This window comes from Mytilus edulis, chromosome 4 (assembly GCF_963676685.1).
Source record: "Mytilus edulis chromosome 4, xbMytEdul2.2, whole genome shotgun sequence".
Taxonomy (NCBI): Eukaryota; Metazoa; Mollusca; class Bivalvia; order Mytilida; family Mytilidae; genus Mytilus; species Mytilus edulis.
The window spans coordinates 12522419-12810776 of record NC_092347.1 but is presented as its reverse complement, the minus strand read 5'-3'; the positions used below and the strand labels follow the sequence as shown (position 1 = coordinate 12810776).

Below are 288358 nucleotides of genomic sequence, written 5' to 3'. Positions count from 1 at the left end.
AGTAGTGACGATTTCTTTCCCAAAAACAATTCAACTATTCAGATGAGAACAAATTGTACAAAATAAATGTTTAGTTTCTTTTAATATCAGCTATATTAGTATTCGGCTTTTTTTATAATGGAAAAACAGTTAAAAGCGAGGAAAACAAACATATTTTTAATGTTAAATTTTGTGATTGGAGTGTCAAAACAAATTCTTACTCCAGACTCTATATCCTTCCCGCGCATTTTTTTTATACCGAGTTTGGAGTAAGAATGTGGTTTCACACTGCAATCAGAAAATTTAACATTAAAAGTATGTTTGTCTTCCTTGCTTTTAATGTTTTCCCATTATAAAAAAAAAAAAAAAACGCGCGAAGGATACAAACTCATAACGAAACATTCAAAATAATCAGGATGATTAATGTCGAATTTGACAAACATACTAACGTGTATTTCAAATAAGAATTAAAAACAAATACTCAACATTTGTTTATCTCATTTAATGTAGACAATTATAGATGTGCTGTAAGAATGTAGAGATTTTATAATGGGCGTCAAGTTGGTTACCTATTCCCTATTCCCTATTCGTTACCTATTCCCTATTCCCTATTCGTTGCCTATTCGTTACCTATTCCCTATTCCCTATTCGTTACTTATTCGTTACCTATTCCCTATTCCCTATTCGTTACCTATTCGTTACCTATTCCCTATTCCCTATTCGTTGCCTATTCGTTACCTATTCCCTATTCCCTATTCGTTACCTATTCGTTACCTATTCCCTATTCCCTATTCGTTACCTATTCGTTACTTATTTGATTTTTAATATCCTTCACCCTTTTTAATTATGGCATGGAATAGTTTAATATGGCTGCCGTTACCATGGAAACGGCACAATTGTGAAAAAAATGAGCTTTTGGTTTTTGGTGAACTGTTTGGATATGCTTCAACTCAGAATCATCATATTTTAAAACAATGTAGGTGCCCACTATATACAGGTGTTGGATGATTTTGGCGATCATTGGAACTACTATGTTGCCATGGAAACTACACCAAAATTTTCAAAATTCTCAAAATGCTCAAAACTTCATGAAACTTCACAGTAATGATGAGCAACATTGGAGTTGGAATTTCCAAAATAGGTCTTGTTACCATGGAAACAATGCAAAAAGGTCAAAAATTTCAAAAATAAGAATTTTCCGCAAACTGGATGAAACTTTACAGGAATGGTAACTGGCATAGGCAGAGTTGGATTTTGAAGTTAGAATTTTCAAAATGGCCGCCGTAACCATGGAAACAGCAAAAATATCAAAAATTCAAAATGTTCAAACTTAATGAAACTTTGCAAAAATGTTACTAGACATCTGTAGATGCTCTCTTTGACTTTGGAATTGTCAAAATGGCTGTCGCTCACCTGGTAATAGGGGGAAGGGGTGCCTTCCGTTATTGCTAGCAATTACAAATCTAGTTGTTAATAGTCTTACATATGGTAATAGTTCTGAATTGGTTGAGGTAAAATGATCTTTTTATGACCTATTTATATGTGTTTGTGCTCAACCGATCCTTTTACTTCATGTTCGATACGCATTTGTTCCTTACTTGTTTTTTATACGTTCTACCTTTTAACTGCTTTATGTCCGTATGTTTGAAGATGGATCTTGGTTCGACGGGATGAAATCACCGTGTTAGCGCTTGCGTAAAAACGAAGATGTGTTATGATTGCCAATGAGACAACACTCCACATTAGACCAAAATGACACAGAAATTATCAACTATAGTTCACTGTACGGCCTTCAACAATGAGCATAGCCCAAACCGTGTAGTCACCTATAAAAGGCCCAGACATGACAACCTCATACAATTCAAACAACAAAACTGACGGCCGTATTTCATATACAAAAAAATAAACGGAAATATGTAACACAAAAACAAACGATAACTACTTAATTTCAGGCTCTTGTCTAGGGACAGGCACATACTTACATAATGTGGTAGAGTTAAACATGTAAGCAGGGTGTACATCGTTTCGGAGCATGCTATTACCTTGTTTAATTCCTTCCATCACTCGCTTATAATTCGCTTATAATACGTGTATCTTACGTTGCACCTTTTAAATCATGATTTTCAATTGTTTTGTTGTCTCTGGTGGAAGATTTGGGCTCTTAGAGGTGATATAACTCTATAAGTGCATTTGTATCCGTTCCAGCGGTCGGATAATACCCTGTTAAATGTTCGTTACTATTTCGCTTTTAAAAAGTTTGTTGTACGTTGCACCTTTTAGAAAAGGATTTCCAATTGTGTTCATATCTCTGGTGGTAATAATGTGTTCTTATAGATGAAATACCCCTATAAGCGCATATGTACTCGTTCCAGCGATCGGTTAATACCCTGTTACCTATTCGTTACCTATTCGTTACCTATTCACTTATAGTACGTTTGTTGTACGTTGCACCTTTTAGAAAAGGATTTTCAATTAAATTCATATCTCTGATGGTAACAATGTGTTCTTAGAGATGAAATGACCCCATTAGAGCGCATGTACCCGTTCCAGCGCTCGGTAAATAACCTGTTACCTATTCGTTACTTATTCGCTTTTAATGCGCGGGGTATACGGTGCACCTTGAAATAAATCGTTTTTTAATTATGTTCAGGTCTCTGGTGGTAAGAATGTGTTCTTAGAGATGAAATTACCCTATTAGCGCGCATGTACCCGTTCCAGCGCTCGGTTAATACCCTGTTACCTATTCGTTACCTATTCGCTTATAATACATTTTTTTATACGTTGCACCTGTTAGAAAAGGATTTTTAATTATGTGCAGGTCTCAGACGGTAACAATGTGTTCTTAGAGATGAAATGACCCCATTAGAGCGCATGTACCCGTTCCAGCGCTCGGTAAACCTATTCATTACCTATTCGCCTTTAATGCGCGGGGTATACGGTGCACCTTGAAATAAATCGTTTTTTAATTGTGTTCAGGTCTCTGGTGGTAAGAATGTGTTCTTAGAGATGAAATGACCCTATTAGCGCGCATGTACCCGTTCCAGCGCTCGGTTAATACCCTGTTATCCATTCGTTACCTATTCGTTACCTATTCGCTTATAATACATTTTTTATACGTTTCACCTGTTAGAAAAGGATTTTCAATTATGTCCATGTCTCAGGTGGTAACAATGTGTTCTTAGAGATGAAATTACCCTATTAGCGCTCATGTACCCGTTCCAGTGCTCGGTAAATAATCTTGTTACCTATTCGTTACCTATTCGCTTTTAATACGCGGGGTATACGCTGCAACTTGAAATAAATCGTGTTTTAATTGTGTTCATGTCTCAGGTGGTAACAATGTGTTCTTAGAGATGAAATGACCCCATTAGAGCGCATGTACCCGTTCCAGCGCTCGGTAAATAACCTGTTACCTATTCGTTACCTATTCGCTTTTAATGCGCGGGGTATACGGTGCACCTTGAAATAAATCGTTTTTTAATTGTGTTCAGGTCTCTGGTGGTAAGAATGTGTTCTTAGAGATGAAATGACCCTATTAGCGCGCATGTACCCGTTCCAGCGCTCGGTTAATACCCTGTTACCTATTCGTTACCTATTCGTTACCTATTCGCTTATAATACATTTTTTTATACGTTTCACCTGTTAGAAAAGGATTTTCAATTATGTCCATGTCTCAGGTGGTAACAATGTGTTCTTAGAGATGAAATGACCCCATTAGAGCGCATGTACCCGTTCCAGCGCTCGGTAAATAACCTGTTACCTATTCGTTACCTATTCGCTTTTAATGCGCGGGGTATACGCTGCACCTTGAAATAAATCGTGTTTTAATTGTGTTCATGTCTGGTGGTAACAATGTGTTCTTAGAGATGAAATGACCCCATTAGAGCGCATGTACCCGTTCCAGCGCTCGGTAAATAACCTGTTACCTATTCGTTACTTATTCGCTTTTAATGCGCGGGGTATACGGTGCACCTTGAAATAAATCGTTTTTTAATTGTGTTCAGGTCTCTGGTGGTAAGAATGTGTTCTTAGAGATGAAATGACCCTATTAGCGCGCATGTACCCGTTCCAGCGCTCGGTTAATACCCTGTTACCTATTCGTTACCTATTCGTTACCTATTCGCTTATAATACATTTTTTTATACGTTTCACCTGTTAGAAAAGGATTTTCAATTATGTCCATGTCTCAGGTGGTAACAATGTGTTCTTAGAGATGAAATGACCCCATTAGAGCGCATGTACCCGTTCCAGCGCTCGGTAAATAACCTGTTACCTATTCGTTACCTATTCGCTTTTAATGCGCGGGGTATACGCTGCACCTTGAAATAAATCGTGTTTTAATTGTGTTCATGTCTCAGGTGGTAACAATGTGTTCTTAGAGATGAAATGACCCCATTAGAGCGCATGTACCCGTTCCAGCGCTCGGTAAATAACCTGTTACCTATTCATTACCTATTCGCCTTTAATGCGCGGGGTATACGGTGCACCTTGAAATAAATCGTTTTTTAATTGTGTTCAGGTCTCTGGTGGTAAGAATGTGTTCTTAGAGATGAAATGACCCTATTAGCGCGCATGTACCCGTTCCAGCGCTCGGTTAATACCCTGTTATCCATTCGTTACCTATTCGTTACCTATTCGCTTATAATACATTTTTTATACGTTTCACCTGTTAGAAAAGGATTTTCAATTATGTCCATGTCTCAGGTGGTAACAATGTGTTCTTAGAGATGAAATTACCCTATTAGCGCTCATGTACCCGTTCCAGTGCTCGGTAAATAATCTTGTTACCTATTCGTTACCTATTCGCTTTTAATACGCGGGGTATACGCTGCAACTTGAAATAAATCGTGTTTCAATTGTGTTCATGTCTCAGGTGGTAACAATGTGTTCTTAGAGATGAAATGACCCCATTAGAGCGCATGTACCCGTTCCAGCGCTCGGTAAATAACCTGTTACCTATTCGTTACCTATTCGCTTTTAATGCGCGGGGTATACGGTGCACCTTGAAATAAATCGTTTTTTAATTGTGTTCAGGTCTCTGGTGGTAAGAATGTGTTCTTAGAGATGAAATGACCCTATTAGCGCGCATGTACCCGTTCCAGCGCTCGGTTAATACCCTGTTACCTATTCGTTACCTATTCGTTACCTATTCGCTTATAATACATTTTTTTATACGTTTCACCTGTTAGAAAAGGATTTTCAATTATGTCCATGTCTCAGGTGGTAACAATGTGTTCTTAGAGATGGAATGACCCCATTAGAGCGCATGTACCCGTTCCAGCGCTCGGTAAATAACCTGTTACCTATTCGTTACCTATTCGCTTTTAATGCGCGGGGTATACGCTGCACCTTGAAATAAATCGTGTTTTAATTGTGTTCATGTCTGGTGGTAACAATGTGTTCTTAGAGATGAAATGACCCCATTAGAGCGCATGTACCCGTTCCAGCGCTCGGTAAATAACCTGTTACCTATTCGTTACTTATTCGCTTTTAATGCGCGGGGTATACGGTGCACCTTGAAATAAATCGTTTTTTAATTGTGTTCAGGTCTCTGGTGGTAAAATGTGTTCTTAGAGATGAAATGACCCTATTAGCGCGCATGTACCCGTTCCAGCGCTCGGTTAATACCCTGTTACCTATTCGTTACCTATTCGTTACCTATTCGCTTATAATACATTTTTTTATACGTTTCACCTGTTAGAAAAGGATTTTCAATTATGTCCATGTCTCAGGTGGTAACAATGTGTTCTTAGAGATGAAATTACCCCATTAGAGCGCATGTACCCGTTCCAGCGCTCGGTAAATAACCTGTTACCTATTCGTTACCTATTCGCTTTTAATGCGCGGGGTATACGCTGCACCTTGAAATAAATCGTGTTTTAATTGTGTTCATGTCTGGTAGTAACAATGTGTTCTTAGAGATGAAATGACCCCATTAGAGCGCATGTACCCGTTCCAGCGCTCGGTAAATAACCTGTTACCTATTCGTTACTTATTCGCTTTTAATGCGCGGGGTATACGGTGCACTTTGAAATAAATCGTTTTTTAATTGTGTTCAGGTCTCTGGTGGTAAGAATGTGTTCTTAGAGATGAAATTACCCTATTAGCGCGCATGTACCCGTTCCAGCGCTCGGTTAATACCCTGTTACCTATTCGTTACCTATTCGTTACCTAATCGCTTATAATACATTTTTTTATACGTTTCACCTGTTAGAAAAGGATTTTCAATTATGTCCAGGTCTCAGACGGTAACAATGTGTTCTTAGAAATGAAATGACCCCATTAGAGCGCATGTACCCGTTCCAGCGCTCGGTAAATAACCTGTTACCTATTCGTTACCTATTCGCTTTTAATGCCCGGGGTATACGCTGCAACTTGAAATAAATCGTGTTTTAATTGTGTTCATGTCTGGTGGTAACAATGTGTTCTTAGAGATGAAATGACCCCATTAGAGCGCATGTACCCGTTCCAGCGCTCGGTAAATAACCTGTTACCTATTCGTTACCTATTCGCTTTTAATGCCCGGGGTATACGCTGCAACTTGAAATAAATCGTGTTTTAATTGTGTTCATGTCTGGTGGTAACAATGTGTTCTTAGAGATGAAATGACCCCATTAGAGCGCATGTACCCGTTCCAGCGCTCGGTAAATAACCTGTTACCTATTCGTTACCTATTCGCTTTTAATGCGCGGGGTATACGGTGCACCTTGAAATAAATCGTTTTTTAATTGTGTTCAGGTCTCTGGTGGTAAGAATGTGTTCTTAGAGATGAAATGACCCTATAAGCGCGCATGTACCCGTTCCAGCTCTCGGTTAATACCCTGTTACCTATTCGTTACCTATTCGTTACCTATTCGCTTATAATACATTTTTTATACGTTTCACCTGTTAGAAAAGGATTTTCAATTATGTCCATGTCTCAGGTGGTAAGAATGTGTTCTTAGAGATGAAATTACCCTATTAGCGCGCATGTACCCGTTCCAGCGCTCGGTTAATACCCTGTTACCTATTCGTTACCTATTCGTTACCTAATCGCTTATAATACATTTTTTTATACGTTTCACCTGTTAGAAAAGGATTTTCAATTATGTCCAGGTCTCAGACGGTAACAATGTGTTCTTAGAAATGAAATGACCCCATTAGAGCGCATGTACCCGTTCCAGCGCTCGGTAAATAACCTGTTACCTATTCGTTACCTATTCGCTTTTAATGCCCGGGGTATACGCTGCAACTTGAAATAAATCGTGTTTTAATTGTGTTCATGTCTGGTGGTAACAATGTGTTCTTAGAGATGAAATGACCCCATTAGAGCGCATGTACCCGTTCCAGCGCTCGGTAAATAACCTGTTACCTATTCGTTACCTATTCGCTTTTAATGCGCGGGGTATACGCTGCAACTTGAAATAAATCGTGTTTTAATTGTGTTCATGTCTGGTGGTAACAATGTGTTCTTAGAGATGAAATTACCCTATCAGCGCGCATGTACCCGTTCCAGCGCTCGGTTAATACCCTGTTACCTATTCGTTACCTATTCGTTACCTATTCGCTTATAATACATTTTTTTTATACGTTTCACCTGTTAGAAAAGGATTTTCAATTATGTCCAGGTCTCAGACGGTAACAATGTGTTCTTAGAGATGAAATGACCCCATTAGAGCGCATGTACCCGTTCCAGCGCTCGGTAAATAACCTGTTACCTATTCGTTACCTATTCGCTTTTAATGCGCGGGGTATACGGTGCACCTTGAAATAAATCGTTTTTTAATTGTTTTCAGGTCTCTGGTGGTAAGAATGTGTTCTTAGAGATGAAATTACCCTATTAGCGCGCATGTACCCGTTCCAGCGCTCGGTAAATAACCTGTTACCTATTCGTTACCTATTCGCATATAATACATTTTTGTATACGTTTCAACTGTTAGAAAAGGATTTTCAATTATGTCCATGTCTCAGGTGGTAACAATGTGTTCTTAGAGATGAAATTACCCTATTAGCGCTCATGTACCCGTTCCACCAGAGACATGAACACAATTAAAAAACGATTTATTTCAAGTTGCAACGTATACCTCGTGCATTCAAAGCAAATAAGGAACGAATAAGAAGCAGGGTATTAACTGAGCGCTGGAACGAGTACATATGCGCTAATAGGGGTATTTCATCTAAAAGAACACATTATTACCACCAGAGATATGAACTGAATTAAAAATCCTTTTCTAAAAGATGCAACGTACAACAAACGTAATATAAGTGAATAGGTAACGAATAGGTAACAGGTTATTTACCGAGCGCTGGAACGGGTACATGCGCTCTAATGGGGTCATTTCATCTCTAAGAACACATTATTACCACCTGAGACATGGACATAATTGAAAATCCTTTTCTAACAGGTGAAACGTATAAAAAAATGTATTATAAGCGAATAGGTAACGAATAGGTAACGAATAGGTAACAGGGTATTAACCGAGCGCTGGAACGGGTACATGCGCGCTAATAGGGTCATTTCATCTCTAAGAACACATTCTTACCACCAGAGACCTGAACACAATTAAAAAACGATTTATTTCAAGGTGCACCGTATACCCCGCGCATTAAAAGCGAATAGGTAACGAATAGGTAGCAGGTTATTTTCCGAGCGCTGGAACGGGTACATGCGCTCTAATTGGGTCATTTCATCTCTAAGAACACATTGTTACCACCTGAGACATGAACACAATTAAAACACGATTTATTTCAAGTTGCAGCGTATACCCCGCGCATTAAAAGCGAATAGGTAACGAATAGGTAACAAGATTATTTACCGAGCACTGGAACGGGTACATGAGCGCTAATAGGGTAATTTCATCTCTAAGAACACATTGTTACCACCTGAGACATGGACATAATTGAAAATCCTTTTCTAACAGGTGAAACGTATAAAAAAATGTATTATAAGCGAATAGGTAACGAATGGATAACAGGGTATTAACCGAGCGCTGGAACGGGTACATGCGCGCTAATAGGGTCATTTCATCTCTAAGAACACATTGTTACCACCTGAGACATGGACATAATTGAAAATCCTTTTCTAACAGGTGAAACGTATAAAAAAATGTATTATAAGCGAATAGGTAACGAATAGGTAACGAATAGGTAACAGGGTATTAACCGAGCGCTGGAACGGGTACATGCGCGCTAATAGGGTCATTTCATCTCTAAGAACACATTCTTACCACCAGAGACCTGAACCCAATTAAAAAACGATTTATTTCAAGGTGCACCGTATACCCCGCGCATTAAAAGCGAATAAGTAACGAATAGGTAACAGGTTATTTACCGAGCGCTGGAACGGGTACATGCGCTCTAATGGGGTCATTTCATCTCTAAGAACACATTGTTACCACCAGACATGAACACAATTAAAACACGATTTATTTCAAGTTGCAGCGTATACCCCGCGCATTAAAAGCGAATAGGTAACGAATAGGTAACAGGTTATTTACGGAGCGCTGGAACGGGTACATGCGCTCTAATGGGATCATTTCATCTCTAAAAACACATTGTTACCGTCTGAGACCTGCACATAATTGAAAATCCTTTTCTAACAGGTGAAACGTATAAAAAAATGTATTATAAGCGAATAGGTAACGAATAGGTAACGAATAGGTAACAGGGTATTAACCGAGCGCTGGAACGGGTACATGCGCGCTAATAGGGTAATTTCATCACTAAGAACACATTCTTACCACCAGAGACCTGAACACAATTAAAAAACGATTTATTTCAAAGTGCACCGTATACCCCGCGCATTAAAAGCGAATAAGTAACGAATAGGTAACAGGTTATTTACCGAGCGCTGGAACGGGTACATGCGCTCTAATGGGGTCATTTCATCTCTAAGAACACATTGTTACCATCAGAGATATGAATTTAATTGAAAATCCTTTTCTAAAAGGTGCAACGTACAACAAACGTACTATAAGTGAATAGGTAACGAATAGGTAACGAATAGGTAACAGGGTATTAACCGATCGCTGGAACGAGTACATATGCGCTTATAGGGGTATTTCATCTATAAGAACACATTATTACCACCAGAGATATGAACACAATTGGAAAGCCTTTTCTAAAAGGTGCAACGTACAACAAACTTTTTAAAAGCGAAATAGTAACGAATATTTAACAGGGTATTATCCGACCGCTGGAACGGATACAAATGCACTTATAGAGTTATATCACCTCTAAGAGCCCAAATCTTCCACCAGAGACAACAAAACAATTGAAAATCATGTTTTAAAAGGTGCAACGTAAGATACACGTATTATAAGCGAATTATAAGCGAGTGATGGAACGAATTAAACAAGGTAATAGCATGCTCCGAAACGATGTACACCCTGCTTACATGTTTAACTCTACCACATTATGTAAGTATGTGCCTGTCCCTAGACAAGAGCCTGAAATTAAGTAGTTATCGTTTGTTTTTGTGTTACATATTTCCGTTTATTTTTTTGTATATGAAATACGGCCGTCAGTTTTGTTGTTTGAATTGTATGAGGTTGTCATGTCTGGGCCTTTTATAGGTGACTACACGGTTTGGGCTATGCTCATTGTTGAAGGCCGTACAGTGAACTATAGTTGATAATTTCTGTGTCATTTTGGTCTAATGTGGAGTGTTGTCTCATTGGTAATCATACCACATCTTCGTTTTTACGCAAGCGCTAACACGGTGATTTCATCCCGTCGAACCAAGATCCATCTTCAAACATCCGGACATAAAGCAGTTAAAAGGTAGAACGTATAAAAAACAAGTAAGGAACAAATGCGTATCGAACATGAAGTAAAAGGATCGGTTGAGCACAAACACATATAAATAGGTCATAAAAAGATCATTTTACCTCAACCAATTCAGAACTATTACCATATGTAAGACTATTAACAACTAGATTTGTAATTGCTAGCAATAACGGAAGGCACCCCTTCCCCTATTACCAGGTGAGCGACAGCCATTTTGACAATTCCAAAGTCAAAGAGAGCATCTACAGATGTCTAGTAACATTTTTGCAAAGTTTCATTAAGTTTGAACATTTTGAATTTTTGATATTTTTGCTGTTTCCATGGTTACGGCGGCCATTTTGAAAATTCTAACTTCAAAATCCAACTCTGCCTATGCCAGTTACCATTCCTGTAAAGTTTCATCCAGTTTGCGGAAAATTCTTATTTTTGAAATTTTTGACCTTTTTGCATTGTTTCCATGGTAACAAGACCTATTTTGGAAATTCCAACTCCAATGTTGCTCATCATTACTGTGAAGTTTCATGAAGTTTTGAGCATTTTGAGAATTTTGAAAATTTTGGTGTAGTTTCCATGGCAACATAGTAGTTCCAATGATCGCCAAAATCATCCAACACCTGTATATAGTGGGCACCTACATTGTTTTAAAATATGATGATTCTGAGTTGAAGCATATCCAAACAGTTCACCAAAAACCAAAAGCTCATTTTTTTCACAATTGTGCCGTTTCCATGGTAACGGCAGCCATATTAAACTATTCCATGCCATAATTAAAAAGGGGGAAGGATATTAAAAATCAAATAAGTAACGAATAGGTAACGAATAGGGAATAGGGAATAGGTAACGAATAGGTAACGAATAGGGAATAGGGAATAGGTAACGAATAGGCAACGAATAGGGAATAGGGAATAGGTAACGAATAGGTAACGAATAGGGAATAGGGAATAGGTAACGAATAGGTAACGAATAGGGAATAGGGAATAGGTAACGAATAGGCAACGAATAGGGAATAGGGAATAGGTAACCAACTTGACGCCCATGATTTTATAGATGTTTGAAATGGAATCAAAATAATTAATATGGTTAGTTTATTTTTACTACAAAAAGCTAACTATAAGATTCGGAATTGGAGGAAACATGCAATAACAGCTAAGTATTTAATCTTTATTTTTTGTTTTTATTTTTTTTCAAACAACACTTTCATATTTGTTACATATGCTTGTTCATATTTTAATGATCATACTTTTTATTTCAAATAACTTTTGCCTGCAACTAGTTTATTAGTGCGGATTTGACAATAAACACATTTAATTTCTTTTAATACCTTCCTATTGAAGATTGCATGTGTATAGGTTCAAATCCAGCTTAAAAATCAAGGTCGGAGGATTTGGAATTGTACGCCTTTCACCATGAAATAACAAATCTTTTGTTTTCTATCTCTAAGTGTCCTCTGAATTGATTAACATTATAAAATGTGATTTCCGCGAAAATGATTGAATGCGTGCAGAACTACTTGTTTCCTGAATTGTCAATCTGGGAAGAAGTTTCTAAATTGAGACAACCTGCAACGTATAAAAACGACAGCTTCCGCTTTTGATTCCACAAGCAGAAACAAAATGAATACAATGAAAGTCAATGATGAATTGCATGGAATGTAAGATGTAGTCAGTGAATGGGGGTACTTCAAGCAGTATTCAACTGGGAATACCTAAAAACTCCATTAAGTAAATGATGCATTCATTTTCATTTACACAGTTTGTTTTAAAAATAAATCAATGTTAAAATTGAAAAATAAAACAATTCTTACTAAGCTGTTTTTAGTCAAAGGCACACTCTGTAAACGTAGGTCATCAAAAGAGAAAGAGAAAGATCCTTTTCCCACAGAATTTATTTCTCACCAAGTGCCACCTGTATCTGATATGAATGTTACAGTATCAGTACAGTAACAGTATCAAATTTCATATGTTAACCCTGAGGGTGCTAGTGTCGAAGGGTATTTCTAGAAATTCACCAAATAATGCGGCATGCATGTCTAAACATTTTTAACCACGAAGGGCAACTTTAATACTGGTACAGGTAATATACATCCTTCGCAAAGTAAAAACGGAGCAAAAGTCATAGTTTTAACAGTCAATAAATGAATAAATAAAATGGATAGTAAATTTCCCTTCCTTTTGCTCAGCTATATACGACTCATACTTGCACTGATGTTGCCTCGAGTAAGTCGATCAAAGGAAACGGATATATTCAATGAGAAAACTGAATAACGATAGCACGTTTATAACAACCTTATTATGCCTACAATAAGAATTTCGTCGTGTATTAAGCGGTTCAAACTAATTTGTTCTGAAATATAACAGAACTAATAGATATTCCATATCTTATCTAAAACCAGTTTATCGTAAAGATATCTTTAGAAAACAATACAAAATAAATATTTCATCGGATTTATTTTATATACAGGATATGCAAAATTCTCATGGTTACTTTTAATTTTGCATTTCCCTTTTAAATCAGTATTTTTGTGATTCTACTATATATCAACACAGTCCTTGTGCTATGAAAACTTCTTAACTTTGGTCTTTGCTAATGTGCTTTGTCTATATGCCTTTTTCTTTTTCTTTGTTGACTTCTTTACTCCTATTTTTGTTTTGTTTGTTTTGTTCACGCCTCGATGTCAATATAATTGAATTGTGTGCGATTGTCATACAAGCAAATGGTTTAGCTAGCTATAATACTTAGGTATAATTCATTTTCTACATAGGAAAATGCATGTACTAAGTCAGGAATATGAGTTATTATCCATTCGTTTGATATGTGTTGGAACTTTTGATTTTGCCATTTGATAAGGTTTTCCGTTTATACTTTTATTGTGAGTTATTTTTTATTTATATATATCAAAAATATATAAAAAAAAAAATATGTACGGTGACAACATGTTTACTTACTATTTTCGGAAGAACATAAACTCCTAAATATACCACAAGGACATTACAAATATTCAGGATGGTTGAATATTCTAATCAAAATGTGTTCATTTACAGCATGGCTATGTTCGTCCTTCCTTGACTTGTCATGTGTGATTGCCCTTGATATTTACTAGTACTTACTTTTGATTCCAATCTATAATTGAACCATCACTAAATAATAATTAATCCAGACCTACGCATTTCTCCAGTGCATCAACACTTTCATATCATTTCGGACTATATATATCCATGTTGACAATATAAATTTACGGTTAATATCTTTTGATCATGAGTGATAAGAACATTTCAATTTCATAAAATATCTTTCGTCTAAGCTGATTAATTAATAATTTGAATAACGAGTGCAAAGACGAGAAACTAAAATCTCATTCAGTCTGCATGAGATAAAAAAAACCCAGATATATCACTTACAATTATACTTTGTTTCAAGTAGAAAGTATTTGTATATGAAATGAACAAGCGTATTATAGGGCAATCACCGGCATTACAATAAACTTCTGATACTTTAATCTTATATAAATAGTTCTACAGTGCTACAGGATTAAGTTGATAAAATTAGTACAAGGTAATTCCCCTTTCACATCCTTCACCTTTTGTCATTTCCAAACATCGGATAAGCGGTAACTTTACAGCAACATGTGGAGTTTTGCATTGTAGTACTATCTTGTTTTCTACAATCAAAATGCAAAACAACATTACATGCATATGTAGGTTCCAAAATTAATGTAAGCAACAATGAACGCATAATCAATAACGAATTGGTATCGTAGACGTGTTTCGGCATCCCGCTAATGAACATACCATTTTCTTCTGCGTCAATTATATCTAAAAAAGGTAAATTCTTTAAATTCATACTCGTAAGTTATCTTATGTATAAAGGGTCTGATGTTCGGGATAGTTAAATACACAGTAAGTCAACGTCTGGATATCACAGATGATATCTGGTATAATACATTTTGTATTTTCTAGTCTCATTCAGATTTACAATCACAGATAATATCGGATATGTTCCTTATGCCGTAACTACGACCCCGTTCCCTTTTCACAAATCTGATCGACAAAAGTAGACTATTAAACGGCTTTGTAATAACGCGATCAACACTACCGGTGCTACATGTGGAGCCGGATCTGTTTACCCTTCCAGAGCATCTGAGATAACCCCTGTTTTTGTTGGGGTTTGTGTTGATTAGTATTCAGTTTTCTATGTTGTGTCTTGTGTAATATTATTTGTCTGTTTCCGTTTTTCTTTTTTAGCATTAGAGTTGTGTTTATTTTCGATCTTTGAGTGTCCTTTTGGTATCTTTTGCCCTTAGACGTTTGTTAGCCCACAACAGCTGGTTTTAATTGCCACAGTTCTCAAATGAAACGAAAATTATGATTAAATTATAAAAACATAGAATACAAGGGTATATATAGGTAATGGAAGTGGCTTCGGCAACATGGTATAACGAAGTGTAAACCAAGGAAAAAAGAGATTAATCAAATACAAGTATTTGTAGAACTGATATGCAAATCATGAATGAAATAAGTATACATGTTCTTCATTTAAAATTTCAGCTTTTTGAAGCAATGTATATGAATTCGTGAAACGAAACCGTAATACGCTGTGTTGCCAACTGGTTCATATAGATTTGCCGACGTACAAAAAATCATAAATTGAAATTACCTTTTTAGTCACAATGCATTCCTTACATTTGTGAATTATTGTAAGATATCTGATTTTCTGTTCCAGTACTTCTGAAGAATTCTCTGTAAGAACCAGACTTTTAAGAGCAGACCAGAAATGCACAGTCTCAGAATTGGGTCATACTTGTAGATATAATCTATTACCACCCTACAATTACTTAATTGACATTAAAATTCAAAGTGTCAGTATGGTTGCCATGGTTAACATTTGAGCTTTTGTTCGTCCATTTTACATGGAAAAAATACCTTATTGTTGCTTTTTTTTTTAATTCAATTTTCATTATGCATTACTTAAACTGCAGTTACAATGAACTAAATAAAGTTTAATCATAGCATAAATATATTTATTGATAAATCTCGATATTTCTTTACGATAAAAAGAAATGTACAAGGTCATTCCCCCTTTTTTATTTTTTTAAATGTCAAGTTCTGAATGATTTTGCAATGCTTCTATTTAAACATATACCATATATATAGTGGAACAACATAATTATTATTCAGTCAAACATTCAAAAAGAAGTAATTATTATAAAACATAAACCCCCAAAAGCCCAGTTGCAGATTTTCTGTATTTGACACACATCACAAGTATGTTTTTACTTTAAATTTTCATTTAATAATTAGAAATATTTAAAAGGATAGGCAAATGAGATGCTATAAAAGGCAAAAGATTAATAAGGAATTTAAAATCAACACTTTAAGGTCAAGGTCAAAGATGTCAATTAATGACGATTGATTTTGAAAAAAAATTCGTAGATTTCCAATGCTATTCCTATCTGATTTTCAATGTTTACAGTATACATTTATAATGTTTTTAGTTGTAACGAAAGAATTATCATAGAAAGACTAGCCAGATTCCCTTCAATTAACAACATACTTGTAAATCAAGGGTAAGTTTTACAAAAGCCGATAAGGGTCGTTCAAAAAAAAATAAGTTATGTCGATTTAATGACATCTCTATGTCGTAATAACGACATCCTTATGTCGTTATATCGACATCGCTATATATAAAAAAAGAATATGTATTATGATTTCTAAGAGACTAAATGACACAGAAATTAACTATAGGTCATCATAATACCTTCAACAATGAGCAAAGCCCCCGCATAGTCAGCTTTTAAAGGCCTCGAAATGACAACTGTTAAACAATTTAATTCAAGCGAGAAAACTAACAGCTTTATTAATGTACAAACAATGAACAACACAAAAACAAATATGTAACACAGCAACTTACGACAATCACTCCTGATCGTAATGTCATAATTATGACAACCTTAGCATTGTCACAATTTTAAAGCGATAGAAAATTTAAAATGGTCGTCAGTGAGGGCAATGTTTGTAGAGTAAACAAATTCATAAAATTGAGAATGGAAATGGGGAATGTGTCAAAGAGACAACAACCCGACCAAATAAAAAACAACAGCAGAGGGTCACCAACAGGTCTTCAATGTAGCGAGAAATTCCCGCACCCGGAGGCGTCCTTCAGCTGGCCCCTAAACAAATATATACTAGTCCAGTGATAATGAACGCCTTTTTGGAGAATAATGAACACTAAATGCAATCAAGCTTAATCAAAGTTATTTACTTGCACATACTAGAACTTTATTTTATAATCAAGTCAAATGAGACCTTGTTGAACAGGGGAGGGAGTAAGCTTTTCCAAATAAAGACTATGTTAAACTCCTAGTGCGTAGACCCATGGACCTCTGTACCTTCATTTGTATACACAATTGCATCTTATTGTCCTACTGTTTCCTTCACAAAAGGAGTTCTTTGATTTTTGACTCCTAAAACACACAGCGGCTGTTATTAACTTGGAAAATATATGACATAGTGGTCACACATTAGTTTTTTGAAAATGTCTCGAATATCGTTAAATTTATCTCAAATTTGTTGAGGGTTCATCATGACAAAATGGACCTATGCCGAAAATTTCAGAAAGATCAGTTTGACCCACATATCTAAGTTGTGTCCTCTAAAATATTTTTTGAGGATAGCTACATGTATTTTCATCATTATTTGATAACTGTCATATTCCTGAATTGGTACAGGTCACATGCAATCTCGAACTTTCTACAATTACTTCCACAATACTATACAAATAGACCACAAAGCGAAATAGCAGATTTTCATCTCGCCTGCGACGAACGTCATAATGAATCCACGTTTCTACCCGATACCTTTCAATTATAAACTTTTATCTTCATATTGTTCACCTGCAATTGATTAAAAACTTCTTTTCTCGTCACTTCAAAGTGCATATTCTCTTCCAGATTCTGAAGTAAGGCATTTACTAAAAATGCTCTCAAGGTGAACCCTTGTGCCGTGAAACAAAATATTAACCTTTTTTCTTTAATTTTCATTATCTTGAGTTTTTTTTCTTTTTAAATTGTGATTATCACAATTACTGACAACGATGTTTTGCTCCAGTGCACATTGAGTGTTTAAAACCCTTTGAAGATGCCATCTTTTGGGCAAATATATTAAATGGCTAAACTATTGAGTTCCTCTTCTATGTGTTTTGAACTGGTTCATCAAATCTGTCTTCGTGCCACAACTGAAATTATTAAAAAAAAAATCAAACAGATTTTTTAAATTGTATTTCATGTAAAAATATTATGTTTTTTTTCCAAATAAGTTATCACAGTCTCTGACTTCGAAACATGCAAAATGTGTTACTTAACTTATCTTTGCAAGTGCAATTTAATTTATATTTTGTGTAGCAAATACAAAGCAGTTTTAATTTGGATCACCAAAAAACTCGATTTTATCAACAAATTTCATCCACCATTCCAATATTATTGATTTCATTTCATTCAATTTGGAAGGCTATACTAGATACAGTATAAGCTTTATTTCATACGCGTTAACGTAAATTATGCCTCATGAATGTGTTTTCGAAACGTCAAGAATGTGAAAAATATAGTACACACTTTCAAGTACACGTGCATACCGGTAGGTTGTTAATTTTTACGGAGACTTTGAATCATACAATATGCAAATTGTGGAATTTGCCCTGGTTTATATACTTTTTGATCGAGGACATACAGACACAGCTATTTAGTAAACCAATCATACACACATGTATCATTTGACATTTACAACAAAAGTATACAGATTAAATCATACAAACTGACAGTTTATTTTTGACGAGATTGGTTATTTGTGTTCTGTTAATTGGATGCAATTTTGAAAAAAAACTCCATCAGACTGCAGTTTTCATTTGGTAATGGAAATTGTCATATCAGATATCATCTAATAATGGTACGACGTTTGATATGGCGAACATTTTATGTTTTTGTTACTTTATCCGTCGATATCAACTGTCAACCGAGCGGCCAACTGCAAGTATTTATCTGGGCAGAATTGCAGATCATTTGGGATATCATATATTTGTTTATCTCTTGAGAAATTAATAATCGATTTGACTGGGAGTTTTTTTAACTTCATTACAATCGTAATATAACACAAATAGTGCAAATACACTCGTATGTGATAAGAAAGCAACAAAATACACCTGAAAGCGATCTATGTTTATTGTTATATACGTTGTATCTATAACCAATGTAGTGCGCTAATGTGTGTAGGTTGATTGGACGATTTAACAATGTGGATTTTCCTCAAACTCATGACCATTATAGTGCATACGACAACTGATTTAAAATCTTATATACTAAATGAAATATAGGTTTTCACGCATAAGGCAATAAGTAGGGGATGTCTATTGTATATATTTTGCAATATAATCTGAAGCTTTGAATTGATAATATTGGATTCAGCAATCGCCAGCTACGCCCGCATCAAACCAAATTCAAAAGATGATGTTCTTAACAAAGATAAAGTAGCATTGTGTTAAGTACAATTAATTTAGTATGCGTTTTAATATTCCCAAGATTAAAAAAGGAAATAAGAAAGGAACAGATAGTATTACTTAGAATTCATCCATCCATCACAAATTTCATCCACCATTCCAATATTATTGATTTCATTTCAGTCAATTTGGAAGGCTATACTAGATACAGTATAAGCTTTATTTCATACGCGTTAACGTAAATTATGCCTCATGAATGTGTTTTCGAAACGTCAAGAATGTGAAAAATATAGTACACACTTTCAAGTACACGTGCATACCGGTAGGTTGTTAATTTTTACTGAGACTTTGAATCATACAATATGCAAATTGTGGAATTTGCCCTGGTTTATATACTTTTTGATCGAGGACATACAGACACAGCTATTTAGTAAACCAATCATACACACATGTATCATTTGACATTTACAACAAAAGTATACAGATTAAATCATACAAACTGACAGTTTATTTTTGACGAGATTGGTTATTTGTGTTCTGTTAATTGGATGCAATTTTGAAAAAAAACTCCATCAGACTGCAGTTTTCATTTGGTAATGGAAATTGTCATATCAGATATCATCTAATAATGGTACGACGTTTGATATGGCGAACATTTTATGTTTTTGTTACTTTATCCGTCGATATCAACTGTCAACCGAGCGGCCAACTGCAAGTATTTATCTGGGCAGAATTGCAGATCATTTGGGATATCATATATTTGTTTATCTCTTGAGAAATTAATAATCGATTTGACTGGGAGTTTTTTTAACTTCATTACAATCGTAATATAACACAAATAGTGCAAATACACTCGTATGTGATAAGAAAGCAACAAAATACACCTGAAAGCGATCTATGTTTATTGTTATATACGTTGTATCTATAACCAATGTAGTGCGCTAATGTGTGTAGGTTGATTGGACGATTTAACAATGTGGATTTTCCTCAAACTCATGACCATTATAGTGCATACGACAACTGATTTAAAATCTTATATACTAAATGAAATATAGGTTTTCACACATAAGGCAATAAGTAGGGGATGTCTATTGTATATATTTTGCAATATAATCTGAAGCTTTGAATTGATAATATTGGATTCAGCAATCGCCAGCTACGCCCGCATCAAACCAAATTCAAAAGATGATGTTCTTAACAAAGATAAAGTAGCATTGTGTTAAGTACAATTAATTTAGTATGCGTTTTAATATTCCCAAGATTAAAAAAGGAAATAAGAAAGGAACAGATAGTATTACTTAGAATTCATCCATCCATCACAAATTTCATCCACCATTCCAATATTATTGATTTCATTTCAGTCAATTTGGAAGGCTATACTAGATACAGTATAAGCTTTATTTCATACGCGTTAACGTAAATTATGCCTCATGAATGTGTTTTCGAAACGTCAAGAATGTGAAAAATATAGTACACACTTTCAAGTACACGTGCATACCGGTAGGTTGTTAATTTTTACTGAGACTTTGAATCATACAATATGCAAATTGTGGAATTTGCCCTGGTTTATATACTTTTTGATCGAGGACATACAGACACAGCTATTTAGTAAACCAATCATACACACATGTATCATTTGACATTTACAACAAAAGTATACAGATTAAATCATACAAACTGACAGTTTATTTTTGACGAGATTGGTTATTTGTGTTCTGTTAATTGGATGCAATTTTGAAAAAAAACTCCATCAGACTGCAGTTTTCATTTGGTAATGGAAATTGTCAAATCAGATATCATCTAATAATGGTACGACGTTTGATATGGCGAACATTTTATGTTTTTGTTACTTTATCCGTCGATATCAACTGTCAACCGAGCGGCCAACTGCAAGTATTTATCTGGGCAGAATTGCAGATCATTTGGGATATCATATATTTGTTTATCTCTTGAGAAATTAATAATCGATTTGACTGGGAGTTTTTTTAACTTCATTACAATCGTAATATAACACAAATAGTGCAAATACACTCGTATGTGATAAGAAAGCAACAAAATACACCTGAAAGCGATCTATGTTTATTGTTATATACGTTGTATCTATAACCAATGTAGTGCGCTAATGTGTGTAGGTTGATTGGACGATTTAACAATGTGGATTTTCCTCAAACTCATGACCATTATAGTGCATACGACAACTGATTTAAAATCTTATATACTAAATGAAATATAGGTTTTCACACATAAGGCAATAAGTAGGGGATGTCTATTGTATATATTTTGCAATATAATCTGAAGCTTTGAATTGATAATATTGGATTCAGCAATCGCCAGCTACGCCCGCATCAAACCAAATTCAAAAGATGATGTTCTTAACAAAGATAAAGTAGCATTGTGTTAAGTACAATTAATTTAGTATGCGTTTTAATATTCCCAAGATTAAAAAAGGAAATAAGAAAGGAACAGATAGTATTACTTAGAATTCATCCATCCATCACAAATTTCATCCACCATTCCAATATTATTGATTTCATTTCAGTCAATTTGGAAGGCTATACTAGATACAGTATAAGCTTTATTTCATACGCGTTAACGTAAATTATGCCTCATGAATGTGTTTTCGAAACGTCAAGAATGTGAAAAATATAGTACACACTTTCAAGTACACGTGCATACCGGTAGGTTGTTAATTTTTACTGAGACTTTGAATCATACAATATGCAAATTGTGGAATTTGCCCTGGTTTATATACTTTTTGATCGAGGACATACAGACACAGCTATTTAGTAAACCAATCATACACACATGTATCATTTGACATTTACAACAAAAGTATACAGATTAAATCATACAAACTGACAGTTTATTTTTGACGAGATTGGTTATTTGTGTTCTGTTAATTGGATGCAATTTTGAAAAAAAACTCCATCAGACTGCAGTTTTCATTTGGTAATGGAAATTGTCAAATCAGATATCATCTAATAATGGTACGACGTTTGATATGGCGAACATTTTATGTTTTTGTTACTTTATCCGTCGATATCAACTGTCAACCGAGCGGCCAACTGCAAGTATTTATCTGGGCAGAATTGCAGATCATTTGGGATATCATATATTTGTTTATCTCTTGAGAAATTAATAATCGATTTGACTGGGAGTTTTTTTAACTTCATTACAATCGTAATATAACACAAATAGTGCAAATACACTCGTATGTGATAAGAAAGCAACAAAATACACCTGAAAGCGATCTATGTTTATTGTTATATACGTTGTATCTATAACCAATGTAGTGCGCTAATGTGTGTAGGTTGATTGGACGATTTAACAATGTGGATTTTCCTCAAACTCATGACCATTATAGTGCATACGACAACTGATTTAAAATCTTATATACTAAATGAAATATAGGTTTTCACACATAAGGCAATAAGTAGGGGATGTCTATTGTATATATTTTGCAATATAATCTGAAGCTTTGAATTGATAATATTGGATTCAGCAATCGCCAGCTACGCCCGCATCAAACCAAATTCAAAAGATGATGTTCTTAACAAAGATAAAGTAGCATTGTGTTAAGTACAATTAATTTAGTATGCGTTTTAATATTCCCAAGATTAAAAAAGGAAATAAGAAAGGAACAGATAGTATTACTTAGAATTCATCCATCCATCACAAATTTCATCCACCATTTCAATATTATTGATTTCATTTCAGTCAATTTGGAAGGCTATACTAGATACAGTATAAGCTTTATTTCATACGCGTTAACGTAAATTATGCCTCATGAATGTGTTTTCGAAACGTCAAGAATGTGAAAAATATAGTACACACTTTCAAGTACACGTGCATACCGGTAGGTTGTTAATTTTTACTGAGACTTTGAATCATACAATATGCAAATTGTGGAATTTGCCCTGGTTTATATACTTTTTGATCGAGGACATACAGACACAGCTATTTAGTAAACCAATCATACACACATGTATCATTTGACATTTACAACAAAAGTATACAGATTAAATCATACAAACTGACAGTTTATTTTTGACGAGATTGGTTATTTGTGTTCTGTTAATTGGATGCAATTTTGAAAAAAAAACTCCATCAGACTGCAGTTTTCATTTGGTAATGGAAATTGTCATGTCAGATATCATCTAATAATGGTACGACGTTTGATATGGCGAACATTTTATGTTTTTGTTACTTTATCCGTCGATATCAACTGTCAACCGAGCGGCCAACTGCAAGTATTTATCTGGGCAGAATTGCAGATCATTTGGGATATCATATATTTGTTTATCTCTTGAGAAATTAATAATCGATTTGACTGGGAGTTTTTTTTAACTTCATTACAATCGTAATATAACACAAATAGTGCAAATACACTCGTATGTGATAAGAAAGCAACAAAATACACCTGAAAGCGATCTATGTTTATTGTTATATACGTTGTATCTATAACCAATGTAGTGCGCTAATGTGTGTAGGTTGATTGGACGATTTAACAATGTGGATTTTCCTCAAACTCATGACCATTATAGTGCATACGACAACTGATTTAAAATCTTATATACTAAATGAAATATAGGTTTTCACACATAAGGCAATAAGTAGGGGATGTCTATTGTATATATTTTGCAATATAATCTGAAGCTTTGAATTGATAATATTGGATTCAGCAATCGCCAGCTACGCCCGCATCAAACCAAATTCAAAAGATGATGTTCTTAACAAAGATAAAGTAGCATTGTGTTAAGTACAATTAATTTAGTATGCGTTTTAATATTCCCAAGATTAAAAAAGGAAATAAGAAAGGAACAGATAGTATTACTTAGAATTCAGATATTTACTTCAAATTGCGTATCTTAGATGATTGATTGATTGTTGGTTGCTTAACGTCCAGTGGCAACTATATCAGGCATTTTTAGGTGAACGTATCACATATATTGCCGCAACTACCTGGAGTTTTCTCGAGATACAGGGTAAAATAGTTTGCCGCATTACATTAACTTTTATTTTAACACAAGACTTTGATAGCTTATTTACCAAAATTTGTGCAGATCTAAATGATCATATCAAATTCATATTTGTAACGGATGTTTATTCTTATTTTACATTTACATGTTAATGATCATACTTTTTTTATCAAATAGCTTTGCTGATAACTAGTTTTTCGTGCTGATTTGGCAATAAACATGTATAATGTTTTTTCATTACCTGTCAATTGAAGATTGCACGTGTCAGCTATAGGTTCAAATACAGATAAAAAAAGGAAGGTTGGATTGTTTGGAAATGTATGTCTTCTACAATGAAATAATAATTAACCTTTTATTTTCTATCTCTAATTGTGCTCTGAATTGATTAAATTATAAAATGTAATTTCCGCTTGAGTGATTGATTGCGTTAAGAACAATTTGATTCCCGAAGTGTCAATTTGAATAGAAGTTTCTAAATTAAGACAATTTGCACACCGTATAAAAAGGACAGTTTCTGGTTTTGATTCCACATACAGAAACATAATTAATACAATGATAAATCTTGATTAATTACATGGAATGTAAGATATAGTCAGTGAATGGAAGAAACATCGAGGAGTATTCAACTGGGAATCCCCAAAACTTCATTAAAATTATGTCGCATTCATTTTCAATAACACAGATTTATTAAACGGTAACTAAAATTCATTTTCAATAACACAGATTTATTAAACGGTAACTAAAATAAATCAATGTTAACATTTAAAAAATGTCTTACTTAATTGGTTTTTTTTAAAATTCATACGTTTTTTTAACGCATGTAATCAAATAGGAAGGGCAAATTTCCACTGAACGTATTTCACACGAGTCTTTAAATTTTTATCGAAGGTTAATGTTAAAGCATTTAGTTACAAGTGTGTACCATGATGATGTAACAGTGTGTTTCGTATGTGCGAGAGAGAGAAAGTGTAAGTGGTGAAGAAAGCCTTTAGATCTTTAGATGAATAACGGAATTTCTTATTTTTATGCGCAGGTCAGAATATAACACTGAACTCAACAACAAAGTTTTGTCAAATTTTAAAAGTAACTGATACAGATATTCTACATACTGTATATTATTAGCGACTATGCAAGAGTCTCATTTTTAACAGTCAATAATTAAAATGGATAATAAATTTTTCTTCCCTCTTCCCAAGTCAGGAATAGGACAGTTCGTGTCCATTCGTTTTTGATACGTTTTGTTATTTGATTTTGCCATGTGATTATGGACTTTCCGAATTGATTTTTCTCTTAGTTCAGTATTTTTGTGATTTTGCTTTTTTCTTATCAGCCCCGTACAATTTTGTGTTCAGTAAATGTATGTTCTTTGTTTTATATATATATATATATATATATTTATTTAACAAGATTACATGTAAGGTTTACATATTTCTTTAAAAAAAACCAGCCGATAGATAGCTTGCGGACATTCCAAACTAATAAATCGAAGAAAAGACGACATAAAGACAAACAGGTCCCTTTAAACGCTTCATACAAAAAACTAACACTTAACTGTCATTTTGATGTTAACATCATCTGAAAAGTCTGGTTTAGTAAAAAGGACTACATTCAAAGTTATCAACTGCGGTAAATTGAGTACTAGTCAGACAATTCGCTGGCATTCCTTTCAGTGCTTTTCAGTAACTTTAGAGATGCAGTATGCAATTGAAATTTACGGGACACAAACAACACTCGAACATAAACTGAACAAATTCTAATTAACTGCAAGCGGAATGTACTGAATTTACCGCAGTGGATAAGTTTGAAAATTGACTGAAAGACTGTGAATGACATAATAATGTATTGTTCTGTCTTAAAACAGCTAGTAAGATCAAAATTGTTTACTAGTACAATACTAAGCAACACGGACCCAACCGAGAAAGGCGTGATTATCAAGGATATGTGGACCCTGGTCCACCTATTAAATCCATGAAGTTTCTAATGGAAAGTACAAATTTGGAGAAGCCTTGTACAAATTTGACTTTTAATTTTTTCTTTAGTTTTAGTTCGATTCACGGTTTCCTTGTTTCTCTATATAACCTTTGCAACAAATGTCAATGATGCAGAACCTGTTGCTAAAAATTTGCTCGGTGTTGTATACGTTTTATTATATCTTTGATAACTGCAAGACATAACCTAAATTATTACAAAATATAAAATAAAAATGCTTTATTATTTATTTATATCCTCAATATACAAGTTAAATAATATATATGTGTGTTCACGAAAGTTCCAACACAGTAAATAAATAAACCAATGCGAAACAAGACGGTTGAATATTATCATTAAAATGTGTTCATTTACAGCATGGCGATGTTCGTCCTTCCTTGCTATGGCATTTGTGATTGCCCTTGATATCTTCTTATTTTTGTTTCCAATCTATAATTGAACCATAACGAAATAATAAGTAATCCAGACCTACGCAATACTCCAGTGCATAAAAACCTTAATATAAGATTACAATTATTTCGGATTATATTTATGAATCTTGACAATATAGTTTTAAATTGAATATTTATATCCTGAGTGATAAGAACATTTCAATTTCACACAAAAAAATCAGATGTCTAAGCTGATTAACACTTAGAATAACGAGTGCAAAGAAGAGAAATTGAGATTTAAATTATTTAGCATCAAATAGATAAAATACATTTAGTATATACAATTTATGATTTCTGAACGTACTTTAACTCTACTTTCAATATCCTTTAACTCTACTTTCCGCTATATAGATGACGTTCTTTCACTAAACAATTCAAAATTTGGTGACTATGTGGAACGCATCTATCCCATCGAATTGGAGATAAAGGATACTACAGATACAGTTAAGTCAGCTTCATATCTTGACTTACATCTAGAAATTGACAATGAGGGTCGGTTGAAGACAAAACTTTACGACAAAAGAGATGATTTCAACTTTCCAATTGTGAACTTTCCATTTCTAAGTAGCAACATTCCAGCAGCACCTGCATACGGGGTATATATCTCTCAATTGATACGATATTCCCGTGCTTGCATTTCCTATCATGATTTTCTTGATAGAGGGTTACTGCTCACAAGGAAGCTATTAAATCAAGAGTTCCAAATGGTGAAGTTGAAATCATCCCTTCGTAAATTTTACGGACGCCATCACGAGTTGGTTGACCGTTATGGAATAACCATTTCACAAATGATATCGGATATGTTCCTCACGTCGTAACTACAATCCCCTTCCCTTTCATGAATTTGACCTACCGAATTAGACTATTTACCGGATTTGTAATCACATAAGCAACACGACGGGTGCCGCATGTGGAGCAGGATCTGCTTACCCTTCCGGAGCACCTGAGATCACCCCTAGTTTTTGGTGGGGTTCGTGTTGTTTATTCTTTAGTTTTCTATGTTGTGTCATGTGTACTATTGTTTTTCTGTTTGTCTTTTTCATTTTTAGCCATGGCGTTGTCAGTTTGTTTTAGATTTATGAGTTTGACTGTCCCTTTGGTATCTTTCGTCCCTCTTTTAGGTCAATCACCGGCATTGTTGTAACCTTCCAGTACTCTAATATTATGCAATATACTTTGTAGATGTAAAATATGAGAATCATACTATGAAAAAGGACACCGTTGACGTTGATGAAATGAATACAAGGGAAATTAATCATATATATAAATATATATCAAAAAATCATCTTAAGGGGGCTCGCAGGTCCAAATGATTTTTTTAATTTAATATAGGATTTCTCTATATTTTTCTATAAATGAACTTTATCTTATACTTAATAGAAAAATGAAATAAAAAAATGGGGTCACCGTTCATTTACGCTCACAATCTGCTTTCGAAAGAAGCATACATTTTTGTTAATGTCCTTTTTTTCTGTTGAAATAATAGGAGAAATAGCGGTAATATCGAAATAAAAAAAGAACTAAATTACAGAAATCACTAAAATTTTACAATTATTTAGTTTATGTACAGCTTATTCGAAAACAACAATAAAAAATATAGGTCACCGATGAGTTAAAAAAGATATTTTAATTTTATTGCCAAAAAATGGCATTTTTGCACCAAATGGAGATAATTTGGAGCTTTTTAAGTGATATCTACATTTAAAAAGTCCGCTGGGGCCAACACGAATTGATTTTTTGGAATGATTTTTGTACCACATGATAAAGTAACAACTACTTAAGGTAATACATAAAATCTGTAATGAAAAATTAATGTTTAATTTTTTTCTAAAAATCTTATACCCGCGAACCTCCTTAACAACGCGTTATATTTTTCTTTCATTTGCTATTGTTCTAATAATTAATATTAACTGTTTGGATTGTTTTCTGTGATATTCATTTGATTTGGCTCGATATGTTTTAGATTTTAACGAGAGAAATATATGTATTACTGACAAATTATTACACCAGGGTTTCCGATATCACAAACTAGTCAAAACATTTACTAAATTTTATCATCGGTATAAAGACATCATTCGTAAATATAGCTCAAAATGCAGACTTCTAATACGTTCAGGTATTTCACATCCATTTTTTTATGGAAATATTCTTTATAAAGCACAAAGGTGTCAGTATTCACCTCAGAAACTTACAAAACCTTTGAATAGACTTATTAAGAAGGGATATAATTACGATATGATAAGGTCTTTGCATCGGAACTAAACACATTTATTCTAAAAACAGTTGTTGGCATGACATGGGTTATGTTCTTCTCATATATGTTATGATGGTATGATACTAAATCCCTAACGGGAAGGATTGTGCCTGATGTTCATATGATGAAATCATAATCTTTCAATCAGTTTAATTGAAGTCTGGAGCTGGCATGTCAGTTAACTGCTAGTAGTCTGTTGTTATTTATGTATTATTGTCATTTTGTTTATTTTCTTTGGTTACATCTTCTGACATCAGACTCGGATTTCTCTTGAACTGAATTTTAATGTGCGTATTGTTATGCGTTTACTTTTCTACATTGGTTAGAGGTATAGGGGGAGGGTTGAGATCTCACAAACATGTTTAACCCCGCCGCATTTTTGCGCCTGTCCCAAGTCAGGAGCCTCTGGCCTTTGTTAGTCTTGCATTATTTTAATTTTAGTTTCTTGTGTACAATTTGGAAATTAGTATGGCGTTCATTATCTCTGGACTAGTATATATTTGTTTAGGGGCCAGCTGAAGGACGCCTCCGGGTGCGGGAATTTCTCGCTACATTGAAGACCTGTTGGTGACCCTCTGCTGTTGTTTTTTATTTGGTCGGGTTGTTGTCTCTTTGACACATTCCCCATTTCCATTCTTAATTTTACTTATACATCCCGTCAATGTGTGTTTGACGTATTCTTTCATTTTAGCTTGTGTGTTTTGTATATGTGACTTTTTGTGTTTGTTTGGTTCTGTACTTTAAAAGATCCCGTCATTATGTTATTCTTCTATTAACTGTCATTATGTTATAGTTCTATTATAATTAGAAAATACGTTGAACGACACACTCATTTTAGTCGAGTAGTGGTAAAAACCATTTGAGGATTCTTAGAAATTCTACAAGACTTCTGGACAATTTTAAATCTCGGTCTATTTCTGAAATTAATTCTAACATACTTTTGTTTTTTTAACCCTGTATGCCAACATGCCCCATGTGAAATTATAAAATTATTTTGTGTAAGCACAGAACGACAAATATTTGTTTTCTATGTGACGTATACATTTTCTGACGTCAGACACGCGAAGCAATGAATGTAGCGTTATGAAACTAGGTTCAATCCATAATTTTCTACATTTGAAAATGCCTGTACCAAGTCAGGAATATGACAGTTGCTGTCCATTTGTTTGATGTGTTTTGTAATTTGATTTGCCATGTGATTAAGGACTTTCCGATTGAATTTTCCTCGGAGTTTTTTTTTTGTGATTTTTACTTAGTTTTAAGTTTAGTTTTATTTGCTTAAATGTGCTAAAGAGATGAGACACAAGTTAATCAAACTTATATATAGTCTTCACCAAAAGCAATTTATAACAATAGAATATTTACAAAGCATGCATACAAACAAAACAAATTTGCAAAAATGCGAAAGCAAATTTACAGATCTAACATTATTGGGTTGATGTTTAGACGAGTTGTATATACATAATGTACACAGCCATGTATCACCATCACTGCTGGTGATCCGATGGATAAATCTGTTGTAGAGTTGGCACTGGCTCAGACGTACTTATATATATTTCAGGGTTTAAGAACATCAGTTGTTCGACCTGTTAGTCAAATGCGTTTTGTTTAAATATACTTTTTCACTTTTTTGGTCTTTTGGAAAATGCTGTTTGTGCTGTATTTAGACCCTTCTACAACGAAATTTGTTTTACATGCACACGTTTTTATCAACGCAATCATAGGTTGGAACGTAAATTTCAATTTAGACTCGTATGTATATATATATATATAACGACGTTCATAACGACGTTCATAGTCTTGAAAAGTCCCAAGATGGATGAAAGCGCTAGACAATGCTGCTTTTAAAACTCTTTTTGTGTATTTAATTTTTAATATATATATATATATATACATATTGGAACTGTGAAAAGATGGTGTGTGATGATGTGAATGGTTATACACAATATGCATTTATATGCACATTAATATGTGCTATATATATTACACAATAAGAAACCTCTTAATAGACTCTTTCATAAATTCTTACACATTCTTTACAATTCTTTCATTTTCAACATTAGTTAAAGACGTATCGCCGGAGGTTAAGATGTTCAAATTTAGTGGAAAGTTCTCTGGTAACCAATGTAGATTATTAAATAATTTGGTTCTTATATTCGCATAATTAGGACAATAAAAAAAGAAATGACGTAAATATTCGCACTTAGCACCACAACTACAAGACGGATCTGAAATAATGTTGACTCTGTTAAGATCATAATTCAAAAAAGAAGCTGAGCACTTAAGTTGTGTCAAAATAATGTTGTCAATGAGTTTACGATTGCCAGTCATAATGTTTTGGTACTTGGTCTTTTGAAACACAGGCACTTGTTTCTGTCAATATGTTAACTATCCATACCCGTACGAAAAATCACAAGGTAGCTAACGGAACTTTTCAATGTGTCCGCTTCAACCAATATTTTATTATTTTTCCTTGTCCCTCTCACGAATAAACATACACCAGTCTGTCGGTAATTGATTTATCTGTACACTCAAAAAACTTTCACGTACCTTGAGAATCCCCGCGAAACAGAATAACACACTTCAGATGAGAATTATTGACCTTTTTCTAGACCATTGAATTTGTACTTCCACAACTTCCAGTTAACTTAGGAAGTTAATATAACAGTGCAATCTGATTGGTTCAATTCATCTGGTAACCTGTTTATTTATACTAGTTACCAAAAAACAGAAAAATGTGGCCAATGGGATTGCACAGTTTTATTTACCTCCTAAGTAAACCGGATGTGATTTTCCGTACAGGTATGGATAGTAAACCCCATATTGACAGAAACAAGTGGCTGTGTTTTGAAATCAATTTAAGATTTTTTAGTTCGGTTTTAAATTTACCAAGGATTCAATGTTGCGTGTCACCACATTAAGGTTATTCCACAGTCGTATAGTTGAAGGTATGAAGGATTCTTGGATCAATGAAAGTATACAAAAAGGGTATACTATAAAATTCCCATTACGCAATGGAAAAAAACTGTACTTCGGATTGTGGGTGGAATTAAATTGCAAAGGTAGACTGGTGCATTATTATGTTGAATTTATAGAATAATTGTAACTTCGTTCAGCTAGTTTCCCAACCAATCTCATAATAAATAATTCTATTACATGTAAAATAGGAAGACTTGTTACAATTCTGGCTGCCTCCATGTGCAGCTGTTCTAATTTTTTACAATAACCCACACCCATATTATCCCAAACTTCAAATGCATATTCCAGTAGCGGTCCAATAAAAGTCGAAGTAAAGCTTTTCTTATTTAGTACATTCAAATGTTTAGATACATTTTTTATGATATTTTCCACATAGGTGTTCCATTTAGCATCTTTACTAAATATAACTTCAATCCTTTTTTTTGTTAACACTTGAATATAAATTTATTGCACTAAAGCTGTTACTTCAATCCTCTTACTATTGAAAGTGAGAGTAGCCCAGAGATGTCTCATCTGCAAATAAATAATCTACATAAAGAAATCAAGTGTTCAGCAATATCATTAATATACAAATACTAATAAAATAATTTTATAATATAGAGGGACACCAGCTGAAATACTGCAAAGTTCAGAGGAAGATTGTTCAATAACAACTCGCTGTTGTCTGTTGTTCAGGTAACTTTCAAACCAATTCAATTAAATTCTCGCCCACACCGTATGACTTCATTTTATGTAGCAATCCTTTAGGCCAAACTTATCGAATGCTCTAGAAAAGTCACTAAAACAAAACAGCTATTTTTTTTTATTTTCTAATGAATTTAATATACAGTTATAAATTTCGGTCCAGGTGAGCTTAAAATGAAGTAAGCAACAATGACCGCATTCACATAAACGAACAGTTATCGCAGACAGTCACCCGATTCTTAACAGTTAACTTTTCTTCCTCAATTGTATCCAAAAAGGGTTAACTCTTAAATATATTCTCTGATTAGTTCGTCAGTTATTATATGTTAAACGTGTTTCTTGTCCGATGTTTGGGAGTTGTTGTTGATATCTGCCAATGATCAGCTTCGTTAGGAATCGTTTAGATATATTAAATTCCGAGACTTTCATAAGTCTTAATGGGGAGGGCAAAAGAAAACTCGCAGATTCTATCTAACTGTAATAAATCTTGACCAAGAGCAAACGATAATTAATAATCTGCATTAATTGTTAACAAAAAATGCTAGATGGATGCATTATTGTTAAAACTTAATCTCAAATGTGCAAATCTCAATTTGTTCGTTCATCCAAATAATAATATGGTAATACTTCGTTAACTTCACAAATACTTTTTATCTGCTAGATGAAATATAAATTAAATGGCGTTGTTTGCATATGTTAAGTAATTGGACGGAAAATCAGAAATCTAACAAATATTGACCAAATGCATTGTGACTGAGAGAATTTTATATTGGTTTTCTATTTCTTGTTCGTGCATACCGGTTGGTTTCTTACTTTTCATAAGTCATTAATTCATACAGTGGAAGTGTTATAGACTGGCTGTTTCAAAATTTGCCCTGGTACATGTCTATAATATTTGTTTGAGCGCCAATACAGACACTAGTCAATAAGATCCACAATCATAAACATACACGCTTTTATCATCTGACATACATCACTAAAGCAAACAGAGCAATTCATATAAACAGACAGTTTATATTTGACGAAAGAAGTTATTTATGATCCGATTACTGAATATACTTTACAATAACTCCACCAGACTGCATTTTTCATTTGTTAATGGAAATTGTCATATCAGATATCAATGAATAGTGGTACAATATTGACGGTTGGCACGGCGTACATTTTATGTTTTTGTTACTTCATCAGTGTAAATAAATTGTCAACCGAGTGGCCAACTGCAATTATTTATCTGTGAAGTATAGTAGATTGTTTTGGATATCATATATTTATTTATCTCATGACAAATAAATAAATCGATTTGACAAGAAGTTTTTAACTTCATTACAGTCGTAAACTTTTCTCTTTGTAAAATAACACAAGTCCAAATGTACTCGCATTTGATAACACAAAATCAAATTGATACACCTTAAAGCAATCCGTGTTTATTGCAAAGTATTTATAAGCAAAGTAATGCGTTAATGTGTGTAGGTTGATTGTACGATTTATAATGTGGATTTTCCTCAAACTCATGATCATTATAGTGCATACGACAACTGATTTAAATGAAAATAAGAACGGCAATGAGGAATGTATCAATGAGACCACAACCCGACCTAAGTGCAAAAAATCAGCCGAAGGCTACTAATATGTCTTCACAACAGCGAGTGAATCCCTCTCACTGAGGTTCATCTGGCCTCTTAACAGAATTGTGTACTGACCTTATATATACTGAAGGGAATATGAATAAGTTTTCACGACGACTTTGGTAAAACGAAAGTCATTAGTAGATATTACCTTTTTGCATGAAATCTGAAGCTTTGAATTTATAATCTTGGATTCTGAAATTGCATACTATGAATTCATTTATTTTCGTGGATTGAGGAAAACTTGCATCTTCGTGGATATTAAATTTCGTGGTTTTAGTAAAGTTTGTACTAAAGCCTTTAGAAAGTATGTGAATCGTTGAACATTTAAATTCGTGGTTCCCCTGTACCCACGAATTCCACCAAAAATTGGTATCCAACGAATATTTATGAATCCACAGTAACCTCTTTCTCATCAAACAAATGTCTTAAGATGCTGATCTTCTCATAGTATAGAGGCATTTTGTTTTAGATAAACAAAAACATTGTTATATTAATTTAGTATGAGTTGTACTATATTCCCAAGATTCAAAATGAAATAAGACTGGGGAGAAGGTACAGATATTTAAAACTATTTAAATTTCATCTTCAATCCCTTTGTTTTATATAAGGCCAGAATGATTTTTGCTACTTAATTTCTGTAATCCTTTCTGTCAAACATCTAAACGCATTACAAATGTATATATATTGCGTAAGTTTATAGAGTTAATTTATACAAAATAAAATTATTTTTTTTTAAATGCAAAACTTTGGTTTCAATCAATCAATTGGATCAATTGGATCTTCTAAAACTCCGAAAGTGAGGAGGACTTCGCAAAAGACCATAACTCCGAAGAACGTGTATAAAATATACCCCGCTAAAAAGTTGTTCATTTCAATCGTCACATAAATATTAACACGGGTCAGCCACTTATCGTCCCCTTTCGACGGACTATCATCGTTTCCTCAAGAACTCGCTCACAAATGGTGCCAAAGGAGAGCCGAAAAATTGAATTTTACTAGTATAACGTAATCATTCTCTAAATGCGGTAAATTCAACGCTCTTTTCACAGTGATTGATGAACTACTACGTCCCAAATCATCCATATGTGATTTTGTAAAAATAGTTCAGTGTTATTTTCAATGAATGTCGACCTCGAGTTTCAAATTCTGACCTCGAAGGTACACAATTGGCAAAACATATGTGAAAGACATCAAGACAAAGTAACAATAAACGCACAGTACAATGGAACAGAAGGACACTAACAAGAGGGAAATTTTTTGTAGGGAATCGGCTTGATATGAGCTTCATTAGTGAAAGAAATACCGAATCTTAGCTGCGAAATTCAGTAGAGCCATACTTGCACTCGAGATAGAATACGATTGATATTGTATCGCTGCCTCTCTGATGTTAAAGTCAGCCACCTGAGATCACAGGGCCATGTAAAAAGGTATCTATTAGAGGTCGAGAAAGGTGTCTTAATTAAAACCACCGATCTCAACCCGAAAAGGACGAAGGAACTTTATAACAAAAATGTAAAAGCATAAGCATTTCCTGACTTATCAATGCTCGTCAACTTTTTACTTGTTTGGCTTTATAAATATTTTGATATGAGCGTCACTGATGAATCTTATGTAGACGAAACGCGCGTCTGGCGTACTAAATTATAATCCTGGTACCTTTGATAACTTTATCAAACACTTTTTGTAACCAACTTCTGGTTATGGATCATAACAACGACAAACATGCATTTCAAATCAGCACTGAATAAATACGGGGACCGCCATTGCATTGCCCCCTGCCTTAAGGATTTGGTTCCATATATGTGAGCTAAGTGAGCTTATTTACAATGTTTATGACAAACTTATTAAAGTAACTATACTATATTCAAAATTCAGGTAACTGTATAGGAGTTCTAAAAACTCTTTGATCTGTACTATGTGTGTTTGACAACAAAGATATTATTTCATTCACAAGGTAAATTTTACTAATTATATCAACAACAAACATCAAAATTCATCAAAGTTAACAACGAAGTTAAGTCTATTCGCATACAAATCATTTAGTCTCCCCTGAACTATTGTTACAAGTCCCGATAGCTTATAGAACTTTTTGCCTCCTGTAGTAACTCGAACAAGTAGACATGCTCTGTAGGGAGATATCTTTTTTCTATGTTACAATTGTTCCTCAAAAAGTAAAGGATTATCCTGAAATGAGCAGGGTCGCGATCGTCGAAATAGACGTTGTTAGAAGGATAGAACGGACTTAAAGGCTGCAACATCAAGGCCAATATACAAGAAGGATCAGCTCTTAGTGTGTTTTTACTTTTTTCTACCATTATCCCTCCGCATTTGTTTGCCTTTTGTGACCTTCTAGCTGGTGTTGATTTTTCCACTGTCCCTGGTGAGCTAGACGACAATTCAGATAAGGATGAACTATTGGGAGATCTATCTGCTTTTTCAAATGTGCTCACTTCTTATTCTGAGACCTACAGTTCAACTTCCTCTAATAGTAACTCTCTCCTTCTATTATATCTGCTTCCGGTTCGAGAGAAATTGTTATTGTCTCACAATTCTCGCTGATTAGATCTTAAAGAACATCTTTGATTTTCTTAAGTTTTTGCTCTGTTGTCTCTGATGTCTTGCTTATTTTTGCGAGAGTCGGTCCTGTTATGTTTTCTTTGTTCTCTATATTTGTCCTTTTTCAGGATGTTTCTCTTAACAAACTTGCTCTATTTTTAAACTCCCGTCCCTTTATACTATTACTTGTAGTTCTATTGCTGGTGTCACCTATTTTGGATCTACCATATCTGTTGCGTCTAGATGCAACTTCAACCTCATTCTCATTATTATCAACCAACTTAATTTCCTTCGGCATTTCATTTTTTTTTTAATTTCTCTATGTCTTCCTCGTCATCATTTCCTCTATGTGCGGTGCTGTTCTGAAAACAAATAATTTGATTTTCATGAACCTTGCACCCCTGGTTGAAATTCCGTGTTTGGAACAGTTTTTTAACACTCTGGACACTTCCAGGCAAAGTCTGAGTGCCTTTCCAATATGTGTCGCTCCTGCGACCACCTCTTTACAAATGTCATGTCTTCCACATATAACACACATCCATTTTCTCTATTAAAGAATAAAATAACAATCATAACTTAAGGGATATATAATATTGGACATTATAATTATATATATTTTTACAGCTGAACAACATATTTAAAGAGTCGTAAAATTAATAAGTAATACATCGCATACCTATACATGGTAGGACACTATTATTATAAGGTTAAACAAGAAAGAGACGTGTGTTATTGTACGCAAAGAAGGTAATAAAATAATCTCAAACCTCTTTGATAGTGTGTGTGTCTAGAGGGATAGATTATATTTACAAAACGTACTATTTTATACAAGGTAGAAACCCGATTTAACGAGCCGTAGAGAAAAGAAACGCTTAAATTCATCATTATAATTTGAAGCTGTAGTGTGTTCAACATTCATTATGGAATATAAGCGAATACACAAAAAGTGAAATAACTGAACTACCGAGCTAATCTAAACGAAAAGTCCCTAAGTAAATGACAAAATTATACGTTCAAACACATAACGAATGTATGACAACTGCCAACTGAGAAGAAAACTTAGGAGATTTTAATATTATTTTCAATGTATATGCACTTTGACAAGTATCTCAGCCATTAATATATTTAATTGGACGATAAATATCATGCTCATTGAACTAATCATTTAAATTACCTCATGCACTTCTCAAATGATCCAATTATTTTTGAGTTTCAAATAAGTCGATTTTGAACATAACAAAGCATCTTTAAAAAGTTATACTCGCTACTTAAACTACAATTTACTAGTTCAAACAATTAAAATTGTTATGCAAACCACAATGCATTATTGAAAATTACATTATATTTGTAATTCTATTTGATTGAAATATCCTAGGTTAGTGAACTTGTTACACATCATAGGAGAAGTCGAAATCTACTAGCTTGCCATTATTCAATACATACGATGAGTATTTTTAAATTGGTGATGATTTGCACCGAAATGATCGATAAACTGGCAGAGAAGCCGTCAGTTTTACTTTCATATTTATTTCTAATCTGGACGGTAGTATAAGACCCATCTTAAAATGAGACGAGCGTTTGAATATGGGATGTATAAGTACACAGCCCCATCCAGTAAAATGGAAATATTTAATCCGAAGTCTTGTGACTATATTGTGCCCCTATCTGTGCTGTTGATAGCTGTTTGTGTTGTCTGTAGATGGTTTGTTGCAAGGAAAACTACAAAATATATCTTCCTACCTTGCCATAGTTAATTTATGTTTGTTTATTGATTGTTTTAGTTTCACTATGTAGGTAACAGAAAAAATATTTCGATAGAACCAGAATAATAAAATTAGTAAATCTTAGTATAAATTTAAAGTAGTTACGAGTTCGATACGGCTATGAAATTCATCAGAAATGAATGAATATTTTGAACGACATAAACATATTCCAATATGGTCTGCCAAGCAGTCTCGCGGATTCAAAGAGAAAAATTTGAACTAGATATATAGGACATTTTGTCTTGAAATAGATCACCAGTTACACCACCTAATGGAATTGATTTAATACAAGGGTGTGTTTTGCTATTGTCCTTTGTTTATATGACTTTTTGTATTTCTGCGATATATATGACGTCGCTCTGTACTTATTTATCACGTCATTGTGTTTTTGTTATATGAAAAAATTTGTATTCCTGTCTTTCATTTTCACTAATGCGGTTTGTCTATATGTCTTTTGGGGCTTCTTTGTTAAATATTTGTTTGTTTTTAATGTGATTACGATTAAAACATAATGTTAACTATACCTCTTATTTTGAAATTTTTACCTATTTTGTAATTTGTTTTTTGTTCACGCATCGTTGTTGATATAAAGCAAGTTAATGCGACTGTCATACAATTGAGATTTAGCTAGCTACAAAACCAAGTTCCAAGTCAGAAATATGACAGTTGTTATACATTCGTTTGATGTGTTTGAGCTTTGATTTTGCCATTTGATTTGTTCTTCCGTTTGGAATTTTCCTCGGAGTTCAGTATTTTTTTTATTTTACTTTCAAATGTATATGGGGCTTGGTCATATTAAAATTGGTTAAATTAGAATAAGTATTTGCATTCCCACAGGACGTGACTGCGTGTATTATGCACATCGATACTTGTACTATCCTCTACCTCGATTTACTGTCAGGCAAGAGAGCGATGTTGGGTTTACTGATTAATGGAATGCTGAATAAGTTGACCAGAGGTTTTCTATTCCCAAGAAGTTTATCACATTTGTCATTAAATTAAGAATCAAATAGCAAGTAGTAAGCTGACCTAACTACGATTAAAGAGTAATAATTCATCTCAAATTTCATCGAGTATTTACTTCTCATTTTTAGTTAGTACGATAAAATTGAGTCACTTCAGATGCAATTATGTCTGATAGATCTCTTCACACAAGAACATTATTGTAGTGAGAACCTTGGAAATTTATTAGTCTGGTAGGATTGTTCGAAAACATATAATATCAAATAAGAATTAAAGCGTCCAATATTTTGCAATAAATGCATGCTATTCTGTCATTTGTTAGAGTGTCGGAGAACGAGTTTTGTCAAAAATGATTTACTTTGAAAACGAATGACTGTGCTTTGTAATAAAAATATAATGTCTGTTTCACTTGATATATAATTTTCTTTCATTTTCGCAATATAATTCTTACGCCATTTTCTGGATCTTCAATCGGAAAGTCCCTAATCGCATGGCAAAATCAAATGACAAAAAACACATCAAACGAGTCATATTCCTGACTTTGAACAGACATTTTCAAATGTAGAATATGGTGGATTGAACCTGGTTTTATAGCGCTAAACCATTTGTATGACAGTGTCATCAAATTCCGTTATATTTACAACGATGCGTGAACAAAACAGACATAATCGTGATGGCGTCCGTAAAATTTGTGAAGTGATGATTTCAACTTCAGCATTAGGAACTCTTAGTTTAATAGCTTCCTAGAGAGCACCAATCCTCTATGAAGGAAATCATGATAGAAAATACAAGCCCGGGAATATCATATCAGTTGGGAGATATATACTCCGTTTGCAGGCGCTGCTGGAATGTTGCTACATAGAAATCGAAAGTTCACAATTGGAAAGCTGAAATCATCCCTTTTGTCGTAAAGTTTTTTTTTCAACCGATCATTATTGTTAATTTATAGATGTAAGTCAAGATATGAGGCAGACTTAACTATATCTGTAGTATCCTGTATCTCTGTTTCGATGGGATAGATTCCTTCAACATAGTCACAAAAAATGTATTATTTAGTGAGAGAACACCATATATATAGCGGAACGTATAGTTCAAGAGTTTGCTAGCTTCTTATCTCTCTTCCTGAAAGTTCCTGTATGAAGTAAGCCTCATAATAATAAAGAAACAAGTCGTCAAGAAGAGGGGCACGATTGGTTCCTATTGGAATGCAGACAGTCTGTTGAAAAACACGTCCACCAAACGTAACAAATATGTTGTCAATCAAGAAATTAAGCATGTTGATAATGTCAGTTTGAGAAAATATTTGATAGAATTAAGAGTGATTCCATACAAAGATGTTTTTTAGTTTCCACATCTTATTCTCGCCACCTCTAGAATAGGCAGTTTTACAATAACTTTGGAGCTCGGCTTTGATTGCTGATGAAATAGATGTTAATAATTTAGAAAGAGGTTTCGTGGAACAGTAAGTCTTTTATATAGTTTGCATAATATAAGCTGAATGTACTGTTTCACACACAGCTGGTTGTGTCATTAATAAAGAATAACTTTCTAGCAGAAAAAAGAAGTTCTAGCAAATTCATATTGTAGGATTATGACTGATTTGGTTTTCCTGGTTTACAATTTTATTTAGTTTTTATGCTTTTATGCCCCACCTACGATAGTGGTGTGATTTTCTGGTCTGTGCGTTCGTTCGTCCAGGTTAAAGTTTTTGGTTAAGGTAGTTTTTGATGAAGTTGAAGTTCAATCAACTTGACACTTTGTACACATGTTTCCTATGATATGATCTTTCTAATTGTATTGCAAAATTAAAGTATTGACCCAAATTTCACGGTCCACTGAACATGTAAAATGATAGTGCGAGTGGGGCATCCGTGTACTATGGACACATTCATGTTTTTTTGTGAATTTAGATTATGTTAAACTGCCATGATTCACCATATCGTCGCTGGGCTTCTAAAATGTCGTATATGGGTCATTTTCAAAAAATGTCGAATTTTGAAATTGAAAAAATTATTAAAAGTTACTTATTCAAACAACCCTCTACATAAGATAATCAAAACAAACAATACTTTAAGAACAACATATTAAAAGATGCAATCTTAATGATGTCATACAAAAATATGTTGAAACATTTTTTGATCGGTGGTACATTATTTTGTCTATCCTGTTACCATTTTCAAAAGAAATTTTGGGTTATTAAGAAAAGGTTTAGATAAAATGTTAAGCTTGTTTTACGTAGAAAATTAGATGGTTTTAAAGAGAATAAACTTCTATATATATTCATTCTGTAATATAATAGATTATTTGCCAATTCAACAGGTTGTACTGAAAAATGCCTCTAAAAATTGGTTTTCAAAGGTTGTAAAAATTACCACCAGTAATGCAAGTCTAAGATAGCAATTTATATTGTTCGGCATTTTTTCACCCTTTCAAATAAACCCAACATCAAGTAAATCCCTCATAAGTTAGTTTACTTTTCTCTATATTTCATTGGTAACAGGAACGTACGTTTCTGATATATTACTATATAAAAGTCTTTCCTGTTACCATTTTGTCTATCCTGTTACCGATATCAGTATTGCACCTGCGAATGCTTAATTGGGAAGATTAATACGTTATAACCTTAAGATGACTTCAAACAACGAAATATTTCATTCGTTTTGCACCTATATGTTAAGATAAAAAAGAATAACGACGTTTTTGTCTACAATTGTCTATCCTGTTACTGTAACCATAGCAACAATAGTAACAGGATAGACATAACAGGATAGACAAATTTCTTCGTTTTTGATTGCTGTTGTGAAATAACTACTCCCTTTGGTGGAGTGATTACGTTTTTCTATTGTGAATTTGGTTTCCAACACGTTATTGCACTTTTTACAAGTATACTGTTGGTGTATTTAATCAAAATTGGTGGTAACAGCATAGACATGAAAAAAAGTACGCTATATTTTTTTCACTATATGTCTTGAAATTTCTTTTCTCTACAATGTCGTTCAAGAAACGAGGCGTTTTAAATGTAAAGATTACTTTGCACTTTTGAGATCAACACTGACTGATTCAATATGCATAGGGAGAATAATTTCACGGCTGATTTAAGTAGCGGTAACAGGAAAGACATGAACCTCCTGTACGCAGATTCAATTTAGTTTGTAGATAATATGTTACATACAATGATATAGAAGCTACGATTTTTCGTTAGAGTAATATTAAACGTTCTTAAAAAGTCCCTTTTGCAGATATCAAGGCGATCGGAAAATCGCAAAAAAATCATTTGAAATGTGTTTTTCTGACACTGTACGCAGACAAATACCTCCAAAATGGGTCTTAAATGCAGTTTAATCTTATCAAAATAGATGTAAGGTGTGTTTATTATTAATGTTCTGAATCACAAATCCGACAAGCTTTCATTTAAACCATTACAACTGAAATTTCCATTAGAAATAAAAAAGTTAGCATGGGTGTACTGAAAATTCGACATTTTTTGAAAACGACCCATATGACTTTTTTGGCTAAAAATACTTTTTGACACCAATGGTCTGGGCGGGAGGAAATCTTTGTTATCACAAAATAGCATACAGTTAGACCAATCAAAATGTGTGAAATAAGACATATTACAAAATTGCCAATGTCAGTTGTTTGTAAAGTTTGCTTCCAAAATGTTGTATGAAAACTTGAAAATCGTTGTAGAATGGTTTTGGGAAAAAAATAATTGTACATTTCTTTATTTCTGTAAAATAATTTAAGTTCTTGGTTAATCCAGAAATGTCAACGTTTTTATTTCACTGCTATTTACAAAAATGTTCAAGTTCACATACGACATTTTGGAAGCATGCATTTTGCCAAAATTTTCAAAGCCTGTTTGTGAGAAATATTTTTCTTGAAAAAATCGTAATTTACAACATTTTAGAAGCCCAGCGACGATATGCTGCATGATTGGGTATTATGTTTCGATATCATGGGATCACTGCCTATGATTAGAAAAAATGAAATGTCCCTCGAGTTTCATACATGTATTTGATATATTTCAAGCGGTATAACTTTTTTTTAACAAAACGTCGATCGTCCACTCTTATAAAACTTGTCCGAGAATTTGCTGATATAAACCTTTTGTATATTAAAGTGTTGCTTTTTTTTTAATCTGACAAGACTCAAGATTTGGAAATAAACATTAATTGAACAATTCATTTAGTTTTATATATTACAATGAATATCTTTAATCTAAACAAGTGCCCGTTTAAAAATTTTTCTTTACTTTGTCGTATTTATATTTTAATTTCACGAACACATAATTTGACGGCCAGCAGTGTTATTAAATTTAATTACACTTTGATGCTTTGGTAGGCCGAAAATAATTGTTAGGGCAAAAACAATTTCCAACCTTGCTTGCGTTACGAAATTGACCCAAATTGTTGCATTCATATGACACACGTAGTTTTCACGTTTGTTTTTGTTTTCTACTAAAGGAATGACTGTAATATTGTTTCTGTTTATGAAGAAATAACATAAAAAATGGGGTGCACACTTTTCTGTCTATGAAGTACGCGTGTGTTATTTTAAAGCCCTTTAAAGTGTGCACCTCATTTTTTTTTATATGTTATTTCGAATAGACAGAAAAAAATATTACTTTTATTTCTTATAATTTAATTCTAAATTCCATTTTGAACCGGAGTAAACCATGAAAAACGTTAATGACGTCGCGATCACATGACTAAATTATGTCTATGAGCTGACAAACAAAACGACGTCAGCCACTCAGAAGACGCGTTTCATCCATAATTAAATTATTTTACATTAGTCACTGATTATAACCTGAATTATACTGAAGAATCGGTGTCAAGACGAATTAAATCGTGCTAACTTGCTATAAATTCCAACTAAGGTGTGTTTGAGCGTATAAAACTAGGACGCCTAACTGTAAAATAAATTAAAATAACAATACCAAACTCCGAGCAAAATTAAAAGCCCAAACCAATCAAACTAATGGATAACAACTCTAATATTTCTGATTTGTTACAGTCATTTTTCTTGTGTGGAAAATTGTAGATTTAACCTCGTTTTTTACCTAGCTAAACCTCTCACTTGTATGACAGTCGCAATTCCATTATATTGACACAGTTGTATGAACAAAACAAAAAGACATAATAGGTAAAAATTTCAAATATAGGGGTACAGCAGTCAACATTGTGTTGTAATCTTAATCTCTATAAAAACAAACAAAAATGTCAACAAACATAGACAAAGCAAATTAGCAAAAATTAAAGACAAAAATACAAAAAAATTATAGCCTAATGTGGGGATGCATAAGTACCGAGTCACGTCAAATGGATATCACCCAAAAAAAAATGACTAAACAGAAAAAGCAATACTCTCAAAGATAAATAAAAGAATACTATAACACGTTATGAAGATGATTAACAACGACACTATCACCAAGTTCAAACTCACAGCTGATATAATAAGGTAAATACTTCCGAAATACCAAAATCATTTACAATTAGTAATTTGTAGTTGAAATTAGTGTTTTGTATCAATTCTAATCAAGTTTTGTAAATATATTTTTCACCGATAGCTGTTTCATACATTACAGATGATATAAAATCAAAAATTGCCAAATGTTTTTTTTAATGGCTTGGTTTTCGCAATCTTAAAAGGCATTTTATACGTTTCATCAACGTGTTATGATCAGAATTAAACTGTAAAATGGTTTTATTCATATTTGACAAACAGGAAACAGAGATTATGTTCTCATTCAGATCCAAAATAATTTCTCGAAAACTATCACTTACGTTCAAATCATGTCATGGCTTGTTGATAATGAATTGTCTTTACATTTACGAAAGATCGAAAGCATGTAAGTACGGACCTGTAATTACAACCAAAGGGAAAACTTCAAAATATGTATGAAGATGATTTTTCTACTAAAATGTATTCTGAATTTGGAAAGGCACATGCGTGATTGTGGTCAGTGTCAATTAACCGAATAATATAAGACGGGACAGAAGAGAATTTATATTTAAAAAAGGGGAACATTAGCCAGTCGGTCAGTTAAAATGGCTTAAAAAATAACATTTGTATAAAAATTTCAATTGCATTTACAAGCAATTTTGACACGTTAAACTAAAAAAAAAAAATTACTATACGTCGAAAGGAATCGAACTAAGCTTTAAGAAGATCTAAAATGTAAGTAATGCAAAAATATCTTCATAAATGTCAAGACGAAATTGGTTAAGATATCTTATTTCCGCTCACTTATATAAAAACCGATATGAGAGCTAACAATAATAATCCGTTTTATACAAGTAAACAACAGATTGCGAAAAGGAATGTATTGTTTAACGGGAATTGATTTATAAAAACAGTTTTAATGATTTATTAACTGAAGTTGTAGCACCTGCTACAAATAAATGGTCGTTGAAGGACGGTCAGGTTGTCGACCTGCACGTTATAAACGAGGAAAACATCTTTTCAAAAAAAAAAAAAAACAAACAAACAAGAGAAGAAGACATTAGTGACAATTCAAAAACCATCAGCCTAATAAAAAATGGACAACACAATTGAGTCTAAATATACATTCGGAAGTTAGTTAGAAGCTCAAGTTTATGTCCGTGAAGTGTTGTGTTTTTCTTATATACATAAATAAACAAATGCTATCAGTTCTTATATCAATGCGATAATTTTAAAATATCATAGCGGTGTTTTTGTTATATAAATATTAGACTCATATTTTGACAATTTTACCTATTATGTCTGTTTTGTTCACGCATCGTTGTAAATATGACAGACTTTGATGAGACTGTCATGCACGTGAGAGGTTAAGCGCTATAAAACCAGGTTCAATCCACCATTTTTAAAAATGCCAGTACCGAGTCAGAAATATGACAGTTGTTATCCATTCGTTTGGTGTGTTTTATCATTTGATTTTACCATTTGATAAGGGACTTTCTGTTTTGAATTTTTCTCGGAGTTCAGAATTTTTGTGCTTTTACTTCTTAGTAGTATTCATTATCACTGAACTAGTATATATTTGTTTAGGGGCCAGTTGAAGGACACCTCCGGGTGCAGGAATTTCTCGCTACATTGAAGACCTGTTGGTGACCTTCTGCTGTTGGTTTTTTTCTATGGTCGGGTTGTTGTCTCTTTGGCACATTCCACATTTCCATTCTCAATTTTATTGTATGTAAATAAGCAGTTTTAAAACTGTTTCTTAAATTCAAATTGTTTTTGATAACATCTTACAAATTTCTTAATTGGTTTTGGAAGCAAAACTAATCAAATGAGGGTTTAATAAACAATGTCGTAATCAAATAGCTAAGTATCAAAATGATTGTTCAAATATATAACAGTTAGCAAATTTTTATAATTTTATAATATATATTCGATATTCTCCCAACGCACGCATGGAAGACTTTCTTTATTGATAACAATTAAACTAACTTGTGACAAAGATGAATCATACTGTTCTCGTTCAGATTGATTCGACAAAATCTGACCTGTACTTTTGAATCTCCTTTTTTATACAAATTAGACCGTTGGTTTTCCTGTTTGAATGGTTTAACACTAGTAACGCTAGTAATGATTTGTTCCTATATAGCGTGGTGTTCGCTGTGAGCCAACTTCCAAGGCTCCGTGTTAAAGGCCCTACTTTGATCTATAATGGTTTACTTTAAACAATTATTACTTGGAACGTATTATGGTATACCGTGGTCTGTCTGTCCGTCCGTCGTCCACACTTCGGACAATAACTCAAAAAGACTTTCACCAATTTCCATGAAACTTAAGTGAATTGTTTATATCTATTGACGTAAGCTCCCTTTCGTTTTTTTTTAATTTCAGATTTTAAGTTTTGGATTTATAGGGCTTTATTCATAAAAAAGGGGGATTTTCAACATTTCGGACTATAACTCAAAAAGGCTTTCACCAATGTCCATGAAACTTTGGTGAATTGTTTATATCTATTGATGTAAGCTCCCTTCCAATTTTTATAAATTTCAGATTTTAAGTTTTGGATTTATGGGGCTTTATTCATAAAAAAAAGGGGGATTTTCAACACTTCGGACAATAACTCAAAAAGGCTGCCACCAATGTCCATGAAACTTTGGTGAATTGTTTATATCTATTGATGTAAGCTCCCTTTCAATTTTTATAAATTTCAGATTTTAAGTTTTGGATTTATTTTTTCTTAAAAAAAGGGGGATTTTCAACACTTCGGACAATAACTCAAAAAGGCTTTCACAAATTTCCATGAAACTTTGGTGAATTGTTTATATCTATTGATGTAAGCTCCCTTTCAATTTTTATAAATTTCAGATTTTACATTTCCGTGTTATGAATTCTTATGCTTAAAAAAGGGGTGATTTTCCAATTTTGGGACAATAACTAACACTTTCACAAAATTTTATGCAACTTTGATAAATTGTTTATATCTATTGACGTAAGCTCCCTTTCCATTTTTATAAATTTTAGATTTTACGTTTTCTAAAGTAATGAATTTTTAGACTTAAATAAGGGGGATTTTATGAAACTTTGGTGAATATATTAATGTAACATCCCTTTTGATTTGTATATATATTTCTAGTTGATCATATAAGTTCATTTAAAGCATAAAAGACAAGTTAAAAGAGCAACGGGCGTATCATGCGCTAAAGCGCAGCCCTTTATTATAAATTAGTCTGGTATATTTAAAGTTTGAATTGATGCTTTGTTTCAAATTTTGTTAGTGTTGTCTTATATAGACAACTATATCATGTATAGGTCATCATTAGCCTCTAATAAGTAATTACATTGCTTACATCCACTTAATTGAACTCTAATGGATAGTTTTTTTTTCATTTATCATACCACATCTTATTTTAATAAATATTTTATCATTATGCAAGGGCAAAAACTTTTATAACAGTGGATTTACCATGTAGGCTTTGTTGACCTCTGTAAATCTTTTTTTGTTGATAACTTCTTCTGTTAATAGTGTCCCTTTATCTTTAATGTTCTTGCCCTACACATAAAAGGGTAAACATTAGCATTTAATGACAAAAAAACTACTATTACGTTATAGATAATTCATATTTTAAGGTTTTTCTTGTCGAAGAACACCCCGAGGTGTGTTCTACGACAAGAAAAACTTAAAATATGCATTATCTGACTTATATACCGTCAAAAAAAATTAATTTTATAAAGTTTTGTAAAATTTAGTATCCTATTTTACCGACAACCCTAAAGTGGGATATTCCTTTCTAATGCGTTCAGGTTTTAAATACGCCCTGCGGTTCATTTAGAATGTGAAATAAAACTCACTAAATAATTTAGATATAAAACTTTTAAAAATTATTATCCATACACAATAAAAATATTACTGTAACTGCATGAAGTAAGATACAAATGTATTGTAACCATCCGATAACGGTGTATGACAAATACAAGACACATTGTAATTGTAAGTAATTTATTGTACCACATACAAATGTAGCTTATGGAAAAGGGGGAGGGGTATGTTTTTTTTTCCTATTTGTTATGTTATTTCTATCGCGGAAAAGTGGTTATTTTTTTTAACAATTTTATTTGAATCGAATGAGATTGTCTTTTGAATAGCAATACATTTTATTAAAAGATAATCTGGATATAGTTATGTACCCTCCGCACCTGACCCTTTCATGAGTTACGTTAATGTAATTCAATAGAATATAAGATTATCTTATTAGTTGATCATTTGATAGAGTAAAAGGTATACGTAAATTTTAAAAAGTTAAGAAATGACACGAAGACGAATATAAATACGTGTAGGTCACAGTATGATTTCCTATTCAGTGTGTATCGTTCTGAACATGCATGCAATATTTGCCACTGGACGTTAAGCAAGCAACCAAAAATCAATCAACCTTTTCAGTTTGACTCAATAAGATTTTCAAAATCTTACACACGAATATGTTAAATCTGGATTTATTTTATGAAAGTCTACATTAAAATTCATCTGACATATATGATAATGTTTCTTTATTGTAGCGATAAATTAACTAAACTTCACGTTATTTGTTTCTAAAATTAAAATACGGGACTACAATGACGGTTTCTTTTACACCTTTCATCGATTGAACTTTAAAAAATAAATTTCCAAATCGGCAACAAAAAACTATTAGACGAATAAAGTTTTGAAGTAAATCATAGGTTGCATGTTTATCAAGGAAAATAATGACCTCACACAGGTCATTATTTTATGCCTTGGAGCATATATTATTTAGTAGGCAACTGAAAATGTTGCCTCATTTGTATATAACATCAACTTGCTCATCTTCATGATCATTCTTGCTGTTTAATATTATCATTATTCTATGAAAATGAGGTCACAGTAAAATTAACCTTGGCAGACAAACATCTTATTTTTATATGACACCTTGCAGTCATTCCGTACAACAACAAGTAGAACTATGCTTATAATATCTGTAAAAAATGACAAAACCAAGAAAATTTAGCATTGACCAAAGAACCATAAAATGCAGTCATGGTTATATGAATCTGCAGAAACTGCGGACCATATAACTGAAAACATGTTTAGTGATCGCTGCATACCTACCTTCTTCTGTTTCAGATAAAATTACAGCATCGACGACATATAATATAACGAATAATTAAAAAAATATACGAATTCACTTTGAAACTTCTCTTTTTACTGTTTCTAGTGTATAGTATTTTGATTCCTTGGTACATATTAATTTTTTTTCTCCAATTTAGTTTTAGCGTAATGGAATTGTCCCCTTTTCTATTCTTGAGCATTTTCTTCATCTTGATTTATCCATGTTATTTTCACCAGTTAAAAAAAATGATAATACATTATAATTATAAATATGATAATGTCAGGAAAATCAGTTTAAAAAATGTGTCCGGTGACCCGGCCAACCAACTAAGATGGCCGTCATGGCTAAAAAATAGAACATCGGGGTAAAATGCCGTTTTTGGCTTATAACTCAAAAACTGAAGCAAATCTGACGTGGTAATATTGTTCATCAGGTCAAGATCTATCTGCACTGAAATTTTCAGAAGAATCGGACATTTCGTTGTTGGGTTGCTGCCCCTGAAATGGTAATTTTAAGGAAATTTTGCTGTTTTTGGTTATTATCTTGAATATTATTATAGATAGAGATAAACTGTAAACAGCAATAATGTTCAGCAAAGTAAGATCTACAAATAAGTCAACATGACCAAAATGGTCAGTTGACCACTTTAGGAGTTATTGCCCTTTATATTCAATTTTTAACCATTTTTCGTAAATCTTAGTAATCTTTTACAAAAATCTTCTCCTCTGAAACTACTGGGCCAAATTTAACCAAACTTAGCAATAATTATCATTGGGTATCTTGTTAAAAAAATGTGTCCGGTAACTCGGCCAACAAACCAAGATGGCCGCCATGGCTAAAAATAGAACATGGGAGTAAAATGCAGTTTTTGGCTTATAACTCAAAAACCAAAGCATTAAGAGCAAATCTGACAGGGAGTAAAATTATTGATCAGGTCACGATCTATCTGCCTTGGAATTTTCAGATGAATCGGATAATTGGTTGTTAGGTTGCTGCCCCTGAATTGGTAATTTTGAGGAAATTTTGCTGGTTTTTTTTTTGTTATTATCTTGAATATTATTATAGATAGAGATAAACTGTAGTCTAAACAGCAATAATGTACAGCAAAGTTAGAACTAAAAATAAGTCAGTATGACCAAAATAGTCAATTGAACCCCTAAGGAGTTATTGCCCTTCATAGTCAATTTTTAACAATTTTCTTAAAATTTAAAGATTTTCAATAACATTTTCCACAGAAAGTACTGTTATAGATAGAGATAATTGTAAGCAGCAAGAATGTTTAGTAAAGTAAGATCTACAAACACATCACCATCACCAAAACACAATTTTATCATGAATCCATCTGTGTCCATTGTTTAATATTCACATAGACCAAGGTGAGCGACACAGGCTCTTTAGAGCCTCTAGTTTATCTAAAATGGTGTTGCAACATATGCACTTGTTTGAATTCATAAATAAATAGTGAAGTGCCAAATTATGACGAAAAGCTTGTTTAAAGAAAAAGTATATATACAAATGTAAAGTGGATTTTAAATTTGTAAAAAGTACGAAATTAGGCCTCTAGTTTATCTAAAATGTTGTTGCAACATATGCACTTGTTTGAATTCATAAATAAATAGTGAAGTGCCAAATTATGACGAAAAGCTTGTTTAAAGAAAAAGTATATATACAAATGTAAAGTGGATTTTAAATTTGTAAAAAGTACGAAATTTTAGGAGCATTAATTTGCATTGGCCTTCATTAGTCTAAAGAATGACAAAACGAGGCTATTGACATTCGTAACATTTAAAATTGACTGTATACACGTTTACTATAAACTAAGATTTGTGGTTGCGCTAATACTGAAGTTTTCCATTGTTTTAGATGGTGTCTAAAGGTTACCAGAGGGTCGCTATCTTCCAATCACGATTGCATTAGTTCTGTATTTTTCTTAACGTATATGAATGGAGTGTTTCAAAAGAAGCATGTAACTCCAATTATAAAAATAAAACAACCATACAAAAGACAAAAAACTTGTCCAAATTCAGGATGCAATTAATCATTTCCTTTTTTACGTCAGAATCTCTGAACACAGACATCCTGAACTTAGCAATAAGCTAAACCATAAATGTTTTCGAGAAATACAAATATAAGGATGAGCAAATCATAGAAAGTAAGGTTATACAGGATACAATTCAGACAATGACTGAAATTGTGAAATAATGAAGCGGATGTGAATCTGACATTTCTTTTAAAACTGAGAAATATGTAAGTTTTCAAATTAGCTGCTTTCGTAAAATTTTACAGTCTATGACAGATAATACATAATGAAGACTTAAAAAATGACATTTTCTATTTCAAACATGAAATTGATTATCATACTTCCTTTCAATGCACTTAATACAGTTATGAATACAATGAGATCAACAAAGATTGAAGGATTTTTTTAAATGATTTTTATATACAGGTAGCAATGATTCCATTTTTTTGTTACATTTAATTTTAGTAATTCAAATCACTTGCAATGACAAATATGAAAACAATACCTGATTTGTGTTTGACAAGTATTAAATAAAAAAATAATATATAATACCACTAAAACAATGTATGTACACAGGTGCTCAAACAACCGTAGAATTCCTAGTTCTTAAAAAAATAAATCAGTAATATTTCAGAAAATAAAAGAGAATATACATCGATTTTCATTTATAGTCTTTGTTAAATTTGTTTATTGTTCAACCGTATTGAGTTTACTGTAAACGTCAAATGCATCTCAAGCCTCAATTTTCTTATTTTACAAAATCCATGTTACTCTATTTTTCTTCAAGGACGTCACATACAATTCTATGTTCCTTTTTCTAAAATCTGTGTCCATGCTGTACATCTGATTTGGACATATTTGCCCTAGAAAAGTTTTTAAATTGTTTTAGGTGAGATGATTTTGGTTGAATTTTTGAAGGAAAAATAACTGATACCTACAGTATTTTTGTAAAATATAGGTCTAATTGTAATTTTTTTATTTATTTACTTAATGCTTCTTTACGATTCGATGAAATCGTCCTTACATAATGCTGTTACATCATTAATAAATACAGAGGATAATGACTGTTCCTTTATATTCACGAAAAATAACAAATATCAAGAAGTGGTATGAATTTTAATTAGACTGCGCAGTGACTTATGGACTTATATAAGAAGGGAATGATATGATATTAAAGTAAGCACAATGACACATTAAACTCACATAGTTTGGATCAAATTAGCTCATCTTAAAAAGTTAATATCGGCAACTGTCTATGGAACATTCAGGAATTGCATAGAAAGTACAGACGCTGTTTCGTGTATTTTTATAAATCATGTTTCGAAAAGAGGATACGACTTCATTAAGTTGTATTGTTTTGCATATTCTTGTAATGCTAGATCCGTTTATTAGCTCTTTTCTTCATAGACCTAAAGCATAACAGAAGTGTTTACCATGATATTATATTGTTACGTGTCACTAGTTGTGATATCCTGTGGTTTCTGTTATTGATGGAATATGTTTATTGTTGTTCTGCAGTTTGCATTTTGTGTCGAATATTACATTATTTGTGTGTGTTTCTGTCATTTAGTGTTGTCATTTTAACGATATTTTTAAACATTGTTATGAAAGGCATGAGAGGTTTGGTTAGCCATTAAAGCAGATTCAACCCAGCATGTTTCCTGGACCAAGTCAGGAATATGGCAGTTGATTACCCGGTAGTTCGTTTCTATGTACTAAGTATGTTGGCGTTTGTTTTGTTCCACTTCAGTTTTCCTCTTATCATGCTCCAAGTTGATATGTTTCCCTCGGTTTAAGTAACCTAGATTTGTCTTCTCTCAATCAATTTATGACTTTTGAACACCAATATCAGCTGGATATATTACTGTGGCATTTATTTATATTAAAGAAAAGAATAGTAAATGAATGTTTGTCATAAACAATGATGAAATTTCTCAAAAATAAATTTTTAACCCACTATGTTCTTCTGAAAATGGCTGTATAAAGTCTTAAGTGTCTTAGTCTTAGTTGCTTAAGTGTTACGTTTCGTTTTGTCAGTTTTCTTGGATTTCCAAGCTGATTTACAGACCTATCCACTGTATGTATTTTGAAATGATGTATCTCATTATTATTGATGTGATACTTGATCTTTGTGCTCTACTGATCAACATGTAAATAACTTCGGTTCTAATTCAGCTTTACTGAAATTGATTATTGTAAGCGTCCAAATGACGACATATCAGTTTTCAACATGTATGAGGACATTCGTCTTCGAAAGTTTAATGAAAGTGTTGAATAAAAGAAAAATGTGAAATGTATTTCTAAGCAAAACTAAATGTACCACAATGTAGCGCCTAAAGCTTTGCAAAACAGATCATAACAAATTGTATTTTGTATGGGAAAGTCATTGGGGTTCGTGTTGTTTATTCTTTATTTTTCTATGTTGTGTCGTGTGTACTATTGTTTTTCTGTTTGTCTTTTTCATTTTTAGCCATGACGTTGTCAGTTTGTTTTAGATTTATGAGTTTGACTGTCCCTTTGGTATCTTTCGTCCCTCTTTTAAAGACTATCAAGAAATTCAATGGTAAATAAATAAAGATTGAGAGGACAAATCGCCAATATAAAAACAACAGTATAGTCTTAATTAATACATACAGGCAATCAATATTTATAGTATAAAACTACCATTGTATACTAAAAACTAATAATTTGCTCGTCTGATGTGTTGTTTTCTAGATCATAAATGTAATTGTTTCTTGATAGTAAAAATGATAATGGTATACTACTATACTCTACAAACATAAAAAAAATAAATATAAAAAACTATCACTGCATAATACAATAAATTATTTTAATAATCTTATTCGATTTAAATTGAACATTACATGAAATTAAAACATTATATATAGGAGCATTGAGCAACAATTGTCAACTTAATTCTTATGAGGCTTACTTTATACAGAAAAGAAAAGAAGGTAACCATATTCGTCCTTAAACATTACATGCCGCCATATAGATGATGTTCTCTCGCTCAAAAAAAATAATTGGTGACTATTTTGAACGCATCTATCGCAGTCCTGGCATGTAATGTTGTCATTTTAATGTTATATTCAACATTGCTATAAAAGCGGGAGGTTTGGCACGCCACAAAACCAGGTTCAACTAACCATTTTTGTCTTTAAATGTCCTGTACCAAGTCAGGAAAAATTGACATTGTTATATTATAGTTCGTTTGTGTGTGTGTTACATTTTAATGTTGTGTTTTTGTTGTGTCGATGCTCTCCTCTTATATTTGATGTGTTTCCCTCAGTTTAAGTTTGTAAACCGGATTTCTTTTTTCTCAATCGATTTATGAATTTCGATCAGCGGTATACTACTGTTGCCTTTATCCATCTAACTAGCGATAAAGTATACAGTAGATACATTTAAGTCTGTCTCACATCTTGACTTACATATAGACATTGACAATAAGGGTCGGTTAAAAACAAAACTTAATGACAAAATAGATGATTTCAGCTTCCCAGTTGTGATTGTTTTATTTCTATGTAGCTACCTTCCAACAGCGCCTACATATTGAGTATATATCTCCTAACTGATACGATAATTACGGGCTTGTATTTCCTATCATGACTTCCTTGAAAGAGAGTTGTTTTTTATGTAGTATTATTTTTCTGTTTGTCTTATCTTTTTACCCATGGCGTTGTCAGTTTATTTGTTTTATCTATGAGTTTAAATGTCTCTCTGGTATCTTTGCCCCTCCTTTAAAAGGTAATGAACATGTTCACGCCGGTATTTGTTTATCATAAAAGACAATAATTTTTTTCCGTTTCCGTGTAATGAATTACTTTAAGCGGAAGCTAAGCAGCGATTTGTCGATGTTGCTGACTGAAACGAAATAGGACCTAAAATTATACATTATTCCACAAATGGAATGATAAAGTAAAATGACATTACCGATCTCAAAGGTAAATTCAAACGAATAAATAACGACTGTTACATTTCTCACTTCGTACAAGTACTTCTTATGTAGAACATGGTAGAAAACGAAAGACAACAAGACAAAAATGTACAATAACACATAATCGGGATGTATAATTAAATTAAATACCAAGCCACGTGAAAAAAGACAAATAAAAGAATACTATAATACATAATTAAGACGATAAACACCGTCAGAACCTAAATTTATGTTATAAGATCATCGTGTATTTTTGTGAAGTTCATACGGAATATTTATCAACTTGGTCTTGGCAACTTTCCATTACTTTTTCTAGTAACAAAGGATGAGACGTTTATTTACAGAATCCTAGTTCATCTTCTTTCTGCTCAGACTCTGGTTACGTTTTTACAAAATCTGAGTAGCAGCTGCAAGCTCTTGAATACCAAATGTGTTGAGAGATGTATACCCCACATGTAGATAAAGCTTGTATATTGCTATTATAGAGGTGGCAGTTATTGATAAATTCTAAAATTAGAATAGTTCGTTTGTCAAAGAATCTGTTACTGAGATGGTTCTTCAATTTCACATTGGGAAAGGTGGGTTGAAAAATCAATACTTTTGATTGATGTAAATTCAGAGAAATATCTAGATTTGAAATTACCCAGAAGTTCTTTTGATTTGTTTTTAGAAACTAATACAGTTTAACTTATCTTTAGCCTCTCTTTTACGCCTAGTAAAGTTCTGACTTTGGAACAGGAAATTATTCATTGAAAAATTCATTTTTTATTGTTTTTTGCCTTGATTGATCTTCTTTATTTATTAGATTTGAACATCGAGATTTTACGGATTGTAACAGTTGTTTTTAGAAAAAAAGGTTTCACAACTCCGGCAGACAATGTTACGTCAAAATGGTGGTTTTGGGTAACTTATTTTAAAAATGTGTAGTAAGTCAAAAATTATCTTTGTCCTACAGGCCAAAAATAAAAATAACGGTGAAGTATGGTCAAGTCTACATAACGACAAACAAACTCACAAAAATTGCTAAATTCCTTTCAGATGAATTGTGAGTGTTCTTTTGTTGAACGACAGAGCTCTCGAAATCTGATTTTTCCCTATTTGTTCATAAAGAGCATTTGCTGAACTTGACAATTATTTCTATCGCAACATATCTTAATTGTGTCAGTCCTTTGCACTTGTTGTTGATTAAACCTTCGAACCACTACTTTTCATGAACTCGGGAATACCTACATGTATCTAAGGAACAGTGAATATATTGTTAGATGTATTTTCTATTTCGTTTCAAAGTTGAATATGATGCAATTAATTTTCAAGTTATTTGCCGTTTTAATAAAAAGAGGGAGTGCATACCAAATGTTAAATAGTTTTCAGAAGCAGTAAGTTACAAATGGAGCTGTATACACATGTCGAATGAACTGAGTTACTGTCAAGTTGGACATGGAATGAAAGTGCTCTTCTTTGATATATTGTTAAAAAGTAAAATCACCAAAATACTGAACTTAGGAAAATCTAATCGGAAAGAACATAATCACATGGCAAAATCAAATAACAAAACACATCAAAAACGAATGTAAAGAAAAGAACGTTCCTTAAATTGTTGTCTCCTGTACAACCACATATGCTCTACAATATTCTTTTTGAACGTAAGATATAGAAATATGATCACCAGCAAAAGATTTACTTATGTAGACGAAACGTGCGTATGGCGTACTAAATTATAATCCTGATACCTATGATAAATATTTACACCACTGGGTCGATGCCACTGCTGGTGGACGTTTTGTCCCCGAGGGTATCACCAGCCCAGTAGTCAACATTTCGGTGTTGACATGAATATCAATAATATGGTAATTTTTACGAATTTCTTTGTTTACAAAACTTTGAATTTTTCGAAAAAATAAGGAGTTTCTTATCCCAGGCATAGATTACCTTAGCCGTATTTGGCACAATTTTTTGGAATTTTGGATCCTCAATGCTCTTCACCTTCGTACTTGTTTGGCTTTTTAAATATTTTGATATAAGCGTCACTGATGAATCTTATGTAGACGAAACGTGCGTATTGCATACTAAATTATAATCCTGGTACCTTTGATATCTTTTTACTCACAGTAGAAAAAAATAATAGTATATGTATAGCGTCTTTCATGATTCTATTCCCATTTCTTGAATATATTTGTCTCTTTTTTCTAAGTTGATTATTTAGTTAATTTGATGTTTCTTAAGATGTTGATGCGTTGAACATTAAGGAGAAACTTTGTCAATTGAGTTATAAACTTGTACTTTTTGTTTTTGTATTATTTATGACTGACATTAGAACGAAGTAATGTATCAGAAATAAAACAATGATAATGTAACTGTCTTTTGTAATCTTTAAAATATCATTCATGTACTGTGACATTTCATATTTTACACAGTTTGAGTGCTGTAGATTACCATATCTCACTTTCATTTGATATTACAATAAACATGTTTTACACTGCATCTTTATTCATGGTGTTGCTGTCTTTTTGTCTGGCGTTACTGCGTTGGCTATTTACCAATTAAAACTGATTGGTTTGTTATTGTTGCAGCGAGTTACCACTCTTCTCTTGGAATTTCTGTACCTAGCTTTTTCATAATTTTTATATATTCGCCATCACGTTACATTATTTAGAAATTTCAGTAGGTGTACGTTGTTTGGGAACGTGACCAGGAAAATAAAGGATATAACGTGCGGCTAAATTAAGATGAATAATAGTTATTGTCAATATCGTGTTTAAGCTGTGTTGTAGGGTAAAATTATAAAATATTTTAGCATCTTCTACTTTGGTCGTCTTTTTATCAAAAGTACAACGTACACATTTTATGACGTTCAATTATAATGTAGATCAAAAGATAGATATAAATAGGCGGACAGAAGTTCAGGTCGTAATAAAAGTACATGTTATATTATTGGAGCGGCATCTCGAACTAAATATTGTGTTTAAATATTTGATTACTGAAATGGCTATATACTTTCTAAATTTCAAGAAAATTAGAAGTTAAAGCAACATACACATTAACTTTTATATACTTGCCGATATAATTGATATATAGGCTTGAACTTGAACCTGATTTATTCTAAATTGCCAAGTATTGTCAGCTATTTATTGACCCTCTATTTGCTATGTCAATCAATACAGAGTATTTCACTGAATATCCGTATGAAATTCTGAAAGCTCTTTCCTGACACTACATACCATGTGCACTATTATTAAACAACTGCAGCAAAATCTTTTGTTACAAATTCCCATAAATTCGAAAAGAAAGGATACTAGGTGGGTGTTCAAAAAAATTAATCTAATGAAATGAAGAAACACTATATCAAAGTAATGTCTGATGTTACTGTTTATTAAAGCAATTAGTGATTGTGTTCTTTAAAAAAAATTACAAAATCAGTTTCTTGCAACAATGAATAATTATTATGGTGACTTTTCCTTTAAAGTTTTTTTCCCTTTCATGATAAGACAGAATTCGAAGTTATATAAGTTATAATACAATGGGGTACATGAATGATAGTAGAATTGTTGTTTAAAAAAGTTGCGATATACGGTGATATTTTAATACTAGAAGGTTAGATTAAAGCAAGAAAAATGTATTTGCTTTTTTGGACTTTTCAACTTATTTAATGCGTCCTTCGTTTATGAGTCTTTTGATAACGCGTGAATGGCGTACAACATTTTATCGTGGACATTGGTATCTTTAAAATGAGTTTATATGTAAACTATCAACAATCAGTTCTAAAATCCCGATATAATAATTCACAGAAAGTGATTTAATTGATTGTCTTAAAATAATATGATTGCTGAAGACATAACAGTTTGGTACAAATTTGTTTAGCCACAAGAATAGAAGTTATGTAACTAAAGGGATGAAATATTATGTGTCAAATCAATAAACATTCTTTTCAAACGTTACGTTGATGTGAACGTTGTGAATTTAAGCAGTGAGAACAAACTAAAAGTGCAGTTAATTAATTTCTATTAATTTGTCTTAGGTATCAAATGTAACTGGAAACAACAGTAGTACATCAATCATGTCAATAATCACCGATGTCAATGTCTATCCTTTCAATCCTCTGGGAAGACAATTCTTATTGATAGTCAATTTAAGTGGTAAAGTAATGAATTTCAAACATCTTTTCCTATAAAAAGTAATTCAACATCCCATGATACCGCACCTATAAATACTGGTCCTGACAGATGAAGTGTATTGTTATAGCCTTTTCTCCACCAGGACCTTCCATATTAATTTAATACTGTGAGATGTTTAAATATATACATGTTTCTATATATCTATATTCTATATATATGTGGAGACCAATCACTTATGGATGCATCTATCAGTAAAGGATATAATAATATATCGTTTGCACTAATTATCAGTAAAAGAAGGACGAAAGATACCAGAGAGACAGTCAAACTCATAAATCGAAAATTAACTGACAACGTCATGGCTAGAAATGAAAAAGACAAACAGACAAACAATAGTACACATGACACAACATAGATAACCAAAGAATAAGGAACACGAACCCCGCCAAAAACTAGGGGTGATCTCAGATGCTCCGGAAGGGTAAGCAGATCCTGTTCCACATGTGGCACCCGTCGTGTTGCTTATGTGATAACAAATCCGGTAAATAGTCTAATTCAGTAGGTCACATTCATGAAAGGGAAGGGGATTATAGTTACGACGTAAGGAACATATCCGATATCATTTGTGAAAATCGTGTAAATGTCATGTAGATTGAATTTATATTTGAAATATAAAGATCTTGCGTCGTCAATTATTCGCTTTTTGGTGCATCGAACAACTTCTGTACTCTTTAATATTTCTCTTAAATAACCTTTACTGTTGTAATCTAGCATGATTTCAAATCTGCGACTTTGTTTCTGATATTTTTGTGGTTTTTTTTTTCGCTGGGATTTAAAGTCATGCACTGGAGATATCGGGACAACACCGGCGGCAATGTTTCCAGCGCTCTAGACTTCTTAACTACCTAGACTGAACTAAACCTTAACCTTTCGATGGCCAAGTATTACCTTTCACTCGTCAGTAGAATCTAAAGTTGTAACACACTATACATGATATAAATAAACTCATCCTAGATACCAGGACTAAATTTAGTATAAACGCCAGACGCGCGTTTCTTCTACAAAAGACGCATCAGTGACGCTCGAATCCAAAAAATTTAAAAAGGCCAAATAAAGAACGAATATTAGCCATGACGATTGAAGACTAGCTAAATATCTGTCGTAAAGGATCACAAGATGAAGTCACAGAAATAATTATTTGACAAGTAGGTCAAACAACTCTACTACAGATCTGGTCCATACATTAAACGGCTGAAAACACATGTACATTATATTCATAATTTCTCTAAATATCAGCACATCAGCCCGGATTTGAACTCATATGTGTAATAAGAATACCAAAACCAAACAGAAATATTTAAAAATAATATGGTAATTGTTTGGAAACTCATATCCCAGCTTATAAAAGATTCATATTTTTACGATAAACATGCAAAATTGAGAATAGAGTTGGGGAATATGTCAATGAGACAAAAACCCGAACATAGTCATACGGTAACATCAATCATTAAGGTTGACATGTTAGGAAATTAATAGTAATTAAACTATACACCTTTCATACATTACATGTAGTTGGTTCGCTATATCTCAAGGTAAGTTTTTTTTACACCAGATGCACGATATAAATCCCCTTAAGGGTGTCACCGTCATCAAGTATTAGCAGAATAGTGTCCGACGAGAAGACAGCATCTTTAGATGAAATACATAATACATGCTGTTCTTAATAAATCATCAATCGGAAATACTGTAAATTTTGAATGAAAATCGACAGACAATATTTCAATTTGTATTACACCCCAAAATTACAGGCAGAAGTTTGAAAATCACTTTTTACAGAAGTCAACAAAGTTCACTTAATAAATAATTCAAACTGAAAACGAGGGATCGTATCTTTTACAACAAATCAATACGGTCACTACCAATATTTTGGATGAAACCAATCATTTTTTGTACACTTTAAAAAAAATATGCATACGTCAAAAGTGTTAAAGAAATTAGTGTCTCCTGTATAAAAACATATTCCCATCAATAGCACAAAACATTTCAATCCTCAAATCCATCTCGACCAATGCCTTTCTCCGCTGATAATGTTTTTTTCTATCGACATGACTTTAACCACATAACCATCATGGCAAGGATTAATATATATGTTTGACAGTTTTTAGCCACTATTCAATAAAACTCAATATCTTTGCAACACAAGGCTTACTGCGGGCCACATATTTCATCCAAAAGTTTGATCATTGCTGAATATCTACTAAAATTAGAGTGTCGGCATGAACCTGTTCAACACTTAGTTGATGTTGTCATACATTTAATTAGTAGTGATAATAAAATATGTTTAGAAATAAATATGTATGTATAGGTTAATTTACTACAATACTAAATTTTACTCATTTATTTTTGTAACGAGTGAAGCTGATATTATATAAAAAGAAAGGTAACTCTTGCTGGATAAAGTGTAATGAACAATTGTTTCAATGTTCAAATAATGTATTTTTTCCATTTATTGTGAATTCAATGTTCGGAGATTTCAATTATATATTAATTTTGTAAATATTAAAAAGAAAAAAACCAAGATTAATCTTTCTTATTATTGTTATTTATCTAATTGCTTACCATACATGAATGTATGTTTGTAATAATATACAATGTTGATTTCTCTTCCTCGTGTAATTGAGTACAAAAGACAACTCGGAAAACCCAAATCGTATATTCAGAAACTCCTTATTTATTAACTCACGTATTTCATTTTTGTACAACATATCTTGATCTTTATTAACGGCTTGTGTTTATTTCTCCCTTCTTTTTAACCTTTTTATTTGACTCTTTATTTTTTTAACTACTTTTGGATGGACGTTTTCAACATCTAGGAAGCATCGAGGCTATTGTTTGACTTATAATGCTTTCATTAAACCCAATAGTATACTTTAACTGAATACAAGGCAACACAACACAATATTACTCTTTGGTATTGTTGCAAATACTATATTACTATACATATCATATATGCCATAACACGGACCATTAGTGATACTAAAATTAATTATAATGACAGATATTTACCATATATACTGATGTAGTAAACTTGATATGAGGAAGGCGCTACCTTTAATGCCAGCTTTATACTAAGACTATACTACATCCTATATATTGATTGGTTGTTGGTTGTTTAACGTCAAGTGGCAAATATTTCATGTATTTTCAGGACGAATGTCCTAGGTTACATTAACATATAGTTTTTGTATAAAATAAAATTATAAGTTCAGATTGAAAATGTTTAGGGAATGATCATTGAACTTCAAAAGGCAGGAGGGAGTTATGGTTTTTTTCCTAAAAAATATATTCTTATTCCCAAATTGATGGAAACAAAATCTGTTCAAGCAGAGGACAAAAACAATATTTTGAATCCAGATCTTCACCAAAAATGATTTTATCTTTCAGAAATGCAAAATAAATTTAACTTTTATATATCTAAAAATATTTAAAACTTCCCAGACGGCACAGGTAAGTCTGTACACAGTATTTTTTAGGTGATAATATGTTGTATTTGCTAATTTGTTATGATGAACCTTAATACTAGTGTTAAATTTTGACTTAATAATTTTAATTGATAGCGATGAAGGGGTTCAGTGAAAAAAATCTGACTCAAACAAAAAAACATTCGTATTCCTGATCATCTTCAGTTTGTTAGTTCTACATCAATTTCATGTCCTAATTCAGAGTCAGTTTTATGACATTTCTTGCATACTTTTTTTTTGTTAGCTCACTTTTCAAGTTTTTATATGACAGCAAAATAAATTTGAGAATGGAAATGGGAAATACAAGCATGTCAAAAATTTACTTTCGAGTAATGCTTAATCATGTCATAGTTGTTTTCAAGAAGAAACATTTGGTTTCAAGACAATAACTTTAGTATAAGTGAAATTGTACTAGAACGTTCAATACACAAAAGGAAGATTAAAATTGATTTTGGGGTTATGGTACAACATTTTTGGGGTTGTTTTTTTTTTTATCAAATTTTGGGTTTTTCTTTAAAAATTTACCATATTTACATGGATTATACTCATCTAGTATATATCACTACAAAAGTCAAAAAGTCTGAAAAGACCATTTTTTGTTTGAATTTTCATGAATTTTTACTCGACATTCTTAATTAGTCTGAATGATTTTTAAAAATTCTTGACATAGTATAAATTTTTCTAATAAGGTTCTTGATTTTTCTTGACAAGTGTCTTGACAGTATGAACATTGTCTTAAAGTTTCTCGACACTTCCTGTATCATCTGATAAGAGTCTGGATTAGTCTTAACCATTTCTTGACTGTCTTAAATTTGTCTCGATCTGTCTTGACATATTCTAGACATTCTTAATTATGTCTGAATATGTCTTGACACATTCTTGACATTCTAAATAATGTCTGAATATGTCTCGACACATTCTTGACAGTCTTAAATATGTCTTGACACTATCTCAACAGTATAAATTTCGCCTGAAATGTGTACAGACTTATTTTGCACTATTTTATTGCTGTTATATACTCCTTTTTATTATGGCTAAACTAAACTTTGAAGAATCAAGGATAAATTTGGTATGGTAAGATAAGTTTTAAAATGTGACCATGTGTCTCTTTTGGACCCCACATTATTCCCATCTTGATTGAAAAACCTTCTCATTTTTTAGAACAACCCAAAAACATTTTTTATTAAAATTTGAGTGCTGAATTTTTTAATTTTTTATCAAAAATAAATATTTGTAATAACTCCTTCCTTGTTTGAGATCCATTTCCTATAGAAATCATTGATGAGACCCATTATAAACACTTTTTTTAATTATTATTCCTCGAGTAAATAATAATATTCTTTAATATTTGGGAATTGTTCAATTTGTTTTTATGTGAAAATAATTAATTTCATAATTTTGATGAAGAAAATTCATTCTAATTCATTTTTTTTTCATAAAAATGATGATTTAATAATTTTCATATATAAACTTTTTAAATTGTTTTTTGTGTGGTTGGTCCACTGATAATTGTATGGCTGATTACAGGGATGTCAGTAATTTCTATTTGACAGTTGCGTGTACTCTGGGTGTGGAATACCTTAATTTTATGGGGAATATCCTGTCCACGTGTAATACTTAATATATATTCCAACAGATGACATTACACAAATTTTTCTTCTGTTAAACATGTTAAATAAATTATTTTTAATTTCCTCGTAATTTGTTATTTATATAAACCACATTTTTGTACAATAATTGTTTACCATAATAATATTGAATATTATGAATGTAGAAAGATTTAGGAATTAAAATTTGTATTTTTTTAAAAACCCAATCTAAATTGTTTTATATCAACACACTCACTTTTCATTTTTGTTGTAAGAAGTGTAACTTGAAACAGCGGTATATAATATTAAGAGAAATAAAGATTAAAGTTATATCCTGAATATTTGTCATGATTTGTAAAACTCAGAACTGTCAAGTAAATTTGAGACACAATTCAAAAGGTTCAAAATATGTCAAGCCATACTGAGAAAAAATTAGAATGTCGAGAATATGTCGAGAAATTTCAAGACAGTATTCAAATGTCAAGAATTTGTCAAGAAATTTTAAGACCATATTCAGAATGTCGAGAACATGTCGAGTAAATTTCATATAAATTTAATATAAATGAGAATTTGTCAAGAAAAATTAATACACAAGTCATACTTTTGGAGAATGTCGAGTAAAAGTTCATGCAAATCAAGACAAAAACTGGTCTTTTCAGACTTTTTGACTTTTGTAGTGTATAGATGCAACAAATACTGATTTGGCAGGAGATGCATACAAAATAGGATGTTTTAATTATTATATTTGTAATTTGTGCATTTTTCCTATGATGTGTACTTCTTCATAATGTCGACATGAGTATCATGAAAGAAAATATATTTGGTAAGTATATTCACAATTGACATGCGCCAGTGGGAGGCAAAAGGATCTTCTTTCCCTTTAACTCCCAAAATTACACATGTCTTTTTTTCTCACAGAAACACATGAGTTATTTGTTAAATAAAACACTTGTCATTGTTTAAAACTTTCAGTAATAAAAATTAAGTTTAGCCTTTTTGAATGTTTCACTGATTGTGTGAAAATTTTAACAGAAAATGTAAAAAACACTAGTCTTGATGAAATTGCAGCAGCATTATCTGTAGAATTATTGATAACTTTCCTCACTATATATTCACAAGGATATAACTAACATATTGTCCATGCTATTCTGATCTGAGTTTTTATTCATACATATACTAGCATGGCTGGTGCTATTCCAAGTTGTCTTCTTTTTGTTTCTTTTGAAGTAATTGTTTAACCTGTTCAGCCACTATAAAGGATTACAATTCTTATTTAGACGCAACACATAAATAATGACCAAAAAGGTACAGCTTTCACATGAGAGAAGCTAGGAAAAAAATAAATGTACACATTTTCAATATTCTTGTAGGACTTAATACTATCAATATCATATGCAATTAAGGAGATATGTAGTTAGAGACGTCTGCTGAATAGAAATGTTTGGGTTCACTTGATACCTGTTTTCAAATTAGTTCATATTGAAGTTTGATGGGTCCCAAATTAAAATATGTTTGATTTCAACTTGATTGATTGACTTGATATGACAAATTGACATAAAAAAATTGGTGTTTTTTATATGCTAAATATACATTGTACATCTGTGGTCATATCAGGCTGTGCATGGCGAAGCATTTTATTGCCTTTAGGTTTGTAAATTTTTTATTTTTGTCAGGAAAATAAATTTGTAGTTCTGTTATGAAGTTGCTAACATGAGAGTACCCAAATTGCACCTATATTGTCAGTTTTTTTCACCAACTTTTTTTTATGAACCAGACAAAAGTTTATTCTGTGCTTATTTTTTAGACTATCCTTGTTTACAATATAGTTACACCAATTTAATTTTGAGTCCATGCAGTCATAAAAAAATGGGTTTGAACTGACCTCCAAGCAATCCATGATTCTGTAATGATGTCAGTACCCAAATTCCATACATCATTACATGTTATTTCAAATCCTTAAAACTGGAATATAAACAGATGTTTAGTTTTATTTCTTCAAATATTTCGAACAATTTGACATTATTCCATGCTTCAACTTTTATTTTTTGAAGAAAAGGATGCTGGTAACACATTTAATTTGCTCATTTTAAAAAGATGATAATTAAATAACTGTACATGGTGAAAGAAAACTTGTAAGATTTCCACAGTTTGTTTTGTTGAATAGGTGCAATTTTGGTTATTGAGTGCAGTTTTGGTACTGTAATGTTATATAACCATAAGTGTGTATTGCTAAATAGGTTGAAATGTGAACCTGATATTGTGATAAAGTACTCTGTAGAGTGAAAATGTTTTTGATCAGGTTTAAACTGATGCATAAAATATACAGGTGACTGTTGCAGCTTGAATTTTTTAGGATGAAGCGCACATACATGACATACTCCCAAGTAACATGCCCTGTACATGTATATACCTATCAAAGTCATGGTATTATTATGGGTTAAGACCGTTATCATATGAACTCCATCTTCCCATAAAATCCTTTTTTGGACAATATGGGAGCATACAATATACAGTTTGTACTTGAATGTACTAGCCAGACTCAAGTCTCCAAGTTTCATTTTATGATTAAACTTTGAGAGAGAAAACAAAACAGTTTCCATCTCCATGGACTGTATCTGATAAAGTGATCTATGTGACAAAATCAGTGAAAAGATTTGTTGAGAGTTTGCCAAAGGAAGTCATGAAAATAAATATGTAGCTGTGAAGCTGCTAACATGAGAGTACCCAAATTGCACCTATATTGTCAGTTTTTTAACCAACTTTTTTAAAGAACCAGACAGATTGTGAATTCTTGGGGTGGGTGGGGGGTGGGGTGCGTACTTAAAGTTTTGAATTAGTCTGTGGGCTTACATGACTTACCGTGATCACATTCGACAGTATAACCAACGTCATTATCACTGTTCTTTGATGTGGGGAATTATGTGGCAGGTGAACATAAGTAGTCATGGTCAACCAGTGCACCGGAGTTTACCCCACATGCCGCATGACCATTATAAAAAAATCCCGAAATGTATTGCTTACAGAGGTTTGTTCTGTGTTCCCATTGCTGGTCGGAACTTTTACGCTAAATATGTTATCATTAATTATGATTTTGTGACTTTTAAATGAAGTACCTGTGATTACTAAGGAACTTTGTTTTGACCTCACTGACAATGGAAAATGAAGCAGACGAAACATGGCGTCAGATGTTGTGACGTCCAAACTTCGGTAATTTCCGTGGTACAATAAAATTTAAATTAACTTCACAAGTTACCAAAATTTCTGAATTCTTGTTTTTGTAAACAAATACAAATTCATGTCGTTTTTCACATAGAAATTATTCCTATCTGTCCCGTTTTTTCAAGTTCACGTTGAAACGTTAAATTCGGCAGTCATTAAAAAAAATAATCGTACGAGATTTAACGAGAGTGACGAAACTTTTTAGATGGGTCGTGTAGAGAGAGTTATCGTTCTTTATTCCAAAACGATGCTTCTACCATAAGTGCCAGCTAAGGCTGGCATATCGAAACATAATGTTATTGCATAAAATGGTCACAAGTTTTGTATATGTCTGAATCTTTACATCTGACCTTTCAGAGGATGCAAAGCCACAAAAATGATGATTGTATATTCTCTCAACACTTGGCGAATGGACAGGCACAATACATATCATTAAGCACACATTTTCATCCAGGATTTGATATTTATCTACTTATTATAAGTTTAATGTTAACTAATCGGTCATTTAGATAGGCAAAAATTAAATGTAAGAATTTGAATACGTATAATACTTTCCTGATTGCTAGGGAATATTTGTATCGTAATGTTTACCTGCAATTACATTTTATAACTCTTGTTTGTTTACCAAGTAAACTTATGAACGCAACAAAGCACTTGATGGTTTTGACATAACTTTTATATACTTGTATAAAAAGATCAAACGATGAGAAAGTCACAAATTACTAAATGCGTCATGTAATGCTCACACAGACCAATGATTAAAATTAAAGATACCACGGATAAATGTAAGTCCACCTCATATTTTGAATCACATCTTAAAATTGACAATACGGGTCGGTTGTAAACTTACTTTTACCAAAATAAAAAAGAGGAATTCGGCTTCATATTGTGAACTTTCCACTTTTAAATTTTAGCACATGCTAATTGAATATGTATTGTCAAGTTTATACGATATTACAGATGTTGTGTTTCATGCTTTCAATTTTAAGTCCACCTTTTTCTACACCAGGAAATGCTTGTACCAAATCAGGTTTATGACAGTTGTTATCCATTAGATTGAAATGCTTGAGCTTTTGATTTATGTCATTATCGAGGGGTTCGTAGTGATAAATATGAAGTTTTCCCTTCTCAAATTTGAATGGTTGATCTGGTTGGTGTTGAACGTTATAAAATATATGTGTAGCATGTGATATTTGTGCTATGACCATCACGTGTACAACGGTTGGCAAATGTGGCGTAGGATATGCTTAATCTTTCTCTGTCTCATTTCGGGTTAACGACAGTATCGAAAAGGATTGATAGAGTTGTCCAATATATAAAGTAACAATCCCTATTGCACAATGTCATATATGGAACTTTTAAATGAAAAAAACAACAAACATTGTGTCATTATCGTTAATCATTCAATATAAAAAAGAATTCAAAACGGAAAGGTCCTAATCAAATGGCAAAATCAAACGATAAAACACATCAAACGAATAGACAAAAACTGTCATATTCCTGACTTGGTACAGACATTTTCAAATGTAGAAAATGGTGAATAGTCTTAACGCTTCTTAAGAGAAAAATATCGGCCTGGAATTTGTTTATTATAGCATAAAGTAGTATTTTGGTTAAAACAAGTTACTTAGATAACAACAAAATAAACGGAATGTTCCATTTATAAATCTCATTAATCTAGGCCAAAGTTTGACACATAGTAAATAGATTTGAGTCAACATTTAAAAGCTTAAAGAATCGAAGGTCGCATTTTATTGCCTCAGTGATTTGATAAAAGTTAAAAAGAATGAAATTATGTATTAAGTATTATAGATTTCTATCTTGTACATAATAGATGTCATAGTTTAGACAATTACACTTCTCTGTGGTCAATAAAGGTACAAATCTAACATGCAAGTCTTCAAACAATTTATAACACAATGCATGAGGGGAAAAGTTAATGAAACCTTAGTTCGTAGAAACTGTGTTCGTATCCCAAGCAGAAAACCCTGGCCGTATTGTGATCAGCTTTTTTGAACTTTTGCTGTTCGACTTTGTACTTGTGGCTTTTGATTTGTATCTAGGCGTCACAGGTAAGTCTTGTGTAAACAAAACGCAAATTTTAAATCTGGTGCCTTTTGTTAGCTATTTTTGGATTGTTTGTTTGTCCAATATGTTCTCCTATATATTTATATTGTAGTCCTGTTATGTTGTGTTGTCATTGTAATGTTATATTTAACATTGCCATTAAAGCGGGAGGTTTGACATGCCAAATAACCAGGTTCAACCCATTTTCTTATTCCAGGCATAGATTTCCTTAGCCGTATTTGGCACAACTTTTTGGAATTTTGGATCCTCAATGCTCTTCAACTTTGTAATTGTTTGGCTTTATAAATATCTTGATATGAGCGTCACTGATGAGTCTTATGTAGACGAAACGCGCGTCTGGCGTACTAAATTATAATCCTGGTACCTTTGATAACTATCAACCCACCATATTTTTCTTTAAAAAAAATGTCCTGTACCAAGTCAAAAATATGGCCATTGTTATATTATAGTTCGTTTCTATGTGTGTTACATTTAACGTTGTGTCTCATTTGTGTCGTTTGTTTCCTTTTATATTTGAGTGTGCATTCACATTATTATAAGACGTGTCACGGTACTTTTCTATCCCAAACTCATGTACTTACTTTGATATTATATGTGTTATTCTCATCGGACTTTGTCTAATGCTTAGTTCGTTTCTGTGTGTTTTACATTTTAATGTTGTGTCGTTGGTTGTTCTCTTATATTTAATGCGTTTTAGTTTGTTACCCCAATTTTGTTTTTTGTCCATAGATTTACGAGTTTTGAAAATAGTATACTACTGTTGCCTTTATTTACCTTACTCGTATTTGGCACAAGTTTTGGAAATTTTATACCCTCAATGCTCTTTAATTTTGAACTTGTTTGGCTTTAATAATACTTTGATATGAACGTCACTGATGAGTCTTATGTAGACGAAACGCGCGTCTGGCGTACTGAATTATAATCCTGGTACCGTTGATAACTATAATTCAGAACACACGGATCACGACAATTTCATTTCTATCACCAAACTGACTGACTTGTTCCCCGTTTTAACATTAAGTATAAGGCATACAACCTTTAAATTGGTGCTAAGGGATTTTGTTTGAACTACATAAAATACAAATTAAAAAAGCGAAATATTAAAAGAGGTAAAAGTAAAACATTAAGTGTATAAAGACAATTATTGATAGGTAATAACACACAATCCTACTTCGTCTGTATATATAAACAAAATTAAAACTAATTCAAACAATTGTTTAAATAAAGATCAACTGTTGCTTTAAGTTTTGAACCGAAAAAAATGTAGTTACAATTAAGATTCCATTGCTTTGCAAATGTTAAATAAATGCCAACATGATTTATTAATTAGAAGAACTAAATCATTCAATTGATGCTCAATGATTTGTGCTATGCTTAAGAAAGAAAAATAAACCAAACTGATATGAACTCAACATAAATATCAGGATAGATACATTATCACAACAGATGCGTGTTTTGTCCGCAAAATGATGCATCAGTGACGCTGGAAATCAACATTTTAAAAAGCCCAAATAAAATTGGAAATTGATGAGCATTGAGGACACGAATTTCCTAAAAAGATTTTGCATTGAGTAGATCATTCATAGTAATTTGAAAATTTAAAGCTATGTAAAAGTGTTACATATTCCCCATAATAATGACCATATCTATGCTAATTCATGTCAACACAGACGTGCTGACCCTTTAATTATGCACAGTATTAAAAACAGCATGAAAATAAATCCACCTTGTTTAAACCGTAAAATTTGAGTAAAACAAGTATATTCAAGAAACAAAATGTTAATACTATTTTTAACTAGTATAAGGAGCAACTGAGATAATCCTCTCTCGGATTTATTAGGGAGTCGCGATGCTTAGTTTTGAATCTTGTTTGTCTTATGTTTGTTTTTCTTTTGATGCAATGGTATTATCAGTTCGGTTGACTTAAGACTTGAATTATCCTTTGAATATCTTTCGTCTCTCTTTTATGAGATCATATATAAATAATAAGTGTTAAAATAAGGATACAAATGTATATGGTATGATTGCCAATGAGACAACCATTCCACTTAGTTAAAATGGCGTGGATTTGTATAATGACGGGTGCCACATGTGGAGCAGGATCCACTTACCCTTCAGGAGCACCGGTGTACCTGATATCACACCTAGTTTTTGATGGGCTTCGTGTTGCTTATTCTTCAGTTTTCTATGTTGTGTCATGTGTAACATTTTTTGTCTGTTTGTCTTTTTCGTTTTTAGCCATGGCGTTGTCAGTTTATTTTCGATTTATGATTTTGAATAACCCTCTGGTATCTTTCGTCCCTCTTTTAAGAGCAACCAAACATAATCATACGGCCTACCACAATTAGCAAATCCCATACCGTATTATCAACCAAAGAAGGCCCGGACATGACCAAATGTAAAAGAATTCCAACTTGCACTAACGACTTGTTGTGTGACAAACACATTATGACGGGCAGCACACAAGAACCACGATTGAAATATACGCTCCTGAAACGAGACATTCACATAACGAATGTGGCGAGGATAAACATGTCTGCGTAAATGATCCACTTTCCCCCTAATTTGAGACAATGGTTTAACAAAAAAAACATAAGAACAAACTGTAAAAATCAGAATCAAATGCTCCCCAGGTTGGTACATGTACAAGTCACAAACAACACAAGGCACTTTCATTTACCGAAAGCTAGTGCAAGCAAAATATATCGATTTATGAGTTTTGAACAGCCGTATACTACTGACGCCTTTATTTGAAATGAATCAAAACAAATTTAAAAAAAATTAAAATAAAAAAAAAGTAATAATAAAAAATAACTTTTCTCGATTTATATGCATGACAAACATAGCTTTGCATAACAATTAGTACCGTTTATGTTATTTTAACTATACTTCAAAATTACAAATTTGCTATTATGATATATCAGATTGGTATCTAAAGCTTCGTTTTGCATTTAAAATATAAATGGGTATAATAAGTTTAAATGTACATGAAGTTATTTTTTATTAACCAGGTTTCACAACAAAGACATGTACTGACAAAATACATTTAAATCTTATTTTTGTATACATTTTTTGTAAAGATAAAACATTATATCGATCAGTTTAATTTTCGGAAAACCATTTAGCTTCTGCTTAGCATACAACGGTATATATTTGATCTAGTATACCTTTAATATCCATCCGCGTTGTATTAAATGAGCGCAACAGACAGGGAGAAATGTAACAAACGTAAGTCCAATATTTTGTTATTCGACTTTTATCAGGTCAATTTAGAGTATTATAACTTATCAAAGATATCACGCGTACAAATATGTACGTCGGACGCGAGTTTAGGTATATGCATAAAAAAACAATGTTTGGATGAGGTTTTTGTATACTATATTTCTAGACACTTTGATATTTTTTCAATACATTTTATTGTTTAATTGTACTGTTAATGTAATTTTCTCCGATTTGATATATCAAATAACGTATAGCCACATGTGTTCCTATATAACAGTATTTGCAAATTTATTTAACTTGTGAGTAACAAATTTGACCGAGGCTTCAAACATCTAGTATATAAATTAAGGCTAAGTGATAATGTAAAGACAGTCTTGGTATGGGTTTTACACATTTTTGTAGGCCGTAAAGTGACAAAGAACTGCTTATATTTCGCCAGGAAAACTCTGGAGGATAGCTGCACCATTGGCAAGCATGCTACATCTCCATAATATATTTATACAATTTCGATATCTTGTCGTAAACACATGCAGCTTTATTATGTCAACTTTTTAATTTGTAAAGAAAATCATATTACAAATTTACGAAAATATTGATAACAGGCCTAGGCTGACATTTAAACAACATGCCCATTGTAAATTATCACAAAAGAAATAATGCATTCGTTCATATGTACATAGCAAACAAAGATACGCTTTGAACCTGTTATAAATAACAATCGATTTTGGTTGCAGGTTCGAGCGCTTCAAATAGTTTAAACATCAAAATAGAAAACTAAGAAATATATATTGCAACTGTTTGCAGGTTATTGATATTTATGTCATTTGAAATTATAGAAGTAGACAATTTAGCTCAGATGTTGAATTTTCCATGACATTAGCTACACTGTATCCCTTTAACTCTTTTAGAATACGAACGTCGGTAGCGTTTTTCTTGATTTACCGTACTCTAGAACGCTTAATCCCAAGAATTCAACTTTCCCTGAGGGCGTTCTTTTTTTCCTAAACAAATTCTTATCATTGGCTGTCTGTTTGGTAGGTGCAGTAGGACATGTGATTTCGATTGCATATACAACATATAATTGTAATATCATCGTATACAGCACGTTTTTATCACTGTCGTGATTTCCATTCCATTACAATGAACGCAATCGTTCACATATTCTGTTGATAGGTGTTACTAACTGCATTACACACTCGTATGTATTACTGAAAGTCAGTAAAAAGACATGCAAATTTGTTTGATTTTTGTATCGAATAAGGTTATAACACATTATTGACTGCTGTATTTTTGACATTTTACCTTTTATGTCTGTTTGTTTAGTTCACACATCGTTGTCATTATAAAGGAATTTGATGCGAAAGTCATACAAGTGAGAGGTTTAGTTAGCTATAAAACCAGGTTCAATCCACCATTTTCTACATACGAAAATGCCTGTACAAAGTCAGGAATATGACAGTTGTGAAGCTGTCGTTTGATGTGTTTGAGCTAGTGATTTTGCCATTTGATGAGGGACTTTCCGTTTTGATTTTTCCTCAGAGTTCAGTATTTTTGTGATTTTACTTTTAATTATATCAAAATTATAAGAATTTTAAAAATTTTAAGTATATTATAATTATTGGCGTGACTTTATCGAAAAACTGTTTACTGAAGTGTTGCTACATTCAGAAGAACCCTCGGGAATTTTATAAAGTATTTGTTTTTTCATTAAGAAAAAGATAACAAATAATGCAATCATATGCAATGCTGAGAACCACTTGACAGATTTTGTTCGAGAAATAAGTTAGTGAAATGAATTGTATTGGGTCCAATATGAAACATGCCCAGTTTTTACCTTCAAACTTGTGCAATACTATACTAACATTATAACGTTTATAAATATTATAATGATTCCAAACTTGTATTCTATATGCTAATGCAATTAGTTTGTAACGATAATTTTATAGGACGTTGACAAATATTTTGAGGGGTTGGACTCCACGTTCTACCAGTCCGTTACTAAGAAAGCCACCATTTTGAAATCCGATTTTTTTTAGGTATGTAATTTCTCAAAAAATAAACAAGATAGTCAAATTTTGAGCCTCAAACTATTCTTTTTGTCTGTACCGAAACCATTCTGAAGCATATGCAAAGTAAAAATACGTTTAGTATTCATGTTTGACATACAAAATATACATTTCACGTCCCATTGTTTAGATGCTAAAGACGATGCAACAGTTTCGCGGACTTTTTCATTTATGCCATGTTCAAGTCAAATTATTTATTGAATGTCATTTATTTTAATATGTTGCATTATAACTGTAACTGTATTGTTATCTCCTAAATCTCAATTAATAATTAGACATTAATAAGCGGTAGCGGTAGTTTTTCAATTCTTGTACTAGAATTATTCCGCCACAATAATGTGATATTTGAAAAAAAGATAATATGCAAAACAATTTTTTTTTCGTTCTTCTTTAATTGCCTGTCACTGACAATTTGCAGTGTTTTGTTATTAAAAAGTAAAATCACAAAAATACTGAACTTAGAGGAAGATCAATTGGGAAAGTCCATAATCACATGGCAAAATCAAATAACAAATCGCATCAAAAACGAATGGACAAAAACTGTCATATTCCTGACTTGGTACAGGCATTTTCAAATGTAGAAAATGGTGGATTAATTTAATGTTTCAAAATAAAAGCTAAATAGATTCTTAAAACATTTAAATAGATTTGTATTGACAAACTGACAAAACAGATCTGATATATCATACTTTAATGAAAGTAATTCAATATTTTGAATACTTTCAAACATAATTTTGTATAATTTTGTTTACAAAATTATTGAACAGATATATCCAGGAAAGTAATTTAGTATAATCGATTATAAATTTATATGATTTATGTTGTGTCAGGTGTCCTATTGTTTGTCTGTTTGTCTTCTTTCATTTTTAGCCAGGCGTTGTCAGGTTATTTTTGATTTATGAGTTTGACTGTCCCTCTTGTATCGTTCGTCCCTCTTTTAATATGTCTTGTTGGCATATAAAACTTCTGAGTATCAAAATGTATGCTTACATAATAATATTATAATCATTTGATGAAAAAGAATGTGTGGTTTTTTTCAAACATTTATAAGGTACAGCTAATTAACCACAGTAAAGCTCAGAATAATAAATAATAATAAAGTAAAAACTTAGAAGAAAGTGGACACGAGGAAATGTTTATACAAGCTTATCAAAATCTTTGAATAAAAATGTCAAAGTGAAGCAGATTTTGGTAAATGAACACGTGCTAAATATCAAACGCAGGTTCCATGTTGCATTTGAGAAACTGGTAAATTAAGTTTATATTGGCTACGGAAAAATCAAATTGAGGTCAATTTTGTATGGAACAGCAAACAGCAAATACTGACGATTTTATGTATACAATCTTTAATTAACTTTAGTAATTTATACGTGTTTTCCTCTTTCTGTCAATATAAAATATAGAAGGTGTTGTTTCGACAAAAGGTCAGAGATGTGTCTCGTTTTTTATGATTTGAACCACAAAATAGAAGGTAAGAGTGTATTGAACCGACTTTTATGATAAACCATTACCATAACATTTATTTTTACAGGAAGACAAACAGCGTTTCCGAGGACTTAACAAACCTGATCGAGATCAACTTTACCGACATAGATTTTGATAAGGAAAATATGGAGTAAGTATTTTGGAACTTTGTTTTACGTATGAATAGAATTGAATTTATTATTGAAAGAGAAATCTCATATAAACACAGAGAACGGACGTTAACATTCGACATGTCTTTATACCATATCAATTTTACAGAGAAGTAGACAATGCAAAAGCAAATTTAGATTAATGATTGGAAGACAACCTGACACGTCATGGCAAAAACCCGAGCAAACTACCAAAATGCTAACAAAGTCTACAAAAACTAATCCTTTAAAATTAAAGACTAAGAAACACGATCCTTCAAACAAACCTGGAATTATCTCTGATGGTCAGCAACGGTTAGCAGATCGTGCTCAACATATGTGGCACACTGTGCGCAGCACTGAATCGCCTGCAGTTTTCACAAACTGTCAACACATCTGAGAGACTATGCACTTTAAATCTGACATCAACATAAAATTGATGGAAAGCAAAGAACTAGAAGTATAAACAACCACTGTCAAAGTTTATTCGACTATCTCTTTCATAACGATAGGTAGTATTCTAAAGGGAACATGAATGTACAAAGATAACTGTTCTAATAATGGAGACATAACTTTTAAATAATCTATTATAAGCAAGGTAGGGTAAATGGGGTAACTCATTATACTGGTGAAGTTAGAAATTATCTGTTTATGTGTCAAATTGTACAAAAACTTTTTGAATAAGACGTTTTGTATATACAAGCAGTACTTATTGTTCTATTCAATGGTTTAAGTCTTATCAAGAAGTATTGTGAATGTAAAATACCGTCCCTGGTTATTTTACATAAATTCTTTTTTAAATGATTTAATAAGTTTTGTATTATACCTGTCAAAGACGATATTTAAATAGCGTACTATTCAATAAAAAATAAAGAAGAAACTTATCATGATTAAAAAGATATAAATAGACTTTAAATAAACAGACTTGAAAATACCGTATAAAAGGTTGACCTTAAAGTACTGTATATATCTAAAACAACTCTTACAATCCAGCGCCTCTATACAATACATTATCTCTAGAATGATTGAAGTTAGCGGAATATATCAACTAGATAATTCGGATTTGTTTTACAGATGAAGAAATTGTGTTCACCTTCAAGCCAATGTCGACCATTGTACTTCCGATAATATTTAATATATAATGTTATAAACGTACAGAAAACATGATCTCATTCATTTATTTTGATTTTTTTTTAGTATATCAACCTGTAGTATTATCAAATAAATAAAATTTGTCGAATTGCGTATCTGCTGCTGAAATATGTTTAACCTTATGGAACCTAATGACCAAAGTAGATATATCTTTATGTACGGCCTTAAAAATGAGATAACTCATACCGTTATGTCAACAATAAAAGCCAGGACACGTAAAATATTAAACAATTCAAACGTGGAATATAATGGCCTAATACAATTGATGAAAAACAAATTTTACAGACATCAACCAACGCCAACTCCTGAATTAGTTTCCTGACTTGTGATAGACACATACAGACTGTAAGGGAGTGAACATGTTTGTAAATGCTGAATCCAGGAACAGCTAGTGGACTACTAACATAACTTATTACACACTGTAAAAATCAGAATCAATCGCAAATGTTTTAACTCAATACATCGATGAGAAACAGAAAAAAAACTAACATCAAATAAAATGATAGACACAAAGTATTTATATAAGAATACAGCTATTAATGCTAGTTGAAAACTAATTACAACTAAAAACAAGTGCCATTTCTCCAAGGCTAAAGTTTCCATTCAAATAATGTTTGATATAATCACGTACCAATTTTCTTTTTACTGTGCTACGATTAAGTGCTTATACGTGTAATGTCACACTTAAGGATGTTTGCTACTCTGTTAAAAAATAACAAACTTTTTGAAAGACTATAATGAATTGAAAGTATATAAATAAAGAAATTAAAAAAGAAGAAAAAAATGGAGGGTCTGTGTACTCGTTTTCAAGATATAAGCCATTGAAAATTTGGCGGGAAATTTTTCTCTCTGGATTTTCATATATTTATCTTTGCACCTTATTTCTTTCAAATACTATGAAAAAATAACTAGAATTTTATAAAATTTTGAAATATGGCTTTTTTAACTTTATGTAATAAAATTATAAAAAGAAAAGTAGGGGTTAGTGGGCATTTTTTTTTTAATAACAATACATGGATAAAACCAGAGGATTCCGAAAATCTGTCAAAAAGTCCAAAAAGTGGAGGAGCAAACATCCTTAAACACCATATCATAGAAAGTTCCGTTAATAAATCGTAGCTGCAAGTAGTTACTGTGATGATCGGTCTTTCATCATCATACCTTTCGTGCACACAAATACCAGCATTTAGTCATTGGACTGTTCTGCTTTGTTAAAATACTTAATAGGACAACAATTGCTACAGATGCTTAAAACGCCAGGCGGGGACTTTTATATATACTTTTGAATACTCTGTTTGTAGACCTATTATTGTTGGTGTTAAAGTCACTTTAGAAGCTAAGAAGAGGAACAACGATGTTCCAAATGTAGACAGCACTGGTGTTCCACTTCCGTACCCGTATGAAGATGAACCACAGCGTGTATGTATAAACGCAGATGGAAATGAACAACTGTGTAATCAGGAAAAACAGAACCATATCATTTGCAATACAGTTAAACTCATAGATAATGAAGGAAAACAGACTGAACTTCCTTCATATCCAGGACTTGTTTTGGCTGTAGTTGGAGATTCAGACAGTTTTGTTCCTCGACCCTGGAACACAGCAAAATTTACATCGGGACTCATAGATACAGTGAATGGTGCAAACAGTTCGTACTTTTAAACATATTTGGTATATCGAACAATGAATAATATTTTGCGTTAAAACACACTTGGCAATAGTAAATAAAAGCTCATATTATGCAGTCATTTATTTGATGTATAATACCCAAGTCCCACTAGGCCACGATCGCACTACGATCTGTGAAAAAAATGCAAATTTTGATGATCGTAGTGCGATCGTGTAGATCGCAGTAAGGTCGTATCACGGTCGTGGTGAGGTCTTCAAGATCGTGAAGAGCGTGGCCAACTTTGAACAAGTTCAAAACAATCGTGGTGCAGTCGTGGAGAAATCAGGTCGTAGTAGAAGCGTAGTGGGAGCGCACTAAGATCGTAGTAAGATCGCAAAGGTCGCTGTACAATCGTAGCGAGAGCGTAGCGAAAGTGTGATTCTTTTCGGAGAGACTGCGCTACGATCACAGAGCGACGTTATCACGACCTCACTACGCTTCCACTACGACTATACCACGCTGTTCATGACCATAGTACGATTCTAGCACGCCCTTGTCGTCCTCATCACGCTCTTCTTACGACCTGACTACGTTAACACTACGACCATCATTCGCATTGTCATTTACACATAAACTATATAAAAAAGCTCCCTTGATTTTGTTTGTTTGAATGTAATTATCCATTTGCTCTAACGGCTCAACCATGCTTCTCGTTTTTATATAGATTAGACCGTTGGTTTTCCCGTTTAAATGTTTTAACACTAGTAATATTTTGGGTCCTTTATAGCGTGCTGGTTAATGTGAGCCAAGGCTCCGTGTTGAAGGCCGTACCTTGGCCTTTAATGGTTTACTTTAATAAATTGTTACTTGGATGGAGAGTTGTCTCATTGGCACTCATACCACATCTTCCTATATATATTGATACATCTATGTCATCTCTGCTATCGTTCACTAAAATATCGTCATTGAGCTTTATTGACCAGCAATAGGTTGTAATTTAGGTTGGATTGATCTGTCCGACATCTCTGCTTGATCAGGATTCGTTACTATGCTCCCTCTGCCGCCTCTACATGAACTCCTACCACCATGCCCACGTGTTCTGGTAGATTTTGGTGGCATGACTGTATTGTTTAAGCCCCAGTCCCACTAGACCACGATCGCACCACGCTCACCGCGATCTAAAATAAATATAGATCGTGGTAAGGTCGCGGTATGAGCAGCTTGAAAATGTAAATTTTCGTTGCTTTCACGATGCTACTACATGTACGTCCTCTCTACGCTTCTACAAAGATCCCGCTACGATTATACCACGTTCTCACCGCGCTTATTCTGCGACCTCACTACGATTATCAAGATCTTTCTACGCTCTTCACGTTCTCACTACGACCATACCACGAGTTATCCGATTGCAACACGATCTTACTGCGATTATAACACGTTCTTACCACGATTATACTACGTTCATAGCAATAACGTCAACATCGTGTTCCATATCAATACAGTTCAATTCCTTCTATTTCTGATTAAATCGTAGATTTCTCGGAAACAATGCAGTCATGCCAACAAATTCTACCAGAACACGTGAGCATGGTAGTAGGAGTTGATGTAGAGGCAGAGGGAGCAAAGTAACGAATCCTGATCAAGCAGAGATGTCGGACCGACCAATCCCACCTAAATTACAAGCTATTGCTGGTCCATAAACCTCAATGACGATTTTTTAGTAAATGATAGCAGAGATGACATAAATGTATCAATACATATAGGAAGATGTGGTATGAGTGCCAATGAGACAACTCTCCATCCAGGTAACAATTTATAAAAGTAAACCATTATAGGCCAAGATACGGCCTTCAACACGGAGCCTTGGCTCACATCAATCAGCACGCTATAAAGGACCCAAATATTACTAGTGTTAAACCATTTAAACGGGAAAACCAACGGTCTTATCTATATAAAAACGGAAAGCATGATTGAGCCGTTAGAGCAAATTGATAATTACATTCAAACAAACAAAATCTAGGGAGCTTTTTTATATATTTTATGTGAAAATGACAATTAGAATGATGGTCCTAGTGTGAACGTAGTCAGGTCGTAAGAAGAGCGTGATGTGGACGGCAAGGTCGTGCTAGAATCGTACTATAGTCGTGAACAGCGTGTTATAGTCGTAGTGGAAGCGTAGTTGGGTCACAGTGAGAACGTGATGGTCGTAGTGAGGTTGTGATAACGTCGCTGTGCGATCGTAAAGCAGTGTCGCCGAATAGAATCACGCTTTCGCTGCGCTCTCGCTACGATTGTACAGCGACCTTTGCGATCTTACTACGATCTTAGTGCGCTCTCATTACGCTTCTACTACGACCTGATTGCGCAACGACCGCACCACGATTGTTTTGAACATGTTCAAAGTTGGCAACGCTCTTCACGATCTTGAAGACCTCACCACGACCGTGATACGACCTTACTGCGATCTACACGATCGCACTACGATCATCAAAATTTGCATTTTTTTCACACATCGTAGTGGGACTGGGATATTAAAGACCGCAGATTATAAATCATATTTTTTTTTATTCAGACATAGCTTTTAATGCAAACATTGTAAATAAAGTATAAAATAGAAAAAATAAATCATGATGAATAATATTGACTTCTATTCTGATAAAGACAATATTTATCTGTTTTATAAACGTTATAAGTTTTTATATATCATAATGCAGACAGCACATTATTAAATAAAACAAGATACAACTAAGAATACATATATATAATATATTCTTTCAGAATGCTGGATTATCTATCGGGGTGGAGAGGATGGAGTCAGTTCTTACATTGACAAAGCATTTAGAATGAGTGAGCACAGTATGGATGAAGGGTCGGATTCTGAAAAGAAAGAAAATTCCCTTAAGAACGAAAAGTTTATCGCCATCAAACCTGTAGCAGCTGACTATAAACACGATCAAACAATTTATAAAGTAATTAAATGATACTATTTTTTTATCGGGTGGTTATTGAAAATGTGACACGTAATAAAACGTGTCAATGTGAAAAATAAGTGTCTCGACATAAAACTGTATACAATACTTATACTATTGACTATTTAAAAGTGATGTCACGTTTTGTTTACGCAAATAAATTACTATTTAACGGAATATATATTTTTTTGTATTAAAAGAATAGTAAGTTCGTAATTTATCTATATTTTAAAATCAATCTGTCAAACAAACAAAAATGAAACAGACATTTTGCATTTTTCCGATCTCATCTTTGAATCAAACCAATCTTTTACAATTTTAAGTGTTAAAAAACTTCACGTATATTTTGAGTATTCAATCGGATTAGTTGATCAGCAAAATTCTACTTTGCCTACGATGTGACACTAAACATTGCAGATGTCAACCATGCATACTTATAGATTACTGTTGATTATCTCAACGAGATTGATTTTTTTTCTCGCTTGAGCCGGGACGTCGAAAGCGAGAAAACCAATCGAGTTGAGATGATCAATGATAACCTGTTTATCGGTATTTTACTTATGACGACGTTGTCAATTTCATGTCAATTTCATTAGCAACACCACGTGCCCCTTAGTTTCTAGCGATAATTTTCATACCGCTTGACTATGTTTTCATTTCACTCGACTCCACTGAGAATGAACATTATCAGTCAGTAAGTCGTAAAATAGTCGTAAAATAGCGATAATATTCAGTACTGAATAAGTTTCAATTTTATCGTATCGAATCTTTTTATTTGCCATAATGCGGGGTTCACACATTGCCGATTATTACTCCCGTTTGAGATCAGACAGCAATACGACACGAAAAGTGAAAAAGTCGGATTAGTATCCTCAATTATCTGGAATGTCCTATTATTGTCTGAACGCAGTCGTTTTAGTTCGTAACAGATTCCTACTGGTCGGGAAGGGTCCGAATAGTTCGGCAAAGCACCCCGACAGTTAGGTGCGTCCCGTAACAATCGGGGAAACTCAGCCGATGTTGTCTAGTCGTATTACAATCGTGCCTATGTCGTGACAGATTCTGCTGTATCGGATCGAATTCATAACAATGTTCTGTGTATTCGGGACGGTGTCCTGTGGAACGGGAATGATCTGGAGAAATTTGTTCGAACGGATAACTTCCGTCAGCGTCGGTTCACTGTCTTGTCACTATCTGATCTCTGTCGGATTACATTCGGTAGAATCGGGACGCAGTCGAATTTTACCTGGCGAAAGATAAAAATCGGATAAGAAGCGGATTTAGAACGGGATTATCGGGATAAATTCGCTTGGAAACGGTTGAATATCGACGCTTCCTGAACAATATCTGATTGTTGTCGTGATTAAATTTTTAAAGTTTGAATTTACATCCACGATTCATAGGGTCTTGATCATACTTTTGATAAATTTTAATCGGGAATGGTCCTGTCAAGGACGGCAGTAAAAATCGTGAATGTGTGACCCCAGCTTAAACAGGTACATTTAGTTATAACTTAGTAAAAAAAAAATTATCACCGTTGTTCTATTTTTAAGGGAGACAAAGAAAAAGGAAAGCCACTTCCACGGTGGACGTTTCTCGTCAAGCCTACATTTGACGCATGTGAACATGGTGAAGATGATGATATCCAGAAATATAAATGGTTTAACGAATATTCAGCCAGACTTCTTTTCTTATTGTCAAAGAAGACAACTCCCCTCTTATCAAAAAAAGAAGGAGATAAGGAACAGACAGGTGATAAGCTTGCACGTGACAGCTATTGAAAAGTGATATTATCACATGCTTTACTTGTAAATTATAAAACATGTATCACTTTGGTGTGGTGCTTTATCCGATTTTGAGATAAATACTTTGTTCCCATTGCTCACGGGAATACGGTTACCCAAATTGAACGCACGACTGTATCAATATTTAATTAATCCAAAAGAGTATCTGTTCCAGAATTTGTATTAACAACTGCCCTATTTTTTGTAATAACTACACATATAATCTCACAGAATGTTTTTTCGAATGAAAAAAAGTAGTGAACATGTTAACATGTTATGGAATGCCTTTAAATAAAAAAAGTAAAAAATAAAAAAAACAATTGTAGTCTAAAACAATAGGCCACATATACGCATCACAGCTACTAGGATACAATATACACACAAAGAATTATTCTACTTGTGACACAGACTCTAGTGTCAATATTGATTACACTAGGTTTTGAACAAATACTTACTAGACACAAAATAAAAAGAGATAACCCTGCCAGTTTGATATATTCATATAATAAACAATTATTTTCAGAACTGTCAATGAAAGTTCCTGTTCTGTTGGTAGTAGTAGAAGGCGACATAAGTACCATACATCAGGTTAAGACCGTGTTAGAAAAGAGCATTCCTGTTTTACTTATCAAGGGTTCTGGTAAAGCTGCTGATTTCATCGCAGAATATCTCGTGAGCAGGTAAGTTATATAACATAGTTACCGACAATCTTAATTTATAAATGGTTTCCTAATTTTACCTTTTTAGGGACTAGCCTTCGAAGTAGTGCATCAAACACACATTTGACAATTTACACATATGGATTTGAGGTAGACAACAACACATGTTTGTTAAGTAAATTTAAGTATCAGTTGCTACGCAAATTAATTTAGTAACATTTTGTATGCCCCACCTACGATAGTAGAGGGGCATTATGTTTTCTGGTCTGTGCCTCCGTTCGTCCGTCCGTTTCAGGTTAAAGTTTTTGGTCATGGTAGTTTTTGAAGAAGTTGAAGTACAATCAACTTAAAACTTAGTACACATGTTCCCCATCATATTATCTTTCTAATTTTACTGCCAAATTATAGTTTTGACCCCAATTTTATGGTCCACTGAATATAGAAAATGATAGTGCGAAGTTCAGGTTAAAGTTTTTGGTCAAGGTAGTTTTTGATGAAGTTAAAGTTACATCAACTTGAAACTTAGTACACATGTTCCCTATGATATGATCTTTCTAATTTTAATTCCAAATTAAAGTTTTGACCCCAATTTCACGGTCCACTGAACATAGAAAATGATAGTGCGAGTGGGGCATTCGTGTACTATGGACACATTCTTGTTTTTTTTTTGTTTTTTTGGTTTTCCTTACAAGTACCATTAAAAAACCATTCAATTGTAATAGAGAGAAAAAATCGAATACTGAAGGAATACATATTGTGATAAATCAAATTTTAGTGTGGTAAAAGTTCTATAAAAGACGAAACACAGAATATACAAAATCAAAAGACGTAAATATCGAAATTTGATGGGAGCTTAATACTTAATAATTTGATTCATCCAAACAATAGTGTAAATGTTAGAGGATATCAGTACAAGCATACTGGAGTTCGTGCTCGATATGTTTAAAATTGCTAACATGTTTAACCCCGCCACATTATTTATGTATGTGCCTGTCCCAAGTCAGGAGCCTGTAATTCAGTGGTTGTCGTTTGTTTATATGTTACATATTTGTTTTTCGTTCATTTTTTTTTACATACATAAGGCCGTTAGTTTTCTCGTTTGAATTGTTTTACATTGTCTTATCGGGGCCTATTATAGTAGACTATGCGGTATGGGCTTTCTTCATTGTTGAAGGCCGTACGGTGACCTATAGTTGTTAATGTCTGTGTCATTTTGATCTTTTGTGGATAGTTGTCTCATTAGCAATCATACCACATCTTCTATTTTTATAATAAATTTGATGGTGAGGGTCTCGTTAAATCTAGACAGATTAAATCAAAAATCATAAAGTTTGGTTATATGACGGGACGGACTGATCACTTTATACCACAATATGTCCCGTCAAAGAACGATCTGTAAAACACATGCTTTTCTGATACCGGTTGCAATGTGTTGCCTTTAAAGCTTGTATGCTGTCATTTTTCATTTCTTTTCCGATTTGTAGTGATACAGAATTATTGCTGAAGAGAAAAGCTCCTCTATTGTTTGGAATATATTTCAAAAGAGCAGTATTAAAACTTCTTCAGGACATTATGAAACAAATAACGAAATATAATTACTTGGTATGTATTGTATTTTGTTGTGCTTCGAATTTTTGTATGATTCACTTATTTGATATAGCGTTCTTTTCCTTACAATGTTTAAAATTACAATTTTCATTATTTGAATTAGCTAAGTCAATCTTATATTGAATTCCTTTCTTCGTGGAGGATTTTGTCGATGAGCCAACAGAATAAAATTTAAGCGCTTTTTTACAATGCATACTTCCTCAAAATGCAAGTAGTTTATGGAATCATTATCAGTATATAGCAGATATTTCATTGAATTATTCCATCATCCACCGAAAGTGATGTTGTCTATGACCTCATACTTTGCTCAAGGCTGCTTCTGATATTTGTTAAGACATTAAAAGCTGCTACCGATGTTGATCAAATTGTTTATAGCTACTCCTCATATGTTTTTTAGAGTTACTCACGCCTGTTCCTGATGGTTTTAGAAGTGCTCACGACTGTCTCAGATATTCTAGTTGCTTAATGCAGCTACGAAATTTTTTTTCGTTGCTCATCAAACATATTATTTCGTTTGGTTGCTGGTTGCGTTCTCATTCTCGTCTGCATGCGATATATTATACAGTTTTTCGCTGCTTATATGATTGATGTATAATATTGATTGATTGATTGATTCTTGATTATTTAACGTCCAGTGGCAAATGTTTCATGCATATTCAGGACGAGAACAAGTTCACATAAATACAATAGGCAGGTCTTGTTATAATAGAGGTCATTTGGAATGATGGTCGGGGAAATTTGGACTGCCACTGGAAAAAGAGGGGTATATTGGATAGGGACAGACATTTTGCCTTGCCACAGGCCACCTACGGTGCCCTCAAAGAGGTGTTGAAAGGGTTCTTTTAATACATCCCGCACTGCCAAACGGACGCCCCACTTCGGCAAGCGTTTTACTGCCGGTCGGGAGAAGACCAAGTGACCATATTTCTACTCCCCAGTCACCCTTGGGGGTTGATGTATAATAACCACCACTCTTCTGTTTTCCAAAACATAATGTATCTATGCTTTCATATTTGAGCATAAACAATTACTAAGTACATCAAATCAAATCACTTTTACAGATTACTGTTTACGATATTGACGACAGCATGGAACCTAAACTAGAAGATGCTGTAGTTGAAGCAATTATCACAGGATGGTCCCTTCAAGAAATAAACGGTACCATATTAATTATAAAAAAATAAAAGATGAAAAAGAAATTGACAACAAGAAAAAGAAACGCATTTACTTATAATGTTGTTACTTGTTTCATAATGTGTTCGTCCTTTGTTTTAATTTGTGATCTTTAATCTCATCAACATATATGCCAAGAACTTTTCCTGGTCGAAAAAACGTCATTTGTTTCTTTTTGGATGAGAAGTCTCGCAACAAAAAATGTACCTTAGAAAAACATATTATTTGTTTAAAAAGAAGATAGCACATAGAACGGAAAAAAATTCTTCCTTCAAATACCACTAATGTTTGAGTACACGAACTCACGAAACAACTTTTAGGAGCATCTATCGTGATTTAAAGTTATAGTAAATGATCTAAATGACTAATGAGCTAATACACCCATTTGTTTTACATTGTATTTTGTATGTAATTTTTAGTTTTAATGCAAATAAAAAACAACCTACAATTGACTATTATATCATACTAGTATATCATTATCTAAATATTTAAGGCTGATCTATGATTAAATGATGTAACAGCAGTCTCATAATTTTGCATAATAAACTTGTTTGCTATTTCGAGTCAGAAGATAGCAAAGGACAGTCAGACAAAAACACCAAAGCACAGACTATCACTTCGAATGTTTTACTTAAGGGCAACAAATCATCAGGTAAGAAATTTCCAAGATTTCAACATGTTTAGATATTATGGAACACAGACAAGAGGAACAACTACGACACTTAACATTATACTTTGTGACGTATAAAATTTTCTGACGTCAGACACTCAATCAATAAATGTGTTCGTAGATAGTAGATGTTTTTGTGTTCTGTTAAATTGTTCCTTTTAAAATTGTTAAACGACGATGACTGATGTACCCATATTTTGACTATTATATTTATTGTGTCTGTTTATTTAACGCATCAATGTAAAAATATCGGAAATTGATGAGACTGTCATTAAAGTGAGAGGGTTAGCGCTATAGAACCAGGTTTAATCCACCATTTTCTACATTTGAAAATGCCTGTACCAAGTCAGGAATATGACAGTTTTTGTCCATTCGTTTTTGATGCGTTTTGTTATTTGATTTTGCCATGTGATTATGAACTTTCCCAATTGATCTTCCTCTAAGTTCAGTATTTTTGTGATTTTACTTTTTTTGAAGATCATTATATAACTTAATAAACCAAAAAAGGGGGCATTCTCCCTTTTTACCTTGTCTTGGAGGTCATTTTTCTTGCACCAGAAGCGCACTTCTACAATCAATTCTGTTCAGGGATGCTTGAAACAAAAAAGTTTAAAGTCTAAAATATAATTCAAACGTTGAAGAGATAAAAAAAAAAAAAGCATAATCAAATACATACAAGAGATCAAAGCTTCACATAACGGAGAACTATTCTTTTATCTAAAAATAATATCAATTTTTATATACATATATATATACAATTCCAATCAAACAGTTTCTGTATGTTCATGGTAATATCTTATTAATGGCTATCCGACTGGTGTTACCCTAGTGAAAACATTGCTCACTAAATGTAGCTGTATGCTTCGATATGCTACCGAAACCAAATGATAGCTACTCTACACCCATTTAATTACGTATAATATACAGAACTAATAAAAGACCCATACAACTTCATATGGTATTATATGCTTAACACGATGGGAGTAATACATGTACGTGAAGCAGAAACACTGCGTAGTATACTGACCGACTTAAGATTTTTATCCTCGCCTTGAGATATCTTAATTTTTGAAGAAAATGTGAGAAATGATTTAGGAAAGATATATAAAGTTTATATAAAAGTAACCTTATATAAGTGTACTTTCATTGTAAACAACAAGGAGATACGGTATGATAGCGAATGATTGAATTGTTGAAAAGAGATAATTGAATAAAATCTATTAACAACAAACGGGTAAGTAAAATGATCAAATTTGAAAAAAAAGCATACACACTTAATTTGCCATCATATATATCATTGGAATGCATTCATAAAAAAAGTCCCATAGTTTTTATGTTAACTTTGTTGGTTATCTGTGAACACATGTTGAAAAAAAATTCGTATATTCAAATTATTTGATATTTAAATTCAGAACATTACAATATTGGAAATGGGAAGCCAGGCGAAACCATACCGACACATACTTCCTCATCGAATGATGTAAAAAACGACAGTAAATCATACGGTTAGAAATTTCTTGATTGTTTTAGATGTTATAGTATAATCAGCAATAGTTTGTATTATTGTAAAGATGTTTTCGTTGCTATAGCATATATGCTTTTTGTAATAAAGTATTCGTTCAACATCATGTGTCCTATAATTCGAGCAAATGCTGTAATCAACTTTAAGACGTTGACGATCATGCTATAACTAACTTAATCTTTGTCACAATCGAGTAAAATTAAAGGGGATTTTGCCTGCGACAATTACAACAAATCTATTACTGCTCACAAGGAAGCTATTAAACCAAGAGTTCCAAATGGTGTAGTTGAAATCATCCCTTCGTAAATTTTACGGACGCCATCACGAGTTGGTTGACCGTTATGGAATAACCGTTTCACAAATGATATCGGATATGTTCCTTACGTCGTAACTACAATCCCCTTCCCTTTCATGACCCTCTTTCATGAATGTGACCTACCGAATTAGACTATTTACCGGATTTGTAATCACATAAGCAACACGACGGGTGCCACATGTGGAGCAGGATCTGCTTACCCTTCCGGAGCACCTGAGATCACCCCTAGTTTTTGGTGGGGTTCATGTTGTTTATTCTTTAGTTTTCTATGTTGTGTCATGTGTACTATTGTTTTTCTGTTTGTCTTTTTCATTTTTAGCCATGGCGTTGTCAGTTTGTTTTAGATTTATGAGTTTGACTGTCCTTTTGGTATCTTTCGTCCCTCTTTTATATGTGATAAAGATATTCCAGAACGCCTAGATTAACTCGCTAGGGCAATTTTATAGGGATGCCATACTCTTTAGCTTGGAAACCTATGTATATCTCTATCTAGATAATAATAATAATAATAATAATAATAATAATAATAATAATAATAATAATAATAATAATAATAATAATAATAATAATAATAATAATAATAATAATAAAAATAGCCATAATAATAATAAAAATAGCAATAATCATAATAATTATTATATTCTTGATTATGATAATAGCAAGTCTATATTAAGAATATTAACCTCTCGACGTTAGTTCAATTAACACGGTACGCTTGTAAAGGAAACTGGTTTTTTTTCTTAATTTTATTTAAGCTAATCTCGACTGAATTAAAAACAAAATATATATAAAACTATCGAGTATGCTCTCCCATTCAACACATATTAAAGATTATCTATTGAACTTTATTTTAAATACAATATAGAAAATTTAATCATTTTTCTATTGATGTTTCAAAATATAAATGATAACAACATATTAAGAAATATTTTGATCTTTGCAACTTGCATATGCATACACAATGTATCAAATTTAATTTAAAGTTAGGTCTTTAATTATTAAGAATTATTTCATTATTCTTATTATAAATAGACAAACGGAGAAAGAGGCAAAGGAGAAAATGTCACAGGAAAAAAAGTAACAAACTAGGTATAAAAAATATTACCGATCTGATAAATATTTTTTTTAAATTGTTCAGAAATATTATTTAAATTATCTTAATGATTCATAATGTCGTGTACTTTGTTGCTGGTATCAATCGGATATGATGTCCGTCCATTCTTTTTGACTCTAGAAATGACTAGCATTCTATAAGTCATGACCTCCAATAAATGGCCACTATTTCATAGTGGACATATAGATGATGGATATTTATCTGATACCTTTAGATAGAGAACTCTTATTGAAGTGTGTGCCATCGTATTTAGTTTACCATAGTTTACCTACAATTTCAGTTAACAATTTTTCCAGGAGTTTTGGGACCTCTTTGAAATGTACTATTATGATTTTGATGTCGAAATCTCTTTCACACCTCTCACATTTATTAAGTTTATGAAATCATTGGTGTTTGAAATTTATCGTCTTTTTGATCAAACAACTAAAATTTATGGTAGTTATATGGGACTATATTTTTAGCCATGGCGTTGTCAGTTTGTTTTAGATATATGAGTTTGACTGTCCCTTTGGCATTTTTCGTCTCTCTTTACTACTCTATCGCAATAACAGCTTAAGAACCCATTTCCCCGAGAGTGTTTAACAAAAGTCTCTTCGAAGGATTACTTGTGAACATATCTTATTTTAATTTAAATTTTGACGGTAGAAGTGACTCTCTGTTCCGTTTGGTTTACAATAGTTACACAATGACAACTTGTTTGACCTATTGAAATCCTATTTTTGATTTTACATAAATACCACAATACCTTGAATGCCAGTCATACCAGCAACACATACAAGAGGTTGAAATATACGTAATGAATGAATTGATATATTATGTTTCTACGGTACATTTTTGTAAAGTCCGTAAACTTGTATTCTTCATTTAACTAATGGCTAGCGACAGAAAAAATGGCTATTTAATTATACATTTATTAATATCAAAATAACAATAAATATTTCAATTAAGGGAAGATTGAACCGAGGACTAGTACACAAAAAAACTAGAATGAAAGTATATGGTGCAAGTTATAATTTAGACACAGAAACAGCAATCAGTCTGATATAAAATCAGTCACGAACAGAATACCAAAAAGAAAAAAAACACTAGGAAAAAGCCCACTCCAATCAAATCATAAATTAACGGCGATACTTTGCCTTATCTGTTTATACATTTGTTAATCTTTAATTCATATAATTTCTATACTCATTTGTATCCTGATCCTGACATTTTGTGGTGATATTAGAGTATGACCCTTGAAATTGTATAAGTAAATTGAATAGATTTCACCAAAATGTATATAAAGATTCATTCATGTTTTATATATACAGGTTTGATGGAACAATACCAGATAGCCTTAACACCAGGCTCTTTGTCCCTCTACTTTTACATTGCCTACCAGTATATACAGGAACAGTACAAGGATCAAAAACAGGTAATGTAAATGAAGATAGTATGTATCCCGGTAACATTTCGCACAATATAACAAAAGAGAGATGGTTCTGTCAGTGTGTATTTCTGAATTGTAATGTTTCCACAGTTTTATTTTCTATATAGATATCTTCAGAACATACAATTAGCTCAACTCCTTACTTGTATATATGTTTTCGGGGAGCTATGGTACACTTCAGGAAAGAATGTTTGTGATCCAACTAAAATAGAAACATGACATATTTCACTGCTTCATATAGTGTTCGTAACAGACCACTTTTGAGTTATGTCCGATCCTTAACCGAAAAAGTTCGTCATTTATGCGCGCCTTTATGACGTCGCTTTTTAGATAGAGGGGATCGCCTGTATCTGTGCACTATTGTTCATCAAGCGTCTTCGCGATCGTCATTATGCAGGATAAACTAGAAATAATATTTTTTCCGTTGGTACTTAATCACACTTTCTTAATGACAGCAGTGATGATTATCAGTTACAATGTATGAACATTTAATTCGCCGACATGGGAACGACATGGGAACGGAAGCGACGGCATTCCTCAACACAAACATGAGGTATGATTTATGACTGATTTTTTCGATGTTTTTTCCAAGCACTGAGTCCTCGCAAAAACCCGTTAACACTTTTTACGTTTATACACCTGTGATACACTGTTAATCTCATTCAATCGTTTAGGATCACAAAGTGGTGTTCAAGTGTATATTAATGTTTTCTTTTCTTGCACATTAGGAACAACTGGAGTTACTCCTCTTGGAAGCAATCGTAGCCGATCGTGTTGATTATGTCTCAGCAATGATACAGAATGGTGTAAAGTTTAATCCTGCTTTCCTGGAAATTCTGTATGATGAGGTATATGTTTGTTGATTTGTACAATTTAATCATATCTGTCTATCATTTTCTTTAAAACCATTATACAAATGAGTCATAACGTCATATTTCATTGATTTAGATTTGAACATAATACTGTACACCTATCGTTATCATTATGATGGAACTGTCATATAAGTGAGACGTTTAGCTAGCTATTTTATCCATTAATTTCGTCATAAGAAAATGCCTGTACCATGCCAGGAATATGAAAGTTGTTACTATTCATTCGTTTTATGTGTTTGAGCTTTTATTTTTGCCGTTTGATAGGAATTTTTTATTTTTAATTGTCCTTGGAGTTCGGTATTTTTGTTATTCTACTTTTGATGTATTTTAATTTACATGTTTCTTTTCAGACTATGATATGTCCAAGTTGTGAGGCTAAAGATTGTCGACAAATTCATTCAATTCATTACGTGAGTATGTCTTGATAATTTACGTAAAGCATACTTGATCGATTAATAATCATCGATGCAAACTTGGACACGCTCAACCTGTCACCCAATTATTCAGAGTACATGCAAATTTTTGAAGTTTTATTCACCTTGATTTGTATTTTCTTAATGTATCATTCGAACTTTGATCGACTGCTGTCTATAGTTTTGTTGACTGCAAGTAATTGTTATTTTTGACAAAAACATTTTGACACATGTATGTTATCAAAATTTTTAAGTTGAAAAGCATGACAGATACAACAAAAGAGCAGGAACTGCTGAAAATAATGGAACGACCAAATTCAGCTCCGTTTCTTTAATAGATTTGTGTTGCTCAAAACGTTTATTTTCGGTGTAGGGCTTTATGAACTGATGTTTTTCAAAAAGTAGGTTTTCTTTAGCATTTTTATTCTCACTACGGTTTAAACTTTCCTTCTTGTCATCTTCTTTTTACCGTACTGTGACCAATAAAATAATAGGTTTTTATATTTTAAAGAGAAGAGCGCTAACTTAATACATTAATTTAATATTAACTTTCATTTCAGCGTACATGCAAAAAGACATGCAAAAAGATTTGGTGTACATGCACAGAAGATTGCTCTTTAGTGAGACATAAATGTCAACGTAATAAAAACGAAAAGCCATCCCATGAATATTCCGTGCATGTCGAGGGCTCCGAATGTAGCTGTGTGAGACACGACCGGAACAAAAGACTGAAATCAAATGGAAAAGATGGCAAATGCGTTGATGTCAGTAAAAGGGCAAGATATCTTTGTCAGGAACTCTTGAATCACGCGAAAGGTAAAGGAGAAATATGTGATAGCTTGATTTCAATACAAATAACAAAAATGTTAAGATAAATGTAGTATTCGTACATCTTTGATTTGCATTGCGATTCAGTGTATTATATACTAGATATAAAACGAAACTAAAACTGAAAGAGAAAAGGCGTACTTAATTTTCCTGGCATTTTGTTGGCATTTTGTGTTCCCTTTTAAAATGAAGGAAGGTCGGAAGATACCAGAGGGACATTCAAACTCATAGATCGAAAACAAACTGACAACGCCACGACTAAAACCGAAAAAGACTAAGCCAAATGACCCCTATCAATAAATGAGGGTGATCTCGGGTGTACCGGAAAGGTGAGCAGATCCTGTTCAACATGTGGCACCCGATGAATTGATGTGAATTAATTGTAACGAACATATCATAAAAAATCACTGAAATGGTTAAAAAATAGCTTGAAATATAATAAAGAAATAAATCCAAAGGGTCTTGCAATACTATTACACACTACGATTTCATTTGCTACTAAATTATTTTACTTGTTGTTCTGTTTTTCAGTAAAGAAAGAAAAGCGTTCGTGCAAGGTAAAACCGAGTGAATCAGAAAGCTCAGGTAAAGAATGACCTGCAAACGTTAACGTTATGAACCAATTTTCAAATGTCTTTATTAACGCTTTCTATTTCTATTTTCTCATCACTTTTTGACAAGCTATCATAATCCAACGACCTTACCTAAGAATATCTCCAATTTAATTTTTGTGTTTTTTTTTTTAATTGAAGGAAGTTATTTGCGTCGAACAGCCCTTCTTAATTAGTAGAGGTTCTGGCCAAAAACGAAGGCTTTTATTCACGACGCACATCAATATTGCATATTTAACAAGTGTACTTCTCCATGAAGAAAATTGTCCTAGCCTAAGATTATTTTACTTTATATAGATACATATGATATATGATAAGTGATCATTTTCATACGTAATTGCAGAGGATTTTATTAAGTGAATGCTCCTCGTCGCTGTAAAAGATCAATAAATGTTTTAAAGTCAAGGTCAGCCAAATTTCTCCAAACGTAAGATTTTTCTTGATATCGAACTCATCAAAATTTTATTTGAGTAAAAACCTGAACTACAATTAAAAAATAAAGCTGTGTACAAATTTGAAGAGGATCAATATAATAATGTTGGTACCTAATTGGCGACACATTGTAACTGTGGGACGGGCAAACACAACTGTTTGCGAATTGTTTAATAACCTAAAAAAAAAACCAGATAAGCTAAAAATTAGTTGCCGAAATGGTATATTGCTGTTCAATTGTAATAAATCGATTAAGCGGAAACAAATTCGGGTAACAAACTAAATTCGTGGGAAACATATCAACTAAATGAGTAAAACAACGGAACAAAAGAAACACCGAACTGTCCACAAAAACAAACGCGAACATATTTAGAAAAGAACTTTTTGATAAAAACTGCCATATTCCTGACCTGGTACAGGACATTTTAATAAAAATAAAAGCTGGTTTGAAAATGGCTAGTCAAACCTCCCACTAGTATCTGTATCAATATACATTCTGCCAATGTAGGCACACCTCCAAAGGAGTTGAATATGTAATCCGCCACCACAAAATGTTATAATACACAATAAATGTCTAATCCAATTATGAATACACAGTAATATATCGGTAAAAAGTGACTTCTATAATGCCACCGTTATGTACATTTAATATTTAATTTGACAATAAAAAGATAAAATTTATCTTTAATATAGATCTGTATGCATCCATATAATAACCAAAATTCATTAACTTAAAGGTTGATTTAACTGTCTATTTGATTTGATTACAACTGATGATACCCGAAGAGATCCCCACCCTGATCATCAGCATAATGTCACATGTTACTTAACATTCACTCCTCATGAAAGATTGTTTTTCTTTTCACATTTTTGTTGTTTAGTTAGCAGATCATATCGCTTCATATGGAGATTGTTAATAAGCTGTCTACACACTCTTTTTAATTGTCCAGCACTATTTTGAACAATTTTATTGTTACATTTATTCACAGTATAGTAGAAGGGATTAGCTATTAGCAGAACTAAGTCTACTTCCTCTGCAAAGTAAGATTTTGCTAAAAATTCACTACCATATCAATTACTATATCCACCAATCTTTTCCTTACCATTTCAAGTGACTCACATGTTAATAGAAAATGTGACAAGGTTTCAGGACTCTTATTACAAAGTTTACTTTCTTTGGTTACATCTTCTGACATCAGACTCGGATTTCTCTTGAACTGAATTTTAATGTGCGTATTGTTATGCGTTTACTTTACTACATTGGTTAGAGGTATAGGGGGAGGGTTGAGATCTCACAAACATGTTTAACCCCGCCGCATTTTTGCGCCTGTCCCAAGTCAGGAGCCTCTGGCCTTTGTTAGTCTTGTATTATTTTAATTTTAGTTTCTTGTGTACAATTTGGAAATTAGTATGGCGTTCATTATCACTGGACTAGTATATATTTGTTTAGGGGCCAGCTGAAGGACGCCTCCGGGTGCGGGAATTTCTCGCTACATTGAAGACCTGTTGGTGACCCTCTGCTGTTGTTTTTTATTTGGGCGGGTTGTTGTCTCTTTGACACATTCCCCATTTCCATTCTCAATTTTATGTTGGATTGACTTTGTTTTTATTGAACGATGCTCGATTTGATTGAAATATAGTTTCTGTAGCAATTTTAGTTCTTGAAGGAATCCTTACAATGTCTCTATTATTTGCTGTTTTTGTAGTAATCAGTGGGTGTTTTTTCCCGATAGTATATTGACAGTTCATATACTGAAGAGTTGAGTACATCTTTGATTCATCAAGACTTTTGTAAGTCCAGTAGTTTTGCACTTTATTATCTATAAATGATTTCCATTTTGATTTTGTAAGTGGATTATCCAGATATTTCTCTATATTTTCTATGTTATATAACAAGCATATTTTTTTTATATCAATGAACCAACTGTTACTATTAAAGGATTTCAATTTAAGCTGTCTTTCTGCTATTCGTCACTCATTTGAAGTTTTTTCTGATCTAGAGATGGTTCCAAATAATGTCAAAATTTTGATATGTTACTCAACTTCAATTGGTATCATGCCAGAGAGTATATAAATGGATGGGTCTGCTGTATTTGTGTAGATAATGATAATAGCTGTTTTAATAATTTTTTGTGGTATAGATTTAAAGTTGTTAGCGATTTTCCTTTTGGAATCAAAAATTTCTAGTCCATATGTTAGAATCGGTAGTACATAAGTTTTAACTAGTGTGAGTATTGTTTCTGGGTCTAATAAGTTGGTTCCGTGTTGACCTGATCCCATTAAACTATATAAAGTACGCCTTGCTTTTTTGATGTTTTCTTCGACTGTTAAAAGGACTGAGTTTGTTTTTCTGATTTATGTATTCCAATGTGTTTTGCTGTTTTAACTACTGGCATTGGCTTGTCATCCATATTCCAAAATCCTTCTTCAGTTTCTATTGTTTTTGTGGTTGTTCTTCTGGCAGTATGACACTTTTAGTTTCTACTGAAGTCAACTGCAATATCGACCAAAGACTGTATCTCAAGTGGATTAGTTGCTATAATAGCGACATCATCAGCACAGGTAGGTGCACAACAGTTTATGTTACCAATTTCCCACCTAGTCCTGTTTCACACAAGAGGTTCAATAAAGGGTTAACATATACTTTATACAAGTCTGCAGATATAGCTCCACCTTGACGTACTCCTTGTTCTACTAGAAAAGGTTCTGAAAGTTGACCATTCCATTTAATACAAGTAGCAGCATTTTGGTAAAGATTTTGTATCATTAGTAGAGATTGGTCAGATATTCCAATTTGGTATAGTCTTCTAATGAGATTTGCATGTACTACAATATCAAAGGCTGATTTCCCATCAAGCATAGCTAAGTAAGTTGGTCTTTTTATGTTTTTATTTTCTCTCTCAAATTCCTCTATGATGAGTTCACACATTAATGGGGTCGTATCCTCTGTGAATCCACTTTGTAATGGGTTTTGAGATTCTATAATTTTCACATTTTCTCTTAATTTCAAAATCTGTTCTATTATTTTCGATAAGGTTGGAGTGACAGTTATTCCACGATAGGTAATAGCATCCTTAATATTTCATTTGTTTTAAATATTGGAAATAATGTGCCTATTTTTAGTAGGTCTGGAACATAGCAGTATTTAAATGACATGTTTATGAGTTCACGTATATAAGCTCTCAGATCTTCACCACCATATATAATATTTTCTGCTGTTATTCCATAAATATCTGCTGCTTTATTTTTGTTCAAACTTGATATTGCTTTTTCTACTTCTTCATCAGTCACTTGCATATGGATATATCTTTCTTGGCAATTATCAGATATAACTTTAACTTCTTTTTCGACATTTTCCAAATGTTTATGATCAAACTTTGTATTCACAGACTGTTTAGCTAGTTCTCCAAAATGTTTATGCCAGCCGTTAATTATTTGATTGTCGCTGTTATAAATTTGACCATCAACATTGAGTTCATCTATATGTTTGGACATTTTTCCTCTTTGATTTGTGATCATTCTAAAAAAAGTTTTGGTATCGGAAACTTTAGATTCAATTAGTTTTTGCCTCTCATTTATTCTTCTAAGTGCTATTTCTAAACGACATTGCTTCCTCAGTTCGTAAGTTGTTAATTTCTTTTGCTTCAGATAGTAGTTGTGCTGATTATTAATGCTTCCGTTATTTTTCCAGTTATAGAACGCAACTTTCTTGTTACTGATAGCTTTACGGATTTCCTCATTCATCACTTAATTTTGGCTTCTTTTTTCCTTTATTTGATTTAGGAGCAAAAACTTTTGTAGCTTTAATTATGATGTTTTTTAAAGTGCTAAGACCACCCACAATGTCTTCACGGTTTTGTATTTTGCATCTTGTTGAGCTAATTTCTGTAGAGATGAGACTTGCATATTTTCCTGTATCAATTTTGTCCCATTTAATTCTTTTGCTAAATGTTTTTGTTGAAGTTTGCGACTTTCCAGAAGTATTGAGCTTTTTCTGATGATGTAGAACAGACAATAATATAGGGTAATGGTCCGAGACATTTGAAGTTACGTTTAGTTTCTTTATATCTATTATGTTCTCTGAATATTTGTTTTGATAAAGAATAAAGTCAATGGCTGTAGCATCTTTTCCATTTGAATGTATAAAGGTAAGTCCAGTTTCTTTTGAAGATAGCTCACGATCTTGCATAAAGTCATTGATACACTTTTTTCTTTGAGAGGAAACACCATTAATTATGTCTTCATTGAAATCTCTTCCTATAATTATCTGATGAGTATTGGAGTATGTACATACAATTTCATTTAGTTGGTCTATACATTCTAGTAACTCTTGTGTACTATTAGTGTGTCCTTTGCATGGTAGATATAAAGAAATAATGATGATGTTGGGCTCACTTTCTATTTCAATGCATTGGATTCTACTATTTCCTGCTTTCACAGTCGATATAAGGTGGTCTAGTTCTTTTCGCCACAATATTGCCACTCCGCCATATCCTCTCGGCATTTGTGTTGGCGGCAGAGGGTCATCAGTGTCAACCGACTTTCCTATTCCTATATATTTAGAGTGAATTTCATTCAATATGTGGAGTTGACAGTCAAACAACCAATGTTCCTGTAGTAAATAAATATCGACATCTTCCTTCATCTCCATGAAGAATGGTCCACAAGTTAAAATGTTTTTACAATTAAAACTCAGAATTTTCATATTTTTCTGCTCACAATAATTAAAATCTAAAACATTATTTGTACAGTTACTATTTACATTTGTAAGCAATTTCTCATCTAGTGCGGTGTCTGGTTGAGACTTGGGTGGTATAAAAAATTATCAGTGTGTCTTGTAGGTTGGTAGTACAACGCTTGTCCTACATGTATGTGTCTATAAAGATTGTCTGATGTTGGCTGATTGTTAAGCTTCAATTGATATATATCTTGATAATTTATTCTTGAATGTTGTGTTGTATTGTTTTGAACAAAAATGTGGTTTTGGATATAATCCTGGTTTGTCCAATTTGGAACAACTTCTATTAGATTATCCTTGCAGATGTTTCGAGTCTCTAGTTCTGTTTGATATGAGAATTGACTTGTATTCTTTGATCATAATTCTGATAATTCCTGTCTTCATTTTCTGGGCGGTAATAGTATTGATTGGGTTCACTATACCGTGCTCCATACATACTGTACTAGTATAAATTGGTTTTTTTTAGCCAGCAAACCTTCCCGCTTATATAAAATGTTTCATGGTTAGCTAAACTTCTTGCTTCTATTAAATGTTTTTTTTAATCAGGATTTGTTTTGCATCCTAGAATGAAATATATAACCAGATAATCGCTAAAGATTTTCTTTATTTCAGATATTTATCATGATTTACTGGCTTGGGCCATATTTGGAAACAAAACAAGACTGGCTGGAGTATTTTGGACAAAATGTTCAAGTCCACTATGTATGTTGATTTCGTATTAATCTTAATATGGCATATTATGCTTTTTGAATAACGGACATTATAATGGTTTATAATTACTTTTTTAAATTATTATTTGGATGGAGAGTTGTCTCATTGGCACATCACCACATCTTCCTATATCTATGATCATATTTTAACAGATATCACTGTATACATGTATGTACCCGGCAATAAACATGTTTTGTTTTGTATGATGCTCAATCACACATGAATCATGCCAAACTTGTGTGCACATCTTTAGGTTTTCATTGTTTTCTTTTTTTTTTAACGAAAGACTTAATGGTAGATTACAAACATTCCTTTGAATTAAAATATCTACTTTCGGCATTCAATTAATTTTATGGCGAAAGTACTTGACCAAAGACGACATTGTTTCTTTTCTAGTGCTAATCTTCGACGAGAAGTGTGTTTTTAATTTATATATGTAAATATAATTTCATTGACTTTTTGTTTACTAAGAATGTGTTGCACTAATCTTGTCGTACTCACAAACTCATCGCCTGCTAAGTTTGAAATGGCAACAGGACGGTTGCTACCGAAGGAGCGGAAACTACTTTCCTTGCCGTAGTAACTAGCTCGTGTTGCGGTATAGCTCAATCATTTATTATCTGAAATGTGTACTGTTGAACTGTATTTAGTTTGTTCGTCTTTATATGTTTTTTTCGCGATACTTGTTATATTTTTATCGACTTTCTGTGTGCAATTGTGGTATGTTCGTCTTAAATAAAACGAATACCTGTTATATTTTCACAGTAACAGCGATTATGGCGAGTAGTATTCTTAAAAACATGGCGGACAAAGTAGAATCAGCAAAAGACAGAAAACTACACGAAGAACTAATACAGCACTCTAAGTAATTATCGTATTGTTTAACAAGTGATTTAGAGAGAAATATTGTTACGTATAGGCTAAAAAGATATGTTTTCAATGACTCTTTATTTATTGGACATCGTTATTCAAGTTTAAAGTTTAAAAATACAACCTAGTAAGTAAATGGGGTGGGGATTGAAAAAATACATCCTTAAATGTTATGTATTTTTATAAAATCATCTGGCCCAAAGGGCTAAGTTGGTATTTCTCATCATTTTGTGTCCGTCGTCTGTTGTTTTCAGTTAACTTTTTCTTCTCTGAAACAATGTGACAGGTGAGGGGATTGGGAGCCCGTTAACATGTTTAACCCCTCCACATTATTAGCTCACCTGGCCCATAGGGCCAAGTGAGCTTTTCTCATCACTTGGCGTCCGTCGCCCGTCGTCTGTAAACTTTTACAAAAAAATCTTCTCCTCTAAAACTACTGGGCCAAATTTAATCAAACTTGGCCACAATCATCATTAGGGTATCTAGTTTTAAAAATGGCTAAACATAGAACATAGGGGTAAAATGAAGATTTTAGCTTATATCTCTGAAACCAAAGCATTTAGAGCAATCTGATTGGGTAAAATTGTTTATCAAGTCAAGATCTATTTGTCCTGAAATTTTCAGATGAATTGGACAACGGGTTGTTGGGTTGATGGCCCCTAATTGGCAATTGTTAAAGAAATTTTACTGTTTTTGGTTATTATCTTGAATACTATTATAGATAGAGATTAACTGTAAACAGCAATAATGTTTAGCAAAGTAAGATGTACAAATAAGTCTCATGACCAAAATGGTCAGTTGACCCCTTAAGGAGTTATTGCCTTTTATTAATTTGGTAATTTTTTTGTAATTTTTTTCAAAATGTTTTCCTCTGTTACTAAAGGGCCAAGTTTATTATGGATGGAGAAAATTGTAAGTAGCAAGAATGTTAAGTAAAATAAGACTCTACAAACACATCACCATCACCAAAACACAATTTTGTCATGAATCCATCTGTGTCCTTTGTTTTACATGCACATAGACCAAGGTGAGCGACACAAGCTCTTAAGAGCCTCTAGTTTATGTATATGTCTGTCCCTAGTCAGGAGCCTGTAATTCAGTGGTTGTCGTTTGTTTATGTGTTATATATTTGTTTTTCGTTTATTTTTTATATAAATAAGGCCGTTGATTTCTCGTTTGAATTGTTTTACATTGTCATATCTGGGCCTTTTATAGCTGACTATGTGGTATGGGCTTTGCTCATTGTTGAAGGCCGTACGGTGACCTATTGTTGTTAATGTCTGTGCCATTATGGTCTCATCTGGACAATTGTCTCACTGTCAATCATACCACATCTTTTTTATATTGACCATAATCATCATTGGGATATTTAGTTTTAAAATGTTTCCGATGACCCCGCTTGACAAACAAGATGACCGACATGGCTAAAATAGAACAAAGGGGTGCAAGCAAGTTGTGTCTATTGTTCTGAAAAACTTTTGAAATAAAAAAATAATCTTTTAAAAGATAAAAATAAGCCCTATCAATTACTCGTTGGCGTGAAAACTGTCAAGTGACTTCTTATAGGAGTAATTGTCATTAAATGACAAATTTTAACTTTGTTTTTCGTTTTGCCTTATAAACTATAATAGATAAATACACATAGAAACTTTATGTTCAGCAAGTCAATATCTACGAACAAGTATGTATGATGGTCATTATTGTCAGTCTATTTCCAATAAGAGTTAGTACCATTTGATAACATTTTACCATAAGTTTACGTTTTTGTCTCTTATCATAAAGATTATAATAGAAAAATAGAAACTAAATTTAGCAAAAACGCTCAACAAGATAATATTTACATTCAAGACAATTATAATCAAATGTTCCGACGACTCATAAGTTTTACGTTTTGCCTGATATGATCAAAATTGCAATAGATGAAAAAAAACTGTATGTTACAAATATTATCAGCAAAATTTATAGAAGGTTGAGAGAAACAAAACAGACAAAATGATCAGTTATATTTGCTAAAAAACAAATTTTTTATGAATGATATACTTACCTGATCGCCATGGAGAATAAACTTGAAATTGATAGTTAATAGAAAATACACTTTATTTATAATATACGTATAGTCATAGCATACAGAACGCGAAAATAATGGAATTTAACAGAAAACAAAAAAATAACGGACTTTGGAAAAAAGGGAGAGGGCTTTAATAAATTGTCCTGTCTCGAAGTATCTATGAATTTTGATATCGTTTCTGAAATTCTCCAGACATAAAATCTCTTACTGAAATTCTCTAGACATAAAATCTCTTACAGCAATTCTCCAGACATAAAATATTTTACAAAAATTCTTCCTACAACAGTTTACCAGTTTACATACTTTTAACCATGCTCTAAATGCCCGCGATTTCGCGGTTGTGTTCTATGAATCTAAGCATACAGGTATTTGTATCTTAGATTATTTGAGGACAGAGTACTACGTATGCAGAATACATTGTATGACGAATGTGAAGATGATGCGATGGTTCTAATGCAGCAACCAGATAGAGTATGGGGGATAAATGTATCACCAATGGCATGTGCATATGAAAACAACATGAAAGATGTAATAGGACACCCTTGCATCCAGAGACGTCTTAACAGGATATGGTACAACCAAAACCCCCATGACAAATTAAAAACTGATGCAACTGCTAAAGCAGCTAAACTGACAGACTTTGGATGGGTAATATTGCTTTATTGTCACTTTCTACGGAATATTTTTGATTGGTTAAATTACTTTGAACGTCACTATTTGAAAATAAGTTAGTTTTTTTGTTTATTGTTCAGAAAATCTGTGTCTGAATATCAAACACTATCGTTTTCCTTGATGACTTAATTAAAGCTTACTTTTATAAATCATTAAATGTTCTTGCTCTAATTTACCCAATTTGGTTATAATTCGAGCGCATTACTGCTCAAAAACAATGACAATGGGGATCAAACACCATTTATTTTCCATCTTAGAACGCCTTCTCCAGCACCACTAATGAGAATTATGTAAACAAAACATGCGTCTAGTATCATAATTTAGTTTTTGTTTTACAAGCCAGATACATCCAGTGGCATATAGTTCATACAAGTTCGGGACCAGAACTGATTTACAATAAATAAAATAGAGGTCTATGAAGAAGGTCAGAAAAAATTAAGAATCATTATGCAAAGAGCGTGGCATTCTCTTTAAACAAGTCATGTAATGTCCCCATTCTGACAAGTCGTGGTTACTTACTTGTGCATCCCACATAACAAAAACTAAACTAGCTTCTCAAATTGACTAGTGTTTGACTGATTTACCAGGAGTGGCATATATCTATTCCCCAGTCACTCTTGTGACGTACCCCTTGAAGTTGTTTTCGCAAACACATATGTCTTGCACATTGAAATATGTTTTAAGGTTTAAATTTTACAATTGCTGTTGGATAAAGATACAGATTGATATTATAGATCAAACACATGAAGCATTGGACATTTTTACTATCTGGCCATGAGGTCTTGATGTAAATAATAGTTGGTTTGTTTCTATCGAACGATTGTGTTGGTGTGACGGGCCTGCACACAATATAAATAATATTAGTTTGCTACAGAGTATCTCATTACAATTATCACAAAAAATTAGGACGAGTATGTAACACTTGCTTACAATTTGTTAATACATTGTGTATTTAATCCATTTTATTGTTTGTGCACTGTAAATTTATATGGAGAAGATGTAGTTTTCTTCATATTATTTTTGCGAGATGCTACATGTGTTGATAATGGCCTAAAAAAGAAAAGCTTTATAAAATCAGAATTTGATATTTTTCTCATTATTTTAGAACTTGATTTTTTACAACGGAAAGAAAAATGCAAAAGAGGCTTGGTTTTCGCCCCTAATGGTATTTGTATTCCATTACGTAAGTATAATGATTTTACGATATTAAGTTTTTACATATCAGAAAGTCTGAAAATGTGTTTACGTTTAACCCCCCCCCCCCCCCCCACACACACACACAATATGTTTGTACCTGTCCAAAGTCAGGAACCAGTAATTGAGTGGTTGTCGTTTGTTGCTTTGTAACATATTTTTTTTTCGTTCATTGTGGTGTACATAAACGAGGTAGGCCGTTAGTTTTCTCCTTTTTGGCGGACTATACGTTACTGTCTTTGTTCATTGTTGAATGCCGTACGGTGACCTATATTTCTTAATTTCTATGACATTTGGTCTCCTGTGGTGACTTGTCTCATTGAGAATTCTACCACATCTCTTTGTTTTTAAAATCAAGGTTTCTATAACCTAGACAATAAGCCATAAAATAGATAAAAACAATGTTGTGTTTTAAATAAGATTGTAATATGTCGTGTATCTTTAGATAACATTACATTACATTTTAATCAAGTTCATGTGCTTATTACTATTTATATAGTACTGTATCTGCATATTTCTTTTATGTATTGAATCATTTTAGCTTTTTGTTATGGCTGTCATTGTTGGATTCAGTGCCTTTATTCTGACGGATCTGAACATAATTGACAGTTACAAAGACATAGGAGTGTACGAATGGCTCCTGTATGGCTGGTTGGTTGCCGATATTACAGAGGAGTATTTGATACCGGTATGCTTTAATATACAGCTATAAGGATAGAAAGTAAAGGCAAATGAAATGTTAAATCACCACATAATTCGAAAGTTGATTTTAACTACTATCGACATCGACTCTTCTTCAATGCAACATCGACTTTAAAAGTCTACAAGGCACTTAATATTTCTTCAGATTTTAACCATATCTAAAAAGTTTCGGGTGTTATTGTAATTGAATGAAGTTTGGTGTGGAGTGTTTTGTACACTTGTTAAGATTCAGAATTGAATGGGGAATGTGTCAAAAGGACAACAATCCAACCAAAAGAGTAGAAAACAGCCCAAGGCTACCAATGAGTCTTCAACGCAGCGAGAAATCCCGCAACCGGAGTCGGGCTTCTTTTGTTGTCGTTTTTCGTTATTTGCTATGGTTTTGTAAGTTTGTCTTCGAATATATAATTTATATTACATATCATTGCATTCGGTTGTCTTTAAAATAATGAGAAGTAATTGATAATAGCCTGTTATAAACATACACGCATCGTATTATTTCAAGAGGCTGCGATAATTCGTAAATTTTATCTGTTTGAAATACTTTCTTATATCTATCAACCATACAGTAGAGTAAGAGCTTTCCATTAGAAGATAAATTTTTTCTCTTACAAATATTTTGCATTTTTTACAGCTGATTATTAGGAAGCACTATTGTATAGGACGAAAACATGGCTATTGCTTCAAATTTCACAGAGCTTTCTTCAATATTTGGAATGTGTTAACCTTTATGTCATATTTGATCATTGCTGCTGCAGTGTTGGTGAGAACTATTAACTCGGCTGACTTCCACAGAATGGCCCTTAGACTGTACAGTCTTGGTCTTTTCACGATGTACATGCGATTTCTTCAGTGCATGATTATCCATAACTATTTTGGTCCTAAAATAATCATGATTGGCGAAATGGTAAGTTTACAATAACAAAAGTTAAAAAAATGGGTCCAAAGTATAGAATGGGCGCTTAAAAGTCTTATATTAAAAATAATGCTAGAAACTTAGATCTCTTGATTAGATAAAATAATAAGTGAAACTGAAAGTAACGTATATTATCACACATGGTGTACTAATATGTACGATTTAGCATGGCCAATATAGCCAGAAGTTAAGGTAGTTATTTGTCCTCGGGGGCAAATATCGTTATCAGCCCTCGAAAATCAATATCGTGCTCCCGACTTTCACGTCCGGTAACGTGTCAATCAAAAACACCATCATTAACTCACTGTGATACATATTTTTGATTTTTGTCTTCAAATTTTATTTGAATTTTTGTTGAAATTATTAAACATATAATTAATAATATATTGTAACTATGCTTTCTTTTTCTCCAGCTGGAAAATATGTGATAAATAGATTATTACATGTCATTTTTCATTTTGGCTCTGGTATCAGCACTCGACCCATACCAAACCCTCTGGCATGATAAGGGAGTCTAGGGCCGATACCCGGGCCAATATCGAAAATATCATGTAATAATCTATGAAAAGAATGACACTTAAACCAATTTAATATTGAAATATACAACCTCGAAGCAAAACTAACTTGACAGCAAAACAGTTTGGTGAAAAGTCACATAACATTTAACTAGTTCCCATTTAAGAACAGAATGTAACTGAGACCTCTTAAATACACATTTTCGTATATCAAAATAAATTGTTTAATTTTGGAAATATTCCTAAACAGGCTGGTATATTTCTAACTTAACAATCATTCTTTCAAACGATATCAACAATAGATAACAAAATTGTGTGTTCTATTATAAATGCATTATGTTTGATCTAAGGTTGTCATACAATTCTGAATTTCGTATATGTTTCTTTCAGCTACTCGAATTGATGAAGTTTGTCTGGATTTTAATTATTTTCATGATGTGTACAGGGGTTCTGTATCATGCAAATATGTACCCAAGTCATTTCGACATGTGGTCATTGAAGGGTGTGCAATTCTGGAGAATCTGGAAAGTTATAGCATTGCCGTACTGGCAGATCTACGGAGAACTTAATCTTGAACAGCTAACAGGTAAACAGTGTATATTAATTTTGGCAACATTAATCTGGGTTTCTTTTATCAAAGTGTTTATACAATAAGTCTTCTGTGTATAATTATTAGTTTAAGCGAGATGTTATATGATAAAATTGAGAATGGAAATGGGGAATATGTCAAAGAGACAACAATCCGACAATAGAGCGGACAACAACCGAAGTCCACCAAAGGATCTTCAATGCAGCGAGAAACTCCCGCACCCATAGGCGTCCTTTAGTTGGCCCTTAAATAAATATGTTTACTACATGTAGTTCAGTGATAATGGACGTCATACTACACACCGAATTATACAAGAGAAACTAAAATTAAAAATGATACAAGTTAACATAGGCAAGATGCTCCTGACTTGGGACAGGCGCAAAAATGCGGCGGGGTTAAACATGTTTTTTTAGATTTCAACCCTGTCCCTATACCTCTAGCCAATGTAGAAAACAAACTGCACAACAGTACGCACAGTAACGAAACTGCACAACAGTACGCACAGTAACACTCTGTTTATGAGAAGTCCGAGTCCGATGTCAGATTAGGAAACAAAAGAAAATAAAAAAAATGACAATAATACATAAATAACAACAGACTACGAGCAGTTACTGACATCCCAGCTCCAGACCTCAATAAAACTTATTGAAATATGAATATCAGGCACAACCCCTCCTGTTAGGGGTTTTAGTGCTATACCATAATAAAATAATATGTGAGACGAACATAACCCGTGCCATGTTAACAACTGATTTTAGAATGAAAATACTTGTGTTATCGTTCCAATCAAAAGCATCAGGACAGACATTAGTTTTCAAAGTGACGCATTTTTCAAAGACAAAGAAATGATTGTCAGTTGTAAATATTTGTGTGCATAGAGATCGCTTCTTTTTTTTTTTTTTTTTAAAGTTTTTTCAAAACAATTTTCTTGTAGGTGACAATAATGATAATGGAACATCATGTACTTTTGTTGAGTCTGAGTGGGAGGCGAATCCAGATATAGAAAGATGTGTCGAATACGACTGGGCACTTTTAATCATAGCAGCATTTTATCTTCTTGTCACCAATCTACTGTTGGTAAACCTCATAATTGCTTTGTTCAGGTATGAAAATATTGATATATCACGGTGACCTATAGTTGTTCACTTCTATGTCGCTTGTTGGAGAGCTTTCTCTTTGGCAACCAAACCACATCTTATTTTATACATATGTTGTGGTCTTCGATCATTTTGTTGTTAGAGGGACTAAGATTGTCGTCACACTTTTACTAATTGCAAATTTATTTTACAACCACATATACGGTATACGACACTAACTGTTCGCCGCAGACAAGCATACGATAAGTATACAGTCCCGTAAAATAACATAAACATGCTAAAATATGTCCTATATATCTGATAACCAGAAATACCAAATGGAATGTATATAACAATAATACTGCAGTTTCTTTTTAATTTCTGTCAGTCTGTGTTTATAATACTTTAATAACATAAAATTATTGTAATATTAATAAATATACAAAATGTTTATCATTTCACTTACCGTAATTTCTGCATCTCTCTTTTGTAGTAACCAGTTTGAACAAGTGCAAGTCGACTCTGACAGACTGTGGAAATTCTGGAGATATTCAATCATAACCAAGTTCAGCACAAGGCACCCAGTACCTTTCAACTTGTTAATATTCATTCCACTAAAGATCTATAGACGTTGTACACAAAAGGGTTTGTACATTTGTCACTATTGTACAATGTATATTTCTGTTGTTAAATAAACTTTAAGTTATACCCGAAACTTTTTATGATGATCTGTGTCAATTATAATTATGTTTTCATCCTAATAAAGAATTGGTATCAATTAATTAACCAGAATTTTTTAAAATGAAATAAAATGATGCTGTTTTGTTTTTGATTTCCTTTTTGATATATGTTTTACACATAATCTAGATTGTAGATTAGATCCTCTGATCGGTATCATGCGGAATTTAAGCAACGTTTATGTCTTTTTTTTTAATGAAATTTGGTCGTTCACACTTTTTCATGTAACATCGTGTATGTTAAACACTAACACTGTTACAATTATGTGATTATGTCATCACATTACATAACTTTCAATCTAAAAAAACAACAAATCACACAAATTCTGAACTCAGAGGAAAATTCAAAACGGAAAGTCTTTAATAAAATGGCAAAAACAAATGATAAAACACATCAAATGAATGGAAAACAACTGTCATATTCCTGACATGGTACTGGCATTTTCTTATAACAACTGTACTATAGGTTTTTTGTCGAATTTTTAGTACTAACTGAAGATTTAATAGAATGATGATATATTAATCTTTCGGTGCGTACTCAAAATACGCCAAAATGTATAGAAATTAAGGTGTTGGTCTATTATCTTTAGACATGTATTATAATAGAAACCATCCTATTGTTTGAACATCAAAGTTCCCAATGACTAGACGTTTTTTTTCTTCTAGATTTATTACTAAACACCAGTCTGAGAACATTCCGTCGGAATTTATAATTCATAGCACCAATCACTGAATAGTTCTATTTTGTAGCGGAAATAAATCAAGTCATCCATTTATGGAATTCTTTTTCTCTTTTTTTTGTAGAAGAAAATAAAAAGGAAGTATTAGTTAAAGAACAGGAGCTGCATGCTGTCCGCTGTCTATATTACCAGGCGACAAAGAAAAAATAGTAGAAATGAGAGAACAAAATTGTATTGTACATGTGTAAATTACTTTTTAAATTATTCAGATTGTCTATATTGTAATGTAATGATGTATGTGGGTATTTTAAACAGTTCGACATGAGTCTTACTGCGAAGAAATATCTCTCAATAACGTTTGGTTTTTTTTTTTTATGCACAGTCGTAGTTTCCCTGCTAATGTAATTATGTTATACGACGCATACATGTATGTAAACAGTAAACACATTGATCATCCTGATAATTACTTCATTCCTAAAGGATACCAATAGCACCGTAGTAAGATCTTAAAATATTGTTTTAATTTGTACTAACATTGTTTTTGTTTGTGATGAATTAAAATATATGATATGCATTGTTATACATTTTTTTTTTGAGAACCTATGAACCTACATCCTGTCCACATGGAAAATATGTTGTACTTGTAATATGTAATTGGCTTTGAAATAGATTCCAGTAACTGCGAGTACTCTAAGATCGTTACTTTTTTGTCTTTTTTGTCTTTACGTTAGTTGTGTTTGTGATTCTTGTCGATCTGAGGAGTCAAGTCATTTCAAAATGGTTGCTTACAGTCAAGTTGTGCTGTCACATACTGTCCATAATGATTGTTAGAGGAAAGATGAGCATTCACAAACATCTTCAAACCCGAAACTTTCTTCATGTGTATTTCCAAAGTCAGAAGCGTGTAATTCAGTGATTGTTTTTGGTTGCTGTCCATCTTTTTTTTTACACTTTTTAAAAAATGTTTTTTGCTTCATGAATATATGCCTAAACAAATCGGAAATTAAGTCCAAACACCGGAGGTTAATCCGTATCATGTTTGAGGTTCGTGTGGCTCACTTTTAATACCGGCATCATACATCAGCGTATAGCTCCGACGTATGCCGGGCGTGGTAAAAAATCATGTACGCTGCCAATACACTAGAAATTTTGGATGCATTCCAACTGTCAATCATATCTGTATCGTATGCACAACGAGCGTTAAGCGTGTATTGGACGTACGAAAAGCGTACCTAGGCGTTTATCGGGCGTTCAAGTAGCGTATTTTGGCGTATTTCTGGCGTTTGCCTAACGTAGAAGGAACGCACGCTACGAAGGAAACATATTCTTGAACGTATTTGAGACGCATCCCAGTCGTATCGGGGACGACATACCGTGCTTTCGGCGTGTATGTGACGTTAACTTTTGGGGTGTTTGTTCCAAACACACCCGCATACGTTTAAGTTAAAGTCGAACGATCTTGAAGCGTATACAACGTGCCCTAAATGTGTCTCAAACTGATCTGTAGCGTTTTCAACGCGCTTGTAGCGTATGTATTACGTGCGTGTAGCGTACTTGTATACGCTTGAGATGGATGAAATTTTTTAAGCTGCATAAACATTTCCTGGACTTATAGCGTTCCCCAAGCGTATAGCTTTGCATTTCGACGTACTTCAAACTTATACAACGCGCGTTTAACTATTGCTTTTAAGCGTTCCTCTGGCGTGCAACTAATGTATATTTACCCTGGTATATCCTTCGATGAATGGTGTTCGTTGACTCCATAGAATATATTTTCGCTCTGTTTACACCTTTTCATAAAATTCTTGGTGAACTATGTGCTTATTCGTCGTTTTCAATTTCCTAGTGACCTTTAGCTTTAGATAATTATTTGCATTTGAATAGTGTTACCTTATTGAAAGAAGAAGCGATAAAGTTCCCGATTCTGTACTTTAAACACATTGATACAATGTGCAAACATGAATTCGTTCTCTTGAACAACATTCTTGTTTAAGAACTGGTTTTAATGACCTATTAGTGTGTCGTAATCAACCTTGAAATAACCTGGAAACATTTCAGACCACTACCCCATCGTAGCAAGAATTAAATATGAATATTGTATACACAATAAATCTAACAAAAGGATATGTTCGACTCCGAAAATCAACTGGGACAAAGTAGATATTGAGAAATATAACTCAACAATAGAAAATGGCATATTAGAACTGAACAAAAACCTCCAATCTATACAGGATATTGAACATGCTTATATAGACTTAAATCAGCTACTATCCAAGGCGGCATCTACCTCAGGACCATCCAAACAAATAAGGAAGAATAAACCAAAACTACAAGTAATGACACCAGAAATTCGTCAAGCAATAACTGACAAGAAGAATTCATACTATAATTGGAAACAGAACAACCGACCTAATGATCCCAATAATCAGTGGTTACAGAAGAAGAAAGTAACAACTTGTAACCTTAGAAAAAAATGCCGACTAACACTAGCAAAACAACAACTAGAAAGGAAAAGCGAACTGATTAATGCCAAAAATAACAACTCCAATTTATTTTTCAAACTTATCCGACGTCAAAGAGGAAGATTTGGAATGCATATTGATGAGCTAAATGTAAACGGACAAAAATACAATACAGAAGGGGGAATATTGGAGGGTTTTAGAGAACACTTTGCAAATCTTGCTAAACAAAGTGATAACAGTCAATTCGACCAAGCATATATTGAGCAGGTAGACAATGAATATGCTACTATCATAGATATATGCAAACATGACTTCAGGCATATTCCAGTAGAGAAGCAAGAGATCACGAATGCCATTAAAAGTCTTAATCGAAACAAATCCCCGGATACCTATGGAGTCACTGCTGAAAATTTAATTCATGGTGGAGAAATACTTGCCTCATATTTACAAACTCTACTAAACAGTTCTTTTGAATTCTGCTTTATACCCGATGTTATCAAATTTGGAATATTAACACCAGTCTTCAAAAATAAAGGCAACAAGAATGACGCAAAAAAAAACTATAGAGGCATCACAATAACTCCAACTCTATCAAAGATCATAGAAACAGTACTTAAATTTCGCATCAATCCCAAAATTATATGTATACAAAATCCACTCCAGCGAGGCTTTACCAAGAATGCATCTCCTTTATATTGCTCTTTAATTATGGAGGAATTTCAACGAGAGAACAAAGATCTGAAAAAAGAAACAATATTTGTTATGCCTTATACGTAAATTATTTCACATGGGACTCACACCGCAAGAAATACTCATGATTGATGATCTATATAAAAATGCAAGATCCAGTGTCAAATTGAACGGTGAACAATCAAATGCATTTAATATTGAACAAGGTGTCCGACAAGGAGGCACTCTTAGTGCCGACCTTTACAAAGTTTATGTAAACGATCTATTAAACGAAATATGTAACACTGGGTTTGGAGGACATATTGGAACGATCAACTGTAGTGCGCCTACTTGTGCTGATGATCTTACCATAACTAGTAATTCTCAGTTTGAAGCACAAATACTAGTCAACATAGCTAACGATTACAGCAAAAGAGAGTCATATATAATACAACCTACTAAAAGCGTTGTACTACCTATCCAAACCAACACCAATGCCCATAATGATATGACACTTCTTATGGATGATAGGGAAATGCCTACAGTTGATAAAACCACACATGTTGGGATACAAAGATCGAACTGTAACACACAACTAGTAACTGCGGAGGAAAACATTAAGAAGGCAAGAAGAGCTTTATACAGTTTAATGGCAAGTGGCTTGCATGGAGAAAATGGACTAGACCCATCTACATCTATATCCACCTTCAGAACATATGTTATGCCTATCCTACTATATGGACTAGATGTTGTAATGACCAACAGCAAATCTTTGAAAATACTACAATCTTTCTACAAGAAAACGATAAAGCAAATATTATCTTTACCCATATCAACTGCAGACCCGGCTATATATTTATTATCTGGATTACTATATATATAGCTACCCATAAATGCTGAAATTGATATAAAAATTATAACTTTACTTGGAAATATTCTATGTTCTGACAAATCAACTGTTGAATGGAAAATAGCAAACCGTCAATTGAAAATTAAATCGTGCAAAAGCAACAGTTGGTTCATAGATGCAAAGAAAATTTGTTTTAAATATCAACTAGCAGACCCAGTAGAATTTTTGGATACAATAACAACAAAAGAAACATGGAAAAGAAGCATGGTGAATAAAATTAAAACATACTGGCATAGAAAGATCTTGGATGAGAAAGAACATTTCAATAGCCTACAATATTTATCTCCAATATACAGCCTTGGTCATTGTCATCCGTTGATCAGTATATCTACTTCTGACCCAAAAATAATACAAAAATTGCCACCACGAGTGAAAATTGCAACAGGGGTATACATCCTACAATCATAAAGAGCCAAATATAACTCTAATGCAGTGGACCCAACATGTCAATTATGCAAAAATGGAGAAGAAACATTATCCCATTTCCTGCTTATAATTACTTGTGTAACTCTAGATGCTGTAAGAAAACCCATATTGGAAAAAATAGTGAGAACTGCTGGTAGAATTTTCTCTGAGAGCAACAGAGTCAATAACATTGAACTACTCAGATTGATTTGCGATCCTTACAACTATTGCAAAAATAACAGTGATCAAATATTTGATAATATATCAAAAATTCTTGAACCTCAATGTAGGAAAATGTTACACCTACTCCATACAACAAGATATAGAATTCTCGGTCTGGATACTAAACAACTCAAAAAGAGGAGGAAAGTTTAAGACTATTAGTTAATTATATATAATTGTATATAATTAAAGTGTTATGTAAGTGACTCAGCATAAGACAGTCCAAATTATCACTTCTTATTTAGATAATTTTAGATTTTAAAATTTGCTATTGCGTATAGTATAAATTGACATTTGTGTATATAATATTCCGGTGGATGGAACCATTATTTGTGTGATAATTATATATATATTCGTGGTGGTGGATGTCACTCCAGCTATGATTGGAGGTGTGCCTTGACTGGCAGAATTTATTATACAGATTACAGATTACAGATACGACCACATTAAACCCCAATTCCACGATTTTTTTCGAAAACATTCATACGTGACGATACCTCTCGAATAAAAAAAATAAAAATCCACTTTGACGATTTTCTTTGGTAAAACAGAGTTAAATCAAATACACAAGAAACAGAAGCAAAAATTACCTCAAATGAATGAACCCGAAGGAGAAACGACCACTCTTGAAATATAAAACAATTCAACTGAGAAAAGTAACTTGATTTATAACAAAACAATTTGGATAAACGTTTAAGTATGTTATAAAGCCAATATGAAAATTAGGTTCAAATAGAGCTTTCTTACAAATTGACGAAAAGTACGTATGCTTGACGAATCATACGTAAGACTCGTTTAAGGGATCCTTTCTTTTGACATACTAGTATTGAAATAATAGTCGTGGAACTTCGGACAATTATCCTACATGCAACGACACTTATTAAATTGGATTTTTCTTGGGATATATTTAGGATTTCTGGACGTACGATAGGTTAAAATATGATACAACCAGGTCGGAGGAGATAACACTTCAAAATATCCTAAATATAGAGTAGTCAGACGAAACATTTACCCTAATAGACTAAAAACCGGCCCTCTTCAATATTACAATGTTGCACTGTTTAACCTAAAAAAATGTCAAAGCAAATACATTGTCTTCTTCCCTTACAGAAAAATGAGAAAAATCAAAGCACAAATACTTCCTTGATTCAAAATTTACAACGCTCAAAATAATAAGATGAAAATGAAGAAAACAAGATGATTTTCAAACTATGCCATATGCTGGTGCTCGTTTAATAACTTTTGAATCATCGCTTCTCCCATGGTGATATTCATTGCTCCCTCCTTAATGTGTATATATGATACACCGGAGCAATGGAAGGGTTGTTTTAGTGTATAATTACGTTTTGCCTATTGTCCTGAACATTCATGAAATATTAGCCACTGGACGATAAGTGACAACTTTGCGTCTATCTTCCAAACATGTGTACTGTTAAATCGTCATTATAAAATCCACAAAATTGTAGATTTATTTTCTTGATATACAAAATCTGTTTTTCTAGATTTATTTAATATTTCTTTTTAAAAACATTGTAGCATAATTTTTTAGCAAATCTCGATATTCCACTTTGACAATTTGCTGAATGTTTACTATAAAAAATAAAAATAAATGTGAATCTTGTCGTTAAATTTAGACTTTTTAAACGTACTTCAATAATGCCATTGAAATGTTAATCTTGTCGTTAAATTTAGACTAACGTACTTCAATAATGCCATTGAAATGTTAATCTTGAAACTCGTGCTTAAAAAAATCCCGCGGAAATGTGTGTACTCGTGGTTTACGTCAGTAACGTATCGGACGTAAGTGTATTTGACACTATTTTTCTCTGTTTGATTATATTAAAATCGTGTATTATTTACGATATCATTATTTTTGAAAAATAAACTTGATTTAGAAAAGAATGCTGTTTTACTGGATAAAACAAAGACTCTTTTAACTGTTATTGTGGAAATGAAATACGTGCTCCCTTTACGTTCGTTCGTACCTTTCGTCAATTTGTAAGAAAGCTCTAATAGGTGAACATGAATTTGACAGCTATTGTCCCTTTAAGGAAAAATTCATTAGGAACAATCCGTCAAATATAAGAATGGTCAAGGTTATTTATTAAACTACTTTCAGTAATAATAGAAAAATAGTTCTTTAAATAGTATACTTGATTTACTAGTATTTTGTTACACATTCGTTGTTTTTTTAAATATTTCTTTTTCGACAAAGAAGAAACAAATAAGCTGTTGGACCATAAATTGTATAACAAAATGTTTATTCCGGCATATTATAATACATGCACAAAGCTTACTGGCAAAATTTAATTTTTCGGAAATCAACGATTTGTTTAGCAAATTTGTTTGTATTGTGATTATCAGAGCGAAGGGAATGTTAATTGTTTATTTCAACAGTCAAGTTATAGTTCTGTTTAAATTTTTGAATGCGAATCAATTGCAAAAAAATGATTCTTTTATAAATCAGAATGACTGATAATTTGTAAGTAATTTATATTATTTTTATTACTATTATTAATGAAACAAATGTTGATGTATCATTGCTCTTCATTATTTTACTGTTTTTGTCATAACTTCATGTAAAAATTGAATATGTATTTTTAGTAGATGCGGTGATGTATTAATAGGGGTCGAATCTAAGTTTTTTTGTGTACTGGGCAGTCGGACCAGTGGACTGAAAATCCACCGGTCCAGCTCCAAATCTACTGGCCCTGCAAAAATGACATGCATTTGACAAACACCAATTTAAATGATAGTTGAAGGCCGTACGGTGACCTATAGTTGTTAATGTCTGTGTCATTTTGGTCTTTTGTGGATAGTTGTCTCATTGACAATCATACCACATCTTCTTTTTTTATGTTTACTCTTATTTGCATGCTTTCTTTTACATATGTTATTCCCGTAGATTATTTGTGCTATTCTGATTGTTCATGAGCAATTACAGAATTTAACTTAAAATTTGAAGATCCGGTTACAAATTAAATATACATTTTTTTTAGCTAGGTCTGCAACTGCAAATTCTTCACATGTTACACAATTCATTACATTGTGCTTATTACCGCCAAGTGCAATTGATTTCGTAGGAAAATTCTTTGTAAACAAACCGAGATTGCAATGCAATTAGTGATTTTTATCGACGAATTTCTAGTGGTCCGCCGGACCACCAGCTCACAAAATCTACTGGTCCGACGCAAATTCTACTGATCTCGGACCACCGGAACAAAACAAACAGACATAATAGGTAAAAATGTCAAAAACCTATACACATAACCTAGTAATTAATGTGGAGCAAAATGTTCGAGGAACGGCGATACTGTTGCATATACACTTTTATGATGAAGATAACATAATTTATGCTTCACAAACAATGTAAATTTGAACTTTTTCTTAATAATAAGAAATTTAAAATCCCTATAGCACTAGCATACACGAGGAGGAAGATAGCAAAGGAATATATAAACTCAAAAGTCGACAACACATTGACATCTTCATGACAATTGAAGAAAACACGACAAAAAAAAAATTTAAAGTCAACAAATCACTAAATATTGAACAACATGATTCCATTCAAACACCGTGGGGGATATCAGGTACTCCGTGAGGGTAAGCAAATACTGCTGCAGTTGTGATACCCGTTAAAAGTTCACTAAGAAATTATTAGTTTAAACAACACACAGCACCATTATAATTTCAATTCCCTTATAGAACCACGTTTAATCCACCATTTTCTACATTTGAAAATGCCTGTACCAAGTCAGGAATATGACAGTTTTTGTCCATTCGTTTTTGATGCGTTTTGCTATTTGATTTTGCCATGTGATTATGGACTTTCCCAATTGATCTTCCTCTAAGTTCAGTATTTTTGTGATTTTACTTTTTAGTTTGGAATATCGCGCGAGATGTAGAAACTTGAGAATCCTTTTACAAGTTGATGTAATTTTATTGTGATCTACAGAAACCATCGACACGTCAAATATTTTAGTTTTGATCGTCTTGTGTATGCTATCACAGTTGGAAAACTAGTGGAACGACGAAAATTGACACCATAACTTATTTGCGACCCTAAAATAACTGAAAACATTTCAACGAATTACATAGAAATACAATAAAGGCAACAGTAGTATACCGCTGTTCGAAATTCATAAATCGATAAGTAAAAACAAATCCGGGTAACAAACTAAAACTGAGGAAAACGTATCAAATATAAGAGAACTACGACACAACAAAAACACAACATTAAAATGTAATAAGTGGTTCGTATTTAAAGGAACTCTTATATACCTTACAAACTCATACACTTGACCTGAACATCACAAACATAAGATGTGTGCCTTTTATAATTGAAATTGATATAATCAGTTACTTTTTACGAAACATCTTTAATTTATTCTATCAAGTATATGTATTAACCACCGTAACAGGATTTTTTTATTATTTGAATGATTTTTACAAATTAGATATTTATAGATTATCGGTGATCATCTCAACGAGATTGATTTTCTCGCTTGAGCCGGGACGGCGAATAGGCGGGTGACTTTAACCATGAAATTAAATTTTTAATGCACCTACCTAACACACGGCTAAATTATATATCATTTGAAAGCTACAAATCTGTACTATCTGTTTTGCCCGGTCGTAAAAAAATCGTACGGTGCAATTTCCGTCAAATCAAGATCAAAGGCCAAAAACGTATAAGTGCATATTGTCTAAGATTTCAGCTTGATTGCATAATATGACTTTTATATACTTAATTCACATATGCAAACAATTTAAACTTTTAGCAGAGAGATTAACAGTCATTAATCAAATGCATTTTTATATATTTAAAGCGTGTTTTTGATAGACAGCAAATGTTTCCTGAAATTCGAGTAAAAGTTAATAAAATGTGCAAAAACACAAATTTTTCTTTCTGATGCAACTGCTAATCACTTTAAACTAAGTAAAACCCTGTAATGACTATCAAAGAAGTTTTTGACATCATAAATTTCCTAAAATTATGCTTACTTCTAATCAAACAGCAAATCAAAACAACTCATACAGTTGCCCCAAATACCGCCATCTGCGAAATCCAGCTTTTAAGCATTTCTTGCAATTTAAACATTGTATGTGGTCAAAATAAGATTTAACAAACAAATTCTTAAGAATATAAAAAAATTAAAGTAAAAAAATATGTGCGCGAATCATACTTTTGCTTGAAAAAAAGGGGGCGAAACTAAGAGATTGCAATCTGCATTGAAACTACCCGACTGAAATGAACATCTTTCGACTTTTCTAATTGTTTGATTTGTAGCTTCATTATAAATATTGATTTAGTGAAAAACCCTTTTATTTATTTAATGTGAACCATAAAAAAAGAAATTGACAATCTAGACAAAAATAGATAGAAAATTAATTGATGAAAATTGAAATTTCAAAGAATTAAAAACCCAGGAAACAAATTATAAAACTTTACTTCTTGATTGATTAAATTGCGTTGTTCATTGTTTAAAAGCATTAATTCAGCAAATAAGAATAATTTTGAAGAAAAAAAAATCCATTAATACGCAACGATTCTAGTTACAACTAGACTTCCTGAATAGCTTGAATGACTAGTCCATTTTTCATACGAGGATGAATTCATGCAAGAGTTTCTGATGACGACTGGAAAGAAGCACCATTATCTTGAAACTTCACTTTCAACTATAACGATATAACAGAAACACTGAACTGCTACAAAAACAAACGCCAACATACAAAGAAACAGATTATTCGATACCAACTGCCATATGCCTGACTTTGTACAGGACATTTGAAGAAAAGTGGTGGTTTGAACATGGTTTTAAACCAGAGTTCAAATGCAAAGTTGGAATCATCCCTTTGAAAATTTTATGGACGCCACTACGAGTTGGTTGACAATTATAATATATTTGTTTCGCCAGATGACGACTGATAAGTTCCAATCGACGTTACCAAAATACCGTCATATCTGCCTTGAATGACACCTACCCACTAAGGCTTGACACCGAGTTAGGAATTAAATGAGCCACAAGACGGGTGTCACATGTGGAACATGATTTGCTTACTCTTTGGGAGTCCCTGAATTCACCCCAAATATTTTTGGGGTTTTTTGTTACTCAATCTGTAGTTTTATATGTTGTGTTTTGTATACTGTTGCTTTGTCGTGTTCTTTTTTTTTTTGGCCGTTTTGTCAGTTCGTTTTCAATTATGAGTTTGATGTCCCTTTGATATATTTCGTCACTATTCAAGTAGTCAAAGGTTTTGAAATTGTAGATCATTGTAGCTAAATGTATCATAATAACGATTTTGTTCTATATATACATCACCGTGAGCAAATTAAGTTATTTTCGAGGATATTTGTCTTATTGCGTTATTCTTATTCACTTTACTTTGCGGCGATTTTTTTGCCGATTTTCATTACTGCAAGTTAATGTCTTTAAAGTAAATTAATACCAAAAGGACAATCAACATCTTAAACCATGAATCAGATAAACTTAATTAAAACCATGAACAAAATAAAATTAAAGTCTAAAAGACGAACTTGTTACAGTTCACAAAATACATACAGCACACCATGAAAACGATCACTGCCTAAAACAGCGAATGATCTCATGAGGTCAGGGAGGGTATTCAAGTTTTTCATTTTTTTTATCACAACTGCTTATAGTGTTTTACATACACAATGACCTGCATTTGTATTTTAAAAGTTAATGTTGAAAATACTCAAAGCATCTTTTATTCAAATAATTAAAGCGATTAAACTTCTAAACACACTTAATATTACTAACAAGATTTTAGACTAAATAAGAAACAGCAGCATTATATTTTGTTCATTTACATCCCGCTTTAGACAACCAAGTGTTTCTATGCAAGGTTACTTTTTTCAATGTTAGCTACGATTTATTCGCAAAGTCATGTTTGCATTTAATCATGATTACAAAAAGTGACTTCGTAAAAAACACATTTTTACCTTAATTAGCTCGTATATATTCTTTTCGAACTTTAGATACCCCTATTTTTTTTTATGGAAAATCATTCTCCTCCCTGATATTGATAATAAACGATGTGCTATCTTAACATAGAATAACAAAAAGATCGCTATTTTCAGATGGCAGATTTTTGGGCAACTGCAAACACTTCAATAGAAGGCTGTTCTATGAACAATAATTAATAATTGCATCTTAAAATTCAAAACAAATATTCCCTGACCTAAGACATATACAATTATCTATTTTTTTAGCATACAAATATCGATTCCCTAACTTTACGATATATTTTGCTTTTGGAACAATTTTTCATTTTTTTTAAATTTGCGATAAATTTCAATTTTCAGGAAATATTGCGCATCTAACCTCTATTTTTTTGTTTGATTTGGAAATAATGTATCATGTTCCATAAAATTCATATGATCTTTTGAAAAATTGTATGGTGCAAGAATTAGAAAATGGCTTTTTGTTTAGTAATCGCAAAAATTGGAATGTTTATTCATGACCTTTGACCTTGATTTAACAGAAAATGCACCGTACGATTTTTTTTACGACCGGGCAAAGCAGAAAGTACAGATTATTAGCTTTCGAATGATATATACTACAGCCGTGTGTTAGGTGGGTGCATTAAAGTCGTTAACTAAGCGTCTTTTTGAAATAAGTCACTCGCCTAGAAAGCGAGAAAGGCAATCGAGTTGAGATGAACAATGATAATCTTTTTATCGCTATTTTACCTATGACGACGTTGTCAATTTCATGTCAATTTCGTTAGCAGCGCAACGTGCATGCTTAATTTCTAGCGATAATTTTCCATCTCAAGCGATAGCATGATATGAAAATTATCCCAAAAAAAGATCAAAGGAAAAATGCACAAAATAGCGATAATAATATTTAATGTTGTGATCAACGATTGTTATGCTAAGCTCTTACTGTTTTTATCCTTGTGTGAATATGTTCGTGTGAATGATTCGATCAGCGACTTCGTTTCAGCTATTCTGTCGAATTCGTGTTATTTGTTTAAAACATGGAAAACAACTATGTTGCAGCACGAGACCGCCTTTTCCTCTTTTTATTTTCATACTTTATAAAAAAAACTTTTAAATTGAAATATTCCATGTGGTCGACCAAAACAAATTTAAAGATAATCTTATTGGCTCTGAGGTCATACAGCTTGATACTACAAGAACATATAAGGAAACATAATAAGATTCAAGGTGACCGATTTAAGCGATTCATGGTTCGTAAATGTTTGCGTACCAATTAAAATGTATGCAACTTTAAATTCCCGAATTAAGAAACTATTTTAACTAGAGGCTCTCAAGAGCCTGTATCGCTCACCTGATTCTACTTGGGTTTTTGAAATCATATAAAAAAATATAAAATTTGGCTAAAAGTGACAACACAACCTCATTTATAAGGAAAAGAACATGTTTAATTTCATTCAAAAGTCCCCCACTGGCGGCCATCTTGGATGACGGATCGGCTACAAAGTAACAACACTTGGTCAGCACCTCATAAGGAACATTCATGCCATGTTTGGTTTTATTCCATTCAGTGGTTCTCTAAAAGAAGTCATTTGTATGCATTTCCCAAAGGGTCCTATGTTAAACTAAGTCCCCTGCTGGCGGCCATCTTGGATGATGGATCGGCTACAAAGTAACAACACTTGGTCAGCACCTCATAAGGAACATTCATGCAATGTTTGGTTTTATTCCATTCAGTGGTTCTCTAAAAGAAGTCATTTGTATGCATTTCCCATAGGGTCCTATGTTAAACTAAGTCCCCCGCTGGCGGCAATCTTGGATAATGGATCGGCTACAAAGTAACAACACTTGGTCAGCACCACATTAGGAACATTCATGCCATGTTTGATTTCATTCCATTCAGTGGTTCTTTAAAAGAAGTCATTTGTATGCATTTCCCATAGGGTCCTATGTTAAACTAAGTCCCACGCTGGCGGCCATCTTGGATGATGGATCGGCTACAAAGTAACAACACTTGGTCAGCACCACATAAGGAACATTCATGCCATGTTTGGTTTCATTCCATTCAGTGGTTCACTAGAAGAAGTGATTTGTATGCATTTCCAATAGGGTCCTATGTTAAACTAAGTTCCCCGCTGGCGGCCATCTTGGATAATGGATCAGCTACAAAGTAACAACACTTGGTCAGCACTCCATAAGGAACATTCATGCTATGTTTGGTTTAATTCCATTTAGTGGTTCTCTAGAAGAAGTCATTTGTATGCATTTCCCATAGGGTCCTATGTTAAACTAAGCCCCCCACTGGCGGCCATCTTGGATGATGGATCGGCTACAAAGTAACAACACTTGGTCAGCACCCCATAAGGAACATTCATGCTATGTTTGGTTTTATTCCATTCAGTGGTTCTCTAAAAGAAGTCATTTGTATGCATTTCCCTTAGGGTCCTATGTTAAACTAAGTCCCGGCTGGTGGCCATCTTGGATGATGAATCAGCAACAAAGTAACAACACTTGGTCAGCACCTCATAAGGAACATTCATGCCATGTTTGGTTTCATTCCATTCAGTGGTTCTCTAAAAGAAGTCATTTGTATGTATTTCCCATAGGGTCCTATGTTAAACTAAGTCCCCCGCTGACGGCCATCTTGGATGATGGATCGGCTACAGAGTAACAACACTTGGTCAGCATCCCATAAGGAACATTCATGCTATGTTTGGTTTTATTCCATTCAGTGGTTCTCTAAAAGAAGTCATTTGTATGCATTTCCCATAGGGTCCTATGTTAAACTAAGTCCCCCGCTGGCGGCCATCTTGGATGATGGATCGGCTACAAAGTAACAACACTTGGTCAGCACCTCATAAGGAACATTCATGCCATGTTTGGTTCCATTCCATTCAGTGGTTCTCTAGAAGAAGTTCAAAATGTAAATTGTTAACGACGACGACGACGGACGACGACGACGGACGACGGACGCCAAGTGGTGAGAAAAGCTCACTTGGCCCTTCGGGCCAGGTGAGCTAAAAAGTCAAATTTATCTTACAGAATACAAGTTGAAGCAGTTTTTGTTGAGAAAAGAAATGATGAAGTAATATTCGAGTGTGAAAGTGAGATATGGAACGAAATCTTTGAATTAGGAGAAACAGGAGATACCAAAGTTTTAAAAGAAAAGGCGATAGATTTTAGAAAACAATTTCCTGGACTTGTTTTAGCAGTAGTGGGGGACTCCGACAGTTTTGTACCTAGACCTTGGAATGCAACAGCATTTACCGCGGATCTTATCGATACACTGAAAAAGGTTAAAGGTACATGTATTCCAAAGGAATGGTACTTGTAAACTCAGATTTAATTCAGTTTAGCTCAGTCTCAAATAGTCAATTTAAAATTGATGACACTTTACACTTGTACTATGTCTTTAAACAATAGCTATCCATGTCAGCTAATAATAACAAGTATAAAATTAAATCAAAATTGAATTTTCGGTTGGTTATTAACGAAGCGGGACCCAAAATTTTGAAATGAGATGTTGTTTATTCAAACTCAAAATGAAATTCTGTAAATTGCTTATTTTACCATGATTTTCAGGCTTGAAAAAGTAAATTTCAAAATTTCATGAAGTTTTAAACTTCCAGAACCTTAAAATGCATTAAATTTTATATACCTAGTTCCCTTACATGACTTAAAACTTTTTCGGTGCACTATAGTCACTATATGTTTTATACAGTGAATTATAATAAAAAATAATGTTGCATCAAATACTTCTTAACACGTGTATTACTTTGTATTTTTGTAATGTTTAACACAGACTTGTTTTAAAAACTTTCATTCACAGAAAGTTGGTTGATTTATCGTGGTAAAGATGTTGGTATTAGTTCTTTTATTTACAATGCATTTGAAGAAGACATCAGAACGAATGAAACTTTATCAACTAAATTACTCGCAGTCAAGCCAAAGGTAATTCACTTACAATCTATATTCTATGTTATAAGTGTAAATATGTATTGGGACAATACTATAAAATAAGAGGATGTGATACATGTATGATTACCAGTGAGACAACTCTTTAATAGACCAAATGACACAGCAATAAACAACAAAAGGTCACCGTACGGCCTTCAACAATGAGTAAAACATATCCTTCACTGTCAGCAATAAAAGGCACAGAAATGACAAAATGTAAAACAATTCAAGAGAGAAATTAACGGCATAATTTAAATACCAAATAATGAATGAAAAGCAAATATGATACAAGCTTGTGACTTGGAACAGGCACATACAAAATGTGGCGAGGTGAAACATGTTAACTGGCGCCCATCCTTCCCTATCCTTGGAACAATATAACATAAGAACAAACTATACAAATCAGTTGAAAAAGGCTAAACACATCAGATGGATACAAGCAGTAATACATCTCACAAAAACAGAGTGAATGTGTCAGGGTACCTTTTACATCGTCGAAGCATAAAGACTAAGTACAGATCAGAGAGTACTCACAGTTACCTACAGTTTGTTTTACGAAAAATATATTACTCTAACATTGTACCAATATTTTTTTACTTCGTTTTTTTTAAAGAATAATTAGTTACATGTAAGTGAATTTCATAGATTAGATTTTGTCAATATTGCTAATAAAGAGCAATATTTTGTCAATTCGTTTTCTTACTAACACAGGATGAGAAATTTCATGGAAAACCCAACCAAAAGAAGCAAACAACAACGAGCAAATCGAAAGCATCAACGAATCAGTTGTCATTTAAACTTCCATCCGGGAATGATAAAGACTGGTTTAACATTGGTTTGATTGAACTTTTAAAAAGTTTATCAGAGAAAACCACACCTCTTCTGTCGTTTGTTACGGAAAACGAGGACGGCAAACAATATCATAATGGTAAATTAATAAACTCACCATAGTATTAATAGTACATGCTCGTTGAAAACTTTTTTTCATTGAAGCTACATGAAAGCAACTGACGCAAAATCCTTCACATCTACAGTTAAAAGTTTGTAGTCACCTTTATGTTAGGATTAAAATGTGCATGACTAAATTGTTTGTTATATGTTATGTATTTTAGGCCTTAAATGTACTTTGGAGATGAATTTGAGTTACCTTGCGCTTTGTTTTAGCTTTGCTTCATAGACACCGAATATATTGTATGTTACTTTAAATATAAAATGTAAATCTATGGCTGTATTTATGTAAGATTAAAGTTAAAATCCACAAACCTGAAAGGTAAACTGTGTTCCCTGTATACATGTATATGCATGTAACACTTTTCCATGTATACAGAATTGCCCATGGAGATTCCAGTTTTATTAGTGGTAGCCGAAGGCGATATAGAGACAATTCATCAAGTGGAGACATCTGTTGAATCTAACATTCCCGTTCTTCTGGTAAAGGGATCGGGGAAAGCTGCAGATTTATTAGTTGACTTCCTTACAAGCAGGTACTTGTAGACAAAATAACAATATCAGTTGATTGGAGATTTCCATTTATTATTAAAAAAATATATCTTCTATTGTTATTGGGAAACTATCATAAATTCAGAACCCACAATACATACACTACATATATGCGTTATTGTCTATATTACTTTCCAATGTTGAGGTGATTTAATCAATTATACATACGATTTATTTCGTTTTATTTACGTGCGTAAACAATCGTTAAAGCTCTCTGACTTTCATACCGCTTGTATTGGATTTTGGTAATGCTACTTTTCGTCGACATTCACCAATAATTGAATTTTCGATGTAACGCGTCTTCTGATTTGCTGACATTATTTTGTTATCAGCCCATAGACATAATTTAGTCATGTGACCGTGACGTGATCAACGTTTTTTCATGGTTTTCTACGGTTTAAAATAGAATTTAGAACTAAATTATAAGAAATGGAAATAACATAAAAAATGTGATGCACACTGTAAATAACCCGCTACGCAAAAAACAGAAAAAATATTACAGTTATTCCTTAACTACTGAATCTAGTGTCATGCACACACACACACACACACACACACACAATTCGGCAAAGTTAAAAAAAAAATGTTTAACTTTTATAGTCACAAAAATGTACCGCTGTTGAATTGATCAACAATTTTGTGTTGACTGTTTATCAACGTCAATTCACCATACAGCCACTTACAGTCGGAATTTTATTAGTTTTCGAATGTGGTGTCTACATCCGGTGTATTGGATATGATGCAATAGGTTGTATCCGTAGGAGTGTTGTGTTTTATCAATTTTTTTCAATAAAAAAGTCAGATACATAACTTAAAACCGTTCTTAAAGCTTTGTTATGAACTATATATATATATGGAAATGTATCTGTGTATTGTTGTGTATATGATTATAATTTGCTGTTACTATATTTATGAACCCAGAGAACTAATGAGTGAGAGAACAGGACTTCTAAAGAACAAAGCCCCAACATTATTTGGAACAATATTTACGAAAAGTTCATTATACAACCTTGAGCAGAGAATGACAAAGATAAAAGAAAATCAACATCTTGTGAGTTACTTAAACGAAATAATCAATATACACGTATGATGATAATATGACGATAATTCAACCAAACTTTAACGAATAACCTGAATATTTCGTATTTATATTTTTACTCTTGTTCAAGAGGGAAGAACAGAGGGACATTCACTCTCATAGATCGAAAATAATTGACAACGCCATGGCTAAAAATGAAAAAAACTTTACATATCTATACACAAAGTCATGATACATACCAATTTTTAATAATAGCTTGTTTAGTGTATTCCCAGTATGAATACAGATTGAGGAGTGCATATAAATTGATTTTATTTTCTTCCAGATAACTGTATATGATGTAGAAAGATCAGATGAAATAACCTTAGAAGATACTTTAGTAGATGCAATCATCAAAGGATGGTCACTAAAACATATAAAGAATGACCAAGGTGGCTATGACGTATTTGAAATAACATCTTAAAAATGTAAACGTAGTAATATTTATGAGTAAATAGAATTGAGTATTAGCAGAAAACAAGACCTGATGATAATAAATGTCTAACAATTCAGTCTATTACCAAAATGAGAAGAGTATAAATTAAACAATCTGTGTTTCCACATGCAATAAAATATAACAGGACACTCTTTTCAAATTTACTTAAAAAACCTGGACTATAACCAAAATAAGAAAAGCGTTAACAATCAATGTTTTCACATACAGTAAAATAGCAGGACACTTATTTCAAAAACTAAAAGCATATTTCTCCTCGGAAATTAGTTTCGATGCCACTGCTGGTGGACGTTTCGTCCCCGAGGGTATCACCAGCCCAGTAGTCAGCACTTCGGTGTTGACATGAATATCAATTATGTGGTCATTTTTTATAAATTTCCTGAATATAAAACTTTGAATTTTTGAAAAACTAAGGATGTTCTTATCCCAGGAATATACTACCTTAGCCGTATTTGGCACAACGTTTTGGAATTTTGGATCCTAAATGCTCTTCAACTTCGTACTTGTTTGGCTTTATAAATATTTTGATATGAGCGTCACTGATGAGTCTTATGAAGACGAAACGCGCGTCTGGCGTACTAAATTATAATCCTGTTACCTTTGATAACTATTTCCATGGAAGGGGGTTATTTTTGCATAATATTGCATAAATCGCTCTCTTGTTTTTGAACCGTGATTATGGTTCCACTGCAACAATTCCTTTTATTTACATTTAACATTCGTTTACTCTTGTCCCCTTATGATTAACATTTTTTGTAGATGCAATTGAGAAATCGCATAAGTTGGTACCGATAATGTCAGGAGTGTTGAAGGATCTTTATACTAATCAAGGTAAATTATTATTTTAAATCATTATAGAACATTGTAATTATTTTGTTGATGATCGGAATCCGTCAACAATAGCCGTTATTATCATGTTGATAAAAAATATAGTGTGATAAATGACATATTGAAAATTTTTGTATCAAATCCGATCGATATAGCATATATCATCATATTTCACAATGAAGGTAAATGGTAAAAAGCGTTCAAATAATTGTATTCATTCACTGTTAAAATACATCTTTGCATAAAAGTAACCAAGCAATGTATTCACTTTTATGAAGTGTTTGCTGTCTTTTATTATTCCAAGACAATGATACCAACATTTATTATTGTGCCCATTTTCGTTCCCTTTATTCCAAAAAGAAAGACTATCTAGCTGAAAGAATGAGTATCTATTGTGTTATTGTATTATTTTTGTGTTTATTTTATTTTAACCTTTGCTGAACCCTCATTCAATGGACAACGAATGACAGTTGACGACGAAGCCCAATCGTCAAAAGTTGATTATACAATATGTGAAGACAGCACTACTACCGATGTCCAAACATCCTTATACCATGACGATTTGATATCAAGAACACCCGAACCTACAACTGAAACAACAGTAAAAAATGACGAAAATGGGACCTCGACAGTAACCGATACAAACGATGAAAACAAATTAATTGGTAACACCGTGACACCAAAAGCAACGGGTGGAGCTACCACAGAAGATTCTACATGTAATGATTATAAAATAGCAAGTAAAAAATGTTATTTTGAGATTTAGTTGACGCAAGTGTTTTAGACGGAAGCTTGTGTGAAAATAACTTTTCATCTACCACCCCATTGGTTAGCGAATCAAATGACTTAACTAGATTAGATTGAATAAAAATAAAGGTAACCTGAAGTTTAGAGAGACTAGACTATCCACCGTGATATATGTGTTGATTGTAGAATTGTTTTCGTATTTAATAACTGTGCCATTTCACGAATCAGTGATTAAGAATAACAATTTTCAATTTTTGGGGAAATAGTCATGAGTGACATGATAACATGACAATAGAATTATGTCTGAACAGTTTTCGATTAATAGTTGTTAGGTAATACGTCAGATACAAGATGACTGACATGGGCGAAAGGCAAAGAAAATCCCACAACAACTAGTTAAAATAATTTCGTGTTTTCAAAGATCAAACTGTCCAATATTTACTAAATTTAATAGTCATCAGCAGTATAATCTATATAACTATTGTAATATCTTATTTACGATAGTTGAAATATAGTTTTTGGTCAAAGTCTTGTGTACTGAAATATTGAGACACTGTTACAACAACAGAACTTGTTAAAATATAATATTTATTTCCCGTCAAGACGACCAAGTTGGAGGACATTTAAAGTAATGAAAATCCCACTATTGGAGAGACAACTAGCACTTGCATAGCATGCTTGTAAAATGCAATGGACAGAATATTTTGTATTACTTATTAATTTGAATGGATAGTTGACATTAACACAATCTACATGCATTAATTATATTCCTATAATTGTATAATTTTCATTTTAAGATGCAGGACATCTCAAGGATACATTTTTTTTTCCATTTCAGATGAAAAATCTAACGAGCTAATGGAAATTTTACAGTTTTCCCTTGATCCTGGATCGTTGTCATTGTATTTCTATATTGCTTATCAGTACAGTCAAGACCCAAACAGAGTAAAATACAAAACTAAGGTATTTTTAACAAATTGTTTATAAAATAACCGAAATTACATATGTATCAAAAATGCAACAGAATTATACCGCTGTTCAATAGTCATAAATTGATGAGGCAAAAGCAAATCCGCATTAAAAAATAAAACTGAGGGAACCATATCAGATGTAGGAGGAAACAACGGAACAACATAAACACTATACTGCAACAAAAATAAACGCCAACATTCACAGAAACGGACTATAAGAAAAACAACTGCGGGGAACAGGACATTTTTTAAGAAAACGAAATGGTGAGTCGAACCGGATTTATGGCCAGCCAAATAATCCATTCATATAGAAATGTTAAACTCATCCCTAAAATGACAACATTACGTGTATGTTACACATATATTGATATTTTCAAACTATGTAGAAACCGAAAGACACACACATATGATTCTATTTACAATAACTGTATAGTGTCTTTGAATATCAGTTGTATCTGTACAAGGTTCAGGAACAGATTTTATACGAGCTTAAGCGTGCTAGCGCAATTATTCCTTTTTCGAGCCGAGTTACAATCGATGTTTAAAGACAGTATACAGTTATGGTCTTTATTTTTGAATACAGTTTGAACATAGTGTTGGCTTGGTCAGAATGAAAAACTCACATATATTGCAATTTTTGTTTCGACTTTAAATCCTTTGAGAGCTGCATAGTTTACCAATCAAAATACACCCAATCAGCTGATGACCGGTATACCGAAATGAATACCATGTGGTCAGCACTAAAACATTGCTCAAAATGGAAAATCATTTACTCATGTTCCTACTACATAACTACTAGTTTCAAAAGTACAAAGAAATAACAAAACATTGTCCGACTTAAGACAAAAGATTTGTCTTACGTTTCAGAATGTCGAACTGTCCGTGCGATTACTGATTATTAACATTGTTGCATGGTTGATTTTGTGTTTTACATATTTACACATTCAAGTTTTGAACTTGATAAATTTAGAAGTAGAAAATGGAGATGATCATGCTGTTCATGTTTGTCTATGAGCAGTAAGTGAGGTGCGGTTTGGTGACTGGAACATATATGTTATATCTAGTATAATACATTTAGGACACCTTATTGTATGATATTTTAACTTTTCAAATTATTTTTGAAAGGGAGACTTGCATTTAATGTTCCGTTAAACGTAGTCATTCGATCAGGTTTTTTTTATTTCATACATTTTTTCTTCTTGTTGTATAATTCATTTAGAATACCCAGATACTCTTGTTAGAAGCAATCATCGCAGATCGTGTTGATTATGTGTCAGCCATGCTGCAACATGGAATTGTATTCAATACAGAACATTTCGAAAGTTTGTATGATGAGGTATTTACTTGGTCGTATATTATGGTTATACGTTTTTCACATGGTATCAAGGCAGACAATGGAAAATTAAAAAAAATGAAGACACTTCATTCGTCTCCTAGGCTTTAGAAAATTAACATCTGTTCATCATAAATACAAATATTGTAAAATTATAAAGAAACACCCTTTGCCATTTTATTCTATCATTCACTTATTTTCCACTATGTTTGACTGCATGAATGATGTCAATTGCGATGACTGCTTGAATAAAATAAGATAATCGTTATTTCAGACTAGAACAAATAATATTACATCTACATCTATTTTTAAATCTCATTATTATTCTTTGACTTTATTTAAAGAAACATAATTGCATTTGTATCAATCTATGAAACACAACAGACATACAATTAGACTAGCAAGTGGAATCTCCAAACTGTAATAATATTTGTTAAATGATTTCTTCATCATACGTTGTATTTACTTTCATGCATCTCTTTGATATGGTCTCTTTGTGGCACAATCATCTTTTTATGACAACGAACTTTTTGTCCAGGATCTTTAAGTAAATTCAAAAAGATAAACGTTTTTTTCAACAAGCCCTTGATAAGCTTGTTAATCACATATCATCAGCATATAATTTGTTTGTGAGACAAAAAGCACCATTTTTTTACTTTCATCGGGGAACTTACTTAAAAAGGTATAATTTCTTGCTGCGTCATTACACTACAAACTGCTCAGAGACTGAATTGACCAGTTTTTGTGCTCGACCAGTAAAATCGAGCACACATTTTACTCGACTAGTCTCGACATTGTCTCGACTGTACTTAACCGTACTTAAGTGTACTCGACTAGGTCTCGACTTTACTTAATTAGTCTGATTCAGTACTTGATGATCTTTGTGTAGTCTGAAATGGTCTTGACCAAGGCTCGACCTGTCTCGAACTGTCTTGACTAGTCTCGACCTGTCCCGACTAGTCTCAACCCGTGGTCTCGACCTGTCTCGACTAGTCTTGACCTTCAAATTTAGTTTTGACTGGTGTAAATCAGCCCATCTAACTAAATTAAATTTGATCTTACAAAATTCAAGCTTATTAGGTAGTTTGATTTATTGCTGTGAAATGAAAGAATTTAATTTTACAATATGTAAAAATACAAATTATTATATAAAAATTCAGATAGGCATCTTTAATTTTTTTAATAACTTTTCAAATCAACTTGGATTTTCATCAAACTATGCAGCTATCTTACATATATATCAAGCTTACTGAATCCCATGTCATTTAGTTTTTTGTTGTATTGCTGTAAAATTTAAGAATTAAAGTAATTTTGGTAAAAAAAAAGCTAGGATTTTCAATTCGGACAAAATAGAGATAGTACACTTTAATTTGTTTAATAACTTTTTCAAATCAACTTGGATTTTCATCAAACTATGCAGCTATCTTACATATATATCAAGCTTACTGAATCCTATTTCATTTAGTTTTTTGTTGTATTGCTGTAAAATTTAAGAATTAAAGTAATCTGGTAAAAAAAAAGCTAGGATTTGCAATTCGGACAAAATAGAGATAGTACACTTTAATTTTTTTGATAACCTTTCCAAATCAACTTGGATTTTCATCAAACTATGCAGCTATCTTAAATGTATACTAAGCTTACTAAATCCCAGATCATTTTGTTTTTTGTTGTATTGCTGTCAAATTAAAGAATCAAATTAATCTAGGTCAAAAAAGCTAGAATTTGCAGTTCGAACAAAATAGAGATAGTACACTTTAACTTTTTTATAACTTTTAAAATTCAACTTGGATTTTATTGAAACTATATAGCTACCTTGGTGATGTATTCATCTTACTGAATCCCAGGTTGTTATAAAGTTTGTTGTATTGCTGTCAAATTTAAGAATTAATTTAATCTAGGTAAACAAAGCTAGGATTTGCAGTTTTGACAAAATAGAGATGGTACACTTTAATTTTTTTCATAACTGTTTCAAATCAACTTAGATTAAAGTGTACTATCTCTACTTTTGTATCTGTGCGTCACACATAGGTCTTGTGTGGACAAAATACACTTCTGGCGTATTAAAATTTTAAACTTGTTGCCTTTTGTTGGCTGTTGTTCGTGTGATTCTTTGTCAATTGTGTTCTCCAATTTATTTATATTGTAGTCCTGTGTTGTCATTTTGATGTTATATTTCATATGGCCATAAAAGTGCGAGGTTTGGCATGCCACAAAACCAGGTTCAACCCACCATTTTTTCCTTTAAAAATGCCCTGTACCAAGTCAGGAATATGGTCATTGTTATATTATAGTTCGTTTCTGTGTGTATTACATTATAACGTTGTGTCGTTTGTTTTCTCTTATTTTTGAGTGTAAATTCACATTGCGATAAGACGTGTCACGGTACTTGTCTATCCCAAATTCATGTATTTGGTTTTGATGTTATATATATATGTTATATTTGTTATTCTCGTGGGATTTTGTCTATATGTGTTACATTTTAGTGTTATGTCGTTGTTCTCCTCTTATATTTAATGCGTTTCCCTCGGTTTTAGTTTGTTATCCCGATTTTGTTTTTTGTCCATGGATTTATGAGTTTTGAACAGCGGTATACTACTGTTGCCTTTATTCATCAAACTCTACAAATATCTTTGCAATATATTAATCTTACTGACTCATAGGTTGTTATTTTGTTTGGTGTATTTCTGTCAAATTTAAGAATTTAATTAACCTAAGTCAAAAAACTACGATATTAGAAATATATTTTTTCTCATAATTTAGGAAAAAGTATATATAAAATAGTTATATAATTCCTTTAATGTTTTATTCCTTTTGATATACACTTTATAAATATATCAAAAAGGGATGAAACATTAGAAATTATTAAAATAGTTCTTCTGATTTGTGGTGATTTATAAAGCAACACCTTCTGCTTGGGGCAAACTCATTAAAAAGATCACATCTACCAGAGAGTTTTAAATTCTAAATAACATTTATTCAAAGTTGCAACATCCTGTTAAATCTAAATCGCAGGGCTTTTAATTCACTAGATAAGTAATACACGAGTTTAAGAAAAGTAGGACTTTCTTTTTACCTGTAAAACTCACGTGTACTGATGTCATTAAATTTGACAAAAAAAAAATTTAAAACTTCATAACAACCTGGGATTAAGTAAGATCACCAAGGTAGCTATATAGTTTTAATAAAATCCAAGTTGATTTGAAAAAGTTATTAAAAAATTTAAAGTGTACTATCTCTATTTTGTTCGAACTGCAATTCTAGCTTTTTTGACCTACATTAATTTAATTTTTACATTTGACAGCAATACAACAAAAAACAAAATAACCTGGGATTCAGTAAGCTTAATATATATCTAAGATAGCTGCATAGTTTGATGAAAATCCAAGTTGATTTGAAAAAGTTATTAAAAAAATTAAAGTGTACTATCTCTATTTTGTCCGAATTGCAAATCCTAGCTTTTTTTACCAAGATTACTTTAATTCTTAAATTTTACAGCAATACAACAAAAAACTAAATGAAATGGGATTCAGTAAGCTTGATATATATGTAAGATAGTTGCATAGTTTGATGCAAATCCAAGTTGATTTGAAAAAGTTATTAAAAAAATTAAAGTGTACTATCTCTATTTTGTCCGAATTGCAAATCCTAGCTTTTTATACCAAGATTACTTTAATTCTTAAATTTTACAGCAATACAACAAAAAACTAAATGAAATGGGATTCAGTAAGCTTGATATATATGTAAGATAGCTGCATAGTTTGATGAAAATCCTAGTTGATTTGAAAAAGTTATAAAAAAATTTAAAGATGCCTATCTGAATTTTTATATAATAATTTTTTTTTACATATTGTAAAATTAAATTCTTTCATTTCACAGCAATAAATCAAACTACCTAATAAGCTTGAATTTTGTAAGATCAATATTTAATTTAGTTAGATGGGCTGATTTACACCAGTCAAAACTAAATTTGAAGGTCAAGACTAGTCGAGACAGGTCGAGACCACGGGTTGAGACTAGTCGAGACTAGTCAAGACAGTTCGAGACAGGTCGAGCCTTGGTCAAGACCATTTCAGACTACACAAAGATCACCAAGTACTGAATCAGACTAATTAAGTAAAGTCGAGACCTAGTCGAGTACACTTAAGTACGGTTAAGTACAGTCGAGACAATGTCGAGACTAGTCGAGTAAAATGTGTGCTCGATTTTACTGGTCGAGCACAACAACTGGTCAATTCAGACTCTGAGGAGTTTGTAGTGTTATTGAAATAAACCAATATAATTAATGCATCATGAATTATAAAGTAAATAGTTACATGTTTTTCTTATGAAATCAACTATTAAACCTAAAACTGTAAATTGAAATAATTCAAATGTAACGATTATACTTTAGATTAAATGTTTGCCTCTTACTGTTCTCCAGACATTCAAGACAATATTTGTGCATGTCAGTAAAAGAAGTGTTAAGCAGATACAGTTACCAATCCGTTTATGTGTTATGCGTCATCAATTTATAATCCATATGTTTACGAGTAGTACGAAGGATGTCAGATGTCGAGCAGAATATGCTTATACTTCAGGATTTCCTGAGGTCACATCGATTTTTTGGTTGGATTTGTGTTGCTCATTCTTTAGTTTTTTAGTTTTTTATGTTTTTATGGTTTTTTTTTATTGATCATGTCTTTTCATCGTTGTTTGTGTTATGTCAGGTTGTATTTCGACTTATGAGTTTGAATATCCCTTTAGAAGCTTCGACGTTTTTGTAGCTCTGTTTGCCATAATGTTGTTTTCTACATTTGAAAATGCCTGTACCAAGTCAGGAATATGACAGTTCTTGTCCATTCGTTTCTGATGCGTCTGGTATTTGATTTTGCCATGTGATTATGGACTTTCCGAATTGATTTTCCTCTAAGTTCAGTATTTTTGTGATTTTTGCTTAAATTTGAAATCAAAGATTTGTATAAAAACAGTACTAGTTAGTGTGTTGACATGTGTATGGTCTTTGTAAATACCTAGGGACAATAAGACAGTAGAAATGATTTCTCTTTCTATACTTCTTTTATATTCTTTTAAAATTTATGCAGCCATTTTATGTTGTGTCTGTAATTTATCTTTAGACGTTTAGATGTGAAGATTGCAAGGCAAAAGACTGTAGGTCAATGCATGCTATTCATCATGTAAGTAACGGTGGTTTTTTTTCTTCTCTCTTTTGTATATATATATCATTGCCGTCAATACTCATCTGTTAACTGAAGGGGCGAAATACCTTGAGCCAAAATCCATACATTTTACATAAATTTAAATGGAGGATTTTTGCCAGATATTGGATTAAATTTGAAAAGATAGTGTAAGCTTGTCCTTCTATGCAGACACCGACATGCGATTATACATTCCATCAATAAATCAAAACCAAGCACCAGTGTAATTTTAAAATTATCTATGGTGTCGATGACAGGGAATTGGATATAGATAACCAATCATCAATTTACATTATATGCGTGTTTCGTCTGTGTTTGTTGTAACCTTTAATTATTCAAAACAGTCGTTTCTCAAAATCCTGTATTCGAAATATACTAATCTGTAACCAGGTATTCACAGTAGAATTATAAACGTTTTGAATTATTGTTTCTGATGATACAATTGATCATTATGTAATAAATCAATAAACAATCTTCATCGCGTAAATGATTATTGATAAAAAAAAATGTCTACTTAAATAAATCTTCTGAAAGGGAAAATATATCGTAATTGAAACTAGCGAATGTCACATCACATTCCAACAACTAAAACCATGTGATAAAGATTTGATAAACTGGAAACAGCGTCGTCAGAAAAACGCTTCGGATGTGTTAAATCTATGCCTCTGTTTGTGGACTATAAGTCCCCGATGATATCATCATCTCAGTAAAAAAACAAGGGTAGCAAAAAAAAATGAAAGGAATACCGACACCTGTTATTGTTTAGAGTTATTAAGCCATTTCCGTGGCCTCTCATTCTGACCAATCTCATATACAAATGTTGGCATATATATGTAACATTTCGTACTGTATTTAGGCCATTAAAAGTCATTAATTTTGCTCAGAATGATACATTTTGTAGTCTTTTGTTGGCAGCACTTGATAATAAATAATTAACAAAGCTGTCAAAATAATACACCTTCCATTGAGTTTTCTGATGCTAAGCGAGTACATGTAATTGGTTATTTAAGTATTGTGTAATTTTCTAGCGATGTGACAGCTTTAGATGTAATTTGATCTGGTGTACATGTCTGGATGACTGTAAAAAGTGTAACAAAAAAGCATCCAAGAACGATCATAGTAAACATTGTGTTAAGCATGCAGGACACATTATTGCAGTCGGCTTTGACCAAAGAGTTGATGTCTGTTTACAAGCTAGATATTTATGTCAGAAGCTGCTTAATTTTAGTAAGTGTTTACACATATTTGTTGTTTTATTATCTGAATTGAATGGGTTGCCTCGCCTTATTCTCATTACCCTTTTTCTTAAAATTACAGCTATAACTATTTTTTAACCACTAATTGTTTGAGTGTGGATTTACAAGCAGAAGAAACTTATACTGTTAAGAATCCCTTTCTCATTCATCATATAGTTCATACAAAGCCCTCTTTATTCTTGTAAACTTGATTTGTTTATTAAATCGAAAATCGAGTTTTGAACATCGGTTTTAAAAAATATCATCCGTCAATCCTGAAAGAAATGTTTTAGTACATGTATTAATTTAACAATGTGAATTTAACCGCCGTTTTTTTGTATGGTTCGTGTCCTTAGTTTTCTATTTTGAGTTTTGTGTACCATTATTTTCCTTTTGGTCTTTGAAAGCAAGGACCATATCAAAAATACCAAAATATAATCACGTGCTCGATGATTCTGTGTGGAATTTTCATCAAGGTAACATTTGATATCTTTTTCTATGTTCAGTAGACCGTGAAAATGGGGTAAAATCTCTAATTTAGCATTAAAATTAGACAGATCATATCACAAGGAACATGTGTACTGAGTTTCAAGTTGATTGGACTGCAACTTCATCAAAAACTACCTCGACCAAAAACTTTAACCTGAAGCGGGACGGACGGACGGACGGACGCCCAGACCAGAAAACCTTATGCCTATTAATGGGGCATAAAAAAAACGTTTTTGGTATATATGCATGGAAAACTTTACTATTCTTATAAATAATAATTTTGTTATATATATATTTCTCAGACTAGTATGGCTGATCGATTCATTAGTTTACCAATTATAATTTAGAACGATCATTTTGATCTGAAAGGCTCATACAAGACTAATTTATTCATCAACAAGTCATAAAGTGATATTATGCCATAGTCTATAATCAGAAACCTTCTGTTCTAGTGGTTGCCTTGTGTTAAAGTATATAGATATATATGTATACCATATAAGTTTCAGGCTGTTGATTTCTCGTGCTAATTTTGTTTTACCGAGCCTTTACAGCTTGCTTTGCGGTAAAGCCATATGCATGTGTTTTGATTATTGTTACATTGTACGTCTAGCCAACTATATCCCTGATGTACTTCTACTACGTGTCATTGCATGCCAATAACCCCTACATATTTTGCTTTCAGTCCGGTATGTGAGATTTAAATGAAAAGAAAATATTAACACCAAAGAAACTACGAATTAACATAACAAAAATAAAAGGCTTTCTACCTTATTTATTTTGCCTTCAGTTGAATAATAATCTTTGAAGTTGTCGTTGATTTGAAAAATATACTTATATTTTAATTAATGTATTTCACTGTAGATCAAATTGATGCAACAGATACAATTGAAGAAGATAAAAAACAAGGTAAAATACAAAAAAGAAATCGTCAATAACTATGGTTGCAATAGACCACATTCGTGTAACCGACATGGGAAAGAAGTGACGATGCCCCTTAATGTATTAACGATGTTCACGTAACCAAACTTTTTGATGGTAATGACTCGAAAGTGGTTCATTGCCGGTCCTGTTTATCACAAATTACACAACTGATATGTCCAAAATAAAATCATCATATATACCAGGAATATTATTTTGTACGCCTGTCCGAAAATGCATATATTTGTGTAGCTATGTAATTTATTACTTGGTATTATTTGTATATCATAATAAAACGTTATTTTCATCAAACAAACAAATGGGTTTTGTTGATTTGAGGGTTCAAGCAATTAGCTTTGCAAGACAATATAATTATATGATTAACCCTTCCGAAGCACATAAGAACACCCAAATGTTTAGTGAAGTTCGTGTTGCTCAGACTGTAATTTTCGATACTGTGTTTTGTGAACTGTTTTTTTTTTCGTTCTTAGCAGTGGCGTTGTCAGTTTGGTTTGACTTATGAAGTTCAATATTCCTTATCCTTCGCCCCTCTATTAAATTAACTGAATAATGCAATGGTATGTATCTACTGTGTTGTGGTACAGGAAAACAGATACGATGACCCCATTTTCTCTTTTCATATGTCTAGGGTATTATCAGTTGATTATGTGCAACAATAATATGAGCTTTCGGCAGTACTTGTTGTTTGCAAACTAGACAATTTGCTTACAATCTGGAACCCATTTTCGAAGTTAACTATTACATGATAGCACAGGTTTTTATTTATAAACGTTTTTTAAATAAATTGCAATTTTATTTAAACTAAACATTTAAATGAAGTGTCAGATAAAGAAAAAAATAATAGAACAGACACATGAATACTAGTCATGCATTGTTTTTAGATATAATCACTCAACAAAATTAGTCATAAATTTATGTATTTGTAGTTTACTTCGACCTACTAGCCTGGGCTCTTCTGGGAAACAAAGTTAAACTGGCCACTGTTTTCTGGTTTAAGTGTAAAAATCAGCTGTGTGAGTACACTGTATTTCTATCTCTAATGAACATTTAAGATTTATTCGAAAGACTGAGATTACTTACCATTTATACCACAGAACTTTTCTAAACCTTTTTCAAATCGTTTATGTTTATTAAACTTAGATTATGCTTGCTACTTATTGTTCTTGCATTCTGAATTCTTTTGTTCTAATAGATTAAAAACAAAAATAAAGAGATTGAAATTAAATGATACTACAATGTGAACGTACTTATTTTCATCAAACGTGTATATCTTGAGAATATAACGCGTATGCACAAAGATGTACATACTTTATTTGTCTTTTTAAGTGACTGCTATTATGGCAAGTAGCATCTTGAAATCAATGTCCAGCAATGTTGAATCTACAAAAGACAAGAAGTTGTATGGAGAATTAATGGAGCATTCAAAGTAAGCCTCATGGATATCCTCTTATAAACCTTTCAATTCTACATATTATAAATTATAATTGTGGGATGTCGACCGGTCGTTTTGTGTATTAAGTGCAAATGCATAATATATTAAACAAAGCCCTTTTCACAAAACAACCGTTACGGTACAATAATTCAGCAAGTAATTGTTGTGTTCTTTACATTCAACAAAGAGAAAGTCTGTTTTTTTTGTTTAAAGTACAATTTTGTTAAAGCATATGACTTCGTAAATTCAATTGTATTTGACGACACTGTGATTATGTCTACCTCTTCATAGGCACCTAAGCATTTTTGTATGTCGCATACTAATGTTTCGGATTTAAAAAGTTCTGTAATATTGAAACGAAAACAATTATAAGAATAATTATATAAATACATTTAGGTATTTGCAATGTTGCTTTAATTTGAGAACCCTTGCCATTGATTATTTGTAGATTATTTGAAAACAGAGTAATCGAAATGCAGAATACATTGTATGAAAAAAGAGAAAGTGATACAATGGATTTAATGGAGATTGAAGATGAGATTTTTGGAATGAAAGTTTCTCCAATGGTTTTGGCATTTGAAAATAAAATGATGGATGTCATCGGACATCCCTGTATACAACGTCGTCTGAACAGAATTTGGTATAATTATGACCCAGCGGATTCTCCTTTCTCTTGCTCGGGTATGTACATGTAATACATACACAACAAATATTGATTGATAAGATTGCAATTCCTAATTAACATTTTGTCATATTTTACTTAAGGAGAGCGACGATAAGCATATATAAGCCTTATCACAAAGTCGAGACATGGAAGTTTTTGTTAAAAAAAAACAGCAATGCGAAAGACGAACATACATACAAGAAATATTTGATTAAACCGATTTAGAATTATGATTATTATTTTGGAAAAAAATATTTTCATTATATTTTATCAAGTCAAATCTTCCTTATTTCATGTTTTATGTTTATCTTGACGGTACGTATACAGTATTAAGGACAGAGGTTCTACTGGCGTTCACCATAATTTTTAAAAAAATTCAAAATATTGTGGCGATTGAAATTCATTATTGGCGAAAGAAACATAACAATTTCGATTTCATCATCTTGTTTAACTTTTACTACAAAGACAGACGTAAATTGCATTGTAAGACAAATCTATGACTTGAATCTTTATCCTGCAACATGACAAGAAAAATATATCCGATAAACATATTTAAGACGAGTCTCGTGACCCCAGAATTATTTCGTTTGACTATAATTTTTCTTTTTTATTCTCGCATCACGTTTTGGAAAGAAATATTTTCGAATTCCATTACTGTATACCTTACATTCACATTATCCTTTACCTTTGTACATTATTTTATTAGGAGAAATTGTGTCAAATGTTATGTTTGTTTTTCTGATATTGTGTAACATATCACCCCTTATTTTATTAATTTTGTATTTTCATTCTGTCATAGATCAAATTTATTCGTCCATTTTTTGTTCGTTTATTTATGTGTTAATATGTCTTTTAGTTGAGTTAAGCCATTCAATTCATATTTTATTTTTACCACTGGGTCGATGCCACTGCTGATGGACGTTTCGTCTTGTTTGGCTTTATAAATATTTTGAAATGAGCGTCACTGATGAGTCTTGTGTAGACGAAACGCGCGTCTGGCGTACTAAATTATAATCCTGGTACTTTTGATAACTATTTACACCACTGGGTCGATGCCACTGCTGGTGGACGTTTCGTCCCCGAGGGTATCACCAGCCCAGTAGTCAACACTTCGGTGTTGACATGAATATCAATATTGTGGTCATTTTTATAATTTCCTGCTTACAAAACTTTGAATTTTTCGAAATACTAAGGATTTTCTTATCCTAGGCATAGATTACCTTAGATGTATTTGTTACAACTTTTGGGAATTTTGGATTTTCAATGCTCTTCAACTTTGTACTTGTTTGGCTTTATAAATATTTTGAAATGAGCGTCACTGATGAGTCTTATGTAGACGAAACGCGCGTCTGACGTACTAAATTATAATCCTGGTACCTTTGATAACTATGAGGTATTGTTTAATAAAGTAAGAATTAAGGTTGGTACCTATTGAAACGTTTAAACCCATTGCATATGTTGGCACCTGTTTTCAGTCACGAACCTGATGTTCAATGGTTGCCGTTTGTTGATGTGGTTCATAAGTGTTTCTCTTTTCTTGTTATTTTGTTTAGATTAGATCGTTGGTTTTCCTGTTTGAATTGTGTTACACCAGTAATGTTTGGTACCCTTAAAGCATGCTGTTCGGTGTGAACCAAGGCTTGTGTTGAAGACCCTACTTTGACCTATAATGGTTTACTTTTACAACTTATGAAGGATAAAGGCTCAAGTCATAGATGTGTTCTGCATAGGAAAATGCCTGTACCAAATCCGTAAAATGACAGTTGATATCAATTCGTTTGGCCATTTGACTAGTGACTTTCCTTTTTGAATTTTCCGAACTTCAATATTTTTGTGAATGTACTTTTTATGGAGAGTTGTCTCCTTAGCACTCATACTATATCTTCTTATAACTATATCATGTAATTTGTTAGTTGGCCAAACAAATGAAAGTAGTAAAATGTATCGTTTTGGCGAAAGTGTTGGCGAAAAAGAAAATTGACCAGAGGGAACCTGTTATTACGATTATAGAAAAACTAACTGTTTTTTCAGTTCTTAACTCTACATTTCATGATTGCTACACTGTAAATGAATCAATGAAGAGTTAAATATAGGTTCGATGATCTGAGTACAGTCAATATCAAAAGCTGCTTTACACCGCCTACATTAATCAGATTGATTTTATTTGAACAGTTCAATAACAGATACACACCTCATGTACAGGCTGTCTATTTTATCGTTATCCGAGATACTGTATGAGCTCGTATCATTTTGGGCGACCTTCATAAACGAACAACATTCATATTTTTAAATTTTCCAAGAACTTACTGAAAAGATTTACTCTAATGCAAACGCCATGGATATTGTCAATTAATCGACGAAAAACATGCATTCAAAACAAAAAAATAAAAAAATAAGTTAACATGCATTCCTTACATGTGTTATTTGTAGGTCAATTCTTTCTACCTGACCAATTTCAGTGAATACATTAACTACAATCTCGTTAAAACAGTTGCTACACATGATATTGAAAGTTATTAAAATTCATAGGCAAATAACAAAGTTCTCAGTGCATATACATTTATAAAAAAAACCATGCCCATAAGGTGACGAAATTATAATGTTAACTTAAACTAGTTGGAAATTTAAGAATACACGTGGGATTAGTAATTTCAGAACAATATTACTTCTTGTTCTAGATGATACATACTCAATTCCTTTTTGTAAAGATTTTTGTGTAGAACAATTCTGATTGATGACTTGCAGTTTTTTTTTCTATATTATATACTTAAAACGTCACTTGACATTTGTACAAACGGCTGTTCAAATAACCCATTTTAACAATATGACATATGCATGCTAATGGTATAATTTGAAACGTTTAAAGCACTTTTTAGCTCACCTAGCTCTTTGTGTCCGTCGTCGTCGTCCGTCGTCGTTAACTTTTACTAAAATCTTCTCCTCTGAAACTACTGGGCCAAATTAAACCAAACATGGCCACAACCATTATAAGGGTGAAAAATGTGTCCGGTGACCCAACCAACCACCAACCGCCATTGCTAAAAATAGAACATAGGGATCAAATGTAGATTTTGGCTTATATATCTGAAACAAAAGCATTTAGAGCAAGTCTGACATGGTGTAAAAGTATTTATCAGGTGAAGATCTATCTTTCCTGAAATTTTCAGATGAATCCGAGAACCCGTTGTTGGGTTGCTGCCCCAAATTGGTTATTATCATGAATATTATTCTAGATAGAGATAAATTGTAAACAGCAATAATGTTCAGTAAAGTCAGATCTACAAATAAGTGGTCATGACCAAAACGGTCAATTTATCCCTTAAGGAGTTATTGTCCTTTATAGTCAATTTTTAACAATGTTCATTAATTTTGTAAATTTTTTTACAATTTTTACAAAATATTTTCCACTGTCACTTCTGGGCCAATTTCATTATAGATAGAGATAATTGTAAGCAGCAAGATTGTTTAATAAAGTAAGATCTAAAAACACATCACCAACACCAAAACACAATTTTGTCATGAATCCATCTGTGTCCATTTTGAATATGCACATAGACCAATGTGAGCGACACAGGCTCTTTAGTTTTTAATGACAAATGTTTTAATTTTAACTAATTTTAATGTTGTAGATGTTCCAAACAAGTTTAGCTTACCTGCGTCTGGTGCAGCAGCTAAATGGACTGACTGGATTAAGGTACTGTACATTTTAGCATGTTTTGCTTCAAATAAAAAATGCAGGACTTAGTTCTAACATATTGTGTAGACAAAAACTAATATATGGTTGAGCTTTATGTTGACCTTAAAAAACGCTTTCAATTGTGTATGTTATGGGCATTGTTGTTCACTATTTGACCATTACCCAATATGTGTTCATGTCGATAATTATAGATAAAACAATATTTAAACAAAATGTTTCCAATTATTTATTAATTGTCTTATACGAATTTCTTAAATCTTCATTGTACAAGGTCTGTGGTTTATATGGTTAAATGTGTGATAGTTGTAATGACTCTTGGTCTCGGCATACTTAAGTAGACATATTAACGATACCGTGTCTATAATAGCCGAGCTGATAAGGTATATGTCTTGCCGAGTTCCTGACTTTTGGTATGAATTAAAATAGTAAGGGAAGCACGTGAGGTGCATTCAAAGCAGAACGGCTAAGATTACGTAGTATGCTTGCTATTAAAACTAATTCGAATCCACAAGAGAACAAATCACATATAATATAGAGCAAATTTATACTAGCTACTAAATGTCATCGAATGACCTTAAAAAATAAGCAAATGCCTTTTCGCAAAGCTAGTTATGATAGACCAAAACATATACTAAGAACTGACACATACAAAATGTGGCAGGAATAAACATGTTTTCAGGCGTCCAACATTTCTTATACCTGAGCCAGTCGTGAAACTATATAACATACACGTTTACAACACATACATGTACTACATTAATGGACTGAAAATGTTTGCACCTGTCCTAAGTTTAGAATCGGATGTACAGTAGTTGTCGTTTGCTTGTGTAATTTATACGTGTTTCTCGTTTTTTCAATATAGATTATACCATTGTTTTCCCATTTGAATGGTTTTACACTTGTAATTTTGGGGCCCTTTATAGCTTGTTGTTCGGTGTGAGCCAATGCTCCGTGTTGAAGGCCGTACCTTGACCTATAATGGTTCAATTTTATAAATTATTATTTGGATGGAGAGTTGTCTCATTGGCACTAATACCACATCTTCCTATACCTATTGACTCATCCGATGAATACAAAATACTTTATTTGTACAACTTACAAACAGTCGAAATAATGGAAACTAGTTCAATGGCACTATATTTTTTTTTTAAAAACAATGTATCATGTCTTCAATAATACATGGACAGTATGAGATAAACATGTCTTTGCCCAATGCCGAACAGTATTTACAAGACATAGAAATGTAAGTAATTACAATAACTATAAGGCAATACATTATTCAATTATGTATTAATCAATGTATTAACAAAAAACAACAATGATTAATGTAAACATATATGATAAAACTTTATTTCTAGTGCTAACTACTGTTACATGTATTAATGTTTTATCTCCTATCTTTGTCACAATATTTGATCTTGGTTAGTTTTTATTTTACAGAATGTGTTGCGACTTAACGAAAGTTTATGGATGGAACAGGCATTGGTGTCACCATTGATGATTTTTGCAGTACACTACGTAAGATATAAGATGCTGATTATATAGTTATATGTACCAGGCTTATAATTTGGTACGCCAGACGTACCTTTCGTCTACAAAAGACTCATCAGTTACGCTCAAATCGAAATAGTTCGAAAGTCAAACTATATGAAGTTGAAGATCATTAAGCTAAATACAGCTAAGGAAATCTATGCTTGGGTTATATGGTTCGATACTGTCCGTATAAGAAATATATCGCACGCAGGACTTTTCTTGCCACGTTTTGTAGAAAATAAACAATGAAATACAACAACATCAAAAGATGACGTCACCATAAACAGTAGACGGGACGTCGTAAACCCATATGAAATATGAAAAACAACGTGATAATTAACCTGTGTTGCGATAAAACTTATTATCATATTTTCATTCATATCAATTTAACAAACTAAAACACCTTGTCTAGATTGTACAAGATATATTTGAAATTTATGCAATCAATATATTGATGTTTCTTTTTCAAGAATAACATACGTTTATTTCACATTTCCAGTTATTTGTCCTTGCTGTAATCGTTTGGTTTAGTGCATTTGTACTCACAGATCTTGATTTAATAGGCAGTGTTTGGGATATAGGAATCTACGAGTGGCTTTTGTACATTTGGCTTATTGCTGATTTCTTTGAGGAAATGATTGTTCCGGTTTGTATATCGAAAAAATATAAATATATAGCAAATATCCACTATAAACATACCGTTATAAATATCTATCATGCATTTTTTTCTTTACAAAGAGTGAAAATCTACACCCAATACAATCTGTGCTGAACTTGTTATTGATTGATAACAATACTTATACGATATACCGTATTGCGGGTAATTTTTGCGGGGTGCAAATTTTCGCTTATTTTTGCAGATAAAACACAATCGCTAAAATAAATTCCGCCAAATTAAAAGTGTGCATTCAAAGGCATTGATAAAAGTTTTGAATCCGCCAAAATAATATGCTAAAATATTTCGTATACCTTATTAATGAAAATTGCGAAATTTTACACCCGCGAAAATAACCCGCTATACGGTATAACAATGAGCTTTTTAGACTGTATCACGAATAATAAAATTGAGAAAGGAAATGGGGAATGTGTCAAAGCAACAACAATCCGACCATAGAGCAGACAACAGCCGAAGGCCACTAATGGGTCTTCAATGTAGCGAGAATTCCCGCACCCGTAGGTGTTCTTCAGCTGGCCCCTAAAATATGTATACTAGTACAGTGATAATGGACGTCATATTAAACTCTGAATTATACACAAGAAACTAAAATTAAAAATCATACAAGACGTACAACGGCCAGAGGCTCCTGACTTGGGACAGGCGCAAAATTGCGACGGGACTAAACATGTTTATGAGATCTCAACCCTCCCCCTATACCTCTAGCCAATGTAGAAAAGTAAACGCATAACAATACGCACATTAAAATTCAGTTCAAGAGAAGTCCGAGTCCGATGTCAAAAGATGTAACAAAAGAAAATAAATAAAATGACAATAATACATAAATAACAACAGACTACTAGCAGTTAACTGACATTCCAGCTCCAGACCTCAATTAAACTGATTGAAAGATTATGTCTTCACCATATGAATATCAGGCACAATCCCTCCCGTTAGGAGTTTAGTATCATACTATCATAAGATATATGAGAAGAACATAACCCGTGTCATGCCAATAACTGTTTTTTTTTAAACTAAATGTGTTTAGTTCTGATGCAAAGACCCTATAAGTGAATCAATATTAAAGCCAAAATATGCAATCTTTAATGACCTGACAACAGTATCGTAACTATATCCCTTCTTAATAAGTCTGTTTAAAAGTTTGTAAGCTTTTGAGGTGAATACTGACATGTTTGTGCTTTGTAAAGAATATTACCATAAAAGATTGGATATGAAATACCTGAACGTATAAGATGTCTGCATGTTGAGTTATATTTACGAATTATTTCCTTATACCGGTGATAAAATTTAGTAAATGTTTTGACCAGTTTGTGATATCAAAAAACCCTGGTGTAATAATTTTTCAGTAATACATAAATTTCTCTCGCTAAAATCTAAAACGTTGTTACATACACGAGTAAATCGTACAAGTTGAACTATATAAACACCATAAGATGGTGACAAGGGAACGTCACCATCTAAAACTGGATAATTAACGATAGGAAATGAAAAATCATCTCTTTTATCATAAATTTTTGTATTAAGCTTCCCGTTAATGATATAGATATCAAGATCGAGGAAAGGGCAGTAACATTGTTAATATTAACTTTATTTAAAGTAAGTTCAACAGAATAAATTTCTTTAGTATACATACTGAAGTCGTCATTATTGAGAGCCAATATATCATCCAAATATCTAAAAGTATTGTTAAATTTTTGTATCAAATGTTGTTTCGATGGGTCTTTGTTAATTTAAGTCATAAATTGTAACTCATAACAATACAAAAACGGGTCCGCAATAAGTGGTGCACAGTTAGTCCCCATTCAAATTCCAATAACTTGACGATATACGGAATCTCCAAAACGAACAAAAATTTTATCAAGTAAAAATTCAAGTGCATATATAGTATCAAAGCATGTCCAATTGACATAGTTCTTTTGTTTATTGCTACTCAAAAATGACATAAAAGAGTTTGAACATATATACTCGCGTTCTGACTTTTTAAATGCCCAGTTAATAAGGGATGTAATTTTTTTCTTAATTAGAATATGAGGCAAAGTGGTATAAAGGGTAGAAAAAACAAAACTTTGAACAGATTCCAAATCACCAATATATGCATGCAATTTATCAAGTACTTCCAACGAGTTTTTGACACTCCAAAAGTAATCAATTCCACTATTTTCAAAGGCTTTATTTGAACGATTTATTATCAGGTTTTTTATTGTACCAAGTGTACTAGTAAGTAAAACAGACAATTTAGTAGTGGAACAATGGCTTGAAGATGAAATAAATCTATATTTGTAAGATTTTTTGTGTAGCTTCGGAAGCCAGTAATAGTTGGGACTTTTATTGTAATTGGTTCTGCTTGTAACGAAGTAGCTAAAAGTTTGTATTTGTTACAGATATCGTTTTCTGAAAATGAAGTCAGTTGGAATGTTGGTGAATTCGTGATTTCCTTTTGCAGAACCTCTATATAAAATTTACGTCAAACAATAATGATATTATTAGCAGCTTTATCAGCCAGGACAAAAACAAATTCCTTGGCTAGTTCTTTTAGTTTATGTTTGATACGCGAAATAGGGTTTTTATGGTTGTTGTTAAGAGTAAAATGTTCTTTAAAATGTTGTATTCGAATATCAACTATCTTCATTACTGAATTAAAAAAAGAGTCCAAAGATTTTTTGTCAGCTTTTTCCCGTTTTACCCATTTCAAACAGTAGGTATGGAGTGAGTCGTTGATGATATTACGACACTCACTCCAATAAATAATTGACGGGGGATTATATTTAGGTCCTTTACTGAGGAATGATTTTAACTCTCGGTCGTGAACGATGTTAAGGTCTCCTTTTATGACATGGGAAATAGGGCCATAGGTGTATTCGGAATTTCTGCAATTACACGACATAGGTGTATTTTCAGTGATATTTATATCTTTACACAATTGGCTATAATTAACCACATATTTCCGGGTAGATTTCTTGTAAATATAACAAATAAGAGGGAGTTCAGTATTCTCAAAATATCCAGGAATTTGGTCTTTAACAGAATGGTCGTTAAAAATACCGGCAATATTTATAAAATCAAAACCTTTATTGACACACTTTATTTTAATAAAATGTTTTTTGTGATCTTCAGGGCGGTCAACTTTTGGAAACAATTTAGAATAACAATATGCCATTTTAATTTGAAAAATTTCATACTTAGGACTGTAATATGCAATTGTGTTGCAATCCTCTAAAATTCTATTTAATTTATTTATAGGTAAAGAACAAAGCTTGGTTAACAGATAATTTCTGCCGTTGTGTTTTGAAATAGAAATTAGGTCCGAAATATTTGTATGGTTGGTCCGAAATTTTCTTTGATTGCGATTTTTTCTGAGTCCATGAGAACGATTTTTATGAACAGTTTTAGAAACTATATCCAAAATGTTAACAAAATCGGTTCTTGATATATTGCCAATTCCCATGATATTATCATTAAGACCGAGAGGGTAGACTGTCTGTATTTTTTTTAAATTTAATTCAATTATTTTCCGTGATCGTACAAACTTTGAATGAGATTCACCAGGCTGCTTATTTACTACTTCTAAAGGTTGAACTGTTAAATATTTAATAGGATGATTGTGCTTCTTAAGATGTTTATAACTGATACTTTTGAATTTATTGGGTCTTTTAAAACGGTACAGGTGTTCTTGCGCGCGTTTAGATAAATATCGCCCAGTTTCACCTACGTACTGAATACCGCATCCCGGTTTGTTTCATGTGAGTAAATAAATAATACTGTTTATTTTTCAAGTAATATCAGTTTCAAAATTTAAAGAAAATGTGCGACCATTAAACGTGGACCTTACCGTATTGTTGGTGGAAAGACGGGGACATGTAAGTCATTTTTTTGGCATGACACTTATCGATAGAAGAGTAACCACGATTTTTATGGTTAAAACTGTTAGCGATGGTAGTATTTTTAGATAAGCGATTTTGAAGATTGAGACGAGTTTAGTATTTAATATTTTTCCATTTCTAAGCTTCATATTTGTTTTTGGTATGTAGATTTTATTACAAGGAGCAAAGACTGGCGTCCAGAATATGAACCAGCACACAGTAAATAGAATTGTGTAAAAATGACAAAAACTGTTCGGCTAAAGACGTCAAACGCTTTTGCCATAAATTACCCGACAAATTTAACAAAAGATAGGGTATATCAAGGTAGCGACTGACGTCTGACTAAATAGATGAATGGGGCTGAATATTAACATACTACTTTTTGAAAAATAATTCTAAAGTAATAACATAGAGAAGTTCTCGCTCGGACACACACTCCATAATCTAGTATAATATAAGAGCATAAACCTTAAGCACAGGGAGGCACTCTACTGTCTCCACACGGCACTAAAGACAAACTCTGTAAAAAATAAAATTGAGAAAGGAAATGGGGAATAATGAAACTAAAGATTCTAAATAAGTGCCCTACAAATGTATAACACACATACAAAATTCATTTTGAAAAACAATCCACGCTTCAGACTATAACGATTGAGGAGGAGAAACTAACTGATTCTAGATAGAAGTATTTGAAATCATTTGGTTTATAATTTCATGTAAAGGAGTTGGGTCGGTTCAACATTTTCTTCTTCAAATAGGTATCCACGACTCAGAAAGGTCAAACAGTACAAGCAAATTTATAAAATGTCATCTTTTCGCTTGTGAATCGTATCTTTAATTCCAATAACTATTCATTAAATAACTGCAACTGAATGAATTCTGGCACCTAGTAGTAACCTATTTGGTTTTGAAGACATGTCGGGTTGCAAATTACATGCCAAGAAAACAAAGGAACAAGTTACACTGGATATTATTTTTTCTTTTATGTTTTCTTTCCAGCTTATAATTAGATTACAGTATAAGAGAAGTAAACACACAAAGTGGTTTAAGCTGAAAAGATACATTTTTAATGTTTGGAAAGTTCTAACATTGCTGTCGTATCTGATAATCCTATCAGCAGTATGCCTGAGAATTGAGAATTCCTCTTCTAACCACAGACTAACCCTAAGATTATACAGCCTAGGTCTGTTTACAATGTATATGAGATTTCTCCAATGCATGATTGTCCATAGCTACTTCGGTCCAAAAATCATAATGATTGGCGAAATGGTAAGTGTGTAGCTTATATAACATTATATAACAGGTAAAAAAAAATCTCTAAAGGAATTATTTTTAAAATAATAATCAAATAATTAACAGAGACAAAGATTAAAACTTTAAGGAATACACATATAATAAGCTTTCCAAGATATGTTATTTTCATTACAAATATTTTGGGACAATAGTCCATTTTGTGAGAAACATTTCACACTGAGGTGTACAAAATAACTCATAAATTAAAAAAAACCTCAACAAATTAAAGTTTGTCGTTACAATGTAAATTATCCAATCCCTATGCATTAATGAATAAAAAGATTTAGACAAAAAATATGCAAGCCAGTTATGAGCAAAACAGTATGAAAAATAAAATGTCATTGTTAGAGGTTGCACTTTGTAAATACAGCTGTTTCTGAAAACACGCCTCTTTTGTGGAGAAATTGAATATTCATAGAAAATTAATTTTGTTTCCATACTGGTTCCCAGTTATGCTCTCTGTATTCCATATCGCAGAGACAGAACTTGGGAATGTTACCAGTAAATAAACACGTGCATATTGTTTACATTGAAATCTGTGGTAACCTTTCATTTGAGGTAGGGGTAGTTAAGAAAATTAGTGTAAGTTTAAAGTCTGAGAAGTTCAGGGCATATAAACGTTGAAAATATGCCGCACAGCCCTATATTTTGACCTTTGAAAAAAATTGTGGTGCAAATGAACTTTCAATTCTAGGATAAGATTTTTCAAAACTTCATAGTAAAAGTGGTACAGTTTTAGCCGTAAAAGGAGTTCCTACGGGAAATTGCATTGTCAATATTTACAGAAATGCAACCTATAGCACACACAAACCTCACCCTTTAAAAAAAGTTTCAGATAACTTAAATGCTACTAAAATGTAACTTTCCTTTTAAAACATTTTGTCTGATGATGTTTAAACTAAAAGACAAATTTAAAGAGTTGGTATAACTTTGTTTCATTTAAAAGAATGACGAACGTAGATACAAGTATCTTGTCTTGGGGAAGGATAAATCATACTTTGTTAAGAATCACTCTGATTCAAACAAAAAAAATCTCTGACTGTTAGAATTTCGATAGGAACCAATTTTAGCCCCTCTTCCTGCCGACTTGTTTCATACAAGAACTTCTTAGAAAGAAAGAAAGATAAGAAGTTAACTTTACGTGCCGTTCTATAGATGATGTTCTCTTACTGAATAATACAACATTTGGTACCCTGTTGAACGAATCTATCCCATCGAACTAGAGATACAGTTAAGTCTGCCTCATATCTTGACTTACATCTAATTATTGACAATGAAGGTCGGTTGAAAACTACTTCCCAATTGTGAACTGTCCATTTCTATGTAGCAACATTCCAGCTGCGCCTGCATACGAAGTATATATCTTTGAATTGATACGACATTCCCAGGCTTGTATTTCCTATCATGACTTCCTTGATAGAGGATTGCTACTCGCAAGAAAGCTATTAAACCAACAGTTCAAAATCATCATACGGACGCCATCACGAGTTGGTAGACCGTTATGGAATAACTGTTTCACAGATCGGATATGTTCCTTATGTCGTAACTACAATACCCTTCCCTTTGCACGAATGTGACCTATCCAATTAGACTTTTACCGGATTTGTAATAACATAAGCACCACGACGGGTGCCACATATGAAGCAGGATCTGCGTACTCTTCCGGAGCACATAATCATTTGTATGGAAAGGTGTTATCATAACGGAATTTCATATGTCACAAAAAACATATGTATCGGTCATCCTCAATTTAAACAATAAATTCACAAAAATACTGAACTCGAAAGTCCCTAATCAAATATCAAAATCAAAAGCTCAAACACATCAAACGAATGGATATCAACAGTCATATTCCTGACTTGGGTACAGGATTGTTCTTATGTAGAAAATGGTAGGTTGAATCTTGTTTTATAACTAGCTAAAACGCTCACCTGTATTACAGTCGCATCAAATTCCATAATATTGACAACGATGCATGAACAAAACAAACTGACACAATAGGTCAAAATGTCAAATATAGGGGTACAGCAGTCAACATTGTGTTATCATCTGAATCACTTTAAAAACAAGCAAATGTAACAAACAAGCCCAAAAAGGTAAACATCAAATTTAAAATATATTTAATGTACATTCAGACGAAACAGTTATTTTTTTTACGACGTTAATAGTAATGCATACTGTATATTGATAATAGTATTGAGAATGGAAATGGGTATTTTTTTTAAAAAGAGACAAAAACCCGACAAAATAGCAGACAATGGGTCTTCAATGCAGAGAGAAACTCCAGCACCCGGAGGTGGTCCCCAGCTGGCCTGTAAATTCAATATTGTGGATTAGTTCAGTGAAATAGACGTGACACTAAACTCCAAAACATATCAATGAACTAAAACTTTAAAAAAAACCATACAAAACTCAGAGGGGCCAGAGGCTCCTGCCTCTTGATAGATGTTAAACTGCTGCTTGGTTAAACATGTTTATGCTATCTCAACCCTCCCGATTTACCTCTAGCCAATGTTGAATTAATAAACACATAGAAAATGCACAGTAAAACTCAGTTTTAAAGAAGTCAGAGTATATAATCCGTATCATGTCAACAACTGGTTTTAGAATAAATGTATTTATAATTACCAATGCAAACACTCTATGAGGGAATTAATATAAATACCAAAATAAACAATCATTAATGTCTTCACAACAGAATCGATATCGTAACTATATCCACCGACCGTGCGAGGGCTGTAAAGTCAGTCAAGGTCGTTAAACACTTCCATCATCATTAACTATATCCTTTCCGAATCAGTCTGTTTAACAGGTTTGGTTTATAGCTGTTGAGATGAGTGTCGCTATTTGTGTGCTTTGTAAAGAAAATTACCATAAAATATTGAGCATATTAACATATTACCAAATAAACTATAAAAAATTACAATACAGAGAAGCTGACATTTTTATTCAATATTGTAATATATCTTTTAAAAAAACAAAAAATTACTTTTTTAGTTACTAGAGTTGATCAAGTTCGTGTGGATATTTATTGTTTTCATGATGTGCACTGGAGTGCTTTACCATGCTAACATGTACCCAAGTCATTACGACATGTGGTCACAGAAAAGTGTAACATATTGGAGAATCTGGAAAATCATATCCTTACCATATTGGCAGCTATATGGTGAATTGTCTCTTGAAGAGATACAAGGTGAATAAAAAAAATAAAACACTATTTTTCATCTTTAAACAAAACACCTTTCAAAGAACGCAACCAAAAATATGTTTCCTAAATTGTCAATCTTAAAACATTGTAGTATCGTAAGTTAAACAAAAGAATTACAAGTATGACATTGACAGTTAATTGATTTTCTGACCTATATCAAAAGAGCAAAACAAACTACATATACATAATTATGCTATTTTCAGAATTACAATAATTGAAATTCTGTTACACACTTGAACTCTAGGTGAAGGACACTTCCTTCATTTGGCCACATATGTACAGTAAAAATAAGACTGGTTTGATATTCGACACTCATTGAACAATAACTGTATGTTTAATTAATTGCAATGAGCCTCGTACAAGCCCCTCTAACAATACTTAACATTTATCATTTACTGCAGTCTTTTATTACAGTTGCATTTAATAGCATGGTAAAAGAATTAGTTTGTAATGTTTAAGAAGGACAAACACTCATCTGTACACATCCTTTTAAACTGTCGTCATATTTTAACTTACTGATGAAAAATTGACTCATTCAGTTATTCTTACAATGACTTTTCATTTACTAGGCGTCAACAATGACAATAATACATGTACGTTTGTGGAAGCTGATTGGGAAAGTAACCCAGATATTGAACGTTGTGTTGAATATGACTGGGTAGTACTGTTAATCGCTGCTTTATACATGCTGTTCACGAACCTCTTGTTGGTTAACCTCATTATTGCTTTATTTACGTGAGTATTATATAGATACATACATATTAAATGACTGAACAATAGCCATCGATAAATCTTACGGAGCGATGAATCATATAAATATAATACAGTACACTAACAACATATCACATATAACCAGTCTAAAAGTGTACAACATCACCAAAAAAAGTACAATAAAAAGAACAAATGTAACTATAAATATTTCGGTTAACAGATATCCTTCATCAGTATGACCACGATGTAAAATGAATCATATCAAACTATTCTAAATATAAAACTTAAAACAATCTTGAATTGTGTATTTAAACATCCCAAATAAATAGCAGTTTGAAAAATGATTAGAAAAAAAAATACTAACAGTAATATGTTTTGGCTAAGGTTCAATAATTGAATGTGACTGCGTACATGTACATCACTACCAAATGAAAAGAACCCTGTAATTTAAACAAGTATAATAAAAATAATTCCTAAAAGCTGTAAGAGTCCAGTAAGGAAGCCGGAGTTACTGGAAACAATTGATGACAAGAGTGACTAATTCTTTTTTTCATTTATGCCTTCTGGAAAAAACTGTCCTTAGCTTTCTTATCCAAAACCTTTCCCGAGCAAATCTTTTTGCCCTTGACCACCCCTCGTTGTGGTATATGATTGTGATGGTAAGGTTTATTAGATTAGCTTGGGATCGCCAAAGCGATTTCAATGACGACTTACGGGGAGGTCTTGCTTGCGTTTGTTAAATGGCTGTTCTGCCTTGCCAACATACTGCATGCCACATAGACACTGAAGAAAGTATACAGCATTCATGGTTTTGCAAGTTACATTACAAAATATACTGTACACAGACCCAGTGTAGTGGCAAGTAAATGTTTGGGTTTTCAGTATTTGGTGGCAAGTCCGACATCTTCTTTTACCTCACGACATGCACCATCCTGCAGTTTGAACAGGTTTTATTTGAGGAGACGTCAGCTCTCACAAATAAGTCTTTCATACTTGCTGGTCTCCGAAAAGCTTAGACAGATGGATTGGAAAAGATTTTGGATAATTTTGGGTGCTTGGCAATAATTTGCCTATTGGCACGGATCAATCGTGAAAGGTTAGTAAAGGTGACATTGTATGTAAAAACAAACGGAACAATTTTGCTGCGCCTTTTCTTTGTTTATACTGTACCAGGTCAGTGTGGCTCTTATCATTTGCACGCGCAAACCCCTTATCTAGGTCTTTATATATATATATATAAATCACAACAATTTCAAATGTCTTCCATTGTCGGGATTCGAACTCATAGTTAATAACTAACTAATAAGTGTACTGATAGAAGGTGCACATCTCCTGCCTTGTACATTAGTATTGATCAATTAATACCAATTTAAAACACAAATCTTTTTTCTAGATACCGTTTTGAAGAAGTTCAGCAAAATTCAGATCGATTGTGGAAATTTTGGAGATATTCGATCATAACTGAGTTCAGAAGACGTTATCCGGTTCCCCTAAACCTACCATTGTTCCCATTGAAAATAGTAAAAATCTTACGCCGCAGAAATGTTAAATTGAACTGTTGTAAGAAAAAAAAAGGTTGGTATGTCATAACTATTCCAAACAAGGCACTGTTACTTTAATATGCTGATAAAACATGAAAATGATACTTTCGTTGATGCGATTTTTGAACTCTGTAAAAGGTTGATTATTTATAAATTACCTGATCATATGTGATTTTCAAATTATATATATCTAAAGTGAAGTTTTTTTTTAAATATAAATAAATTCCACACGACCTGTATATTGAAACGTGTTCAAAATGCCAATAAGACAACTATACATGGACATGATAGAGAACAAAACTATATAAACAATCACAGATTATCGTTAATTCTTGAACAGTAATCCAAACCAATACCGTATAGTAGGCTATAAAAGACAAAATGTGAAAACCAACAGATTAATATATACTAGAACACATAAATACGAGAAAAAAGTATACAATTATGATAGACAGAAACCCATAACAACCACTGGATTACAGACTCGTTTGACATTTTCAATTTACTGTTTCATAAAATAACTGTAAACTAAAATTGCGAAAGACGCGAGGCTGTTTATTACGAAATTGAGGCTACATTATCTGCAACACAATGCACATATGCATTACAATTAACTTGTTTTGATATGTCAATACGAAAGGATCTTGACAAAGATATTTCGTTTAATGGAATATGGAAAGGTGATAATGGGGGCAGACATTGTATTCTATGGGTATATATTCTAGTTTAATGATGTATTATATTAATAGTGCAATGTTCGTCTCATACAGTAAAAGACAAGACGGAAAACTCAGGTAAATATATATTCATATGACACTCTGAAAGGAGAGAAAAAAATAATACCAACGGACATTCAAACTCAATAGTCAAAAATAATCTGACAACGCCATGGCAGATAAAGAAAGTAACTCAAAACACGACAACGAACAATTTAAAAATAAGCAACACGAATCCCAAAGGAAACCGGGGAAGATCTCAATTGCTTCATTAGGGAAGCAGATCATGCTTTATATGGGTCATTTTCAAAAAATGTCGAATTTTTAGTACACCCATGCTAAATTTTTAATTTCTAATGGAAATTTCAGTTGTAATGGTTTAAATTAAAGCTTGTCGGATTTGTGATTAGAACATTAATAATAAACACACCTTACATCTATTTTGATAAGATTAAACTGCATTTAAGTCCGATTTTGGGGGTATTTGTGTGCGTACATTGTCAGAAAAACACATTTCAAATGATTTTTTTCCGATTTTCTGATCGCCTTGATAACTGCAAAAGGGACTTTTTAAGAACGTTAATTATAATTTTAACGAAAATGTCTATCCTGTTACCGCTACTTAAATCAGTCGTTAGATTATTCTCCCTAATGAATATTGAATCAGTCAGTGTTGATTTCAAAAATGCAAAGTAATCTTTACATTTAAAACGCCTCGTTTCTTGCACGACAGTGTAGAGAAAAGAAATTTCAAGACATTTAGTGAAAAAAATAGAGCGTCCTTTTTTCATGTCTATGCTGTTACCAACCATTTTGATTAATTACACTAAAAGTATGGTTGTAAAAAGTGCAATAACGTGTTGGAAACCAAACTCACAATAGAAAACCATAATCACTTCACCAAAGGGAGTAGTTATGTCACAACAGCAATCAAAAACGAAGAAATTTGTCTATCCTGTTATGTCTATCCTGTTACTATGGTTGCTATGGTTACAGTAACAGTATAGACAATTATAGACAAAAACGTCGTTAAATTTTTTATCTTAACATGTAGGTGAAAAACGAATGAAATATTTCATTGTTTGAACTCATTTTAAGGTTATAACGTCTTAATCTTCCCAATTAAGCATTTGCAGGTGCAATACTGATATCGGTAACAGGATAGACAAAAAGGTACCAGGATAGACTTTTATATAGTGATATATCAGAAACGTACGTTCCTGTTACCAACGAAATAAAGAGAAAAGTAAATTAACTTATAAGGGATTTACTTGATGTTGGGTTTATTTGAAAAGGTGTAAAAAGGCCGAACAATATAAATTGCTATCTTAGACTTGCATTACTGGTGGTAATTTTTACAACCTTTGAAAACCAATTTTTAGAGCCATTTTTCAGTACAACCTAGAAAATTGGCAAATAATCTATTATTTTACAGAATGAATATATATAGAAGTTGATTCTCTTGAAAACCATCTAATTGTGAACGTAAAACAAGCTTAACATTTTATCTAAACCTTTTCTTAATAACCCAAAATTTCTTTTGAAAATGGTAACAGGATAGACAAAATATTGTACCACCGATCAAAAAATGTTTGTATTCTTGTATGACATCATTAAGATTGCATCTTTTAATATGTTGTTCTTAAAGTACTGTTTGTTTTGATTTGCTTATGTAGAGGGTTGTTTGAATAAGTAACTTTTAATAAATTTTTCAATTTCAAAATTCGACATTTTTTGAAAATGACCCACATGGGTCATCCTACCAATTGGTTTATAGATTAGATTATAATCATTGAGGGAAATGTAAGGGGATACAGTATCTATTTAAAAGATTCACGATTCTTTTCATATAACCATGTGTATCCATTTTCAGGACTATCTAAGTGTTTCACATCATGGAACATTTTATACATGTATACCAAATGTCTAATTTTGCAGTCACAAATGAGTTTATGAAGTCACCTTTTTTTCAGAACAAGCACCCTTTTTTTAGAGAGAAAAAAAAGAAAAGGTATACTGTATGGCGTAGTTACATCAATGAGTGTAATTAATATACTGTAATAATCTGTAGCAAAACCATATACTAGTAGGTTTTGGCTAAAATGCTTCAATATTAAATGCATTTTAAGGTTGATGCAGAAAGAGTGCTCTTATTTGTGTAAGGACAGTCACACATGAATTAGTTTGTACGATACATAACACTGTTTGTTAATGTTTGTTTCGTTTCAGATGGAAAAAGACGGCAGATACTTGATAGAATTCAACCACTACAAACGTTATGTGCTAACAGATTTCTTTATTCTACAGTGAAAGATACACTTCATAAACACTAATGATTTATAAATGTAACCAAGTCAAAATATTTAATATTTTATACATTGAATTATCCTGGAGCATTCTAACAATGATTTATATCGTGCATGTACGTAAAGGAAAAGAAAACAAATATTAAGATAATGTCATGAAATTATTTGTTAACTTATTGGCCGATTCTTACCAATTTTAAATCTTCGTCATACGCAGAGTTTGGGGCATAAAATCCGCTTAATTATTTTTAGTTTTAGCATAGTATGTCCACAAATATTGCATATAAATGAAAAGTAATTTGCTTTCCACAAATTATTGCACCCGGTTGCTTGGTTATTTTTTTGCGTCGTTTACACACTAAAAATAGGAATATCAGAACCTTTCAGAACAGTATGTTAGTTGGTCCAAATGTTTTGAACTATATTTTCTTCAGATAATAGTTAAACAAGCAAAAAAACAAGTCGATTCCGACCAATGACGGAGCATCAAAACTGACTACTTTAACGCTAAAATAATATATAAAAAAATAGGTGATAAATAAAGGCTAAATACTGGTTTTGATTTAAAAGAAAATAACACTTCTAATTGCTTTCATCCTGACGTGCAAGCAGGGAGAATATAAAAACAATTGGTAGGAAAGACTATGAACGGCGTTTAATGTGTGTCCACGGTGTAAGATCTTTTTCCTAGAAAATTGAATTGTGCGTCTGTTCTACTTTGTTCATATTATTTGTATAAGTATATGTTTATGCTGTTGTATATGATGTTAACATACTGTATTTTGAATTGTATTTTTCACAAATGTAAGATACAGTTATCTTTTCTTGAGAGTTTCTGACTACAATAAAAAAAACTGCGTAATAATAATGAACTTGCAACGGTATTGAAGAAAAAAACGATGAATAAACATAAACAATTATAATTGTAAATTAAGAAAGTGGAATGTCGGAATTTAAATAACGTATGAAAAATTAAACAAATTATAAACTGGAACATGTATAGTATGTGCAAAATTCATATTTTTAGAAGTTTGATATATAGAATTTTAAACAAACAGAATGCGAAATTCTATGAACGGGGATTAACATTTTCTTTGTAATTGCTTATTCCGAATTGTCTAGAGATATAGTAGGAGGCTTGATATATATATAAAAAGAAAAACATGTTTAATCACGACGTATGGGTGCCTGTCCTAAGTAAGAACCTCAAGCCTTTGTTAGTCTTTTCTGGTTTTTCTTAAAATTGTGGTTCTTTTATATGTTTTTTTCAGTTAAGTGGGACGTCTGTTCAGGTAAACCGGTATTTATTATTGTTAAGGATCAAGCTGAAATCCACCTTTGGGCTCGATATTTTATCGCTGCATTAAAAACCAATAGTTGGTATGATTAGCCTTGGGTTGTTATCTGCTCTATGCTCGTCGTTTTGACACATTTCCCGTTCCTATTCTCTATTCTTTATAATATGATATTGTGTTAAATAGTCTAGCATGCATCACAACTAAATCACTATCGTCTGATTTATATATTTAAGATAAAGTTGTTAGTAATTTTTTATCTATGAGAATGCTGTATATATTAAGTGATGTTTTTGTTGTTTTCCATCAATAAAATCGATACCAATTTTCAATTTTATTGTTTTCTAATAGCGCAAGCGAATTCCAGCAGATTATTGGAGCATCAATATTAAAATAAATATCTAGGAAACGACAATTAACAAGGAAAAGCTGTTGAAGGCACGATAGGGGTGATGGGGGTTGTGAGAACAAACCTATCTGCACAATTGCAATGTATAATTAAGATTGGACACAAATTAAAAACTCTAGTCGTGCAGCGTCCAAATACAAATAGAATGACCACCAACTTGAACAGGGAAATAAAAAAAGCATACGATATCAAAAGAAGTGTCGGAACGTTTTCTCTACATGAACTTCTGGAACAAAAAAATAGAGCCACATATGTTGGTTGATGAGTATGTAGCCCCTTCAATCTTTACCTTTGTACTATAAAGTTTTAATTGAAAAGTTTTAATTCATACTACACTGAATTTATATAAAGAATACCACACATGTATCAGCTTTGAATAATGATGTATACACATCTACTGTTGGAAACGCTAATGAAAACTTCATTATTGATTTAATTTAACATCAAAACTAATGCATCGAATTCGTCGTCATTTCGCTATAAAGACGGCTAGTGGCGTACTTTGCTTGTAACTGTATTAGTGTTTCAGGTTCGAGTGAACAAGCATCTATGCATTTTCCTGAAAAGAAAACAATCTTAATGAACAAGAATTTTTTTTTTTTTAAAGATTCATTCTACCAATGAACACAAAAGTAAAAAATTGAAAACAACACGTTTAATAATTTCAATGCGTACGAAGCGCTTTTCTGGATTTACCTTCATCAGGAACGCTCAAAGCCAAACAAATTGAAATCCGAGGATGTATAAGAACCGAAACCGTTGAAGAGCTATATGACGAAAATACCTAAAATTGAAAGCCAAATTTATCTAAAGTCAACTTTGCCTGAGTGATTAAAATCTTAGTTTAGTTTCTTAATAATTTCAAAATTTATAAAGGGACAATTTTAGAAAAGTTTATTAAATCATGTTAGTACCGAAATACTAACTTCTAAGCTGATGATACCCTCGGACACGGATCGTCCACCAGCAGAGGTATTTTACAGCGATAATTTACTGATTGATAGTTTAAAAATCTAAGATATGATACAAACATAAAAAATTGTCCTTTCTATATTTAGAAATATCAGTTTCACGCGGTAACGTAAACTTCATACAGAAGAGACAATTTTTCGCTTCATATTAATCTTTGTCGTTGATGTTCTATTTTGCTCTTCTAACGGTGTATATTTTTCACATCTTTTTCGCTACGCATGTGTCTGAAGTCACGATTGAAAATTTTCATGACCGTTATAAATTGGAAAAACCTTCAGCACAAAGTTGTGGTTTTTTTTTACTAAATTATTTAATCAATACTAATATTTGGTTATACACTTTGGCTGTACCTGTAGAATTCTTATTGGAGATCCCAATTCTTACAGAAAAAGAGAACAAGACACAACATAGAAAACTAAATACGAACCACTCAAAACAAGAGAGAGCTGAGCTATCACACACATATTTTACCGCGCCACATCATTTATGTGTCTGTCCCATTGCAGGTGACTGTAAATCAGTGGTTATCCCCGATTCATATTTGCCGTCTTTGTTTTTGGTTAGTTGATAGTTTAAATTATGCCTGAATTTGATCACATTTGAAGACATTTGTATGTGTTATGTTGATGCCTTTAATAGCTTACTATACGGTAGGGTTATTGTTCTTGTTGTAGGCCTCATTGGGGCATGTAATTGCTTATATCAAGTTCATTTTATCAATTGATCTTGTGGATTTCTTACTAATTGACAATTATACTACATCTTCTTATCTTATTGTTAATAAAAGCAATCTTTTTGTACAAGATAAAAGAGGGGCTAAAAGATACCAGAGGACAGTCAAACTCATAAATTGAAAATAAACTGACAACGCCATAGTTGAAATGAAAAAGACAAACAGAACAACAATAGTTCACATGACACTCCATAGAAAACTAAAGAATAAGCAACACGAACCCCGCTAAAAACTGGGGGTGATCTCAGGTGCTCCGGAAAGGTAAACAGATCCTGTTCCACATGTGACACCCGTCGTGATGCTCATGTTATAACAAATCTGGTAAATATTCTAATTCGGTAGGTCACATTCATGAAAGGGAATGGGATTGTAGTTGCGATGTTAGGAACATATCCGATATCATCTGTGAAACACATATTTTGTATTTTATATTTATGTCTTGTTGTATGAATATATACGCTCGTGATATGTTTCAAGATGATCGGTAACACACCATTCAATATACACATTTATATTGCACTGGCAATAAATGACAGCACAACAATATAATGAGTTTGTCAAGAAGGATAAATGAGAACAACGCAATCCAAAAATACAAAACATAAAGAGGTCATTCCTAGGTTTTCAACAAATACTTTGTAAGAATACTATCCTATATATTCAAATCTGTCTGATACTGAAAAAATAGAAGTCCTGTTAAATCCTTCAAAGTAAAACAAACTGGTTCCTTTATAAAAACAGTCTTAAGAGCTGAAGACAGGGAAGTCTTAGTTATTTTTGCTTGCATAATATTATGGCATGTATGTGCGAGTTATTTTGTTGTTGTTATTTGTTTGTTTTTTATGTTACAAGTATCATTTAACTTTTATAAAAAAAAAAAAAATAATTATCATATGATCGATAATACAAACGAACAAAAGTTTAGTTAGAATTAATTGAAGTTAAACTTTCACAATAGTACGACCTTCTAGTAATCAGATGTAGAATAACCTAATTCCTACAAATACAACATAAATAGTTTTGGACATACTTGATACACTTTTCTGCTCTCCAATATTTTCTGTTTTACCGTTTTGTCGTTTTCTTTCTACAACAAGACAAATTATCTCATTAGAAGTTTAGAGAAAATTAGGATTTTTTAAAAACTAAAATGATCATCTGGAACGACTTTTTTCTCGGGGTAGACTTCTTGTCCGTCTCATTCTTGTAGTTGCATACTATGGAAAGATCAAAGAGGTGCATCTGTTATAATAGATGATTTGAAATTTTAAAAAAAATGTCACACACGAATGAGCATATCTTCAAATCTTGCGACCTTTGTTTTGAGACCATTCGAACAGGAGTACCTTTGAGCGATGCATGCAATATGCACATTCTGCTTACATAAGCTCTTGCAATGTAACACAGATCAACAATATAGTGTTACATTTGTGGTTAAGGTGTTGAGCAGTAACTTAAACACTTTGGTCGTATTTCAGCTAAAAAAAGAGGGACGAGAGACACCAGAGGGACAGTCAAACTCATAAATGTAGTATGTATATGTTTTTTTACAATTTTTCCCCGTCAGTTACACATTTTGTCCTTTTTTCAGTTTAATACTAAACGAGTAGTCTTTGTGAGCCATTACATATTGAACTTACTGTATAACATTACTATGCCATTGACAACATGTAACAACACATTGATAGGCACAGGAAATCTTGTGCTGTAATCTTTGATGATTGCATATCTCCAGTACTTCCACAATCTGTCAGAATTGTTCTGCACCTCTTCAAATCGATAGCTGGAAATGATTACAGTTACAAAAATACATATATAGCAAAGTTTCATATATAAAGTCAATAGTAGTAGACCGATTTTCGAAAGTAGTTAATTGATTGAGAGAAAACAAATCATGGTTACAAATTGGCAGTCACATAACAAAACAACTTAACCGTTAGACGACACATATAGACACTTTGTGTTGTAACGTAATTGAACTAATGAATGTTTACCTAAACAATGCAATGATTAAGTTAATCAACAGGAGGTTGGATATCAGTAAATACATGGCGGCTATAACCATAATGGCCCAGTCGTATTCAACACATCTCTCCATGTTGGTGTTACTTTCCCATTCTGATTCAACTGACGTACAAGAAGTTCCATTTCCATTGTTTTCTCCTATATAAAACATTTCTTAAAGTATAGAAAAAAACTGACCTTTTTTTATAAAACAAGATGCTATTATGTTGCAGAAGTCACTAAAAAGTGTAGGTCTTATATCTAGTACAAGAACAAATACATATAACAAAGTATTTTAGACATTCAAATACCTTTTAAAGATTTTTCGTACGCTAGTACAGTGTTAGAAGAGGTCTTTGTGTTCTTTCTTTCTTTTTATGAATTGAAGTACCATTTTTGTGCACGCACTTAGTATTCTACGAGCTACTGGGATCTTTATTTATCTTACCTTCAATACATATCTAGGAATTTGATTGGTTAAAAGCTACTGCGCGGAGATCGTGTAGGTTTGTAGGCGGGGCTTATTTCAATAAACAGTTAGTAGTGTTGCTATGTTCCTTTGTACAAACAACACGGTGTTGAGGGAAAATCTTTAAGGTTTCAACAGACAGTGAAATGAATATATAAAACACATTTAAAACAAACAAGTTGTTATTGTTAGCATTTGTTTTTGTATATACCAATGGAAGTATGTTCCTAATACTAACGGTATTGAAGATTTGATCACTTTTATATGTCATTGTCAAAAATTTGAAATACCTCATGTTATAAATAATAATATTAACGGTACACATTTTCTTGCACCAGATGCGCATTTCGACAATACATGTCTCTTCAGTGATGCTCGTGGCCAAAATATTTGAAATCCAAAGCTTATATAAAAGATGAAGAGCTATAATCCAAAAGGTCCAAAAAAGTATAGCCAAATCTTTGAAAGGAATCAGAGCTTTGCATGAGGGAGATACATTCCTTAATTTATAATAATTTCTATCATTGTGTAACAGTAATTTTTAATAACACAAAAAATCCGTATTTTCATGCCAGTGCCGAAGTACTGGCTACTGGGGTGGTGATACCCTCGGGGACTAATAGTCCACCAGCAGAGGCATCAACCCAGTGGTAGTAATAAAATTAACGGTACCAATTTTCTGGCACCAGATGCGCATTTCGACAATACATGTCTCTTCAGTGATGCTCATGGCCAAAATATTTGAAATCCAAAGCTTATATAAAAGATGAAGAGCTATAATCCAAAAGGTCCAAAAAAGTATAGCCAAATCCTTGAAAGGAATCAGAGCTTTGCCTGAGGGAGATACATTCCTTAATTTATAATAATTTCTATCATTTTGTAACAGTAAATTTTAATAACACAAAAAATCCGTATTTTCATGCCAGTACCGAAGTACTGGCTACTGGGGTGGTGATACCCTCGGGCACTAATAGTCCACCAGCAGAGGCATCGACCCAGTGATAGTAATAAAATTAACGGTACCAATTTTTTTGCACCAGATGCGCATTTCGACAATACATGTCTCTTCAGTGATTTTCGTGGCCAAAATATTTGAAATCCAAAGCTTATATAAAAGATGAAGAGCTATAATCCAAAAGGTCCAAAAAAGTATAGCCAAATCCTTGAAAGGAATCAGAGCTTTGCATGAGGGAGATACATTCCTTAATTTATAATAATTTCTATCATTTTGTAACAGTAAATTTTAATAACACAAAAAATCCGTATTTTCATGCCAGTACCGAAGTACTGGCTACTGGGGTGGTGATACCCTCAGGGACTAATAGTTCACCAGCAGAGGCATCGACCCAGTGGTAGTAATAAAATTAACAGTACCAATTTTTTTGCACCAGATGCGCATTTCGACAATACATGTCTCTTCAGTGATGCTCATGGCCAAAATATTTGAAATCCAAAGCTTATATAAAAGATGAAGAGCTATAATCCAAAAGGTCCAAAAAAGTATAGCCAAATCCTTGAAAGGAATCAGAGCTTTGCATGAGGGAGATACATTCCTTAATTTATAATAATTTCTATCATTTTGTAACAGTAAATTTTAATAACACAAAAAATCCGTATTTTCATGCCAGTACCGAAGTACTGGCTACTGGGGTGGTGATACCCTCGGGGACGAATAGTCCACCAGCAGAGGCATCGACCCAGTGGTAGTAATAAAATTAACGGTACCAATTTTTTTGCACCAGATGCGCATTTCGACAATACATGTCTCTTCAGTGATGTTCGTGGCCAAAATATTTGAAATCCAAAGCTTATATAAAAGATGAAGAGCTATAATCCAAAAGGTCCAAAAAAGTGTAGCCAAATCCTTGAAAGGAATCAGAGCTTTGCATGAGGGAGATACATTCATTAATTTATAATAATTTCTATCATTTTGTAACAGTAAATTTTAATAACACAAAAAATCCGTATTTTCATGCCAGTACCGAAGTACTGGCTACTGGGGTGGTGATACCCTCAGGGACTAATAATTCACCAGCAGAGGCATCGACCCAGTGGTAGTAATAAAATTAACAGTACCAATTTTTTTGCACCAGATGCGCATTTCGACGATACATGTCTCTTCAGTGATGCTCATGGCCAAAATATTTGAAATCCAAAGCTTATATAAAAGATGAAGAGCTATAATCCAAAAGGTCCAAAAAAGTATAGCCAAATCCTTGAAAGGAATCAGAGCTTTGCATGAGGGAGATACATTCCTTAATTTATAATAATTTCTATCATTTTGTAACAGTAAATTTTAATAACACAAAAAATCCGTATTTTCATGCCAGTACCGAAGTACTGGCTACTGGGGTGGTGATACCCTCGGGGACGAATAGTCCACCAGCAGAGGCATCGACCCAGTGGTAGTAATAAAATTAACGGTACCAATTTTTTTGCACCAGATGCGCATTTCGACAATACATGTCTCTTCAGTGATGTTCGTGGCCAAAATATTTGAAATCCAAAGCTTATATAAAAGATGAAGAGCTATAATCCAAAAGGTCCAAAAAAGTGTAGCCAAATCCTTGAAAGGAATCAGAGCTTTGCATGAGGGAGATACATTCATTAATTTATAATAATTTCTATCATTTTGTAACAGTAAATTTTAATAACACAAAAAATCCGTATTTTCATGCCAGTACCGAAGTACTGGCTACTGGGGTGGTGATACCCTCGGGGACTAATAGTTCACCAGCAGAGGCATCGACCCAGTGGTAGTAATAAAATTAACGGTACCAATTTTTTTGCACCAGATGCGCATTTCGACAATACATGTCTCTTCAGTGATGCTCGTGGCCAAAATAGTTGAAATTCAAAGCTTATATAAAAGATGAAGAGCTATTATCCAAAAGGTCCAAAAAAGTATAGCCAAATCCTTGAAAGGAATCAGAGCTTTGCATGAGGGAGATGCATCCCTTAATTTATAATAATTTCTATCATTTTGTAACAGTAAATTTTAATAACACAAAAAATCCGTATTTTCATGCCAGTACCGAAGTACTGGCTACTGAGGTGGTGATACCCTCGCGGACTAATAGTCCACCAGCAATACATATCTAGGAATATGATTGGTTAAAAGCTACTGCGCGTAGATCGTATAGTTTTGTAGGCGGGGCTTATTTCAATAAACAGTTAGTAGTGTTGCTATGTTCCTTTGTCAAACAACACGGTGTTGAGGGAAAATCTTTAAGGTTTCAACAGACGATTAAAAAATATATAAAGCACATTTAAAATTAACAAGTTGTTATTGTTGGCATTTGTTTTTGTATATACAAATGCAAGTATGTTCCTAATACTAACGGTATTGAAGATTTGATCACTTTTATATGTCATTGGTCAAAATACCTCATGTTAAGATAGTCGGTGTGATTAATTTGCTCCATAGTGTGCTGATGACTTTATACGACATACATTGGCTCAGTTAATTCCATATGAGGATTTGAGCTACGCTCACACCCCGTATGGAATTTACTGACCCCATATATATCGTATTAGGTCACTAGCACACTAGGTAACTAATAATATTTGCTGAAATGTATGCATGTTTCTGTTATATTATAATTACCTCTCAACTGGTCTAAAGACAATTCACCATAAAGTTGCCAATAAGGTAATGACACGATCTTCCATATTCGCCAATTCTCTATGTCAGCTCCAAATTTCGGCCACATATCACGATGGTTAGGATACATATTCGAATGGTACATAACACCAGCACATACAGTAAAAACAAACAGGATCCAACTAAATTGAAGCAGCTCCTTAAGCTACAAGGTATGTAAGAAGTCATTAGGCATTTATTCATTTTGAATTAATGGTATTAAATCAAAATAATACAGCAAAACTTAAATAAAATTAAAAAAAGTATCAAGTTCGTATGGATGTTTTTGCAAGACATGCAGCTCGGTACTTACGGTATCAATAAGCTTTTCAAATATTTTTGACTTGAGCATCTTTAACATGTTCAAAGTGAGCATCAGGGGCATTAAAACACTGAGTACTAAGTCTTACTTCCTAAAGACATAGCACAGCGATGAGGTCAAGCTAACATTTACGTACATTCTAATATTGTATTTTACTTCGGGACGTCACGGCATATATACTATCATGGTTTGTGACAATAATTGTCTGGAGTGGGAGTGGTGCAAGTTTATTTTGTTACACAGGCGCGTTTTCATTCAACAAATATCCACATTCACACAGCTTGCATGTAAATGTTTTCCTATTCATATTTACTGTGAATTATAAAAGTACTATTGTAAAATTTTGATATTTACACTATAACATCATTTTATCAATGTGTTCAAAACTAATTGTATTACAAGTCATATCGCACTTATACTTCCTCACTGCCACTGGTTTTTATCAATCACTTTCCTGTTTTATTATTGTACATGTTGCAGCCGTAATAAATTTTAAAATGATGTAACAAGTTCAAATCGAAATATTCTTTTAAGATATACACTTACCATTTTACCAATCATTATCAGCTTTAGACCAAAATATTTCAGAACCATCAAACTATGGAAGAATCTCATATAAATTATAAACAATCCAAGACTGTAAATTCTTATTTCCATGCGCTGGCCTACATTGAAAATACGAACAAGTATAGCAGATACTATTACAATGTACATCAGCAATGCTAAAACATTCCAAAAGTTTGTCAGGTAACAATACAACCGAAACAGTTTACGAGATTGATTGTGAGTTCTCTGTCTTTGTATCGTTATCACAATGTTTCTCTGAAAAAAAGAAAGAAATCAAACAAAATAATAATAACTTTCGCATCGTGTAGCACACGGATAACATGTTTTGTCAATCGAATATCAGCAACGGGTTGTATCAGTATCAAATGGATGATCATGTTTAAAAACAGGTCAACTTCGGAACAGACTGAGTTTTATTATATTAAAACATAGTCTCCGTTCGGTCATTCAATCATTTTCTGCGTACTTGTGCTTGTGGGCAGTTTGTTCTGACTTCTCTCGACTTATTGCTTGTGTTAAGTAATTACGTTTTTTTTTTCTTTTACTAAATTATGTAAAACCTCAAATATCTAGATAAACAATGTGTCTTGCTTTACTCTGTTAATCCTATTGTCACGTCACAAAAAGCAATCTTACAAGATGAGGTTATGTTGTTATGTACTATTATTTTATTTACTTGTATATTCTTCTGTCCTGAGTGTTCTTGAGCCTCAGTTTTTTTTTAAAAACTTCAAAATATCTCGAGCGGATAAACATCGTATGTAGTGATAGTATCGACATTTAAATGACGATGCTGCAGTGATATTCCTGGCGATTACGTTGATGGCGTGACAACGAACAGTAAGGTATCATTAGCAAATATTTTTATATAACGATGTGAACATTCTATAATATTATATGAAGTTGAAAATTAGACCTTATAAAAGTTGAAGTATTTAAGTATTCATTTGAAACAAAATTCCAAAATATACATTAGTATATACGTACGACTATTTCTTCAACAGCATCTGCAATGATCCAGAAATACAGCAACATCTCATAAAATCCAATACCACTATCATTTACGTTTGATAAGAGGAATGCACTGTAAGCTATGAGTATTCCAAACATTAAAAGCTAAAGAAAAAAAGATACTGATTTCAAGTAAAGAACATTATATCTAAGATATAATTGTTGCATACAGTACAGTTTTAAAGAAGACGTGCACCATTTTATCAATAACTTGATACGACAATTCAAACACAGGTAAACTGTAGTAGTAAAAACGGCACATCAGATTTATATGTATTATCTAATACTAGTATATAAAAACAATATATTAGATAATTTTGTTGGGTATTCATTTATGTGAACTCCATCAAACGCATGAGAGTATTCATAAGAGATCAAGAATCTCCATTTATTGTGTTTAGTGTGTTATGTTGGGTACATTGTAGTATAGATATATGTCAATTATACACGCGGTTTCTCATTTTTGTATGTTTGTTAAGTCTATATGCATTTCCGTGTTTATTTGTTACATATCTTTTTTTCTATCAAGATTATAATACAATGTTGACTGTTGTACCCCTATTCTGACATTTTTACCTATTATGCCTTTTTGTTTCGGTCACATATCGTTGTCAATATAATGTAACTTTATATGACCGTCATGTAAGTAAGAGGAATAACTTGCTATTTTTAAAACTATGTTTTATCCACTATTTTCTACGTAAGAAAACAGCTGTACTAAGTCAGGAATACGACATTTTTGTCCATTCGTTTGGGTGTTTTAGCTTTTGATTATGCCTTTAGAATATAGCTGCCAAAGAGACAAAATACGTTTTGAATGTATCCAGGAGTTCAGTATTTTTGTGAATGTACTTTAAGCATTTACAAAAAAACATATATCTATCTTATCTTACATAATGGACCATAAACATCATAGCTGGTGATTTCCATGCAGCACCAGATAGACGAACCACATTCTGTAATTTCAAAACAATATTCTCTTGTTTCAATTTGTAATCCTTCAGAAAAAATCGTTATCAAGCTAATATGTGAAACTATAGCTTACTTATTCATTTCACATAAGAGTAATTCAAAAATTAATATTGATTCAAGAAGTTTGTCTTCGAATAATACGTGACAAGTCTGACCATACTTTGTGCTTAAAAGTGTTAAGAAAAATCTTTAAAACTACCTGTGAAGTTATTGATTGAAAATTACGAAGTTGGCTTAAAAAGTATTGGCTGGAAAAATGGACGATCAAAATTACCTTCATCCAATCACGCCACATCGCTGCTGTATCTTTGTACCAAATTCTATTTAATAATCTTTGAACGCATGGATGTCCAACTACATCAATCATCCCATTATCAAATGCACATTCTACTGGAGCAACACGAATTCCCCAAACTTTGTCTTCTGTATTTACCAAACTCATACAGCCTATTTCATTTTCTTCATATAATGAGTCCATCAAGAAGAGTGCTCGTTTTTCGAAAAGTCTGAAATTTATGGCCCATTCGTTTATTTTTATTTGGAATATAAAAGTAAAAACTAGCAGATATTTAAGGGTTTTATTTGTTACTCAGACTGTTATAAATAGAATTATTCACGAGATGGGCTAGGTATATATTTTTTTTATAAATCTGATGTTTTGTTGGGTCAGTGTCGAATGCATTGATCCGGGTACACTTATCGAACCTTTAAATAAACTTATTCCTTTAACACTTTATTAAGATCTTTGAATAGTGTTTTTATTGGTAATTATATTGATTCTTATTATCCGCAAATTTAAAGCAAACTAAATAATAATGTTATATATATATGCACATTCATTGATTTATAATAGTTGATACCTGTATCGTGGCAGTGCACAAGGTCATTGGGTTTTTTTTCTGACTGTTTACAACGTCTTTTCACTCAATCCATAGGATATTGGTTGTGTACTTATATTTAATATACATGCATTATTGTTTGATTAGTTGTTATTGTTTTTAACTAGCTATCAGTTACTGCGAGTACTCTCAGACCTGTACTTAATTTCTTATTTTGTTGTTGTCATGATTTACAAGTACCCGTTCACGTCTAATCTGTGCTATTGTTATTTGTATTTATATGTATAGCCTTACAATGAGTTTAGCCTTATTTAACTGATTTGTGTAATTAATTTTTATGTTGTACTGTAACACCACTGTCCCAGTTAAAGGGGGTGATCCTGCTAACATGTTTAACCCCAGTACGTTATGTATGAGCCTGTTCACAGTCAGAAACCAGATATTCTGTGGTTGATGTTTGTTGCTGTATTATATATTTGTTTATCATTCAATATGTTGTTGAAGGCCGTATTGTGACCTATAGTTCTTAATTTCTGTGTCCCTTGTGGGTGGGGATCCCGCTAACAAGTTTAACTTACTATGTCGTTTGTTTATGTGTTACATATTTGTTTTTCGTGCATTTGTATACCCCACCTACGATAGTAGAGGGGCATTATGTTTTCTGGTCTGTGCATCCGTCAGTTCGTTCGTTCGTCCGTCCGTCCGTCCGTCCGTCCGTCCGTCCGTCTGTTCCGATTCAGGTTAAAGTTTTTGGTCACGGTTGTTTTTGATGAAGTTGAAGTCCAATCAACTTAAAACTAAGTACTTATGTTCCTTATGATATAATCTTTATGATTTTACCAAATTAGACTTTTGATCTCAATTTCACGGTCCACTGAACATAGAAAATAAAAATGAGAGTTTAAGGTTAAAGTTTTTGGTCAAAGTACTTCATTGATGAAGTTGAAGTCCAATCAACTTGAAACTTATTAGGCATGTTCCCTATGGTATAATTTTAATTTTAAAGGGAAATTATATTTTTTACCCAATTTCACGGTCCATTGAACATGGAAAATGATAGTGCGAGTGGGGCATCTGTGTACTTTGGACACAATCTTGTTTGTGCATAATTATATAAATAAGGCCATTATTTTTCTCTTTTGAATTGTTTTACATTGTCATTCGGTGCCTTTCATAGCTGACTATGCGGTATGGGCGTTGCTCATTGTTCCCGGTAGTACAGTGACCTATATGTGTTAATTTGCGTGTCCTATGGTCTCTTATGTCTAATTGGCAATCATAAATTTTTGTACCAAATCTTCTTTTTTTTAGATTTAATGGTCAATGTTTTACTTTCTCAACGTACTTTTCTATGTTTATATAATATTGTAGTTTAAGTAATACAGTCATGAAATCATTTATTGATGTTGATGATTTAAGCATTAATAGATGATGCTCTAAAAGATAATCGTATATATTTTGCATTATTCGGAAGTATGTTTGTATGCAGCAACCCTCTATAAGAAATAATGAAAGGAAACGCAAGCTCTTGATAATCGTGCAATTTCGATTTATTTTCTCAATATGCAGACGTACATCTTAATCTAAATCAGAGCATTAAAGTATACAAAGTTGGCTGATACTATGATACTAGCTGACATTTACCTGGAGTGTTTCAATAGATCATTGTTGAGTTTTAAATCTTTTGCACTGTTAACCATTTCAGCCATTGTGTTCAGTATGCTGCTTGCCATTATTGCTGCTACTATAAAAGACACTTGTTGTTTAGTTATTCACCATGATACTATTTTTTAAAAACGTAGCGTACGGGTGGTCAGTAAATATCTGATAATATCAAAAGAAGAAAATGTGCTAATGAGACTGGTCTCCACCGGAGACCAATTGACGTAGAAATTGACAACTATAGAACACCGTATGGCTTTCAACGATACAGAAAACCCGATACTAGATTGTAAGTTCTAAAAGGCTCCAAAATGGAAATGTTAAACGATTCAAGCGAGAAAACTAAAGAGCTCATTTATGTAAAAGTAAAATAAAAATAAAACAAAAAACATATAAGTGTATATAAAAGCAGCTGACTACTATCCTAGGTAATCAGTTGAATATTACAGGATATACAAAGAAAGCTTGGTTTCTTTAAGTATCAATGTAACAAGCATATTTGGTGAAAAAATATATAATGTCGTAAAAACAAACAAAAAAGAAAATGTAGGTTACATAGTGGAACAACCGATCAGTGTGTAAAAGGTTCCGAAAGTTTGATTTATAACATATTATTTTGCTAGCATATAAATCGCAATACGTTAATATTAAGCTAATTCACTTAATTTAAAGCAAGTCAAATTACCCTGCAGAATGGCAGTGTTCAGACAAAAATAATGCGTACTAATAAATATATGCTTCTATAACAAAAGCACGATTCCACATTTTAGCCAGGGTAGACCATAAAATATTTGACGGCAAAAACACTCTTGAACAGTAAAAATCTAAGCTTCAAAGTTTTGTTCGTTAGAAACCCTGATATTCGAGCGGGACATTTCCAATAATTTACTACATTTCGCGGAACTAATATCTTTCTTTTTACTGGATAAAATAAATTTGTCCAATATACTTTTTTTTGCAGTATTGATGCATCAAATATCATGTATATCTACAAACCTTTGAAATCAAATTTCCAATATACTATACTTACATAAAGGATTTTCACATTTTGACCAAAAAATTAATGCTAGATCCTCCTTCTGTGCAAATATCGCCCATGCTAACAATACATGATACAAGGCGGTGTGTTCTGGTTGAAAGAAAAAAACCGGCATCTCTATATTTATGAAGCTTGTCAAGTTGGATTATCAAAACGGGAGTCTAATTTTTAGGTCATCTCCAGAATTACAATTAAATGCTTAACGTATGTCTCTGTATAGTCACATTATTTAAACTCGTTTGTCAATTTTTTCACAAGATAGGTATGAAGAATAATAAACTTTAAAGTTTACATTTAAGCTATGAAATGTAAAATACATGATCAGGAAATTTAGACCTGAGTGCATATGTTGTGTACAAGTTATAACATGTACAAAACTATTGTACATATGATAACTTGTATAATGCAAAAATACAAGTTATAACATGTACAAGAGTACTCGTACATGTTATAACCTGTACAAAATATTGCCTAAAAATGGTTTTAACTTGTACAAATTAAAAAAATAAAGATATGTTTCTATTATTGTAACAGATGTTATTAACCTCAATAGTATTTTCATCACTTTTTTTTATATATTCATGTGAGGGTAGTTTGTCCTTTTTTGACACAGTTAATGTCCAGGGGTCAGTATAACGAAGCATTCCTAAGACCTGTCATAATATATATCTTTGGACATGTCTTATGATCCTCTTATGGCTTTCTATGGATATATCTCAGAATTTGTCTCAAAGCTGATTTAGGATGATCTTAATTTTTGGTGGGGTTCGTGTTGATTATTTTTTAATTTTCTATGTTGTGTCATGTGTACTATTGTTTATCTGTTTGTCATCTTTCATTTTTAGCCAGGAGTTGTCAGTTTATTTTCGATTTTATGAGTTTGAATGTCCCTGTGGTATCTTTCGTCCCTCTTTTAGCAAAGATGAGTCACTATATCGGTTATGATCCGGTTCAAGGATAAAATGGTGCATCATTGCTAAGAATCAATATATTGAAGGTTTATTGTTGACAACTCATAATTATCCGTCAACCTACAAAAAATTAGCAGGAAACTGAATGAAATTTATAAATTGATAACTATCATAAGACCATCATTAGACACCTTCTCTACAAACAATACCCTGTTTTAAAAGTAGAGGATATATATTTTAAACATCACAATGACATTCGCCTCATGCAATTATCTTGTAAATTATGAATAAAGTAGTAATTTGAGATATACATTTATATTAGTCATGCTAAGGGCCAAAAATGTTGAAGAGTAGATCCAAAGATATGTATAATGAAGCGTTTTTCAATGAAAACAATTTCAGCGCTCAAGTGCTTTAAAAGAGTAAGCATATGAGACATTGTTTTATAAGCTTTTGCATGCAATAAAACGAGGGGGTAGTATTACGCTAAATTCTAAAGCATTGTTCTTGAAAATTACAAATGAATTTAGTTACAAGTAACAAATGTATTGTCATTAAGGAAATGCATGTTTTTTATAAAAAGTGTCACACTTATAAAACTGCTTAAAACATACAATTACATGAAAACCCATCATGCCATCAACAAAAGTGATGAGGCATAAATTTCTGAAACTTTGTAATCATTTTCCTCTAAAGACAAAAAAAAACACGTTCTGACCGATGGATTGTTGTTCTTTATTATTCAATAAATCTACATTTGCACTCTGCTACATTTAGATTTTTCTTAATTTTTGAACAAGTTAAAACCGTTTCTAACCAATATTTCGTACATGTTATAACATGTATGATGTGTACAAAATCGCAACATGTACACGACACATATACCAATGAGATCAGGTTTTTTTAATCATTTTAGAAAAATGACGCGGAACGTTAATATATTGTACATATGTTCACTATAGATATTTTGGCTTTAAAAATACTAAATTTTGACCTTTTAAAACTTGACCAAATCACAACTATACCAAAACAGGCCCACACTCTTTTGAACATGTAATTTTAACCCCCTTCTTCCTATTTAATGCAGGAAAAATATAGAAATGAATTTAGAAGGTGTTTGAAAAAATACCTTGTAGGTCGTACACTGTCCTTACTAGGGACTCAATTTGTTTACAACGAAAATCAAAGGACGATAACTGTGTCATCAAAACATATGCTCAGCAATTTAGAAAGTTATTAAACTAGAATATAATTATAATAATATACAAATATAGCCTTTGTATGAGGTCGATACAAGGATATATTGACCTGAAAGAAGTATATTGACTGAGGACGAAGTCCGAGGTCGATATACTTCTTTGGGTCGATATATCCTGTATTGACCTCATACAAAGGCTATATTTGTTATATTATTAATTTTCGACCATGTTTGTATCAAAATCGTCATTTAGGTTTGTTGGCACTTTATAGATATTACATTGTGTCCTTGTGAATTGACAATAACAACATATTAGTTGTTATTTCATTTACTTTTTTTTTTACATCTTATGTATTTGAAGATTTTTTTGTCGTCAAATAATCGATCACAGGTATCATTTGTTTCAAAACGTTAAACAGTATCCTGAAATTCATTACATGACGTCACAAAGTATATCGGTTTTTAGATATTCTAAAAATAACCGTGCAATATGCTTTTTGCCGGTCAATATGCTTTTTGCTATCCGCCGTTTTCTCTCTACCTTCGAAAATATAGTTTAATATGTGACTATCCCTAAACGAATCAAATGTGTTAAAATATACGAATTAATAATATTAATAAATACAAAGAACAATACTAAGAAATTAATCATTCAAGTAACAGCTGTATTCCAAAAAGAGTATTTTCTGATAAATATTGAGAAAACATGAGAGAAAAAATTAATGCTTAGAAAAATGCATTGATGAGATAAAAAATATTAATGAACATCCTGAATAAATTGAATACATTAGAAAAATTAAATAAATAAATGTCGTTAATACATTAGATAAATAACTATATGAATAGATATAAAGCTGTCTATTTCAAAAAACATTAAATTCCTTATGTGGTTTGGTTCATGCTACTCGGTATATGCTTTGTGTACACTTTTAATTTGCAATGCCATTGTCAGTTTGATATCTTCTACCTCTCCAACCAGATGTTCACATTTTATATATCTATTAATTAGACGATTCAAGATATGATCCGTTATCCTTGTAATCATATGCTGACATACAATTGCAAAAATCAATTTTAGGTTAATTTTTGTGTAAGGACCTGCTTTTAAATTGTTTTACATTGTCTTATCGGGGCCTTTTATAGCTGACTATGTGGTATAGGCTTTACTCATTGTTGTTAATGTCTGTGTCATTTTGGTCTCTTCTGGACAGTTGTCTCATTGGCAATCATACCACATCTTCTTTTTTATATCTTATTGTGTCAGGGATTCTGTTCTTTGCACAGTTGCCTAAAATTAAACAGTGGATAGAACTAAGCCCAAATTAAAAACGACAATATTAAGATAATTATATTACCATCTGTCATCTTTTCACTGAATCGCTTGGAGTCTTTTGCTTGTAGAGACTTTCGCATCGGTGCTTGTCCATCTGGTATGTAAGAAGCTTCTGCAAAATTGAACGATATGTTGTTCAATACAGTATTTGATAACATTGATAACGTCAAGTGTGTTGACGCGGCAGACAAAGTATTATTCCAATAGTTTTATATTTGAAAAGTGACAAATCCTTCAAACTCAAATATAACAGTTTCCAACTGTGATAGCTTTACTATATTAACACTTGGCCTTTTATAGCTGACTGTGCGGTATGGGCTTTGTTGAAGGCCGTACGGTGACCTATAATTGTTAATTTCTGTGTAACTTGTGGAGAGTTGTCTCATTGGCAATCATATCACATAGTCTTTTTTTTTTTTTTATATATATCAAATGAAAACATTTGTTAAGTAGCACATCAAATAAACACATTGAAATATGCAGTCTGAAAAGCTGTATTCTTAGTACGTTATCTTAATCACCCCTAGTTTTTGGAAAAGTTCGTGTTGTTTATTCTTTGGTTTTCTATGATGTGTAATGTGTACTATTATTTGTCTGTTTGTCCTTTTCATTTTTAGCCATTGCGTTGTCAGTTTATTATCGATTTATGAGTTTGACTGTCCCTCTTGTACCTTTCGTCCTCTTTTATCTTAAGTTTTTCTTTAGTTTTTGGACGTCTGTATGTCTTTTTACCCATGATTGGTATTAGCCTCACTATTAAATGATATGTTCCTCTCCCACTTTTGTTGCACTTTGAATGTTGGCCATGTTACCCTGTATCATGCAACAATATGAGCAAAGTTTTGTAGATATATATAGTGTTATAGAATGGTGACCACGTAGATGAGTTACTCAAATCACTCCGCCACCGAGATCCCCAAAATCGAATATATTTTTTGGCGTTATACAATTGTCCTCCACCCCTCCCAAATTCAATGTGCTAAAACAAAGACAAGGAAAATAACGCCATTTAGATAGTACGAATTGGTACAAACACAACATGTGGTGGGGTTGAACCAGTTTTACGTCGTGAGCAAAAAACTTTTTTTTCATTACAATAACATACTAATAGGTGCTAACGCAATTGAATTTTCTGTCTTTGCAATATGTCTCATATTTCTGTTCAAAGTAGACAGATCATATATGCTCTCATCGACATATTCATAAAAATTTGCCTTTATTCATGATTTGTTTACCTTTAGGATAATGAAGCAGTTTTTGACATATCTTTCGCACGTTCTGTCGTAAATCATGCAATGCTTGACATATTGTTTTATTATTATCGTCTTTATGTCGACTACATTTTTGACATTTTTTGGTTCTGCTACTAGCCGGATTCTGTTTTTTGCATTCTTCATATTTACAGTGCATTTTGCATTTCTTAGAATTTTCATTGCAGGTGCACCATACTCCATTACAGCATTTTGTAGACACTCGCTAAAAAAATCAACATTTCTAAAACAAACAATTGCAGCTCATACTTCGAACCTCATTACTTTATCTTCTATGTGTACATGCCAACCACTCATGATTTATTTAAACTTAAGATTATTTGAGAAATTTACTCTATCAAATATTGTTTTTCATTGTGCCTTGATACTTAAAAATGCATTTCGCATACTATTTTTTATACTTTTTATTATTATTATTAATTTGTTTTCGTCCTGTATATGCTTGCAATACTTGCAACTGAACTCATAGCCATTTCAATCATTCGATCATATTTAAGCGGTAATAAACAGAATCAAAATTAGGTATTCTTGCAGATTTGTGATTTTGGTTCTCATGGTTCTCATTAAAAAAAAGCTATACATTTGGTGACTTTTTTGTTTGATTTTTATAACATACACTTGAGATTATTGAGGACTATCATTTAGCATAAATGTGTAATTGTTTTAAAATCGTAAAGTTATAAAGACAGAAAGATTCCTTTGTTAAGCAAAATTTTAAGGCGGTCATGATTCTTTGCAAATTGTAGGGTATATTTTTCAAAGAAGTACTACACGACACTGAAATTAAAATGCACATATCATAATGAAATGAATAAATATAAATAAATCTGATATGTGGTCCATAAATCGATATCGTACGAAATGTATAGCATGAATCCTCCTGCAGTCTTTTGCATCACATCCGTCACATTTCAAAGTCTGAAATTACATAAAAGAACAGCACAAATTGTTATGATTTTAACATTAATTGCTAATTATTTGACGTCGGTTAATTAACGCATAAGTTACATCAGTTCAAATGCTGTCAATTAAGATTACGCTTTTTTGATTCATGAACTACTGCATTTCATATGGGAGAAACTAATTTCGATTATTTTTACTCATCAGATACAAAATTCCATCAGTCTTAAATATCAAAAGTGTGTTTTCTCTTGTGTTGAGAACTATCGTTCTGCCCTCTTTAAACTTGAATTTCTAAATATAATGATAAAAATGATCATGAAGATTAAATGCAGAAAAGATCAGTTAATATGTGTCATTTTAACATTGCTTGTGGAACAATTACATTGGAGTGTTGATTTTTCTACTAAAACAATGTGGACAATCAAAAATCTACAAAAACAATACTAACTGATATCATTTTTTGTCATCGTATTTCATTTTTATATACTATAGCATTATCAATTTGTGGCCAAATATCATTTGAGTTCTTCTGCATCTCTTTAAAAAACATATGCACTGTCTAGTCAGATGGTGGCAAAAGTGTCATTTTCCCCCACAGTTTCCATTCTCGACAGTAAATTGATTTTAGGAAGGGATACGCAATACGTTCACCCTTTTTAATAAAACGTATATTTATTTTGAGCTTTATTCGCTTGACAAATTACAAATCAAATTCTAAATGAAAAAAAAATAACAACCTGCGAATACATTACCAAATCTTAAGAACAACTGTTGTTATAAAATCGTTTAAAAACAATTTGAAGAAGAGTTCCCTATTCGAATGTTCAACAAATCAGACTGAAATGTATTGTATTGTTCATTTAAATACACTATAATATATTGTCAGAAATCAAACGCAAATATGCCTGTTAATAAGTTGTTTACTATATAATTAATAAAAAATAATAATAATTAAAACAGCGTATTGCACTTACCTCGTCAAACAGTCGGCACATATAATTCCGATCAAACGTTACCCCATGTTGAATAAGTGTGGATACATAATCTACTCTATTGGCAATGATTGCCTCCAACAAGAATAACTCTAATTCCTATTTTAACCCAAAAAAATAAAACATATGCTTTCTTTAATTCATTCCTACCCTTTACTTGCGTGTTGATATGCAATCAAATGTTTTTCCAGATGTGTAAATATATTTCTCGGAAGTTGTTATATTGATAACAAAAAGCACATATAAAGAATCACATTATCAGTTCTTTTTGTTATATTATTTTTATTATTATCACAAATATGAGTTTTGTTCCCTTACAAAAATGCATTTACAACTTATTATTTCATAACAGTAGTTGAGTAATATCATATATATATATATATTATATTTACCTTTTCTTTATTTTCTATTTCACAGCTTTCTAGTATGTACTGGTATGCAATGTAGAAATAAAGTGACAATGAGCCAGGGGCTACATGAAAGTGTTCCATAAGACAACCAGCTGCACCTGTAAGAAAATAGAGCGTGTTCCAATCATATGAGGTAATCATGACATAAGGCTTTTTATATTGTTAAGACATAATCTTTCAATTTTAATTGAGGTGTTGAGCTAGCATGCCAGTAAGTGCTAGAAGTCTGTTGCTATTTATGTATTATTGTCATTTTGTTTATTTTCGTTTGTTTCATAATGTGACATCGGACTACTCTTAGACTGAGTTTTACTGTGCGTATAATTGTGCGTTGTTCATCGGACTACTCTTAGACTGAGTTTTACTGTGCGTATAATTGTGCGTTTGTTTTTTTCTACATTGGCTAGAGGTATAGGGGAAGGTTGAGATCTCTAAAAACATGTGTAACCCCGCCGAAATTTTGCGCCTTTTCCAAGTCAGGAGCTTCTGGCCTTTATTAGTCTTGTATGATTTTCAATTTTAGTTTCTTGTGTGTAATTCGGAGTTTAGTATGACGTCCATTATCACTGAACTAGTATACATATTGTTTTAAGGGCCAGCTGAAGAACGCCTCCGGGTGCGGAAGTTTCTCGCTACAATGAAGACCCATTGGTGGCCTTCGGCTGTTGTCTGCCCTATAGTCGGGTTGTCGTCACTTTGACCTATTCCCCATTTCCAATAGCAATTTTATTAACAATTCAATTTCAACTCATGCCTCATCAAACACTTGTAAATACATGTTGCCTCTAGAATTTCGTGTTTATTCCGGAGACATGCATTCATCGAGCAATAAAATGTTTTAAGTTTTCTAATAACTTAACTATTGACACATATATATATAAAGGCGTGAAGGTTTTAAATCACTGCTTCCTTTTGTGACGTCGTTATTGATAACACATTCATTACATTGTCACTTGCTTATTACGGAATAATACTGTAATATCATTTAGAAGTACCTATATTTCAAGACACAAGGGTCGAACATATATTGAAACATCAAGATAGTATAGCTCATTATGTCGTGTAAATGATTGATTATCAGTTGAACTGGAATCTATTTTCCATAGTAGTTAAATTATAATCCTGATACCTTTGATAACTATTCTATAGTACAAAACCTAATGAAAAATTAAATGATGCAAAAGATAACTTGATAAAATTATTTGTGTAAAGAATAGTCCAATTAAGAAATTGACATACGTTCTATTTCAACGTTGTTCATTACAACTGAAATTTTCTTTTTGTCATTTAAATTCGCAGATGAATCTGAAATGAAAGAAATCATTAAAAATATATAGTCCATTTTTGACTAATCAGGTAAAATCAAGTCCTTATATTAAAGAGCCATGTTATATGTACCAATAAATCAAATCATTATACTATGCAGTAATATATTTGCATTAAGTTTTATAAATTTATGTCTGTCAATGTACTGTTTTACATGCTACAGGACTTTTATAAGTGAATAACACAAGTGATATGCTTTTATTAGTAATTAATATAGCGCAAATCAGATTCCTACTTTTTCTTTCATATGCTAGTATACGCTTATTATCATAATTACTAGATTTTCTGAGGGAGACCATTTTCAGATTGTTCTATATAAACATGATTTACTAGCACTTTTGTTTGGTTCGCACAATGAAATTAAAAATATATATAATCTCTTGTAACGACTAATGTATACACGATCGTAAACTATTTACATGTACGGTACTTGAATATACGTAGTGGGAATAGAATGTATCCTTGATAGAAGAAAGAAAACACTCTATTTTCTACGTATTTAAAATGCGCATTTGCAAGATTATCAATTATAGCCTCTATTTGGTTAAACTGTAAGGACTTGGTTCATTTATCGATCGTAAAGTTTATCTTAATAAATAATTCACAACCACAATTGTTTTGTTAAATGGCGTTTTCAATATTAAATTAGGTAGACTTAGACGTAACACGTTTTCTTCCTATACAGTAGTATTTCCTACTATTAAGAGTGAAAAAAAGAAAATAACGGCGTTGACACTGTCAGGGTTTTGGTATGAAAATTATGGATGGAATTAATTAATAATAGAGTGAAATAAGATAAATCAGTGTTGGTGGAACTATCAAAAGTGTGAAATAAACAGTTTACAGAGCATAAGGTCAATAATATGTAGTTTCGTTTCGTGTGTATTTTAGACTAGATTAATTAAATATCGAGTTAACCTCAGATGACCATATAAGCGATGTAAACATAAATATACTGATGATTAAGCCAACACGTGCATTTGAATTTTTATAGGTCTGTTTAATTTCATTTTTTAGATTAAAAATATATGTTTCTCGTCGTTTTTACATGTAGAAGAAAGATTTTTAGTGGATCGAATCAGTCATCAAATGATTTATCTTTGTTTTACTTCCAATGTTGACATTCCTTTCCTTTGAATAAACAGTACACGTACAAAGCATGCGTTGTCCATCTCTAGTTAAGGAGTTAAATTGAAGTTCACATGAATACGGATTTAACAAGGTCGACTTATCCACTTGCAAGTGAATAAGTCATATTATATTTTAACCTCATTTGACAAAATGGAACCATTTTGGCTGCTAATTATTATTTCACTATTTCACATTTATTATTGATTGAACAAAAACAAACCATACTTTAATTTTTTATGAATCTTTTATCGATTGAGTGGTGTCCCTTTTTTAGTACGACAGTATCCTTATCCGATTTTGTATCGAGTGTATTTAAACAACAGATATCTAATTGCAGTATAAAGAACTTCGGATTCCCTCTAATAATCAAACGGTTCTCTACTGTAACTAGATAATTTATTGGATGGGGTCGATATATTGTTTTAACAATTGAATATACGATATTTTTATCCATAGATATTTGGTTGAATAGAAAGGTTACAACTATTGATTATTTTAAGTTTTAATAATTGATAACAGTTTGTAAATAGTCTTTCAGTCGGTAATACCTATGTACATGGAAAATATTTTCTTTGTAAAACTACGATAATATAGTGACAGAAATTTAAAAAAAAACAACAAATAACACAGACTTACTTCTTATCTCCTTTAATGACCATCCTTTGATTATAGCTTTCACTACAAAATCTTCAAGCTTGTAATTTTTGTTGTTGTTTAAATCAAAAATTGTAATCTACAAATAAACAGAATTTCCATTATAAGTTTCAGTGCATTGTTACATCCACTTCACTTGAACTTTTGAGGTTAGTTGTCTCATTTACAATACTATTACATCTCCTTATATGTATATCATCATAACTAGTACCATAATCAATTGATGTATTACTATTACATTTGAAAATTAATTTATCTTGTGCACATAGTTTGGACGTTTTCTGTTGGAAATTATACTGTAAAGCTAATTGTCTTATTTTTTCATCAATGATACGATTGGATTCAAAGTTTTGTTGACAAATGTAACCTTTCATATAAACTTAATGATCAAGTTTTGCATGTACATAAACTTGAGGGTCAAAACACCAAAAGGACATTCAATCTTTTATGTTAACCAAAAACTGACAAAGCCATGCTAGAGCCGAAGAAGACCAAAAAGACAAACAACAGTATACAAAACACAACATAGAAAAGTGAAGACTTTTACCAACAGCTTTGAGAAATTGTCTGGCGCATTACAACTGAAAAAATATTAATGGCGTTTTCCTTTTCAAAACTCATTAAAGACAAAACACACTCCCAAAAACTCAAAGATGGATGTTAATATTGATTATGATTAACAGAGACTAGTACTAATGAAAACACATACATGAAGTTTTTTACTCGGAAACATCTAAAAGGGATTTAATACATGTATAATATTTTGTTTTGGAATATTTGTATACAACACATACACGTTTCGTTGAACATGAATATATTTGTACGGCTATGAAGCTTTTAGAGTGTCAACTATTAATTTTAAAATATTTACTTAAAGAACATGAAGAAGGTTAAAAATGTTAAATAGAAAAAACATATATGTGTTCATTTAAAAGACAATAATCATATTGCCAATACATATGTATCTGGTCTTCCTTTTTTTAATCAATCAACTTGATTTATTGTAAACTAGCTGCTGAAAGAAAGGAAGGACATACATTATTTCGAAAATTCAATTCTGACGGATTTCTTTCTTTAATTAATTATAAAGATCAATTTAAGTTTAAGCTTTGCAAAGTCAAAAGCATGTTAAGTTATCAAAACAACAAAAAGACAGGGTTACAGTTTTGGTTAAAACACAACCGCGACAAAAGACAAACAGTTTATTTTTACAAAATGCGACATGGAAGGGGAGTTGTCTCATTGGCACTCATACCACATCTTCTTATATCTATAAACAAACTACTTGTATAAACTTACAATATGACTGTGTTTCTGTATGATTTTCAGTCTTCTTTTTAACTTTGTGTACTCTTCGGAACGCATATAAATACCTAATAGCAGAGGAGCGTTTTCTTTCAGTACTTTTTCTTTCTCACTATAAAAAGGGTAGAATATTATTTGTTAATAATAAAAAAAAGAACAAAGACAGGTTATTAACGAAAATAACTAACAGGGCCAGAAATCTTTTGGTTTCAAATGTTATGAAATACGGAAAGAGTATTACAAGTTATGTAATCAAAGACATTATTTATATTTTATCATCGTTTGTGACTCTTCAACAGATGTATATATCAACTGATCTCACACACTTGAAGGTTGTCATAGGTGGAACCGGACGGGGAGATATACAATAAATTGAGTTACTAAGGTTTTGAATAGATTAGTGTTCAAATCTACAGTTTTCTTATCAGGTTTTGTGGAATTTTGTCTGTTGGTCTTTTGACAATCATCCTTATCTGAATCGACTATATAATTTGTATTCTCTATGGTATTACCCTATGGTAGGACACTTACTACTATCTTGTCAGGTTATACATGTGAAGCTGGAATTGTTTACCCTGTCAATCTTTATTGGTCTTGAAATTTACTATAAACATATTGCAACAACAAAAATTCACTATAACCGACCAGTTGTATTTTTTTTAGCCATCTCAAGCAGTTGTAAAGTGGTTTATAAATTATTGAAATCATATGTCATCAGTGATATATATACAATGGATAAGCGTTGATTCTTGAAAAAGAAACCATCAGCCCGAAGGGCGAATGGTTTGTTTTTCATGAATCAACGCTTATCCATTGTATCTATAACTTAAACTATTGTGTTAATGTCTTTTAAAAATTATCGCCTATTCTTAATTAGAAGGTATTGTAAGTGAGTTGAAATAACCATGTAATCGTGTCAAATGATTCATTACAATATATTGAATACCACAATTAAATGGTTAAAACAAAAATACAAATATATTATAACGCAACACGTCTGTCCTTAAAGATCTTCATACTATCAGGCATCTGAACATTGTCTATTTTTACAAAATAAGATAAATATTCGAACTTATTTCTATGAAATTTGAATATGGAAATGGAGAATGTGTCAAAGGGAATACAACCCGACAAAGAACATATATATAGTGCATATAATAAGTATGTTTCCGAAATTTCTAATGCCCGTGTCACACTGTCCCGATTTTTACGCCGATGGCAACACGATTATGGAAATTTTCAAAATCGGGACTGATCGTATCCAGATCGGGCTATTCGTAGTGCCATCTTTAACCATTGAAGAACCATCGGCAACTTTTTCTAGCCTTCAGGGACAACTTTCGGAAGGGTTCTAAATTTTGTAACATGTTAAAAAATCCTCGAAGGTGCGTCCGATGTTGAGGGTTCGTATTGAGTTCGTATCACCATCCTCACCACCGTAATGTCACCGGGAATGCATCTTTGAACATCGTATTGCATTCATGTTTCCATCGTTTCCATCGGGCAGTTTTGACATTACGATGTCTACACGAATGAATCACGAAGCTACCTGAAGGTCTTACGATGGCAACACGACTTCGTGAAAACCTCGTAATCCCGTCGTGTTGCCATCGAATAAAAGTACGAAGGCGACAAGATGAACTACGACGGCAATAAATCCGGTAGCTAAATGTAAGTTAATGTTCGCGCTAAAATACATTTAAAGTGCCATGCGCGATATGCACTGGTCAGTCTAATACGACAGTTAAGAAAGACGTTCACAAAACATGGAGCTCATATCATATGATTCTATGAGAACAAGAAAGGCGACAGCGTTGTTTCTATTAATTTAAATGGAACAAGAAGAGCAGCTATTACAGGCTCAGGATTTACATTTACAAGTGAAATATTATTTTTTGTCAATTTTTCATATCAGGTAACATAATGAAATTCATAAACGCGACTCGTACACCAACACTGCAGGTACACGTATATAGGGAAACCAACTTTTTCTTCATTATTCTGATTTTTTATGTATCGTCTGAGTTGTTGTCACACGAATGTTTACTCCATAACCATTTTGTTTTCTATATGTCATATTTTGCCGCATTTGTTGCTTTCCCCACATCCTTCCTTTTGACTATATTAAAATAATATTCTCCTGGAAAGAGATCTTTTTGAATAAAAGGGATCAACGAACCCACTACCTTACCTTTAAGATAGATCAGTAAACATGGACATAATTATGGGTGATTATTCAGACTAGTGCAAACATTTTACAGTTTAAACAAGGCAATGCCGAGCGTGGCATCCCCTCGTATGTAACATATTGGGGACAAATATGGACAATATATTTGGATATGACACATGCAGAAAATGGTAAATTGAATATGCATATTTGATACATAAACTATTTTTTTAGAAATCAACCAAAACATTCAGTAACTGGAAATACCTTTAAAATTGTCTTTAGAACCAGCAGGTAAAAAAATGAGCAACCAATTTCTCGTGTATTATGCCATTTCAAGGAGAAAAAACAAGTCCATCTGCATGACCTTGACCTTTGGCCTTGAACGTAAAAAATGTCAGATCATTACAAGGAGGAACAATATACCAAATGTGGTTAAAATCTTTTGAAGCATATTGGTTTTAGAGTGTCCACAAGGGTGATATTGCCTTGTATTACAACTGCCACTGTGACCTTGACCTTTTAACTTTAAAGTCAATAGCGCTTCAGATTTTCTTAACGAGTAACACCATACCAAGTTTTGAGCATTTTGGGTCTACAGTGTCCATAACAATGTTATCTACATGCAACTTACATGTAGTAGGCGAGGGGATAAGTAAACTAAATAAGCTGTACACGACGTCTTTTAGACATCGTATGGCCATCGCGCCATCATCGTAATCCATCGTGTAGCCTTCGTAATCCATCGTGTAGCCTTCGTGATCCATCGTGTAGGCTTCGGCTGAGATATGAAGCTTAAATACCCGTCTTCAGTTTACCTTCGTATGTCCATCTTTTGCTATCGTATATAATTTCGGCACCATCGTATAGACTTCGTTATTCATCGTACTTGCTTCGGTAACTTTTTTGGTATTTTAACGAGATCGGGACCAACTTCGTACGAACTTACAATTTTCGCATTCGGGTGTCCATCGTATATAAAAATCGGGACAGTGCGACGCGGGCATAACAAATAGCCTAATTTTAGGCGCATCACGATTTTCTAGCATAGGAATTTACGAATAAACAGATGTAAAATTATGTAGTAAAACAGATGAAATCATATTATATTAATTTATAAAACAAAAATGAACAAATCATAAGAATGTAATCATTTTTGCTTCCAACATGTGGAATAGCCCACAATAATAAAAAGAAAACGACCAAACTCGCTTTTAATACACAAATTATTCAAAATAACATACAAAATAAGAACAAAAACTTGAAAAGTAGAGAATAGCGACAACAAGGAGAATTTAGGGATTCGAACCTAAAAAGTCCGTATGTTACACTCATTTATCTTAACCATGAAACCTCGTGGCTACCAATTCATACTATTCGTTTGCCTATTATGTATAAAGGTAATCGCCCTGTTTGACTGTTGTGCCGATGTATATCATATATTCATTTATATAAATAAAATAGACGTTTAAATCGTAACCAATTGTTAGCCAATAGGTTTCTTCGATATGTTGATGTCAGTAACACGTATCAGAATTCATGGACGGGTTCGAATCCCAGTGACGGAATATACAAATCACAGAAATTAAAGGTAAGTTTTTAAAACAATTTCATTAGTGATCAGAAATCAGTTAATAAGTCAATTCAAACTTAATGAAATTAGGCACACAAAGAAAACAAAAGAAACTATGGTGAGCCCATTTCAGCGACAGATTTAGGAAGTGTTGATTCTAAAAAAAGAATCCACGGTAAATGAATAGGCTGACGTCACCACAATGGTTTAAATTTGTTTATTTAATATTTCAAATTTATGGAATAAAAGCAAACAGCATGTTCACAAATGAAGTGATCAGTGATTTCACAAATATTTTGAACTCTATTTTCATTGCTTACAATGTGTGTAGATCTCCTCTTTCCTCATTGACTTCGGCTTTCTTTACAAAGAACTGATCAGTCGAAAACAAAATTACAGTGCCATTGCAAAAATGAGGAACAACAGAAAGTAAACAAAAGCACTCAAAACGAAACGTAGAACACCAAAGACTTAGCTGCACGAACCCAATAACAATCCGGGAGGATCCAATGTTCTTTTAAATGTGACACTCATCGTATTGCTCTTTCAAGTATACAACGGATGATGAGTCTAATTCTGTAAGTTCCATTCCTGGAAAATAAGTCAGGGTTCTGATAGAAACAAATAGAGCATATTCGTAGTCATCTGCGAACCGGAAACAATTATTTCATAACAGTTACATGTAACTTTCAGCTTTTCCAACATAAGTTAGTTATGGTAAATAATTTTTCCACAGATGGCCCGGAAAGCATTAGCATAACAACTAGCAGTTATTGTATCATACGTAAAGTAAGCTCTATGTAGCATATGTTTAATTGTTAGCAAACATTAAGCTAATAAAACAGAAACTAACAGGGGTCTTGACTCTTCCAAGTAATCAACAATGACGTCTACTGCCTTTCCTGAACCTTTCGTCAATAAAACTGGAACATTTCGTCTTAAAGCTGATTTAATCTGGTGGATAGTACTTATATCGCCTTCAACCGCAATCATCAAAACTGGAACTCTCATGTTAATCAAGGCTGACAGTTGTTGGAACATGAAATAAAACTTTGTTTTATTAAAAATACATTTCAAATCAAACAAACAAAATTCGACTGTGCAGTGTTGATTTATAGCTTTATATTATACCGTTAATAACTTTAAAAACCCTTGTAATTAATGTGAAACTATTTCATGTTCAACATATATACTAAGGGAATGGGTAAAAGACAAAATCTGACAAAACATGCATTATCTCGGTTAAATGGTATTGGATTGAATTGGACACATATATGTTAGACATATAATACTTCAAAGATAAATATCTCATACCATATTATATTGATAGATTTTGAAATTGCATTCGAATTTTTATCAAGGACATTTTTCTTTGAAGCACTTGCGTATTTTATGTTTAAGATTATTTGAACAAAAACAACATTTTGACATAATATTTCTTCATAATTAGTGTATAGTTAGATCGAAAGAGGTCTCAGTACATGGGAAATAATTGGGTATTAAGTGTTGTGTTGATCTAGATTAACTTTTCACTTCTCGAAAAAAAATATGTTATTGACAAGTTGTCAAAACCTGAGTTATAATTACCGAATTGGCAAGTTTACAACTGTTTTATTTCACCTATTCAGTTTTAAATGATATGTTCATTTAATCCTTGATCAAGATGAAAAGATAAAATTTCTTTATATTGACATTAATTTTTTTATTTTGATTTAAAACCTGACAAAGTTTAGCTACATTTTTCGTTTCAAAATTTTGATGAGGGCCTATAATAAGTAATCAATTAACTAACATTTACGATTATATTGATTGAATTAGAAGCGAATTATTTTTTCACATCTAAGAAAGCGATAATGGAAAAACAAAGGATAGCAATCCATTATATCAATATTAAATCAGTACTGGCACAGCAAAAATAAAATGCAGAAAAGCAAAGTAACAGCACATCTGTTTCAAAAGAATTGGAACCGTTAATGTTATAATTGCAATTTGAAACTCATTTATATGTAGATATATTTTTTATTTATCTTTTTCAACTCTTACTTTAAAATGGTAACCGTTGCAATTTAAAGCAATTAATAATGTAAAGATAATCACACCATCCATACATCAACATTTTCCTTAAAATTATTTAAGAAATGCATAACGTCTTCAATCAAGCTATGATACCACTACATGTAGCAGAAAGAAGTAAAGTAACAAAAATACATTTCTCGGAGGAAAACTCTAAATGGAAAGTACATATGCCAATAACAAAATGAAAAAGATCAAACACATCAAACAAATGGATACCTGTAACATTTCTGACTTGGTACAGATATTTTCTTATATAGAAATGATGGATTGAACTTGTGGTAATGGCTGGCTAAACCTTTCACTTGAAACATATTAACAAAGAAAAACGAAAAGGTATTATAGACAAAACACTTTATTAAAAAACGAATGGCAATAATACAAAAATCTATCATAGCAAAGTAACACAATGACGGGATTTATAGGTACCGATTTTTTTACCGTGTTAAGGCTGTATAGCCACTCAAGGTAGTTAATAACCACAACTGGAGGATGTAATAAAATGTGATCGAATATGTTGTTTTTTTTAATTTTTTTTTTATAATTGTTAGTAAAAAGGGAATTGCAGATGTTGTTATATAGAAATTATAATAAATATATAATACCTAGTTCTCCCTCTTGTCCTTTCTCCTTTGATAATAATGGGGTATACTCTTCTGAAAGGGTTTTTAAAAAATGGGACAAGTACCGGTTGAACCATCTGTATTTCCTTTCTTTCTGAACATCTTTGAAGACTGGTCTGATAGAGAGAATCAAATCAGGTTCTTTGACTTTGTTGTTTCCTTCCTTTCAAAGTAAAAAACAGTTTTAAATGATTATTTGCATTGAAGCCTAACATATAAAAGAATGTATACGTTTCAACCAGTGTGTTCTATGGATAGAATGTTTTTAACTGATATTTATTTGTCAACATCCACGGTTTTGCATATTGTTCAAAACTAAAAAAGTCAAATTTCGAATGACACACAAGTTCATTAAGTGGTGATGAGAAGTCTGCAATCATTTGTAATAAATACACACGATAAAGACCAAGAATAGTATTGAATTCATTAAAAGAAAGATTGTTTAACCCTGACTATTACCTTAATAGGTATGATAATAACTGGAATTACTTAGGGGTATAACAAATGCCAATGAGAACAACATTCATTTTAGTACACGTATGCAGATGATGAATAAATTTCAAAATAGAAAGTTCATTGCTCGGAATAAGAACTGATAACTTTCGTCATGATTTACCGAACACTGCGCATTGAAATTATTAATGATTTTTATATGAATATTTCATCTATGCTTTGTTATGCATAATTCTTATTGTCATGCGTCTGACTCATCAGGCAATATGATAAATTACAAACGATTATTTTTATCACTTTCAACTTCTTGTTGACGTCTCGCTGAATTTACTAATCATTTTGAAACTAACAGAAAGATTATGTTCTGCTTTGTAATATTCATCAGCCAATAATCTGGTGGTCGTAAATTGTACTCAGCATACAAATGTGTTGTTTCGTGCAAATTCAGAGGGAATGTCATTATCGTTGCCACAACGTCTAAATGATTAAAAATAAATCAATTGTTGAGGAGGGCAAAGGTTTAAGCTGGGGTCAAACATTCACGATTTTTACTGCCGTCCTTGACAGGACCATTCCCGATTATAATTTGTCAGAAATCTGACCGAGATCCTGTAAATCGTGGATGAAAATTCAAACTTTAAATTAAAATTTGTAAAAAAAATGTTTTAATCACGACAACAATCAGATATTGTTTAGGAAGCGACGATATTCAACTGTTTCCAAGCGAATTTGTCCCGATAATCCCGTTCTCAATCCGATTCTAATCCGATGTGTATCTTTCGCATGGTAAAATTCGACCGAGTCTGTCACGACTGCGTCCCGATTCTACCGAATGTAATCCGACAGAGTTCAGAAAGTGACCACACAGTGAACCGACGCTGACGGAAGTTATCCGTTTGAAAACTGTCGACATGTTTGGCATAATCAGGTACTGTCGGAACGTAATCCTATCATGGTCCGCTATATCGCATTACAAACGGCTTTGTCTGGTCTAAGTCGTATTGCTTTCTGTAATTGTCGGAACTCTGACGTGGGTATCATTGACGAATTTCGTATAAATAACAGGACTGTTCCGCAAAGTCGGTTCGCAATCGACAAGATCTGGCTGCAATCTGGACTCAATCGTCAGAAAAACAGCAATGAAAAATATCTCTAGATCATTCCAATTCCACAGGACACCGTCCAGAAAACACAGAACATTGTTAGGATTTTGATCCGATACAGCAGAATCTGTCATGACATAGTCACGGTTGTAATCCGACTCGACAAATTTGGCTGAGTTTTCCAGAATGTTATGGGACGCACCTAACTGTCGGGGTGCTTCGCCGGACTACCAGGACCATTCCCGACCTGTAAGAATCTGTTACGAACTTAAACTACTGCGTTCAGATAATGATAGGACATTCCAGATAATTGGGGATAATATTCCGAATTTTTAACTTTTAATGTCTTATCGCTGTCTGATCTAAAACGGGAGCAATAATCGGCAGTGTGTGAAGCCGCATTAGATATGTAAAATCATTAGAATTTTATCTTATATATACCTGATCCATTTTTGTCCATGGTTGTATTGCAATTAATGTGTTTCCTTTTATTTTAGCATTTAATGCATTTCGTTGTGTACATGTAGTTGCCAAGTTGGTGTCGGCAGTTTCCCTGAATGCATTATGTATCAGTGCGCTAACACCATCTTTATTACCACGATAAATTACCCAACTCTCTGAAAATCATTTAAAGACATCAATGTATTTATTTATAAATTTAGGAGATAACTGTATTCTAAAGTTCCGAAAGCATCAATTTATTGGTGATTTGATGTCTCAAGTAAAGTTTGCTTGCAACGTGTTATAATGTCACAACATCAACTGACAACATAAGGACTTCGCTGGCCGAGTGGTCTGAGTATTCAATACTGTAATCACTCGCAGGTAAACACTGGATGTTATGAGTTCGAACCCCGGTCGTACAGGTGTACTCGACTCCAATCTGAATTGACGAGGAACGACAGTTTCCTATAGAAGGAAGAGGGTTTCATCTCCAGTAAAAACTGGCCACCACGAAATAGCCTTAATGCGGTGATAAAAACACCAAAACTCAAAATCAAATCAACTGCCTATAAAACGTAAAGTAAATGTATTCTTAGAATACTTTGGTTTTACATTTTGATAAACGATTTATGATAAAAAAAAAAAAAAAAAAAAAAGTACAAGTTCCATACTTTTTGGCCTTTACGGCCCTGTCTTCATTGGAATTGAAACATTGAAACAACAATTACATCGCTTAGATACATTGCGATAGTATCCCTTCTCTGACTTTCATTTACCGCGCTTTACTTGTCTTAATGCAAACGGATTCCTTACCGAAGGACTGTCAATGCATTAACAATGGCAGCCGATCAAAACATATAATTAAAATGAAGATTGATAGAATTGTTATAAACATTTTACTTACAGAGAATGTTCTAATGTTATGTTATAACTTCATAACGATCTATCTGAATAGTTTGAAATATATACAATCTCGTAAGCATTGTATATTCAATAACATTCATTTCAATAGATATAGAAAGATGTGGTATGAGTGCCAATGAGACAACTCTCCATCAAAATAAAAAATTTAAAAAAGTAAACCAATATTGATTTATGCATGACGTGCTTCTCGGTGGTGTATAAAGTTGTAAAATTGTGTCCGCCAATCTTGCATTTTTTTTCAAAAATTCTTGTCATTTCATTCTCGATAGACTGCTTTCGCTGGAAAACTTTTGTTACCCTACACCAATAAAAAAATAAAATAAAACATATTCACAATGGACGAATGTTAAGTTTACCGAAATGAAAATAAGAATATGAGATCTCAAATTAATTTTCTCATAAGATTTTAGTAGTTACTTTTGACTCCTTGAATAGACTGCAATAGTCCAGATGTAAAGGCTGTTGTATTCCATGGTTTGGGAACATAACTCTCCGAGTCACCAATTACTGCCAACACCAGACCTGGTAAGCTATTGTCGTGTCCTTTCGTGGCTACGTATACTGAACGTCTCAGAGTACTGTAAATCTCACTTAAATCGTCTTTTCGTATTTTGGATTGTGTGACCTGTATTTCTTTATACCTAGATATAAATAGCAACACTATTTCAGATTACATTCTGTAGACTGTAATTTTGTTAATATGACAACTGTTGGTAAGATCTATCGCAATAAATTCAATAGGTACAACAATCTAATAATCAAATAAAATACCATTAATGGAACAATTTTTACTCTCCCATATGTGCATTTCTATCATTAAAGTGTCTCTTCAGAGACGCTCAAGTTCAAAGTATGTGACAAATTACAATTTTGACTTCGTCATCAAATACAATATACCAAAAACTGTAAATTATTATATCGAGCAAAAATATATAGTCTTTTGACCTACAGCATATATTGTTTCGGCGTAATTTTTATTTGTAATAATTTTCAACTACTTATTTGATTTGAATTTCATTTACTTTGATTCGATCGCTACTGATAAGTGTAATGTTGACATAAAACACATCTAACGTACTAAATCACAAGTTTAGTATCTTTTAATTTTCCGTTTGTAATTTCTGTTGTGAGAAAAAGATATTTGAACTATAATCCTGGCTATTTTTTTTAAATTGGAAAAAGTTCGTTACAGGATATCTTCTTTGAAGACTTTTTTCTGTTTATTTGTGTGACATAAAAATGCTGCACTTACCTTGTGGTGGGCAACATTTTGTAATTCAATGCATTAGTGAATCTATATTACTTGTATTGGCAATCGCAAGAACAGAAATTAAAAACCGAATGCATAACAGGTAGAGTGTACTATAAATCAACGGTGGTTAAGACGATAAGGACTTCTAGGTATGCACCAACAAATTTAAACCTTTTCTGAAAAAAAGTTTTAACAAACAGAAGTGTTTACCTTTAAAACTACAACATTGTAATTAAAAAACTGCATTTAAAAATATGATTTCAAGTTTATTTATTATCGTTGATCGAGAACTTGTCAGCACTTGTTTAAAATATAATACAAATATAACCCCCTTTTTTTTTTACATTTTTTGAAAAAATGTGGTCTGTTTGAAATTTCTATCTTTAAAAAGATACTTTTTCTAATCAATTGTTTGTCGAACTCAAAATATCATTCACGGAACATAAGCATTATCTATAGACAATTCTTTCATGCATATTCGTATGTCTGTTCATGTGCAGCCGATATTTACATTTGTATTTTTGAAATGGGTCACGTTTCAATATTTTTTGGTATTTTGTAATCCAATAGATAAAGGCAGATGTGGTGTGAGTGCCAATGAGACAACTCTCCATCCAAATAACAATTTAAAAAAGTAAACCATTATAGGTATGGCAATATAAATGATTATTTATATTAAGAAAAGTAATATTTTCTTTAAATTTTATGTTTGGTAAACGTCAATAACATAGGTATCAAATAAAACAAACAACTAGATATGAATATGAATATCCATTGAATACCTGTCCAATACCATACGCAACAAAACAGCGCATTATTTACAATTTTACTTTTCAATTGCAAACTCACACTGCGAACTCCTACATATAGCATCTCCTCAATCATCATTGTGCAGTACTCGCCCTGAAACAACGGTCTGATTTGACCTTTTTCGCTTGATGTCTTTACGCTACATTTGGTACACACATACACTGTAGCATATTTATCCGACGATATCGGGATATCGGCATTTAGTCGGATATTGACAGGTACTTGTGATTTGTTTCAAACCGGTATTTTCAAAAATAAAAAAAAAAACAAATGTCGAAATATTCAGGACTTACTTGAATCTGTATTTGGGTAAGACGATGCAAGCATACACTTACACTTTCAGAAGCAAATAATCTTTTACTACTTTATTAAAATATTGTCTAAAAACGTTAATTATGAGCTATGAAAATCAAGTTGCTCGAGCATTTTCTGAGGAAGTTTTAAAAAATTTCAAAGAAATATTTTTTACAGTGGGTATAAGCTTTCATTAGTCTTTACTATCCTATATATTAACAACTTTTGGTTATATTTATAATATAGAATCTTCATTGAAGGAGGAGCACGAATTCACAGTTAATTAATTATATTGATGTGCCATTTGTATGCAAGAGTGACATTCCTTTGTATTATGTGCCGATTAAAAAAAAATTATGCGAGTATTGTCTCGTTGTGACAGGTTCATAATTTTATAATAAAGTATAGGTTTCTGATATAATTTTGAATAATTACAAAATGTATCAATTCAATATATTTCAGTTTTTATTATTGGTGTATCAAAAACATTGATGTACGAATATTATTTCATAAATTTGAAACGTTTAAAATGATTACATACCAATATGAAGAACCGTTCATTATTTTTGAAAAAAAGACTATAAATCTAAGTATAATTATTTATCTCCCCTTCATGATAGATTGATTGGGAAATTAACTATAGTTATCTAATATTATTCACAGACAGGGACTTGATTGATGTATGGGACGTCCCAAAATTATACTCAATGTACATGTGCACTTGAATGAAATATTTGCCACTTGACGCGTTTAACAACAAACAAAATCAATAAACCGACATAATAGATTAACAGTATTATTACCAGAAGAGAACCTCATATACTTTTTTATTTAACATGTTAAAAAGTACAAATGAATTCAGACATGTTGGTACTTGAATAATGCGGCCTTATGGTTTTGTTTTACACCCCATCCTGAACTACTATCTCTAGTGACTAATCAATATTATGAATACAGAGATGAAATGCTGACACTCTCAATTTATGCGGAAAAATATTTGCATTAATTGTTTTCCAATATAATTGCTTACATTTGCGGTCCAACTAAAATGTGCACAGGAGCGCCAGGAGGAGACATAAAGTTGACAGTTACATATCAATATTTAGTAGCACCGTTTTACTGTCTTCTTCATCGTAGTGTTATAGTTGTAATAACGTACATGTAGTTTCAGCGTAAAAAAGAGTGAATCGAGATAGTCTCAGTTAAATCGCAGTAATGTCGCATCGAAATAGTTTCCAATGGCTTTACCTATTGCACCATGTTTCGAATACGATGTTTACGCTCATCCCGATTTAACTACGTCCTTACAACGATATTTCTATGCTTCTACTACGAATATTGTTGGCCACGACTGCACTACGAATGTTTAAAGAATGCGAGCATCATGCCATGTACCTCCTCGATCATTAAGACTTGGCACGTACTGACTACGACATTAACCACTACCACCCCGATCTTACTACGACTACCAATTTATTTTTGTAATTTCTGAAGTCGAAGCGGGATTTTGGTCCTAGTGTGATAGTGTATTAGTGAGAGACCATCATTTTTATAGCGGAAACTAACGTTTTGTGGATAGTTGTTTCATTGGCAATCATACCACATCTTCTTTTTTATATTACATGATACTATTAACATTATTTCCTTCTTCCTTATTTTCTGTATGAAGTCACCCTGATATGAATTAAAAATATGTTTGCAAGAAAAAGGGACATAGTTCTCTAAACATAACGCATAAGTTGTTTTAGAGAATTTTGTGTTTGAGTCAGAATGTTTATTTTTCCTTTTACTATGTAGGACTTATTATTCCCTAAGACAAGGAAAATACACAAGTTTAGTAAGCAAGAATTATGACGGTGTCTACTCGATGCAAGGTCTATTTCCGAGAATGGCATTTTGCTCTTTCTCTCTCATCGGGAAAATAAATACGAGTTTTTGTGATCAGTTGTCAGTTTTGATCATGCATTGTTGTCAGTTTTGATCACGCATTGTTGTCAATATAATGGAATTGATACATGTGAGAAGTTTAGCGCTATAAAACAAGGTTCAATCTACTATTTGCTACTGAAGAAAATGCCTGTACAAAGTCGTATGACAGCCGTTGTCCATAAATCATTGATGTGATTTATCTTTGATTTTGCCATTTTGTTATAGAGTTTCCGTTTTGAATACTTATCGAAGTTCAGTATTTTTCTGAATTTTTTGTTTGTTTCGACCATTTTATTTGGATTCCTTTAATCATGTTAATCAAAAGTTAATGTTGTACATGTATGTTTTGTGATGCAGCAACTTGCTCATTGTGTACAGATTGTACTACGAGATTGAACACAAGTTTGAAAATTGCACAACGAGTCATTCCATTATATTATCGAACTTTCATGTATTATATTTTTACTTGGCGTCCGTCGTCCGTCGTCATCTGTCGTCGTCCGTCGTCGTTAACTTTTACAAAAATCTTCTTCTCTGAAACTACTGAGCCAAATTTAACCAAACTCGGCCACAATCATTATTGGGGTATCTAGTTTTAAAATTGAGTCCGGTGACCCGCCAAACTAACCAAGATGGCCACCATGGCTAAACATAGAACATCTGGGGGGAATGTATATTTTGGCTTATAACTCTGAAACCAAGGCATTTAGAGCAAATCTGACATGAAGTAAAATTGTTTATTAAGTCAAGATCTATCTGCCTTGAAATTTTCAAATGAATCGGACAATGGATTGTTAGGTTGCTGCCCCTGAATTGGTAACTTTTAAGCTGGGGTCACACATTCACGATTTTTACTGCCGTCCTTGACAGGACCATTCCCGATTAAAATTTATCAAAAGTCTGATCAAGATCCTATGAATCGTGGATGTAAATTCAAACTTTAAAAATATGATCACGACAACAATCAGATATTGTTCAGGAAGCGCCGATATTCAACCGTTTCCAAGCGAATTTATCCCGATAATCCCGTTCTAAATCCGCTTCTAATCCGATTTTTATCTTTCGCCAGGTAAAATTCGACCGAGTCTGTCACGACTGCGTCCCGATTCTACCGAATGTAATCCGACAGAGATCAGATAGTGACAAGACAGTGAACCGACGCTGACGGAAGTTATCCGTTCGAACAAATTTCTCCAGATCATTCCCGTTCCACAGGACACCGTCCCGAATACACAGAACATTGTTAGGAATTCGATCCGATACAGCAGAATCTGTCACGACATAGGCACGATTGTAATACGACTAGACAAAATCGGCTGAGTTTCCCCGAATGTTACGGGACGCACCTAACTGTCGGCGTGCTTTGCCGAACTATTCGGACCCTTCCCGACCAGTAGGAATCTGTTACGAACTTAAACGACTGCGTTCAGACAATAATAGGACATTCCAGATAATTGAGGATACTAATCCGACTTTTTCACTTTTCGTGTCGTATCGCTGTCTGATCTCAAACGGGAGTAATAATCGGCAATGTGTGAACCCCGCATTAGACATTTTGTCCGTTTTCGGTTATTATCTGGAAAATTATTATAGATAGAGATAAACTGAAAACAACAATAATGTTCAGAAAAGTAAGATCTACAAATAAGTTAGCATGATCAAAATGGTCAGTTGATCCCTTAAGGAATTATTGCCCTTAATAGTAATTTTTTACCAATTTTTCGTAAATTTTGGTAATCTTTTACAAAAATCTTCTCCTTTGAAACTACTAGACCAAATTTAACCAAACTTAGCCACAATCATTATTAGGGTATCTAGTTTTAAAAATGTGTGCGGTGACCCGGTCAACCAACCAAGATGGCCGCCATGGCTAAAAATAGAACATATGGGTAAAATGTAGATTTTGGCTTATAACTCTGAAACCAAAGCATTTTAAGCAAATCTTACAAGGAGTTAACTTGTTAATCTAGTAAATATCTATCTGCCCAGAAATTTCCAGATGAATTGGACAACTGGTTGTCAGGTTGCTGCCCCCCCCCCCCCCCCCCCCCCCCAACCATGGTAATTTTAAAGAAATTTAGCCGTTTTTGGTTATTATCTTGAATACTGTTACAGATAGAGATAAACTGTAAACAGCAATAATGTTCAGCAAATTCAGATCTACAAATAAGTCAACATGACCAAAATGGTCAGTTGACCCCTTAAGGAGTTATTGCCCTTTATAGTTAATTTTTAACAATTTTCATTAATTTGGTAATTTTTTGTAAGTTTTTACAAAATGTTTTTCTCTGTAACCGAGGGCCTAGTTCATTACAGATAGAGACAATTGTAAGTAGCAAGAATGATCAGTAAAGTATGATCTACAAACACATCACCATCACGCGTGTCTGGCGTATCAAATTATAATCCTGGTACCTTTGATAACTATTTACAGAATAAGACCCTATGTATAAACGAACAATTTAAGATTCGAATTATCAATATTGAAATTCGAATTTAAAATATTAACACTAAAAAGCTAAACGAAATGGTTAACTAGAACATGTAGAACACGTGTTGTATATGCAGTGTTGGATATTTTTTAATCTTCATAAAGTAACCTGTCCAAGGTTATGGCGAATGATAACCGTTCAAAACATGTTAAAACCCGCCATTTTGTTTATCTGCTATCCGAAGTCAAGAGTCTGTAGTTCAGATTTTGTTGTGTCTTGTCTATAATATTTGTAAAATTTCTTGTATAGCTTGTATTGTTTTCATTGCATTAATAATGGTATGTGTTTTTCTCATTTTTGAAGTTCGTTCTGTTGCCTATAATTGCTTACATCTACTTCAATAAATTATGGTGGATAGTTGTCTCATTGGCAATCGTACGAATACAACCTCATTTTCAAATTTGAAACAGACGGAGGGCGAAATTTGCTGACCGGGGATTAAAATATTGTCGCGTGAATGGTTTTTTTCAAATTCGCTACAGATATAGGGGATGATTGAGATTGGAAGGTCCATAGTGAAATGACATATTCCCCACTTGGTATATAAGAAAGAACTGGTTCCCGGAACTGTAGATGTACCAAAAACATGTACTTCAGATCTAACAAACAGACAAAATGTACCCTCTTTTAAAAATTTGGTGCAGTTTTTTTAATATTCAAAATTAAAAGTCCAAAAGTGTTAAACAATGATCACCAGTTCTTCAGCTTTCATTTGATACCAAAACATACCTAAATTTTCTACATATTTTTTAAGTTACACTTATGCGTACGAACTATTTTGTGTTAAATATGTACTACTTTCTTGTATGTGCTTTCTGGCCAGGCCCGAATTAGTGGTGTTACACCATAAGCTTTCTAATGTTTACACGCACGCTATCGTAGATCTGTGATAGTTTCAGCGAAATTGACTGGAGTAGTTCTTGAGTTGGCCAAATACACCTGTGAATGTAACAGCTAATTGACGGGTTGAAGCTTTTCTGTTGTTTTAATATTAAAAACTCGCTCGAGCATCAATGAAAAGAGGTAAACAAAAAATCACCAAAACTGTTTCACAGCACAATACAAAACAAAAAAACGAGAGCACAATACAACAAAAACTGAGAGCACAAACACTTGAGCGCATGATACGCCCGTCGCGATCTTAGCGCCACTGATGAGTCTTATGAAGACGAAACACACGTCTGGCGTATTTGATTATAATCCTGGTACAATTGATAACTATTTTATGCAATAATCATAAATAGATTCTGAGATACAGCTCGACATGTGAAAACCCCCTTTTTTAAACAAAAAACTCAATAACTCTAAAATATGTTCTTTCAGTCAGTTTAATTGAAGTCTGGAGCTGGCATGTCAGTTAACTGCTAGTAGTCTGTTGTTATTTATGTATTGTTGTCTTTTTGTTTATTTTCTTTGGTTACATCTTCTGACATCAGACTCGGCCTTCTCTTGAACTGAATTTTAATGTCCGTATTGTTATGCGTTTACTTTTCTACATTGGCTAGAGGTATAGTGGGAGGGTTGAGATCTCACAAACATGTTTAACCCCGCCGAATTTTTGCGCCTGTCCCAAGTCAGGAGCCTCTGGCCTTTGTTAGTCTTGTATTATTTTAATTTTAGTTTCTTGTGTACAATTTGGAAATTAGTATGGCGTTCATTATCACTGAAATAGTATATATTTGTTTAGGGGCCAGTTGAAGGACGCCTCCGGGTGCGGGAATTTCTCGCTACATTGAAGACCTGTTGTTGACCTTCTGCTGTTGTGGTTTTTTTTTACAGCGCGACATGTGAATACTCCCCCCCCCCCTTTTTTTTTTTACTAAAAAACTCAATATCTCTAAAAATATATTTTTAATCAAATCCAAAAAGTGTACAGATTTTTAGATTAATATACAGTTAGGATTCTACTTCGTCAAAATTATCTCCCCATTACACCAGTTAATTCTCACAATCGTAGAAATTGAAGCAATTGTAGGGATGACGCGCTGCCAATTTTGCTCTTGAAAACCGATAAATTTATCCGCATAGCAAAATTACGATCCTTATATGTCAGTTTTATTTTAAAAGACAAATATAACTTCTGGCTAATGAGCATCAGGTAACGATCTTGTCTGCATTGATTCAACTTAAAACTATTGTCTATTATTGGTTGTCAGTTGAAATTTTAGAAAATTCATAAACATTTAAAAAAAAATCTAATTTAATATTTCGTGGAATGGCAGACTATATTTTTAGTGGTAGAAGACCATAAACCTTAGTTATCACACACATTTTTTTCAAAGATATGCATTTTCATCATCCAACTTGAAAGACTGTCGTCAAGTTGTTTTTAGTAAAAAAAACTATTCGAACACACCTACTCTGTTTTTATAATGCTTAATAGGTATTTCAATTGACCCATATATTTCATCTTTTAGTACTGTGATTTTTTTATGTTATAAAGTCAACCTATAGCTTTAATATATAAAAATGATAGAATCTGAAGCGAGATGATGTATCAAATATTCTTGTTTTGTACGTTTACAAGACAAAATATTCAACTCAAACGCGCACTCGATTTTCTGTTTTCGATACAATAGTTCTTAGAATTTTTTCCTTAGTCAAATAATGGAAGGGCAGACACGAAAATTTCTTAACAAATAGAATAATATGTTCTCCGTCCGTGGTAATTTTTTTCTGAAAAATCGGAGGTTATGCATTTTCTACATCCACCATGTCGTCGACTTGATATCTAATTGTTCTGCTTACCTATGTAATAGATAAATTGAAATCTTATGCAAACAGTGTTTTTAAAATTGAACACTTCTTAATTGAGAAGAAAATTGTCATTTTATTTGTTTCTATTAACTTTTAATTTTTTTGTTACTATAGTAAACATTACAGTAAGCATTTTTAGCCTTTCTAGCAAAGAGCTTCGATTCTTTTGTTCTGTTTCAACCGGGTTTGCGCCTGTATAACTAAGAAGTGTGTAAAGTTTTAATCAATAATCATAAATCGTTTTTGGATACGGTGCGACATGTAAAAATCCCTCCCCCTTTCTTACAAAATACTCAATTACTAAAAAATAAATTTTGAATCATCACCAAAAAGTATACAGATTTTTAGATTAATATAACTAAAAATTGTGTAAAGTTTTAAGCAATAATCATGAATCATTTTTGAGATACGGCGCGACATGTGAAAAAAAATCACATCCCTGTTTTATTTACAAAATCCCGTAACTCAAAAAGTTTTAATCTTATTTTCACCAAAAAGTATACAGATCGATTGACTATCATAAGAAACATCTATATGAAAGTTCACGAACTTTGAATAAGTCGTTCTGAATTTACGGTGCGACATGTTTACGCCGGACAGACAGACGACATATGTTAATGCCCACGTCACACTTTCCCGATTTTTACGCCGATGGCAACACGATAATGGAAATTTTCAAAATCGGGACTGATCGTATCTAGATCGGGCTATTCGTAGTGCCATCTTTAACCATCGTAGAACCATCGGCCACTTTTTCTAGGCTTCGGAGAGACAACTTCGGGAAATGTTCTAAATTTTTTAACATGTTAAAAAATCCCCGAAGGTGCGTCCGATGTTGAGGGTTCGTATTGAGTTCGTATCACCATCTTCACCATCGTAATGTCACCGGGCATGCATCTTTGCACATCGTATTGCATTCGTGTTTCCATCGTTTCCATCGGGCAGTTTTGAAATTACGATGTCTACACGAATGAATCACGAAGATACCCGAAGGTCTTACGATGGCAACACGACTTCGTGACGACCTCGTAATCCCGTCGTGTTGCCATCGAATAAAGGTACGAAGGCGACAAGATGGAACTACGACGGCAATAAATCCAGCTAAATGTAAGTTAATTTTCGCGCTAAAATACATTTAAAGTGCCATGCGCGATATGCACTGGTCAGTCTAATACGATAGTTAAGAAAGACGTTCACAAAACATGGAGCTCATATCATATGATTCTATGAGAACAAGAAAGGCGACAGCGTTGTTTCTATTAATTCAAATGGAACAAGAAGAGCAGCTATTACAGGCTCGGAATTTACTTTTACAAGTAAAATATTATTTTTTGTCAATTTTTCATATCAAGTAACATAATGAAAATCATAAACGCGCCTCGTACACCAACACTGCAGGTACACGTATACAGGGAAACCAACTTTTTCTTCATTATTCTGATTTTTTTATGTATCGTCTGAGTTGTTGTCACACGAATGTTCACTCCATAACCATTTTGTTATGTATATGACATATTTTGCCGCATTTGTTGCTTTCCCCACATCCTTCCTTTTGTCTATATTATTATGATATTCTCCTGGAAAGAGCTCTTTTTGAATAAAAGGGACCAACGAACCCATTACCTTACCTTTAAGATAGATCAGTAAACATGGGCCTAATTATGGGTGATTATTCAGACTAGTGCATACATTTTACAGTTCAAACAAGGCAATGCCGAGCGTGGCATCCATCGTATGTAACATATTGGGGACAAATATGGACCCTATATTTGTATATGACACATGCAGAAAATGGTAAATTGAATATGCATATTTCATACATAAACTATTTAGAAATCAATCAAAACATTCAGTAACTGGAAATACCTTTAATATTGTCTTTAGAACCAGCAGGTAAAAAAATGAGCAACCAATTTTCTGTGTATTATGCTATTTCAAGGAGAAAAAACAAGTCCATCTGCATGACCTTGACCTTTGGCCTTCAACGTAAAAAATGGCAGATCATTACAAGGAGGAACAATATACCAAATGTGGTTAAATCTTTTGAAGCATATTGGTTTTAGAGTGTCCACAAGGGTGATATTGCCTTGTATTACAACTGCCACTGTGACCTTCACCTTTGAACTTTAAAGTCAATAGCGCTTAAAAGATATTCCTAACGAGTAACACCATACCAAGTTTTGAGCATTTTGGTTCTAGAGTGTCCATAACAATTTTATCTACACGCAACTTACATGTAGTAAGCGAGGGGATAATAAACTAAGTTTTATAAGAATTAGACAAAAAGATCGATTTCCTGCCATGCATGGCAGACTTGTACAGAAACGATATGTTGTCGAAATTCTGTTCGTATCGTTTAGACATCGTATGGCCATCGCGCCATCATCGTAATCCATCGTGTAGCCTTCGTAATCCATCGTGTATCCTTCGTGATCCATCGTGTAGGTTTCGGCTGAGATATGAAGCTTAAATACCCGTCTTCGGTTAACCTTCGTATGTCCATCTTTTGCTTTCGTATATAATTTCGGCACCATCGTATAGACTTCGTTATTCATCGTGCTTGCTTCGGTCACTTTTTGGTATTTTAACGAGATCGGGACCAACTTCGTACGAACTTACAATTTTCGCATTCGGGTGTCCATCGTATATAAAAATCGGGACAGTGTGACGCAGGCATTACCATAATACGTCCCGTTAAAATTATGAAGGGCGTATACAAATGAACAAGCAAAAAAGGCCGACATGCACAGTACATGTACACAATTTAATCTGTGCACATATACCCCTCCTTGTTCAATATTGACTATTTGCCATAAAAGAAAGGATACAATTAAAACCTTGCATCCCAATAACAGAAAAACATGTACAGTTATTTACAGAATGGCAACCATCTGGTACATGCCTTTGGAAGCAATGTCAACATCTGTGTATTTTTGGAAGATACGACTAATGATACAGGATTCCCAAAAGGTGTCCATATATCCCATCATACAATTTAGTCCAAAGAACATATTTTTGCCTGTACCAGTTAGTATATGAGGCGCTTTTGCTTTGCTTTTGAGATATGAAAGAACTTTAAATGGGTCTAAACTGTAGATTTTAATTCAAACACATCTAAAATAATGAATATAACAGTATTTCGATTTAAACTTATTATAACATCAATGTGAATGTATCGAAGTCATTGTCATTTCGCTGTATAGACGGCTGGTGGCGTACTTTGATTGTAACTTTTCTAGTGTTTCAGGAACAAGTGAGCATGCTCCAATGCATTTTCCTGAAAAGAAAATAAATAGACTTGTAGCAATTTTTGATATAAGAGAACAGAGAATTGATACTTTTTAGCGTTGGAGATGTATTACTGTTTGGCAATGAGTTCGTACTGCTCTGTCTTTATTTTAGTTTTTTATACTGCTAATTGTTTATTTTTCACTCTCTCATACACGTAGTTGACGGTTGTACGGTGACTTATAGTTGCCTACAACTGTGTCTCTTTGTCTACTTTGAACAATCATTCTTTTTTCTCAAAGAATATATCTGTATGACGTAAATAGTTAAGAAACCAATAAGGCTTTTCATTGTCTTAGATTCGGATATGAAGGTTGCCGGTAAGTGTGGTATAAAAGCAACACATACTCTTAAGTTGTTATTATGAATAGTGTCTGCTGCAAGGAGCCAATTTTGTTAGATTGTTAAACAACAAAGACTATTAAAAACATATGACGATATGGTATGAATACGTATACGTAAAACCTATATATTACAGGATAATATGTAGACTAATGCAATATTATAATATTTCTAAATTCAAGACATACTGTTCTGTTCTTCTTGGTTCTTACAATCTCCTTCTGCAATGAAAAGTTAAATAACAAAAATACAGAACTTCATTTGATACGGTCCCCTTAGTTACACAGTTATCAGATTTCTATGGTCCGTCTATTATATAGATAGAAGAAGATGTGGTATATGCGTACAAAGGAGGCAGCTCTCCATCCAAGTCATAATTTATAAAAGTAAACCAGTATAGGTCAAAATACTGGCCATATAAATCATGTCTTCGTACCTTAGCTTGACCTGTAATATTTTAATTTTATAAATTGTGACTTGGATGGAGAGTTGTCTAATTGGCACATATACCACATCTACCTATATCTATTCCTAAAAAAAATGATTATATGATGGGAGCTTCTCAAACTTTCCCCAACTTAGTTTATTTTTGCACCTTCTGCAGGAATGAAAATGAAAATCAAGAAATGTTTATAATTTTCTGAAACTTAAAATACATTTAAAATTTAATTATCTATGTCCTGCCATGTCTTAAAACTTCTCCAGGTGCACAGGTTTGTCTGTACTCAGAGTGTAAAAAAGGCCATATTAGCTTTCAGGTTATGATGAATCTTAAATACTTGTTTTGTATTAAAAGTGTATTTTTATAATAGAACTGACACAATATTTATAATAAAAACACATTGACATTCGTGTTCTTTATGAGTGGCTTATATATATGTGGTTGTAGAAAAATGAGTATTTTTGATAATTATAATATAATTTTCACAATACATAACTTTCTTAACGACACATTTAGTATTATTTTGTAAATTGTGGTAAACGTTAATACCAAAAAATCATGAAACGCGTAAAAAAAAATGTACTATTGATAAGGAAAATAATTTTAACTACATAGATATATATATAAAACAAAATGATATTAAAACTAAGAATAAAATCAGCATGATCAGGGAAAATAAAAAAATTGATTAACTTAAACAGTGTCATAATTCACTAGGACATATTCATGATATATTTATCGGTAGATAAGCGTATTGTCTTACCGATTGCGTTCCGATTCCGATAAAATATATATAAAAAAGGTGTGGTATGGTTGCCAATGAGACAACTATCCACAAAAGACCAAAATGAAACAGACATTAACAACTATAGGTCACCGTTCGGTCTTCAACAATGAGCAAAGCCCATACCGCATAGTCAGCTATAAAAGGCCCCAATAAGAAAATAAAATGTAAAACAATTCAAACGAGAAAACTAACGGCCTTATTTATGTAAAAAAAATGAACGAAAAACAAATATGTAACACATAAACAAACGACAACCACTGAATTACAGACTCCTGACTTGGGACAGGCACATACATAAATAATGTGGCGGGGTTAAACATGTTAGCGGGATCCCAACCCTCCCCTTACCCGGGACAGTGGTATACCAGTACAACATAAGAACGAACTATAAAAATCAGTTGAAAAAGGCTTAACTCATCAGATGGACAAAAAAACAAGTGGACGTACGTGGCCGGGTACTTATACATCCCGACACATAAAGACACAATGAACAGATCTGAGAGTACTCGCAGTTATCTGACAGCTAGTTCAAAGCCACGAACAACTAATAAAAAAAATCATGCATCTAAGACTAAACTATCAATCCGTCCACATCCAACATCCAATGGATTTAGTGTAAAGACGTCATAAACAGCCAGAGAAAAACATGACCTTGTGCAATGCCAAGTTACAGGTATCGACAAATTGTAGATCCATGAATATGTATATAACATACTAGTAATATTAAGTTGGCTTTAAATTTACTGATACCAAAATCGATGTTTCAACCAATAAAACAATATTCAATGATTTTATTACAGTGTTGAATCAGTAACCTTTTAGAATAAGTTTATTTGAAGGAGCGACAAGTTTACATGGATAATTTTTAAATTTCCGGGCACGGTTTACAACATTTCTGTAAAAATGAGGATGTGCTATAAAAATCAATTAATGTGAATTTGCATGGTTCTTTTCTTAATGCAAATTTTAACGAGACGCTTACCATCATGTTACCTCAAATCAGAACTTTCTTTATTCTATAATAGAATGTACTTACTATAACAAATGATTACCCAATTGATGACATGTAACAATAGGTTCAAAGGCACAGGAAATCTTGTGCTATAGTCTCTAATTATTGCAAATCTCCAATACTTCCACAACCTGTCAGAATTATTCTGCACCTCCTCAAATCGATAACTAAAACATTAACGACCTAGGAATAACAATCTGCACAAGGTATGGTTTCACCAAATAGACAGTTACAAGACAAAATAAAATAATTAAAGCATATGTAGACTTACATACATGTAGCACAAACGAGAATGTTTTCAGGTAGAAAAGTCCAATTTGTCTTGAATTATTTTTAAAAAAAACCCGGATCCTCACTAGTAGTTTAGGTTAACTTTCTCTTCAATATTCTTTGTTAAATTCATAAGATATAGGCAAATAGCTAACTATAGTTTTAAACAGAATTTAACATACATTTCAAAATCTTAACAACCACAAATACTACATCTTCAACACATAATATTTCTGGGTTAAAAAGTATTGATAATGTATACATTTATTTATATCCGATCTATATAATAAAAGGATCCACCGTAAGGGTCATCCAACAACAAAATGAGTACAAAATAAACTTTTTTTTAGTTAGAAAATAAATATATCTGAAATGATCAGATTATCATTTTGAATTTCTAATTTAACAAAATATGAACATATCATTTTCTTTATCATTCACAAAACAATGCTAAGAGTTATTTACCTAAACAAGGCAATGATCAAGTTAAACAACAGCAGGTTTGATATCACCATATAGATGGCTGCTATAACCATAATAGCCCAGTCATATTCAACACATCTCTCCATGTTGGTGTTACTTTCCCATTCTGATTTAACAAATGTGCAGGTCCCATTGCTATTAGTTTCTCCTAAATCATATAGTACAATGAGATAAAACAGTAAAATTTACAAAAAATACGAACTCAAACGAAAATACAACTTGAAAAAGACATCAACAAATGACGAAATCAAAACCTCACACCTCTCAAACGGAAAACAGTTGTCACAGTTCTAACTAGGTACAACACAAATATAAAAAATGGTGGATTAAACCAAAAATAATCTAATTTGTATGACAGCTGCATACATTCCATTATATTGACAACAATAGGTGAGCAAGAAAAAGCGTACAAAATTGGTATATATCTATAATACTAAAATTACGAGGTCCAATTTGTCAGCCGTAATCACGTAAAAACGACGAATCAAAGAATTCAACTTTATATATAACTAATATAGTACAAAGGTGTAGATTAAAAATTACACCACTCTAGCCCCTTTTGTTTTCCACGTAATTAATATTGCCAATAATTAAGAAGCTCCGGGTCGAGTCCGATACCGACACCAATAGTATATTCACCTGTTACCGATTACCTTATCTGTACGTTCCGCATCTGACAGGCGCACCACCAAACGGTGTATTCAGGATTAATATGCTATATAGTATTACACGGGTCATAATCACAGGGTTGACACTACTTAATTGTCAAATTGTTACCTATTGTAGTATTTTAATCAGTTAGACTTTCTAAGATAACAATACGAATACTAAAAATCTGGACTAAAGTAAGGCGTATAGGTACAGTTTTCAATTTGTTAGCGGGCATGACGTAAAACAGCGAATCAAAGAATTCAATATTTATTACTAATATACAATGCTGTTGATTAAAAAATAGTCCATTCCAGGAGCTTTTGTTTTCCAAATAATTAATATTATCAATAAAAGAGGGACGAAAGATACCAAAGGGACAGTCAAACTCATAAATCTAAAACAAACTGACAACGCCATGGCTAAAAATTAAAAAGACAAACAAACAACAGCACACACGACACAACATAGAAAACTAAAGAATAAACAACACGAACCCCACCAAAAAACTAGGGGTGATCTCAGGTGCTCTGGAAGGGTAATTGATAAGTTCCAGTTCGACGGGTTCAAACAGAAAGATTTGAAAGCAGAGAAAACTGTGTATCTTATAATCAGCATGACTTTATCAGATGACAATACTAATACTAAAATAAGGCTTGCGCATAGTTATATACTTTAATTCAGTCACGGACCCGCGATATACGGGTGTGTTCTAGTCTTTTAAAAAGTTGGATACAGCATTCAACATAGTATAATAACTTTTATTATCAAATTAAACTACTATGTCAACAACGAAATACAAAAATTAATGGCAAAAATTACCATTGCACAATAAGACAGAGGCACCTGGGCACGATGAATAAATACTGAGCCAAACTAAAAGGATATTACGTAAAATGAACTAAACAGTAGAGATTAACAATAAGCAAATACAATGAAAGGTCATAACAAAAAATACATCAATAAGATGATAAACAACATCAGTACCGCGAAAATAGTACTTCAAAATCATCAATATTATTTGTGAAGTTGGTACGAAATTTCAAACAACAAGTTCTTGGTATCTTTCGATGACCTTATGTGTGAAAAAGACGAGACGTTCAACTTTCTCGAATTTGTTTTTCCGACTTAAAATATATATATTCATATTGGTCAATCAATTTTTCACGAATTAAATTAAGAAGAGGGAAAGGGGGAGGGGGCGTTGGTCAGTGAAAAAAAAAAACTAAAAAACTATGTGAATTAAGTTTTGTATCCTTTATTTAACTCTTTTGATGTCGTCCCTTACTACGTTCTCAGCAATAACGTCAACATCGTGTTCCATATAAAATCAGTTCAATATTTTTTATTTCTGATTAAAACCTAAGATTTCTCAGAAACAATACAGTCATATGCCACCAAAATCTATTAGAACACGTCGGCGTGGTGTTTTGGGTTGATGTAGAGGAAGAGGGAGCAAAGTAGCGAACCCTATTTAAGCAGAGATGTCGGACTGACCAATCCAACCTAAATTACAACCTATTGCTGGTCCATAAAGCTCAAATGACGATATTTTAGTGAACGATAGCAGAGATGACACATCTGTGTCAATAGATATAGAAACATGTGGTATGATTGCCAATGAGACAACCCTCCATCCAAGTAACAATTTATAAAAGTAACCATTATAGGCCATGCAAGGTACGGCCTTTAACACGGAGCCTTGGCTCACACCGAACATCAAGCTATAAAGAGTCAAAAAAATTGCTAGTGTAAAACCATTTAAACGAGAAAACCAACGGTCTAATCTATACACATGGAAAAAAGTTTTGCAACACCAAATTGAAATTGAAATTAAGAAAACACTCTTTATTTTTTTGTGATATAATTTGGTAAAATAGAACTAGTTAAACATTATTTAAGACCTGAGTTTAATCAATAAATATCGACTCGATAAGTTTTTATCTGCACATGCAGCTACTGTACCCGTAAACAGCAAAACAGATGTTTTTACCCTCATTGTTTTCAACACTTTAAATAACCAAGTTTTTAAAGTTATGTGATTGACACCTTGTAATGGGTTCATGACAACTCTTAACTGCAGCAAGATGGCAGATTATGATTATCAGCATAAGAGAAGCAGGGATGTCGCTGTAACAACTGCACGTATTGTTGGTCATCACCATTCCACTATAAGTCGTTTTGAGAATAAAAATCAGGCAATAAACGCTGTTTGCAATAAACCGCCTATACCATTTGCTAGAGAAAATCAAGCATAATGAAGGTTGGTCGGAAGGAAACCCATTGCATACAAGACAATCCTAAAAAGAGAGTGGTGGCCATACATGAGCCTTTTAACAAGAACTGTTCGAGATCAACTCATCGCTACTGGTTATCGTGCGATAAGACCATTTCGGAGACCTTTGCTAACGAACAGACACACAGTTTTCCGTATCTAATGTAGTGCAGAGCTGGCCAAAGTTGGAAATTAGCATCGTGGAGGAAGATCTAATGTTCAAATGGTGGAATTTGGTTCATCTTCCTTGGCCCGATCGTAGCCCGACTTTGAACCATATCGAGCACATATGGGACACTATTGGGCGGAAAGTGCGCGAAAGGACACCCCAGTTCAAACACATTATGAAATAAACAATGCCCTTCATCAGAAATGGTTGCTGCTACCTTAGCAACACATTAGTCGATTTATGGCAGGAATCAGAAGACGTTAAGATGCGGTTATCCGTTTGAATGGAGGCTGCGCACAAAGTATTAATTCTTTGGCATATAACGATCAACCATGATGTGAACAGTCATCTGAAGATTAATTTTGAAATGTCTGACATTGTAAAGTTCGACTACAGTAAAAGTTGTAAAATGCTTTTTTTGTACAAAAAACACTTCATTTTGTTATTAAAATTGTGGTTATATAAATCTTTTTTTTTTTCAAACATTTTTTGTTCGTTTCAATGCCAATGTTATCATAAACTATGTTTCAATAATATTATACACAAAAAAGTCATTTTTTATGATATTTCATCCAAAGAAAGAGGATGATTTTTCAAGTTTTAACAAATCAAGGTGTTGCAATACTTTTTTCCATGTGTATATATAAAATCGAGAAGCATGGTTGAGCCGTTAGAGCAAATGAATAATTACATACAGACAACCCAAATCTAGGGAACTTTTTTATATATTTTATGTGAAAATGACAATGCGAATGATGGTCGTAGTATAAACGTAGTCATGTCGTAAGAAGAGCGTGACGAGGACGGCAAGGGCATGCTTGAATCGTACTATGATCGTGAACAGCTTGGAATAGTCGTAGTGTAAGCGTAGTTGGGTCGCGGTTAGAATGTGATGGTCGTAATGAGGTCATAATAACGTCGCTGTGAGATCGTAGCGCAGCCTTTCCGAATAGAATCATGCTTCCGCTACGCTATCGCTACGATAGGACAGCGACCTCTGCGATCTTACTACGATATTAGTGCGCTCTCACTACGCTTCAACTACGACCTGATTTCGCCAAGACCGCACCACGATTGTTTTGAACATGTTCGAAGTTGAATACGGTCATCATGATCTTAAAGACTACACCATGACCGTGATACGACGTTTACTGCGATATACACGATCGTACTACGATCATTATAATTTGCATTTTTTTTTACAGATCGTAGTGCGATCGTGACCTAGTGGGACTGCGGTATTTCGAAAAGATCCTTTTTAAACAAAATAGATTATTTCATTGATTCAAAAACTTTTTTAAGAGGAAAGGGATTAAATCCACTCGTGAAATTTTAGAAATAAATGCATCTATAAATTGTTGTATACATGAATAAGAAAGAAAATGCTGACTCAATGTTTTTTTTCTTCTAAGGTATTAGATGATAATTATATTCTTTTATTGTATTGTAATTCTTTAATCAAGTTGTACTTTCAGTAACATAAACATTCGCTAGTTACAAGTTAATAATCAAGGGGCATAAATAAATCATACTGGCGAGCATATAGAGAGGCGATTTTTTTTTAAAGAAAATTCCATTGGTTTTTTTTTTTTTTTTTGTTCTTGGGAAAATGGCTTACACCTCCTACGACCCCATGGGTCTAATACTGTAATTCATCCAACATATGGGAAGGATCCCATGTTCTTAAATTTCAGCTAAGCATGTTGAATCATAATAATAAATAAAGTAGTTTTTATAATCACAATAATGAAAGGCATTATCCCAAAATACGAAAACAAATATCTATCATTTTTGTTTTTGTCAATTCCGCCTGAAAGCAGATTCTAGATTGTGTGTTAAAACTTGACAAGTGGTAAATAAGGATAAAGAGCAAACTATGTAAGACGCTGATATGTTTAGGTTGCATGTTTTACGTTTTAAGAGTTGAAATACCATTCTGTTCTATGAAAGTATTTATTTCGACTATGTTTCCTACAAATTACCGTGTGTGTGGTTAAATGAAATCTCTTTCAGATCATAATTACCTTTTAACATGTCTAGAGACAGTTCACCATAAAGTTGCCAATAAGGTAATGCCAGAATCTTCCATATTCGCCAATGCTCTATTTCTGCTCCATTATTTGGCCACATATCATGATGATTAGGATACATATTAGAATGGTACATAACACCAGCACACACAATAAAAACAATCAGGATCCAACTAAATTGAAGCAGTTCTTTAAGCTACAAATTACCGATATGTTAGATTGTATTGATAATGTAAACATTTTATTTTGGCGTTAATATTGAGTCACTGATAAGGTCTTTGCATCGGAACTAAACACATTATTTTTTTAGAAACAGTTGTTGGCATGACACGGGTTATGTTCTTCTCATATATGTTATGATGGTATGATACTAAACCCCTAACGGGAAGGATTGTGTCTGATGTTCATATGATGAAATCATAATCTTTCAGTCAGTTTAATTGAAGTCTGGAGCTGGCATGTCAGATAACTGCTAGTAGTCTGTTGTTATTTATGTATTATTGTCATTTTGTTTATTTTCTTTGGTTACATCTTCTGACATCAGACTCGGATTTCTCTTGAACTGAATTTTAATGTGCGTATTGTTATGCGTTTACTTTACTACATTGGTTAGAGGTATAGGGGGAGGGTTTAGATCTCACAAACATGTTTAACCCCGCCGCATTTTTGCGCCTGTCTTAAGTCAGGAGCCTCTGGCCTTTGTTAGTCTTGTATTATTTTAATTTTAGTTTCTTGTGTACAATTTGGAAATTAGTATGGCGTTTATTATCACTGGACTAGTATATATTTGTTTAGGGGCCAGCTGAAGGACGCCTCCGGGTGCGGGAATTTCTCGCTACATTGAAGACCTGTTGGTGACCCTCTGCTGTTGTTTTTTATTTGGTCGGGTTGTTGTCTCTTTGACACATTCCCCATTTCCATTCTCAATTTTATGTCGACACTAGTTTTCATTAAATCAGATACGCAATTAAAAACATACAGCTAAAAAACAAAAACTATCTAAAAAACAAAACAAAACAGGCACATGTCTTTACTCTGAACTGACAAGAGATTTGGGGTTTTTTTGTTTGGTTTTAAAAGTATAAGTGAATCATAAGTGGTCTTGGAATACAATGTTTTTTATTTCAAATTTGTAATTTTTTTTCTTGTGTATTATAATTGTAAAGACAAATATGACAACATGCACAAACATGGTCGACTTCTGTCGTTGCTCAATTATGATTCATTTGATAAAGTGCATTATTTTGCACTTATAGCAGACCGTTTGTAATCTAATTTTGATTGTTGTGAAAAACAGTCATTGTACGATTAGTTGTTTTGCAGAGATATATTAAATGTTTACATGTACTTTATGTTGTCTCTGTTAAATTGTTGTCTCATTGGCAACATTCAAACCAAGTTCTTATATTCAGGCTATTTGAATACTACAAAAGGCAACCATGTTACATGTAAGTCATTTGCCATTTATGAATAGTTACTGTTTCACTGGAAATCGTGGTTTTCCAATTCAGACAACTTCCCTTTGGAAAATGTTTGATATCTGTCAGGATTAAGGCTGATACAGAAACCAGTGTCTATTCTTTATTAGAGAACGTGTTCGAGGTATTTAACAATTATAAACACTTTCTTTCCTAATTAAGTACAACCGAAATGTTCATCCGATTTCACCTTGAAGGATGCACACGCCTGATGAAGCTAATTTGTTTAGCGAAATATTGCATATTTCTATTTAAAATCTAATAAAACTTTTTAATGTATTAATTATCGAGTTTAAGTTATATTCTTAGACATTTATATCATTTGAAACATATATATTGAAAACCATAACATATAAACAATAAAATTGAGAATGAAAATGGGGAATGTGCCAAAGAGACAACAACCCGACCATAGAAAAAAAAAAAAAAAAAAAAAAAACAGCAGAAGGTCACCAACAGGTCTTCAATTTAGCGAGAAATTCCCGCACCCGGAGGCGTCCTTCAGCTGGCCCCTAAACGAATAAAGTATGCATGCTTATATTGGTGCCTTTGAATCTGTTCGAAGTTTCGATTTTCTACCCTATATACCATTTTGCATCACATTCTCATTTGGAAAAATTCACCTTTCTAATTAAATGGGCATTTAAAAAGTCAGAATGCGAATACATATGTTCAAACTCTTTAGGTCTTTTTTTAGTAGCAATAAACAGAAGAACTATGTCAATTGGACATGCTTTGATACTATATCTGACCTTGGATTTTTACTAGATAACATTTATGTTCGCTTTGGAGATACCGTATATCGTCAATTTATCAATTCCAATGGGGAATATAACTGTGCACCACCTATTTCGGACATGTTTTTGTATTGCTATAAGTTATAATTTATGACTAAATCCAACAAAAAACAATTGAAACAACATCTATACAAAAATGTAATAATACTAATAGATATTTGAATGATATATTGGCCCTCAATAATGACGACTTCAGTATGTATACTTAAGAAATTTATTCTGTTGAACTTAATTTAAATAAAGCTAATACTAACAATGACCACGGCCCTTTCCTCGATGTTGATATCTATATCATAAACAGAAAGCTTAATGCAAATTTATGATAAAAGAGAGGATTTTTCATTTCCTATCATTGATTAATCATTTTCAGATGGTGACGTTCCCTTGTCACCATCTTACGGTGTTTATATATCTCAACTTGAACGATTCGCCTGTGTATGTAACAACGTTTTAGAATTTAACGAGAGACACATGTATTACTGAAAAGTTATTACAGTAGGGTTTTCGATATCACAAACTAGTCAAAACATTTACTTAATTTTATCATCGGTACAAGGACGTCATTTGTAAATATAACTCAACATGCAGACTTCTTATACCTTCAGATATTTCACATTCAATCTTTTATTGTAATATTCTTTACAAAGCACAAAAATGTCAGTATTCAACTCAGAAGCTAACAAAACCTTTAAACAGACTTATTAAGAAGGGATATAGTTACGATACTGTTGTCAAGTCATTAAAGATTGCATATGTTGGCTTTAATATTGATTCACTAATAGGGTCTTTGCATCGGAAATAAACACATTTATTTAAAAAAAAACAGTTGTTGGCATGACCCGAGTTATGTTCTTCTCAAATATATTATGATGGTATAATACTAAACCTCTAACGGGAGGGATTGTGTCTGATATTCACATGAAGAAAACACAATCTTTCAATCAGTTTAATTGAGGTCTGGAGCTGGCATGTCAGTAACTGCTATTAGTCTGTTGTTATTTATGTATTATTGTCATTTTGTTTATTTGCTTTTGTTACCTCCTCTGATATCGGACTCGGACTTCTTTTAAACTTAATTTTACTGTGCGTATTGTTATGCGTTTACTTTTCTACATTGACTACAGGTAAACGGTGAGGGTTGAGATCTAAAAGCCCCGCTGCATTTTTGCGCCTGTCCCAAGTCAGGAGCCTCTGGACTTTGTAAGTCTTGTATGATTTTTAATTTTAGTTTCTTGTGTATAGTATGACGTCCATCATCACTGAACTAGAATTCATTTCTATTAAGGGGCCAGCTGAAGGACGCCTCCGTGTGCGTCAGTTCCTTGCTACATTGAAGACCCATTGGTGGCCTTCGGCTGTTGTCTGCTCTATGGTCGAGTTGTTGTCGCTTTAACACAGAAGCGGCAAACTGATGACTACAGTTTTCCATATACACTTACATTCCTGATTATTGTACGAATTAACTTCCTTTTTGTATTCAGTAAGAAGATAACTCAAAAGAAAATGTCACTGCATAATCTCCTCCATAGGATGTTATTATATTTTAAAAATGGAATGACTTATAGAATTGAGAATGATGCGAGGAATGTCTCAAAGTGAAAACAACCCGACCGAAGAACAGAACGAGTCCGATATAACAAATATTTCTTCACCGGAACTAGAAAATACCGTAGCCGGATACTTGCTTCAGCATGCCCGTAAAATATTAACATACCATTTTGCCAATCATTATCAGTTTAAGGCCAAAATATTTCAGAACCATTAAACTGTGAAAAAATCTCATATAAATGATAAACAATCCAAGGCTGTAAAGTCGTATTTCTATGCGCTGGCCAACATTGAAAATTCGAACAAGTACAGCTGATATAAGTATTGTATATAGCAGCAATGCTAAAATATTCCAGAAGTTCGTCAGGTAACAATACAACCGAAACATTTTACGAGATTGCTTGTTGTTTGTCTGTCTGTGTACCGTTATCACAATGTTCCTCTGAAGAAAAAAAACGTAATTGCATTTATTCGAACTAATTTAGTTTTGATTCGATTGAAAAATATAGAGAAATGGGGTGTACATATTTAGTCTTTGAAGATCTTATCATTTTACCTTTTTAAAGTTTTTATCTATATCCATTATAGTTTTTATATAATAGGCACACAATGCAAAAATACTTCAGTAAGGATTCTCTGACGATTTCGGTCATGTTGAATTATTTGAAGATCTCTTCTGGCTGATCATTCATGCTATTTGAAATTTCTATCAGTTCTATCTATCTCTATTATAATGATAAAGATGATTAAATAATATATTGTTTAACTAGACAATATTCAATTGATTTAAGGATGATTTTTAATTTGTAGAGCATCAGTGTGCCTCTTATGCATTTTGAAACAACATATATTTAAAATATATTATAAATTTACACATTCTAAAGATAAGGATGTTGTTGATACCTTAGAAAAACGTAAAAAAAAAAAAAGACAGAAAAACTTATATTTATCCACTGTATGACTGACGAAACCTAAAAACATTAGTTTTCGTATGTCGATGTATGATTCTGTCCTGCTCAGTGTTTAGCTTTCTTCGGAGGGCATTTGGACCATAGTACTTTATACACTTATCTATTTTGACTATAGTGTTGATTGTTTTATCCTGGCATATGTTTTAGTTTGCCTTCGTCGTGTCTTTCGATTTGGGTTTAATAGATAAACAAATATACCACTTGAAGCTGAAACATATTGTAAAATGCTTCAGTGTGTAGCCAGAACTTTTGATATTTTATATTAAACCGGAAAGTCTGGTTAATTTTAGCTGCATCTAAATCAGTTCGTCAACAATGAAATGTATCATCGGGGAAGATTTGTATGATGTTATTTTCCTCTTTAATAATAATTAATTATATATATGAAAACGCTTTTAGTAGTCATCTGAACGTTTTCTATATGTTTTAATATGTTTTATAAACATTTTTGATTAAAAATACGCCAATACATACAATTATTTCTTCTATTGCATCTGCAGTGATCCATACATACAGTAGCAATTCATAAACTCCAATATCACCAATCGTTGTAATACCTTTCACATTAGATAAGAGGAATGCACTGTATGCTATGAGAATACCTAACATCAGAAGCTACAAAACGAAGAAACATTTAAAATGAAAAATATTCTGAGATGTGAACTAATTTATTTCTGATAATAGATTAAAGTCATAATAAACGAGTGACCGGTGAAAAATAATGTTATTCCCAGTCTTGAACCAATGCATACAAAGATCATAAACTTAGTCTTCTGTGCACGATTTTATCATTTTTTCGCATAAATTTCGTATAATCGTCATTTTATTTCATTAGGTCAATGTTTTTGTGAAAGTACGGAAAATATGTCGGAGAATTACTTACTGGAAGCACGCAAATAAAAGAAAGTAAACTTCTTCTGAATATGAACAAATTAAAGAATTGTCTTCAGAAAAAAGTATATGTACATAAGTTTTATAATGAAAACTATTCATTGAGTTATAAAAAAAAACATATGCATTAAATTTTTTTTAATTTGAGGTTGCTTATGACTTTAACGTACAATTTTTAATGAAAATGTACCCTTTCGAAATTCTGGTTTATTAAAAAATCCAGACAGTTTGTTTTTTGGAGAATTTGTTAGTTGTATGATAAGGAGGATTTATGATTTTATATAGAACACACTTAGTCCAGAATGAATGTATTGATATGAGTATTTAGGAATGTTACCAGTGTTGCATCTACAAGTATATAAGACTAGATTGTTTGAATGATTACTGCTTTTGCATTTCTAACTTTTTAAATTAAATCGGAACACTTTGAAATATTTGCGTGCTTACTGCACATGATAAATATTTATAGAGAATGTAGAATAATTTACAAAAGGAACGGTTTTCAGATATTACATTAAGTTCAAATTAACAGATATTAATATCAGTGATATTCAATAGGCTGTACTTTATATTTCAAAAATGTTTTTTGTAAGACTCAGATCGACAACCACTTGACTACAGGCACATACAGAAAGTGGCGATGTTAAACATGTGTGTCAGTACTTAACCCTTCTTAAAATGGAACAGTGATAGTATTCTCCCCAGACAAATCAAATAGCACCATGGAAATTAACAAAGCACTGGTTTTCCCAAAAACAAAATAGCATCATGGCACCTAGAAATCCTATGATAAAATCTTCCAAGATATTACCAAGGTAGAAAATATAGTACCAGGTGCTTTAAGAAGGACATTGAGTAGTGGAACAGCACTTCATAAAAATATAATGCCAATGTCTTGCGTACAAAAAAGAATGTATATATTTCACTCTAGGTGTAAAACTCAGACATTTGTTGAAAAATATCTTGCAGAGTCCGAATTATAATACTACAAAAAAACAAATGGCTGTACATCTTTATTTTGTCGATTGCTGAAGACTGAATAATTCCCTATATATGTCGTTTGGTTTTCTTTCGTTGGGTTGTTTTCTTATTGACTTGCACTTACATCTATCTTATATGAATAGGAATGCCAGACTAACATGTAGATCGATTTTGGATGAACTTTTTATCAAGATAAATATTAATAGGCATGTTGTCTATTTCGGGTTGAAAAAATCTACTAGTATATGCATATGGAAAGTATGTATAAATAATTGAAAAACTAAGTTGTAATACGAACCTTACAAAACATGTACATGTATAAATGTAAGTCCAGTAATGTATGATTTATTGATATTGGACATCGATTAGAGAAGACTACAATCAATCGGACATCGTTTTGGCAATACATGACGTCAACTAGAGACTCAAAGTATTGGACGTCGATTTGAGAACGTGTTGTCAGATTTGGACGTCGATTTGAGGAACGAATGTCGATTAGAAGACGTCGATGTGAGTAAAACATATATATAGAATGTAGAATAATTCACAAAAGGAACGGTTTTCAGATATTATTTTAGGTTCAAATTAACAGATAATAGTATCAGTGATATACTATAGGCTCTACTTTACATTTCAAATATATGTTAAAGTATTATATCTTACATAATGAACCAAAAACACCATAGATGGAGATGTCAATGCTGCTTGACATGCTACAGAGCCATGATAGTTAACGAGGCTCTGTAAAATAAAAATGTTAGATATACATACGATTGACGTAAAACTACTGTTTTCAACCTTACGAAGAAAGTTTACATGCAAATAGGTTAAATAACTACCTGAACTCATTTACAGAAGGTCCTTTTGAAAAAAGACATTAAATATTGAAAACAATGTAGAATATGATCACATAGATAATGGAAGATGTGGTGTGAGTGCCAATGAGACAACTCTCCATCCAAATAACAATTTATAAAAGTAAACCATTATAGGTCAATGTACGGACTTCAACACGGAGCCTTGGCGCATACCGATCAACAAGCTATAAAGGGCCCCAAAATTACTAACGTAAAACCATCAAAACGGGAAAACCAACGGTCTACATGCATGTATGCTGATGAAATGAGAACATTACGTTAGTGTATTAAAACTTTTTACCCGACTTTAAATGTTTACATTTGGTTCAAAACTCCTTCTTCAATTTTTCGATAACTAACTAGTAATTTTAATATAAGGAAAAATGAATCAAAAATCTTATTATCTAAATTCTATCGAAAACAAGCTTATTACATTTTGTGGATATATTTCAATCAAATATTTCAAATATTGTATTATGATTGACTTCAATAGTGTTTACCGAAGAGCATCTTTTATTCAAACAAATACTTTTTTATTGTCTGATCTTTTGAAGCAAGTTGCAATAAATCTGACAAAACATACGTTGCATATATCGACTCTTATCATTATGTTTCATATTCAATTGATTAAATATGTCTCTGCATCTGGCGTACTGAATTCTTTGAAAATAATGCGATTCAATAGGTGTTGTTTTAATGATTCGTCTCTTCCTTATAGATTTCCTAGATTTAGATTATGTTTGACAAAATATTTTCGCCTATATTTGTACAAAAAGGGACGAAAGATACCAGAGGGGCAGTCAAACTCATAACTCGAAAATAAACTGACAACGTCACGGCTAAAAATGAAAATACAAACAGGCAAACAATAGTACACATGATACAACATAGAAAACTAAAGAATAAGCAACACGAACACCACCAAAAACTAGGGGTTATCTCAGATGCTCCGGAAGGGTAAGTATATCCTGCTCCACATGTGGCACCCGTCGTGTTTCTTATGTGATAACAAATCCGGTAAATAGTCTAATTTGGTGGGTCACATTCATGAAAGGGAAGGGGATTGTAGTTACGACGTAAGGAACATATCTGATATCATTTGTGAAACGGTAATTTCATAACGGTCAACCAACTCGTTATGGCGTCCGTAAAATTTACGAAGGGATGATTTCAACTTCACCATGTGTAACTCTTGGTTAAATAGCTTCCGTATGAGCAGCAACCCTCTATAAAAACAAATTATGATAGGAAATGCAAGCACGGGAATATCGTATCAATTGAAAGATATATACCCCGTATGCAGGTGCGACTGGAAGGTTGCTACTTGTACAACACAGGAACGAACACCTGATAGTCAATAATGTCTAAAACAGAAGTCTTAGAACGACTGATTATGTGGATATTTGCCTTTCATGATTGCATAATAAGGATAGACTAGAGTTTTTTTTAATGTAAAAGCAATATGATAATAGTCTCCATTGTTTGAATAGTGGTAAGCAATACATGTCATTATAAACAAAAAAACAAAAAAAAATCAATTTTGATCAGTGTTCAGTTTTCTATTTTGTGTCTTTTGTTTGATGTTTGTCTTTTTTTCTCTTTTATCCATGGCGTTGTCAGTTTATTTTCGATTTATGAATTTTAATGTGCCTTTGGCCTTTTTATTGAATGTTCCAAATTATGATGAACAATATCGATCATGTATTTTACGCTACTGGTTATTTAAAGTGTCAGATTATGTTATGAGTATACCATATACCCCATATATGTGAGAAAAAAATAATTACTAATAATAAGAAGGTACATATTATAATGTGCTTTAAGAATAAAAAACGAAAATTTTAAGTTTTAAATCCATATTCTTCTCCCTGTCATAAATTGCAACCTAGAAACTCGGATAATTGCAACTTTATGTCATTTTCTAACTTCTTCTTTTTTTCGCGTGTGTGTATTATACGTTAGATAGTTGTGCAAGTGTAATGAGCAGAAGTAATCACTGCAAATACTTAATTTTTTGTCTATTAAGCAAACAGTGAAATAAATAGACATTGCATAGAAATCTGACATAGTCATGATAATAGTTGAGCATTTATTTATTCAATGAAAAGATTTTTTTTATATTGAACTATGTTCAAATGACTATATAACTATAGATTTCAAATCCACACGAATAAAAAAAGAACTGAAATATGATGGTATGTACAGGCATAGAAGTATGAATGCCTCTTTTCTGACATGGTACATAATGTATTAAACAATCTGAAGTTTGAAATGTTAACTGAGTATTGAAAGTTAAAATGTATATGCTAGACAATCGGATAAGAAAAAAATCATTCAAAACTACCTTTATCCAGTCTCGCCACATCGATGCTGTATCATTGTACCAGACTCTGTTTAATAATCTCTGTACGCATGGATGTCCCACTACGTCAATCATTCCGTTATCAAAGGCACATTCTACTGGAGCAACACGAATTCCCCAAACTTTGTTTTCTGTGTTCATCAAACTCATGCAGCCTTCATCATTCTCTTCATATAAGGAATTCATAAGAAAAAGCGCTCTTTTTTCAAACAGTCTGGAATTAATCATGTTAATTTATCATTCAATTCGTTTATTTACAATACAAATGATGATCGAACTAGTTGAAATGTTGTTAATCAGACAGTGATAAGTTTAATAATTTCTGGAAAGAAATTTTACTAAACTGGAATATCCTAAACACTGTCACTAATGGCACTGTTGAAGGGATCATGAAACAATCCATATGGCTAAACAAGAGTTTGAAAATTAATAATAAAACTGTCTTTTACCAGAGGTGGGTTGAATCAGGAGTATTCTTTGTAGGTGATTTACTTGATGAAAACAGTAATTTTTTTACTTAAAAGAATTCTGCGAAAAATATAACATTAATATTCATTTTTTGGAATACGATTCTTTGCTTCATATGATACCAAAAGACTGGAAAAAGCTAATCACTACTTCAGAGAAATTACGCACATATCTAGCGATAAATTTGAATTTATAAAAAACAATAAAAAGTCATGTCAGTTCTTTTATAAAAAAATTCTTGTCAATGTATACAGAACGTCCTACAAAACAAGAAGACGAAATGTGTAAGGAACTATGCAATCATTTAGAAAATTGGGATTTCATTTATAATTTACCCTTTTGTTGCACTAAAAACAACAAATTTAGTATGTTCCAGTTTAAAACCTTACATAGAACTCTTGCTATAAATGCATTATTGCTGAGATATAAGTTAAAGAAACTAACTTATGTAGTTTCTGTAATGAAACTAAAGAAACTATAAGTCACCTTTTCTGGGAATGTACCCTAGTTAGAAATTTGTGGTTAGAAATTGCAGCACTTCTTCTAGTTGAAAATAATTTAACTTTAATACCTAATGTGGAAAATATTGTTCTTGGGTTAGAGTCTTGGGATTTTTCCCTAAACCTACTCATTATTTTGGTTAAATATTCCATTTATACATGTCGCTTTAATACTTCATTACCGACTCTTACAGGTGTCATAGCTATGATTAAAAATTCCTATCGAATAGAAAAAAATATCTACCTCCTTTTACAGATACCCTAAAGCAAGAGAGAAATTTTATAGTAAATGGGAATTAATTACAAACTTAGTTCACATTTGAGGAGAGATCTTTCTATTTTGTACTTACTTAAGGCTTTATGATAGTTCATGTAGAATTAAAAATATGTTGGTGCACACCACAACTGGACAGTGATTTGATTGCATCTTAAAAGTACTATCTATGTTTATTGATATTGTTATATATATATATATATATATTGATATACTAGTTTTTGTTTGATTGTATTTGAATTATCTCCCCTTGACTAAGGTTGACATTTATTATGTGATTCTGTCCAACATGTTATCTATTAATTATCTCTATTGGCCTCTCCTGGTACCTCTCGTGTTCAATATCATTTTATAGACAGTAATGCATGTGGCAAGAGGAGAAGGCTGATGCCATCATTAACCTTAACAGCATATTCAAGTATTCTAATCCAGAGTGAAAATGGATGTGTATGATCGAGTAGAAAATTTAGAACAATTAGCATAACAAACTTTTTAATTTTAGACTGTTATTTAAAAATTTAATATCAATACATGTATTATGAATTAACTATATAATTATGTATCACAATACTTGGTGTATTTTCAGATGAAATAAAAATAAATTACAAAAAAAAACAACTTATCAAAGGATATTTTTTAAAATTATATTATTATATAGCAATGTATAAAAATAACAAGATTAACTAAATAAAAAAGCAGTTCCACAAAGTTAATTCTACTTCATAGTCGAACTATGGTAAACTATGTTCATTACCGAATTAGTATTACGAGTGAATGTCAATATCTCGACTTTGGAATATAACTTTCAAAAATTTCTTAATAACTGTTAAAAGTCAACTTTTCTAACTGACGAAAAAAACGACAGGATAAAAAGTCTAATAACTGGAGATGACACACCCAGATAAGGCAATATGTGAAAGACAGAGGGTTTCAAATTGTGCCGTTTTTTTGGGTAGCCTTTGAGTTATAAAATTGATACATTTCATTTATCTATCATTGGGTTTTACAGATAAAGTGTATTGTGTTATTGAAACGTAACTCGTGCATATTTGAAACAAATACCTATACGGTCCAAATACTCATATGGTCCGGCCCGTTATTACTAAACGAGTATATACTCATATTGTCTCACCATCCGCGTTCGGTCGGACCCTACGCGTGTGGTTGGACCGTATAAGCATACACATATGGTCATGACCATATACGTATGGTCCAAAACCTCATATGATCCGGAACATATATACATGTTTATGGTTATTAAACATATCGGATTATTGAAGTGGCACAAATTCTTAAATCAAACTGTCCTTACAACAAAACTAAATGCAAACGGGATTTGTTGATGACATTTTTTGACCAGACCAAAACGTAGTAACAACGCAACGTCAATAAATTTTGATATAACGTCATTTGCGAGACAAGTTTACGGCAGCAAAGTCAACTGCAGCAAAACATTTGAAGAACTGAATATTAAACCACGTAATTGCTAAAACACACTGTAATTCATGGAAAGATGCCAAATCACAAAGTACAAAACAGTAATTAAAACATGCCCAGCAGAATTGGTTGACCTTTCTGATATTCATATTGGCATTGGTTGCAGGCTGTATTTGCTTCCGACGGTATCCACCATTTTCTACATTTGAAAATGCCTGTACCAAGTCAGGAATATGACAGTTCTTGTCCATTCGTTTTGGATGTGTTTTGTCATTTAATTTTGCCATGTAATTATAGACTTTCCTATTAGATTTTCCTCTGAGTTCAGTATTTTTGTGATCTACTTTTAACACATCTACACGGTTTCAGCTTTTAAAAGACGCCATCAGTTCTACTTTTGAATTGCAAACTTTCTTTCAGAAAATTAAGAAATGAATAAAAAATTCGTTTTATAATGTTTGGCAAAATTTGCTTTTTTGAAAATGGGAATAAAGCAGAATAATCTAGTGTTGCGTTTTTAAAGTCCGTCTGTCTTCATATTTGAAATGTCGCACTTGTAATCAAAGTGTTGATTAGATCATATATGAATAAAAACGTTAGATGTGAAACACAACTAGTTTAACCCCGCCACATTATTCATGTATGTGTATGTCCCAAGTCAGGAGCCTGTAATGCAGTGGTTGTCGATTTTTATATGTGTTACATATTTGTTTTTCGTTCATCTTTATTTATATAAATAAGGCCGTTAGTTTTCTCGTTTGAATTGTTTTCCATTTTCATATCGGGGCCTTTTATAGCTGACTACGTGGTATGGGCTTTGCTCATTGTTGAAGGCCGTACGGTGAACTATAGTTGTTAATGTCTGTGTCATTTTGGTCTCTTGTGGACAGTTGTATCATTGGCAATCATACCACACCTTTTTTTTTTTTTTATAGTTACAGTTTTTAGCAATGTATCCTTCTTGTAAAAGGTTATTGTCAGTCAAAAACATTGTGGTGGAGTAAAACAAATACTAATAAGGGGAAAATATGGATTTAAGGATTATTTGACGTTTGTTTATAATGAACTTTTTACAGATAATTAGTTACATATCAGAAAATGTAGACACATATGCATCATAGAAATTAGTTGCACAACCTTTTTTGTCGAGTTGTTTGTGATATGTTGTATTGTCTCATATGTATGTTTTATGGTAATTCCTGTTATTCTTTTATATACTATTGATTCACGAGGTACAGCAGAAACATACAGGTGGATGTCTTATAATAATTCTATTTAAATTCACCTGGAGTGTTTCAATAGATCATTGTTAAGGTTAAGATCTTTTGCACTATTTACCATTTCCGCCATAGTGTTCAGTATGCTGCTGGTCATAATAGCTGTTACTGTAAATAGTTATCAAAGATACTAGGATTAAAATTTTCAAACTAAGCCAGACGCGCTTTTCGTCTACATAAGACACATCAGTGATGCTCATATCATAAAAGTTATAAAGCCAACCAAGTACAAAGTTGAAGAGCCAAAATTCCAAAAAAGTTGTGCCAAAAACGTCTAAGGTAATTTTTGCCTGCAGGGATAAAAAAAATCTTAGTTTTTCGAAAAATTAAAACTTTTGTAAGCAGGATATTTATAAAAGTGACCACATAATTGATTTCCTATCAACATTGAAATGCTGACTACCCTCGGAGACGAAACGTTCACCAGCAGTGACATCGACCTGGTGGTGTAAATAGTTATCAAAGTTATCAGCATGATATGATTGTAAGGTATAATTAGATGTTAAATAGAAATACGCAATATTTCGCTAAACAAATTAGCTTCATCAGGCGTGTGCATCTCTCAAGGTGAAATCGGATGCATGACAAAAAAATATTTTTGTAGCTTAATCTATACAAGAGTTGAGGAAAAGTATAACATATTGATTGATGTTGCATAAAATATGTTTGTAGCTACAACTACAAAACTTGGAATAAAAGTTTAACACATTTATAGATGTTCGATTAATTGTATGAATTTCTACAAATTAATTTGTATGATTTCAAGATAATTATGGTTTTGATTTGTTTTTAAATCTTTTTTCGTCTCTCTCATTGAGTTCATCAGATTCAAGAGTTCGTAACTGCTGCATCCAAAATCTCTCTCTTTTTTGTCTTCCTTGTGTATCCCAATTTTGATTTTTCTCAATGATTTGAAATGTGACGTTTTCAAAATCATGTCCTGCTCTTAAAAGGTGTCTTGTAATTGGGCAGTTCCTTTCTTTTGTATAAAATGACCGATGGTTATTTAGTCGGATATTAAATGGTGTTTCTGTTTCACCAACATATTGTATTTTGCAAGTTCCACACGTTAAAACATAAATGCAATTTGATGTTATGAATATGTTGTATTTTTTCTTTGTGACTGTGCTGACGAATAGGGTTTCGATAGTGGCGACTCTGCAGCACTTACAATTGCCCCTTCCGCATGGTGTATAACCTCCGATTGTTGATCTCTCCTGTTTAGATACTTTGGATGTTACTAGAATGTCTATGAGGTTTTTGGGTCTGCGGTAAGCCATAACGGGAGGTTATATTTATTTACACTACAAATCTATGAAATAAATCATCCTTTATTACATTATACTTACGTAACGGATTCTCACATTTTGACCAAAAAATTAATGCTAAGTCTTCCCTTTGTGCAAATATCGCCCAAGCCAGCAAATCGTGATACGTTCCTTTTAATTGAAAAAGAGGATAATATCTTTACATTATGATTAAAAAGCTATGCAGTTTTCAAATTTGTTGGTAAAACCATTGCCCTTTTGGCACCAACTTACGTTTTCTCGATCAGACAACACATTAAGTACTCAATTAAGTTCTGCACTTAAATTCAATAAAAAAAGAATTTAAAATTCAATTTGCTTCTAAAGAGTTTTCATAATAGAAATAAAGGAACGTGTACATTATACTACCATTTGTCGTCTGTTCATTACTCCCAGAGCAGATGGGTTCAACTGAACATTCTGTACATTTTTTATCTAATGGTCCTACAAGGCACATATATATTATTAGTTAATTGGTGTGCTAGTGGCGATATATATGGTAACAGTAAATTCAATATGCGATTCGAGCGAATTTGATGATGACCTTAAAAGATACAATATATGTATGGATCCAGTATACATGTTTATGGTATTTGGTCACCGGCACATTGAGTAACACATCTATTTTGACGACTATTTTAACATGTGATATTTAGCCAAGTGTTTCTTTTCTTAACTTCAGAGAGGGGTTTACCAGTACAACATTAAAAACAAATTACAGAAAAAGTTGAAAAGTACTCATCAAATCGATACATCTAACAAACAGACCGGACGTGGTAAGGTATTTGGATATCCCCATAAAAAATAACATTTATAAGAAGACTCGCATCTACAGACAGCTAGTCAAAAGCCAACACCAGCTAATAAAAATATCATGTCATTAACAGTCGGAGAAAAAACACGAAATTAAACAAATCCCAGATGCAGGTGTCAACAGACTAGGGATATGAATGAGCATGAATATATAAAAATAATTTTAGCTCAATGTTATTTTACGAATAAAAAATCAATATCTATATCAATAAAAAATAATGAAAAAATATCTTAATAACAGTGTTAAACTGGTAACCTTTTATAATAAGTCTAAAACAATGATCAATAAATTTAGCTGAATCGTAAATCAATTTCCGTGAAAATTGGTGTTGGTATTTTTTTGGTTGAGACAAACTTTCAAACGTCATGCATAGATTACGTTTATTAAAGTCCAAAATGTCACAATAATCATATAGAATAACAACTTTTTTTTGTTTTTGATTCTGACTCTATCGGGCAAGCCACTAGATACATTTTGTAAAGGAGAGCTGATATTTGAGCTGATAAAGTCGGCGTAACAAATGATATTAATCGCTTTAATCGGCAATTTGTCTTTAACTATATGTTGTTAGCTGAAAATATGAAATTTTCAGAAAAACTGTTTCATCCGTACATACGGTATGATAGTTTGTCATTTGGATGAATGAAATCGCGTGCATTGTATTGTGTCGTTTCTGCATGCACTGTTACGTTACGTCATTGCCTAATATCTTTTAGTTTATGATATAGAAAAATATATAGTTCTGCCGCGGGGATATCATTTTCCAAAAATAACGAAAATTCAAAGTAAGGAACGAAAATGATTTCCTATGTAAACATTAAATATTTTAATTTGTGAAAGAGACATTTATCACAGTTTACATTGCAAATACTGAAGGAGAGTTTCTTTTGGTAAATTGTGGCGGAATATACACAAAATCCTTGATAATATAACAAAACAACATTATCAAAATAAAGGTAATTGTTGTTGAAGCAATCAACTAAATGGTATTTTGACGGGTTTTCACTGGGTTTTATCATAAAAGTTCAGTGAAAGGTCTTCTGTTAAAAAGGTGCAATTTGGGCCCATAGGAATACGTACGACGTGTTAATAAACTCTGTTGCCGAAATGTACATAAAGTTCTAAAGGAGAAAAATTAACAGCTTCAAACATCTCATCACATCTTACGTAAGTATATTGTTGTGCGTTTGTTTTTCTACATTGGCTAGAGATATAGGTGGAGGGTTTAGATCTCCAAAACATGTTCAACCCCACCGCAATTTTACGCCTGTTCCAAGTCAGGAGCCTCTGGCCTTTTGTTAGTTTGGTATGATTTTTAATTTTAGTTTCTTGTGTATAATTCGGAGTTTAGTATGACGTCCATTATCACTGAACTAGTATGCATATTTGTTTAGGGACCAGCTGAAGAACGCCTCCGGGTGCGGGAGTTTCTCGCTACATTGAAGACCCATTTGTGGACTTCGGCTGTTGTCTAATTTGTGGTCGGGTTGTTGTCGCTCTGACACATTCCCAATTTCCATTCTCAATTTTATTTTGTATGGCAAATTGAAATGCTTCATTTCAGCAGAAGGCTTGAATTGATTTATCAAAAATTAAAAATAACCCAAAAAAAAGAGATTCAAGAAAATTTTAAACGAAGAAGTCACAGTCAAATTGCAAATCAAAAGCGCAAACACATCACACGAATAGAAAACACATCCATATTCCTGACTTGGAGCAGGTATTTTCTTATGTGAAAAGGGTGGTTTAGATAGCTAAATCTTTCACCGGAAAGCCAGTTTCATTCAATTACATTACATTTACAACAATATGTTCACAAACCATTCAGACATAGTATGTCAAAATGTAAAAAATAGGTAAACAGTATTCAGCCTTGTGGTTTAATCTCAATTACTTAAAATATATCTATATAAACAAAAAACACAAAAACCAAAAACATATACACAAATGCCACTACATTAACACATGACGGGATGTATAAGAAACGAGCTACGTTAAATGGTAATTTCAAACAGTAAACAGCAAAAGTCAAATAAAAGAACAATACAGAGAGACGGGTTTTTTCGAATCCCTGTATTTCTATTGTATTGTATTATTTGCACTTTTGAAAAATAGTGTTTTAACAAAAAGAACACTGATGACGTTTTACAGTAGCAGCTGCAAGGTCTTGAATACCGAATGAAATGTGAAATGAATATCCCATATTGAGGTGTGATTGGTATACTTCTAAGATTGGAAAAAATGATAATTTCAAAACCAACATTATTTCGTTAGTCATAGATTCTGGTACTTAGATGACTCGCTGTTGTTAAATTGGAGAATCCTTTTAAAATGGGACAGAGAAAGTCGTGTCTGTTGTTTTATTAATTTATAGTTCTGAGGGATATCTAAATTGAACCCAATAGGAATATGTTTGATTGTTAATCGATCATCATCATTACATCTGCATTTGAAAGTAAATCATCTGGTTCATTTGATCTTCTTTTTTCGACAAGGGTCTCCAGGAACATCGACTCATATGATATAAGAAGAAATTGGCAAGGAGCGGCGCACAGTTCCTTTCCAAAGGAATGCCAATAATTTGTGGAAAATGTCTACCTCAAAATTCAAGAAGTATGTCACTAAGAAAGTGTAGTATACAGGATCACAAAATATAAAGTTTCGATAGAACTTATTTTGAAGAAAGATTGAGATTAGAAATTATTCAAAATCAAACAACAACTTAATTAAATTCAAAAACTTCTGCATCATAAGAGTGTGTGGATGTGTAGTGTAAAGAGATGAACAACGCTTTTGATCGGAGTCGAAAATGACCAGTCGTGTGGCTACGTCAATTTTGGAAATATAAAAATTGACAAATTCTTGCGACTAGTGTTCAAGATTCTCTAAGATTTTCTGAACACAAAGAAATGGTAAGCATGAAAAGTAGGTCTAATGAATCAATCATGATTTGGTAAAGAAAAATCTCAAAAATGCGTGTTTTTAAAGTCCGTCAGTGTATAATCATACAAGTGAGCCAAGTTTCCTTGTTGAAGACCGTACTTTGATCTATAATGGTTTACTTTTACAAATTGTCACTTTGATGGTGAGTTGTCTCGCTCTCTTCTTATGTCTATAAAGTTGAAAAGTTGGTTAGTATTTTTTTTCATTTTTGTTTTTGTATTTTCAATCAAAATCATCACGACAGAGCGTTTGGGGAAAAATAACTTTTGCAAGTGGTGACAAGTCACCTCTTGTTACATCCATCTAACCCCTACGCCTTTGTCTCTGGTTAAATTTATAGACAAATTGAAGGTGTATAATAGGATGAACTATTCATCTCATGAAAAAGTTCGGGACGTGTATGGAAGTCCATGTGGCTCACATATCACACGAGCGAGAATGCCATGATTTGTTTAATTAAACTTCACGATTTACGCAAACTGCGCTGTCGGAAAAATGTCATAACAAGTATCAACAAAACACAAAACCTGAATCAACCGAAAATTACCGACATACAAGAAGACACAAAAGAATAACACATCTTTCAGAATTTCGTACTTCTACTTCTTGTAACTTTATTAAGTCTAGAAAAAACATGATATATTTAAAATACACCCTTAAAATATATTGTCGATGATATTTTGTCTTTTTTATCTTGTATGCAAGATGTGTTTACCTTTTGGATAATGAAGAAGTTTTTGGCATATGTTACACACGTTCTGTAGCATATCATTCACCTTTCGATTCATACATGGACATTTTTCCATGTTACATGTGCACCATATTCCATCACAACATTTTGTAGACACTCGCTAAAAGAGAAATCAAGACCCGTTTATTCTTACTCATAATATTGCAAATCATAATTTATACATATGAATCCAGTATACTCAATTGTTTTTTCAGAACCATGTGCTTTTAAATGCTAGAAAAAAAATTCTTTTAATAAGTTTCATATTTATAATTATGTAAAATACGGTAGCATTGCATTTTAGATCATGAAAAAAGTAAAACGGAGTGTGAAATGTCTGGTGTTACTTATTTGTCATTGCAAAATAATTATTGAAAGTGTCCAAATCATGTTATGAATTAATGAATATTTGCACTGAATAACAGCTGGCTTTTTTTTTTGTGTACAAAATGGCATTAACACCAAACAACGATGCATAAACATGTTAAACCCCACCACATTCTGTATGTGCCTGTCCCAAGTCAGAAGCCTGCAACTCAGTGGTTGTCATTTGTTGCTGCGTTATAATGAGTCCCGATCGACAATGAACTGTAGATATTAATTTCTGTGTCATTTGGTCTCTTGGGAAATGTTGTCTCACTGGGATTTATACCACATCTTCATTGTCATATTAAGTATGTTCTCTATATCTAAAGGAGTGTTGAAATAAACAGTTTAGTCATATGATAATAAATAAATAAATATATGAGATTGATTTTCAGTGACACAACTATCCACAAGAGACCAAAGGACGAAGGTGCGAATGAAGCGCATAACAGCTTTGATATCCAAGTATACTGTTTCTAATATCAAACCTTTACCTTATTACATGTGTGTTTCACTGGCTATTAATAACAATGAAATGTGTTGATTATGATTTATACAATCTTCTAAAACCAAGTGTTTCTTCTCTTGGTAGTATTTAGTAAGCTTTTCGTGTTATTTGTTGTAACGAAAAAAACTGGTGTAATAATTCAACAGTTAAACAAAGATTACGTTCATTAAAATCTAAAACGTCTCTACTGTCATAGACGTTACAAACGAGTTGGGAAATAAACACATTGTAAATAAAGGCACCAGTAGTATATCGCTGTTCGAAAGTCATAAATCGATTGAGAGAAAACAAATCCGGGTTACAAACTAAAACGGAGGGAGCACATCAAATATAAGAGGAAAACAACGGAACAACAGAAATACTTAAGTGCATCAAAAAACCAAACGACAATGCAACACACACAGAAACGAACTATAAGATAACAAATGCCAATTTCCTGACTTGGTACAGGACATTTTAAAAAACATAATGGTGGATTGAACCTGGTTACTTGGCTAGCTTTGTCGGTATTTTTTCTAAATCAAACTGTAAACCAAATATATCGTGTAAGTGTAGTTGCCCCAAACTAAAATATTATAAATGAACTGGGTGAATAATTATTTTCTTCTTTCACACCTGAATAGAATATAAAAAAGTATGAATTACAATTACAAACGATAAGACATAAGAAATTCCACCGTTTCTAATTGAAAAATGAATAATAGGAAAGAAAGATTTCGTCTTATTTGTCTTAACTGTTTGTATCAATATTTTCAGGTGACCTCTGTTTACAGTTTATTTATTAGGGAATTCTTTATTTGTTTAAGCAGCAATATTATCATAGTAACCGTAAGTGTTTCTATTAATGTAAATGGGGAATGTAGAATACAAAGTTCTCTTTTAAATGGATTTTAAACTCCTGGCCTTTGTTAGTCTTTGGCTCATTTATATGTTTTCGAGTTTAGTATAGCCTCCATTATCAGTCAACTAGAACACTTTTTTATTAGGAGTCAGTTGAAGCACGCTTTTTGGTGTGTGATTTTCTTGCTGTGTTGAAGACCCATTGGTGACCTTCATTTGATTTTTGTTCTATGGTCTGGTTGTTGTCTTCTTGATATTCCCCCTTTTCCATTCTCAATTTTAAATCAAATAATTTTCTATATTAAAATAAAACTTATATTTGAACTTCTGCGAAGTATCAAATTCCAAACATTATCCCATCATTGGGTTCTTTGTAGGTAGGTACGAACTTAACTACTCTTCTTTAAGTTTATTACTTACCCAAAAACTCGTGTTGAAGGGAAAATATAATTGTGTTCTATAATGACGTTGGATGTATATAATGTAGACTTAGAATAAGTACTTTCTGATTTATTTAATAAAATAGTCATAAAAGATTGAACGGTATAACATACAATTCAATAGTTAATGAAATCAATACCTCGATTTCAAAATGTACTCCTTTTTAAATCTTTACGTTTATTGATACGATGAAACATCATATGATGACAAAAACTTTAATAGTTTGTGTTTTCATGGAGTGTTGTATTTTACTCTTTTAAAATAATACATGTAATTTAACGAATTGATATTTTACCAATGTTGTTTTATTATAAATTATGCCTTTCGTTGTCAAAATTCTGGAAACGATTGCCCCAAGCCATATAATTATGTTTTCCCATTTGAGCAACATGAATGATATTCATAGAGGACATTGTATACTAGTATATATTTCCTTCTTCGTGAAATGCCATTTTGACCTGTGAGAGGATATGATCACTTTCATCGTTTATTCGAAAAGACACTATTTAGTTGAGATTTTTGTCTCTGATTGATTTGTCGTTTTGAATAATAATGTCAGTTTAGACTAAAGTCGTTCAACAAAAAAAAAAAAAAAGAACTCGCAAATTTTATATGAATTTCAATTTGTTTATGCTAACGCTGTGGTTGTTCTCGTTTGTTTTTAGTGGACAACACTTTGTTAAACGTATATTGTGGAAATGTTTTTCTTAAAGCAAAATCAAACATTTGACTGTTTTAAATCTGCGAAAGCGAGTCCCAGTAAAGACGCTTTGGTGTTCATTTCGGAAAAATAACTTCGTTATCTTATACTTTTATATTGAATACATCATTACGGTTTAGTGATTTGATCCTGGTATCTATGATGAGTTTATATACTAAAAATTATAACTTATCTTACCATAGATACCAGGTTTGAAATTATGTAAGCCAGACGCGCATTTCGTCCTCAAAATACTCACTTCATAACGTTTACGTTTAAAACCCTCTCGTAATCTAACGACTGAACAGTGCATTAATCTGGAGTCGGTTTTCAATTTTGCTGATATTGCACGAGATATGTGTGGATTGATTGATGTATTGATGTTAAACGCCACTCTCATTACTTTTCTGCTATTTTGTGGCCGTAATTTTTATTGGTGGAGAAAGCCGGATTGCCTGGAGAAAACCACCGACCCTCTGTAGGAAAACTCACAATTCTAGAAAATTGAGATTGGAGTCGGGTGCACCTGCCCATGCGGGATTCGAACATACAATTTCAGCGTTTACTTGCTAGAGATACAGTAGTTAGACTTGGACCACTCGGCTACCGAGGCCACTGGAATTTGTAAATATCCAAGTTCAACTTTGTTGCATAATTATTGCTCTGCAAGGACAAATTATCCTTTCGCTGGGCTGTACAAGCTGTTAGATTTAGAAGGTAATATAAGGAAGTCGAATCTACGTTTTTGATATTTGATTCTTTGTTGGGTGCTTATAACGTTTTAAATTTGGTTACTAAAATGCAAATTGATTTTTATAAAGCAAGACGGTTTTCATACAACACATATCATTATAACAATCGGTTTTTTTTTTCAAACAAAGTATAAAGTTTGTAATTTAAGAGACATACCAATAAACTAGGATCACGGATTGAGTAATAAAACATACGTAGTGTAGTGAAGTCGTCGTGTTAAACACATACATTTTGAGTCCTAAATTTCCTTAAAAAAATGTTTAAGCAGCAAGTTATTTTTTTGGGAATTTTGGATCCTCAATGCTCTTCAACTTGGTACTTGTTTGGCTTTATAAATATTTTGATATGAGCGTCACTGATGAGTCTTATGTAGACAAAACGCGCATCTGGCGTACTAAATTATAATCCTGGTACCTTTGATAACTAGTTAAACATAACATGAATATTTTAAACATAGGCAAATAACTAAAAGTGTTAGAATTCTTAGTAAATTCATAGAAGGGACAACGATATACGTGTAAATGGATGAAATATAAACCAAAAAAAAGATATTTAAAAAATCAAATTTATAAAGTAGAAGAGAATACATAACAAATACGAGGCCAATTTCGACTGCATCACATAGAACAAGAAACAAATCCTGAAAATAATCTCACCAAAAGGAAATGTGGTATGATTCCCAATGTGAGAATGCTTCTCCGAAGACCAACGGAAATGGGAAAAATCCCTCATACGACCTTCGGCAATAGGTCAAACTAATTTCGTATGGTAAACAAAACCAACGATCTATATTCAAAACTGTCGATATGACGTAATCCAAACATGTCGAAATTGACTTATATTGGATACAAAATCACCCTTTACGCTTATTGTAAGGAAATAAGATATGAGTCGCGGACTTACCCTACAATAAACTTAACCAACATCAATATATCTTTTGAGACACTTTCTTGCTACAAAGTAACTTTATAAAAAGCGTCAAAAACTGATATTTCTCTTGCATTTTTTGTTATTTTGTATGACGTTATATTCCATAGACAAATTTGATTAACACTCTAAGGATTGACACGGGAAATGTTTTATGTTATTAATTATTCCATTACTGAAGAATACTTCTATATCGCGAAGCGAACATGTTGACTTCCAACATTAACACAAACCATATTGAAAGTCAAACCTTATTTTAAACGTCCTTATACATCAAAAAAAAAAGAAAAGAAAAAAAAAAGTAAAAGTAAAAAGTTTATAGAACTATAGTTATGTTGAATAGTATACTAGTAGTTATAATAATAATTGAAACCTTTCAATATGTGTTACCTATTTAGTTGGTCAGGATCCTCGTTCTTAAAAAGTCTCAGACAATTATGACTAAAAACAATTATATATGAATAAAAATCTGTATATACTATATTTCATAATCTGATGCTTACTAAATGTATTGCATGAATCCTCTTGCAGTCTTTAGTATTACATTGCTTACATTGTAAAGTCTGAAAATACAAAAAGGACATCATCCGTTACAAATGTTTATAATACAACAGCTTTTATTTTAATTTTGCCATTTTGCATTTTGTCACGATCCAGATTAGCTTTATAGAGTTATTCACATATTTATGCAGTCAAACTTGTATATAGATAGTGATTTGTGAAATTGTCGTCATGATCAGAGAATTGTACTTGCAGTCTTTGCGCAGGACGCCTCTTTTTCACAGTTTATTTTATACATAGTTTTAACATACGCTTTTATGTATATATTTACGTTTGGCCTAACTAAGTTTGGTTCACCTGTGTTTTAACGCACACTGATTAGGCTTGGCCTAATTACACAACTGTGACTATTTTCAAATAGTGGTCAATCGAGTTCGTCGCCATTTTTAAACAGTAGTCAGATAAGTTCTTTGGACACGTTGTAATTTTATTTCTGCTTGGGATTTTGGTGTGGAAGGATGCCATACTCGTTAGAGCATTTCATATTTGATATCTAAATTTAACCTACAATAGTTCTACTGTATACAGTGCGTCAATTCCGGGGTAAGTGTTTTTTCTTACATATATTTATATGCTTTTCTGTGTGTTACTTTTGTTTATCAAATTTCCGAAACTTTCAGACTTCTGCAGACAATTTTCCATTATGTAAATTGTATAATTTAAAGATATGAAAACAATGTTTTATATTCAGATATTTGCGGTTTTACTAATAAACAAGAACAAGATTGTTAATTACGGGTACAAATTGAATGTACGTGATATTTACGTGAACAGGTGTCATACCACCAATTACTCCCTCAAATTTAGAACGTGAAAGTAGGCCTACTCGGACAAAAAATAGTGCATTTGATGTCATAATTCACCTAAACTAACCAACAAATTTGCAGAAATTTTGTTGAAAGAGAAATATAAAAAGACCATTTAGAGCCAAAATTTACCTGTCTATGAGTTTGCATTAAAAATTGAGGATTAATGCGCTCCATAGTATACTAATTTAAGATTTCAAGAAAACCAGGGGTTATTTTTAGTGGTACCTCCTTTCGGAAGCTCTCTTCTTTCTTATATGATTTTGAATGTATGTTGACAATTGGCATGCAGAAAGGTGACACCTGTACTATTCAGGATATACCTAGTTTCTATGAAGTTAAACTTTTAAAAGGTAAAATATTTAGAAAGCTATGAAAATTGCAAAATTTGGTTGAACAGATAGGGACTTTTAATTGGTGGTATGACACCTTTAAAGGTTTCGGATTTCCTTATGTATGTGAAACTATCATGCAAATTATGATATTTATTACATTATGACACATTTTGCTACATATAAAATGTATGTGCGTATTTATCTTCGTAAATTAATAGAATACATATGTTCATTTTATGAACGTGAGATTATAGAGTTCATGTTTATGTTGCATGAACGTGCAAGTAAAATGCATATCTAAATTGATAATCGTACTAAAGAGTTTGTACAATGATTTATTATTAGGTTCCAGTCTGCACCAGAGTAAAACAATGCTGCAGTGTTAAGGAGTGGTCATACAGATTGAACACAATCATACATCATTCAACAAACAACATATCTACGTAATATAGTGGAACTGTCGTGCACGATACCATAACCGTGATAACAAACTAACATATAGGGAAGTAATCTGGATATACAAACTACTGAGGCTGTTGGACTAATTATTTGGACTTTAAATGTTTATGATAATTTGATGTATTCTTCTTCTTAATCTTTTTTTTTTTTTTTTTTTTTTATTAAATAATTTATTTATTCTAATCGTTGATTCTTTAGTCAATATTGTGAGATAGCACTAAAAGACTTATCCATCCGTCCGTCCGTGACACATTTATCTCGAAAACCAATTTGATCAAATTCAGCATGAAGTCATTTTCAATAATACTGTATTTATAAATTTGTTTCGAGTAATAGAGATTTACACAACTTTTTAACTCAAATTATGCAAGTTGTATGTTTAAACTCGTTGAAGTTTGGGGCATATAAATGTTGAAAATAAGCCGCACATCTCTATATTTTGACATTGGAAAAAATAGTAGTGCATGTAAACTTTCCATTCTAGAATATAATTGTTTTGAAAACTTTATAGTAAAAGTTGTAGTTTTAGCCGTAAAAGGATTTCCTATATGGGAAATTGCATTGTAGACATTTACATAAACGCAACCTTTATGTTTGTGTTGTAAAAGCATATTGTACCGAATCGCCAATTTGCAGCCTCATTTCATTGCGAAAACTAGCTCGGTGACCAATGTTTTTTTTTTTACATTTCTGGGTTCTCGTCAGTAAAAAGTAAAACCATAAAGGACGAGAAAAAGTCCCTAATCAATGACTGAATCAAAAGCTCAAAATTATTTTGAAGAAGTTACGATTGTCATAAATCTTTCGACACCAACATCTTTCACAATATAAATCTTTTATTTCGAAGTCAATTTACCAAAATTAAATATGAAAAATAACTTGAACGTTTTAACCAGTAAATTACTGTACACGATATGAGTATAATATCAAAATTGATGACAGGATCTGATGAAATAACATATTTTGTTTTCTTCGAATATTGATATTTAAAAGAAATAATAATAATGAATTTTCAAAAGAATGTGGGAAAAATATTTCAATTAAACACGTATTTTTTTAACAACACTGTCTTAATATTATGTTGCTTACCTCAGCAAACAGGCGGTTTATACAATCCCAATCAAATAATACCCCACGTTGAACAAGTGTGGATACATAGTCTACTCTATTGGCAATAATTGCCTCCAGTAAGAATAATTCTAATTCCTATTTGACGGAAAAGAAAATCATTAGTATACAAATCTTTAAGAAAAATGCTATTCTTACCGACTGTTTAGATTCTGTTATAACGAATATCATGTATATTGATTGGCTACCGTATTACTCGGATACCAAACTTTCATATATATTTCTTTGTTTGTGAATTGTTTGTTTGCGGGTAATATTGTTTAACTACAAAATCGACACTTACAATTCAAGTTTCCTAAAAAAAAAAAACAGCAGCCATATCTTGGGGAGAGATTAATCCTACTTTATAAAAACTTACTAGGATTTAATCAAAACATACTCTGAAAGAGACATTATCAAGATGAGTGGTGTCTTGATTGACAACATATCTGTTACGTTTGGGGGACTTGTTTTTCAACTGTGTTCCATATCTAATTACGACTTGTTTCTTTATTCATATATATGAGACTTATTTCATACAGGAACTTTTCAGGCAGAACGACAAGAAGTTAGAAGAATCCTAAACTTTAACCCCGGGGCCATAAAGATGATGTAATCTCACTCTATTCGCTATCTTGAACGCATCCATCCTGCTAAACTTTAACCCCGGGCCATAAAGATGATGTAATCTCACTCTATTCGCTATCTTGAACGCATCCATCCTGCTGCATTTTTATAAAAAAAACTCAATGTCTTTATTTGATTCAATTTCTTTTTTTAACTTTTCTAAAAAAAAAATTCAGATAGTAGAGGTGATTAATGTGATAAAGTAGTTCTTATATTGGAAAGTGTAGTGAATAAACCTATTCTTTAATGTAACAGGAAAATAAGTCCGGTAACCCCATTTTTCTTTTTCTTATTTTAAAGCATGTTTAATTTAAAAGTATACCTTCACGTCTCTAAGTAGTTTTTCAATATTTTTTATGTGTCGAGGTCAAAATGATCATGTCACAATGTTATAAGAACAAAGTATCAAAAACATACTGTATTAGCGAATTCAGCTGTTGGATACTGGTAGTTCATCTAAAAAGAAATTTTTTCTCCAAAAACTAGTATACAGCGAAACATACAATATTAATTGACAAACCATTAAATTGAAGGTTAAAATTGCAACTATATAAAAATAAAGGATATTTGGTATTTAATGATAAAATTATTCACCAAACTGACATGTTGTATGTTTATTTAATTGAGTACGAGATCATACATTTATAATAATACTGTTTAACAACATACTATGAAATTAAAGATGCCAAAAATACATGTACAAAAAGGGATTTCCCTTATATTTAAAATGATATGAACAAATCAGCCCTTATACGGATAAATCAGCCTGTGCAATACTGATGACGTTCCACTGTCAATACAAATCAAGAGTTAATATAGCTTTTCGAACAGGGTCAATACGGAAAACCATTGCCAATACGAGGAAAAAAAACATATTGGCCCATGGGCAAATGCGGGACGTTCACTTCCGGTTTTTGTTTCATTACGCCTTATTTAACTCAACGCATCGTGATGCATAAAAAAAACATTTGTAATTTACTTTATAACTTAAAATCATACAATTAAAAATTTTGGAAGTCTTGAAGCGGAAATGTTATACAACAATTTCGAGTACGACTTTCGATTATTGACATTGTTTCGTTTTCCGTTGATCAATAATCAGAACGCAGACGACTAGGAGTACGAATAGGTAAACTATCTGATGCATTCTTCCTAGCTACGTTATATTTGCTAGATAAAATAATTTGTAATAGCCAAATATAGGGTACATGGACGAGAAATCAGAAATAAAATATATCAATGTTGACAAAAGAAACATGGGCGTGAAATATGCGAACAAACAAGTTCTCCAAAGTTCAAAAATGAAATTTTATATTTTCTTCACGATAAGTTTCTTTAAAATCAGTAAATCACACTAAATTATTAATACTTTTATTGAACGAACACACTTATAAAGCTGGTTGATTTTCCTTACAAAACACTGATTTATTTCTCGCGATACTCGGTCTAGCATGTAAACATTTTTTTACAAGCTTCAACTAAGAACAGCAAAAGAAATAACTAAAAAATCATCAACTTTATCGCCATAGTTACATTTAATATTAAGTTTATTCCCGGTCACTGCGTCAATGTAATATTTAGGGTCTTTCCTCTATGCGAGGACAGACCTTATTGTTTTTCTCATTTTTTTTTTTTATTTTTTTTTTTTTTTACCTCCAGTATTTTTTTGACATGGCCTCCCTCCGTTTCTATTGGAGTTATCAAGACCAAATATGGACCATCGGTAGATCTCATCATGAAGTATTACCAGATGAGGCTTTGTAGGAATTCATCATCCCCTGTAGAAGTTATCTCCCTTTTATTGATTTTTTTCGACATGGCCCCTCTCGTTGTTTTTAAAGATATCATGACCTTATCTAGACAATAGGCAGATCTCATCATGATGTATTACCATATGAGGCTGTGTAAGATTTCATCATCCCCTTTGAGAGTTATGTCCCTTGAAGCAATTTCTTTTATTTGCATTTAGATTTTTAATTTGTATCAGAGATAGAATCGATTTGAAAATGGCAGCATGTACAAGAACAGATGGCAATGTTTATAAACATAAACAAATGTGTATAATTCGGAGTTTAGTATTACGTCCATTATCACTGTACTATTATGCATATTTTAGGGGCCAGCTGAAGGACACCTACGGGTGCGGGAATTCTCGCTACATTGAAGACCCATTGGTTGCCTTCGGCTGTTGTTTGCTCTATGGTCGGGTGGTTGTCGCTTTGACATATTCACCATTTCCTTTCTCAATTTTATTTTTTACAGAGTTTGTCTTTAGTGCCGTGTGGAGACAGTAGAGTGCCTCCCCGTGCTTAAGGTTTATGCTCTTATATTATACTAGATTATGGAGTGTGTGTCCGAGCGAGAACTTCTCTATGTTCATTACTTTAGTAATATCTATCAAAAAGTAGTATTTTAATATTCAGCCCCATTCATCTATTTAGTCAGACGTCAGTCGCTACCTTGATATACCCTATCTTTTGTTAAATTTGTCGGGTAACTTATGACAATAAGCATTTGACGTCTTGAGCCGAACAGTTTTATCATTTTTACACAATTTAATCTACTGTGTGATGGTTCATATTCTGGACGCCAGTCTTTGCTCCTTTGTAATAAATCTACATACCAAAAAACAAATATGAAGCTTAGAAATGGAAAAATATTAAATACTAAACTCGTTCAAAGGGTATCTACACGTCTCAATCTTCAGAATCGCTTATCTAAAAATACTACAATAGCTAACGTTTTTAACAATAAAAATCGTGGTTACCCTTCTATCGATAAGTGTCATGCCAAAAAATGACTTACGTGTCCCCGTCTTTCCACCAACAATACAGTAAGGTCCACATTTAATGGTCGCACATTTTCTCTAAATTTTGAAACTGATATTACTTGAAAAACAAACAGTATTATTTATTTACTCACATGAAACAAACCGGGATGCGGTATTCAGTACGTAGGTGAAACTGGGCGATATTTATCTAAACGCACGCAAGAACACCTGTATCGTTTTAAAAGACCCAATAAATTCAAAAGTATCATTTATCAACATCTTAAGAAGCACAGTCATCCTATTAAATATTTAACAGTTCAACCTTTAGAAGTAGTAAATAAGCAGCCTGGTGAATCTCATTCCAAGTTTGTACGATCACGAAAAATAAATGAATTAAATTGGATTAAAAAATTACAGACAGTCTACCCTCTCGGTCTTAATGATAATATCATGGGAATTGGCAATATATCAAGAACCGATTCTGTTAACATTTTGGATATAGTTTCTAAAACTGTTCGTAAAAATCGTTCTCATGGACGCAGAAAAAATCGGAATCAAAGAAAATTTCGGACCAACCATACAAATATTTCGGACCTAATTTCCATTTCAAAAAACAACGGCAGACATTATCTGTTAACCAAGCTTTGTTCTTTACCTATAAATAAATTAAATAAAATTTTAGAGGATTGCAACACAATTTCATATTACAGTCCTAAGTATGAAATTGTCCAAATTATAATGGCATATTGTTATTCTAAACTGTTTCCAAAAATTGATCGCCCTGAAGATCATAAAAAACATTTTATTAAAATAAAGTATGTCAATAAAGGTTTTGATTTTGTAAATATTGCCGGTATTTTTAACGACCATTCTGTTAAAGACCAAATTCCTGGATATTTTGATAATACTGAACTCCCTCTCATTTGTTATATTTACAAGAAATCTACCCGAAAATATGTGTTTAATTATAGCCAATTGTGTAAAGATGTAAATATCACTGAAAATACACCTATGTCGTGTAATTGCAGTAATTCAGAATACACCTATGGACCAATTTCCCATGTTATAACAGGAGACCTTAACATCGTTCGCGACCGAGAGTTAAAATCATTCCTCAGTAAAGGACCTAAATATCGTCCCCCGTCAACTATTAACTGGAATGAGTGTCGTAATATCATCAACGACTCACTCCGCGCCTACTGTTTGAAATGGGTAAAACGGGAAAAAGCTGACAAAAAATCTTTGGACTCTTTTTTTAATTCAGTAATGAAGATAGTTGATATTCGAATACAACATTTTAAAGAACATTTTACCCTCAACAAAAACTATAAAAACCCTATTTCGCGTATCAAAAATAAACTAACAGAACTAGCCAAGGAATTTGTTTTTGTCCCGGCTGATAAAGCTGCGAATAATATCATTATTGTTTGACGTAAATTTTATATAGAGGTTCTGCAAAAGGAAATCACGAATTCACCAACATTCCAACTGACTTCATTTTCAGAAAACGACATCTGTAACAAACATAAACTTTTAGCTACTTCTTTACAAGCAGAACCAAACACAATGAAAGTCCCAAGTATGTACTGGCTTCCGAAGCTGCACAAAAAACCTTACAAATATAGATTTATTTCATCTTCCAGCCATTGTTCAACTACTAAATTGTCTGTTTTACTTACTAGTACACTTGGTACAATAAAAAACCTGATAATAAATTGTTCAAATAAGGCCTTTGAAAATAGTGGAATTAATTACTTTTGGAGTGTCAAAAACTCGTTGGAAGTACTTGATAAATTGCATGCATATATTGGTGATTTTGAATCTGTTCAAAGTTTTGATTTTTCTACCCTATATACCACTTTGCCTCATATTCTTATTAAGAAAAAATTCACATCCCTAATTAACTGGGCATTTAAAAAGTCGGAATGCGAGTACATATGTTCAAACTCTTTTAGATCATTTTTTAGTAGCAATAAACAAAAGAACTATGTCAATTGGACATGCTTTGATACTATTTATGCACTTGAATTTTTACTTGATAACATTTTTGTTCGCTTTGGAGATTCCGTATATCGTCAAGTTATTGGAATTCCAATGGGGACTAACTGTGCACCACTTATTGCGGACCTGTTTTTGTATTGTTATGAGTTACAATTTATGACTAAAATTAGCAAAGACCCATCAAAACAACATTTGATACAAAAATTTAACAATACTTTTAGATATTTGGATGATATATTGGCTCTAAATAATGACGACTTCAGTATGTATACTAAAGAAATTTATCCTGTAGAACTTACTTTAAATAAAGCTAATGATAACAATGACCACTGCCCTTTCCTCGATCTTGATATCTATATCATAAACGGGAAGCTTAATACAAAAATTTATGATAAAAGAGATGATTTTTCATTTCCTATTGTTAATTATCCATTTTTAGATGGTGACGTTCCCTTGTCACCATCTTATGGTGTTTATATATCTCAACTTGTACGATTCGCTCGTGTATGTAACAATGTATTAGATTTTAGCGAGAGAAATTTATGTATTACTGAAAAATTATTACACCAGGGTTTTCGATATCACAAACTGGTCAAAACATTTACTAAATTTTATCACCGGTATAAGGAAATAATTCGTAAATATAACTCAACATGCAGACATCTTATACGTTCAGGTATTTCACATCCAAAATTTTATGGAAATATTCTTTATAAAGCACAAAAATGTCAGTATTCTCCTCAGAAACTAACAAAACCTTTAAATAGACTTATTAAAAGGGGATATAGTTACGATACTGTTGTCAGGTCATTAAAGATTGCATATTTTGGCTTTAACATTGATTCACTGATAGGGTCTTTGCATCGGAACTAAACACATTTATTTCTAAAAAAACAGTTGTTGGCATGACACGGGTTATGTTCTTCTCATATATTTTATGATAGTATGATACTAAACCCCTAACGGGAGGGATTGTACCTGATATTCATATGATGAAGACATAATCTTTCAATCAGTTTAATTGAGGTCTGGAGCTGGCATGTCAGTTAACTGCTAGTAGTCTGTTGTTATTTATGTATTATTGTCATTTTATTTATTTTCTTTTGTTACATCTTTTGATATCAGACTCGGACTTCTCTTGAACTGAATTTTAATGTGCGTATTGTTATTCATTTACTTTTCTACATTGGCTAGAGGTATAGGGGGAGGGTTGAGATCTCATAAACATGTTTAACCCCGCCGCAATTTTGCGCCTGTCCCAAGTCAGGAGCCTCTGGCCTTTGTTAGTCTTGTATGATTTTAAATTTTAGTTTCTTGTGTATAATTCGGAGTTTAGTATGACGTCCATTATCACTGTACTATTATGCATATTTTAGGGGCCAGCTGAAGGACACCTACGGGTGCGGGAATTCTCGCTACATTGAAGACCCATTGGTTGCCTTCGGCTGTTGTTTGCTCTATGGTCGGGTGGTTGTCGCTTTGACATATTCACCATTTCCTTTCTCAATTTTAAATAATTTGTTAAAGAGGGACGAAAGATACCAAAGGGACAGTCAAACTCATAAATCTAAAACAAACTGACAACGCCATGGCTAAAAATGAAAAAGACAAACAGAAAAACAATAGTACACATGACACAACATAGAAAACTAAAGAATAAACAACACGAACCCCACCAAAAACTAGGGGTGATCTCAGGTGCTCCGGAAGGGTAAGCAGATCCTGCTCCACATGTGGTACCCGTCGTGTTGCTTATGTGATTACAAATCCGGTAAATAGTCTTAATTCGGTAGGTCACATTCATGAAAGGGAAAGGGATTGTAGTTACGACGTAAGGAACATATCCGATATCATTTGTGAAACGGTTATTCCATAACGGTCAACCAACTCGTGATGGCGTCCGTAAAATTTACGAAGGGATGATTTCAACTTCACCATTTGGAACTCTTGGTTTAATAGCTTCCTTGTGAGCAGCAACCCTCTATCAAGAAAATCATGATAGGAAATGCAAGCACGGGAATATCGTATTAATTGGGCTAAGCCTTAGGAGTTATTCATCTGAAACAATTATAAATATTTTTTTAAATTCTATTTCGAGAACCAGAAGTCATAGAGACTTCGAACCTTCACCAATAATCTTTAATTCATGTAACCTTTAATATGCACCCAAGGTCAAAGGTTAACGAGTGCAAAAACAAATTACGCTGCAATTTCAAGCTTACATATTATGAAAACGATAAGACTTTGCTGCATACATACAGCGTAAAAATTGTATCTCTCGACGAGCCCAAAAACATCCGACCGTCTGTTCAAAATTTACAACGGGATGATTCTTAATAGTATAGTATTGTGTGTATGTCTTTTAAAGGTAACAGATATCAACCTACTTTAAACTGCACAGATGATCAGTAATCCAAGACCTTCAATTTGAGGTCAATGTCAGGTCATGATGAAATTTCACCTTGACCTTCACAGAATACAATGACCTTGACCTTGTGATATTTTGAAAGGTCAAGTGATCCTGAGTTGAATGGTGATAATCCCATGTCTCCACGACTTCCTTCTCAAGTTTGGTATTGCATCATATATTTGATGATTCATTATGACATAGATGAACTTTGGAATTGTCCCAATTTTTCTACAATGATGTGCTTCAACTGCAGATCATTTATCATTTAACATATTTGAGATATCTATTGTCGTTTTAGAGATAATGCAGTTTGAAGTTTTGCGAGCGGAGGCATGTATTTCTGAATCAACAACAGCTTATCACTTAAAATGTTTTAGAAATTGAAGAGGTTAACATAGTTATATGTTTGACCAAATACCAAAAACATTCCATAGAAACAAAACACCCAAAAAATTAATTTGAAATTTATAGGTTTTGCATTGACTTTGTAAGTTTCATAACTTCTATTTATATAGTTGATATTGCATCATTATTGGCACTTTGTCAAATGGGGTCATCTGATTATCAAATTTAACGTCTAAATAAACTCTACTTGAAATTTTTCTAATTGAAAACGTTTTACCCCTTTTTCATCCAAGGGGGAAAGGTGGGGTCATTTAGTGCAAAAATTCAAATTTCTCAGATGGTAAGGTTGTCGCATATCGAATGAAAGAACATAAAGCGTACATTTGAAATATCAAATTCCCGACCTCCAAAAATTAGTTGGATAGGGTTATTTAGTGCAAAAAAACAAATTTTCTAGAACATTGCGTTATCGCATATCAGATGAAAGCTCATCTACTCTTATGTTACATATATCATACTTCCGATCCCGAAAATGTAGGCGGATGAGTTCATTAAGTGTTAAAAGCGAAAATTTTCAGAAGGTATGCTTCTCGTTTATCAAACGAAAGGTCTTACAAAGTACATTACGAAAACATCACTTTTACAGGAAAGACCTTTCAATTGTTTTACAAACAATTGAGATACTAGTGATATATATATTCATAACTATTTGAAAAGAGACAGTTGGATTTAATATTTCGCAGTGAAAACCGTTAAGAGTCTTTGTTATCAAATTAAAAAAATAATTAAAACACAATGGACCTTATTAGAAACATTGCACAAAATTAAATATAATTACATTTTACATGCACATGTATATAAGCTAGAACTGCCATGATATAATCAAGAACACAATCATGTACGTGATCAGTCCGTTCAACTTTAGATCGTTCATAGGAAGCGTATTCATTTTTTCAGGTGTGTGTTGAGGGGTTTTGGTAGTTACCATGCTAAAATTTGATACGCAGAACGCGCGTTTCGTCTACATAAGACTCATCAGTGACGCTCAAATCAAAATAGTTAGAAAGCCAAAACAAGTACAAAGTTGAAGAGCATTGAGGACCCAAAGTTTAAAAAAATGCCAAATACGGTTGTTCGGACGTTTAAAATGACAAATGACACAATCATTCCATTACGAGATGATAGTATGAAGTTGGTTTGACTAATCTTGTCGCATGGCCATTCGCTACACTTGACCGCAATTCAGTCTACGAGTTTATATGCCCGTTTGTCTATTTTTTACTGTGTTCATAACATTTTGTATCTAATGCTTGCGAATTTCTGATTTAAACTTCAGATGTAGTAATCATTATTATTTGTAAATGCCATTTTACTACCACCAGATCGATTTATATGATGGTGATCACCAGCCCACATACTGACATGACAATACAATACCAATATTAGATAAGAAGATCTGGCGTAACTGTCCATGAGGCAAATCTTCAACAGGAACCAAACAAACGTAGAAGTTAACAACTATTTGACAACGCATGGGCTTCAACAATGAACAAAACCCATAGCATATATTGAAATATAGAAGGTCCCGAAATGATATATTTAAAACAGTTGAAATGAGAAAACTAACTAACTGATTTATGTTCAAAACCATGAATTTAACGAAAATCAAAAATGACATATTGCATCAAACCGCAACCACTGAATTACAGGCTTGAATTTTTGTTGGATTATATTTTAAAATTTTTGAAATCTCTAAAGAGAGAATAAAAAAACAAACATTTACCAATATTTTCTTTTAACCATAATACAAACATATAGGAGGTATAAAGAAAAGCATATCAATAATTCCCTCAAACATTCAAACTTAATGATACGTGAATGAACCAGTGCTGCTCCTTTGCTTACTTAGAGGTTTTGGTGCACATCTTATAAACAATAAAAGATGTACACCACTGAAGAACATATTAATTAACAGAGAACATTAGATTACTTTTTTCTTTATATGATATGAAGTGATATGATACCTATTTTGAGTATTTGGTGCCAATTTGAAACCATTGCTAGCTTTACCGTCGAACCCAGTTTAAAGTACATCCAGATATGAAAGATATGCAAACCAAAGCATGCACAAATGTAACAAAAGTTGAAGACCATACTAAAGATACATTATGGCTTCCCAACAAATATGTTAGTCCTGTTCTAAACGGGAACAAATATTGGGAGAATAGTTATATTTGTTGCAAAGTAACAAAAACCCAACCTTGTTACACTGATCAAACAATAACGGTTCTGATAAATCGGGTAAAAATCTTTCCTCAGAATATGTTTTAAACTGTCCTAGTGACTAGTTGAAACAGTTCTAGTCGTATTGGGCACAAGTTTTAGGAACTTTTGGTCCTTAGTGCTCTTCAACTTTGTACTTGTTTTGGCTTTTGAATTTTTTTCATCTGAGCGTCACTGGTTAGTTAGTCTTGTGTGGACGAAACGCACGTATGGCGTATTAAATTTTAGACCTGGTTCCTTTTTTTTAGCTATTATTTGTGTGTTTCTCTGTCCTATATGTTCCCCCATTTATTTGTATTGAAGTCCTGTCATGTAATGTTGTCATTTTAATGTAATATTTAACATTGCCATAAAAGCGGGAGTTTTGTCATGCCACAAAACCATGTTCAACCCACCATTTGTTTCATAAAATGTCCTGTACCAAGTCAGGAAAATGGCCATTGTTATACTATAGTTCTTTTCTGTGTGTGTTACATTTTAATGTTGTGTTTCTGTTGTGTCGTTGTTCTCCTCTTATATTTGATGCTTTTCCCTCAGTTTGAGCTTGTAACCCGGATTTGATTTATCTCAATCGATTTTTGAGTTTCCAACAGCGGTATTCTACTGTTGCCTTTATCTACTATATTTGGACTTTTTTAAGAATTTATAATAGATACTGTATATACCTTCTTTTTGTTTTTTATTTCTCCGCTTTCTAGTATGTATTGGTATGCAATGTAGAAGTAGAGTGATAGTGAGCCAGGCGTCACGTGGACTGTTTCCATAAATTTAGGATTTTTCCCTATAAACAAATGCATAAACAGTCGTAAATATTGCAAAACATGTTGATAGCATTTTCCGTAATGATTACGTAGAAATAAACTAATGATTCTTTCTTATATTTTGATGAACATGTATCTAGGTTTTTTTTCAATGTGTTTGTCAATTTTCATCCACAGCGGTTAATTCAATACTGATCATCGGCTTGCACAGATCAACAATATACTTAATCATCTAAATAGCAACTGAACAACACTGAATTGACGGCAAGCTAATTATTTGAAAACTATTGAATGTACCGCATTCATTCATTCATAAAATTGACTCAAAGTATGAAAATTGACCTTATAATACAGGTATTTTATTTTAGACTTTCAGATAATCTTGAGATCCAAATGACAGTTTAAGACTAACACTCGTTTGCTAGAGTTTAAAAGAGTTTTCATTTATAGATTTGGTACTCATAACACATCTTCTTATATCTTTTGATATTGATTTCCATTTTTTCTGAAATATTTATCAGGTTTGTATTGCCATCTGTGAAATCATGCATGCGAGACGAGTGCTTTTTCAATATCGGTACACCGGAGAAAAATCAGTTTCAGGCTAGCACTAAGAAATATGCGAGGTAAGATAAACCAAAACGACTTAAGCAGGATGGCAAAACATGTGCTTTATCACGTTTATGGAGTTGCGAGTTTAAAGTTCTAAAAGACTGTTTTGAATTGATAGTATACAAATGATGCGACTTCAACAGCAGAACAAAATTGAAAGGTCCGTGTACTTGTTTTTCAATTTTAAGCAGTTGTTTATTAAGGTGGGGGAATGATTCGCTAGATTTTTTATTCATGCGTCATTGGCACATGTTTTCTTTTAAAACAATACAAACAAAAGGCTTTTATAAGATTTTCAAAAATGTCTGTGTAAACTATATGTAATAAAATCAACAAAAAATAAAGAAGGGGATTGCGGACAAAATTATTAAAGACATGGATAAAAGGAGAGGGTTCCAAATATTTGACTAAAAGTATATAACAAGAGAAGCAGACATCTCTAAATAAGATTTTGGAATAAGATGATTTATTTGGTATTTATACCTGAAGTTTAATTTTGAGCGTGTTTCTTACGTCTTTAAACAAATAAATTTGATCACACAGGAAATATATATAGGAAGGTAGGAAGTGCATAACAATTTAATTTTCTCAAAATATGTGTTTAATTGAAATGTATGTCAAACTTTTATCCTGCTTATGGTTACTGGTGGAGAAGACAATCGAAAGTATGTAATGTGCGAGTAAATCATTTAAAAAAAATCAATCTTTTGCTCAAGTAATACAAACAAACCATTTAAATTTTGAACATTAATTAATGTAATTTTTGAAGTTAACAAAACATTGTTTCCGAAATACAACAAAAAAAACTGTTTCGAAAATAAATCAAAGAAACAATGTTTATTTGTTTTAAACCAGGCGCGCGTGTATTCAAATCTATATTTGCTATTTTAATTTAAAAAATTAATTGAACTCGAAATTTGATACAGAATGATAGTGCTGTGTTTGCTATATCTCGTTATATGACGTATTATATTTATTCTAAAACATGAGAATTATTGACCAAAATAAATTGTGTATATAGTTTCAAAGGTATACAAATTATTATTCAATACGCCAGGTATATGAAAGGGGAAAATATGTGGCTACAATTTCAAATCTTTAATTCATGATATATTTTTTTTTTCTATTAATTCAAGTTCTTGCATTACATTGTTTTAATTTCAGAAAATAAAGTCTGTAAATATTTAAGGTGATTATAATTTGGTCATTTTGCATTATCGGTACACATAAGAAAACAGTAAGCGCAATAATCTAGCTGGACCCGCTAAAGACTAACAAAATTTTAGATAATATTTATAAGAAATACTATAGATCAATCAAACTGACAAAGTGGCAAAAACAATAAATAATGACGACATACAAACAATGTTCAAAACACGGCATAGAAACCTAGAGACTTAGCAACACGAGATCCAACAAAATCCTTGAATGATATTAGGTGCTCCACGTATTACAACATTTGATTTTTGTTTTGGAATAGTTATAAAATAAGTTCAATCAAAACATAACACTATTTGGGTTCGGGTATGGAATATTACAAAGTTATATTTCCGAACGCGAGACTTATTGATGAAAATGCCACTAAATTTCATCCCGTTAAGAGGTAAGTAGTTAACAATACATTATAAGTAAAAACGCAAGTAACAAGGGAAAACAGAAAATTAATAGACTAACGGAAGTGAATCGGATATTGTTGTCATCGGTGACTGTAACAACGTAGATAAAGATTGACTTCCAAAATATCATCATTGATCTTTTGATAATTATTATCCACAGTGTTGATTATGTCATATAGGAATTTTAAATTTTGTTAACAACATTTAATGGCGTGAGAGTCAAATCTCAAGTGGCATATCCTGATGACGTCAGTGCATTTCCATGATTATTTATGTATTCTTGTCTTTTGGGTGTGCTGATGTGTTTTGTACTTGTGCCTTCTTGTGTTTCTTTCTTGCGTGTGACGTGGCTCTATACTTGTACATCTCACATCAACATTGTGTTATTGTGTCATGGTAAATGTTTGTTTACATATCTGTTTGTTTTATAGTGATAAAGATAATAACACAATGTTGACTGCTGTACCTGTTTGTTTGATATTTTTACTAAACATGTCTGTTTTTTTTTGTTAACACATCCTTTTCAGTATAATGAAACTGTATACGACTGTCATAAATTGAGAGTTTTAGCTAGCTATTAATCCACAATTTTCTACATAAGAAAATGCCTGTACCAAGTCATGAATTTGACAGATGTGGTCCATTCGTTTGGTATGTTTGAACTTTTGATTTTGCCATTTAATAAGGGTTTTTCCGTTTTGAAATTTCCTCGGAGTTCAGTATTTTTGTGATTTTACTTTTTATCACTTTGTGGACATGTTTAGTTGAACTTGCATTTGTATTGCTTATTAAATACATGTATTTGACGAGTTAGACTACCTAACACGTTTGTTAGAAAGGATAACTTGTGAGTACTTTCTACATAAAGAAATATTTTACCTTCTACGATATTCATCGTGACCGTCCTTTTGTTCTTTTTGCCCTTTAGATTCTGAGTTGTATCTACAATAATTTTGTTTGTCAGCTGAATAAGGTAATGGTGTTTTGGGTTTGAGAAAAGAAAAACATAACAAAATAAACTGGCTAATATAGATGCTTGAACAATTTTTATATTTGTAATCGAACGAATTATCATACTTTGTGTAATATGCCTCTTTTTCAGCATCTCATGTCAATCGATCTAACCATAATATATTCATTTACATGAAGTATAATATCTTTATGATATATGACTGTATTAATTTTAATGTGTTGCTGGTATTTGTCATTTTTTAGTGTTGGCTTATATCCATCCTTTGGTAAAATTATAACGAAATCTGTTTTATATTAGAACACATAACCGAACAAATTACATAAACCATTAACATATTGAACTGCAGGATACTTCAATATAAGATGTTTTTGCCTATGAGGCATAACTTTAAAGATAATTACAAATTATATAAGTATCCTTGCGGCTTTCGGAATTAAACTTCTCTCGACTAGTATTTTCGAAAACCTCATAAATATAATATACATGTATCTGTTCATAAAATTTTACAACACTTGATATACGAATGCCGTCTTAATGGTTGCACAGAGTCAATTTAAACAAAAAGGTATATCAATGTGATATTGAAGTCATCAAACTTTGATATTTAAGTGTTTATCGATTGATCCTTAGCACAAACCTATTCCGTACAGTAATTAAAATGAGGTTGTAGAAAGATCTGCTTATGGTGGTTTCATCGTTACTGACATTGATTTTTATTCAGTTGAAAATCTGGCATTACACGTTTGAAAACGTTTTGTTATATTTTGTTATGTTTCCTGTCCATAGTAATTTTGAATTTGCACAATGTCGTTACTTTCGCAGACTGTTATGTTTTGTCTGCGACATTAATGCATTAAGTTTTAACAGTTTTTAAATATTTCTGTTGGGGGGGGGGAATGCCGTTTGATATTGGTTTTAAAATATTCAGAACATTAGAAAACTCTGAGATTGGTATATAATTTGTTTGTTTTTGTTTTAATGCTTTATATGTGTTTTTGCTGATATGTTAGGTCAACCCTTTCCAGACTTATATTTATAATTCGATCTTGGGATGTATATAAATAAAGGCAACAGTGGTATACCGCTGTTCAAACTCGTAAATCCATGGACAAAAAACAAAATCGGGGTAACAAACTAAAACTGACGGAAACGCATACATATAAGAGGAGAACAACGACACAACACTACAATGTAACTAACACACACAGAAACGGACCAAGCATCAGACAAAATCCCACGAAAATAACAAATATAACATCAAAACCAAATACATGAATTTGGGATAACATAGAAATGACAACATAATATTACAGGACTACAATACAAATAAATATCAAATGAATATAACAGATATACATAATGAAACTGAATTATTAACTCATTACATAAAACAAACACGAATACATAATGAATGACCAACACAGAATAGACACACCCGTCTCAGTCCAGGCCTCAACGCAGTAAATTATGAAAATGACGTCACATACGACGGTGAAAAGGCATTAAAAATTACGTCACATATATGATTAAGTGTAATTCACTGATTGTTCATGAGACAACTATCAACCAGAGACCAAAGAACGAGGATGTGGATTAATAAGTCGATGAAGAAGAATGAGCTTAGAGATACATATTCAGAATGAGTTCGCCAAGTCAGGAAAATGGTCATTGCTATTTTATAGTTCGTTTCTCTGTGTGTTACATTTTAATGTTGTGTTTCTGTTATGTCGTAGAATATTCGATTTGTTTCCTTCAGCTTTAGTTTGTAACCCGGATTTGTTTTTTTTTCCTCAATCGAGTTATGAATTTCGAACAGAGGTATACAAAAGAGGGACGAAAGATACCAGAGGGACAGTCAAACTCATAAATCGTACATAAATTGACAACGAAACAACTGTTGCCTATTTGATTTGTTTTTCTTTGATTTTTATCATTTATATATTTTAATATCCTTGGCTTTCAAATTAAGTTGTTCGGTGTTCCTGGTGACGGTTACCCCAGTGAAGCTCTTTATCAGCTCCAAATGAATAAAATGTGTATGAATAACTAGATCCAATTTAAATTGCAGTTACAAGGATAAAAGATATCTGTTTTATTGTATTTCTGAAATCAAGCAAATACCAAAAATAAACAGTTCAGTTTTTGCCTCTTTAAAAAATCTGGATGAAGCTGTAAGAAAACTGTTATTGAACAACTTTGCATATAAAATAAGGGTCACTTGTAAACACTAAAAATGCTTCTTGCAAAACTGTCCTACTCTACAGCAGAATAAACAGTTAGATAGCTAGGACACATGTACATATGCATATGTTGTAGAACATTATTTTTTGTATTTTAATGTGCGCTAAATACTGCTTGTAGAAACGATTAATGAACGTTTATAACGAATATATACAGATAATGTACAATTTAATTATATATGTTATTACTCTGGTATCTTTGATGAGTTTTTTTCTTCATACAAACACAAATAAACAAGATTGTCATAATTTTCCAGCACATAATTTATGGTTTTAATCACTTACAAAGAAAATTATATGTTCCACGAAATCAAAATAAATTTCTTGTATTAGTATATTATACTGATACAATATTATTTAATGAAAACAAGCGTAAGTTTACATCGTGTTTTATCGCTGTCTTATCCCAAATGAGAGCCACAATTGGCATTGTGTGGACACCATAACTACCATAAGTAGTCAATCAATATCAAGCAATACCCAGAGGTTAACCCGTAATAAAACTGAACATCAATTTCGGGTCATATATATATCAACGAATTGCATGTTGCAGTAAAACTATATCGGCGCGTCACCTATCGATTGGGGCATCGAAATGTCACTTACTTTGTATTTCCTTCAAGGACCATACTCTGATGATTGCTTTTACTACATATTCTTCCATTTGGTAATTTTTTGTATTATTCAAATCAAAAATTGTAATCTGCAAATGAATACAGTACTTCCTCATGAGAAGAAAAAAAACAACAATATACAATAATTTTACATTTTAAGATTTTTGGTGACACTTTCAACCAACAAACATTCTGTTAGATTATATCCTGTTATAAATTAACGACTCATGGTAATATGTTAATTTAGAATTTTCAAAGAATTGTATTCAACAAATACACCCTTTGACTATGTTCTAATTCTAACGAGTCTGGCGAATCGAAGAGCTTATTGCATCAATAGTGCCCCTCTTCTTTCTGATTTGTTTCTTTATTATTATGAGACTGGCTTCATATAATACAGAAACTTCTTTCTGAAAAAAATTTATGAAGAAAGATAAGAAGTCAGCCATATTCTTTAACTTTACTTTCCGCTATATAGATGATGTTCTTTCACTAAATAATTTAAAATTTAGTGACTATGTTGAAAGCATCTATCTCATCGAACTAAAGGTAAAGAATACAACAGATACAACAGATATACACACCTGCATACGGGGTACATATTTCCCAATTGGTACGATATTCCCGTGCTTTCATTTCCTATCATGATTTTCTTGATAAAGGGGTTGCTCACAAGGAAGCTATTAAGGTTTATGTACCCTTCTGTAGCCATTTTTGTACGAACTTTTCAAACTTTAATTGTATCAAAACTACAGATATTATAAATAATAGAGATAGGCCATTTTGTACATATTCCAAGGGGAAACTTGATGTAAAGCATTATTTTTTACTGTTCCATTGCATTTAATAGAAAAAGAGGACTTTGTGGCAAATAAATCAAGATTTTTATAGAAAATCCACAGCCTTTATCCTTGTACTCTCATATTTGGCAATTTGATGACTGATAGATATAGGATTATTGCATGCAGTGCTAGCATTGATTTCCTTAAAACAAGTTTATAAATGTAGTTATTGGTTAAGACAAGTATAAATATGGCCAAAATCAAGTACACCTTTTAGGGTGCGCTCGACTTTAGGGACTCAGCACGAGGTGTTTTGGAATTTACAGGTTACTTAGAACTTTTTGTAAAATATAAACACTAGCACATCATAGAAAATCAAGTGAGTAATTCATGTTTCAAATTTTATAACAAAAATCTCTGTATTAAAGGCTGTGGATTTTCTATAAAAATCTTGATTTATTTGCCACAAAGTCCTCTTTTTCTATCAAATGCAATGAAACAGTAAAAAATAATGCTTTGCATCAAGTTTCCCATTGGAACATGTACTAAATGGCATATCTCTATTATTTATTATATCTTTAGTTTTGATACAATTGAGGTTTGAAAAATTCGTACAAAAATGGCTACAGAAGGGTACATAAACCTTAAACCAAGAGTTCCAAATGGTGAAGTTGATGTTAATGTTACGGACGTCATCACGAGTTGATTGACCTCTATGGAGTAACCGTTTCACGGAATATATCGGATATGTTCCTAACGTGGTAACTATAATCCTCTTCCCTTTCATGAATGTTACCTACCGAATTAGACTATTTAACGGATTTGATATAACATGAGCAACACGACGGGTGCTACATGTGGAGCAGGATCTGCCTACCCTTCCGGAGCACCTTAGGTCACACCTAGTTTTTGGTGGGGTTGGGGTTGCTTATTCTTTAGTTTTCTATGTTGAGTCATGTGTACTTTTGTTTGTCTGTTTGCCTTTTTCATTTTAACCATGGCGTTTCGATTATTTTCGATTAATGAGTTTGACTGTCCCTCTGGTATCGTTCGTCCCTCTGTTAAGTCTGCCTCATATCTTGTCCTACATCTATAAATTTACAATGAGGGTCGGTTGAAAACAAAACTTTACCACAAAAGAGATGATTTCAGCTTTCCGGTTGTGAACTTTTAATTTCTATGTAGCAACATTCAAGCAGCGTCTGCATACGGAGTATTTATCTCCCGATTGATACGATATTCCCTGGCTTTTATTTCCTATCATGATTTCCTCAATATGGGGTTGATGCTCATAAGGAAGCTATTAAACCAAGAGTTCCAAATGGTGAAGTTGAAATCATCCCTTAGAAAATTTTACGGACGCCATTGCGAGTTGGTTGACCGATATGGAATAACCGTTTCACAGATGATATCGGATATGTCGCAACAATCCACTTCCCTTGTTACCACGAATGTAACTTACTGAACTAGACTATTTACTGGATTTGTAATAACATAAGCAATACGACGGGTTAGTAAACTTATACTGTATATACTGTTTAATTGTTATTGTGTGTGAAATATTAATGCATATAACGCATACTTCATGTGTCATCTGGATTCATGTGTCTATCAGGAATCAACTACTTTTAGTTTATTTCCGTATCACCTAATCAACAACTGAATTATTCTACTGGTCAAGGCAGACATTTATTTGTTTTAAGATTATGTATATATTACTGTCAGAACTCAAATGACGCAAACAATTTAACTTTATTTTTTGTTGCTTTGTTTGATTGCTAAACAAAATGAACACGTATTTTTTAACCCCCTTTCCAACAAAAAATAATAGATAAAACACATTAATGTTGCTACATCGAAACGCTCGTCTGGCGTATTAAATTATAATCCTGGTACCTCTCATAACTATTAATGAGAAATAATTAAGAAATGGCCAGGTTAAATAATCATCACATATAGATAAAATTGTGATGAGAATAAACAGAGTTATTTTACATCAAATATCATCAGCTATTTAAGCACATATTTTCATTTGGAGTAAAATCACCTTTAAATCAATTTTCCACTAAAAAAAACCATGTTATTTAAATCTTTTATAAGGACTTAGATTACCATATCTACCAATTTTTAGATTTTTTGTGATGATCAATTGAAAAGCAAAATCATTGATATTTTTGTAATCATATTTAACAACAATTTCATTAAATAATAAATTAATTTAAAGTTTAAAAATAACGAAGCCTCTGGCCTTCGTTACTCTTGTATGATTTTTTATTGTAGTTTCATGTGTATAATTTGGACTTTATTATGACGTTCGATATCTCTGAACTGGTATATTTGTTTAGGGGCCAGATGAAGAACCCCTCCGGGTGTAGTAGTTTCTCGCTGCATTGAAGACCCATCGGTGACCTTCGGCTGTTGTCTGCTCTATGGTCGGGTTGTTGTCTCTTTGGCACATTCCCCATTTACATTCTCAATTTATGCAATGTTTCACAAGTCGTTAATGAGTACGCTCAAGGAAATGTTTTAAGTTATGAAAACACATATAGTTAATTGTTTCTACCTTGAAATCCTTTTGTCTTATATTTGGCTTACAGAGAAAATCAAGTTCTCTCTTCTTTATTTCCTAGATAACTAGATCGTTTTTTGTTTGGATTCAAACACGTTTTATGAGCATCAATTTTAACTTTTTAAAGCAATCATAACTGTTTTATATATAAAAGTCAATCATTAGGGCTACCAGTTGTGAAGCAATTTCTAAAGTTAGCACTGACGTAAAAGTAAATGCTACTCTCGAGCACTATAGGTCTGCGGTATTTTTCCGTTACATTAGTGTTACAATTATAAGATTTTACTGTGAAATTGTCGATTGCACATTTATTTGGAATTCGTCAATGGGAGTCAGCAGTGTTCAAGATCATCAGTTGTTCGACCTGTTAGTCAAATGCGTTTTGTTAAAATACACTTATCACTTTTTAGTCTTTTAGAGAATGTTGTTTGTGCTGTATTTTTGTCCTGCACCAAGAAATTTTGTTTTACATGCACACGTATAAAAATTGCAGTTTTTATCCAAACCAATCATAGGTTTGAACGTTGTTTTCATTTTAGACTTGATTATATTTTTTCGTTTGGGCTTGTATTATATCTTCCTTAGGGTTTATATGACCTTTTCATTCTAGATCGACTCTTTAAACTCAAGAAACTATCCTAAATTGAGGTAAATTATATGGTATTCTAAATACCGTATCGATATCTAACATCAATGAAGAAAAAAATAATTGTCGAAATCCGGATATGGTGCATCTCATGTTTGCGGTATACCATCTTCTCCGCAAATTCATTGTTTTCAATTAAGATTTATAATACATCTCGTTATCAATTTATTTGGCAATCGTCAATGGGAGTCACCAGGGTTCAAGAATGTCAGTGGTTCGACTTGTTAGTCAAATGCGTTTTGTTAAATTATATATTTTACTTGTTTGTTCTTTTGAAATATGTATAATGAATTATGTTTCATAATGTAAGTATATATTGTCGAGCAACAAAAGATGGAGATCAACATTCAAGATAAAAGGGCAGTGGTGGTATTTTATGTTCAAGTAAAAAAAAAAGAAAAACATTATTATTATTATATTTCGTCTGCAAAAGACTCATCAGTGACGCTCGAATAAAAACAGTTGAAAAGACCAAACAAAGTACGAAGTTGAAGAGCATTGAGGACCAAAAATTCCTAAAAGTTTTGCCAAAAAAAGCTAAGGTAATCTATTCCTGAGGTAGAAAAACTACTGTTCTTTATATTACTCACAAGATGGCTGAGTTCCTGTATTTTCGCCATTCTCTTCTGCAATTTCACATACACTTCTTCAGAACGAATATAGATACCTAATAGCAGTGGCGCATTTACCTTCAGAATGTTTTCCCTTTCACTATAAAAAAGTGCGATATATTTTAAAGTTAAATAACACATATACCGCATTCCAAGGAAAGTTCAAAACGAAATTTCTCTATCAAAAGGCAAAATAATAAGATAAAATACATCAAACGAATGAATAACAACTGTTCGACTTGCATTTTCTTTTGTAGAAAATGGTGGATCAAACCTGGTTTTATCTAGCAAAACCTCTCACTTGTTTGACATTCGCATGAAATTTCATGATATTGACAACAGAACAAACAGACATAATAGGTAAAATGTTATAAATAGAGTTTCAGCAGTAAACATTGTGTTATTATCTCGATCACTTTAAACACAAAGAAATATTTCATCAAGAAAACACAAAAAAGCATATAGGAATCTGATGTTCAGTAGTTGTCGTTTGTTGTTTTGGTTCATAAGTGTTTCTCGTTTCTCGTTTTTTTCTATTATAGATTAAACCGTTGGTTTTTCTGTTTGAATTAGTTTTACACCAGTCATTTTGAGGCCTTTTATAGCTTGCTGTTCGGTGTGAACCAAGGCCGTACTTTGACTTATAACAGTTAAATTTTATCAATTGACTTGGATGGAGAGTCTTCGCATTGGCTCTCATACCACATCTTCTTATAGCTATGTAGACAAAGCCAAAGACAATGCTATAACACCTTATTTATATGATAAACAACGTCAATACCCAGAATCTATACTTTTAGACCATCGTGTATTATTTGTGAAGTTGATATATATATTTGTCAACTGGGTATTGGTATCTTCCCTTAGATCTTTTCGAAAAAGGACGAGACTTTCTTTGACATACCCCTAGTTCATCAACTTTCTGCTGAGACACTGGTGACGTTTAACAAAGTCTGACAATTTTTGAATACCGAGTGAGACGGGAAATGTATATTTCATATGCAGGTGTAGATGGTATATTGACACTAAGGTTGGAGAAATTAACAATTTCAAACTTAAAATCGTATCGTTTGTCACAGATTTTGGTACTGAAATGTCCAATTATGTCAAACCCGCGGTATAGGTCTAAAATTGAGACAGAGAAAGCCTTGTCTGTTTCATTCAAGTTGTATGTGGTATATTACCGGAACCCAAATAAAAGTGTTTGGATTGGTAATGGAAAAACATCGTAAATATATGAATGTGAAATTAAATGATCTGGCTTCTTCGATCGTCTTATTTTCCGATCTATATGTATGTAGAAAAGCGTGGAAAGGGCGAGCACATTTCGTTCCCATAGGAATGCGGACAATTTATTAAAAACGTCTACCATCGAATTTACCAATATGTTGTCAAAAAGAAACTTCAGCATGCTGATCACTGGTTTCGCATTAACCAAATATGCCGTATGGTATCCCAGAATATTTCATGTAAAGCGTATGCTACAATTTTAAGTTGAAAAGCATTATAGACTGTTTATTGGGGCTGATTTTTCAATTTTAGATGGGGAATAGTCGTATAAAATTGAAAATGGAAATGAGGAATGTTTCAAAGAGATGGCAACACGAACAAAGAGCAGACAACACCGAATTCCTTCGAATGACTTTTCAACATAGCGAGAAAAAACCAAACTCGGAGGCAGGCTTCAACTGGTACCCTTAACAAATATTTGTCTTATTTTAGTGAAAATGGATGTCACACTAAACTCCAAAACATCTAAATGAACTTTAATCTTACAAAAAAAACATACAAAAGTAAATACTGTGGGTTTTACATGTTTTTGAGAACTCAACCCTACCCCTATACATGTACCTGAAGCCAATGTATAACAAAAAAAAACCACAAAGGAATACTCAGGGTTGAAAAATCAAAGTTCTGATACAACTAATGATAGAGAAAGATCGAGATTGAGAATCAAATAGAGTTCTCTAGAGTCGTTATTTTAAATGTTTTTTCTCATTAGAATAAATGCACCCATTCTTGTTGTCAAATGTTTTGTGTTTGTACAGTACAGTACTAGTCCAAAAATATAACCAACATTCATAAAGATTGCTCTCCAGCATCTTCCAAATTTAGCCAATACATAGCCATACCTCTATTGACAAGTCAAGATATGTTCCGAAAACTGTAAATGTTACAGTTTTGCACATGGCCAAATCACTCTCTCAATATCAAAATCAGTTTAAATGAATATGATAAAAAAAGTCACCTCTTTTCTTTCATTTCCACCCAATAAAACCTAACAAATGAATGATAAAGAGAAAGAAAAGAAAAAAAATACACGATTATAAAAGGAACTATATTCGTGAACAAAATAAAACGGGGTCATTAATTAAGTTATTGAGCCACTAATACGATGCAGGTAAATTTTATTACGTTTGTAAAGTTGTATGATCAACACGTCGAAAAGAAAAGGATAGGATTCATACAATAAGAGACAATGGTATTTCTTATCATTATTGTTGTCCTTTTTTCATTAATCAACTGGATATATGTATGTTGTAGGCATTTGGTTTTTGATTGATTAATCGCTTGTTTTTTACTAGCCTTTGTATTTTGTATTTTCTAAATTATATGTTATTTCGGTCTCAGACAGGGTAAATACTGTGACATTCCCTGCTTAGAGCTTATATCCCCTCCGCCGAATTCGACGGGAATATAAGCTTTACGCCGGGAAAGTCACAGTATATATCCTGTCTGAGAGCTAAACTACACATATATAACGGATAACCCTTATCTTGATATTTATCGTGTACTTTAATAGTATTTGTGGTCACACCTTACCGGATAGCACGAACAGACGCCTACAGGATGAAAATAAAAGTTGTCCGTTGACAAAATTGTTATCCGTTGGAAGTCCGTTGATGTACTGACCAAATAGAACGGACGCGTAACGAATGCATAACGGACACACACCGAAAATGCACCGTACGAGAAACTGAAACGTACCGGACAGAACGGATGTCGAAAATACACCCAACGGAAAAGTACCGCATTAAACGGACACGCTAACGGAAGCGTACAGGATAAAACGGTTGAACAAGATCTACGGAAAAATTAAAGGCGACATTAATGATACATGTAAATTGCATATATTTTCAAAATGTCTCTGTGTAACTAGTTTTGCTTTGTTCTTCAAAATACCACCAAAGAGCAGTATCTGGCCTACATAAGAGCTGTTTGATAGAGAAGACGTGCTCTTACTCTAAGATCGATTATGAACAATAAGAATTCATGAACCTCAAGAAATCTGACATGCCAATTATTTGCAGTCCTGGCGCGAAATTTTCAATTGGCATTTATCCGTTTGATATCCGCTCATCATCCGTTTTTATTCCGTTATACGTCCGGTAGAAGTCCGTTTCACATTCTTTCCACATCCGTTTTATCTGTCAAACGTCCGGTAGAAGTCCGTTGGTTAATATGTCTACTAGACCTCCAACGGATGTATAACGGATAGGTAACGGATACAAAACGGAAACGAAACGGACGAGTACCGTACAAAAAGGACGTCTTCCGGACGTTCAACGGACACTTCATCCGTTGGACGTCCGTTCACAGTTTTGAAAATACTCCAAATTTTCCAACGGACAGAACGAACTTCGACGGATAAAATGTACGTTAAACGGACAGGGAACAGATATAGACGGACGTCTAACGGATAAGAACGGACGTCTAACGGACATAAAAGGATTGAAAAAAGTCATTCGTAAGGCATCCGTTCGAGCTATCTGTTAAGCTGTGACCGAGGCTGAACATTCACAATGCAGCATATATATTCGTAACATGTTTGATGGTTTTTTTTATTTTTTGAGTATCCATTTAAAGCCTCGGTCACACCTTACAGGATAGCACGAACGGACGCCTAACGGATGAAAATAAAAGTTGTCCGTTGACAAAATTGTTATCCGTTTGGAGTCCGTTGATGTACTGACCGAATAAAACGGACGTGTAACGCATGCATAACGGACACACACCGGATATGCAACGTACGAGAAACGGAAACGTACCGGACAGAACGGATGTCAAACGTACACCCAACGGACGAGTACCGCATATAACGGACACCTAACGGAAGTGTACCGGATATTTAAAACGGATGAACAAGATATACGGAAAATCAAAGGCGACAAGAATAATACATGTAAATCGCATAAATATTCAAAATGTTTCTGTGTAACTGGTTTTGTTTTGTTCTTCAAAATTCCGCTAAAGGGCAGTGTCTGGCCTGAATAAGAACTGTTTGAATGTGAAGACGTGTCTATACTCTAAGATCGATTATGAATAATAAGAATTCATGAACCTTAAGAAATCTGACATACTAATAATTGGCATTTCTGACGCGAAATTTTCAATTGGCATTTATCCGTTTCATATCCGTTCATCGTCCGTTTTATCCGTTATACGTACGGTAGACGTCCGTTTCTCATCCGTTCAACATCCGTTTTATCCGTTAAACGTTCGTTAGAAGTCCGTTGATGAATTCATCTTCCAGACCTCCAACGGATATATAACGGACACGTAACAGATACAAAACGGAAACGAAACGGACGAGTACTGTACAAAACGGACGCCTAACGGACGTTCAATGGACGTTCAACGGACATTTTATCCGTTGGACGTCCGTTCAAAGTTTTGAACATGCTCAAAATGTTCCACCGGACAGAACGGACGTCGACGGATAAAACGTACGCTTAACGGACATGCAACGGATATGGACGGACGTCTAACGGATAAGAACGGACGTCTAACGGACATGAACAGATTGAAAAAAAGTTATCCGTTAGTCGTCCGTTCGAGCTATCCGGTAAGGTGTGACCGAGGCTTTAGCCTCCAATTCAAATTAAGATTTATTGACAACGATCATATCTATATTACAAATAGCATAGAGCGCATACTTCTACAAAAAAGATAATATTTTAAAAGACATTTTACATGTCTAGCTTAAATATTTAGTTTGTCAAAGCTTGCACTGTATGTTTCCTGATCCTAAATTTGTCTGAAAGTCGGCAGATCTTGACCTATATATATATATAGCAAATTGGAATGTCAAAATAAAAGCTTTATAATAAAACTTTGACACAAATAGTCCTGTTTACACTTTTCACATGACTTTAAGTCAAACACATCTTGTGTTGTAACAATGAAGACAATAACAATCAAAAGCAAGGAGTAAACAAGACTCACAAAACAAAAGAACATTTACATCAACAGTTATAAATAATAAATAAGAAACAACACGAACTCCACTAAAAACCGGGAGTGAAATCCGGTGAACTTTATAATTGGGACCAAATATGGCACTCACCGATCGTATTTCTTTAACGATTATTACTTATTATTTTTTTAATATCCGGTAGTAAACTCAATTGAATACCATATTGACATTGTGCTCTGTTGTATGTTATCATCCATGTTTCTTGAACGTTTGTATCATTATAACCGTACATTTAATAGATATAAGACATGAGCTTTTTGTTGTAAAATATTTAAATATGATACAATCATTTTTGTATATATTCGGTCACTGATTTAAAATATTATTTCCACTCTCTCTCTCTCACTCTTTCAGATTTTTTGTTGTGAACTAATTGCACTGCCAATAAAGGATGAACACTTACACTTGACTTTACTCTTGTAAATACTCAATGATAAAATCTACTGCCTTCCCAGAACCTTTCATCAGCAAAACTGGGATGTTTCGCTGAACAGCCTCTTTTATCTGATGAATAGTATATTGATCCCCTTCGACCGCAATCACCAAAACTGGAACTCTCATTTTTATCAAAACTGTAAATGACATTGCATTTTAGTAATATTAGAAAATACATTAATCTTGAAAGACATTTAGGCAAACAAACAATTCAAAAGGAACAAAAGTCAAAACATCATGAACGCATATGTTAATGAAATAGAATTAAAAGCGATTTATGATTAGCACATATGGATTGTATTATAGTGTTATTAACTGGTCGTTTCTGTATTGGCACTGGTATAGATTCAAGGTTTGCTATATTGGCTTCGAGACCCGTAGGGTCGAGGGCGAATACAGCTGACCGAGAATCTATACCAATTCAATTTGTGGTAACGATATCTCTGACCTAATAATTTACCAGTAATACATGGATAACGATCGTTTAAATCTAACACGTCACAGTAGATACAGACATAGCGAACGAGTTGTGAAATGAAAACACCGTATATAAGATGGTGCCAATAGTTAAAAAATTGTTTCATCAATAAGTTACCATATAAGGACTTTTTTTAAATGAAAGAGATTAAATTAATAGCACCCTGAGATTGATATTTTCACTTAGGTTTCTTTATTTTATAGCACCCTCAACGGAGTTGGAGTGACATATTGTTATTCTGTGTTTATTTTTATTTGTCTTCGAATTTCAATGTGTTGTCCACTCTCAAAATTGAACGCACCCATGTTGAACAACATACATATTCGACAAATATTGAATACCTTTTTCATTTTCTTTTGACAATAACGGGGTATATTCTGCTGAAAGTTTTTCCAAAAAATGGCACACATATCTGTTGAACCATTTGTATCTCCTTGGATGTGGTTTTTGGTCATCTTCGAAATCTGATTTCAGAGAAATACACCAATTTGGTTCTGTGACCTTATCTTTACCTTTCTGTTTCAATAAAAAGAAGTCAAATGATAAAAAATGCAAACAATACATCTTTACCTGAATCAAATGTGTCCTTCAACCAACGCCTGAAAAGTATTTTGCTACATGTTTATCCTTAAATTGAGAATGGAAATGGGGAATGGGTCAAAGAGACAACAACCCGACCATAGAGCAGACAACAGCCTAAGGCCACCAATGGGTCTTCAATGCAGCGAGAAAATCCCGCGCCCGGAAGCGTCCTGCAGCTGGCCACCGTTTCGTAAAAGGTCGTAAATCGTGAAAAAGGTCGAACGACCATCTTAACGATATGCGACCGTTTCACAAAGAATAACGATTTGCGACTTACGAGAAATATTGGTCGTAAATTCCCGACTGGGTCTAAGCAGTCGTAGATCGGTAAATTTGCCAAACGCGGGAATATTAATGGAAGTCGTAGACTTGCGTGAGGTTCAATTATCAATCTAACATTAAGATGTCATTCAAATCCAGCCCGTTTTCGGGTGTTAAATCCTTTTATTTTTTAATAATTTGAGCTCCTGCCATTTTGTCACAATCACTAGTAAACAATTTATCTCCCTTGAAAGACTTTAAAAATAAGAAACAAAACGGTAAACGGTCATGTATAACGATACGTGTTTTTCATCTTTGAAATTGAATAATAAATGTCCATCCTGATAGGTTTCATATTATAACGGTATTTTTATATACATAGATTGTACTTCATATACAAAAAATGCTCCGTGTCCAAACAATAAAATTTGAACATTTAATTTGGTATGAGAACAAATTATGATGAAAATACATCAATCATCCCAACTAAAAAAAATATGTAGACCTCCTGTATTTGTTTATATCACGAGGTCAACATCAGAAATCATTAAATTGGAAAATTTTGTTTATAAATACACCTTTTGCATTTTTCTAGTACACACATAGAAACAAAATTGCAAAATATTTCAGGACAACAATATTCATTGAATTCATTTCACGATGTTACAATATTTCTTTTTACATCTGTGAATCTGTTGTTTATGCTCACCCCGACCAGGAACATAAGTTATTAGAAATGACATGTTCTCAGTCCGACCGCAGTGGCGGATCCAAAGAGGGGCGTAGAGGGCGTACGCCCCCCTTTTTGCTTGGACTTTTTTGTTTTTAAATTTGTAAAAATGATTAATCAGACTAAGACTTCGTGAAATTTACCATTTCCCGTGTATTTTGTTTTTTATGCCACAATTCTTAACTTATAACGATATTTTTCGTTCGTAGCTACTGTAATATACTATTGATTATGTCCAAGTCATGTGATTCAAAACGGCGGAGTTAACCAGTGCGTCGAAAAAAACGTCATTCAGTCATTTTGAAATTCAGATTACAGTAACACTTGCTTATGCTGAGGGTGACAAGTATGACACCTTCAAAGTGACAAAGGATTGGGCAAGAACGTACTGACTTCTATTTCATAATTCCACCAAACAGAAAGTAATATTCTATTGCACTCTCGTGAAAGTTCCACAACAATATTATTTATCTACGAAAACATGTTTAAGCCCAAACGCCCAGCCTATTGATAACATAGCTGAAAATGATCCCCAGTCAGTAAGCTCTAGATATATTTAAAGTCTAAGGGACGGACTATTTGTATTTGATTTGAGCGGGGAGTCTGAGAAGTTTGAGAGAAAAAAATCTTACCCAGATTTTTGTCTTAATCAAAAATTCTGGTCGTATAAATCTGGATTGTAAACAATAAGTTTGTCCACTCATTTGCTATTAGAAACAAAAATTTCAAACATAATTATTTAGCATAAAATGAACATGATGAATAATAAACGGGTGTTATTTTTTGGTGCCGGGGTTTGCATGTAAATGCCATATCTGACCGGAATATTTGTTTTGCCGAACTGATGTATTGAATACTTTTTCAAGGCCCGGCTGCAACCTGCCTGCTGGGTGTGACCGTTATGTCTCCATTTGTCGACCGTCATTCATAAATTCGTTGTCCTTTCAGACTCATTCGTAGACTTTGGTTAATTCTGAACCCTCACTTCCCTTGTTGGCTGAAACATTTCAACCAAACATTTGGACAAAAATGGTTCGTTTGTTTTTAACTCGTGTTTGTCGTATTGTAAATTTCATCGATAGCCCGGCGTATATATCTTGTTTACAACACACAAAAAATGTGAGGTTATACAAATTAAACAAACGAGAATTGTCCATGTCCATTTTTTACTGACAACTCTCACATCAAATATATTAGTACATAGCTTTCGATCTATCCAATCATTTTATGATAGACATTTAATGGGGAGAATACGGCATCAAAAATGTCCGACCCTTACACTTTACAGCAACTATGAAATATACATGCCCAACTTTAGGAACCGTGTGAAAAGTTCATTGTACACTTATTTTATGTTTTTTAGCCTTAAAAAAGTCCCGCAACTATATCACTATACTCGCTCCGCTCGGCGAATTCATAATTTACTTCGCCCCCCCTCTTTCCAATATCCTGGATCCGCCCGTGGACCGGGCAGATAAGTTAACTTATATATACTCCACGGCTCCTGTTTAAGTTTTATTGTTAAGTACAGAAAATTTTTTGGTCGTAAATAGCTACCACGTGGGCGGCGGCGTCGTCGTCTGCGTCGTCGTCGTCCGAATACTTTTAGTTTTCGCACTCTAACTTTAATAAAAGTAAATAGAAATTTTAACACAATGTTTATGACCACAAAAGGAAGGTTTGGATTGATTTTGGGAGTTTTGGTCCCAACATTTTAGGAATTAGGGGCCAAAAAGGGCCAAAATAAGCATGTTCTTGGTTTTCGCACTATAACTTTAGTTTTTAAGAGATTATTTTCAAAGAATTGGTGATATATATAATTATAAAATTTGGCGTTATAAGGTTACATTTTTAGTAGAACAGGCAAAGAAAAAATATTTCCAAAATGCTATTTCAAATTGTAAAGATAGTAAAACTATTTGGAAGTATGTCAAAAGTCTAAATCCTAAAAAAGTACATAATAATATCACGCATTTAGAATATAAAAATAGTGTAATTCAAAATGATGTTGGTATAGCAAATACATTTAATGTGCATTTCACAATAGTTGATGACAAATTATGTAATAATGATGATGGTGCCAGATTTGATGCACTCAATAAATTTGTAAAATCAAAGTTACAAACGGGTAGTGAAAAATTCATTATACCAGAAATGAGTATTTTAGATGTAAACATGTATTTAAAAAAACTTGACAAGTCTAAAGCAACTGGTTTAGATGATGTCGAACCAACTATTTTGAGTATGTGCAGCGATGTCATTGCACCAGCCTTGACATATATATTTAATCTAAGCATCAAAAGTGGTAAATTTCCAAGTATTTTTAAAACTGCAAGAGTTTGCCCAATTTTTAAAAGTGGCGATGCCTGTAATCCTGATAATTATAGACCAATAGCAGTTTTGCCTGGTCTCTCAAAAATCATAAAACGACATATAGCTAATAGTTTGTATATATTTTTAAATAGTAATGAGCTTCTTAATACTACACAGTCAAGTTTCAGACCTAAACTTTCGTGTACTACTGCACTTACTAAATTAGTAGATGAATGGTTGGCAAATATAGATAATGGAGAGATAAACGGAGTTATATTTTTAGATTTAAAGAAAGCTTTTGATCTGGTTAATCATATAATTTTATTGAAAAAACTTGAAAATTATAATGTTTCAAATTGTACACTAGACTGGTTTAAGTCATACTTGTTTGAACGAAACCAACAAGTTAAGGTCAATAACGTCATGTCTAATACTAAATGCATAAAAAACTGGGGTACCACAAGGTTCTGTTCTGGGCCCTCTGTTATTTATGTTATATATCAATGATTTACCACTTAATATAGAACATTCATTAATAGATTTATATGCAGATGATTCTACATTACATTGTAAAGGTAATAATTTACTTCAGTTAACTTCGTACCTTCAAAATGATATTCATGTAATTGAAAACTGGTGTTCGCAAAATTGTATCATGAAATTAAATGCCAAAAAGTGTAAATCAATGATTGTTGGTTCAAAACAAAGGTTTTGTTCAACTCGAAACAGTTTAGATATTTCAAATGAACAAATAGAAAATGTAGATTGTGAAAAACTTCTTGTTTTATATATTGACAAAAACCTAAACAAATATGTATACTAGTTCAGTTAAAATGGACGTCATACTAAACTCTGAATTATACACAAGAAACTAAAATAAAAAATAAAACCAGACTAGCAAAGGCCACAGGCTCCTGACTTGGGACAGGCGCAAAATTGCGACGGGTTTAAATATGTTTTTTTTTTTTTTTTTATCTCAATCGTCCCCGTATATTTTTGGCCAATGTAGAAAAAACAAACGCACAACAATACGCACAGTAAAACTCAGTGTAAGAGTCCGAGTCCGATGTCAGAATATGAAACAAAGGAAAATAAACAAAATGACAATGATACATAAATAACAGCAGACTACTAGCAGTTTCTGACATGCCAGCTCCAGACCTCAATCAAACTGATTGAAAGATCATGTTGTCTTCATATGAATATCAGGCACAATCCTTCCTGTTAGGGGTTAAGTAGTATACCATCATAACATATATGAAAAGAACATACAATGTAACCCGTGTCATGCCAACAACTGGTTTTAGAATAAATGTGTTTAATTCCGATGCAAAGACCCTATAAGTGAATCAATATTTAAACCAAAATATACAATCTTTAATGACCAGACTACAGTATCGTAACTTTATCACTTCTTAATAAGGCTTTTTAATTTCCATTCTCAAATTTACTTTTTAAAGGTTTTCTTAGCTTTTGAGGTGAATACTTATATTGTTTGTGCTTTGTAAAGAATTTTACTATGAAAGATTGGATTTGAAATACCTGAACATATAAGATGTCTGCATGTTGAGTTATATTTACGAATGATTTCCTTATACTGATGATAAAATTTAGTAAATGTTTTGATTAGTTTATGATATCCAAAACTCTGGTGTAATAATTTTTCAGTAATAAATAAATTTTTCTCGCCAAATTATAATACGTTGTTACATACACGAGCGTACAAGTTGAGATATATAAACATCATAATTATGATGATGACAAGGGAACGTTACAATCTAAAAATGAATAATTAACGATAGGAAATTAAAAATCATCTCTTAAATCATAATTGTTTGTATTAAGCTTCAACAGGATAAATTGCTTTAGTATACATACAGAAGTCGTCATTATTGACAGCCAATATATCATCCAAATATCTAAAAGTATTGTCAAATTTTTGTGTCAAATGTTGTTTCGATGGGTCTTTGCTGATTTTAGTCATAAATTGTAACTCATAACAAAACAAAACAAAGCAGGTCCGCAATAAGTGGTGCACTGTTAGTCCACATTGGAATTCCAATGACTTGACGATAAGCAGAATCTCCAAAGCAAACCAAAATGTTATCAAGTAAAAATTCAAGCGCAGATACAGTATCAAAGCATGTCCAATTAACATAGTTTTTTTGTTTGTTGGTCCTAAAAAATTACCTAAAAGAGTTTGAACTATGAAAAATATTTAATGATACGATATTCTCGTGCTTGCATTTCCTATCATGATTTTCTTGATAGAGAGTTGTTGCTCACAAGGAAGCTAATAAATCAAGAGTTCCAAATGGTGAAGTTGAAATCATCTCTTCGTAAATTTTACGGACGCCATCACGAGGTGGTTGACCGTTATGGAATAACCGTTTCACAAATGATATCGGATATGTTCCTTACGTTTTAACTACAGTCCCCTTCCCTCTCATAAATGTGACCTACCGAATTATACTATTTACCGGATTTGTTATCTCATAAGCAACACGACGGATGCCACATGTGGAGCAGGATCTGCTTGCCCTTCCAGTGCACCTGGGATCACCCCTAGTTTTTGGTGGGGTTCGTGTTGTTTATTCTTTAGTTTTCTATGTTGTGTTATGTGTATTATTGTTTGTCTGTTTGTCCTTTTCCTTTTAAGCCATGGCGTTGTCAGTTTATTGTTGATTTATGAGTTTGACTGTCCCTCTGGTATCTTTCGTTCCTCTTTTAAGCATTTGTGAGGGGAAAAAAAACAATCAGATACCAACCGATTACAAGGCTCGCGGGTACGAACTTGCATTACAATAAACTAATAATAGCAAAATACAAAAGCTTTGCTTAAAAATATATAACTGTCTTTATTAGACATGTTCTGTACAAATTAAAGATAGCAATCATGTCTCTGTTTGTATTGAACTTTGAAGGCTGCAAATAATAAAAATGTTATAATTATCATTAAATCATAAAATTTGTACCTTTTCAATTTTTTTCGCTGGTCGTATTGCAATCAGAGTGTTGTTGTTAAACGTTTCTTTATTCTTATTTTTTGGTTCTGTTGGCGATTTAGTATTTGATGTTTCTCTGAATGCATCATATATCAGTCTGCTAATACCACCAGTTTTACCTCGGTAAATTACCCAACTCTCTGAACATAAATTAGTATAAAAAAACATGTATGTATAAAGAAAAGAAAAACGATGAGAAACCAAATCTCACTGTATTTAATTGCAACAATCTAAAACATAAACAGTGGGCAATTGTTGATAGAAGGAGAACAAATTTAAGTAATATTATATTTAAAAAAAGACTTATTAAACCGCTTTTTTTTTTCTTTACTTCTGTATTTTTTTGTGAGATTTGGCTATTGATTGCCATAAAGGTGCCCTTGGTAAAACTAACTTATTTTGATTTTAGAAATGTTTATGTATGTTGTTGAACTGATTGAATTTGCAAAATCATAAAAAAAAAACATTTATTCTTTAATTTAAACAATTTACAAAAAAACAATAAATTCTTATTATTGCTAATATTTAAATGAATAACTTATTTTCCTTACTTTTGACTCCTTGTATAGATTGCAAAAGTCCAGATGTGAAAGCTACTGTATTCCATGGTTTTGGAACGTAACTCTCCGAGTCACCAATTATTGATAATACTAGCCCTGGAAAACAGTTGTCAGTTCCACCAGCAGCTTCTAGTAGTTCTTTAAGTTTACTTAAAATTGGACTTTCATCTTCACTCGTGATGCTAGTTTGGTTAAGTATTACTTCATTAGGTTTCCTAAAATTGACTTGCAACACTATTTTAATTAAACATGATGAACCTCGTTACGAAAAGGACTTTATAATTTAAATGTATTGTGCAATACATTAACTTTGTCAAAACCTTCAAAACCATATGTGTACATTAACAATCGAATTATTAATTGACACTTCTGCTTTAGCTACAAAACTATATCATGTTTATTATACAGCGAAATAATGTTTTGGATTTATTTACACAATAAACATGAGCTTCAAATGGATTATAATCCTTTTAAAAATAAAATTTAAATGTGTTTTCAAGATTTATTCAATGCTCAATTCTTTGAAACATACGCTTTGCACTTACCTTGAATTGTTATTACTCATTGCTTAAGTGCCACTGAATAACTGTTGTATGAACATCGAAGTACTGGTGTCCAATAACTACAACCTGTAGAGTAACATTATGCAATACAAATAGTCTGATTAATCAATGTTTAATTGAGGTCAACCTTTGAAGCAATTTGTAGTCTTGTTCAAGTATAAATACAGTAAAGTGACATTTTAACATTTTCTGGAATAAGAATTTTGAAAGAAGAAATGTGCAAAGATATATCTTTAACACTACAATATAAAATTTAAAAATGCACTTTCAGGGTTTTTGCTTGTGTTATGTGGTTCAGTTGACGATTTTACAATGTTTGTTTGAATGATTCTGAAAGAGTTGTTCCCTTTAAATTGTAACTAAAATACTTAATTTATTTCTATGAATTAATGAGCATATATGATCTTGTGTCCCAACAATTATTTTTACAAAATCCTTGTTTATTTTTAAATTCGCTCTGAGGGTTTTCTGATATTTTTTTGATCAGTTTTAAACAGTTTATATTAAAGTTCCTCTACTACTCTTAATTCTCACAATAGAGGGGATGAAAGTTACCAATTCGAAACATTTTCTATAATTGACCTTTTTTCAATTATCTGAGATTCTAATCTGACAACAAAAACGTAACGTTGACATTGGTACAGATATCATGAGGTCAAGATCTAATTAGCTCTTTCAGATGTACATGTTCACCATAATATCATTCCATACGCCAAATGTAGTTATCTTAATTATTATTTTATTAGTATGTAAAAATCAAATCTACATGTAACGTTGCCAAATACAAATTCTTTATGTGCCTGTCCAAAGTCAGGAGCCCGTAGTTAAAGGTTTTCGTTGGTTCATGTCTGTCATATCTGTCATATTTGTTTTTCGTAAATTGATTGGTTATAAATTAGGTCGTTAGTTTCTCAACTGAGTTGTTTTTTATATTTTCATGACGGGACCCGTTATTGCCGACCATACAGTCTGGCTTTTCTGCATAGTTTAACGCCCTACTGGCTTACATCCACTTCATTTGAACATTGGTGGATAGTTGTCTCATCAAACCACTTCTCCTTATTTTCATTATTACCAAAAAAATCTTACAAATTATATCAATTTTAAATGAACCCTGAAAGACGGTCATTTACAACAAACAATCATTTGATAAACACAAAATGGTTTACCTTTTTTCTGAGAGTATACGAAAAAAAAAACGACCTTTCCAATGAAATATTAAATTGACTAATGGATCATTGAAATTGGGTCAAATCTCAGTCTAATGTAGACATCTTACAATCATACAATAAGCTAATGTTATTGATCTTCTCATGATAGTATCGGAGAAACGGACCTAACAACAAAAAGTAACGTTGACAAATTGACCATGAATGAGGTATAGGGGAGATGAATTCTTTCTACTAGACATGCAGACTGTAAATTGATTGCATATCAAAAGTATAGTAATTCTATTTCTAATAATAAGCTAGTGTTGAAAAATAATATAGCCGCGTATCAATGACAATTAGGCCCAGTAAAATTTGCATTAAACGAGCAAAAAGGTTGTGAACATAAGGCATCTCCATTCACGGTATGAAGTATCATGGTACTCAACCTTCTGATTGTTAGTAAAAGGCCGAATACAAGTAGCGTTCATTTCTGGCCGATTGACGTTTCTCAGTATGAACAGTCAATTTTAAAAAAAAAAAAAGCTTTTTATGCTATAGGTATTGCAGACATTTTAGTGATAGGGGAAAATCTGATAACATATTACTTGGTTCTTTTTAAGAAAAGATTTAACAATATACTAGTAGTGGATATCAAAAAGTCATAGGTAACATTTAAAAGGGAAATAATAGAAAGAATTCAAGTACTGTTCGTGTCAGACCACCAATTAACCGACATAAGTTTATAAAATGCTAGTAAAAGTCTTTTGATTCTGATTTTAAAAAAAAACTGATCCATGTTTATTTGTGCATAAATTTGCAAAACAATTAAAGAGATGTGCTCAAATAGTATTCTAATGAAAGTTTGATGGTAGCCAACATAATGATTAAGATTTGACAAAATAAAGGTTAAAAAGTGTTTCTAACGTTTATCTTTGTAGAAACTATATTGTTCTGTTTCATTGGAGGGAGGTAGTTTATTGTGACTTTTGCTAATCATCATTGACCTAAAGAATCAACAATTAAATTTCGAAACACTCTGCACATGGTCCCACCGAATTTATGTATTTTTGTTTCACTTACTCATACCGCGTTTCTCTAATTGGAATACGAGAATGTCTCTTAATGCGGAAAAGTTAACAGAACACAACAATATAAGATTTATATGGTCCATGTACGAAATGTTCTAATCAATCACGAGTTCATTTGCATTGAAATATGGTCTTATTTTGTAACTAAAAATATGTTTTCCTTTATATAACTTGACTACTGGATTGCTTATGTTGCAACATTCAGTTAATCTAACAATAAAATCTGAACTTTATCATCGGTGTCTCATTTTCGAGAGAGTGGAACGTTTTCAAACCCGATGTTTCGGTAAGATTAATTATTGACATGTGCAGTTTGAATACATTATTTCATTTATAATCCAATCATTTTATCTTTGGTTTTCTTATTTTAAAATCAAGGTTTTTCATTTATTAGATAAGTACGTTTAAATAGAAAATATGGGTCTATTTATGCAATTGGACACACATTTATGAAGGAAAATTAAAAATTGCAGTTTTATTTCAAGGTTTAAAATTGTTGAACAATTAAAGAGGTTAAAAACCCATGCCATGTAATCAATAGCCGCTATATCATATTGCATGCTTTTTATATAGCTTGAATCAATAATG

General features: G+C 32.6%; 6 protein-coding genes across 10 annotated transcripts; 3 read left to right on the top strand and 3 right to left on the bottom strand.

The window, feature by feature from the left end:
* The first annotated feature begins 73565 nt into the window (after positions 1-73565).
* LOC139518985 (transient receptor potential cation channel subfamily M member 1-like) lies at positions 73566-112615 on the top strand. 4 transcript variants are annotated; one of them, XM_071310697.1, is made up of 26 exons: positions 73615-73738; positions 77330-77413; positions 79865-80211; positions 82951-83141; positions 84695-84893; positions 85449-85605; positions 87069-87186; positions 88254-88350; positions 88934-89017; positions 90448-90540; positions 91906-91962; positions 93298-93401; positions 94145-94264; positions 94639-94698; positions 95262-95517; positions 96061-96114; positions 101923-102012; positions 102787-102886; positions 105340-105607; positions 106737-106814; positions 107367-107513; positions 108162-108434; positions 109349-109544; positions 110482-110650; positions 111117-111268; positions 112165-112615. In XM_071310697.1, the coding sequence occupies exons 2-26, from the start codon at positions 77409-77411 to the stop codon at positions 112248-112250; spliced, it is 3501 nt and encodes a 1166-aa protein (XP_071166798.1). In that variant the 5' UTR covers positions 73615-73738; positions 77330-77408; the 3' UTR covers positions 112251-112615. The 4 variants fall into 4 exon arrangements, with proteins under 4 accessions (XP_071166799.1, XP_071166801.1, XP_071166798.1 ...); XM_071310698.1 differs by lacking the exon at positions 91906-91962 and having other exon boundaries at positions 73566-73738; XM_071310699.1 differs by lacking the exon at positions 79865-80211.
* Positions 112616-114376: 1761 nt separating this feature from the next.
* LOC139521264 (uncharacterized) lies at positions 114377-115279 on the top strand. Its single transcript, XM_071314733.1, has one exon. It carries the CDS (start codon positions 114377-114379, stop codon positions 115277-115279), a length of 903 nt encoding a protein of 300 aa, XP_071170834.1.
* A 3800-nt stretch (positions 115280-119079) lies between these two features.
* Positions 119080-165665, top strand: LOC139518983 (transient receptor potential cation channel subfamily M member 1-like). Its single transcript, XM_071310693.1, has 27 exons — positions 119080-119190; positions 126718-126977; positions 127505-127626; positions 128344-128560; positions 128960-129116; positions 130054-130183; positions 130497-130602; positions 131424-131495; positions 131963-132211; positions 133078-133202; positions 134430-134546; positions 139658-139717; positions 140767-140965; positions 142324-142368; positions 143328-143414; positions 143728-143827; positions 144282-144514; positions 148127-148191; positions 149635-149712; positions 150227-150373; positions 155263-155532; positions 158554-158749; positions 159334-159499; positions 160869-161050; positions 161766-161810; positions 163962-164827; positions 165081-165665. Exons 1-26 carry the CDS (start codon positions 119177-119179, stop codon positions 164063-164065), a joined length of 3546 nt encoding a protein of 1181 aa, XP_071166794.1. The 5' UTR covers positions 119080-119176; the 3' UTR covers positions 164066-164827; positions 165081-165665.
* Positions 165657-202332, bottom strand: LOC139518984 (transient receptor potential cation channel subfamily M member 5-like). Of its 2 annotated transcripts, XM_071310694.1 has the most exons (24): positions 202022-202332; positions 201187-201410; positions 199843-200018; positions 197828-198008; positions 196003-196171; positions 191404-191521; positions 190087-190183; positions 188233-188298; positions 186976-187091; positions 186566-186682; positions 185547-185606; positions 184653-184893; positions 183440-183529; positions 179967-180065; positions 178919-179018; positions 176710-176941; positions 176357-176419; positions 175440-175568; positions 174432-174707; positions 173528-173729; positions 169442-169610; positions 169088-169230; positions 168478-168534; positions 165657-166301 (listed from the first exon to the last, which is right to left on the bottom strand). In XM_071310694.1, the coding sequence occupies exons 1-24, from the start codon at positions 202036-202038 to the stop codon at positions 166192-166194; spliced, it is 3252 nt and encodes a 1083-aa protein (XP_071166795.1). In that variant the 5' UTR covers positions 202039-202332; the 3' UTR covers positions 165657-166191. The 2 variants fall into 2 exon arrangements, with proteins under 2 accessions (XP_071166795.1, XP_071166796.1); XM_071310695.1 differs by lacking the exon at positions 186566-186682.
* Positions 202333-213303: 10971 nt separating this feature from the next.
* On the bottom strand, positions 213304-237324 carry LOC139518980 (transient receptor potential cation channel subfamily M member-like 2). The gene is made up of 11 exons (XM_071310691.1): positions 237240-237324; positions 235899-235998; positions 231917-232148; positions 229379-229456; positions 227318-227458; positions 226039-226314; positions 222044-222245; positions 216910-217075; positions 216199-216341; positions 214122-214154; positions 213304-213580 (listed from the first exon to the last, which is right to left on the bottom strand). The coding sequence occupies exons 2-11, from the start codon at positions 235985-235987 to the stop codon at positions 213465-213467; spliced, it is 1476 nt and encodes a 491-aa protein (XP_071166792.1). The 5' UTR covers positions 235988-235998; positions 237240-237324; the 3' UTR covers positions 213304-213464.
* LOC139518982 (uncharacterized) lies at positions 237324-285602 on the bottom strand. Its single transcript, XM_071310692.1, has 13 exons — positions 285514-285602; positions 284960-285183; positions 284379-284548; positions 277859-278033; positions 277008-277176; positions 271327-271447; positions 266732-266828; positions 263792-263854; positions 260589-260704; positions 249470-249586; positions 246723-246782; positions 241670-241805; positions 237324-237641 (listed from the first exon to the last, which is right to left on the bottom strand). The coding sequence occupies exons 6-13, from the start codon at positions 271354-271356 to the stop codon at positions 237508-237510; spliced, it is 753 nt and encodes a 250-aa protein (XP_071166793.1). The 5' UTR covers positions 271357-271447; positions 277008-277176; positions 277859-278033; positions 284379-284548; positions 284960-285183; positions 285514-285602; the 3' UTR covers positions 237324-237507.
* Positions 285603-288358: the final 2756 nt, after the last annotated feature.

Coding starts and splice junctions, on each gene's coding strand:
- LOC139518982 (XM_071310692.1), bottom strand. CDS start 271,356: ATGGCGAAAATACAGGAACTCAGCCATCTT. Junction 266,829..271,326: donor TACAGGAACTCAGCCATCTT/GTGAGTAATATA, acceptor ATTCATTTGCAG/ATTACAATTTTTGATTTGAA. Junction 263,855..266,731: donor GTCCTTGAAGGAAATACAAA/GTAAGTGACATT, acceptor AAATTATTGTAG/ATACAACTCAGAATCTAAAG.
- LOC139521264 (XM_071314733.1), top strand. CDS start 114,377: ATGACACCAGAAATTCGTCAAGCAATAACTGACAAGAAGAATTCATAC.
- LOC139518984 (XM_071310694.1), bottom strand. Junction 180,066..183,439: donor CAGTGAAAAGATGACAGATG/GTAATATAATTA, acceptor TCTTTCAACCAG/AACACACCGCCTTGTATCAT. Junction 179,019..179,966: donor AAAATGTGAAAATCCTTTAT/GTAAGTATAGTA, acceptor TGTCTTTTATAG/TAGCAGCAATAATGGCAAGC.
- LOC139518985 (XM_071310697.1), top strand. Junction 94,265..94,638: donor TGGAAATTCTGTATGATGAG/GTATATGTTTGT, acceptor GTTTCTTTTCAG/ACTATGATATGTCCAAGTTG. Junction 94,699..95,261: donor AAATTCATTCAATTCATTAC/GTGAGTATGTCT, acceptor CTTTCATTTCAG/CGTACATGCAAAAAGACATG.
- LOC139518983 (XM_071310693.1), top strand. Junction 127,627..128,343: donor TACTCGCAGTCAAGCCAAAG/GTAATTCACTTA, acceptor TTACTAACACAG/GATGAGAAATTTCATGGAAA. Junction 161,811..163,961: donor AGACAAGACGGAAAACTCAG/GTAAATATATAT, acceptor GTTTCGTTTCAG/ATGGAAAAAGACGGCAGATA.
- LOC139518980 (XM_071310691.1), bottom strand. CDS start 235,987: ATGACCAGCAGCATACTGAACACTATGGCGGAAATGGTAAATAGTGCA. Junction 216,342..216,909: donor TTGATCATTGCCTTGTTTAG/GTAAATAACTCT, acceptor TTAATGTTTTAG/TTATCGATTTGAGGAGGTGC. Junction 213,581..214,121: donor GAACCAAGAAGAACAGAACA/GTATGTCTTGAA, acceptor TTTTCTTTTCAG/GAAAATGCATTGGAGCATGC.